Source organism: Lontra canadensis, unplaced genomic scaffold (assembly GCF_010015895.1).
Source record: "Lontra canadensis isolate GAN:19392208 unplaced genomic scaffold, GSC_riverotter_1.0 scaffold18, whole genome shotgun sequence".
Lineage (NCBI taxonomy): Eukaryota > Metazoa > Chordata > Mammalia > Carnivora > Mustelidae > Lontra > Lontra canadensis.
Window position 1 is genome coordinate 11,764,449 of NW_022631012.1, and position 267,474 is coordinate 12,031,922.

General features: G+C 37.6%; 3 protein-coding genes, 1 non-coding gene and 1 pseudogene across 4 annotated transcripts; 4 read left to right on the forward strand and 1 right to left on the reverse strand.

Moving 5' to 3' along the window:
• Positions 1-1,712: 1,712 nt before the first annotated feature.
• On the reverse strand, positions 1,713-216,636 carry BMPR2 (bone morphogenetic protein receptor type 2). The gene is made up of 13 exons (XM_032860059.1): positions 215,895-216,636; positions 106,184-106,354; positions 104,242-104,412; positions 54,300-54,410; positions 53,484-53,575; positions 50,146-50,376; positions 49,314-49,428; positions 44,917-45,077; positions 43,777-43,924; positions 38,251-38,387; positions 14,194-14,366; positions 10,579-11,858; positions 1,713-9,166 (listed from the first exon to the last, which is right to left on the reverse strand). The coding sequence occupies exons 1-13, from the start codon at positions 215,968-215,970 to the stop codon at positions 8,916-8,918; spliced, it is 3,117 nt and encodes a 1,038-aa protein (XP_032715950.1). The 5' UTR covers positions 215,971-216,636; the 3' UTR covers positions 1,713-8,915.
• LOC116869269 lies at positions 95,613-95,731 on the forward strand (annotated as a pseudogene).
• Positions 216,636-217,796, forward strand: LOC116869037 (serine/arginine repetitive matrix protein 3-like). Its single transcript, XM_032859845.1, has 2 exons — positions 216,636-216,771; positions 216,809-217,796. Exon 2 carries the CDS (start codon positions 216,894-216,896, stop codon positions 217,794-217,796), a length of 903 nt encoding a protein of 300 aa, XP_032715736.1. The 5' UTR covers positions 216,636-216,771; positions 216,809-216,893.
• Positions 217,797-218,363: 567 nt separating this feature from the next.
• On the forward strand, positions 218,364-228,216 carry LOC116869038 (putative 60S ribosomal protein L39-like 5). Its single transcript, XM_032859846.1, has 2 exons — positions 218,364-218,445; positions 228,065-228,216. The coding sequence occupies exons 1-2, from the start codon at positions 218,364-218,366 to the stop codon at positions 228,214-228,216; spliced, it is 234 nt and encodes a 77-aa protein (XP_032715737.1).
• Positions 228,217-239,594: 11,378 nt separating this feature from the next.
• On the forward strand, positions 239,595-239,701 carry LOC116869253. Its single transcript, XR_004382997.1, has one exon. It is a non-coding gene; the product is annotated as a U6 spliceosomal RNA (small nuclear RNA).
• Positions 239,702-267,474: the final 27,773 nt, after the last annotated feature.

Consider the following 267,474-nt stretch of genomic DNA (forward strand, 5'->3'; position numbering starts at 1 on the left):
TTGGGCACTTACATGTCATCTTGTTTGGATGTAACTATTTCTTCTTAGGCCTTTTCTCCTCCACAAGGTGGTTTAAGTTCCTGGGGGGCAGGAATAATACCATACTTTTTGGATCTCTCAGTATAGTAATAGTGATTCAATTTCAAAAAAATGAATAATAATACATTATAACAATAAAATGAAAGCTGCCCAAATATATAATTCAATTTGAAAAAGACTAGAAAATAAGGGGAAAATTCATTATTAGAATTAGAAAGATTAATCACTAGCTAAAGTTACATTTGCAGAGGCTGTAAACTAGGAAGATGGATCAGATAGGTATAGGTGTAAATGAAAATAATTTTACTTGTGAGAAGCTCTTATTAAAAGATTCAGTAGGTCATTATATATTTTTCCCAGGCCATCATATTTTCTCTAAGGACATTCAGTTATCATCCTGAATATTACATAGTGGGTCCTGTAGAGAATTGCAACAGTAGTCCATAACATTATATTGTTAAGGTAGGGCATGCAAATCAAAAGGGAAATGGTACCCCAAATCTATTATCCCTAAAATATTAAGTGCCTACAAGAGTAGGCCATGCTTCTCCTAAAACAAATAGTCCCTTGGCATCTACTTAAGGCAGGTCTGACACTTTTTTTTCTTTTGTAAAATTTTTATTATTTTTTTAAAGTAATCTCTACATGGGGCTTAAACTCACCCCAAGACCAAGGGTCACATGCTCTACCAACTGAGCCAGCCAGGCACCCCAGTCTAGCATTCTTTTAAAACATGGCTATCCTGTGAATTTATACAGGATCTTACTCCAGGACGCTTAGCTAATACAGTGAATTCATCTGGAGTCAAAAACAATATGGGGTCCCTGGGTGGCTCAGTCAGTTAAGTGTCTGCATTTGGCTTCGGTCATGATTCCAGGGTCCTGGAATTGAGTCCATCATCGGGCGTCTTGCTCAGCGGTGAACCTGCTTTCTCCCCCCACCTGCTGGTCCCCCTGCTTGTGCTCTTGCTGACAAACAAAATCTTTAAAAATATGTATGATGCCTTCACAAACTCATATTGCATTTTAACTTTTAAATGCAATATTTAGGACTTTTTATTGTAACTTTTAAATGCAAACAACTTTTAAATGCAATATTTAGGACTTAAATGCAATAAAAAGGACTTTTAAAAACATGAAGATCTAACTTAAAAGATTATTTGATGATGTTTAGTACAAACACATCAATGTTAGGCCAGTAGAGACAGTTGTTTTGGTACCTGCTAGCATTTCAGTAACAGCAAATTGCTTCATGTATGTTCCTGGCCATTCTTTTTACTGCTGGGCCATTCTTGCTTTTATTTTTGAATTTTCTTGCCATAACCAGAGATTTAAAACTATTAGTTCAAAGCAAAATGGGAAATACACTGAATCCCATTTTACCAGTTCTGTGGCTTTGGACAAGATATTTAACTTCCCCGAACCAATTTTCTAATTTTTAAAATGGGGACAATGTGTATTTTATTTATTCTACATATGTAGAATTAACTACCACAGTGCCTAGTATACAGAAAGTGTGCAACTATTATTCTAATGTTACTTGATTTTTTAAAACTGTATCATATTGAGTAATGAGTATATTAAAACATTTACTATTCTGGTGCAAAACACCTAAAATATCACACTAACAGTCATAATTTCTGGGGACCTAATAAAATCAAAAGATACAATTACTGTTGTCATTAATATGATCTTTAATAAATGGAATAATGCACCATTTTACAGCAAGCCTTTTTTAAACCTAAAGAACTGTCTTAAAATTTCCTTCTCCAATGTCTCTGTAGCAATACAATCTTTTTATTTAGGTTTATATATATCAAAGCATTTACTTACAATTATTCATAAAAAACTCTTTAGTGGCTTAATGTCAGCTTTCATAGTGGCATCCATAGATAATACAAAAGAAAAGTGATTTGCTTTATTTCATACTCACACTGATCCATCAAACACAACTTACACAGCATAGCAAGGTCTCAGACGGCTTTTACAAAAGCAAAATAACTGAAAGTAATTATTCATAAATTCATATGATATTCTATCTGTAATGTAAGAGCAAAACACACCAACAAAAGATACCCGTTAACAAGAAAGAGGGTTCTGAGGAATTGCCAATATTTTTCAGCCTTTCTTATTCCAGGAAAGCATCCTCAGAAATGAATACTCTGTAGCTTATGTTTCTCCTGTCCATTCAGAAAAAGCACGGCAGCTACACATCTCCATGTTTCAGCTACTACAATACCCTAAGAGTTAGTGTACTTTACAATTATCCACTTATCTTCATTTGAAAAATTATCAACAGAAAATTAAGGATGATTCCAGCTTATACAAACACTTACACAATATAATTTCCATGGAAACATGACGAGGCATACAAAAACTTTAAATAAATAAATGTGACGAGAAAAAGAAAAGCCACAGAAGCCAAGCAATTCAATTTTAACCAGAACCTATCTTTGAATTGCATCTTTTAGTAATTTAGTTTTCTTACTATTAAGCTCCTTTAAAAATATGTTTCCCTATCATACTTAAGAGGATTGGTAATAAGATGGAGAGCCTGAGACAAGAGACTGGTTACAAATAACTTCACTGCTAGGATTTTAAGTATACAGCATATCAATTTGGAGCTTTGATTTGTCTGATTGAAGGAAAAATTCTATTTGGATATAACAAGGTGATAAACAGCTTACCATAGGTTACCTCCTCAAAACCATCCAAACTATTACTAAGGCTATAAACTCATTAATTCACTTTTAGAAGAGTTTTATAATGTTGAATTACCTCAAGAAAATTTTATCTCAGGGGAATAACTTTACTAAGTTCTCCTATTAAAAAACAAAGCAAAATGAAATGATTTGTCCCATCACGTATAACCATTTACCCAAAGAAGAGAAATGGTTTTAAGATGGTGCTTCAACTCTAAGGCCTAAATAGGCTGCAACATGTAGCCAGTTAGTTGAGTCATTTCCCTCTACTCAGTAACTACAGAACTGGGCAGGTTTTTATAATTAATGAAATCTGATGTTATGTCTATGTAAATTAAGTCAAATCATAAGATGAAACATTAAATGAACTGTATGTGCAACAAACACTTTAAATATTCAACTGGACTAATTGCTTGTTTGTTACCAATTAGTTTCTCGTGTGCAAAGGATGAAAAGGGCCCTGAGTTTTTAAGTAATATTATGTCTATAGAATGAGTCTAACACATGAAGATGTTTCTGAAATCTAAAAGTACAAAAAAAAAAAAAGGAAAAAACCTACATGTTGCCTTTTGAAACATTTTTAAAAAGTTGTAATTTTTTAAAAAATTCAATCATAAAATGGATGCCCTAGTGACGTGATTTATTTCTTAAGATTTCTTCTCTTAAACTTTAGAATCTGGGTTACAAATTAAGTTAAAAAAAAAAAGAATATCACTACAATTAATAGTAGCACTATGAACATCACATAATAACAGAATTGGAATTTTCAAAATATGATAGATTTATTTGGGGCATAATTCTAATACACAGCATTAAATCTTCTGAATTACTTACTTTCAAATGTATCAGCCATGAGATAAAATCCTGGATTTTTCTTTATATGCACAAACACTCAACTTTAACCAGCCACTTAAAAGTTAAATGAAAGTTGTTATAGTCCAATCTATGTTGCAAAATAATAAGTATTTCAAAAGTGGTCTGCAAAAATGTCCATAGATAATACCTGATTATTGTAAGGTTTTTGAAAGGTAATCTTGCATTTTGTGTTTAATATTTGATACAAGGAAAAGTGTAAAATGTGGCTCAATTGTAATGCTAAGCTTGCTGCAATATAGGTTAAACATTTTAATGGCAAAATTATATACAATTCTGTATGCATGGCTTTTTAGTTATAACTAATGAGAATATAAAATTATAAAACTCCACAATTTAGTAGGAAGTGTTAGATAATACAAAACTCAAATTAAGTGCTGATTTTCTGACAATCTGATGGTTGGATCCATTGTCAAACAATTCAGATGTTACTACATCTCAAATTCTCAATTCTATCCTACTGAACTATTATTTAAATGGGAGTAATGAATTCAAATATAATGTAAAATATAATTTTAGGTATTCTTAAGTATAAATAATTATTAAAATAGGGCTGAGAAGGAAATGCTAAGGGAACCAAAGCAGTTTTGTCTGAAGAACTGAGACTTAGATGTTAATTGAGAAGCTTGAAGCATAATGAAAAATAACAATACTGGAGAAGATGGCCAACTGTTCTTTTTTTTTCTTTTAACTGCTGGAGGAGACAAATGCACATAAAATGAAACAGGAGGGAAGCAGAATAGACATAAAGAAAACTCTCCTGACACAGAAGATTGCAACTCAGATAAGTAAGGGATATAGTAAGTCAGACACAAACTAAAAGGCAGTTGAAGGAAAGTAATGGGTAGGTGCACCAGAGCACCCTGAGATTTCCTTTCTTCTATACTAGTTTAATCTGAGAAGTTATAGAAAAGCCTTCTTTTGATAATAACATTTGTGAAACTAGCTCAAACAGTGATTTGCCAGATTTACTAAGTCAAGGAGTATATTTAAGAGTGGATCATGCAAGGTAGTTTTGGTTAACATTTGCATAGTTCAGAATCTACAAATTAAAATGCAATTTTATCTGCTGAAGAGTGAACTGACAGCAAAAGGTATATTTAGAAACATCTCAGTCTGAAAAAAACTCCTGGGGTGTGTGTGGGAGTGTTACACAGGTCTAGATAATCAACTGTGTGTACAATTTCTAATAAGTTAGCTTGGAAGATAAAGTAATATATAAAGCAATCTGTGAATAGTTATACAATGACCTGCACATAACTGGTAGTAAGTTCAACATAAATTTATAGAAGGCTGTTCAGGAATACAATGTAATCTCAAGTTCTAGGAGCTAACTGCCTCCAATGAAATATTCATTTCCATAAATATTGAAAAAATAAACAAAAAAATTTATTGAAGTATTCTTCCATTTTAAATGACTTTGAGGATGGAAAGTTCAGCAAATAGCTGTGGCCTACCAGGTATTCTATTTGGCATTAGATGCCAAACTTGAAAATATTTTAAATAAAAACACTTGCCAAATTTTGTGACAATTCCCTCTGAAACACATACTTACTTGAGTGCTCCTACCTTTCTTTAATTATTTTCACATTCAGAACCAATGTACATATTCTGCAATAAGTGGGTACGTGTAAGAAAGCTATTGAAACTGCTTTGTAAAAAAAGATACCTTTGTATCCTTTCTATGTCCTCCTCAATTAGCTCTTTGGATCAGCAAAATCTTCTCTAAGTCATTACAAGCAGAAATTTTCAAGATGGAGTCAAAGGATTGATGAGACTTAAAATCCATGTTAAATTAATTCCTCCAAGTCAAGTATGGAATCAATTTAGGGAAAAATCTTCGTTTTCATAAGCCACCTTCACTTTCCCCTTAAAATTTACTTTACCTTTAGTTCTACAATGCAAAAATATTAGGAGTAAAGAGAAGAGAAATAATTTTAGGATTCATGATGGCAGACGTGGGATTGAATTTCATCTTGAATTAGTAATTATTTCTCAAGCAACAGCCAGCATAGACATGTCCACATGTCTTATGTTCGTCTAACTTTGAAAGTGATTAAGGTATCTGGTTTGGCCTATATACAAGCCACATTTGTGCTGGAGTGTAATGACTGAATTTCTTACAAAATGTCACTATATCACACATCCTGTCACAGAGTGTGTAGGCAGTGTGGTGTGGATGAGAGAGATGTGGAGAGGCAAACCCAAGTTAAAATCTAGCTTTCTCTATTACTAGGATGTGGAACTTGGGCAAATGACTTAGCTTTTCTTTGCTTCAATTTCCTCAATCTGTAAAGTGGAAATATTAACTATGATCTTTAAATAGTTGCTATGAGGATTAAAAGAGTTGTGTATGTATATCCCAGCATTCAGTATATAACAAATCGTCAGTTACTGTTATTCAAATCCTGTGCCCTTTCATAATATTTTACACTGATATTGGTTTCTTTTTCCCCAAATTATGAATTTAAAAAGGAGGAACATTGTTAGGAATTATGATTAAATAATTTTTGTCTAAACCCAATTCAAATCAAGTTCTTTAAATGATCTAGTTCTGACATACAGTTAGGATAGTTCAGGGAATTAATATTAGGATTTGATTACCTATTATGATGCTTTTAAGGTTGTAAAACTAGCAAAGTGAATTTTAATATCTTTTTCATTAAATGGCCTTTATTTAAAGGATCCAAATGCTTTTCTACATGCAAAATATTGTGACAGCAGTTAAATATTCGCTTTAAGAAACATTATTAGATGAATAAAGTTAGCAAATATTTTAAGTAATTTTGCTTCCATGTATATTACAGATTCTAAATTGGTCTGATGTACAATTTTTACTCTTCCTATTTTTTAAGGATCTACTAAAAAAACTAGGGAAAGAAAATTATTTGTTTTAAACATGCTTGCATGAAATGGGAAACTTAAAAGGATCCTTTTATTTTGGTATATTAATTCCTGAAAGCATTTTATTATTAAACATCAAAAAAAAAAAAAAAAGATGCTGGAAAAATTACAACCAAGTAGCCTAAACACAAAGTAATGTAGGATAACTTCGGTCAGGAAACCATCAGTTAGATCTCAAATGGTCATTTATCCTCAATTGGAGAAGGAATGTAATTTACTTTGATTCAAAGATATCCTACACGTGTTTGAAAATAATGAAATGCAGTTTAAAGACATTTAAAGGCAAGAGAACTAAGTGAAAATCTGGTGAGAAAGATATAAATAATTTGTTACATAGATAGGAAAATAATTATGCCAGAAGACTGAAAAATGTTAAGTATCTGAATCAAGAGAAGGTCCAATAAAACACAAAAGGTGGATATCCTGGGCACTAAAAAAATCATCTTAATTCTAAAAATTCAAAACTGTGTTCAGCCATCCATCATCAGCATAAATGTGAAGTATTATAACATCTAACTCATAGGATTATAGGATTATAATAGATGACAAAAAAACAGAAGTAAATTAAAAATATCTTGGACAGCAAATTGGGAAACTTATGTTATCTTTAGCTAAATGATGAAGATAGAGGAATACAAGTGAGAAAACATTGTTCAGGAGATAAAAACCTAAAAGCAAGAATATGGGCATTTGTGTTTTTCTCTTAGCTTTTTCATTTCAGAGAAATCTTAGAACTTAGTTAAATAACATCTATTAAGTACTCTGAGAATCTGGAAAAATTAAGTGAGATCATCACTGTTTGCAAATTGATAGAAAATAATTTGTGCTTATAAAAAAAGTCCCTTATTTGACATAAAGTGCTTTATTTAAAAAAAAACAAAACATGCTGAGGTTGTTGTTTAGAGATAACTATCAGTAAGGAAAGAAGCAAAGGAAGCTTTTAAAAAACAATATGACTTGAAGGATACTTAATATGTTATCACTAAAAGGTATATTCTAATATAATGTAAATAACAAATGCTGCTCATATATCAAAGATCATAGGAAAAGCTGGGAAAAAGACAAATTATGAAAATGGGGTTAGTGAAGAAACAGTTTTGAAAAAAGAGAGGTAAGCCTCAGTCTGCTCAAAAATGATAGGTTTGGCAGCAATCTTTCCTTCCACAGGGATTTGGCATGCCAGATGAATGATTTTTCCACACAGTGTTTTAGGTCATGGGAAGAGGAATCATTTTCAGATAAAGTCACCAGGCATTGCATGGGAAGAGAATAAAAAGTTACTACTGGTTCGAAACTATGAATTACTTTTGAAGTTATTTTAAATAGGAAATGTAATTTTATTTGAGTCAAAGATGGCCTATTCAGAGAATGAAGGCTCTAACACTATATAGTCCTAACCATCTACCTACTTAAAAATTCCTTATAAGTATAGCTCTATAAGTTTTCTGATAAAAATGTGCTTCTTAAATAAATGAATATGGATCATGAACATACATATAAAAATAAAATAAAATGAAGAAAGGCTAATATTTGACTTCGTTTACTTTGTTCTATGCTCTCTTACGAACTTCCAAAAACCAGAACCAAATAGGTTTATTAAAATGCCTGGAAAGAAACATTTAGGACTTGGAAGGTTAAAAGAAATGGCATTTCAAGTTAGGTTTTGGTAGTTCCTTTTTTAGAGCCCTTTGAGACAATGTTTCTGCATTCTCCATAAGGAAAGAGAAAGCAAGAAATCAGGTAGCTGCTCTCTCTTGTGCAAAAATCACTGCCATAGAACTGACCTGCCAAAAGTATGGGGGTTGGGGCAGAAAAATGTATTTACTATGGAAGAATGTGTGCTCTGTTAGGAAGAGAGCTTACAAGAAAGCTTATTTGTGGACTATAGACTATTGCACGTTCAACAAAACACAAGAGAAAAGAATGTCCAACAGATAATATGTTCAGGAACAGTTCATCATATAAACTAGCTTGTGCCCAGAAATAAAACATGGATACCAGACACCACTGCAGTCAAACCTGTCTTAATTTGCTTCTGTTTTAATGACCTTTAGAAACTGGTCCAAACTGATTATCAGCAATACATTGTTTTTGCTTTTTTTCTTAAAAAAATATTTTGAGACCACTTTTGATACACACACATATAATTCTGTGGTCATAACAGACAAATATAACTTTAATGAGACTAAACAAAAGTGCAAAACTTAAAAAAAACAAAATTAAAAAATATGGAAGCATAAGCTAAATTTTTCTGCATAGCTGAAATCTATTTAAAGCAAGTCCTGTTGCAGGGTGGGAGAGGGTACTGACAGGAAGATAAAGCAGTTTTTTTTTTAAATGTCTTCTGCACGTTTAAATGATGCAAAAAATAATTTTACTCCATAGGCTTGAAAATATTTCACAGACAGTTCATTCCTATATCTTTAGAGACCATGGTTGTGGCAGTGCCTCCTTCTGCAAGGTAAACTGCGGTGCTGGATTTGGAATGAACTGCCCTGTCACTGCCATTGTTGTTGACCTCACAGTCCAGTGGTTCAGTGGAGATGACCCACGTGGAGGGGCGCCACCGCTTAAGAGAATAGGGAGTTTTCACACGTTTCTTAATCTTTTCACCAGATCCTGATTTGCCATCTTGTGTTGACTCACCGACTGGAAATAAAAGGACAGGAAAATAAACTATATATAAAGAAACTATTAAATAGTAAGAAATTAGGGTTGTAACTCAAGAACAGATCAAACTAGTATCTGCAGGAGGTATTAATAGACATTACTTGAAATCCATGATGCCAGGCAATTATTTTCTAGGCAAACCTTAACCAACTTATTCTGAGACTCTTTAAGCCCAATCGTTTTCATAACTGGTTGGATTATTCTATTGGGTAAGCAAAAACAGAGGAGAAAATTGGAAGTTTTCAGCTGTATTCTCAAATTCTTTGCTTGTTGGTAGTGTTCCTAACTTGGCAAAACGCATTTAATCATTCTACTTAATGTTCAAAGCAGATCAAGTTTTAAAGGTACATGGCATATAATATTTTCAGAAGAATGATATAAATACTATAGTATTAATTTTCTAGTAATTTCCCCTTCCCACAACTGACAAGACATTTTATTGCTATGGAGCCCTGATATAGGGTGTATCAACTGGTCTATAATACAAGCCACTTAAACAAGGGGATAGATTCTACTGATTTTTTTCTTTTTTTAAGTAAACTCTAGGCTCACATGGAGCTCAAACTCATATGCCAAGGTCAAGTTGCATGCTCCACTGACTGAGCCAGCCAGGTGCCCCTACTGATTAATTTCTGAGAGCCAAATCCCTTTAGGCCATTTTGTAGTCCTTGACAACAACCATAAAACATGAATGCTTTTTTTCATAAAGTGCTATCAGCCTAAAAGAGAAATCACTTGTATAATGTTGTCTATTAAAGATTTTGGTGTGCTGTCTTGTGTTACAATCCCTTTAGAGCTAGAAACCATGTATCGAGTTATCTGTCTAGGGGACCTGTGGCAAGATGCCATAGGCAGGCAGGAGGCTCAACACATAACTCTTGGACAAGATGACACTAAAAAAAAATCCCCCAAAAACCAAGAACTTCAGTTTAAAAAAAAAAAATGATTTTTTCTAATTTTCTCCAGACTTTAAAGATTTAAGGTTAGTCTGATAAAATCTAGATAAAATATAATAGATATTAATATACTCAACAACTGTTTCAAAGTTCTACTGACATCGTTTTACCTGGAGCTTTACAACTCATATTTACTTAGTTTCAACCATCCACAGCAAGTACGTGAACTGCATTATGAACCAGCAGCTATGTACGGCATGTGTTAAAGTTGGTATTAAGTTCTGACTGTGTGACATTGTCTAATTACCAACAACAAAAAATTACTTTTTTTCTTTACAACAGTCTGATTACTTTTGAGTCCAACCAAGTGGCTTACCATGTTTCCAAAAGCGGTAAAATAAGTAATTGCTAGTTGAAAACACAATTTAATTTTATCTACGTAATTAAACGGTCCCAAAAGACAAGCAGGAGAGATTAAATGACCTCTTCACTTACACTGCAAACCGCTGCCATCAAGGACATTTGTGGCTGAAAGATCCAGAGAATTAGGCCTCTGTGCTTTTCTGGGTTTTGATGGTCCAGGATCTGCTACTGTGCTTGGAACACCCTGTGTAGGAACATCTTGCTCTGAACATGGATTACTGTTGTTGTTATTGGAATTAGTTCGGCCACCTTCCAGTGGCCGATCCCTCCTGTCCACGAGACGATCGAGAACACCTTCATCATGGCCAGCCTGTTGCTCTCGTCTCAGTAAAGGTTCATGTTCATCAGGACTGGAATTAATATTCAGTCGGGTATCCTCACTAATGAATTGATTCTGCAGCATTTCTTGGCCCCTGTGTGCCACTGTGTTGGCTGTCTGGCCAGATGGTACTGCCCCATTAACATACTGGGTAGTGGCAGTATGGGAGTTAACAGTGTGGTTTCTACCTGCCACACCATTCAGGGTGACTGTCACCACATGAGGTTCTGCAGCATTGATTGTATTCATCTTGGCAACTCCAGTTTCTACTTGTTTCAAGTTTGATTTGTGCTTGCTGCCAAATTTCAGCCGGGGCTCCTTTGTTGAATTTTTGGTGTTTAAAGGCAAACTAGTAGGTCTCTTAGGAAGGTTTTGTTGCTTGGGCAAAGGATAGATCTGAGCAGGTGGAACATCTGGAATTAAACACGCCTGGCCATTTGCAGCTTGTGTGAAGTCCTGCTGTCCAGTCGCTTCCACTGCAAGTTTTATGAGTGGGTAAAGCAAGCTAGAGCTGGTGCTGCTCAGTGGGTCTGGCCCACTGAACTGTTTAAGAGAATGCTCCATGAGATTCTCATCAGAACTTTCCTTGAGGTTCTTATCAACTTCTTTTGGGTCCAGCTTGTTGGTCTCCAAGTCTTCTTCCGTAAGTTGTAAGCAGACAGGGGTTGGCCCAATGGGCTGTGAAACATTGGTGGCATGCAGATTTGTTTCATCTGAGTATGGCATCTCAGATATAGTGGTCATGCCAGTGCTTGGAGTGAGGCCAGTGGTGTTTGTGGTTGTTGTGTTGGTGGACAGGCTGGTGACGCTTGTTTCAGGGCTGGGGATTCGAGCTTGTGCTTGCTGCCGTTCATAGTTAATTGAATTTCGGTTCTTTTCCCCTATAGTCAAAGGTGTGCTAGACATCGAATGTTCGGAGGAAATATTCTTCACAATGCTGTCAGTATGATGGATAGAGTCTTCAATATATGAGGAAGAAGAATAATCTGGATAAGGGCCAATCTTTGGCACACGCCTATTGTGTGACAGGTTGCTTAAAGACAGAAAAAAAGTGCCACACTGAGAATGTACACTTATGGCAAACTGACCCTCCAAGTTTAATACCTCTGATTTTAAAGGATGAACTGCTTTTTATTTTATTCCTAACCACACTGCATTAGAGGTAATGTAAAAATTCTGATCACACAATTAAGTGTCAATTAATAACTTGCTAAATGCTAGTTTTTTTTTTTCCAAAGATATCATTTATTTATTTGAGAGAGAGAGCACACAAGAGAGAGAGCAAGAGTTGAAGAGAGGGGCAGAGGGAGAGAAAGAAGCAGACTCCCCACTGAGCCCAGAGCCCAGCGGGGCTCAATCCTGGGACCCTGAGATCATGACCTGAGCCAAATGCAGACACTTAACCAAATTAGTCACCCAGGTGCCCCTAAATGCTAGTTTTTTATGAAATAAGACTACTGAAAATCTAGTGGATCTAGATATGATTTTTATGGATGTTCATTATTTTGGTTTATAAGGGTTAATTTAAAAAATCTCCCCTATAGCTTTGTAACATTACCAAATACATCTTTATGAACTGTATACTTGTACAACCAGATATAAAGATTCATGAGAGGAGGAGCCACTATATGTTTCTTTTGTACTCCTACAATCCTAGATACATAGTGGCGACTCAATAAATACTTTACCAATTAAATTACAACAGCCAAATGGTAAAAAGAATATAAGCTTTTAGGTTCTTCCAAAGTGCTTCCATGCTTCCATTAAGAGGAAGTCTAGCAATGGAATGTATCTTTCTGGGGGTAAATTGAGCCATATCAATGAAACTTCTACAGACTAAGAGTATAAGACAGAATGTGACATTCAGATAAAGGAACAATTCAGAACTCCACTCCAGTTATCAAGAGTTCTTCACAATCCTTATCATACCTTGAGAGGGATGGTTCTTAAGCATCACACTAAATATATTTAGGTCATTTAAAATAAAGGCAGGAAAAAAATAAAATAAAGGCAGGGATAGCTTTAACTAATCAATGGGAACAATAATAGATACAAATATTAGGAGAAAAGCAGCAGCTCAAGGAGAATGACAGGAGGGCGAAGAATAAAAAAAGTAGTTGTATAGTGCATGATTTCAGGGAAACTATTTAGAAATGACTGTGGACATGAGAAACAGCATGTTATAACACAGAGCTGAATGACTTAGGGGGTGAAAAATGGTCACTACAAGGGAGGGTCCCATCAAGGATTTCTTACCATTCAGGAAAAGTTTAAAAGTACTTAGAGTTAAAAGTAACTTACTCCTGAGAGAGGTACAAATAACATGCTAGAGCACACAGAAAATACAGAGATCAGGGGAGACAGAAGCAGAAGACTATCCTCAAGTGGCATAAAGTACGAAAATTTGAATTTAGGATTGCTAGTCTTTACCTTCCTTGACTTGCTGAAATATAAGGGATAAGGGTTCACATGCTGAAGCTAATTCAGTCCAAACACAAGCAGTGGAAACCCAATTCTGGGTCTATAGTTCATAACACAAATTGCTCTTAGAAATTAGATAGAAAATAGCAAAAAAATAATTCAATAATCAAGTATGGTTTTATCTCAATTTTCTCTGGTAACTCTTTCCTGGGTGCTTTTCTGAAAAATTTTAACATGTATTAAATAAAATGACAAATTTTGGGGAAAACATTCCCCCAAACATGGAACAAAGAAACATAGGTTACATTATCTGAAAGTTGCAATTTTTTAAAGGGATTTTTTTAAAAGCCCTTTTATTTAGAATGAAAGATCATAATTTAACAAAGAGATGTCTCATAAAGTAACATTCATGATGGGATAGAAAAACCTAATGAATTGCTTCCATGTTAAGTAGTAGTAGGATATTCTATAAACAAAAGAGCATTGGATAGGAAGACTGAAATCTTGGTGTCTAGTGAAACAGTGGTTAAATAGCCAATTTCATAGTTCTAGTCTCCCTAAAAATAAATAAATAAATAAAAAGTAAGAGAAAGAAATAATGGCAACAAATGATAAATGAGACAATATATGCAGAAGTGCTTATAAACTTTTGGAACTATGAAGATGTTTTGCCTTTATAATTTTAGGGAAGTAGGAGCATTAATAAAGACTAACCTCTTTAACTATATCTTGAGATATTAAAAAAATCACAAATTCCAGCTTGCACTTATGCCAAACAAAAATCTCTAGCAAAAAAATGGGCATATTGAAAGAAATGCCACAATGTTAGACTGTATGAATTAATCACTGTCTTTTTAGACTGGTTTAATAGTACTTTTTCCCTAATCTCTGTTTAGTCTCAGTTTTCAATACTGGCTGATGAATGTCAAACCCCTCCAAGGTCTTACCGCTCATTCTGCATAGCAGTAGACATGGGATTGACTGTTGGGCTCACAGATTTGTTTCTTTCCCATATCATCATAAGTTCAGCCATTCGCTCCTCAGCACACTGTGCAGTAAGCCGGGCCTCCGCATCCTGGTCCCAACAGTCTTCGATTGTCTCCTTGAGTGACCTCACTGCCTATAATAAAGTACATGTCAAAAAGTATATCTTTAAAAAAAAAAAAAAACTAAGATTTTTAGTGACATGAGGTAAAAGAAAAATCAATTATCTTTAACCAATATTTTACATAGCTATAATAAAATATTTTAGACTTCAGAGATTTGTAAAGGGTCATTTTTCTCAAAAGATGAGGAACTTAATATAAGCAAACAAGGAAGGTTTAACTTAACTCCTAAAGAATTAGCCATAAATGTGAGCGAATTGTAAAAAGTTACGTGGTTCATCAAGGTCACAGGTTTCTGACATTGTTTGTTCATTGTTATTTCTATCAAAAGCCACTAATTCCACTTAAAAAATGAGTTTTGAGTTTGATGGAATTTTGGCACCAGGCTATCTTCAATCTCTAGGTTAGCTTTTTTACGCCTGGTAAAGAGTACTTCACTCTAACTGTGAAGTTTAAAGACTTGGCATTTTCTTTTTCTTTAAACTAATTTCAGTGATAGTATCAAAAGCAGTCTATTCTGTAGTATTCATCGTTATCAGCAATGAACAAGAGTCTCCCTTTTGGGGAAAGTTGGTTTGAACTTCCTTTTTTAAAAACAGATTTCATAAACTGTCATCCAGAATCCTTTCAGACTTGTTTTTTGGACTTGTGTTTATTAGGCTTCAAAGCTTTTTGCTGCAGATATTCACAGTTCTTGCACTTTTAAAATGCTTTCAAAAAAATTAAGATGAGGGTTGCCAGATCTAAAAAATAATGTAGAATATCACTTAATTTTAATGTTTTAGATAACTGACAAATCATTTTTAGTATGTATTCCACGCAATGCTTAATCTGGGCATTTTATCTTACAAGCCTCTTTTAGGCTAAAATCCTTGTTAGCTTTCTTGGCAATGTTTTTAGTGTTTTCCTAATAATTTGTGTTCTCTAACAAACAAATCTTAACCTGTAAGAAATCTGATGGTGTTTGTTGTGGGCATATGCTAAATGAATATCCACACATGGCCCACCCTTGATACCATCTTTCTTGCTCCCTTAGCTCTTAAGCTGCCTGCCTCAGTGTGGCATTGCTGGTTCCCCAATTCTGACCGCAGCACAAATCCAAAACCTATCTTTTAAGGCTGAAATTTACACTGATTTTTTTAAAAAAAGATTTTATTTATTTGACAGACAGAGATCACAAGTAGGCAGAGAGGCAGGCAGAGCGGGGGTGAAAGAGGGGGGAAGCAGGCTCTTCGCTGGGCAGAGAGCCCGATGTGGGGCTTGATCCCAGGACCCTGGGATCATGAACTGAGCTGAAGGCAGAGGCTTTAACCCACTGAGCCACCCAGGCGCCCCTAACACTGACTTTTAAAAAGATTTATTTATTTATTTGAGGGGGTGAGGGGCAAAGGGAAAGAGAGAGTGTGAAGCAGGCTCCTCACTGAGGGTGGCGCCCACGGTGGCGCTTGATCTCATGACCCTGAGATCATGACCTGAGCCAAAATCAAGAGCTGGATGCTTAACTGACTGTGCCACCCAGGCGCCCCTACACTGAATTTTGAAATCTATTTGAATGTATGTTCCAGGCTCTGACTTTTGAGTAAAAATTAAAATTTAAACAAAAGATATAGATATCAATTAATAATCCTCTCATTAAATAATCATCTACCTATTTCTCAAAATTTGGAAGAACCTGAAGAATAGAGAGTGATCATCTGGAGTTTAAGGAAAACTACTCCCCTGAGGTAGAAGTTTGGTGTTTATGTTAGAAGTACAACTGAATCTGTTATTTATGGTAGTCAGGTTCTACAAAGTTGCAGTAAATGCTGAATTAGTGAACACTGAACCATTTCTCCTAGGGGAAATATAAGGTTAGGTTCCTGTGAGCCTTTGGCCACAACATTTTTGTCAACTGATCAATACATTATCTTGTTTTACTTGTTTTTTTTTGTTTAAAGATACCTTTAAAAATAGGTATTATTAATTTTATTAACTGTGCTCATGACCAACAGCATTCTACATCATCCCCTAACAAAGTAAATCTAGCACAATTTTTCCTTCTTCAAAAGGCATATCAGAGCCTTCCAGTGCTTATGAACACTACTCAGCCCTTTAGCACTATACATGGGAGCTATTTTAAACCAGAAATCACTAACAAAATGCCCCTAAAATGTGAGAAATACACAAAATAGCAAAAAGGACATCTATTTATAGTATAAGATGAAACAAAAAGGCAGAGGACCTGTTGACCTCAGTTGGGAACATGTATATCTGGTAACTTAAGTTTTTCGCTGCTCTGTGTATATCCATGAATGATCATAAAAGCATTCAGAATATTGGCTTTGGGGGCACCTGGGTGGCTCAGTGGGTTAAAGCCTCTGCCTTCGGCTCAGGTCATGGTCTCAGGGTCCTGGGATCGAGCCCCGCATCGGGTTCTCTCTGCTCAGCAGGGAGCCTGCTTCCCCCTCTCTCTCTGCCTGCCTCTCTACTTGTGATCTCTCACTGTCAAATAAATAAATAAAATCTTAAAAAAAAAAAAAAAGAATATTGGCTTGGGATTACAAATCAATTTTAGCAAGCAGTCGAATTCCAAATACGAAATCCATCAACATGAGAAAAAACTATATGTAATGGATTTAAAACTGACTTGGATTTGAAAATAACAGAAGGAGTTCAGATATCAGCAATTTTTTTTTATAAATATACTTCTAAAAATAGTTACACATTTATCTTAGTGGATTTTGATATTGGTTTGATAAAATGAACTGGTCTTTCAATTTTGAAACAATTTCAAAAATTTTTTATAAATATATTTAATGTTCCAATGGCAGCATAATTATAGATGCTATCTAACACTTTTCTTATCTTTCACGGATTTGACATTTTAGAAGATTATAGGCCAATTATTTTTTTTAAAAGGACTCATTTATTATTTGTGGGAGAGAGCAAGAGAATGGGGCTGGGGGAGGGAAGGACAAAGGGAGAAGGAGAGAAAGAGTCTCAAGCAGACTTCTGCTGAGCATGAGTCCCCATGTGGGGGCTCAATCCCACAAACCTGAGATCATGACCCAAGCCGAAATCAACAGTCAGATGTTTAACCAACTGAACCGCCCAAGGGCCCCAGCCAGTTACTTTTTAGAATCTCAATTTAATGATATTTCCTCATGGTTAGATTCACGGTTTGAAACTTTGGCAGAAAAATCACAAAAGAGATGCTGTGTTCTTTTTCTTTTCTTTTCTTTCCTTTCTTTCTCCCTCTCTCTCCTTCCTTCCTTCCTTTCTTCCTTCCGTCCTTCCCTCTTTTTCTTTTCTTTTTTTTTTTTTTAAAGATTTTATTTATTTATTTGAAAGAGAGGCAGTGAGAGAGAACATGAGCGAGGAGAAGGTCAGAGGGAGAAGCAGACTCCCCGTGGAGCTGGGAGCCCGATGCGGGACTCGATCCCGGGACTCCGAGATCATGACCTGAGCTGAAAGCAGTCGTCCAACCAACTGAGCCACCCAGGCGTCCCTTTTTCTTTCTTTTTAAGATTTTATTTATCTACTTGTCAGAGAGAGAAAGAGAGAGCAAAAGCAGGAGGAGCAGCAGGCAGAGGGAGAAGCAGGCTCCCTGCTGAGCAAGGAGCCTGATACAGAACTTGAGCCCAGGACCCTGGGATCATGACCTGAGCCAAATGCAGATGCTTAACAACTGAGCCACCCAGGCGTCCCTACAGATGCTGTGTTCTTCTCATTGCATCTTATCAAGTGGCTCACAATTTTGGATTTGTTTCATTACTAGTGAAGTTAACCTTGATCACATGTCTGAGTTGGTGCCTGCCAGGGTTCTCTACTATAAAGTTTCATTTTTCCCTTTTATACTCAATCAGGTTTGTCTTTTTTTTTAAGACTTTAATCAGTGTTTTTGGGGTGGAGGAAATACTTAAAGTCTCTGTAAATATATTATTCTCTATTCATCTTTTCACCCACTAGTTTTAACATCTTTTGATGCTTCTTCGCTGAATTTCTGTGATGCTTGCTAGCAACAAGACATTTAAAAAATGATAGTAAATGCATAATAGAAATATGGACAAAGGGCACATAAACAAGAAGGGCAAATTCCTGATAAAATATGCAAAGATGTTTAATCTTACTATGTTGAGGCAGTATAGTATAGTAGTTAAGAATATTAGTTCCAGTTTTGTAGCAAGAGTGGCAATTAAGAACCTGGCTTCCAATCTTGGTTCTAGTACTTACTAGCTGCAAATTGAAACAAGATCCATTTCTACCTATCGCATTAAGAAAGATAAAAATATTTTTATAATACAAAGTGTTGGTGATGGGAAAGCAGGCACTTATACTATTGTCAGAAGTGTCTTCAATTTGGAGGGTAATCTATCAATAACAAATTATAAATGTATTTACCCTTTGAGTCAGCAACACTACTTCCAGGAATTTATTCCTCAAACACATTTATATATTTGTAGAAAAATGTGTGTATAAGATGTTCATTGCAGTATCATTTTTAACAGCAAAAGCTACTACCCACATTTCCTCTAATAGGGATCTGGCTAAAAACTTGCAGTGTAATGGATACTATATAGAATGAAAAGAATTAGGAAGATGTATATGTTCCCAGTTGCTAAGTAGAAATTGTAAGGTAAGTGGATGTAGTAACTCCCATCTATATATTAGAAAGGGATATAAAAACATATAGTCATGTAATCCATAGAAATTTCTAAAGCCTACAGAAGGAATGCAACAGTGGTTGTTTCCTTGGAGGGCCTTTTAGATGTCTGGGGACAGCATATTTTTTGAATTGCTAAAAATAATTTTTTATTGTTTGAACTCTGAATTTTAACCACATACATTTAATGAATTTTTTGAATAGGTAATATATGTATGTGTCAATAAATTCAAAAGGTCAGAAAAAGAATACAATCTCCCTTCCATTCTTATTCACCAACCACCCATTTCCCAGTCTATAGGCAACCAATGTTACCAATTTCTTGGGTATTCTTTCACAGAAACTTTATTACTTTTTTATTCAAACACATACCTGTCATATACCACTCACACAGATCTACGCATTCATATTCTTTATTACTAAACATGAAGTGCAACACAATGAAGTGTACACACTGAAATCTTTCTAAAACAAAGATTTAGATGCCTTTCCACACAAAACTGAAAGAGACCCTTTCCTTTCCAAAATAGAGCACCCATTCATCAACTGCCCGGAAGAGCTCAGAAACACCAAAATCCAAGCAGCTAAAAATTGTATATTGGCTGTTTTCTGTATCTGGAGCAAAGAGAGACACTGAATGAAGCTATATTGGTTACTTTTCATTATACAGTTGGAAAATAATTTGTAAAAACACTTTTTCAAAAAGAGACCCCACCTCTACCCACTCTCACCCCTGCCAAAATAAGACATTCACCAAGGCACTGTCCTGGATGATGAATAAAATTTGGTAAACAGAAACTCTACCTCTGAGAAGTTTCTATATTTAAGACAGAATCATTGTTGATGCATAATAATAGTTAACAACTGTTCTTAATATGTACTAGATTGTGTTCTAATTCACTTAATTCTTATTTGAGGTACTATTATCATCCTCACTTTTCATATGCAGGAAAAGAGGCCCAGAGGAGAAATTAGAGCACATAGCTAATAAGTGGCAAAACTAAGATCAAAGCCCAGGCAGCATAGCTCTACAGTTTATACATTATCCTATGATGACTGGCTCTAAACTACGCAGACAGAACACAGCCAGTTCCTAGTGGATAAATGGGTTCTATTACAGAAGTTGTAACTTGATCATTTTTTTGAGAAAAATCTATTATAAGTTCCAAACAAAGTTAAAATAATGGTTACTAAATCATTTATATAAGATTTAGAAGTAAATTAATATGAAATAGGGAAAAGGAAAAATTACAAAAATAGCTGAGACTTTAAAGAGGTTGACTATACATGGAATTCTGAGGGTCCTAAAAATAATGATTTGGTCATAGAATGTTGATCTAGAAATAAAGCAATGATGAATATCCCAGAATAAGCAAAAAAGTAGATAAGAGAAAACTGAGGAAATAAACTGTATAGAAACAGGAAGATTAAGTCACCAATGGGGAGTTAGTTTAAAATCTTTAAACAAATATTAAGAAAGGATTTGACAATTTTGATGAAATGGACAAATTCCTTCAAAGATACAAACTGTCAAAGCTGACTTAAGAAAAAACAGATGATTTGAATAGTTCCTGTATCTATAAATTTATAGTTTAAAACTTTCCCACAAAGAAAAATTCAGGCCCCAGTGGTTTCACTATTGAATTCTACCAAACATTCAAGAAGGAGATAATGCCAATTCTATCCAGAAAATCAAAGAGGGAAGGGTATTTCCCAACTCACTGTATGAGGACATTAGTGAAGATGCCAGAAGAAGGAAACCAGGGGACATGCTCCCACAGAAATACAAAAATCCTGGTAAAAACTGTCGGAATCAACCTTACTGAAGCTCCGGAAGTTACTCAAATGTTTAGAGCAAACAAGTAAAAATGTGAAGACAGAAGTCTGTGTTCCCCATGTAGGAACCTGATTTCCAGAGGGAGGAAAATGATATTGTTCCCAAGGAATTATGTTGTCTGTTCTAACATGTCTGTGAATTCCCTGAAGAACCAAAGAAGGGGGTCTGTCTTTATTCTGCCTAATTCAGAACTTTCTCAGAAAAGAGAAGTAGATATGACTAAGTGGGGAACATTCCTTGAAAACACTGAAAGCCAAATGAACAAGTGTTATTTTGCCTGGGGCAAAATACAAAAATTGAACCACACAAAAGAAAAGCTGGAAGTGAGGGAGGAAAAGCTGGAGTGTGAGACACTTTGGGGGAATGAGGGTTTTGAAAAACTGCATATACTGGGAAACCTAGAAAAGCCAAGCACTCATCCAGGGTGGGATGCATGCTCAGAGAAGACCATAAGTTTTCATAACTGGCTGGTCGTTAGGCTCAGCGCTAGCAGAAAGTGAAGGCTAAAGCAGAACTGTAAAGGGTCTGGATGAATGTTAAAGGAGGGCCCCAACACAAAGCCAAACTTCAAAGGCTTGGGGAGTATTTTAACTTTTTTTCTTTTGATTTCTTTTTGCTCATCAGAATATTCAGAATATCCAGTCTTAAAAAATCACAAAGCTTGCAAAAACCCAAGAATATATGCCCCATTCAATAGGAAAAAAGAAATGAAAGAAACTGTCCCTGAGGAAATTAAGATACTGGAGTTACTACAAAAAGATTTAAATATGCTCAAAAGATGAAGGAAACCATGGACAAAGAATTAAAGGAAGTAGGAAAGCAATTTTTCATCAACTGGAGAATAGCAATAAAGAGATAACAATTTTAAAAAGGAGCCAGAAAGACACTTTGGAGCTTAAAAATAAAAAAACTGAAATGAAAAATTCACTACAGTGATTCAAACAGCAGCTATGAACAGAGAGAAGAATTACTGAACTCGAAGACTGAAAAAATTATGCAGTCTAAGGAACAGAAACAAAAAAACAAACAAACAAAAAATGAAGAAAGATAAACAGAGCCTAAAAGACTTGTGAGGTCATCAATCATACCAAAATATACAGAATGGGAACCCCAGAAGGAGATGAAAGAAAAAGGGGCAGAAAGAATATCTGAAAAAATAATGGTCCAAAACTTTCTAAATTAATAATAGAAACAACACATCCAAGAAACTCAATAAACTCTATGTAGAGTATACTCAAAAGGTTCTATCCTGAGACATACTGTAATCAAACTATAAAAAGCCAAAGATGAAGACTCTTGACAACAGCAAGAGAGATGTAACTTGAAATGTACAAGGGATCCTAAATAAAAGTTAATAACCAATTTCTCATCAGAAACCATAGAAGCCAGAGGCAGGGGCATGATATATTTAAAGTACTGAAAGAAAACAAGTGATAACCAAGAATTCTATTATCAAACAAAATTATCCTTCAATAATGAAGGAGAAATTAAGACATTCTTAAATAAACAACAGCTGAGGGGGATTGTGGCTAGCAGATTTGCCCTATGAGAAATGCCAAAGGAGATCATTCAGGCTCAAGCGAAAGGGCATTAGACAATAACTTGAAGAAATGAAGAACACTGGTCAAAGAAACTATACGTAGGTAAATATAAAAGCCAGTATAGGGTATTTTTGGTTTGTCACCCTTCTTTTTCTCAAATACAATTTAAGAGAAAAATGCATAAATCAATAATTAAAAATCTATATTAATATAGATTCAATATTACTAAGATGTCAATTCTTCTCAAATTGATTTATAGATTTAATTTAATTCTAATAAAAATCCCAACAGGTTCAATGTAGAAATTGAAAAGCTGATTATAAAATTCATTGATTATAAAATGTAAAGAACATAGAACAGCCAAAACACTGTGAAAAGAACAAAGGCGGAGGACTAATGTTACCTGATTTCAAGACACAGTAAAATGCTGATGTATTGGCAATGAGACAGACATATAGGTCAATGAAACAATAAAGAGTCCGGATATAGACCCACATACATACGGACAACGAATTTTTGAAAAAAGACTAAAAAAGCAATTAATTAGGGGCGCCTGGGTGGCTCAGTGGGTTAAAGCCTCTGCCTTTGGCTCAGGGTCATGATCTCAGGGTACTGGGATCGAGCCCCGCATCGGGCTCTCTGCTCAGCAGGAAGCCTGCTTCCTCCTCTCTCTCTGACTACTTGTGATCTCTCTGTCTCTGTCAAATAAATAAATAAAATCTAAAAAAAAAAAAAAAGCAATTAATTAAATGGAGAAAAAGTAGTCTCTAAAAATAAATGGTCGGGAACAATTAGATATCCACATATAGAAAAATGAATATTGATCCATACCTCACACTATGCAAAAAACCCCCAAAATAACATATAACAACCTCAAAATGGGTCATAGACTTATACAATTTCTAGAAGAAAATACAGAAGATAATTTTTGTGACCTTGGGTTACACAAGGATTTCTAAAATATGAAACTAAAAATATATCCATGAAAGAAAAAACTGATAAATTGGGCTTCAGCAAAATTAAAACTATCTGCCCTTATAAATATACTCTTAAGAGAATGACACAAGCCAGTCTGGGAAGAAATTTTTTTTTTTTTTAAAGATTTTATTTATTTATTTGATAGAGAGATCACAAGCAGGCAGAGAGGCAGGCAGAGAGAGAGGAGGAAGCAGGCTCCCTGCTGAGCAGAGAGCCCGATGCGGGGCTCGATCCCAGGACTCCGGGTTCATGACCTGAGCCGAAGGCAGCGGCTTAACCCACTGAGCCACCCAGGCGCCCCGGGAAGAAATATTTTTGAATCATATATCTGATAAGGGATTTGTATTCAGAATATATAAAGAACTTCAAAACTTAACAGTAAGAAAACAATCCATTCAATTTAAAGTAAGCAAAAGACTTGAATAGACGTGTCATCAAAGAAGAAACAAGGATGGCAAATAAGCAAATGAAAAGATGCTAAATATTATTAGTCATCAGGGAAATGTAAATTAAAACCATAATCAGATACTATTGCACACCTATTAGAATATCTAAAATTAAGAAGTATGGTCATACTGAGTGTTGGCAACGATGTAGAGGAACTGAAACTCTCATATACTCCTGGTGGGAATGTAAAATGGTACAGTCACTTTGGAAAAACGTTTGGCACTTTCTCAAAAAGTTACACAGACATGTACTACATGATGTACCCGTTCTACTCTTAGGTATTTACTCAAGAGAATGAAAGCAGATGTCCATACAAAGACTTGCACACAGAAGTTCGTAAGAGCTTTACTTCTGGTATCCAAAAACTGGAAACAATCCAAATATTCATCACCAAGTGAATGGGTAAACCAACTGTAGCATTCAAAAGAATTGTTCCATTCAAAGGAATGCTACTCAGCAATAAAAAGGAATAAACTACTGAAATACATATCAACATGAATGAATCTGAAAATGATTAAACTATGTGGAAGAAGCCAGATAAAAATAGTACATACTGTATGGTTCCATTTATATAAAATTCTAGAAAAGGTATACAAATCATTAGTGACAGAAAGCAAATCAGTAGTTGCCTGGGGATTCATGGAGAAAAGAAAGAGGCAGGAAGAAGCAACTACAAAAGGACAAAAGAGAAATTTAGGGGGTAACTGACATGTTCATAATTATGATTGTAGTGATGGTTTTATGGGTATATACATATGCCAAAACCTAACAAATTATGTATCATTAATATGTGCAGTTTAATCCATATCAAGTATATCTCTTTCAAATGTTAAAATTTTTTGAGGGGAGAAAATAAGATTAAGAAAATTATAAATATTCAGGTAAAATCAGATGAGTGCTTCAACAAGGGACTCTAACTGCATATATACAAATAATGATATCCAACATTTGGGTAAATGAGATAAAGGGGATATCATTCCAAACACTGATGAAGAAAGATAAGCAGGAAAAAAATGGGAAAAAAGACAAGAAATTTAAAAAATCTTTCCTCTGTAATGACAGGAAAATGGAAGTGGGGGCTCATGAATGGGTTATGAAATGAGTTTAGTGGGTTGGGAGCCAACATTTAAAACAAATAACTACACCAGTCTCCCCAAACTGAAATACTCTAGACTAGAATAGCAAATAAGAGAACACAGAGTACACAGTAAGGTTAAGTATTAACCTAAAGACACTATATCATGATGTATACTTGCATTTCCTAGTGTGGGCTGTATGAGAAAAAAAGCATAGAAAATGTTGAATTCTAGACCACAGCAAGTTTGCTGATTTGTCAAGAAGAGAAATATAAAAACTGAAATAAATGTGAAAAGAAGAAGGGATAGCTTCTGGAACATATAGTACATTTTAGAAGACTAGATTTAATGGGGGTGGAGAAAGCAGAGACTAGAGGAGGGAAAAAACAACTGAGAAAGTTTCAAACTTTTTTTTTTTTTAAAGATTTTATTTATCTATTTGACTGAAAGAGATAGAGCTAGAGAGGGAACACAAGCGGGGGGAGTGGGAGAGGGAGAAGCAGATTTCCTGCAGAGCGGGGAGCCTGATGTGGAACTCGATCCCAGGACTCTGGGATCATGACTTGAACTTAAGGCAGACACTTAACGACTGAGCCACCCAGATGCCCCAGTTTCAAACTTTTACATGACAATATATTTAGATAAAACTGTTGAGCAAGAGAGGTTATGCAGAACTAAGACTAAGGATTAAAGATAAACCAGACAAATGATTTCAAGAGGGGAAAGAGAACAAGCCAGTATTCAAGACAGATTAAGAAATGGAAGTTAAGAATTTAGAAAAGGGGGATGCCTGGGTGGCTCAGTTGGCTAAGTGTCTGCCTTCAGCTTAGGTCATGCATGATCCCAGGGTCTTGGGATCCAGAACCATACGGACTCCTTGCTCAGGTGGGAGCTTGCTTCTCCCTCTGCCTGCTGCTCCTGCTGCTTGTGCTCTCTCTCCGACAAATAAATAAATAAAATCTTAAAAAAAAAATTTGGAAAAGAATGAAACATGAAGAATGGTAGCGTAGTTGAACAAATTATACCTTAAAGTTTTAGATGTGAGACAAAAAGCTATTTTAAGATTTATTTATTTGAGAGTAAGAGAAAGGGTGTGGGGGTGTGTGGGCAGATAGACAGGGAGAGAGAAACTCTAAGCAGATTCCATGCTGAGCATGGAGCCCTATGCAGGACTCAATCTCATGACCCTGAGATCTCAACCTGAACTGAAACCAAGAGCTGACACCTAACTGACTGCACCACCCAAGCACCCTGGAAAAAAACCATTTTAAAAATAAAATTCATCTACAATTTTTTGTTATTCCAATTTAAACTGTGTGTACATATATATAATTTTTACAACAGTTCATTTTTACTATAAATTCTGAAAGTACAGAAGGGGAAAAAAGAAAAAGTTATTCATTAATCCAATATTCAGAGATAGCTATGGTTAACATTTTCATGTATTTTCCTCAGACTATTGTCTGTTCTTTCACTTTTATCAGGAGACTATTCTTCTCTGTTTTATTGACTGATCTACGTTTTGAGTCCCTGGCAACTTTTTAAGAAAGATTTTATTTATTTATTGGACACAGAGAGAACACAAGCAGGTGGAATAGCAGAGAGAGGGAGAGGGAGAAACAGGCTCCCACTGAGCAGGAACCCTGATGTGGGTCTCAACCCCAGGACCCTGGGATCAGGATTTGCACCGAAGGCAGCCACTTAACCAACTGAGCCACCCAGGCAGCATCCCTGGCAGTTTTTAAAAACTAGTTTTTTGAGAAATGAAAGAGGGGAAGATGGCGGAGAAGTAGCACACTGAGATGACATCAGGTCACAGGAGTTCAGGCAGATAGTCATCGAACCATTCCCAATACCTACAAACCCAACAGGAGATCAAAGAGAAGAAGAGCAGCAATTCTAGAAACAGAAAATCAACCACTTTCTTTAAAGTAGGAAGTGCAGAGAAGTGAATCCGAAGCGACGGGAAGATAGACCGCAGGGCAAGGGGCTGGCTCCCAGCAACCGGTGGGGCAATGGAGCACAGAATCTGAATTTTTAGAAGTCTGTTCCACTAAGGGACATTGCTCCAGAGGCTAAGCAGGGCTGGAACCTCATGGGGACAGTGTGGTCTCAGGCCCTGCGGAGTCACCGAAGGATTGGGGGTGTCTAAATGTAGCAGAGCTCGCAGGTATCAGAGCAGGGAAGCCAACTACAGAGACAGAGCTGAGGAGTGAGCTCTCAGCTAGGGGTTACCTTAAACTGTGATCCAAGGCACAGTCGGGCCACTGCTCTTTGAGCAGGGACCCCACAAGTGGCTGATCTGGGGAGACTCACCTTCTTTCTCTGGAGGCAGGAATCTGCTGGGTTTGGAGACTCCAAACAGGGCTGTGCGCCAGAGACAGAAATGCTGGGTCACAGGCCGGGTGACACATAGGGTGGCCGGAGACCAGGGAGACGGGAGGGATTGACTGCATTTCTCTGAGAGCGAACTGAGGAGTGGGGCCCCGAGCTCTCGGCTCCTCTGGGCCAGAGACTGGGAGGCCGCCACTTTCATTCCTGTCCTCCAGAGCTCGAGGGAAACTGTTCAGGGAACAAAAGCCCCTGAGAGTGAACCTGAGCAGATAACTTGGCCTGGCCCCTGGCAAGGGCAGTGCAATTCCACCTGGGCAAAGACATTTGAGAATCAAGGCAACAGGCCCCTCCCCTAGAAGATCAGCAAGAAATCCAGCCAAGACCAGGCTCACTGATCAAGGAGAACAGCAGAATTCCAGAGGAGGAGAAAGCAAAGCATGGAATTCATGGCTTTCTTCCCATGATTCTTTAGTCTTGCAAAGTTAATTAAATTTCTTTATTTTTTCTTATTCTAAATTTTTAAAACTTTTCCTCTTTCCTCTTTTAATGTTTTTAACTAATTTATCTTAAAAATACCTTTCTAAAAAAATCTTTTAAAACCTTCATTATTATAGTCATAATTTATCCTCCATTATATCTAACTTTATTTTTTGTATACATATAAGGTTTTTTCGTATAAAAAATTTCAGGATACAATTTCATTCAACAGATCAAAATATACCCTAAATCTAGCACAGGGCTTTGTTCTAGTTTCTAGCCTGAGCAAACTGTCTCCACTTTCTTTTTCTTTCTTTTTCCAACCAACTTATCAATTCCTTTTTTAGATTTTTTTTTAAAATTTCCATCTTTACAGTCATATTTCATCCCTTCATCATGTTTACTCTTATTTTAGTATATGTATGTGTGTGTGTGTGTGTGTGTGTGTGTGTGTGTGTGTATATATATATATATATATATATATGTATAAAAATTTTTCTTTCTTTAAAATTTTGGGAGGTAGTTTCTTTTAAGAGACCAAAATACACCCAAAATCAAGTGGGTGGCTCTGTTCTATTCACCAGTCTAATATATATATAATTTTTAAAATTTCTTTTTACCCCCCTTTCTTCTCCCCCTTATTTGGGGTCTCTTCTGATTTGGTTAGCATACATTTTTCTGCGGTCTTTGCCACCCTTTTAGTATTTTATTCTCTCGTTCATATATTCTTATCTGCATATAATGACAAGATGGAAAAACTCACCACAAAAAAAAGAACAAGAGGCTGTACTGAAGGCTAGGGACCTAATCAATATGGACATTGGTAATATTCAGATCTAGAGTTCAGAAAGACAATTCTCAAGGTGCTAGCTGGGCTCGAAAAAGGTATGGAAGATATTAGAGAAATGCTGTCTGGAGAAATAAAATCCCTTTCTGGAGAAATAAAAGAACTAAAATTTAACCAAGCTGAAATCAAAAAAGCTATTAATGAGATGCAATAAAAAATGGAGGCTCTTACTGCTAGGACAAATGAGGCAGAAGAGAGAATCACTGACAAAGAAGACCAAATGACAGAGAATAAAGAAGCTGAGCAAAAGAGAGACAAACAACTACTGGACCACGAGGGGAGAATTCAAGAGATAAGTGATCCAACAGGTGAGACAATATTACAATAATTGGGATTCCAGAAGAAGAAGAAAGAGAAAGAGGGGCAGAAGGTATATTGGAGTGAATTATAGTGAAGAATTTCCCTAATATGGCAAAGGGAACAAGCATCAAAAACCAGGAGGCACAGAGAATCCCCCTCAATATCAATAAAAACAGGTCCACACACCGTCACTTAATAGTAAAACTTAAAGTCTTAGTAACAAAGAGAAAATCCTGAGAGCAGCTCGGGGCAACAAGTTGGTAACATACAATGGTAAAAATATTAAATTGGCAGCAGACTTATCCACAGAGACCTGGCAGGCCCGAAAGAGCTGGCATGATATATTCAAAGCATTAAGTGAGAAACACATGCAGCCAAGAATACTATATCCAGCTATGCTATCATTGAAAATAGAAGAAGAGAAAAAGATTCCAGAACAAACAAAAACGAAAAGAATTTGTAAACACCAAACCAGCCCTATAGGAAATATTGAAAGGGGTCCTCTAAGCAAAGAGAGAGCCTAAAAATAGTAGACAAGAAAGGAACAGAGATAATATACAGTAACAGTCACCTTACAGGCAATACAGTGACACTAAATTCATATCTTTCAATAGTTACCCTGAAAGTAAATGGGCTAAATGCCCCAACCAAAAGACAAAGGGTATCAGAATGGATAAAAAAACAAAACAAAACAAAACAAAAAACCATCGATATGCTGTCTACAAGAAACTCATCTTAGACCCGAAGACACCTCCAGATTTCAAGTGAGCGGGTGGAAAACAACTTACCATGCTAATGGACATCAAAAGAAAGCTAGGGTGGTAATCCTTAAATCATATCAACTAGATTTTAAGTGAAAGACTATAATAAGAGATGAGGAAGGATACTGTATCATACTCAAAGGGTCTGTCCAACAAGAAGATCTAACAATTTTAAATATCTATGCCCCTAACATGGGAGCAGCCAACTATATAAACTAATTAATAACAAAATCAAAGAAACACATTGACAATAATACAATAATAGTAGGGACCTTTAACACCCCCCTCACTGATATGGACAGATCATCCAAGCAAAAGATCAACAAGGAAATAAAGGCCTTAAATGACACACTGGACCAGAAGGACAGCACAGATATATACAGAACATTCTACCCCAAAGCAACAGAATACACATTCTTCTCTAGTGCACATGGAACATTCTCCAAAACAGATCACATTCTGGGTCACAAATCAGGTCTCAACCGGTACCAAAAGATGGGGATCATTCCCTGCATATTTTCAGACCACAATGCTCTGAAGCTAGAACTCAATCACAAGAGGAAAGTTGGAAAGAACTCAAACACATGGAGGCTAAAGAGCATCCTACTAAAGAATGAATGGGTCAACCAGGAAATTAAAGAAAATTTTTAAAAATTCATGGTAACAAATGAATATGAAAACACAACTATTCAAAATCTGTGGGACACAGCAAAGGTGGTCCTGAGAGGAAAGTATATAGCCATACAAGCCCATCTCAAGAAAGAAGAAAGGTCTCAAGTACACAACCTAACCCTACACCTAAAGGAGCTGGAGAGAGAACAGCAAAAAAAGCCTAAACCCAGCAGGAGAAGAGAAATAATAAAGAGCAGAGCAGAAATCAATGAAATAGAAACCAAACAAACAAACAAACAAACCAGTAAAATCAATGAAACTAGGAGCTGGTTCTTTGAAAGAATTAATAAGATTGATAAACCCTTGGCCAAACTTAACAAAAAGGAAAGAGAAAGGACCCAAATAAATAAAATCGTGAATGAAAGAGGAGAGATTACAACCAAAACCAAAGAAATACAAACAATTATAAGAACATATTATGAGCAACTATATGCCAGCAAATTTGACAATCTGGAAGAAATGGGTGCACTCCTAGACAGGTATAAACCATCAGAACCGAACCAGGAAAACAGAAAACCTGAACAGACCCATAAACAGTAAGGAGACTGAAGCAGTCATCAAAAATCTCCCAACAAGAGACCAGGGCCAGACGGCTTCCCAGGGGAATTCTATCAAACACTTAAAGAAGAATTAAAACCTATTCTCCTGAAACTGTTACAGAAAATAGAAATGGAAGGAAAACTTCCAAACTCATTTTATGAGGCCAGCATTACTTTCATCCCAAAACGAGACAAAGACCCCATCAAAAAAGAGAATTACAGACCAATATCCTTGATGAACACAGATGCAAAAATTCTCACCAAGATACTAGCCAATAGGATCTAACAGTACATTAAAAGGATTATTCACCATGACCAAGTAGGATTTATTCCAGTGCTGCAAGGTTGGTTCAACATCTGCAAATCAATCCATATGATACAATACATTAATAAAAGAAAGAACAAGAACCATATGATATTCTCAATAGTTGCTGAAAAAGCATCTGACAAAGTACAGCATCTTTTTTTTTTTAATATAGTTTATTTATTTGACAGAGATGCACCAAGAGAGGGAACACAAGCGGAGGGAGTGGGAGAGGGAGAAGCAGGCCTCCCTTTGAGGAGGAAGCCCATTGTGGGGCTTGATGTGGGGCTCGATCCCAGAACCCTGGGATCATGACCTGAGCCAAAGGCAGTTGCTTAACAACTGAGCTACCCAGGGGCCCCTAGCATCCTTTCTTGATCAAAACTCTTCAAAGTGTAGGGATAGAGGGTACATACCTCAATATCCTCAAAGCCATCTATGAAAAACCCAAAGTGAGTATCATTCTCAATGGAGAAAAACTGAGAGCTTTTCCACTAAGGTCAGGAACACGGCAGGGATGTCCGTTATCACCACCGTTATTCAACACAGTACTAGAAGTTCTAGCCTCAGCAATCAAACAACAAAAAGAAATTAAAGGCATTCAAATCGGCAAAGAAGAAGTCAAACTATCACTCTTTGCAGATGATATGATACTTTATGTGGAAAACCCAAGACTCCACTCCAAATCTGCTAGAACTTGTACAGGAATTCAATAAAGTATCAGGATATAAAATCAATGCACAGAAATCAGTTGCATTTCTACACACCAACAACAAGACAGAAGAAAGAGAAATTAAGGAGTTGATCCCATTTATAATTGCATCCAAAACCATAAGATACCTAGGAATAAACCTAACCAAAGAGGTAAAGAATCTATACTTATAAAACTATAAAGTACTCATGAAAGAAATTGAGGAAGACACAAAGAAATTGAAAAACATTCCATACTCATGGATTGGAAGAACAAATATTGTGAAAATGTCTATGCTACCTAAAGCAATCTACACATTTAGTGCAATTCCTATCAAAATACCATCCATCTTTTTTCAAAGAAATGGAACAAATAATCCTAAAATTTATATGGAACCAGAAAAGACCTCAAAAGGAGGGAGGAATGTTGAAAAAGAAAACCAAATCCGGTGGCATCACAATTCCAGACTTCAAGCTCTACTACAAAGCTGTCATCATCAAGACAGTATAGTACTGGCACAAAAACAGACACATAGATCAATGGAACAGAATAGAGAGCCCAGAAATAGACCCTCAACTCTATGGTCAACTAATCTTTGACAAAGCAGAAAAGAATGTCCAATGGAAAAAAGACAGTCTCTCTTCAACAAATGGTGTTGAGAAAATTGGACAGCCACATGCAGAAAAATGAAATTGGACCATTTCCTTACACCACACACAAAAACAGACTCCAAATAGATGAAAGACCTTAATTAAGAAAAGAATCCAGGGACGCCTGGGTGGCTCAGTTGGTTAAGCAGCTGCCTTCGGCTCAGGTCATGATCCCAGCGTCCTGGGATCGAGTCCCACATCGGCCTCCTTGCTCATCAGGGAGCCTGCTTCTCCCTCTGCCTCTGCCTGCCATTCTGTCTGCCTGTGCTCGCTCTCTCTCCCTCTCTCTCTCTCTGACAAATAAATAAATAAAATCTTTAAAAAAGCAAAAAAAAAAAAAAAAAAAAAGAAAAGAATCCATGTAAATCCTTGAGGAGAACACAGGCAGCAACCTCTTTGACTTTAGCCATGTCAACTTCTTTCTAGAAACATTGCCAAACACAAGGGAAGCAAGGGCAAAAATGAACTATTGGGACTTCATCAAGATCAAAAGCTTTTGCACAGCAAAGGAAACAGTTAACAAAACCAAAAGACAACTGACAGAATGGGAGAAGATATTCGCAAACAACATATAAGATAAAGAGCTAGTATCCAAAATCTATAAAGAACTTTTCAAACTCAACACCCAAAGAACAAATAATCCAATCAAGAAATGGGCAGAGGACATGAACAGATATTTCTGCAAAGAAGACACCCAGATGGCCAACAGACACATGAAAAAGTGCTCCACATCACTCGGCATCAGGGAAATACAAATCAAAACCACAGTGAGACACCACCTCACACCAGTCAGAATGGCTAAAATTAACAAGTCGGGAAACAACAGATGCTGGTGAGGATGCAGAGAAAGGGGAACCCTCCTACACTGTTGGTGGGAATGCAAGCTGCTGCAACCACTCTGGAAAAGAGCATGGAGGTTCCTCAAAAAGTTGAAAATAGAGCTACCCTGACCCAGCAATCACACTACTGGGTATTTACCCTAAAGATACAAATGTAGTGATCCAAAGGGGCATGTACACCGGAATGTTTATAGCAGAAATCTCCACAATAGCCAGACTGTGGAAAGAACCTAGATGTCCATCAACAGATGAATGGATAACGAAGATGTGGTATATATGTATATAATAGAAAACTATGCAGCCATCAAAAGAAATGACATCTTGCCATTTGCAACAACATGCATGGAACTAGAGGGTATTACGCTGAGCAAAATAATCCAATCAGAGAAAGACAATTATCATATGATCTCTCTGATATGAGGAATTTGAGAGGCAAAGTGGGGCACTTGGGGGGTAGGGAAGGAAAAAAATGAAACAAGATGGGATCGGGAGGGAGACAAACCATAAGAGACTGTTAATCTCAGAAAACAAACTGACAGTTGCCGGGGAGAGGTGGGTATGGAGAGAGTGATTGGGTTATGGACATTGGGGAGGGTATGTGCTATGATGTGTGCTGTGAAGTGTGTAAGCCTGATGATTCAGAGACTTGTACCCCTGAAGCAAATAAATACATTATATGTTAATAAAAAAAATTGTTTTAAAGTAGTTTTTTGTTCTTTGTTTTTTAAGAGTTTTATTTATTTATATGACAGAAAGAGCGAGAGAGCACAAGCAGGGGAACAGTAGAGAGAGAAGGAGAAGCAGGCTCCCCACTGAGTAGGGACCCAAATGCGGGGCTTGATCCAGGATCCTGGGACCATGACCCGAGCCAAAGGCAGATGCCTAACCATCTGAGCTACCCAGGCACCCCTAAAAACTAGTTTTTAGACTCATTCATATTTGGAAGATTTTTGAGTTTTGTTACTATAATTTTTTTTAATTTCAATGCGATTATGAAGCAAAAATGTTTTCTTTTTTTTTAAGATTTTATTTATTTATTTGACAGAGAGATCACAAGTAGTCAGAGAGGCAGGCAGAGAGAGAGAGGGGAGGAAGAAAAATGTTTTCTTTTAGACACAGGTGTATTTCCATCTTTTTCTACACTATGCATTTAAAATGTACCTCTCTAGTGCTGGATTGCTTTTCGGAGAAGCAGTTGGGTTTTTTTTAAGGATTTTATTTATTTATTTGACAAAGCGAGAAAGACCACAAGTAGGTCACAGAGAGAATGGGAGAAGCAGGCTCCCCGCCGAGCAGAGAGCCCAATGTGGGGCTCGATCCCAGGACCCTGAGATCATGACCCGAGCTGAAGTTAGAGGCTTAACCCTCTGAGCCACCCAGGTGCCCCCAGAGAGGCAGTTCAATTAACTGCAGCATGTTAGATTTAAGTGGATTCACTGGAAGTAAACCAAGTATCACTTTATCCCCCACTTAACAACCTACTCTAAATTGGAAGCAAAAAGTTTGCAGGTAAATATGCATATGATGGCCATCATGTAATGGTAGGGCTGCCAAGAGATTTTCAAAATAATGAGTCAGATTTCTCTGGTGAAATAAAACAACTGAAGGAAGAAAATTATTTTACTAGATAAAATTTTATGAAGAGATTTTTCTTTGAGGTATTCTCTGTGAGGTTAGCATATCTAATGAATTCTGGTGCAGGATTCAGCCTTTCACCTTCAATCCCAGTTCCCATACTACAGACTGCAGTTTAGAGGCAATCTTGGGCATACGTTTTTGGCAATAAGTCTTCAGTTGCCTTGAAGAAGATTTCAATCTCTCATTTGAAGCAGAAGCCTTCACTGACCAATGGACAAGATGACAAAGATGACCAATGGAGGAAAATATTCAGTCTAAATCTGAACGTAAACACACAAATTTTCTGTAGCCTCTCTCTGACATGCCACCACCCCATATAAGAAAGGATCAAGAATGAAAGTATTCTAATCCTATGCAGACAGTGAATATACACAACAAAGTGATTTAAACTGTTGAGTGGAATTTTTTTCATTTTTGTTCTTCATAATCAAGAAAATTATTTGTATAAAGTATAAAAAATTCTGATTTACACCTTTAGAAATAATTGATAATAATAATTCCTATCACATTCTTAAAACAGTGACAGATTGCTATGGAAGAAGCAAACATTAAGAATTTCTAGAAATGATATATATGACTGTCAAAAGTTAGGATTTTAATGAACAAATAAATAATAGAGTGGTAAAGGTGAGAAATGAATGAGTGATTTGAATGTTAAAGCAGAGTAAGTCTTGAACAATGTACATACAACACAAAAAACGGAAAATACAAGAAAAAAAATTGATACCTGGAATGTCAGGTGGCCCAATATTTGTCTATGGGAATTTCAGAAGAAAGAAATGGAAGAGAAGAAATAATTTTGTAAATAATAAAGAAAAATTCCTCTGAACTGAAGAAATCTCTGAGTTTTCAAACTGAAATCCCATCTAGTGCAAAACAAAATGTGTGAAAAGATCCACGCCTCCATATATCCAGGTAAACTGTGATAATTAAAAAAAAAAAAAAAGGCTTAAAAGCTCATAAAGACAAGAAAACAAGGGGTAAACAAAAAGACAAAAAGTAATGGAATGAGCCTGGTTGCCTCTGGAATTCTTAACATGTCTGAATGCTTGAGGACAGTCGAATAGTGATTTCAAAGGAACCACTATGAGGAAAATGTGATTTTGATCTTGAAACCATTACTTGGCCAAATTATTACTCAAATGTGAGGGCAAAATATAAACATTTTTGAAGGTTCAATGATTCATAATCTCATGCACATACTAACAGACATCACTTAAAGAGGAACTTCATCAAAGAATGATTTACAAGAAAAAGAATGAGATTTTCAAAGAACGTTGCTTCTTAATAGAATCTATAAAGAAAGAAAGAACAAAGTGACAAAAAAATCAGAGACTCCAGTGGATAGTGACTTCTGAAACATTTTCCTCAAGCAGCAGAGGTTTACAGTAACTAACAGGATTTTCACTTCCTTCTCTATGAGTCCAAGTACAATACTATATTATGCAATGGATGTTTACACAATCATAATTCTACGATTTCTGATGTTTTTATTTTAAATTTTAGATCTATTTGTGGAAAAACATAAATTATGTAATAATAGCTCAAATATTACAAACCTAGGAGAGAGTAAATGAGAGATAATAAGAAATAACGATATAGTGTTTACAGTTATAACAGTAACCTCCAGGAGAAAAAAATAGGAACAAAAACCAAAACCTCACAACACTGTTAATAGGAGTTTCTTTTAAAGACTGGTGGTAGGGTTCTGTAGCTTTTTCCTTTTCCTTTTTTAAGCCCTTCCACTTAATTTGATTTGATTTACCATGTATAGGCATACCTTCATAATTTTTTAAAAATCTCTTTTTAAAAAGTTTATTTATTTATTTGACACAGAGAGAGAGATCACAAGTAGGCAGAGAGGCAGAGAGAGAGAGAGGGGGAAGCAGGTTCCCTGCTGAGCAGACAGCCCGAAGTGGAGCTCAATCCCAGGACCCCTGAGATCATGACCTGAGCTGAAGGCAGAGACTTAACCCACTGAGCCACCCACGTGCCCCATAACTTCATGATTCTTTAAAAAATGTTTAAAATAAGAAATACAGGGTATTCCATCAATGAGGGATAATTCAGTAATTATGACATAACATATAATGGAATACTGACCAAATGGGGAAAGAGATACATCTATAGATACTGACATGAGAAACTGCCCATGAGTAAAAAAATAAGCTGCAGAAATGATAGTGGATAATGAAATGATGCTATTTATGTTAAAAAACTATATAATAGAAAGAGAAAGAGGGTGTGTGTGTGTGTATGTGTGCATATAAATATTTGTAAGATGTTTACGGTGCTGTAGCAACAATTTACCAAAATGATGGGAGCTTTTGAAGATATTTTAGTGTTTTGGACTGAATTTGTTTTTTTAAAGATTTTATTTTTTTAAGATTTTATTTATTTACCTGACAGAGAGAGAGCACAAGTAGGCAGAGCAGCAAGCAGAGGGAGATAGAGAAGCTTTCTCAGCAGGGAGCCCAATGCAGTTCTCGATCCCAGAACCCTGGGCTCACAACCAAAGCCAAAGGCAGACAATTAATTGACTGAGTCACCCAGGTATCCCTAAAGATTTTATTTTTAAGAAAGCTCTATACAGGGGTGCCTGGGTGGCTCAGTGGGTTGGGCCGCTGCCTTCGGCTCAGGTCATGATCTCAGGGTCCTGGGATTGAGTCCAGCATCGGGCTCTCTGCTCAGCGGGGAGCCTGCTTCTCTCTCTCTCTCTGCCTGCCTCTCTGTCTACTTGTGATCTCTCTCTGTCAAATAAATAAATAAAATCTTAAAAAAAAAAAAAAAAAGAAAGCTCTATACAAAGTGATACAAAGTGCGAGGCTTGAACTTACAATCCCAAGATCAAGAGTTGCGTGATCCACCAAAGCCAGCCAGGTGCCCTAGACTGCGTTTTTAGTAAGTAGAATTTACAAGCACACTTTGGTTTCTTTTTGAGGTAGTTTAAATTTCTATTAGTCATTGCATATACACATCTGCACTAATTACCATTTTTGGTACCACTCTCAAGAGAATAAGATGGAATTTCAATAATGTTTATAATATTAACATGTTAATTATTCCAACTGTTACTCAATCTGGCAACCTTCAGACGCAAGTTAGTCTCACTCGTGTTTTATATTTGGAAATGACTGAAACTGAACCAAAAAAGAGGACTTTTTTATATTGAAAAATTTGAAAATGTGTAACATCATATAAGTCAAGTTAAGTTGGATTTCTGGCATTAGACAGCTCTAAAAACTATTAACAGTCTATTTTTACTTCAAACAACATTAAAACATTCAGTCATAAATCTTCTTTTTAAAAATTTAGTTTTTCTTACCAGGCTATTTTCTTTCCAAGCTTCTGGGAACTTGGGTCTCTGTTTTTCCCTAGATACCAGAACCTGCATATCTTCAAAAGTGGGATGGTTTCCAACTTCTGTCTGAAAAGCCATCTGGTATTCTGGTACAGATTCACCTGTGTATTTTTTTAAAAAGAAGGTTAGAGTAAAATTTCCAACTATGTTAAAATGATGGCATAACAGCAGAATTTCTGATACCAAGTAAGCAGAGAAATTATGTCATAATTTTTTTTTTTTAACCTTTTAGGGCATATTTGGAAATCCAAAAGAGATCCTGTTGTGGGTTTAATACATTATTAATAAATGCTTTACTTAGAATAGTATTTGATAAGTTAAATGTCTGTTGATAAATCAAGTGGTAGTTTCAACAGTGGACATAGCTCTTTTTAAATGGTTTCTAGTATTACTAAATTGGGGGTTATTATATATATAAGTTGTACTTAATACTTGAAAATGCTGAATTCTTATCCCATATAAGGATCAAGGGTGGTGAATATAGGAAAAAGTCCAAGATCTAGTACAACACATGTCTGTACAACCAAATATAAGCATATAGGATGTATAGTCATCCTGTCTTAATATGTCACCAGCTCTATTTATAGTCCAGCCAGATTGTATCAAATGTCACAAAATTTTTTATGATAATGGCAATAGAAAAATCAATATATTGATATTTTTTAAAAATCCTCTTAAGAAACAGTATCTAGATCAAGGATTTTAAAGTATCATTAACTATTCTACCACTGTTTAATAACCCTACTTATCACCAAATAAGCACAATTAGTTGCTTGTGATGAAAAGCTCATGATTTTTACAAAATGTTATTAAATTAAACTTAATAAACATATTGAGCATACAGAAGATCTCTGGGACCAACAGTCAGAAAACCAATGGTCTAGTCAAAATCTTGACAAACAACACAGGAGAGAGATTCTTCCTGTCTCCTGGCACCAGTCCCACCCCATTAAAATGACAAGATAAATTAGAAGGAAGAACACCAGAATGTAGGATAAGGCACTTAAACTCTAATCCTGGCTTCATCTTTCTCCAGAAAAAGTCATTTATTTTATTTACTTATTTTGAGAGACAGACAGACTGACAGACAATCAAGCGAGCTCCACACTCAGTGTGGAGCCCAACACGGGGCTTGATCTCATAACCCTGAGATCATGACCTGAGCCAAAATCAAGAGTCAGATGCTTAACTGACTAAGCCACTGAGAAGACCCTGGAAAAGTCATTTATTCTGTTTTAATTTTCCTGTCAGCAAAATGGCAATGGCTGTCTTCCTTATCTCACTCACATGGAGATAATATAAAAGTTATAATGACCCAGATAGAAAGGACTTTATAAACATGTTTTTAATTTTTGTTTCAATTTGGATATTCAAAACAACATGTAAACAATTGCCCTCCTCCAATATTAAGAAAGATTATATTACAAAGGTTAATTCTATAATTTGTGCAGTACAACCCCCAAATTTTGGAATATTATACTATCTATACAAGTGATATTTTCACATACTCTAAACATTTAAGGAGATACTTACTGCCATCAATATTGAACTTGAAAGACAAAACTGAAAGATTCAATCCTGCTAGTGTATCACTTTCATTCATGAAACCTCATTTGATAAAACCTCAACCCACAGTATCTGTGAACGCTAAGATATTTACTAGTATATCTTATCTGTCTCTCTGAGACATAAGCACAATACACATAGATATCTTCTAAGTACTATTGCTTATTTTTTTCCAAATGCTGGTTCAGAATAATTAAAAATACACAATTTTACTTATTTGTTTTAATCAGGTCTAAAATAAAATTAGAAAACCTGCTAAAAAAAACTGATGAACAATCTTAATTTGTAAATGAAGTGACATTAAGAACTGTCAATTTTCTAATAAATTTTCATGGCTCTAAATCTAATTGTTTAATAGATACTTATTTAGAGCTAACTTAGTATTAGACACTAGAGATACAAAGAAATGAATGTCAGTGACATCATCATCATCATGAATTCTATTAGACTTATTGGATTTCCTTAAAACTTTATAATCAGTAGATTGCTCAAGGGAAGTTTTATAATCACATTTTCTTTCAAACTGTCCAAAACAGATCAAATGTCTAAGAATATCAGATACTATTCTTCTCACCTCATTTGCTATTTATTAACTATGTCTCTAAGCATTAGGAACTTTCTAGTTCCCTTCTTAAATTATGCTTGTTCTCCTTTTTCTTTTTTTTTTCTCTTGCTTTCCTATTTTCTTTCTTCCTTCCATATTTCTCCTTTTTATAAATATTGCAGTATTTCACTCCTTTTTTGTAATACAGACACCTAATTCCTTTATTTTGCAAATATTTTACAGAGAGTCAGTCTACGTAACATAATGTTTACATTTAATAATATAGCATGTACTGCATTTGGAGGTATACCATAAAAGTATGAAAAAATGTTTTCCAAGAATTGTATCATTATAACATGTTATTCTATGCTGATTAGTATGTTTTGGGGATCCTTTTTATTCAACTCCCTCCCATTTCATTGTTAAAATTTTTAAGAGTACCCTAAATCTTCTTCCTGTGCTGTCTTAATACTTTTCCTTCCCATACTCTGTAACATTTCTGTCTTCTCTATTCCACAGAATCTCCTCTAAGAATACTAATGACATCCTCCGATTCAAATTCAAAGATCATTCCTCAGTTCTATTTCCTTTTGACTTCATATTACATCTACTGCTATCAGTATGGGTTCTTAACATTTTCTAACATTAACTTCCAAGATACTATTTGTTAGTTTTCTCACTATTTTTCTGACCAATGGTCTTTTTTTTTTTTTTTAAGATTTTATTTATTTATTTGACAGAGAGAGATCACAAGTAGGCAGAGAGGCAGGCAGAGAGAGGAAGAAGCAGGCTCCCCACTGAGCAGAGAGCCCAATGTGGGGCTCGATCCCAGGACCCTGCGACCATGACCTGAGCCGAAGGCAGCGGCTTAACCCGCTGAGCCACCCAGGCGCCCCCTGACCAATGGTCTTCTTAACTAAGCTACTAGTATAGGGAGGTCCCCCAATATGCAGTCTTCATTGCTCAATTTTTTTGCGTTCTTAATTTGTTCTCTTAGGAAAGAGCATTCACTCATAACTTCCCATTTACCATCTGTATATAGATAATTTCCAAAACACTTTAAATTCTCTCAAATCCTCCTAATTTTAAAAAATTCTTTAAAATTTTTTTCTTCAGTTGTCCCATCAATACTCCATCCAAAAGTCTCCATAACTAACTCACCTTTCCAATGTAAACCAATATTTTTCCCTAAGTTCCTGGCTGCCACCCTATTTCTTTGATCTCTGAGTATTTCCCAATTCCTTAGATTTTCTTCTAATAGCTAAGCAGAATGACAGATTTCTCCTCTACATTTTCTTACACGTGACTTTTCTTGTCAATTTCCATATCCAAGATTATAGGATCTCTTATAGCAACTCTTGTTTTTTTTCCTTTATTTTTATTATCATATTTACCATTTTAACAATTTTTAAGCATATAGTTAGTCCCCTGGCAATAAGTACATTAATAATGTTGTGCAACCATCGCTACTACCCATCTCTAGAATGTTTTCCATCTTCCCAAACAGAAACTATGTATCCATTAAACAGTAACACCTTATTTCTTTTCCCTGTTTTTAACTATTGTTTTTTTAGTAATCTCCACCCCCAAAATGGGACTCAAACTCTTGGCTGCAACCCAGAGATCAAGAGTCACATGCTCTATTGATTGAGTCAGTCAGGCGCCTGTCTTTTCCCTTTTTAAAATGCCTTTTATTCTTTCTATTTCAATTCATCCTACATGTTACTAAAATAATCTGCAAATAAGATTGAATTGCCTTTCCCTTTCCTTTTTTCTTCTTTTTTAAAGATTTATTTAAGAGAGAGAGAGAGTGTGAGCATGGGAGAGAGGCAGAGAACCTTCAAATATACTCCATGCTGAGCATGGAGCCCCATGTGGGGCTCAATCTCAGGACTCTGAGATCACGACCTGAGACAAAACTAAGAATTGGATGCTTAACCAACTGTGCCACCAAGGCACTCTGCCTTTCCCTTTTCAAACACTTGATACTGCTCTTTATTATTTATCAGGCCAAAAGCAATAGTTATTCTCTGACTGCAGTAGTTGTCCAAAAACTGTTGTTGATGGCAATATACTAATGCTGGTATAAGAATCATTTTAGACAGACATGCTTCTAAAAAACAAAATATTCTGGATTAGGAGGTATTAAAAAAAAATCTGTGGCCAAATTCCAATAATAGAAATAAAAAGTTTCAAAAGTTCCAATAATATGTGTGATACTACTGCAGTTTTGCTATGTCCAGAAAAATACTTCAATTGAGTACTCCGTATTTCCAATTAAAGAGGGACAAATGCTTCTAAATAATAACTGATGGACCTGTAGTCAATCTAAATAATTATTAACTTATTTTATTTTTAGAATTATAAACTATTAAATGCTTAAAGGTTTTAAAGCCAAAAAATTCAACCCTACCACTAATCCTTGTTTTTATTCAATAGTTCCATTTCATAATTTGTCTAATGCTGATTCAATTGACTGTTTTCCTTTTCCTGTGCTTTTAATGGTGTTATTCCTATAAGATAGAAGCTATATATATCAAATCATTTTGTATATCATCTAGAAGAATGCAATGCATATATTGATAGTTAAAGTTTTTATAGGACAATAAGGACAGTAATATAATTCTAACAAAAAGATAAAAACTATAAAATCATTTGGCTAATTCAAATAAGCCTCAAATAAGCATTCATATTATATGAGTGTTCTTTCATTAAAAGAAAGGAAGGAAAGCACAAAGTCAAGAATGGAGAATGAAGGGGCGCCTGGATGGCTCAGTGGGTTAAGCCTCTGCCTTTGGCTCAGGTAGTCTCAGGGTCCTGGAATCAAGCCCCAGGACCGGGTACCGCATTGGGCTCTCTGCTCAACAGGGAGCCTACCTCCACCACCCCCCTCTGCCTACTTGTGATCTCTGTCAAATAAATAAAATCTTAACAACAACAACAACAAAAGAATGGAGAATGAAAAAATAAAAAAATAAAGGAAAAAGAAAGAAAAAAGTGTTTCAATGGTTAATTCATTGTTTCTAATTTTTTACTTGGGTCAATTGAGGAAACATTCAAAGTGTAGCTTATCAAATGCTCAGAGGGTGGATAAGGACAACCATGACTGTTAAAGCAATCAGAGACCAAACTAAACACAGATAAGCTATTATGAGCAATTAATTAAACTGCACTCAGATGCAAAACTTGAAGTCCTTTTAAATTTTTTTCCTGATTGACATCCTTCTGCTAATGATGTTTCTGAACACTAGATGGCAATGAACTAAAGGTTTAAATGAAAGTAAAAGCAAAAATGTTGACTTATTTAATATAGGTAGAAAAAGAAGATATAACTGCTTCACTTTAAAACATGTATCAATTTTTGATAGCAATTCTCCTACCTGGGAAAAGGTCTGTACATCTCATAAATATCTCCCAATAAATGAGTCCAAGTGCATACATGTCTACTTGTTTCAAAGCTGATTCACAGTCCCTCAGATTCACAGCTCCTTCTAGGACTTCTGGTGCCATATATCTGATTGTGCCAACCTGTTAAATTACAGTGATATTTTTCAGGACAGAATGTAGCATATTCTGAAAGCCATACATTAGATCAGAAGTTGTACATAAATTTCATGTCAATGATATGTTATTTGACCCTAAACATGTCACTGAAACCTTCTATACCAAATTTTTTACCTATAAAATGCCCTTCTTGAATAATTAAACTATGGGAAATCCATCCTACTTAATACTATTCATCAATCAAGAAGAATGCACTACACCATCCTATGTATGTCAATGCAGAAACATTTCTAAGACATAATGAGAAAACTATACAATAACATGTACCATTTAACATTTAAAAAAATTTTTTTTAAATGTTAAAGATTTTATTATTTAAGGAGAGAGCACAAAAACAGGGGGAGGGGTAGAGGGAGAGGAAGAGAGAGAATTTTAAGCAGACTCCATGCTGACAACAGAGCCCGAGGCAGGGATCAATCTCACCATCTAAAGATCATGACCTGAGCTGAAATCAAGAGTCAGACCTTCAACCAACTGAGCTACTGAGGCACCCCTAAAAATTGTTTTAAGTTAAAAAAAATCTATATCTATATATTTATTTATACATAAATATATAATATATATATTCACACACACACACACACACACACACACACACACACACATAGACATATGTATGTGAATGCAGAGAAAAAGGTTAGGAAGGATGTGTTCCACATTTTAATAGTGATTATCAGAAGATGACTGTCCTATCTCAAACTGACAATGTTACTCTTCCTTCAAAAGTCAGTTCCTAAACACTTCCTCCGAATACTTGTCAAACATGAGTTGGAATGGCAGTGATTTCCATAAATAACTGATAAACTTCATATAATGTCTTTTATATTTTTTAATTTTGTAATTCTTAACATGCTGAATTGGTAGCATGTAAGGGTAACTGTCCTGTCTTGATTTTTTTAATGCCATTCATTATGTTCCCAAGGTATGTCAGAGTTATACCTTTTGTATACACTCACCTCACTTATGGCTGCATTATCTTCTTCCCCTGGGCGTACCAGTCTATTTCCAGTCAGCCTCATGGATAATCCAAAGTCACTAATAACACAGGTTCCATCGTTTTTCACCAGGACATTTCTGCTGTTTAAATCTCGATGGGAAATTGCAGGTTTATAATGATCTGTTTAGATAATTTCAAGTATTTATTAATACTTAAATAGCACTCTTGGACATAAAGTAAGCATGAATATAATAGGGACTACATAAATATAGACGATTGTATTATTTTTCTGAACATTAATATTCTAATAACAAAAAAGGAAACAAGAAAGCAAAGTTTCAACTCATAATCATTACTATTTTCACTATATTTTGCAACATAAACTACTGTTGCATGTATAATTAATTAAGCTTTAAATATTTAGCTGCAAGCTAATAGCCAACATGCTATTGCTTCTTATTTTAACACACACTTGGTTTTTTCCCCCTCATTTCTAGGGTAGTAAAAGGAGCCAACAGAGAAAGAAATATTTAGTATAAAAATTTTTTAAAGTCAGCTTGTCTAAAATAAGTATCAGTGAAAAACTGAGATGGCTCCAAAATTTGTAAACGTATGTTGTACTATTCTCCTATGGCTTAACAGATCAAACCTGTGATGGAACATCCCAGTTCTGTCCTCAGGTTTAGCCCTGTCTCTAAGCCCACCTCAGTTCTTCAAATCAAACTAGGAATAGTTTTCCAATGGACCTGGAGAATGAGGAGAGGAGCTGCTATCTCTCAGCAAGATGTGAAAACCTATTTTCTTATTTTACAGAGAAGCAAAGCACTATTATATTCATTCTATTATCACTAGACCATACGCTCCATGAAGGCAAAAACAGAATATGTTTTACCTAAATTTAAAAGAGTTGGCACACATGTATCTAACCTAAGGCACCTCATGAAAAGCATAATGTATTTTTCCCTCTCTATAAGGAAACCTTATATAAATATTATTCAGCAAAACTATAGTTCTTGAATTGAAAAAAAATCCTATACCACAATTTCTTAAACTTAAAATAACTCTCTAGGTATAAAAAGAAACAAAGAATCAGAACAAAGTCAATGATAAGTTTACTGAGTATTTATATTTAGGTACAAATAGGCTCAGCATTTAGTCATTACTCTCATTAATGAAAACCAGACTGCAATTTCACCAGCAGTGAAACTAAAAAGAGGATAATGATTCCTTTGATATACATTTAAAAAAAGAGCACACAGCACAACTGGAGGAAAAAATAGTAGTTACCATGGATCTAAAAAAATGGTAGTTATCATTGATCTTTCCTGCTCATTTTCCCCCCTTTCAGTTCATGGTCCAGCTTTCTAAAGTTTGTACTAACATGATTCGCTCAACCCCTAGAAGAGTTGCATTTCTTATTCTGCATAAAACCATAATACTAGTATATATGGTATAATCTCGAGGTGATATTTATATATGAAATTAATAGAGATATAAAAATGTTTCTATATTTGGAAAATATTTGTATATTAACCCCAAATCAATACTTAAACTAAAAGATCTCATACTTAGGGAAACCAGGCAAATAATGGGGAGAATGGGCAATGAACAAATCAGTGAGACAGCCAGAGAGGAAAACAGGATAGTACTTTCTTCTATGTAATGAGAAAAAAAAAAGAAAAAAAAGAAATGGAGAAGGGGAACAAAAGAGGTAAGAGAGAGAGAAGAAAAGGAAGAGAGGAAACAAGATTAGGATTTATCACCAATTCAAGAGGTAGAACTATAGACTGCCCTTTGAGAGATTTTCCCCTTAAAGTTCTCCTCGGTATACCTTTTAATTGTTTTTCTTTGGGGTAGGAGATGGAGAGAAAGGAGCAAAATATACAGTGATTTTGCCCTGGGCAGCAGCACTGTGATAGGCAAATATCTCAAAGAAAAGCAGGACATATTATTTCAATTGTGTTAAAAAATAAAACCTGAATAAAAAAGTCTCTCTGTGAATATTTATACACACACACACACACACACACACACACACACAGGACCTGGAAGGATGTACTAGTTAATAGTAATTTTCTGTTTATATTTGAGTGATCTATGAGCTATATGGTCTTTGTTAGATTTTTCTGGGGAGAATACGGTAACAAGTTTCATAGACATTCTAAAGAAAAAATTCATAAGAAAGACAATCACAAATAAATAAACAGGTTCAACTCCTCCTTATTTGTTCTGAAGCAAAAAACAGCTGAATAAATAATAATAGTATTATTCCTTACTATAAAATTTTTATGCTAAATAGCAAAGTTACATCTGAAGATACTGGGAAAAACAGCATTCTCTGAAAAAAAGAATGAAATAACACTTTAAATGTTTTGAAATATTATAGCATATTTCCAATATTTTAAAAATCAGGGTTGCCTGGGTGCCTTAGTCATTAAGTGTCTGCCTTCAGCTTGGATCATGAACCCGGGGTCCTGGGATTGAGCCCCCCATCGGGCTCCCTGCTCAGCAGGAAGTCTGCTTTCCCTGTCCCACTCCCCCTGCTCACATTCTTGCTCTCTCCATCTCTGTCAAATAAATAAAATCATGAAAAAAAAATCAAATAGGTACTAACATTTTTTGCAATAGCATATATTTTATATATATACACACACACACACACACACACACACACACACACAAACATACACACACGCACACAGTTAAAAAAAGAGGTTAACTAGTTTAAAAGATAATATTAGGTAATATTTGAGAGCAACATCTACATTAAATAAAACTCTTATTTGATGACAATCATTCTTTTCAGCCAATGTTTGACTTGAAACCTTGCTGAATCATGCAAGTCTTAAAAAGGAGGATTAGTGTGGTATTTTAAATTCTGTGCTAAGCCAGCTCTTTAAATGAATTACAATAATATTTAAGAGTAAGGAAACATAGTCCAAATGGTTAATGTGCTAAAGCACTAGAATAAGTGCATCAAATTGCTGACATAGGCAATAACATTGGTCAATTCTGTATTCAGGAAAAGCAAGATGTCAGGATAAATGAAGTGATAAATTATTCAGGAGAAATTATTTATATATGAAGCAGCAGCTAGAAAAGATGATCCATGCTATTACAGAATAGAACAAAGATCTAAGAAATTGATACATTAACTCTCTTATCTACAGAGGTCAGAGAAACTGGAAAAGCAATATTCTGGGCTAGAGTATGACAAGAAAATCCCTTAAGGGATGAAAGCTTGAGAAAGCACAAAGATTTAGTTTTGAAGCAAGCTTATGATGGGAGGTGTATTTTGAAACAAAGTATGAAAGTAAATGAATTAAAGAGATACTTTGAATAAGGAGCAAAAATGCACACAGGTGCTAAAGAAAACTGTAGTTATGGCAAAGAATACAACCACACAGTTAGGAAATCCCCACCATGCATTTTCTTCTTTCTACTCGGTAACAGAATCCTATATTATTTGAGATACCAACACACTCAGCTTAAAAACAACAACAATAACAATAACAATAACAACTGTATGTTCAGCATCTCTTGAAGATAAATGCAGTAGTTAAGTGTGAATTAAGTTCTGGAAAATAAAACATAAGTATAAGAGTAGGACTTTTGGAGGCAGAAGGGTATAATTCCTTCTACCTTCCCTTTCTTTCTCCTACTAATTAGCGGATATATAGCATGAAGGACAATGAGGTGACCTTGGAAACGTTAGCCATATATAAAGAATGATGGAAGAGATAATAATAAGGCTCCAATAATACTATGGTGCTGCCAAGCCAATCTTAGACCACCTCTCTCTAAATTCTTACATGGGAAAAAAAATTTTCATTCTTATTAAAGCCTGTTATTTTCCCCCCTGACAGATTTGACCAAACCTAATTCTAGCTAAGAGAAACACTGAATTATAAAAAGATACAGATAGGTTTTATATTCAAGACTAATCAACCACAGAATAAAGTCCATATGATGTTAAAAGTAAAGAATTGGCAATGCACTGTATTTCATTTAAATAAGCAAATAAATGCAAGGAAATGTAGTATAGCCTAGCTAAGAGGTTTTTAAGCTAAGAGGTTTTTAACCTAAGTGCATGATGATTTTAAAGGGTCTGTGAACCATTAGAATCAAAAGAGCATTCTTAAAAGTATACTATGCATGTATCTTTTCTAAGAAGGTGATCAGAGCTTTAATAAAAATCTCAATAAGATCCATGACCTCTCTAGAGTCTTTAAGTTCTTTTTCTTATTCTTATTACATTTCAAATCCATTTCATCATTCCAGATCTTTCAAACAGCTGTTTAATGATAAATCTGCTATTAAATAAAATATATTCTTAGTTTGAAGATATGAGTAAAATTTCCCTTTGTGAATTTTGACCCTATATGGGTGTCATTTGTCTTCTATTCATTGTCTTACCTCCTCGTGGCAATTCTGTATGAAGATAAGCCAGTCCCCTAGTCACAGAATGAGCCAGACGGCAAGAGCTGACCCAATCACTTGTATGGAGACTCAAATACTTGCATAGAGATCCCTATATAAAAGAAAAAAAAAAACAACACATACAAAAAAATTGGAATTAATTTACCTGTACAGGACAAGATAAATTAGCAACAGCCTTATAAAGTTTTTAAGTAGGTTAGGATTCCATGAAGACCTCATGAACTATGACATTTCAATATCTCAAAAGAGACATTTCTGTGAGTAGAGAGGGGAGGAGAGAATGAAAGGATAATTTAAACATTGTTAATTTTTATTTCTCCAATATTAAAAAGTATAAAAGATTATTTCACATTAAATGCTCCTTTACCAAACTAAGGTAGAAAAAAGTTTTTTAGACTCTTTCTTCATAATGTATCTCTTACCAGTACAAATACAAATTATATTCTTTTGTTTTACAAGTATAAAACAGAAAGCTTTCACAAATATATATGTGTCAGTGTTACTCAAGGTGCTCTTCTACAAACTATTTATAACCAGACAGGGATAAGGAGCTTGTACCAGAATGAATGTCAATCAAAACACTGTTTCCTACATCAAGAAAGTCTTGCTGAGAGGGAGAAAGAGACAGAGACATGAATTAAACAGTTAACCAGTGACTTAATTGATTCACATTCTGATGTGAGATCCTTATCTCACTGCAGACCATTAATAACCAGTTGCAAACCACCAGTGCTTTACAGAACAGTAGTCCTGAAAATTTGATTGACAGCTAATATAAATGTCACTTTAATTTTTATAAAGAACTTACATTGGGATAATACTCCATCACAAGCAAATACTCCATGCGTCCATCTGCAGTAACTCTCTCATCTCCAACTATAAAGCGAGCAATGTTGTCATGTTCCATCAAAGGCACTCTGTAAATGTTCTTCTCATTGATAAAATTCTGACGGTTTGCGAAGGAAAACACTTTTACAGCAACTGGACGCTCATCTAAAGAACCTTTATAAACTGCTCCATATCGACCCCGGCCAATCAGCTATAAATTTGTTTTAAAGAAAGCAAGATATTAATTCATATCACAACTGAAAAATCAAATTTTCTAGAAAAGTATAAATCTAAATTTATTTTAAAATTGCTTATAGTTTAAATTACTTCAATGTCAAGAAACTAATAAACTCCATATCTCATATGGCTCAGGAAGGTCCTACCACACCCAGCCCTCCCACAGATAACAACTATGAACTCCGAACAAAATTTCATTTTAATTTTTTTTTAAAGATTTTACTTATTTATTTGACAGACAGAGATCACAAGTAGGCAGAGAAGCAGGCAGAGAGAGAGGAGGAAGCAGGCTCCCCGCTGAGCAGAGAGCCCGATGCGGGGCTCGGCTCGATCCCAGGACCCTGGGATCATGACCTGGGCCGAAAGCAGAGGCTTTAACCCACTGAGCCACCCAGGCACCCCCAATTTTTTTTTAATTAATTTATTTATTAGAGAGAAAGAGAGAGAGAGAATGGGAGCACGAGGGGCAGAGGGAATGGGACCCGCAGACTTCATGCTAAGCAGGGAGCCCAACATGGGGCTCAACCTCAGGACCCCAGGATCATGACCTGAGCAAAAGGCAGACACTTAACCCACTGAGCCACCCAGGAGCCCCTAAACAAAATTTTAAAAAGAAATCTGAAAGTGCTAGAGAACGAACATAAAGGAAGTAGATTCTGGGAGTCAACACTTAGAAAGGAATGCCTAGAGTGAACTACCCATTTTATTTTTTTAAGATATTTTTTATTTATTTCACAGAGAGAAAGGTCACAAGTAGTCAGAGAGGCAGGCAGAGAGAGAGGAGGAAGCAGGCTCCCTGCTGAGAGGAGAGCCTAATGCAGGGCTCGATCCCAGAACCCTGGGATCATGATCTGAGCTGAAGGCAGAGGCTTTAACCCACTGAGCCACCCCGGTGCCCCTGAACTACCCATTTTTGTAAGCTTTTAGTCTGAGAGCAGGCTGAAAGAACACTCTGCAGGAGACCTAGAACTGTAATAGAAAATCCATAATCATTCTGGCCCTAGGAACCAGAGGACAGAATTAAACGCAAGCACAGATTCTGGAAAGTGAAGGTAGAATCCCACAAAAGAGAGTGAAAGAGGGGGAAACCCAGCGAATACACAAGACCAATTTCAGCTAAAGATAAAATAATTGTGCTGAGATTTTGAGCTTTTGCCTAAGAGATGAGTTTGCAGCATATCCAACCAAGTTAAATGCCTATTAAAACAAACAATGGAAACATACACACTTTAGAAAAACCTAACAGGGGGCACCTGAGGGGCTCAGTTGGTTAAGTGTCTGCTTTCAGCTCAGGTCATGATCCCAGGGTACTGAGATTGAGCCCCATGTCAGGTTTGCTCCTCAGCAGGGAAGTCTGCTTCTCTCCCTGTTCATGCTCTCCCTCTCACTCATTCTCTCTCTCTCTCTCTTTTTAAGATTTTATTTATTTATTAGAGAGACGAAGAGAGAACATAAGTAGGCAGAGCAGCAGGGAGAGGGAGAAGCAGGCTCTCTGCTGAGCAGGGACCCGGATGCAGAGCTCAATCCCAGGACCCTGGGATCATGACTTGCACCAAAGGCAGCCACTTAACCAACTGAGCCATCCAGGTGCCCCCCCTCCCACTTTCAAATAAATAAATAAAATCTTAAAGAAAGAAAGAAAGAAAAGCCTAACAGAACATAGGGTATCCACAATATAACACTCTTAATACCCAGGACAAATAAAAAAAATAGAATCAGCAAAATGCAACCCATGTGCATCTTCATTTTTGGCTTCTGGATATTTCTTTCACTTTACTGAAACAGGTTAAGAATTTACTATCATTTATTTAAGGATTTTCATTATATTTCATTCACTATTTCTAGGTTAAAATTATAACAGACAGATAAAATGCCCTTTAGAAACACTGTATCAATATATAGTTAAATCAGCAATGTTTGGGAGTGTTTTACTCAGCCCAAGATAATATTCTATGGTTTTAATTAGTTTTTATTTTTCAATTTAATAAATTAGACATCTTATTATACGTTTAAAAGTTACATTTAATTCCTTTGTGAATTGGCACTTCATGTTTTTTGTCCATTTTTTATGGATTGTTTCTACTATTGATTTATACCAGCTCTTGAACAACTCTTTTTCATGTGCTGAAATGCTTTTTTGGAATCTTTTAACTTTGTGTATTGTACTTTTCTCCTAAACAGAAGTTTCCTAAAATGTTTTATATAATCAAATCTATCATATATATTATTTAATAGTCTCTAGTTTGGGGATCATAGTTTACTTATTCTAGTAATGATCATAAAAATATTCATCATGGTAAGACTTTAACATAGGTTCTGAGATACTACGAAACGAAAATTAAATCCAACATAATACATAACAGTTGTATGTACCTATAAAAATACATAATATATGCAAAGACAAGGAATATTCATTAGGCATATATTATGGATTGCTTGAAAGCATATTCTTTTCAGAACCTCCTCTCTTTATGCCCATATCAATGCAGTCTATACTCAAAGATCATCTCCTTCCTAAATATACTGTCTCCTTTCTAAATATACTCTCTTTACCAACTCCCTTTCCATATTTTTATCTTCTCTCTATAACATTTACTACTACTACTAGAAATAATATACATTTATTTGTTTAACCTGTTCGTAGACTCTTTTCCCACTAGAATATAAACCACAAGGGAAGCCTGGGTGGCTCAGTCAGTTAAGCGGCCGGCTGACTCTTGATTTCTGCTCAGGTCATAATCTCAGGGTCCTGGGATGGAGCGCCATGGTGCATAGGGCTCTGAGCTCAGCAGGAGTCTTCTAGAGATTCTATCTCTCCTCTCCCTCTGCACCCCCCCACCGGCTCTCTTTCTCAAATAAATAAAACTTAAAAAAGAGAAAAAAGAATATAAGCCTCAAGGAGACTATCTGTACTGTTCACCTATATCCTCAGTGCTTAGAATAGGCCTTGGCACTAAGCTGATAGTTAATAAATGTTAGTGGAATAAATGGATGAATGATGTAGTGAGTGAATAAAGTTACTGTCTCAGATGTACTATGACAGCAGAAAGAACAGACCATAATATCTAAGAACAATCTTACCTCCAACAGTTTCAGATTATCTAGGTCAAGAGAGGGTTCTGATGCTGCTGCCTCCATCATGTTCATACTGTGAAGACCTTGTTTACGGTCTCCTATTAGAGTGGGAAAAAGAAGTTACCAAGATATGGTTCCCTTAAAATGAAGATCTTTATTATACTTTTTTATTATATTTAGTTAAAAAGAAGAGCTACAAAAGGGAAGGCAGCAAGATTTATGCCCAATGTCACCAAGAGTAAAACTATTTACTAAACTAAGAGTCCATCTATAAAAGAAGAATGATCAATAATAATATTAAAGCTGAATTTTGGGAGATAATTCCAACAACAGACCTTGTTTAAAATATTGCAGAAACATTCAAGGTTTTATTACAGTTATTCAAATGAATGAATGGGTACTGATTTCCTAAAAAGCTCATCAAACCTAAAGTTCAGTAGAACTGACTGGACAGTTGATGATACTGAAGAATTATTTATTTATTTATTTAGATGTGAAAATGGTATTGTGGTTAGTCCTTATATTTCAGAGATAATACTAAAAAGTTTTTTTACAGATAAATGATATATGTGATTTACTTCAAAATAACCCACTACCACATAAGGATGTGGTAAGCAGGGCTATGGATGATATATAGATGTGATAATCATTGAAGCTGGGTGAGAGGTATTTTGGATATTTTTGAAACTTTTCACAAAAACCAGGAAAAATGTTTGCTAAGAGATAAGGATGAGAGCAAAGAGATTTTTAAAAAGGGGAAAACTGATTCCGATTAAATGGTGTATTTAATAAAACAATAGGAAAAAAGGTAATATTTTTTACCTGTCAGCATCCTGTATCCGAAGCATAAGGCAACTATCAAAACAGCTAATACAGAGACTGATGCCAAAGCAATGATTATTGTCTCATCTCGGTTAAATGAATGAGGTGGACCTAAAATAAGACAAATTTAAAAACACAGTCATCTTTTTTCAGTAGTTTGTTAAATACTGACAGAAAGGCTGTGTCAATATATAGTCAAATCAATGTTTTTGCATCAAAGGAAATTAAAGAAAAATTAATAATAAATCTGTGATAATTGCAAATTATATATTTTTAACCACACAAAGGATCTTACATAGATTTACAACACTGAAACACCTGTTGGTTGTGCTTCTTATTTGAATATCTATTATATCATGGAACAGCACAGGCAGAATAATAGAATATTTAAGAGAACAGTCTTTGGAATCATATTTGGTTTTAAATCTTGATTCAACACCACTCTCTCAGTGGCATTTAGCAAGTTATTTGGCTTTTCTTTAGTACTTACTGGATTTTAATAGACTTCAACATAATGATAATTGTACCTACTTCCAACATACAAAATAAGTTATAGGAAGAAAGCTACATATAAAAACTCATTTTACCATGAGATATCAAGTCACACACACTAGGGTGGCTACAATTTAAAAAAATTATAATTTGAATTATCATTAAATGCAGTAGAAAACATTTTGGAAGTTCTTCAAAAAGTTAAACGTAGAATTACCATAATACCTAGCAATTCCACTCCTAGGCATACCCCAAAGAATTGAAAACAAGTATTCAAACAAACACTTCTACAGGAATTTTCATGGTACCACTAATTATAATAACCCGAAGTGGAAACAACATGAATGTCATAAACTGATGAATGAATAAACAAAATGTACTATGGACTGAACTGTGATCCCTTAAAATTCATATGTTGAAGCATTAACCCACAAGGTGATGATTTTTGGAGATGGGTCCCTTGGGATGAGGTTTAGATAAGGCCAGGAGGGTGGGGACTTCATGACAGGATTAGTGGCCTTATAGGAAGAGCTATCAGAGGGCTTGCTTTCTCTCTGTCTCTACCATGTGAGGAAATAGTGAGAAAGCAGCCATCTGCACACCAGGAAGAGAGTTCTCAATACAACCTAACCATGGTAGCACCCTAATCTTGGACTTCTAGCCTCTAGGATTGTGAGGAAATAGATTTCTGTTGTTTAAGCCACACAGTCAATTCTATTTTGTTGTGGCTGTGAAGGGTAGCAGAATACAGTACCCCCAAAATAAGCCTCTTTGGCATGACTAGCTTGAGCTGGGTATTTTTAAGAAACACCAAAGAAACTCTGAAAAATAAGAAGTTGCCCTTTTGTAAGAGACATTTACATTTATAAGGAAAATCTCCATTTGTAAGGTATCTCCCTCTCTGTCCTAAGAGGAGGAAAATGACTAAAACTCTAGCAACCTTCATCAATAGAGAAGACATGGACTTAAATGTGCACAGCAAACATATACTCATTTACTGTGCTTTTCCTAGTAACCTACCATAACTGGTCTTACCTTAACCTCCTCTCCACCCCCCTTCCTTGGCTTAACTAGAGATAGTATTTGGGGTGGCGACTTGGGCCATTTTAGGGAATTACTCAGTTTTCCTGGGTATGTCCCATGTATGCAGGAAGTGTATATGTTATTAAACCTGTTTTTCCCCTGTTACACTGTCTTTTCATTATGGTGGTATAGGGGACATGACACCCTCAAGCGAAGAACCTAGAAGGGTAGAAGAAAAATTAGTTTTCTTCCCCTATGGCTGCTGGGGCTGACTGATACAGTGCAGTGTATTTGTTACAACTGATGAACCACTATTGATATACTAACGAAAGTCCATAGTTTATATTAGCTTTCACTCCTCGTGCTGTATAGGTCTAAGGGTTTTAACAGATGCATAATGCCATGTATTGACCAATACAGTATCATACAGAGTAGTTCTGCTAACCTAAAGTGTCCTGTGCTCCACTTATTCATTCCTCAACTCCACCTCCCACTGGACTCTGGCAACCGATTTTTTGTTGTTGTTGTTCCAAAGTCTGTATTCTTTTTTATTTTTTATAAACATATATTTTTATCCCCAGGGGTACAGGTCTGTGAATCGCCAGGTTTACACACTTCACAGCACTCCCCATAGCACATACCCTCCCCAATGTCCATAACCCCACCCCCCTCTCCCAACCCCCCTCCCCCATCAACCCTCAGTTTGTTTTGTGAGATTAAGAGTCACTTATGGTTTGTCTCCCTCCCAATCCCATCTTGTTTCATTTACTCTTCTCCTACCCCCTTAACCCCCCATGTGGCAACCGATATTTTTACTGTGTCTATAGTTTTGCCTTTTCCAGAATGTCATATAGTTGAAATAATACATTATGTAGCTTTTTCAGACTACCTTCTTTCACTCAACAATATGCATATAAATTTCCCCCATGTCTTTTCGTGGCTGAATATCACTGCTTTTTATCAGCTAATGATATCCCATGGCATGGATGTACCAGCATTTATCCACTCACCTACTGAAAGACACCTTGGTTTCTTCCAATTTTGGCAGCTATGAAGTTGCTATAAACATTCGTATACAGATTTTTGTGTCAACATAAGTTTTATAGGGTAAAGTAATACATCATATGTTAAAATGTGAAAAAAGTTACTTCCAATTTTGTTTAGGGTGTAAAAAGATGCAAACAAATTTTATTTCCACCCTAATAATAAGCCAAGACACCTAACAAGACACCTAATAAACCTACAAAATCATAGCTTTTTCTTTAAAGTTCATTAAGAGCTAAGGACACAAGGAAGCCAATGTATTAAGATGCTAGTATGTGACAACCCCTTTCTAAGACAGAAGAGACCTAAAACTGCTTTTATCCTTGGTAATGCAGTTAGTGGAAGAGGACACCACCCACAGATGTGGGTAGAAAGAAACAGCTAAACATTTAACATTCTTAAGGCATAAGAGTACTGGATAGCAGAATACCTAGGGACTGAGAACACAGAGCTTGCAGATACCTACTAACTCTTTTCTATAGGCCTCTACCAAGTAGTCACAAGTCGAAAACTGAAAGAACCCCATTATGTGTAGGTACAAAAGGCCTGCTAAAGCCTGAGAATAGGTCAAGAGAGCTAAAGTAAACCTTGTGGGCATGCAGGCTTTCACTGATTACAACAGTGTCCACCTGTGGCTGGGTAAGGGCTATTAAAGTTGAGAGAGCTCTTTCCTGAAGTGCCGGAGTATAGGACTTACCAAAGAGTGAAGGCAAAGGAGAACTAAGAGAAATCCTATTAAGCACTGATATCAAATCCTACTGAGGTGAAGGTTCCTCCTGCCCTCAGAGCATTTGAAACCTATAATGACATGAATCAAACTGAGGCAACAACAAAGCCCAGATAAAGCTCAGCTAACAGAGTTCATTTAGCCCTTCATTATAGTAGCTTGACAAAACAGGGTGTATCCTTTTCTCAACATAAGTAATATTTATTTTACACTCTATTCTTCTTTTATCTGCAATGTTCATTATTCAACCAAAAGTCAAAAGATGTGAGTGAAGAAGCAAGAAAATATGCTTCAATGTCAAAAAAGGAAGTCATCAACAGAAACAACCACTGATGATGAAAGTATCAGAGACTTAAAAAAAACTCTGAAAAGTGTGTTAAAAATACAGTGGAGGGGTGCTTGGGTGGCTCACTCAATTAAGCATCTACCTTTGGCTCAGGTCACAATCTCAGGGTCCTGGGATCAAGCCCCACATTACCAGGGTCCCTTCTTAGCGGGTACTCTGTTTCATCCTCTCCCTCTGTTCCTCCCCCAGCTCACGTGCTCTCTCTCTAATAAACAAAAATCTTAAAAAAAAAAAAATAGTAGTGGAAAAAGTGGACACATGAATGAACAGATGGAAAATGTCAGATGAGATAGAGAAATTAGAAAAAAGCCAAATGGAATTGTTAGAAATTAAATGTATGGTAATGGACCTAAAGAATTCTTGTGATGTGATTATCAGCAGAAAAGATACCACTGACAAAAGAATCAACAAATTCGAATACACATCAACAGATTATCCAAATTATATCACAAAGAGAAAAGAGAGAGGAAAAAATAGAGAATCCAGTATCTACAAGGCAATATCAAATGGCCTAACATACATTAATTAGAAACACAGTAGGAGAGGCAGGAAATAGTATAGAAGAAACACTCAAAGAGATAATGCACAAGATGTTTTCGAAACTGATGAAAGACAACCAACCATAGATTTAAGATCAGTGAACCTCAAGCAGGGAAAATTGCAAAGAAAATCTTACTGATGTACATCCTAGTCAAAGTGTTTAAAATCAACGATAAAGTATTTTTCCAATCTACAGATAATACTTTAAACAAGATTGGAATTACTATATCCAACTTCGTCGTCTGGTTCTTTTCAATTAACACTGTCCTATATCATTAAGAATTCTTTAAGACCCCAATTTGTTGTTGATAATTCATTGCCTTTAAAAATAAGCTTGTGAACATCTGTCTGTTCACTGAGTAGGGCATATCTGTTTATTAAATTTTTGACTGCTTATCAATTACTAGAAAGTTGTGTTAAAATCTATTATAATTAAGACTTTCTTTTTTTAGTTGTATACATTTTTGGCTCATATATTTCAAAGCTATATTGCTAGCTGTATACAAATTTTAAATTGTCCTATCTTCCTGTTAAATGAATATCTGTCATTAAAATGTGACCCTCCTTGTCTCTGGTAATGTTTTTCTTAAAGTCCATTTGATCTGATACTAATATAGCTAATATTTTTTCCATCAACTTATTGTTTACCTTTCTGTATCCTTATGTTTTAGATGTATCTCTTATAACTAAATAGTATTAGGATTATTAGTCTTTTTAAAATATTTTGTTGACATATAATTCATATAACATACAATTCATTAATTTAAAGTGTATAATTCAGGACACCTGGGTGGCTCAGTTGGGCAAGCGTGTAACTCAGTTTTGGCTCAGGTCGCGATCTCAAGCCCCATGTCAGGCTCTGTGCTGGGTGTGGAGCCTGCTTAAGATTCTCTTGATTCTCCCACCCTCTCTACCCCTACTTCCCCCTGTCCAAAAAAAGAAATAAATAATAAATAAAAATTTAAAGTATTTAATCAATGGTTTTTGAAATATTACATTACTGATTTTTAAAAATTGTGAGGAATATATGACATAAAATTTACCTTTTTAACCACTCCATAATTGTACAGAAGAGTGGCATCAATAACATTCACAACACTGTGCCATCATTATCACTACCTGTTTTCAAAATATTTTTATCACTCCAATGAGAACTCGGTAACTATTAAAAAATAACTCCCTATTCTCCCCTTCTTCCAGCCCCCGGATCTCAAATCTATTTTCTGTCTCTATGAATTTGCCTACTCTTAATATATCATATCAGTGGAATCATGTAATATTTGTTCTTTTGTGGCTAGTTTATTTCCTTTAGCATATTTTCAAGATTCAGCCATGTTGTGACATATAGCCTATCTTTTCACTTTCTTGATATGTGTTTTAAGGCACAAAACTTTTAATTTTGATGATATCCAAATTGTCCATTTTTTCTTTTGTCACTTGAATTTTGGTGTTATATATAAGAATTCACTGCTAAATCCAAGGTTATTAAGATATACCCCATGTTTTTTTCTAAAAGTTCTATGTTTCTAGCTTTTTATAGTTAGGTTACCAATCCATTTTGAGTTAATTTTTGCATATGGTGTGTATCTTCATGTTTTAAAATCAATCCAATTATCTTTGTCTTTTAACTGGAGTGCTTAATCCATTTACATTTAAGATAATTAGTGACATCTTTGTGTTTATTTCTATGATCTTATTTTAGACAATTTGCTCTTGCCCATCTGTTTCCTGGGCAGCAGAAAGACACTGGAATATTTTTCCAACCCTCCCAATTATTTGGTAGTGATGGATTATATTTTTAATTCCCTTTTTTAAACCCCATGAAAAATTATTATGAGCAAAAGTCTTGGCAAAGAGAACTTTCATATACTTTTGCTTGTAGTCCAAATTGGCACAACTTTTTTGGAAACAGTTCAACTTTACTTACTAGAGCTGAAGATACATATACACAATGACTAAGCAATTCTACTCCTAGTTATATACTTTGGAAAATTTCATGTGAACTAAGACATATGTTCAAGAATGTTCATAACTGATTTATTCACAGTATACAAAAATTAGAAACAACCCAAATATTTATCAGCAAGAGAATGGGAAAGTAAGTTGTGGTATAGCCACACAATAGAATACTACATAGCAACGGAAGTGACTTGCATTCATTATATTTTTAAAAAGAAAACAAACAAACAAACAAAAATTTCCAGAAGAATTATAGCTTTACTCAATAGCACAAATTTTAAAACACCATATTGTGTAAAGGGTCAAGACACCAGAGAAGACGTTATGATTTAACTGATATAAAGTTCAAAAAATGGAACTATTAAACTACATTAAACTTGGGCATATATTAGAAAATAGAGAAGCTATAAAGAAAAGTGAGGAAATGATTATCACTAAGAGTCAGAGTAATAGCTATCTTTATGAAGGAAATAGGAGTTGTGATTAAGAAGAGATACAACACAGGGGTCAACACAGGGATGTTCTCTTTCTTGACATGGGTTTAATGATATTTTATGTTAAACTATGTTTTATATATGTTTTACCATAAAATACTTATGCACAGAAAAAGACCAAAAGGAAATGCACTAAAATGTTAAAGATTTTGAGCAATTTTTCTAAATGTATTTTCTACAATTAATATGCACTATTTTTATTCTAGGCAGAAAAAAAACAACAACTATCATTTTTTAAAAAGATTTTATTTAATTATTTGAGAGAAACAGAGAGCACAAGCAGGATTGGGGCAGGGATGAGGGAGCAGAAGGACAAGCAGACTCCTCGCTGAGCAGGGAGCCCAATATGTGGGTAAGTTCCAGGACCCTGAGTATCATGACCTGAGCCGAAGTCTGACTCTTAAATGACTGAGCCACCCAGGCATCACAACAACCATCATTTTAGTTTATTTATTTATTTTTTAAAAGATTTTATTTATTTATTTGACAGGCAGAGATCACAGAAAAGCAGACAGAGAGAGAGGAGGAAGCAGGCTCTGCTGAGCAGAGAAGCTGATGCGGGGCTCGATGCCAGGACCCTGGGATCATGACCTGAGCTAAAGGCAGAGGCTTTAACCCACTGAGCCACCCAGGTGCCCCAACAACAACCATCATTTTAAAAGAGCTTACCTCTTGCTCTCTAGGGGCTCACAGTGTAGGACCAGTTTCTAGGTATGAGTTGTCCTTTTTATTAGTGGGATACAAAATGTTCCTGCTTTGTTACCACTGAAGAATTATCTAAATCACTATGTTGAACACCTGAAACTCACGTAATATTGTGTGTGAATGATACTCAAAAAAAAAAAAAAAAAAAAAAAAAGAACTATCCTCCAACACATACTTTTGGTGTCCCAGCTCCCCTTAAAGTCTGAGTTTAGAAATTCTAGTATCTGATAACCTAAGATATACTAAAGAAACAAAAATCCTCCTTAAACTCTATGCCAAACAAACTGCAGAATAAAATGATAGTTTTCAACTTACTTTCCCTTGTCTACAAAATACAAACATGCCACAGGCATCTTATCAACTTCAGAGCAATTTCATATTGTCATCTTTGAACTGTACTTCATATTAAATGGCCAGAAGGTTTACCCAAAAGATAAGCTATTATTCAGCTTGTTCCTTATTCCAAAATATTAAAAGATAAGATTATTAAAACAGGCACATAGTAAATCAAATGCACAGGGCTATCTAAATCCTGAGGTATCATCAACATAGGATAATCAAATGATTTCTCCAGAAAGAACTACAGAAGTAAATAAAGAGAAGGAGACAAAACCACTTAAAAAATGCTCTTAAGCACTTAAACAGTTTTGTATAATTGTGGGCTGTTGAAAAATCATAGATCAGCTTGATATGAAACCAAAAGGTCTGGGATATTGTTTATTAGCAGCTTGGGGCTTATCATGAAGCCACCAAGAATACTGCAAACAACAGATTCCAAAAGGAATAAATGCTTTTGTAAATCGAGAACTGTTTCTCATGTGTATGCCTATTCAGATAGTACCTTGTTCAGCATTATCTAAGTCAATGGCTTTGTAAATGACATCTCCAGATTACAAAACAGTAACTGACATCCAACACACACAATTTTCCCTCCTGCAAAAGATTCATATTTTATTCAGTAGAATTAATGAGCATAGGACTATCTTTAAAATAAATAATGGGATCAAATTCTTTATGGATAGCACCCATAAAAAAACAGGGTCCAGCAATCTAAACAAAAAAGCTATTTTATTCTATAATGGAATTCAATATATTTTGTTGTTATTATATGCTCTTCTACTACTAAAAGGAAACTTTAAATCACTAAAAAGATGAGAAAAGCTATGCCCAGTCTTAAAAAGGATAGTTGAACCATAAAAAAAAAGTTGGAGATGGTGTGATTTAAATATGCTTCATAAGAACACACATAGAAGGCCTCCCAGGGGAATTCTAGCAAACATTTTAAAGAAGAGTTAATACCTATTCTTCTCAAATTGTTCCAAAAAATAGAAGTGGTAGGAAAACTTCCAAACTCACTCTTTCAGGCCAGCATTACATGTTTCCAAAACCAGAAAGAGACTACACTAAAAAGAGAATTACAGGGCAATATCCCTGATCAACGTAGATGCAAAAATTCTCAACAAAATACTAGGAAATCAAATTCAAAAGTACATTAAAAGAATCATGCGCCAGGATCAACTGAGATTTATTCCTAGGCTACAAGGGTGGTTCAATATTTGCAAATCAATCAATGTGATATACCACATTAAAAGAAAAGGTAAGAACCATACGACCCTCTCACAACAGATGCAGTAAAGCATCTGACAAAGGACAGCATCCATTCTTTCTTTTTTTTTTTTAGATTTATTTATTTATTTGAGAGAGAGAAAGAGAGAGCAGGGGGAGGGGCAGAGGAAGATGGAGAGAAGCAGACTCCACGCTGAGCATGGAACCCTACACAGGGCTGGATCCCAGGACCCTGAGATCTGAAATCATGAGTAGGCTGTTTATCTGACTGAGCTACCCAGGGGCCCCCAGCAAGCGGTACCTGGCTGGCTCGGTCGGTTAAGCATTCTACTCTTGATTTTGGCTCAGATCATGATCTCCAGGTCATGGGATTGAGCCTTGTATGGTGTGGGAGTCTGCTTGAGATTCTCTCCTTCCCCCTACCCATACCCCTGCTTGCACTCTCTCTCTCTCTAAAATAAATAAATCTTAAAAACAAAAACAAGAAAGTAGGAATAGAGGGAACATATCTCAACATCAGAAAGGCCATATATGAAAGACCCAAAGACCCACAGTTAATATAATCTTCAATGGGGAAAACTGAGAGCTTTTCCTCTAGGGTTGGTTCGGAACAAGACTGGGATGTCCACTCTCACCATTGTTATTTAACACAGTACTAGAAGTCCTAGCCTCAGCAATCAGACAACAAAAAGAAATACAAGGCATCCAAACTGGCAAGCAATAAGTCAAACTTTCACTATTTGCAGACAACATGATACTCTGTAGAAAACCCGAAAGACTCCACCAAAAAATTGCTCGACCTGATACACGAATCAGCACAAACCATGAATGATACACGAAGATGCAGGACACAAAATTAATGTATGGAAATCTGTGGCATTTCTATACACCAATAATGAAGCAATAGAAAGAGAAATCAAGGAATCAACTCCATTTATAATTACACCCAAGACTGTAAGATACCTATGAATAAACCTACCAAATAGGTAAAAGACTTGTACTCTGAAAACTACAGAACGCTTATGAAAGAAATTGAAGATGACACAAAGTCAGGGCACCTCGGTGGCTCATCGGTTTAAGTGTCTGCCTTCAGCTCAGGTCATGATCCCAGAGTCCTGGGATCAAGTTCCAAATTGGGCTCCCTCCTTAGCGGGGATTCTGCCTGTCTCTCTCCCTCCCCACTGCTCATGGTTTCTCTCTCTCACACACATATGTAAATAAAATCTTTTAAAAAAAAAAGAAAGAGGAAAAAAAATGAAGATGACACAAAGAAATGGAAAAACATCCTAAGCTCATGGATTGGAAGAATAAATACTGTTAAAATGCCTATACTACTCAAAGCAATCTACACATTTAATGCAATCGCTATCAAAATACGACCAGCATTTTCAATAGAGCTAGAACAAACAATCTCAAAATTTTACAGAATCACAAAAGACCCTGAATAGCCAAAGCAATCTTGAAAAAGAAAAGCAAAGCTAGAGACATCACAATTCTGGACTTCAAGTTATACTACAAAGCTGTAGTGATCAAGATATATGGTACTGGCACAAAAACAAACACACAGATCAATGGGACAGAATAGAAAACCCAGAAATAGAACCACAATTATATAGTCAACTAATCTTTGACAAAGTAGGAAAGAATATCCAATGGAAAAAAGACCATCTCTTTAATAAATGGTGTTGGGAAAACTGGACAGCCATATGCAAAAGAATGAAACTGGACCACTATCTTATACCATACACAAAAATAAATTCAAAATGGATGGAAGACCTATATGTGAGAGAGGAAACCATCAAAATCCTAGAGGAAAACACAGGCAGCAATCTCTCTGATATCAGCCAGAGCAACATATTACTAGACAGGTCTGAGGCAAGGGAAGCAAAAGCAAAAATGAACTAATGGGACTTCATCAAGATAACTACACAGCAAAGGAAACAATCAACAAAACTAAAGAGCAACCTTTGGAATGGGAAAAGATATGTGCAAATGATACAGCTGATAAAGAGTCAATATCCATAAGAATGTAAGTGCTGGTTTTATTTGGAATTAAAGGTAAGATAGCCTTGAATGATCTCTTCTCCTGTGCATGTCATATACAGATAATCCATGAGAAAAACTACTGGAACAGAAATGTGAGGTACTACATTCTACATTTTGCCTAACTGAAGACATCCTTAAGTAGGGAACTAGAGGAGAGTCAAATATGGATTACCAAAACCAATGGTGAGGAGCTGGAACTAAAAAGCTTTGAATAATCTTTAAAAGGGAACATAGAAAAAGAGTCTCTGACTTCCACCTGACTCAACTGTTCAGCTGTGGAGGAAGAAACGTATACCAGGAAAATCTCTTTGATTTGCAGATGCAACAGCTGGACTGACCTCTGAAATATGTGGATTAAATAATGCCCTAATCAATTCATGTACATATAGAGGTTGTTTAACAAATGTAGTTTTCTTCCTAATGAATACTTTTTTTTCCTACTGAACATTTTAGATATATATAAACAACATACTCAAAACTAAGCTCATTATCTTCACCCATCCTCCCAAAGGGACGATTTCCCTCGACTATTAGCATCACTGAAAAATTATTAGTAAAGAAGCAAAATTGCTGGAAAAGAGGCCAGTGACTACCTGCAATTAAATATTTTTTTTTAAGACTTTATTTATTTATTTGACAGACAGAGATCACAAGTAGGCAGAGAAGCGAGGCAGAAGCAGGCTCCCTGCTGAGCAGAGAGCCCGAGGCGGGGCTCGATCCCAGGACCCTGGGATCATGACCTGAGCTGAAAGCTGAGGCTTTAACCCACTGAGCCACCCAGGCACCCCAATTAAATATGTTTTTAAACTTGTAATATTTTGTATAAAATGCTCTGAAAAATACACATTTTCCTGCCTTCTTAAAGTAGATATATTAAACCAAATTTCTTTTTGCATGACTAGGTATAATTTTGAGTATCAATTAGCCTATAGTGACAACTCTTAGAATCTATTAGGGACTCTCAGACCATTGAGTTTTTCTAAAATTTGCATCTTATTTCCAATATTTCCATCTTATCCTCTGCCTGATCTTTTTGATGTTGTTATGTACTTGATCTACTATTTTTTTATAACCTCGACTAACTTGTTACAAAAGAATATAAGAAAACAGGGGCGCCTGGGTGGCTCAGTGGGTTAAGCCGCTGCCTTCGGCTCGGGTCATGATCTCAGGGTCCTGGGATCGAGCCCTGCGTCGGGCTCTCTGCTCAGCGGGGAGCCTGCTTCCTCCTCTCTCTCTGCCTGCCTCTCTGCCTGCTTTGTGATCTCTCTCTGTCAAAAAAAAAAAAAAAAATCTTTAAAAAAAAAAGAATATAAGAAAACAGACTAAAAAGTCTAAGATTTTTCTTAAAAATTATACTAGTTTTAATACAAAAATTCTGTAGCATCTATCTGGGCTGCTTATAGTGAAGAATCTTACTTCATTGTTATAGCCTTGGTACCGTAATAGTCCATGAAATCAGATGTTATTAGAATTCCAATGAAATTCTGATTCCCAGTCTTCCTTTCCAACATTTGGTGTGGGAAACTGCAAAGGATGTCAAAACAGATCTGCACTTCCAGAGCAGAGTTACTGACTGGTGCTTTGCAGTAGGCAATCAAGGCCTGTTCTGTTATCATTTTTTTGAAGACACCAACCTGTGTGCTATTCATACCAAAGTGTAACAATTATGCCAAAGTGGTATGCCACAGGTATGGAGAATGTGCAAGCCTGGGTGGCTCAGTCAGTTAAGCAGCTGCCTTCAGCTCAGGTCATGATCCCAGGGTCCTGGGATGAAGCCCCACATCGGGCCCTCTGCTCAGTGGAGAGCCTGCTTCTCCTTCTCCCTCTGTCTGCTGCTCTGCCTACTTGTGCTCTGTCAAATAAATAAATAAAATCTTTAAAAAAAAAAAAAAGAATCTACTATGAGAGGAAACATTTCATCTTCAAAAACAACAACAAAAATCCACTTTTTTTTCCTTCCTTCCTGTCATTTGTAGTTCTAATATTAGACATCTTTCCACAAAGGGTCAAAAGATACCAACACAAGTACATAATTGAGAGTAGAAAAATAGGGAACAAAAACCAGGTACTGTAGTTTTTCCATTTTTATTTATATGTGAATTTTTAATATAAGTGAGGGGACAGAAAGCATTAACACAAGTCAAACAGTTTCACTAAGCAAGTTTCAGCAGTTTAACTTTATAACAGTTATAAATAAACCTGCAAATGTTTCTGGATGGTGCCAGCATTTGGATTTTTAAAGAACAAGTAAATTTCTTATTGGCAAGAACTAAGTGGTGTTTGTAGCATTTTTATCATACAGTAGAGTCCATCCATTCACTATACTTTTCTGAGTTGTACTCCATGCAAGTACATGTTTTTAATGTTGCTTTCCTGTAAGTTTGTTATTAAAATAAATTAAACTAGTTTTTGAAAAGTGGTTATACTAGGTGACTTTTAAGGTCTTTCTAATTCCAAAATTCTGTATGAGGCTTCTAAAGTTTTTTTTTTTTTTTTGTATTCTCTTTGCTCTTAATCTTAAATTTACCACAAAAAAAATTAACATCACTTTTACATAAAAATATTAATTAACCCCAAATCTGAGACAGAAATTATTAATTTATATAACAATGATGATGACAAACGTGTTAAAACAGATTTTTAAAACATGTTAAAAACCACATTAATGGTTAAATATTTCAAGTAAAAAGCTTCTCAGGATATGTTATACGGTCTAAAACTATGAGATCCCTGGAAAACTGCCAGGAAAAATATTTTAATATGTGTACTCACATATGTGTGCAATAAAAGAGGCCTTTGACCATAAAACTCCTTTTGTTTTTTGTTTCTTTATAAAATATTTTTCTTTTAAACATATATGCTACATATACAGTATATGCCATACCTGAAATTGTCTTGTTCCCCTAGCTCTAATAAATTAAACCCTTGTCTTCCTCCTTATTAGCTTTTTCAATTAAATACTCAGCCAAATGTAAACACAGCTATGTATGTCTGTGTGCAGTGACTGGGTTTATGCAAGCAAGTGCTTCCTGAATGCAGAACAGACAGGGAACCACTGTCTGCTTCATTGGAGCCTGGGATGTTTCTGTTTACAAATCCTGGAGCCAGGCAGGGGCCACTACTGGAGGCGTGCTGTCTGCTTCCTTGCTACACTCAGCCTTTGTCTGGGTCTGTGTCAAAGAAAGAATAACATTGTTGCATGTGCAGCAGCAGCAAAGGAAATCTTAAATATAACACACTGGTGGTTTGTTGGCTCCTTAATCTTTTACAACTGTGTGTGGAAAGGCAAATTAGGGATTAGGTTTAAAAACATTTTTTTAAGCAATGTACTTATTCATAAAAGCAGAGAAAAACTTTTAAAATCAAAACAATTGATGTGATCAGAGTTAAATGAATTCCTTAGCAAAACAATTCAGATTCCTAAGTATCTTTTCTGTAGAGATGATATACTGTGCAGATCAATGTTTAAAACAAATATTTTTACAAAGAATAAACAATGTTGATTTAAATAATATGTTTGGAATGATAACTATATAGTAATCATAATCAGATTAATGTTTATGTTTAAGGTCTAAAAAGCAAATGGAGAGGAGGCAGATTTCTTGTTTTTTTCCAAGTTGGTATGTGATACTGAATATTTAGGACTACTTTAAATTTAACTTGCCACATTAATTACTGTGAATAGACCTTGCTTGTAAGAAACACAATAAATAACAACAATAAATAAAACAGTTCATGCTCTACTGAGTCCAGGCATTTTATGACAGAATTATAAAAGCAACAGTGGAAAACTAAGGAAAAGAAGAGAAAGAGAAACAATCTGAGTTAAACCAAAAAAAGATTGGAGGAGGGAGGACTGACAAGAAAACACAGGAAAGACATTCAATGTTTACCCTTCTGAGCTTTTAGCTTTGTATTTATAATTTCTTTAAAAGAGCTGTTCTATGATTAGAAAGGACTGAATTTTAGCATTTTATTTCCTTCATTAAAGAATGAATTAAAACTAACAAAATTAATTATATTTCATTGGAGTAAAGTCATTAAATAAAGTCATTAAAACAGGATTTAAGTAAATACATATAGAATTTTTAGTAAATACAAGAAAACGGAAGATAAAGATTAATCTCTAGACCATGCTACAATAAAAAAAAAAAAAGTATCAGAGTACAAAGAATATACCATTAAGTATTTTTGATATAATTCTGCCAGGCCTAATTGCCTATATTCTATTGAGATTTTATTTTTTACCTTTATACATAGATATGATAAAACATAAAGGTTGTTACTCTGCAATAGTTTTGGAAAATAATCATTGAATACTTCTCAGAAAGCAACGAACTAAATTAACACAAAAAAACCTGAAATCTAACTATGAAATATTCGTTATTTAAAATAAAATTAAATAAAACAAAAATTAAAATCTCACAATACAGGGATGCCTGTGTGGTTCAATCAGTTAAAATCCCACAATACAAAATCAAACCGAAGAGGTGAATCACTCAGAGATCCCCAGTCAATTTTCCTGTCTATAAATGATACTTTTAAATCCAGAATTCATACTAGAGACAATTGTTCTCAGAAAGTGACCATGAAATAATGTGAGTATAAAAGTGGAATTTATATCTTCCAGTCATTTGCTTATTACTAGAAAATAAAATATGAGTTGTGTTGTACAGACAACTCCCCCCATTTAATATTCTTTTCATTATGATAGTAATGTCCTCAATCTTATAAGGAAAGCAAGATAGATATGTAGAGAGAATTAGCTTTTTTCTATTAATTTTCTATTTTCTTGTTTTTCCAACAGTTGTTTTCCAATCTTTTAAACTATTTTTTTAATAAAACAAATCCCATATGCACAAGTGTTTATAATACAAATGTACAGTTCAGTGAATTATTATGAAGTAAACACTTATGTAGCTACACCAAGAAATAGAATACTCAGGATCCTAAAAATCACCTACGTGACCCTTTTGGTCTTAACAGCCTTTCTCCTCCCCAGCAATAGGCACTATGCTGACTACTGAGTAATAATTTCCTTGCCCTACTTAATAGTATTATATTCTCTGTTTGCTTAGGTTTGGGGTTTTTTAATGCCTATTTCTGAATTTATATAAATGGAATTTTTGTGCCTTGCTTCTTGTTTTCAATAATATGTTTTGAAGATTTAACCATGCTGTTGGGATGCACATGAAATTAATTCAGGGTTGCTTTTCTACATAACAAATGCAGTTATTTTTCCTTGCAATGAGTCTGGGAGTTATAATAATTAAAAGATCAATATAGGTAATCCCTACTAAACTCAGAGAAATACTCCACAAATGTAAACATTTGGTTTTTCAGTTATACTTAGTATTTTTAAAGTACCCAATTTTGTTGGCAAGAGAAAAATATTAAATGAAGTTGACAAATGAAAAGTTGCATATCCTCTTGCTGTTTCCAATGTTTTGGCAGCAGAGGCAACAGCTAGCAGCCAAGAAGGCCAGACTTAATAAAAGATGCACTAGGGTAGGAACAGAGCAGAAAGAAAAGCTTTGAGATTGAGAGATAGGGTAGAGGAAAATATGCCTTACTGGACAAGGCTTTATGAAATTAGCACTGTTCAAAAGACCATTCTTTTTTTTTTTTTTAAAGATTTTATTTATTTATTTGAGAGAGAGACAGTGAGAGAGAGCATGAGCAAGGAGAAGGTCAGAGAGAGAAGCAGACTCCCTGCAGAGCCGGGAGCCCGATGCGGGACTCGATCCCGGGACTCCAGGATCATGACCTGAGCCGAAGGCAGTCGTCCAACCAACTGAGCCACCCAGGCGTCCCCAAAAGACCATTCTTAATACATATCTAAAAACAACAAAATCCTTAATTCATCCTTTCCATTGTGCTCAGATTTCCCTTATCCCCTACCCTCAAAGCATTTACAGACTCTTATCTGACAATCCTTTAAAAGGGAACTCTTAACATGCACATCTAGTCTTCCATGAAAGGACACTAAAAGGAATAGGGTCTCCATCAGACCATTATGGATATTCTCACCCAAACTGTCCCTAAATATTTGTTCAGTTCCTACTAAACCCCACTCTTTAGACAGTGAGAATAAGGAGGTAAATTGACAGAGTACCCAGGGCACTGGTAAGGCCAAGGGGAGTAATTCTTGCCAGTACTCTGTCTTTGTCCTACACCGGCACTTCTTTTTTCCAATCCTTTTTTTACCTTTTCTTTCTCTTTCATGTTCCTTTCTTTGTCCCTTTACATATTCCTGTCTGCAAACCTGTCTTAAAGGCACCCACAGGTCCTGCTTAGTAGCACTGGTGACATTCTAGACAATGCAGGAAGTTCTATTTTTAGTCCAATTCTATCATGCTTTTCAAACAAAAACCTTTAAAAACTGACAAACAAAAAAGCCTTAGTGGGGGGCGCCTGGGTGGCTCAGTGGGTTAAAGCCTCTGCCTTCGGCTCAGGTCATGATCCCAGGGTCCTGGGATCGAGCCCCGCGTTGGGCTCTCTGCTCGGCAGGGAGCCTGCTTTGCTTCGTCTCTCTCTGCCTGCCTCTCTGCCTACTTGTAACCTCTGTCTGTCAAATAAATAAATAAAATCTTAAAAAAAAAATAAAAAAGCCTTAGCGATCTTATGATCTCTATGTGATAATGGTGAGATAAAAGCAATTTAAGTTTTTAAAAGATCTCTTCGTATTATATCAAATTGCAAAACAAACCACCGTAAGCTTTTTAAATTGATGACTGTTCAGTAGCTCCAATTCTTTTACATATCCAACACTACAAAAGTTATCAACTAAAAACACTAACCTGACAATGAAGAAAAAGTATTGATCCTTATAACTGACAGGCTATATTACACAACTAAATAACTAAACATTTGTATTAAAAGTTAGCAGAGTGAGAAATGATTTTGTTTTCTACCATTTGTGGTAATTTTGGATATTCATTCTAATACACAACTATTTTTATTTTAAAAGAAGTGAGCATTTTTTAATTTTTTTTCAGGGTAAAATGAGCATTTTTAAACATACAAAACAGAACTGATACAAAATATGTAGACGTTAAAATAAATCTGCCTTTAAAATTTTGAGAGTAATTCTTTTTTAGTTGTGTTTGTATACCTTGTGATCAAATAATCCACTATGAGTAGAACTCTTTCTGAGTAGATGCTACTTCTTGATTCTGAGTCCCAGACAGAGAAGACCTGGACTGACCCTGCAGCCTGTAATAGAGTCCAGCCTATATCAGGCAAACTCAGGCTGATCTACATACCTATGATCATGAAAAAAAATGCTTACTGTTAAAGCCACTGAGCTTAAAGGTGGCTTATTGATGAAATATTATTGGTAATAGCTGACAAATAAGAGTATACCTACTAGTGGCCATGTAACATCTTCCAGAGATGTGTGCAAACATATACAAATTTCAGTCTAAAATTAGACATTTAGGAATGCTGTAGGATAAATTTTTTTTCTAGTTCTGCCCATGTTGTCCTTACAACTACAGACATATTAACATTCAAACAAGAGACTATAAGTAATGCCTATAGTGGCACTATTAGCTATAGAATGAATTTTTAACATTAGAAAAATTAAATATATTTATTTAAAACATAGCACTTCAGTTGTTTTGTGGGGTAAGATATGTAATACTCCCCCAAAATCAACATTTTATTTACCTTTTGTAAGCCTCAATTATACAGGATGAAAAGAGTTCTGGAGATTGGTTGCATAACAATATGAATATATTTAACATTACTGAACTGTACACTTAAAAATGGTTAAGAAGATCAATTTTATGTTATGTATATTTTACCACAACTTTAAGAAAGCAGTTTAAGAGAATGGTTCTGATCTTTTAAGAAGATGACTTTTTATTTTTAAAATATCAAAAATATATATATATCATAAAGAGCAGAACTTAGTAACACAATTTTCAGTATTCATAAAATGCTTTATAGATACTGTTAACACTTATTTCAGTGTATTTTAGTCTACATAAAGAAAACAAAAACATCAATTTCCTTTTCCTTTACTTCAAAACACCGATCTCTTGTCAACAGCTTTGGCAGCTGGAAATACATGACTTGCTCAGTGGTTGTGGCACTGAGATGAATTTAATTAATTTTTTTAGAAGGGAAAAGTGATTTTTACTAAACAAAATACACTCTGGTAGACAAAATCTTTCAAGGCATGGAATGGAAGGACTTAAGACACATACAGAAAAGAAGCCCTTAGTAGTAAAATAACTGCAAACAACTGTTTCAAAGATATGTATAAAGTTTCTACTAAAAAAAAAGTCTGTCAAAGCCTCTTTAAAATCTCATATAAAAATGAGTAGGGAGGGGCGCCTGGGTGGCTCAGTGGGTTAAAGCCTCTGCCTTCAGCTCAGGTCATGATCCCAGAGTCCTGGGATCAAGCCCCACATGGGGCTCTCTGCTCAGCAGGGAGCCTGTTTCCTCCTCTCTCTCTCTGCCTGCCTCCCTTCCTACTTGTGGTCTCTGTCAAATAAATAAAAAAAAATGAGTAGGGAAAATTCTATTTCATGATAGCTAAAAAGCCATAGGCAGAAAAAATACTCCATAAACTCTGAAATAAATAGAAAGGCTGAAGTCTGAATTAACCATCAGACTTTTAACCTCTGTGCCAACAGTAATAGAAAGCAAAATTAAAGTATGACATTTCTTCTCTTCATTTTGAAATACTTCAAAATAAGTCAACATGAGTTTCTCATCTTAACATATAACCACTCAAATGTGCTTTTTCTTAAGACAAAACCAATAGGTCTTGTTGGGGAAGCCACTTTCACCAAGCCTAGGCTAGCTATGTCAGCCTTCTTATCAATCAATCAATCAATCAATCAAACAATCAATTCATTAATTACTTTAACAAACTATCAAACATCTTGGAAATACAGAGGAATAAGCAGAAAATATAGGAATATAATGTAACAGTCTGAGGACTTGTGGATGTACTAGGATTGAAAGGTAAATTAATTGGCAAGAATATGAGAAAATTTAAATAGTTTTAAAAACTAGTTGACTTTGTACTACTTAGTAAATGACTGAGAGAATAAATGGAAAGTGAAGTTGACAGTCAAAAAAGTTCCAATGATACACATATTAAGGCGACTGCATTCCTGAAAAGCCACTTCTCCTTACTACTTTAATAAATGGCACAGTAGACTTGAGGATATAAATGAAATTGGGAGTAAAACTAAAAAGGTGGCAAAGAATATCTGGAAAATACTTCTCTCCTCTTTCTTTTGCCTCCACTTCTTACAATCACACATTAATTAATTCCAAAGCCCCTAGTTTTCTCCTCCTACGAACACTCCCCATTACTGATCAAATTTGCAAAGACACAAACCATTGAACAAAAATAGAAAAAAAAAAAAAGGAAACTTAGCTTGTGCTCTTATGCTCCACTTTGAAATTTGAGAAAATGCTGGGTATCAGGTAATAAACAAAGATGGTCAAAGATCATAAAAGTTTAAAGAAAACGGGATCACACTTTTCTTTCAAGAACAAGAAGCTGTCTTTCAAACTCTTAGCAGCTTTACTATGTACAACTGAATCTTTCTAATATGAATGCCACTCTCTGGTATAGAACAATACTTACCCTGAAAGTTAAGTCTTGATCTGGTCTGCATTTGCGCTATTTCTGAAGATTAAATATATTTTATTTTTTAAGTTCTTTAACATTGACATGCATTTCTCAAGCACAGAACGCCTCCTTCATACTCCCAGGCCCTATCAATCCACACTCTGCCATACACATCCACTCATATATATACAATAAGTACACTTTGTACTTTCTTCTGTATTCTTTCAGAATTTCTTCATGTATGTAGAAGCAAATTTGAATATATGGTATATCCACTCTTCCCCCAACCCTGACAGTTTGCAATCCTTAATAATATATGGTGGAGATCTTTCTATAAATTAGTCCAGAGAAAGCTTTTAACTCTTTTGTTAAAGCTTCAAACTCTTCCATTATACTGCTGTACCAAAATTTTTTAACCTGTCCTCTATCAGTTCACATTTAGACTTCTACTATCTTGCTATAACAAACAATGCTACAGTGAATGCCTTTGTTTATATTCAGTTAAAAAATATATGTATACATCTGTAGGATAAATTCTCAGAAATGAACTACTGGGTTTGGAATTTAGATATCCTAACTCCTAAGGAGTATAATGTTAAAAAAAGAAAATTAAGAATGCAACAGATTTCCAATATCCTCTGGATGCAAACCGTGGGTTTTTCATTCTGTTAAATGGATTTACGGGACACCTGGGTGGCTCCCTTGGTTAAGCAGCTACCTTCGGCTCAGGTCATGATCCCAGGGTCCTGAGACTGAGTCCCACATCCAGCTCCTTGCTCAGCCGGGAACCTGCTTTTCTCTTTGCCTCTGCCTGCTTGTGCTCTCTCTCTCTCTCTGACAAATAAATAAATAAAATATTTTAAAAAAAATGGATTGGGGGGGGCGCCTGGTGGCACAGTTGGTTAAGTCTCTGCCTTTGGCTCAGGTCATGATCTCGGTGTCCTGGGATAGAGCCCTGCATCAGGCTCTCTGCTCAGCAGGGAGCCTGCTTCCTCCCCACCTCCCCCGCCTGTCTCTCTGCGTACTTGTGATCTCTGTCAAAGAAACAAATAAAATCTTTTAAAAAAATGGATTTAGGAACAGAAAGTATAATATGGAGTTCAATACTTTAAAACGGTTTGTTACTTACAAAACATAAATGAACAAGAACAATCACAAGTACATTATCAACCAAAGGCCTGGAGATCTCTGTGATTATCTGTAATATCTGTTCCACCCAGTCTGTAATCATACAGACTGTAATTCTATGAAATTACCAAATAAATTTAACACCCTGCAAACCACATCCTTACCATGCACTATGTCTTAGCTAATTGTTTATTTATTACCATGGCATGATTTTCTTTAATGCATAATCATTTCCTAAAAATCATTTTAGAATACAATTATTTGAATGTCCTGGGTGCTTAGATTTTCAAATAAATACTTGTACAGGTGAGTTAACTCAGGATATGATATATGATATGGTATGCCATGAAGAACAGTCTAAAAGTTGACTTATTGCCTCGAAGAAGTTACATAAACCAAAGCTCTTGAGAAATGTTGCTAAAAGATTTTGAAGCTGCCAAGAATTTTCTGAAGATCTCTAGCATCTGGCCCTAGGAATAGATGCCCATTCTGAAACACAGGCATAGGGGTGAGCAACTGAAGAGGTGGGAAAAAGGGAAAGGAAAAAGGGAAGTCTGTGACAATATCCTGAGGATGGATGTCTGTATAAGTGCTTAATCAATACAGTCCTGGGACTAGAGGCACTAAAATACGCCTGAACGAAGGCACTAGGGAGCAGGTGGCAAAGAAAGATCAGGGAACCGAAGGGCAGTGGCACAGCTGGACTGTGACTGCTTCTTCAGAAACATGTATTGAGAGAGAGACAAAAGATTCTGCCAGAGTAGAAACACCTCCTACCTTTCATTTCTTTCCCTGGTCTACTCACTGCGCCTCTCTGTGAACCTCATTCTCCCAGGAAGTTACACTGTGTAGCTAAGAAGAAATGTGATATATATTGTGATATATACTGTGATATTATAATAATGTAATAATAATAAAAATGTGGCAGATAGATAAGACTGCCCCCTTAACATTCATTTTACCTTCATTCTAGTGTGCCTTCCTGAAATGCAGAGGCTAGAAAGTGAAAAGTCTATATTTCCTACACTCTTCTACAGCTACAATTTCAGATTTAACGTAGCTTCAGTCAACTGAATGCACTTACAAAAGATCTGGAAGTGAAAATGGACCTGTTCTTTTCTTTTTTTTTAAAAAGATTTTATTTATTTATTTGACAGACAGAAATCACAAGTAGGCAGAGAGGCAGGCAGAGAGAGAGGAGGAAGCAGGCTCCCCGCCGAGCAGAGAGCCCGATGTGGGGCTCAATCCCAGAACCCTGGGATCATGACCTGAGCAGAAGGCAGAGGCTTTAACCCACTGAGACACCCAAGTGTCCCGGACCTGTTCTTCTGTTTCTAAAAGCAAACATGGCTGGTAGAAACAATTTTTCTGTGGTTATGTATCAGTTTCCTATGGCTGCTGTAACAAATTTAGCACAACCTTGGAGACTTAAAATGATAAAATTTATTCTCTTATGGTTCTGGAAGCCAGAAGTTTGAAATCCGTTTCACTGGGCTGAATGATGTCAGCAGGGTTGCACTCCTTCAGAGGTTCTACCCTCTTCCAGCTTCTGGTGGCTGCTGATACTTCTTATATTGTGGTTGTACCACTCCAATTACTGCTGCCATAGTCACACTGTCTTCTTCTATTCTCTGTGTCAAATTCCCCTCTGCCTCTCTAAGGGCACATGATGACATTTAGGGACCACCCAGATAACCCAGGATAATCTCCCCATCATAAGATCCTTAATTTAATCAAACACATCAGCAAAGATCTTTTTGCCAAATGAGGTTTACGAGTTCCATGGATGAGGATCTGCTATCTTTGGGGAACCATATTTCAGTCTACCATATGTTGTATCAGTAGAGACATATGTCTAGTCACCCAATTCATGGGAATAAAAGTGCATGAAGTATTCTGCTGGTGCAAGGTATGGTCAGTGTTATAATATTCTGGAGATAGCAGCAATAGTGGTTTCCAGAATGTGATGGCTTCAGGATAATGAAAATGGCAATACGATTCCAGAGAATCATACCACTACGCTTTCTGAGAAGAGATACTGACTCCCTTAGTCTGATTCTGTGGTATGGTTCTGAAAGCTCAAGCTATATTCTGCTTCTTTAGCCTATTGGTCCTCAGAGATTGTACAAGCCTTACTAACATTTTTTTTTTAAGCTTTTATTTGTTTATTTGAGAGAGAGATAATGAAAGAGAGAGACAGCATGAGAGGGGGAATGTCAGAGGGAGAAGCAGGCTCCCTGCTCAGCAGGGAGCCTGATGTGGGACATGATCCCAGGACTCCAGGATCATGACCTGAGCCAAAGGCAGTCGCTCAAACAACTGAGCCACCCAGGCGCCCCTTACCAACATTTCTGTAAAAACATATAAACTATCTAGGTTGTATTCTTTTCCAGGAAATTGAATCTTGACCAATACAGAAAAGGAAGTATAATTTGATGAGCGTTAAATCCAGGACAGTAAACTCTTCAGAAATAGGAAACTTGACTTTATAGCAATGTATGGCCTTTGTACGGAGTTATGATAGAGGGGGTGCCTCAGAGATCATTCTTTACATTTACCTTATATTTCATTTATTTTTGAACTGTAACTCAAGTTTCATGGGAGCCTAATCATTATTCATCATTGATAGAAAAATTAACTATTGACTATCACAGGCAAATTATTATGTTCAAAGTTTTGTTGGCATTTAACCTTGAAGTATGAACCTGATGCTGTATAGAATTTTCAGTTTTCAGTCTATATATTCATTAAAAGCTCCTGACCCAGGGTATTCTACAACTGTAAGTTCTTAGATGACTATTATTAAATATTGTATGTTATTTTCAATGTTGGGGAAAAAAACTCTTGAAAATCATGTTTATGCTTAATAAGACTTTATAGGCTTACATATGTCAGGACCACTTTGAGTGAAATTTTACTTACAGTACATAATTATAAATAGTTTGATCTCATGCTGCTTAAAATCTCGAATTAGGTACATTTCTCATTAGTAAAATTGGGGAAATCAATTATAATAAGTGATTTGTATACATGCTTTTTCAAAATATAAAAAAACATGGCAGTCCATAATAACATTTTTAAAAGTTCTTGATTCTAAGTAGAATAGACCATATAATTAATTCCCAAAATGATTAGAAAATGAAATAAGATGGAAAATGTGGGCTTTCCATGTATGTTTTTTTATTTGTTATTTCAAAATAATCCAGATATTTCAGAACTCATATTGGGAAATAACCAGATAATTTCAAAAAGAGACACAAATTCTGGGTCTACCTGTTTTCTACTATTTGTGTGTGACATTAAGCTTTCTTTTAGAATGGAGAATTAAGGGAATATTTGTACTATATTGATATATATTTATAATTATTTGTGTATATTTACATTATACACATTTACATAATTTTTTTATTTTTAAAGATTTTATTTATTCATTTGACAGACAGAGATCACAAGCGGGCAGAGAGGCAGGCAGAGAGGGAGGAAGGGACCCTGAGATCATGACTTGAGCCGAAGGCAGAGGCTTTAACCCACTGAGCTACCCAGGCGCCCCCATTTACATATTTTTAAGAGATTTTTTATTTATTCATTTGAGAGAAAGAAAGTGCATGAGTGAGAGCACAAGCAGGAGGGTCAGAGAAAGAAGGAGAAGTAGACTTCCCTCTGAGCAGGGTGTTCAACCTGGGGCTCGATCCCAGGACCCAGGGATAACGACCTGAGCCAAAGGCAGACTCTTAACCTACTGAGCCACCCAGACACCCCTTCATTTATGTATTTATATTGTATATATGTACTATAATATCCTTTCTTTCTCAAGACATATGCTCTTCCTTCTACTGGGAGAGGCCTTTTAAAATATATAAGGGCCATTTTTAAAGACTGCCACAATGACTAAGATGTGAGGACTGCTGGCATTTAGTAAGTCTTAACTAGGGATTTAAAAATCCTTCAAGATTTCGAACAGTCTTCCACAACTAGGGTATTACCCAAATGCCAAATGGCAGTTCTACTAAAAATATTCTTGCCCATGCCCTCAATCCAGGCACTAAAGCCCTTACATAGAAAAAGAAATCTGGGAGAAGACGGTAATATTACAGAACTTCTCATTAATACAGGGCACTTTTCACTTCTGGTGCCTTAAAAACCTCTTAAGGAATTTGGGTCCATCTTTAGAAGAGAAATAACTTACACCTTGAGTAGAAACAATAAATATTTTTGGAGTAGGACCATAGCACTCCAAGTCCAAATCTGTAAATAAAGGAGGCTTGGAGCTTCCTAAAGTTTTAGAGGGAGTTTAGCTTTTAGCAATAGCCAGATACATAAAAAGATAAGAAAAACATACAACACATGTTGTAACATGCCCCCCAAAATATCATTTAAGTTATTCAAAATGTGCTGTTTTATTGAACTTTTTAAAATGGCCATCTTTAACACACAGGGAAATGTGTTCACATTTTAAAAATATAGCAGTCACCATGTGATGAAAAAAAAAACCTAAAAAAAAAAAACCAACAACAAAACAACCCACCCCACCAAGAACCCAATTTGTTTTAAAGTCAAGCTCTATTAAGAAATGTCTTCTAGGGGCACCTGGGTGGCTCAGAGGGTTAAGCCTCTGCCTTCAGCTCAGGTCATGGTCTCAGGGTCCTGGGATCAAGCCCCACATTGGGCTCTCTGCTTGGAAGGGAGCCTATTTCCCCTTCTCTCTCTGCCTTCCTCTTTGCCTACTTGTGACCTCTTTTTCTGTGTCAAATAAATAAGTAAAATCGTTAAAAAAAAAGTCTTCTAATTAAAAAAATATATATTATCAGAGCTCCTACTTGCTATGTGGGATGCTGTCCAATTTGTGTATCACTTAATAAAGTGAATTAGATCTTTAAACTTACTTGGTTGAATTTTTTTTTTTTTTTTTACCAGATCTTACCCATCGTGGTCTTCCTCCCAAAAGGCAGTAACTTCGTCCAATCATGAGAAAAACATCAGACAAACCCAGGTGAGAGAGATCCTACAAAAGAGCTGACCAATTTTCCTGAAAACTGTTAAGGTCACCACAACAAGAGGTCGAGAACACAGATGTGGCCAAGAGAACCAGCCTCAGAGATGCCAACAATGACCATACCCTGGTGTAGGCAGCACACTCTAAGATGAAAGGAATCTGGGTCCCAGAATAAATTAGTGGACAGAGCTACTTCCTCATCCTGGACATACTCCTTACTGGACTGTTAAGTGAGAGAGAAATACATTTTTTGTTAAGTCACTGTCAAAAAAAGAAGGAAGGAAGGAAAGAAGGGAATGTCTTCTGTGGCTTTTCATTTCAGTGTGTTATCTGCAACTAGAGTATTTTTAGAATATAATGAAATTTAATATTTTATTCAACCAGCTATACCTTCCTATTTCCCCTTCAAACAAGACATAATCAGGGAATTAGAAAATGTATTTGAAGGTATTTAATCCCCCTTGCACCTAAGGAATTAATTGTTTAAACGAATATATCAAACAACTAACTAAAATACAAAAAGCATGCCTGGGATTTTAAATAATGGGTGCTTATATTTCTTAATAAACAAAGGAAACTTATTCGTTTTCTTTATTATGTGCATTTCTAAGCTCTTCTACAACAAAACAATGTCTTTAAAAAATGTCTTAACATATAGTAGGAGAGGATTAATGTTTACTAACTTGAACTGAATAACATTTATTGAGTGTAAGTATATAAACTACCCAATACTGATAGAAAAAAACATAAACATACAAAGAACAAAGTTTTCTTGAGGTGAGATCCTCCTAAACAGGATGGTCCTAAACCCAAGGATTGATGTCCTTATAAGATAAAGGCAGAGGGAAATTTGAGACAGAGGTGAAGGCAATAGGAGGACAGAGGCAAAGAGCAGAATATGCAACTATAAGCCAGGGACTACCCAATCATTGGCAGCTACCAGAAGCTAGGAGAGAAGAATAGTACAGATTCTTCCTTATGGCTTACAGAAGGAACCTACTCCACCAACACCTTGGCTTCAAACTTCCATCCAGGATTGTGTGAGAATAAATTTCCTTTGTTTTAAGCTACCTGGTTTGTGGTAATTTGTTACAGCAGCTCTAGGAAACTAATAGTCTTTCACAGAATATTCCCAAAGAAAAAAGTTTCAGAAGAAAACCAGTTATACTTAGGTTGGAGCTGTATAATTAAAAAACATGGAGGTATTTCATTCCACGAATGCAAAGATGGTTCAAGATCCACATGTCATCAATGTGATACACATTAACAAAATGAAGTTTAGAAAAAAATCATTTGATCTTCTCAATAGGTACAGAAAAAGCAGTTGACAAGATTCAACATCCATTTATGATAAAAGCTCTCAACAAAGTGGAGATAGAGGGAATGTATCTCAACAAAATAAAGGTCATATGTGATGAGCATATAGCTAACATCATATCCAGTGGTGAAAAGCTGAAAACTTTTCCTCTAATATCAGAAAGAAGACAAAGATGCCTGCTCTTGCTACTTTTATTCAATATCATACTGGAAGTCCTAGACAGGGCAATTAGGCAAGAAAAAGAAAGGCATCCAAATGGAAAGGAAGAAATAAAACTGTCTCTATTTGCAGAAAGCATATTAAATATAGAAGACCCTAAAAACTCCATTAAAAAACTATAGAAGAAAAGAATTCAGGTAAATCAATATACAAAGTGTTTCAGTTTGGCAAGATGAAAAGAGTTCTGGAATTTGGTTGTGCAAAATATGAATTTACTTCATACTACTGAATTGTACAGTTAAAAATGGTTAAGATGATAAATTTTATGTTTATGTGTATTTTATTGAACTAAACATTTTAAAAACTTGTATCTTCTAAATGGTAATATACACAATGTGTAGCTATTTTAGCAAGAGACAAGCTACAATAAAGATAAGTAATTAGGATAAATTTGGGCGCCTGGGTGGCTCAGTGGGTTAAAGCCTCTGCCTTCGGCTCAGGTCATGATCCCAGGATCCTGGGATCAAGCCCTGCATCGGGCTCTCTGCTGAGCAGAGAGCCTGCTTCCCTTCCTCTCTCTGCCTGCCTCTCTGCCTAATTGTGATCTCTGTCAAATAAATAAATAAAATCTTTTAAAAAATAATAATAATTAGGATAAATTTATCAAAAGAAGCATATATTTGTACACTATAACTATAAAACATTGTTGAAATAAATTAAAGAAGGCCTAAATAATAGGGACACCATCTCATGTTCATAGATTAGAAAACTTAACATTGTTAAGATGGTAATATTCCCCAAACTGGTCTACAGATTCACTGCAGTGCCTACCAAAATCCCAGCTGCCATTTTTGCAGATACGGACAACATTGCTGGTGAGAATGTAAGGTGGTTCAGCCGCTTTGGGAGGTTCATCAAGAGTTAAACACGGAGTTACCTAAGAGGCAACTCTTCCACTACTAGGTATATGCCCAAGAGAACTGAAAACATATGTCCCCACAAAAACGTATACATCACTATTCATAGCATTATTTATAATAGCCAACACTGGAAAAAACCAACCGTCCATCAACTAATGAATGAATAAACAAAAACTGGTAAAGCCATATAATAATATTATTTACCCATAAAAAGAAATGAGTTACTGATACATGCTACAACACAAATGAACCTTGAAAATATGATGCTAAGTGAAAACAGTCAGACATAAAAGACCACATATTCTATAATCCCATTTATGTAAATGTCCAAAATAGGCAAATCCATATAAACAGTAAGTACATTAGGGGCTGCCAAAGCCTGGGGCGGGGAGTGGAGCGTAATGGAGATTGCTAATTACTTGAGGGTTTTTCTTTTCGGATAATAAAAACGCTCTCTAGTTAAATAGTAGTGATGGTTGCACAATACTGTTAATACACCAAAAAAATGGAATTTTACACATATATAGATATTAAAATGGTGAACATTATAATATGTGAACTCTAAGTCAATAAAGCTGTTTTTTTCTTCCTTAAAGGTCACAAAGAACAAGCTTAAGAGTACCATTCTGGCAAATTCAAGATTATTTCAGCATTAAAATAAAAATCCACAAGTCCATGGGGCACCTGGGTGGCTAAGTTGGTTAAGCATCCAACTCTTGATTTCAGCTCAGGGCTGTGGGATCGACATCAGATTCTGTGCTCAGGAGGGAGTCTGCTTGAGATTCTCTCCCTCTCCTTCTCCCTTACATGTGCTCTCTCCCTCCTCCTTCTAAAATAAATAAATCTTTATTTTAAAAATCCACAAATCCATAGTAATACTCTTTCTCTTTTCTTCTTCTTCTTTTTAAAGATTTTATTTATTTATTTGTGAGAGAGAGAAAGAGAGAGAGAGAACACAGCAGGAGGAGCAGCAGAGGGAGAGGGAGAAGCAGGCTCTCCACTGAGAAAGGAGCCCAATGCAGGACTTGATCCCAGGACCCTGGGATCATGACCTCAGTCTAAGGCAGAAGCTTAACTGACTGAGCCCCCCAGGTGTCCCTCTTTTTCTTTTTTCTTCTTTTTTTTTTTTTAAACATAAGAATGCCAGCTATTAGAGTAAAATGACAGAACTAGAAAATCATCATTTTGAACCTGTAATATAATAGGTTTGGGAAAGGATAATGCATGCTGAAGCCATTAAGTAAAAAGGTGATTTAATAGCAAAATTATTTGTCAGGTGCCAAAATATCTACCCACCGATGACTTACTAAATGCAAAGAGGAAAATGTACCTTTCTTTTCTTTTTTTCCCCCAATATTTTATTTATTTATTTGACAGAGAAAGATCACAAGCAGGCAAAGCAGGCAGAGAGAGCGGGGAAACAGGCTCCCTGCTGAGCAGAGAACCCTATGCGGGGCCTGATCCCAGGACCCTGAGATCATGACCTGAGGTGAAGGCAGAGGCTTTAGCCCACTGAGCCACCCAGGCACCACAAAAATGTACCTTTTCAACAAAGTGTTGTCATCTGAACTGATACTGTGACTCGATATGATACAATACGAAGTTTGCAATATCATCCATGAGGTATTCTTGCTAATAATTTAACCCAAATGAAATCAACCTTCTAGACTTAATGTCCAAGTTAGAAATTTCAAGGAATTAAAAATACAATAAAATAATTGGACAAATCCAGAATATAGGGACAACTGGCTTGGAATCTCTAGAAGTCAATTTCATGGATAATTTAAAAAGGTAGGGGAGGGAGAGACTATATTAGATTAATAGAAATTAAACAGACAAAACAGTCAAATGCAATGTATCAACCGTGACTGAATTCTGTTTGGGAAAAAAGTCTTAAGAGTTATTATGGGAAAGGCTAAGCTCAGACTAGATGCTGGCTTATGTTATGAATTATTATTAACTTTCTTGGGTTTGAGATGGGCATTTGTCTTACATTTCTAAGAGATGCATGTGATACTTGTAGCTTACTTTCAAATGGTTCAACAATAGCAACAACAACAAAAACAGGTATGTATCCATCCAGCCATCCATCCATCCAGAAAGGAGGAGGTAATGGAGAATGCAAAACTGAAAAAATGTTAATAATTATTGAATCTATGTGGAAATATAGGAGATCAATTCTAATTGACTAAGATTTTTTACTTTATATACAGAAATTTTCATATTAAAGAGCAGGAATTTTTTTTTTAGATTTTATTTATTTATTTGACAGAGACCACAAGTAGGCAGAGCAGCAGGCAGAGAGAGAAAGGGAAGCAGGCTCCCCGTTGAGCAGAGAGCCCTATGCGGGGCTCAATCCCAGGACCCTGGGATCATGACCTGAGCCAAAGGCAGAGGCTTTAACCCACTGAGCCACCCAGGCGCCCCTAAGCAGTAATTTTTTTAAAAAGGAATTGTGATCACTACTGTCAAAAACTTAGAAGTAAAAAGAGAGTAATAATTGAAAATTGAGGGGAAAGAATAAAAGCTGCCAAAAGGCAAAATGCAGTGCTACGTTTTACTGGATGCTCCCTCTCAAATATTGTATTCAGAGGTTTTAATATGTAACTATAAATATTTAACTATGTATGTATTCTCTACTGGTACATAACAAAGTACCCTAAAACTTATTGACTTAATACAGATTTATTATCTCAGTTTCTGTGTGTCTCAGGATCGGGGCCCTGCTTAACTGTGTGCTCTGCTTCAGGATTTTTCACAAGGCTGCAGTCAAGGTTTAGGTCAATGCCAAAGTTATTTCAACTTTTAAGTGGGGAAGCATCTGAGCTCACCCTTTGACTGTTAGTAGGACTCATTTCTCTACAGGTTGCTGGACTGTGGGCTTTAGTTCCCTTCTGGCTGTTGACAGAAAGCAGACCTCAGTTCCTTGACAAGCAGCCCTCTTCATGAGAACAAGCACATAAGAAGAGCCATAGAGGGTATACCAGTAAGACGTAAGTTAGTCTTTTAAAACCTAATTATAAAAGTGATATTCTATCACATTCACCATATTCTTTTTGTTAGAGTCTTGACTACATTCAGGGAGACAGAATTATACAGAAGTGGGAATACCAGGAGGCAGGGATCACTGGGAGGCATGTCCAATGCTGCCTACCACAATATAGGGTATCGTTCACTTTTTTTTTTTTTTTTAAGATTTTATTTATTTGACAGACAGAGTTCAAAGGTAGGCAGAGAGGCAAGCAGAGAGAGAGGAGGAAGCAGGCTCCCTGCTGAGCAGAGAGCCCAATGCAGGGCTTGCTCCCAGGACCCTGAGATCATGACCTGAGCCAAAGGCAGAGGCTTTAACCCACTGAGCCACCCAGGCGCCCCTATTGTTCACTTTTTGAAAGTTTGAATTACGTCACTTTGTTTTTATGAAAGACATTAGTACCTATTTTACTAGCCAAATTAAATCTGAAAAGGATTTTTGTTTTGTAAAAAATGGCAAAAAGTGAAAATAGCATTCAGCATTTTCCATTACAGAGATAACACACAACCTGAGCAGTGACAGTGGCACCACCAAAAGTTCCTTCCCCAGGAAATACTCAGCACCTCAACATCAAACTACCTAGCTGTGACTTTGTTTGTGAGCATCTGTTCTTTATCTTGATTTATTCTGTGCATCTATTAGCAAGATGTGTCCTGAGATACTAAAAAAAACTTAAGAGATGTTACTTTTTGGGTCTCAGAGTGCTCAAAATTTTTTCCATATAAATTAATGGTTCTTTGCTTTACACCATTTCAGATTACAAAAGTTTCATAGGAATGCTCTACTTTCAGAAAGTGTGAAAACCTGTATATACATTTGAATCTCATTATCTACAGTAGTTAATGTTATGCAAAGTCATTGTAAACACTGAATTATCAAATACTGAACTAATGCTCCTATGGGAAATATAAGGTTAGGTTCCTGTCATCCTCTAGGTCAAACCATATTCACCAATCTCATTAATATATAACCTTCTCTTATATGTTTCTGTTTAAAGATGTTTTATTTAATATACTGTATATTGCTGATTCATTAACATTGAACTCACAGCTGATGGCACTATAACTTTCGTGCCTGAAAGAAGCTTATCTAACACATGTATTTTCTCTGTAATTCATATCATAGCCTTCTTGTGCTTAGAAACACTCGAAAGCACTTCCGCCCTATACTTGGAGGCCATTTTAGACTGAAAAATCACCAACAAAAGTGCAAAAAATATGTGGCATTAAATAGGCTGAAACGGACACTTGTTTACAGTATGGATGTTAAAGCAACAAGGTAAGAACATGTTCATGATCAACCTTAGCTGGGAACAGGCATGTCAGGCAACTCAAATTTTTTGTAACATGTGCATGTCTTTGAATGACCAAGAAAGACTCTGAGTACTGACTTTGGAGTTACAAATAATTTTTTAGCAAGTAAGAGAAGTCACAAACATGGAATCCAGGAATAATGAAGATTGACTATATTTTTATTCATTGCTAAAAACTTTAAAAAATATACACTTGGGAAAAATAAAGCAGAATAATTCACTGTTTCATAAATAACTTCTTATAGCTTTTTTTTTAAAGTGAGGGATGAGGTTAACAAAAGATGCAGAAAATATTATCTTTGTTCTATTTCTCAACTGGAAAGACACAGGAACTTGAATATACATTATGAGAAACCCATAACAATCCTTTCTTCAAATAAGAAAAGACTTAGATTATAGGCTCTCATATAGTAAATAAAAATGAACAGAAAAATGTCCTTAATGGTAAAAAGAAAATCAAATGAGGAATGATGTTTGTAACACTTGGTTTTTAAAAAGACCTAAGGACAGTTTTCTCCTAATCATAACTACTATCTATTAAATGTTTAGTATATGCTAGGCACTCTACATGCACTATCTTGTTTAATCTATACAACAATCATATAAAATAAGTAGTATTACTTTGTACATGAAGTACTTAATATATAAAGAAGCTAAGTAACCTGCTCAAGAATATGTTTACTAAGTAGAACAGGAAGATTTTTAACCCATGCTCTAATACTGAGGGCCAAACGCTCTTTTTTGTTTTTAAAGATTTATCTGTTCATTTATTTGAGAGAGAGAGAGAAAGAGAAAACAAATGGGAGGGCAGAGGGAGATGCAGACTCCCTGCTGAGCAGGAAGCCCAACTCAGAGCTCCATCCCAGAACCCTGGAATCAGGACGTGAGCCAAAGGCAGACACCCAATGACAGAGCCACCCAGGTGTCCCAGGAGAGCCAAAGCTCTTAATCTTTATGCTATAGACCTCCCAAAGAATCAAGTGAATATTTTTTTAAACATTATACTTTCCTCCCTTAGATGATACTTTTTTTAGAGGATGATTAGGCTAATTTCATATTATAGCTAGAATATAATGTACTTTTTTAAAAGAAACAATTTGAAAAGAGTTTATAACAGTACTTAAGTTGTTAGTGCATTTCCAACCAAAATTGTATCTCTTCAATTACTATTAAAAATTTTTATCAAAAAGACAAGAAATAACAAGTATTGGCGAGGATGTGGAAAATGGGAACCCTTGTGCACTGCTGGTAGAAATGTAAACTGGTATAGGCAACTATGGAAAAGAGTATGGAGGTTCCTCAAAAAATTAAAAATAGAACTACTATATGATCAAGCAACTCAACTTTGGATATTTATCTAAAGAAAACAAAACACTAATTAAACAAAATATATGCATCCCAATGTTCACTGCAGCATTATTTACAATAGTGAGGATCTGGAAACACCTAAGGGTCCATCAATGGATGTGTGTGTGTGTGTGTGTGTGTGTGTGTGTGTGTGAATATTATTCAGCCATAAAAAAGGGATGCAATCTTGCCATTTATCACAATATGGATGGACCCAAAGGCATTATGCTAAGTGAAATAAGTCAAACAGAGAGAGACAAGTACTATATAATTTCATTTACATGTGGAATGTGAAACATAACAACAACAAAAAACCCCAAGCTCATAGATACAGAGAATAGATTACTGCTAGTCAGAGGAAAGGGGTGGGTCAAAGGGATGAAGTGGGTCAAAATGTACGAACTTCCAGTTATAAAATAAACAAGTCATGGGGATAAAATGTACAGCATAGTGACTATAGTTAACAATACTATACTGAATATTTGAAATTTTTGAGAGTAAAGCTTCAAGTTCTTACTACAAGAACAAAAAATTTTGTGATTATGCATAATGACAGATTTTAACTAGACTGACTGTGGCGATCACTTTGCAATACAAACAAAAAACAACTCATATTGAACACCTGAAAGCAATATAATGTTACATGTCAATTATATCCCAATTAAAAAAAACAAACATGATGTTATAAAGACAGCTGCTATTCAAATCATGGCTAGTTTCATCTTGGTTTTGAATGTCCTTTTTTATCTGTGACTCTACTTTTTTATAAGATTTTATTTATTTATTTGAGAGAGAGAGAGGAGGAGCAGGGGGGAAGAGCAAAGGGAGAGGAAGACACAGACTCCCAACCAAGCAGGGAGCCCAACTTTGGGCTTGATCCTAGGACCCTGAGATCATGACCTGAGCCAAAGGCAAACATTCAACCAAATGAGCCACCCAGGTGCCCCAGTAACTCTACTTTTTATGGTAATCTGGCATATAAAACCACTAAATATATATTAGATAGATAATCACTATTTCTATATGAACATATGCAGAAAATTCTCAGTAATCAGAGATACTACAGGAAATGAGAAATAGCTAAGACAGGTACAAAGGAATACACATGGAACTGGACATAAAGATAAGAAAAATTATAGATGTTAAAGACATGAAAATTATTTCTTGCTTCTACATCCAAATATTGTCTACTATTTTAAAAGACATTTATTTTTAAAAACCAGTCAATTCCACCATAAACGCTTGGGTCTTATATTTTATAGACCAAAAGCTTCCACTGACTTTGTCAGTAAAACCAGGTTAGTAAACAGATTTTACTTTGTTCATCAGGACCAACAAGTAATACAAATATTAAAAATACAAACATGAAGAAGGATTACTTTTTTTTGAGAGAATAGGGACAAAATATGTAGGTACAGATTGGGATTGATATTCAATAGGGCAGAGGTAGCAAAATTTTAGAACGAAAACTGTTTGACTAACACTACATAATGTGTGCAAATGAAATCTTGTTACTATTGCATTAAAGACTATTTTCTAAAGGATACATAACTTTACTTCTCTTGCAACACCCCTCTCTACTAATATTTATTTTTAAAGATTTTATTTATTTATTTGACAGACAGAGATCACAAGTAGCCAGAGAGGCAGGCAGAGAGGGGGGGGAAGCAGGACCCTGAGGGGCTTGATCCCAGGACCCTGAGATCATGACCTCAGCCGAAGGCAGAGGCTTAACCCACTGAGCCACCCAGGCACCCCTAATATTTTTAATATGGGTAAAAAAGAACAACATACTTTGTCTCTTGCTAAAATGCTCCATCAAGTACTAAGCAAAAACTTCTGGCCACCCATATTTCCCTTTTTGTATCTATTCAATCACTTTAATGCTGTCATAGAAGCAGTAAAAACTGAAAAACCATCATAAATTCACAACAGCTGAAAACTTATCTGTGGCCCTAAGCCATATGTCAGTTTCTTTGAATGTAGGCTTTCTTTTCTATTTTCTAGCTTAGTGTGAGATAAAGACATTTGCTGCCAGACACTGAAGTTAGAATTTCTAATCTTAATAGCGCAGCATAAATTAGAATGTGATTTCTTTTTTTTTAAGAATATGATTTCTTAAACTTAGCTTTATTCAATCTTTCTCAACAATCTGATCCAACAATCAACTTAATGAGTGATGTAAATTAAAGAAAATAAAAGCATTCTACATTTTTATACTGATTTTCACCCAAGAACCTCCAACACCAAATACAATGACTTAGGTCTATTTAATTTTTTAGAAAATGACAAATTTTTGTCTGCCTTTCTACTGTCTTAATTACTTTGTTTACTTTATTGTTAGGGAGGTTAATTATGCTAATTCTAGAAATCTTAACAAGAAACTGTTTAAAGTAAACCTTGCACTTTGGGGAGGGTATATGCTATGGTAAGTGCTGTGAAGTGTGTAAACCTGACAATTCACACACCTGTACCCCTGGGCCTAATAATACATTATATGTAAATAAAAAATTTAAAAAATTAAAAAATAAAAATGAGATATGACTTTTATAGAATAAAACATATAGATCTAAACAAAATAAATCTTGCAATAATTATACACTTCTTTCAAACTGGGAATTTGCAAACACATAAGCATGATTTAAGGGTATAAGAAAGTAAAATATTACAAATATAAATTGATTTACTTAAAGACTGATTTACTTTTTAAACAGAATGGGTACTGCAAAGTCTCTTATGGTTTGAAGAGACTCAGAATAATATAGCTCACTTTCCTAAAGTGTTAGACTTCTGGTTTTAGGTGGTAGATAGACCTGTGTTAGTGTGTTAGTTTTCTTTCTTTTGTCTAGCTACAAAAGAAGAAAACCTCAACTTGGCGACAGTGAATCTCTATTATCTCTATTTGCTATTCTCTTAACACAGAGAAAGTAAGCTTTAAATTTCAGACAATTTAGCAGGCAACAATATCTAGTTAGCTAATACATATATGGTTTAGTTTTCATTTTATTTATTTTTAAATAAATAATTTTTAATGTTAGCTCTACTTATGACATTGACTTTCCATTTACAGTAGTGATGGAAAGTTTCCCTTTAAAGTACATATAATTTTAATGAGATAATTTGAAGAAAAATATTAGGTAATAAAGCAATATGTCATGTGAATATAGAAAACATTTTAAGATACTCAGTGGTACACAGATATGGTTAAAGAATTATGAGGAGTTCTTAAATTTTAGGAAATGTGATCAAGTATTTTCAAAATAATCTTTTCTCTCCTTCCAAATGAATAAATTAACATATATAAACTGGCCCCCTGTTGGGAGTATAAGAGTAATGATTAATAACAACTGATTATAGAGAGTAATGGTTAAAACCAATAAAAAGCAATAATTAATAACATACTCTGGAGCCAAAACACCTAAGTTTGAATCTTGGCTCTACCACTTACTAGCTGTGTGACTTGCTAAATTATGTATCTGTGCCTCGGTGTTCTCAATGTAAAATAAATATAACAGTAATCATTTCATATGTTTCTGTAAGGATTAACTGTAAAAGTTGAATACATAGCCAGCATTTAGAACAATGTCTGACACATAGTGAATATTGAAAAATATTTAGTTTTGATTTCACTATACATTAAATGCCCAAATTCCCTTTATATTTTTATTGTAAGGAGACTGCTTAATCTAGTAAATCTATAATCCTGATAAAGTGAATTAAAATTTCATTACTACATTTACTCCACCCAGAATAACATTCTCTAAGAATCTTATATTTACTGTAAGTATTTTATGAGGCAAAACTCATTAAATATCTAATGGGTGCCTGAGTGGCTCAGTGAGTTAAAGCCTCTACCTTCGGGTCAGGTCATGATCCCAGGGTCCTGGGATCAAGCCCCACATCAGGCTCTCTGGCTCGGCAGGGAGCCTGCCTCTCCCTCTCTCTCTCTGCCTTCCTCTCTGCCTACATGTGGTCTCTGTCAAACAGATAAATAAATAAATAAATCTTTAAAAAAAAAACACTAGTATGTGAAGGGAAACAGAACTAAGAACACCATATGTTGATGGGGAAAGAAAGGACAGTGCCTATAAAAGTTAATTTATCATACTGGGTACAACAGAGGAAGGGTTTCCTAAGAAAAAAATAAAGGGACTCAGAAAATAAGGTATCAAGGGAAGAAAAGTACCCAATCTTCCTTAATTCCTAAATGTGTCTAGAGCCAGTTCTGACTATAAGTACTGAACAGGTACATTACCACTGGCTTATATTTTTTAAGGTTCCCGTATAATGAAGTAGTCAAATATGGAAACTACTCCCTGAAAAAAGAAAAAAAAACCCCTGAAAAATAGACTCACAACTACAGGAAAAAGTCTAATAATTCAGGCACAAAGATCTAGAATATAAGTTATCAACCACATACCCAAAATCTTATCTGTAGCCAATTTTTTTTTCTTGGGGAATTATCTCATAATGAGTATCTGGCTGAACACATGCTCTGGGCCTTTGATGGCAACCTCAGACATGAACCTCAGATCACGGGTTACAGCAAAATAATTGACAAGCATTTTCTAAATATCAGAAGTTCTTTTTCCTTTCCCTTTTTAAAAAAATGGTAATAATCCTTCCTAATGGAGGAGCACAGCATTTAAAGTTTACCTCCAATGCTGGGATTGGAGAAAAGGTTTTTTGTTTTTGTTTTTCTGAGGACAAACAGCTGGGGCCTCACTGACTAGAAACATTGGACATCTACAGTCCAAACAGAACTTTAATTTTTAGGGTTTAATAATGCTCACATACTTTTTTCTAAATCAATAAGAAACTGCTGATATATATTTTAAAACAGACATTTCATTTATGTTTCAACAAAAGCATCAGTGGACTTCTCATTCTGAATTTTTTTAGCAAAACAGCCAGAAGTTTGCACAGATTTCATTAATTTGTGCCATATCTCATTGCCTCCAAAACACTATGTAAGGCAGTTTTATAAGACTAAGCAAAATCTGTAGTCTGCAAAAAAAATTTAAGAACTAAAGGTAAATGGAATAACCTTTCTTCACTCCCCTAACTCCATATCAAGGTAATTTTTAAATGATTATAATATAAGACTCTGTGGATCAAAAAAACTACAGATACTCACTTATGGTCATGGATTGGTTATATTTTCCCTGGCAACTCCTTTCACATTATTCTTAAAGATCCACTGCTATCATATGCTTTAGTTTCTATCACTAACTACCTCATATAGTATTCAGCTTCAACGGAGGTTGATTAAAAACAAACAAACAAGCTTTTTCTGAGGAAAGAGACCTATTTTTGCTATTCTCAGTCCTCCATATATTTCTTCATTGCCCGTGGTCTAACTCTACTCAATGTATGAGGTATAGTGGTAGGAAGGCAGGTAAAAGTGGTTCTGGTATCGTGTAACTGCACAATTCATGAGAACGATATAATTCCAGTAACAGCAATGAATAGTTTGATGTCAGGAAGTAAACTGTTCAGCTGAAAACAATCAAGAGAGAAATGAATAGGCTAAAGAGAACATTAAGTACCTTCTGCTGTTTCCCTAGAACATAACCTTTAAAAAAGCCGTAATCTACTTGTGCATCATTTTCTTTACCAGTATTAAAATATGCTACAATTGTACTTTTTGAGTAAGGGTCTCTGAAAATGAGATCACGTAACAGTATCTACCTAGGGAAAATTTTCTAAATTCCTGCATTATTTTAAAAATTAAGATTTGCAAGGCATCTACATGGCTCAGTCGTTAAGTCTCTGCTTTCGGCTCAGGTCATGATCCCAGGGCCCTGGGATCAAGCCCCACATCGGGCTCCCTGCTCAGCAGGAAACCTGCTTCTCCCTCTCCCACTCCCCTTATGTTCCCTCTCTCGCTGTGTCTGTCAAATAAATAAAACCTTTAAAAAAAATTAAAATTAGGGGTGCCTGCATGGCTCAGTGGATTGAGCCTCTGCCTTCGGCTCAGGTCATGGTCTCAGGGTCCTGGAATTGAGCCCCACATCGGGCTCTCTGCTCAGCAGAGAGCCTGCTTCCCCCTCTCTGTCTGCCTGCCTCTCTGCCTACTTGTGATCTCTCTCTCTCTGTCAAATAAATAAATAAAATCTTTAAAAAATTATAATTAAAATTTGAGGCTTCTTTCTTAGGAATGAAAAGGAGAATGGGAACAATTACACCTTTTTTACTTTACCATAATGAATTTAAAATAAGGGAGTTAATAATTGTTCTACTTTTGTCTGTACCTGTTATCCCATAAACTATTTGTCCTTTTAAATTGAATGTAACAACCAGTTTTCAATAAATACCTGTCCATTAGTGAGTGAATCCAATGATTTCAACTTTTGCCAGATTATAAATGACAATAAATCTACTCCCTTCAAGCATCTGAAAATATGTCAGAGTTTATACATTAGCATATATCCTTTTATTAAATTATTCATTCAACATTTATTGCACTCCCACCATTATATACCTGACACTGTACTAGTCACTGCGGAGACAAAGGAGCATTAAGAAGTTCCTATCTCCAAAGACTTTAGAATCTTGTAGAAGAGTGTTATATGAAAGGAGAGGTTAGCTCTACCCTTGACAAGGATGTAAAAGGCCCTTAGGCTTGACAATACACATATGGTTAAGGCACTGCCACCTACTTCAGGTATCTATCATATTTATGATTTCACTCGTATGTGGAAAATAAAAAAACAAAACAATTGAATAAACAAAAGAATCAGACCTATAAATAGAACGAACTGATGGTTGCCAGAGGAAAGGGAGTAAGGAGATGGGCCAAAATGAGTTAAGGAGAATGTTAGATACAGTTTTCCAGTTATGTAATGGTTAAGTCATGGGAATAAAAGGTACAGCATAGGGAATATAGTCAATGATATTGCTGTATGGTGACAGATGGTAGCTACACTTGTGAACACAGCATAATATAAAGAAATAACTGAATCACTGTATTGTGCACCTAAAACATAACACTGTGTGTCAACTATACTTCAATAAAATTTTTTCTGAAGAATCTAGTAGGGGCACCTGGGTGGCTCAGTTGGTTAACTGTCTCTCTTCAGCTCAGGTGATGATCCCAGGGTCCTGGGATGGAGCCTCACATCAGGCTTCCCATTCAGCAGGAAGTCTATTTATCCCTCTGTCCCTCCCACTCTCATGCTTTCTCACAGGCTCTCTACCAAATAAATGAAAAATAAAATCTAAAAAAAAAAAAAAAAAAAAAAAAAAAGATCTAGTAGAAGAAGAGCCAAACACAATTACAAAATATGTGGAAATTTAGGCATGATGCCTGCAACTTATTTGCAAAAGGTTCAGAAAAAAAATAGTGATCGGCATATGTATATATATGGAGGAGAATAATAAACATAGCAAAATGTTAATAACTGGTGAATCTGTGGATAAAAGGTATATGGAAGTTTTTGTAAGTTTGAAATAATTTTTTTGTTGTTGTGGGCCCAAAATATTAACACCTGACATTGATTGTCAATACAATAATAGGTTAAAAGTTTAAAAAAAGAGAAGCTGCAAGCTAAATGTGCTAGAGAAAGACAACCACTTCAACGACCAATCTGAGTTAGCATACTTACTCATTAGGACAAATGGGTTTGTTTTTTATTAAGCTACTCAAATGTTATGGACACATCTTCAAAGAGTTTATAGATGTGACAGCACTTTGAAATTATAAAACATTATGCAAATGCAAAGCTTTAACAGTCATTACAAAAACATCATGAGAAGTTTGGAGATACTGTTTCAGTGAACACTGTTCTAAAAAGATTGAGTAATGAACATTTTATTTTTGACACCTTGATTAATGTATAATTTAGCACTATAAATGAGCATTGAACTTTTAATGAAAGATATTAACGGTCTTTCCTTAGGAAGAACCAAGGTTCAAAGATTTTTTTTTAAATGTTACAAATACATATTAAATTACTATTTAAAATGTAGCTCCTGTCATCCCTATGGTATCAAGACAAACTAACAAGGGATGAAATGATGTGATTTCAGACTATTCTAAATCATTCTTCTCAAAGCTAATTAACTTCATTATTGAAAAAGAATATTACAGATAGGCAATGAACACAGGAAACTCAAAACAGAGAGAAAAAAAACACATGAACCTCACTAATAAAAATAATCCAAGGGGCGGCCCGGGTGGCTCAGTTAAGCATCCAACTCTTATTTTTGGCTCAGGTCATGATCTCAAGCCCTGCATTGTGCTCTGTGCTGAGAATGGAGCCTACTTAAGATTCTCAAGTCTCTTCCTCTGCCCACTCACCTCATGTTCTCTCTCTCTTGCTCAAAAAAATCCCCCCAAAACAAAACCCAATCCTAATCATATTTCAAAATGATCTCAGCAAAGTTTTATTTTAATAATACTAGTGCTGTGGTGCCTGTGTGGCTAAGTTGGTTAAGTGTTTGTCTTCAGCTCAGGTCATGATCCCAGGGTCCTGGGATTGAGCCCCACAATGGGCTCCCTGCTCCGAGGGGAGCCTGCTTCCTCCCTGCCTGCTACTCCACCTACTTGTGCTTGCTCTCTCCTTCTCTCTGTGTGTCAAATAAATAAATAAAACCTTCAAAAAAAAATAAGAATACTAGTGCTGATAAAGACATGATGGAACATGCACTCTAGTACATCACTAATGGGAGAATGTGAACTGTTTCCACCAACAGAAAAGCAATTTCACAATATATGAGGAATTTTAATATTGTTACTACTGGATATAGAAATAACAATTCTGGCAATTATAATTTAATATAATTGATATATGTACAAAGATGTCCACTGGCATAAAATACTAGAAACAGCCTAAATGTCCAAAACAAGGGAATGGATAAGAAAATTATTAATGAAATATAACCATTAAAACTGATGACTATGGGGGCGCCTGGGTGGCTCAGTGGGTTAAGCCGCTGCCTTCGGCTCAGGTCATGATCTCAGGTCATGATCTCAGGGTCCTGGGATCGAGTCCCGCATCGGGTTCTCTGCTCAGCAGGGAGCCTGCTTCCCTCTCTCTCTCTCTGCCTCTGTCTACTTGTGATCTCTGTCTGTCAAATAAATAAATAAAAAATCTTTAAAAAAAAACTGATGACTATGAAACATATACAATAAACTGGAAAATACTTAATCTACTCAACAACAAAGCAGGATCTAAAATGCATTCCCCCTCCCATCCTTTTTTTAAAAAGTAAACTCTTCCCCTAATGTGGGGATCTAACTCAGGACCTGAAAGTTCAAGAGTCACACGCCAAGTGAGCCAGCCACGTGATCCCTGAAATACATTTTTATCACTAATACAAACATACAAAAATTAAAGAGAGAAGACTAGGAAAAAATATCCAAAATATTAATAATGATTATATTTGGATATAGAACTTATTAAAGATTATTTCTCTTCTTTCCACTTATCTCATTTTTCTACTTTTCAAATTTAATAAGCAGGTATTCCCTTAATATTTTCTCATATACATTATACACAAATATATCCTCAGGTTAAAGATTCAAATAATGCAACAATATAAGAATAATATGTAACCTTCTTCTTCAACAGTCAACACACACTATCCTACTTCTCCATAACTTAAAACTGTGCACCGTATTTCTAGCAAATTTTAAACATATATAAATGTTTTTGACAAATATGTATGTTAAATATTCAATAAGTGGTATTTTTATAATGGAAAATTTTAAAGGAGAGAAAAATCACTATCACCAGACTTTCTATTGATGTATATACCAAGAACAAAAAGTTCTGCTTCTTAATTATATATATATATATACTTTTAAAAGATTTTATTTATTTTAGAGAGAGAGAAAGAGAGCAAGAGCAGGGGAGGGGCAGAGGGAGAGGGAAAGTTCTTGAGCAGACTCCACACTAAGCACAGAACCTGACATGGGGCTCTGTGTTATGACCCCAAAATCATGACCTATGCCGAAATCAAGAGTCAGATGCTTCTCAGTGTTCACAGTCTCTCATAGTTTGTCTCCCCCTCTGATTTCCCCCAAACTCACTTCTCCTCTCCTTCTCCCAATGTCCTCCGTGTTATTCCTTAGAGGGGAGGGGGGGTGGGGGATTGGGTGAGCCTGGTGGTGGGTATTAAGGAGGGCACGAATTGCATGGAGCACTGGGTGTGGTGCATAAAAAATGAATCTTGGAATACTGAAAAAAAATTTCAAAATTTAAGTTAAAAAATTAAAATAAAAAATCAGGAAGTGTGAAAAAAGAGACGCTTAACCAACTGAGACACCCAGGCGTCTTAATATTTTAATCAATTTCTTTAAACTTCAACACTTTAAAAACTATTTTTATTTTGATCAAGCACCTATCATTTATAGACTAAATGTCTGACATTCAATACGACTATTTTTCTTAAGGTTAATGCAAAAATCAATATTCATCTTGTTTGCTAACTTCAAATTCACTTACTTTGTTTAGAACAAAAGAAGCAATTGAGCCAATGCTCCCATATTACAGCACTTCACTTAAAAAACACGTTCCCTTTTTATTGGGCTAACATAAATGATTCCTAGTTGGCAATACTTCAGCTTTTGGTTCAAAAGATTATAGTAAAAGGCAAAAGATTTATGCGATCTGATATAGGAACATCGCCAAAAGGCAAGGGAAGCAAGGGCAAAAATGAACTACTGGGATTTCACCAAGATCAAAAGCTTTTGCACAGCAAAGGGAACAGTTAACAAAACCAAAAGACAACTGACAGAGTGGGAGAAGATATTTGCAAACGACATATCAGATAAAGGGCTAGTGTCCAAAATCTATAAAGAACTTAGCAAACTCAACACCCAAAGAACAAATAATCCAATCAAGAAATGGGCAGAAGACATGAACAGACATTTCTGCAAAGAAGACATCCAGATGGCCAACAGACACATGAAAGAGTGCTCCACATCACTCGGCATCAGGGAAATACAAATCAAAACCACAATGAATTATCACCTTACACCAGTCAGAATGGCTAAAATTAACAAGTCAGGAAATGACAGATGCTGGTGAGGATGCGGAGAAAGGGGAACCCTCCTACACTGTTGGTGGGAATGCAAGCTGGTGCAACCACTCTGGAAAACAGCATGGAGGTTCCTCAAAAAGTTGAAAATAGAACTACCCTATGACCCAGCAATTGCACTACTGGGTATTTACCCTAAAGATACAAACAATAGTGATCCGAAGGCGCATGTGCACCCGAATGTTTATAGCAGCAATGTCTACAATAGCCAAACTATGGAAAGAACCTAGATGTCCATCAACAGATGAATGGATAAAGAAGATGTGGTATATATATACAATGGAATACTATGCGGCCATCAAAAGAAATGAAATCTTGCCATTTGCGACGATGTGGATGGAACTAGAGGGTATCATGCTTAGTGAAATAAGTCAATCGGAGAAAGACAACTATCATATGATTTCCCTGATATGAGGAAGTGGAGATGCAACGTGGGGGGTTAGGGGGGTAGGAGAAGAATAAATAAAACAAGATGGGATCGGGAGGGAGACAAACCATAAGTGACTCTTAATCTCACAAAACAAATTGAGGGTTGCTGGGGGGAGGGGGGAGAGAGAGGGGGGTGGGGTTATGGACATTGGGGAGGGTATGTGCTATGGTGAGTGCTGTGAAGTGTGTAAACCTGGCGAGTCACAGACCTGGGGATAAAAATACATTATATGTTTATAAAAAAATAAAAAATAAAAAAATAAAGATAAAAAAAAAAGATTATAGTAGACCAAAATCTCAGTAACATTCTGAAATGTAGCTATAAAAATATTGAGGAGAACTTATGCACAAATTCACTTCTCTTTCATCTAGCTAGATGTACAAGTGAAAATTAGAAATCTTATTTTGTTTGTTTGCTTCTTTGTGGAAAATAAATGTAGCCAATTCAGGATAAAAGCTAATGGTCTTGAGCAGATATGAAAACACATCCTACTACTTTCAGTTTAGTGGTTCAACAAATCAAAGGAAATAATCCCAAACTGAAGATCTCAGAGTATAGACTAATAAAAGCTCTTGACAGAGAATTCTTGAAATGTGCTATATTCCAAAAAGATAAATTTTTAAATTTTTATTTGGAAATAATTTAAAACTTTCAGAATAGTTCTAAGAATGAGAAGAGTACAAAGAATAACCATACATCTTTACCCAATTTCACTTATTGTTACCATTTTACCCCATTTGCTTGCTTTATCATTTTTTTTTTTTTTAAGATTTTGTTTGAGGGAGCGAGAGAGCACAAGCAGGGGAAGGGAGAAGGAGAAGCAGACTCCCCCATCTGATCAGGGAGCCTGACATGGGGCTCAGTCTCAGGACCCTGCGATCATGACCCAAGCTGAAGGCAGACTCTTAACCAACTGAGATACCCTGGCGCCCCCCATTCTTTTCTCTTTCTGTGCACACCACACACGCAAATACTTTTTTTGAACCATCTCAGGGAAGTCAATACACACACACACACAAACACACACACACACACATTATTGTCCCTTATTTCTAAACATTTCTTGGGATATTTCCCAAGAATATGGATATTCTCTTATATAACCGTAATACTGTTACCAGCTTCAGTGTATTTAATATTGAAATAATTCCTTAATCATCTCTTTTGCCAATTGGTCTAACAATGTCCTTTATCATATTTTTCACATCCAGCATAGGAGAGCTAGGCATGGCTTAGTTGTAAAGTCTCTTTAGCCTCCTTTTTATCTAGATCTTTCCCACAGTCTCTTTGCTTTATAGGACATTGGCACTCCTAGTAACAGAGCACTCCTAGTTCCTGGTTTGTGTGATGTTCCCTCATGATTAGGTTCTGGTTATGCATTCTTGGATGAGATACAGTACTCCATTAGTGATACTGTGTCCTTCTCAGGGTATCATGGATATCCATCTTGCCCTTCATTAATGATGCTGATTTTAATTACCTGATCAAGGTGTTACCCAATATCCTCAACTTATGATTACTAATATTTCCCTTGCAATATGTGGGAGACACTTTAAAATAATGCAAATATTCTAGGGTGCCTGAGTGGCTCAGTCATTAAGCGTCTGCCTTCGGCTCAGGGCATGATCCCAGGGTCCTGGGATCTAGCCCCGCATCCAGCTCCCTGCAGGAGAAGCCTGCTTCTCCCTCTCTCACTCCCCCTGTTTGTGTTCCCTTTCTCTCGCTGTATCTCTGTCAAATAAATAAATAAAATCTTTAAAAAAATGCAAATAAATTGGCTCCATATTCAAAATGCCCTTAGATTTAGGATGTTTTGGTTATTCCTGCCTGATCCAATCCTTACCATGATGGCTACAGAAGGATAATTTTCCAACTCCACTCCCCTAAACTTACCAGCAGGCACCTGGCATTCTACTATAAGCAAGTACTCTCTCTTCTTCTGTCTCTGCTATCAGCATTGACTCATGAATTCATTTTCCCTCCAATGGTTTACAATTTGTTACTGTACTTCTTTAGCACTCAAATTGTCCCAAATTTAGACAGTAGGAATTTCTTCAAGCTGGATCCTATTACCTTGTGACAAGTCTCCCCTGCATTTGGGGGCACTTCTTTTCCTTACTTTCTAGTGTTATAGGATACTTCTGGCTTATCTTGCACCTATTCTGCTCTAGTCTGAGAATAAGTCATTTTTCCAAGGAGCCCAACTTCTTTTTGCTGGGGAGTGGTATTAGAATCTAAATCTGAGTATTACATTTGTTTACTGCTACTGGGGTGGTATTTATGGCTTCTTATCCTTTTCAACAAATAGAGCTAAGAAATGATAATATATAGGGATGTGTGTGTACACTATACACATAAATACAAATATATACACAAATATATACACATGCATACACATATATACATGGCCACATATCCATGCATGTAACACATACATACGTATATTTTTAAAATCATAAATCCATTCTCATACCTTGAATTATAATCTATCCATACAGTATTCTATCGTATTCCTCCATCTATAATTGTATGTGCCTATTTCCTCAGTAAGAGCACTGGCTCCCAAAAGCATCAACACCATTTACTTATTTCTTAATCTTATTATACGTCTACAATTGTTTCACAATTGCTTTGTCCAGGCTACTAGAAAACAAACCTAAAAGAGTTCAGTATTTGTTTGCAATTCTCCTCCCATCTCTTACATCCCATATTGACCGAAGTAGTATAAATAGTAAAACACTGTGTTTGTAAAATCCTTACATTAGTTCTCTCATTCCTTTATACTTTCCACTCCTTTCTCTCCATCCCTTGTAAGTAACCAACTTAGTTATCTTCTGGTTTATCCTTTGTTTCTTTTTGTAAAGATAAGTTTTCTGTCTTACACAAGAGACAGCACAGTATATATATGCTTTTTATTCTCCTAACATTATCTCCAGAAATCACTCCATATAAATTCATAGAGATATTACTTATTTTTTGTTATAGATGTACAGTTAGTACTCCATTATATGTATATATCATAGTATATTTTAACTAATCTATTCCTGAACATTTAAGAGTTCCCAGTGTTTTACAGTTATAAATAATACTGCAATGAATAACTCTATGTGTGAGGGTTTTTCTTTTTTTTTTAGTATGTGAGGGTTTTTTTTTTTAATAGTTTCTTCCTTTATTTATTTAAGAGAGAGTGAGCAGGTGAAGGGGCAATGGGGAGGGAGAGAGAGAATCTCAAGCAGACTCCACACTGAGTGTGGAGCCTGATGCAGGACTTGATCTCATGACCAGAGACAAAATCAAGTTGACCACTTAATCAACTGAGCCACCCAGGTGCCTCCGTAAGTATATTTTTTTAAGTAAGCTCTATGTCCAACATGTTGTTTGAACTCATGACCCTGTGATCAAGAGTTGCATGCTCTATCAACTATGAACCAGCCAGGCACCCACACGTGTATGTATATTTGTACTGTTGGAAGTATAGCTTCACAGAGGCTGGAAAGTACCATATCTCAATTCAAACTTATTTGGTACTCTTGTGATACCCTGGAAATCCTGGTGCACCTCTTTTGGATTTCAGGTGTTAACTCGATGTGGTCTCATAATGTTTGAACTCTCTCTTTCCCTCTGCCAAACCTGATGTTTTTATATTTTTTTAAAAATTTTGCGGATCTTTGGAGAAAAGAATTAACAACAAGGAAAGTAAATTACTTAAACTACTTACTGAGTGGTGTTGTGTCTGGAGGTGGAAAATTCTCAGTGAAGTTGACATTACACAAATCTGTGCTACAGCAGCAGAAACGGTATGTACCATTTTGAATTGAGGGAGGGGTAGTAGTTACTACGCATTCTTCATAGTGACACTCCTGGGGATCTCCAATGTGAGACCAACAACCTACAAATTGATATTAATGCAAACAAGTTAGGGTTAATACAATAAATAAAGTTAAAAGGAAAACAACAAAGAAATAATTGCAATCAATGTGACACAGTAAGTACATAATACATATGAGTTATAAACCACTCCTACAAATGAATGGGAAATACACATTTAAAAAAATTTTTTTAAAGATTTTATTTATTTGACACAGAGAGAGAGATCACGAGTAGGCAGAGAGGCAGGCAGAGAGAGGGGGAAGCAGGCTCCCTTCTGAGCAGAGAGCCCGACGCGGGGCTCGATCCCACGCATGATCCCTGAGATCATGACCCGAGCTGAAGGCAGAGACTTAACCCATTGAGCCACCCATGCACCCCTACATTTTTTAAATAGCAGCAACAGCAACAAAAAAAATGGCGGAGTTTTAACAAGCACTTCATGGGGAGAAAAGCCACCAGTAAATGTTTAACCTCATCATTAATCTAAGAATTATTATTAAAGCAACAGTAAGATTTCATTTTTGTTTATATCTATTAAACTGTTCTAAGTTTAAAAAAATAATATATTGGGACGCCTGGGTGGCTCAGTGGGTTAAGCCTCTGCCTTCGGCTCAGGTCATGGTCTCAGGGTCCTGGGATCGGGTCCCGCATCAGGCTCTCTGCTCAGCGGGGAGCCTGCTTCTCCCCCCCGCCACCCCATCTACTTGTGATCTCTCTCTCTCTGTGTCTAATAACTAAATAAAATCTTAAAAAAAATATATATACATATATATATATATTGTCATAACAAGATTTCAGTAATACTCCCATATATTGTTGGGAAAATGTAAATGTATATAGCATTTATAGAAAGCCACATGGCAATTTTCATAAAGAGCCTTTAAAATATTTATGCTTTATTATCTAATAATACTACCTTCTGCAATCTATTCCAGGGAAATAATCCAGATACAATGCAAGATTTAAGTTCAAAGATGTCCACTGAAGCATTATGTATCACAGTAAAACCAGAACACAATACACTGGCCAACGACAGAGTAATGTGTGAGTAAACTGCATATAAACAATACGTGCATACAATGAAATATTGTACAGAGCTTTCAAAGTATATTTAAAGACATAGGAAAATGTTCATAATATAATTTAAGATAAGAAATATTGGGTATGAAATTGTTTATACATACAGTATCATCCTAATTTTGAAAAATAAGGCCACATACATATAAACATAGAGGTCCATAAAAAATACACTTGCAGGGAATGAACTAATATGTAAAATAATTTGTAAGAGTATGGAATTGTAGGGACACCTGGGGGGCTCAGTCGTTAAGCATCAGCCTTCAGCTCAGGTCATGATCTCAGGGTCCTGGGATCGAGCCCCACATCAGGCTCCCTGCTCAGTAGGAAGCCTGCTGCTCCCTCTCCCATCCCCCCCTGCTTGTGTTCCCTCTCTTGCTGTCTCTCTGTGTCAAATAAATAAGTAAAATCTTAAAAAAAAAATGTATGGAACTGTAGACATTTATTTTTCTCATAGTTCTCTGTATTTTCCAAACTTTGTAGAATGAAGATATATTAACACTGTAATAAGAAAAATGTTATTAAAATAAGCTAAAAACCTATTACTCTCTACAAATTTGGGGCTAATGGGTGAATATATACATGGATATGTATTTTGAAACTTACTGTTTTCCTGGAAAAGGTTTAATCTACTTCCGGGTCCTTTTTAGATAAAAGATACCTTCAATTTTATGAAACACAAAGTTATTTCAGGTAAGAAAAGTGTTACTTGCCTTGTTTTACGAGATTTATGTCCCCTTTTGATTTCTCCCAAAGGCCATAGCAAGTGCTACCTTTTGAGCATAATATTGTTCCATTTTCATGAGAGATTCGACTCTCGCCTATCCCAAGGTCTTGTTGATATGGATCTTTAAATGCGCATAGACGTTCTTGGTTCTGAGAAGCTAAAATAAATAAAAGAATGACAAATTTAATTTCATGAAAACCCTGGTAACACATTATTATACAAAATCTTAGTCTTTTTGAAAGGGACTATAAATTTCCCTACTAAGTCCTTAACAAGACCTAAATACATTTGTAATTTATATTTATTCAATAATTCCTTTCTGTTCATTAATTTGTCACCTCCAAATAAGAAGCTTGAAAACTGATTTCCCAAAAGCAATCCTTTCTTACACAAATTATTCTCACTACTCTCCCATTAAATAATTTAGGTATCTGAATAAAGAACCATCATTTTCAAAGTCCATGCTTTAAATTATCAAAACTTCAAAACAAACAAATTAACAAACCTAGAGGTTTGAATAATTTTGGGAAATTCTGCAGTATTCGCTTTTACAATACTTTACAGTCAGTTATAGAAAGCTAAACATACATCATTGGGCATGGTAAACTACGGATGAGGAGAATCACTACCAGTGGGTACCTAATTTCTTTTTGGGCAGATGGAAATGTTCTAAAATTAGACTGTGGTAATGGCAGCACACCTCTGTAAATTTATTTAAAAAAAAAAAATCAGTCACCTAAAATGAGTGAATTTCATGGTATATAAAATATACCTTAGTAAATTTGTTTTTAAAACTAAGAATATTCGTTGGCAAAAAAAATGACTTTGTTATTAAAAATATCAATATAAAAGCCAGAAACAGAAATGCTCAATCACACGTTATGCTGAAGGGACAACACAATGTACTTTCAATTCTAGTTAATCTTTTTCCATACACATAATCTGATTTGGCTAATTTCAATAGAATATTTGCCACATAATTTATCAGCTTACAAATATTTATTAACATTGCTGAGAAAAACAAAGAAGTAAAAGGTTATCAAAAGCTACAACTGATCCTTATTTGGTTTCTTAAAGTTGACTTTACTAAGGTTTGACTAACCAGAGTAACAGTCTAATACATATATATATGGCCTCTTGGGCTTTTGATTTATTTATTAATTTTGGGTGTATATCCTTCTAGTATGGCTTAATTCACTAACACCTTAGCGCTGGAGATGACCTATGAAAATAATGTTTCTGAACCTATAGAACTAAGGACCAAACTCTGGGGAAGAAATGAAAGAGCCAAGAACTATATACCTAAGTCCATTTAGACACAGTGACCTGCCATATTTATTACAAGAGAAAGCACCTTCAAAGTATTGGCCTAGGCAAATAGGGTATTCATAATTACGTAATATAGAGTTCTACCCTTCAAGCATCTTATATCGTCCATTTGGAGACAGACAGCTATTACTGAATTCAGTACTCAAAGAGAGTAATTACTAAAATATAAATGTAACTTGATTTCCACATTTAAAACCACTTCAGGGTGCCTGGGTGGCTCAGTTGGTTAAGAAACCGACTTGTGCTTTCAAGGCTCAGGTCATGGTCTCAGGGTGGTGGGATGGAGCTCCTAGGTGTGAAACCTGCTTGAGATTCTGTCTCTCCCTCTCTCTTTACCCCTCCCTCTACCTCTAAAAAGAACATGGAAGAACAATCTAATAGAAAATTGGGCAAATACAAATAGGCAAATTATGGGTGATAAGGGAATTAACACTCCAAAAGATATTCAAGTTCTAATAATAAAGAAGTACACATTAAAACAAAAGGGCGCCTGGGTGACCCAGTCAGTTAAGCATCTGACTCCGAGTTCTGAGCTCAAGCCCTGTATGGGGCTCAGCACTGAGTGAAGATTCTGCTTAAAATTCTCTCTCTCTTCCTCTCCTTCTGCCCCTCCCCTACATGTGCAGGGAGAGAGGGCACCCACGCATGTTCTCTCTCTTCCTAAAATAAATAAGTCTTTAAAAAGAAAAGAAAAAAAAAAACCACTTCAGGAAGTCTTATATAAGATAATACTAATAACAACTAAATAGCCAAAAAAATACACTATAGCCTATTTATAAATACTAATTCTAGAACATCGGCCTAGTTTTGATTCAACTATATTTCTGCAACATGTAGCCACATATTCAAATTCATTTAATGATAAATTTAATTATATTTACTAGATCATTTTACACATTTAATACCAGTATTTCCTCAGATTATCCTAATTTGCAAACTTTACCAAGTGATTATAAAGATTAAAATCAAATATATTTCTACATACAAAGCAGACACAACATAAGGATTCATACTTAAATGATTCAAACTACAAACAAAAACTCTGTAATAGAGATATAAAAAAGCATATCTATAAGGCATAATTTTTTTCCTGTCCCACCCTATTTTCTTAAATTTTTTATTATTTTTTTAGTCATCTCTACATCCAGCATGGGGCTCAAACTCACAAACCCAAGATCAAAAGTCACATATTCTTCCAACTGAGTCAGCCAGGCACCCCAACCTTTTTTTGACTCGGGTTAAGTGCTCCTTACCTTCAATACCACATATTAAAGTTACACAATCCACTCGATTTCCATTTTTGTCTTGTTAGAAAGGTCAGAATTTATGAACTCAGTAACTCTAGTTTTCCATAACCAAGATATCCTATTTTCCCCCTCCACACCTATTATCTATTTTTACTAGAACTTTGTGTTAAATATTGAGTTAATGAATACAGATTTAACTGTACCTGAAAGTAAAGAAATCATAAATAAAACTGCTTTATTTACTTTAAATATATAAAAAAAGGTGTGCTTCTGTGAAGAAAAAGATGTTAGAACAAAATTTTTTGCTCTTCTTAGATATCCTATTTTATAATTGAAACGTAGCTAACGGCCTGAACATGTGTAAAATTTTTAGTGCCATTATTTTTTTTTAAGATTTTATTTATTTATTTGACAGACAGAGATCACAATTAGGCAGAGAGGCAGAGAGAAAGGAAGGGAAGCAGGCTCTGGCAGAGAGCCTGATGTGGGGCTTGATCCCAGGACCCTGGGATCATGACCTGAGCCAAAGGCAGAGAGAGGCTTTAACCCACTGAGCCACCCAGGTGCCCCTTTTAGTGCCATTATTAAATAATTTGATGACTGAAACCTAAAGTTCTCCTTATAGAAAAAGACAAAAAACAAACAAATCCAACCTCCCCTAGGTATCCCTCTTCATACCCCACCCCTACTAACTTAGCTGAAATGAATGTCAAAACAATAAAGGTACAAATTAGAGGGAAATGAATCATATCTTTAATACCCCCTGAGTTTTCACTAAATAATTTTTTTCTTAAAATAACATCAGCCTGGGGTGCCTGGGTGGCTCAGTGGGTTGAGCCTCTGCCTTTGGCTCAGGTCACTATCTCAGGGTCCTGGGACTGAGCCCCGCATTGGGCTCTCTGCTCAGTGGGGAGTCTGCCTCCCCCACTCCCTCTCTGCCTGCCTCTCTGCCTACTTGTGATCTCTGTCTTTCAAATAAATAAATAAAATCTTTAAAAAAAAATAACATCAGCCTACTTTTTAGGAATTATTTCGTGACAGTGGCATTAGTATAGACCAATTATAATTTGCTATTTTAACAGTAACTCTTTCAAATTATGATTCAGGAAATTTTTATGCAATATAAAGGTATACTAGCAAGAATTATAACTAAACAGCCCTTGTCAAAACAAAGAAAAATTTTATAAAACAGTATTTGCAGCTTTTAAAATGCTATTTGTTGAAACTGAGGGTTGCTGGAGGAATGGGTAACTGTGATTGACACGAAGGAGGACACATGATATAATGAGCACTGGGTATTATATAAAACTGATGAATCACTGAGCTCTACCTCTGAAACTAATAATACATTATATGTTCATTAATTGAATTTAAATTAAATAAGTAAATAAAATTAAAAGAATATATAAATAAATATCTTTTTAAAAATGCTATTTGTTGGGGCGCCTGGGTGGCTGAGTCGTTAAGTGTCTGCCTTCGGCTCAGGTCATGATCTCATTGCCCTGGGATCAAGCCCCAGGGAGCCTGCTTCTCCCTCTTCAGCTCCCATCCTGCTTACGTTCTCTCTCTTGCTATCTCTCTCTGTCATAAATAAATAAAATCTTAAAAAAAAAAAAAAAAAGCTATTTGTTGAGGGATGCCTGGGTGGCTCAGTTAGCTAACCATCTGCCTTCGGCTCGGGTCATGATCCCGGGGACCTGGGATAGAGTCCCACATAGGGCTCCTTGATCTGCAGAGAGCTTGCTTCTTCTCCCTCTGCTTCCCGCTCCCACTGCTTATGCTCTTTCTCTCTCTCTGACAAATAAATAAATAAAATCTTTTTTTTTTTAAATGCTATTTGTTGAGATCAGTATCAGCAGTATCTGTGTATAAAGCTAGGAATTCTTCATAAATAATGTAGGAAAAATAGGGATGAAGCAAAGACTATGATTAAGAAATAGTATAACCTAGCATTATACTGTCACAGATCATGTACATCGACCTGATCATTTACATAGATATTCTAAATTGGTCAACAGCTAGACAAATTTTGATCAAAGTATGGTGATTATGGTTAACGTCTTTTAAGGGATGTTCTTAACCAGGTACAGCAGTAATTAGACATGGGTCTTTAAAAAAATTGTTCTCCTTGGCGCGCCTGGGTGGCTCAGTTATTAAGCTTCCAACTCCTGATTTTGGCTCAGGTCATCATCTCAGGGTCATGAGATAAAGCTGTGAGAAAGGCTCCTCACTCAGCAGAGTCTTCTTCTCTCCCTCTGCCCCACCCCTGCCTCCCCTACCACTCATTCCCTCTCTCTCAAATAAATAAATAAAATATCTTTTAAAATTGTTCTCCTCATTTTAAACAGGTGATATTTGCTTATAATAAGCACTAAAACAATTCTAATTTAATGTAACCACATTAAACTAGAAATTGTCTCATCCAAACTGCTGAGAGAGAGGTATCATCATAAAAAGACAGAACTGATTATGCTTAAAATCTGTTAGGTCCCTAATGTTCTAGAATTAAATCCAAACTCTTCAGTTAGTTTGTAAGATCCTCACAATCAAGAACCAACAAAACTGGATGATCATTTCTGTGGGCATGAGGAACTTTTTTTTCATGGGCCCCTCCCTCCATTAAAAAAAAAAAAAATTTAAGAGGCACCTGGGTGGCTGAGTCCGCCAAACATCTGCCTTCATCTCAGATTATGGTCCTGAGACTGAGCTCCACATCAGGCTCCCTGTGCAACAGGGAGCCTGCTTCTCCCTCTCCTCCCCGCTTGTGCTCTATCTCTGTCTCTCTCTCAAATAAATAAAATCTTTAATAATAATATTTAAAATTATGTTTTGTAACTGCATTGGTATAAAGAAAATATATTAAAATTAGACATTAAAATATTTTCTTCAATCTAAAAGTTCATTTTTACCTTCTGATTTTAAAAGAAATTATCAATGGCCTCCAGAAATACAGGGCCCTATGCCCTGCCCTATGCCTCCTGTGCCTCATAAGTAAGCAAGCCCTGGGACCCATCTACTTCTTGCCATTGACTGATCCCACTCCTCCATTCTCAGTTCCCACTAACATAGGAAGACCTTTAGTGGCCTTTATACACATGTTCCCAATATCCAGAATGTCACTTTTTCTTGCTCCAAAGCTCTTTACTCTTAATTACTTTAGGATTATATTTTATCTGTTTACATGCGTATCTCCACACCAAGCTGGAGGTGAACTTCTTTTGTTCCTAGAGCAAGATCAGGTTTATTTAACTCATTTTGTATGGCACAAATCCCCAACAGTATTAAGGACAGACACTTTTCATATCTACTCAATATCATATTCCCATTCAAAGGGTACAAAATCTAGGCAATAATCATCTAGTCTTTCTACCACTCGACAATAAATGAAGCTATAAAAATAGTATGAGTGTAAAAACAATATTACATTATATTCTCCCTCATACACATCCAAATTACTGAGAATAAAGTCACCATTTTCTGTTTACATATGCTTCCTGGATCAGTATTTTCTAATCCTATGCAGCATTTAATTTCCAGAAACAGATACAGTATGTCTGGAATACTAAGCTCTCTTGAATTTCCCGCTCCATGATGCAACACTACCAAGAAAGTAGGGTGTAAAGGTATGGCATAGTTTTATCATGTCTGCAGCAGTTAACTATCATTATAGATACAAATCAGCAACATCATTATACTTCTTTATTTTTACAAGGGGAAGAGAGAAAGGAAAAAAACAAACTACTCTGAAAATATTAACTATTTGCCCTATTCTCTTTTTACCAAATACTCCTATATTATTTGAATTTTCATGAAAAATATCCATGTTTTACTTAAACATTTCAAAAACAAGAGTATTTGTAGTTGAATCAAATATTTTTGAGTGAAAAATTTTTATTTTTAAATAATTAGAGACTTATAGGTAGTTGGAAAGAAATGCAGAATGAAGTCTAATGCCTCTCTCCTCAGTGCAAACATTCCGCACAAACACTATACAATACCAAAGTCAAGAAATTGACATTAGGACAATTTGTACAGCTTTTTCAGATTTCACCAGTTTTACATGCAGTACTGTGTGTATGCACTGCAAATCTATGCAATTCTGTTACATTTTATCAAAATCAAAATACACAGGTTGCCTGGGTGGCTCAAACAGTTAGGCATCTGCCTTTAGCTCAGGCCATGGTCTCAGGGTCCTGGGAGAGAGCCCCACATTGGGCTCCCGGCTCAGCAGGGAATCTGCTTCTCCCTCTCCCTCTGCCTGCCACTCCCCCTGCTTGTGCTCTCTGTTAAATAAATAAATAAAATCTTTAAAAAAAAATCAAGGGACACCTGGATGGCTCAGTCAATTAAGCATCTGCCTTTGTTCAGGTCATGATCCCAGGGTCCTGGGATCGAGTTCCACATCAGGATCCCCACTCAGCGGAGAGCCTGCTTTTCCCTTCCCTTCTGCCTGGTCCTCCCTTTGCTTAGGCTCTCTCTCTCTTTGACAAATGAATAAATAAAATCTTTAAAAATAATAGTAATAAAATAAATCAAAATCAAGATACTCAACTGTACTATCACAAGACTCCCTCATGTTAATGATTTATAATCACCATCTGTTTGTCTCCATTCCTAAAATATAGCAACCACTAATCTGTTCTCCAGTTTGATAATTATGCTATTTCTCAACTGTTATATAAATAGAATCCTGCAATGCACATCCTTTTGAGATTGGCTTTTTTCACTGAGCAAATTTTCCTTGAGGTTCATCCCAGTTGTTGCATATATCAATAGTTTATTACTTTTTAGAAAGTAGTATTCCACAGTATGGATGGACTAGAGTCTAACTTTACACCTTTAAAAAGGTCATCTGGGTAGTTTCTAGGCCTTGGCTATCAGAAATAAAACTGCTATGCACATCTGTGTACATGTTCAATTTTAAAAGGAATCTTGTTTATTTAAAGTAAAACAAGAATAATATTCTAGAAAGATAAAGTATGGGGTCTACAAAAAGGAACTTGACATTAAGACTATGTGCTCTACCAACAGAATACAATATGACCCATCAATACATATGACCCATACATATGACCAAACATTTGTTCATTAAAAGCTTTAAAAGCATTCAAATTTCCTAACCTCCTCTGACCAGTACTTCAAGAGTACTAGCAAAAACTGACTTGTACTACAAAATCTTAGTTTAAAGAGTCATTTAAGCAGTATTCCTTACGTAAAAACAAAGTAAAATGTGACAAAATAAATACCAGCTAATTATGGCATTAAATATCTGAAATGAGAGACTCCAGTTATGGGGTGTTTTTGTTGTTGTTTAAACAAAGACTAGTCCTTTGTAATAAGGTCAAACAGGCAAAGCAGGCCCTCTCCCTGGACACCCAGGGCCCTTTAATGTGCAAAACTCTGCTGGCCAGCTTTTCTTAGAAGCATGCCAAGGACAAGATTGATCCACCAATCTTTATATCTATTTCCTTTCCACTACATAAAAATAAAAAGGCATTTTACAAATAGGTTTTCACATGAAAAATGTGAATTTCACATTAAAATATGCAAATTAAAACCATAATAAAACAGTACTACACATCTATTACAATGACCAAAAGTTCAAAATAAAACAAAATAATAAACCCTTGACAATACTAAGTATTGCCAAGGACACTGTCACAGGAGGGAATACAACTCTGATGAAAATGCAAAATGGTATAGCCACTGTGGAAAACAGTTTGATAGTTTCTTGTAAGTCTGTTTAACATTTAACTATGTAATCCCACTCCTAGGTACTGACCTATATGTAATAAAAACTATGTTCACACAAAAACTTTTATCTAAATGCTTAGAGTGACTTTATTTGTAGTCACCCAAACTATTTTTAACCCAAACGTCCCTCAACTGAAGAATGGATAAATAAAGACATGGAAAGACTCTGGAGGAGACCAGAAAGTGAAAGAATCCAGTCTGAAAAAGCTATACATTGCATGATCCCAAATATATGACATTCTGGAAAAAGCAAAACTATGGAGATAATAAAAAGATCAGTGGCTGCCTGGAGCTGGGGGAAGGGAGAGGTGACCACGCAAAGCAGAGAATTTTTAGGGCAATACAACTCTTCTGTATGATACTATAATGGTGGATAATGTCATTATATATTTGTCCATAGAATGTACGATACCAAGAATGAACCTATGAGTAAACTGTGGACTCTAAGTGATGATGATGGGTATTTGTAGGTTCATCAGTTCTATCAATGCATCACAGAGGTGCAGGATATCGATAGTAGGGCAGCTCTGCCTGGGTAGAGATGGGGATATATGGGAACTCTCTGTATTTCTAAGTCATTTTCCTTTGTACCTAAGACAGCTCTCAAAATCTAATTAATTTTTAAAGGGCGACTTTTGAGAAATGCAATGCTTTATCTCAAAAAGAAATTTCTGATGAAGAAAATTTAGGAACAAAGTAACTTGATATGGGTAATTTTCAAGGATGTGAGAGGAGGGTGAGGATTCTTGTGACCAGCAACATAAGGATGTGAGAGGATGGTGACATTATGCAGTATGAAATCATTCATATAAAGTAAAATAACTCAAAATAATAATGTAGGTTGTTTATGGATGCATATAATATGCACTAAAATGTAGGTATAATTTTTAAAAAAAGATTTATACAAACTTCAGGAGAGTGATCAATTGTGGTAAGGAGGAAAGGAAATATAATTAAGGAGTGGAGTTTTAACTAACCTAATGCATACACACATACATTTTTTAAAGTAAATCAAATGCAACTATGACAAAATGTACTACCTGCTAAATCTTGGTCTTCAATATTTGTCTGTGTTTGAAATATTTCACAATAAAAATTTTTTTAAAAGATTTTACTTATTTACTTGAGAGAGAGAAGACAGAGAGAGATAGAGAGCTGCAGGTGGGGAGCAGAGGGAGAGGGAGAAGCAGGCTCCATGCCAAGTGCAGAGTCTGATGTGGGGCTCACAACCCTGAGATCATGACCTGAACTGAAATCAAGAGTTGGATGCTCAACCGACTAAGATACCCAGGCGCCCCCACAATAAAAATTTTAAAATGTTGGGCTTTTTTGGCAATAACACCCTAAATATTCTAGACCTGAATCATAGAAATAGAGCACTAAAAAGAAGTTTAGTTTTAATAATTTCATCTCTTCATTTTATGTATGAAATATTTAAGTTAAAACAATGCATAGGGGCACCTGGGTTGCTCAGTCATCTAAGCATCTGCATTCCACTCAGGTCACACATGATCCTGTGATCCTGGGATCCAGCACCATGTCAGGCTCCCTGCTCGGCAGAGAGTCTGCTTCTCCCTCTGCCCCTCCCGCTGCTCATGCTCACTCATGCTCCCTGTCTTTCTCAAACAAACAAACAAACAAACAAACCTTAAAGAGGGGGGGCATCCCAATACATAAAAATGGAATCCTTTCAAGGAGCTTTGAACATAGAATTGCTAAGACTGAAAAATCCCAAGTCCTATCTATAGCCTTTGAGGAAAAAATGTATAGGGCAATGTATTCCAGGTGGTCAAAGCTGGTTCTATATCTGAAAATCAATTAATGTAATCTATCACACATCAAGGTTAAAAAGAAAAGTCACATGATTAAATCAATAGCTGCAGAAAAAGCACGTGAAAAAATCCAATACCTATTTATGATGAAAACTCTCAGCAAACTAGGAATAGAGGGAAAGGTCGTCAACTTAATTTTGTTAGTGGAGGCGGCACAGCTGGGGAATGGGCTATATGAGAACACTCTCTGTACTTTCCACTCGATTTTGCAGTGAACCTAAAACTACTCTTCTAAATAAAGTCTCTCTCTTTTTTAAAGATTTTATTTATTTATTTGACAGAGAGAGAGATCACAAGTAGGCAGAGAGGCAGACAGAGAGAGAGAGGGAGAAGCAGGCTCCCCTCTGAGCAGAGAGACTGATGTGGGGCTCGACCCCAGGACCCTGGGACCTCGACCTGAGTTGAAGGCAGAGGCTTTAACCCACTGAGCCACCCAGGTGCCCCTAAAGTCTCTTTAAAAAAATATATGGGGGTGATGAAGAGGCATGATAAAAAAAAAAAAAAACTAGGTTAAAGATGGGAATTACTGAAATAATTTGCATTATTAAAAAGATTTAGACAGCTACCCTTTGTATTTTGATTGGTACACACTGAGCGACATCCTGAGTACAAATCAATAGATGAAAAGCAGTTCCTAATTTAGACAGGACCACTTGTCCAAAAGGGTCAACTGAAAATGTGTGGAAGTGATACAGACATACCTTGCTTCATTGAGCTTCCCAGATACTGAGTTTTTGACAAATTGAAGGTTTGTGGTATCAAACTTGCATCAAGCAAGTTTATCAGCACCATTTTTCCAATAGCATTTGTTCACTTTATGTCTGTGTATCACATTTTGATAATCCTCACAATATTTCAAACTTTTTTATTATTATTATGGTCATTATGGCGAACTTTGAATAGTGATCTTTGCTTTTACTATTGTAATTGCTTTGGGTTGCCACAAACTACAACTATGTAAGACAGCGAACTTAATTGACAAATGTTGTGTGTGTCCTGATAGCTCCAGTGACCAGCAGTTCCCTATTTCTCTGCCCTTTCCTTGGGCCTCCCTATTCTCTGTGACACAATACTGAAATTAGGCCAGTTAATAACCCTAAAATGGCCTCTATGTGATCAAGTGAAGAGTCACAAATCTCCCACTTTCAATCAAAAGCTAGAAATATTTAAGCTTAGTGAGGAAGGTGTGCCCAAGAGGCTAGATAGGCTAAAACCTAGGCCACTTATGTCAATTAGCCAAGTTGTGAATGCAAAGGAAAATTTCATAAAGGGAATTAAAAGTGCTACTCCAGTGAATACATGAATGATAAGAAAACCAAACACCCTTATTGCTGATATAGAGAAAGTTTTAGTGGTCTGGATAGAAGATCAAACCATACAACGTTCCCTTAAGTCAAAGCCTAATGCAGAACAAGGACCTAACTCTCTCCAATTCAATGAAGGCTGAGAGAGGTGAGGACACTGTAGAAGAAAAGCTGGAAACTAGCAGAGGTTGATTCATGAGGTTTAAGTAAAGAAGCCATCTCTGTAACATAAAAGTGCAAGACGAAGCAAGTACTGATGGAGAAGCTGCATCAAGTTATCCAGAAGAACTAGCCAAAATAATTAATGAAAGTGGTTATAGTAAACAACAGATTTTCAACATAGACAACACAGTCTTATACAGAAAAATGATGCCATCTAGGACCTTCATAGCTAGAGAGAAGTTAATGCCTAGCCTCAAAGTTTCAAAGCACAGGCTGACTCTCTTGTTGGGAGTTAATGCAACTGGTAATCAAGGTGAAGTCAATGCTCATTGACCAATCAAAAAATCCTACGGCCCCTAAGAATTACGCTAAACCTACTTCTGCTTGTACTCTATAAAAGGAACAACTAATCTGGATGATGGCACATCTGTTCACAATATGGTTTACTGAATATTTTAAGCCCACTGTTGAGAGATACTGCTCAGAAAAAAAAATTCCATGCTCATTGACAATACACCTGGTGACCCAAGACTTCTGGTGGAGATGAACAAAGAGATTAATGCTGCTTTCATGGCTATGAACACATAATCCATTCTGTAGCCCATAAATGCAAGAGTCATTTTGACTTTCAAGTCTTATTATTTAAGAAATACATTTTCTATGGCTGTGCCTGTCATAAACAGTGATCTCTCTGATGGATTTGGACAAAGTAAATTGAAAATCTTCTGGGAAGGATTCACATTTGAGATGCCATTAAGAACATTCATAATTCACGGGAAGAGGTCAAAATATTGAAATGAACAAGAGTTTGGAACATTCCAACTCTCATGGACAACTTTGAGTAGTTCAAGACCTCAGTGGAAGAAGTAACTGCAAATGTGGTGAAAATCTAAGAGAACTAGAATTAGAAGTAGAGTCTGAAGATGTGACTAAACTGCTATAATCACATGACAAAACTTACACAGATGAGGAATTGCTTTTTACAGATGAGCAAAGAAAGTGGTTTCTTAAGACAGATCTGCTCCTGATGAAGACACTGTGAAGATTATTGAAATGACAACAAAAGATTTAGAATATTACATAAACTTAGCTGATAAGGAGTGGCAGGGTTTGAGAGGATTGATCACATTTTTGAAAGAATTCTACTGTGGATTAAAATGCTATCAAACAGCATCATGTGCTACAGAGAAATTATCCCTGAAAGGAAGTTAACTGATGAGGTCAACTTCATTGTTGTCTTATTTTAAGAAATTTCCAGTCATCCAACCTTCAGCAACCACCACCCTGATCAGTCAGCAGACATCAACACCAAGGCAAGACCCTCCATCAGCAAAAAGATGATTCATCAAAAGCTCAGAGGAGGATCAGTATATTTTAGCAATAAAATATATTTAAATTATGGTATGAACATTATTTTTTAGATGTAATGCTATTGTACATATAATAGACTATAATATCGCATAAACAAAACTTTTATATGCACTGGAAAATCAAGAAATTCATTTGACTCACTTTATTGTGACGTTCACTTTATTGCTGTGGTCTGGAACCCACCACAATATTTCCAATGTAGGCCTGTATTTTGTTTGTTTGTTTTGGTTTGGTTGTCACAATGACTGAGGGGTCTTTGTTATGCTTTAAGTCCAATGGCCAGTGGAACTAAATGTTCTGCATTATGCAAAATAGCTTTCCTGGGAAAAGAACCATCCTCTCCAAAATGCTACCTCACCCACCATAGTAGGGAGGTACTAAGGAAATTTATTATATGATTCCTGACCCTTAAGGAGATAGGAAAAAAAATAATATATAAATAATTAATTCAAATTATATGAATATGTTTGTCAAATAACTAAGAGAATGTAAAAATATGTGATTTTTAATTTTCTTTACCATTTAGGTAATAAACAGAATCAAGTCAATTCTTACTCTGTCAAATGAACTGCTGCTTCTAGTTTAAAACTCATGTTTTGAAATCTTGCCATTTGCAACAACGTGGATGGAACTAGAGAGTATTATGCTATGTGAAATAAGCCAATCAGAGAAAGACAATTATCATATGATCTCCCTGATATGAGGAATTAGAGAGGCAGGGCAGGGGGCTGAGGAGGGTAGGGAGGGAAAAAAATAAAACAAGATGGGACCAGGGAAGGAGACAAACCATAAGAGACTCTTAGTCTCAGGAAACAAACTGAGGATTGCTGGGGGTTGGGGGAGGGGAGGGATAGGGTGGCTGGGTTATGGACATTGGGGAAGGTATGTGCTATGGTGAGTGCTGTGAGTTGCATAAGACTGATGATTCACAGACCTGTACCCCTGAAGCAAATAATACATTATATGTTAATTTTTAAAAATATGCTAAAAAAAACCCAACTCATGTTTCCTTGCTTCTCCTTTATCCTGGAATCTTCATTTTTGTGTCAAAACTGTTAGCATAGCTCATAATGAGCATCAGAAGCAAAGCTTGATTTTAGTTCCTTTTCACCAACCAGGGAATGGTGGAATAATACAAATGTTTATAGATTTAATTTTCTTTTTTCTTTTTAATCCCAACAATTTATTAGCAGGTATCTAAGTACTGTTCTCTCCCTCTCTCTCTCTCTTTTTTTTTTTTTAAGATTTTATTTATTTATTTCACAGAGAGAGATCACAAGTAGGCAGAGAGGCAGGCAGAGAGAGAGAGAGAGGGAAGCAGGCTCCCTGCTGAGCAGAGAGCCTGATGCGGGACCCGATCCCAGGACCCTGAGATCATGACCTGAGCCGAAGGCAGCGGCTTAACCCACTGAGCCACCCAGGCACCCATTCTCTCTCTCTTTTTTTAAAGATTTTATTTATTTATTTGCCAGACAGAGAAATCACAAATAGGCAGAGAGGCAGGCAGAGAGGGGGAAGCAGGCTTCCTGTTGAGCAGAGAGCCCCATGCGGGGCTGGATCCCAGGACCCTGAGATCATGACCTAAGCCCAAGGCAGAGGCTTGACCTCGTTCTCTTTTTACTATATATTTGACACTCAGTGAATCCTTTCAATGTGAAGAGTTTGGTCTTCTTTCAGAATACGAAAACAATACTTATGCTTTGATAACTGTTTTCATTCCTTTGTCTTATCTGTTTCAGAAATGACAGTAATATTATGAACCCACAATCTCCAAAATCAGTATATTCTATTTCATTGTTTTTGAATTTCCTCTACTTCTGTGAGAGCTACTGAAGTTGTTCTTCCAGGACTCTTATTCAGTTTTACAGTATGTACCATGTCTGTTTCTTTATTTTCTTTAATACTAATTTTATTTTTCCTTTTGATTTTTTTTTCCTTTTAATACAAAAATTTCCAAACCACCAAAAAGTACACCATTATCCATAGTACACATCATCCAGATCTAACAAATAATATTTTGGGTTTAAATAGCTCTGAATATATTCTAAATGTTATGTTCACACCCAGAAATTTATCTAGACCCTTTCCCTGATCCAGTTTCTTAAAAAGTATAACCACACTCATGAAATCTGTGTTTAACCTTTACATCTACTGTTTTATATTTTTACTACATATATACCCATAAATAGTACTTGGCATTGTTTGAAGGTACTTTCATGAATATTAAATATTTTATTTTTAAGTAATCCCTACACCCAACATGGGGCTCGAACTTATAACTCTGAGATCAAGAGTCACATACTATACCAACTGAGCCAGCCAGGTGCCCCTCGAGGGTGTTTTAAAAATCTCTATGAGGAGGGGTACCTGGCTGGCTCAGTGGGTTAAGCCTCTGCTTTTGGCTCAGGTCATGATCTCAGGGTCCTGGAATCGAGTCCCGCATCGGGCTCTCTGCTCAGCACAGAGCCTACTTCTCTCTCTCTGCCTGCCTCTCTGCCTACTTGTGATCTCTCTGTCAAATAAACAAATAAAATCTTTAAAAAAAAAAATCTCTATGAGGAGGTACCTCGGTGGCTCAGTCAGTTGAGTGTGAGGCTCTTGATTTCAGCTTAGGTCATGATCTCCAGGTAGTGATACTGAGCCCCAGGAAGGTTCTCTATACCCAGAGCAGACACTGTTTTTCCCTCTTCTCCCCACTGCCCTTCCCCCTGCTCCTTGTGTGTGTGCCTGTCCGCATGTGCGTGGGTGTGCTCTCTCTTAAATTAACTTGTTAATTAATTAAAATCTTTAAAACCTGCACGAAATTAGGGCACCTAGCTGGCTCAGTCAGTACAGCATATGACTCCTGATCTTGGGGTCATGAGTTTGAGGCCCACACTGGGGGCAGAGTTTACTTAAAAAAAACAAAAAACAAAAAACCTACATAAAATGTAGTATATAGAACTCTGAAACTTTTTTTTTTAAGATTTTATTTATTTATTTGACAGAGAGAGAGAGATCACAAGTGGTCAGAGAAGTGGGCAGTGGGGTAGGGGGAGCAGGCTCCCCACAGAGCAGAGAGTCTGATGCGGGGCTCGATCCCAGGACCCTGAGATCATGACCCAAGCTGAAGGCAGAGGCCCAAACACTGAGCCACCCAGGTACCCTGAAACTTTTTTTTTAATTTAAACATTATTGCTTATGAGATTCATCAAAATTTACTGAATTTTTAATTATATCTGTCAAGATGTAAGTACAAGGATGTTCTTCCTCCTTGTTTAAGAGTACTCTTGGGGCCCTGGCTGGCTCAGTCAGTAGAGCGTTTATGTGATTCTTGATCTCAGGGTTGTAAATTCAAGCCCCACTTTGGGCATGGGGCTGAATGAAAGAAAGAAAGAAAAGAAAAAAAGAGAGAGAAAGAAAGAGAGAAAGAGAGAAAGAGAGAAAGAGAGAAAGAAAGAAAGAAAGAAAGAAAGAAAAGAGAGAGAAAGAAAAAAGAAAAAGAGAAAGAAGAGAGAGAAAGAGGAAAGAAGAAAGAAAGAAAAAGGAAGCAAGAAAGAAAGAAAGGAAGGAAGGAGAGAAGGAACGAAGGAAGAAATGGGAAAGTACTCTTATGGTTAACTTTTTCTTAATAGCATGGGTATTCTAATGCCAAACAATTTAAATACTATGGCATTTTTTGTTTAACTTCATATAATTCTCAAATGCAGAATCAATCCCCAAGAATTATAAATATTATTCTATTTCTCATGATAAGTACTTTCCATATTTTTATTTAACAGAATTGAGTAAAATTCTATTGAATAAATCATGTTTGCCAAATAACTAGAAGTGGTTTGAGTGTGAATATTCTGGATGAGAATAGCCAGGTGGAAGCTGACAAAAAGTTTGATAAGCAGTTATCCAAAAAACTAGACCTTCACAAAGAAAAGGAAGAGAATTCACTTAAAGGGAAATATTTAAAGCAAGAATTCTAGCAGAGACAGTATGAAAATAACCTTATCTTTGGCAACAGGACATCTTACTTTCTCACTCCAACATTTTGAGAACAGCCTACACTTTTTCCATCTTCAAGATATATAGCACAGAAGTTAGGCCAATTAATGTAAAACTCCAGAAATTGTACACAATTATAGAAAACAGCTTTTTCAAACTAACTCTACAAAAGCTTTTTAGAACTTAGTGATAATCAATTTATACACTGGAAAGATTTGGCAGACATGAAAATTGTAGTTATAAATAACAGTTTACTTATAGGCAGATACATACTGAAGAACAAAATAAATAAGAAAATTGGTTTAAAGAATGTAAAAAAATACACATGTCAAATAAAAGGCAACTAAAATAAAGAGAAATGTGAAGATGAAAGAAATGATTACGTCTTGGCTGGCATCTACTTTGAATATCTGTTAAACTCAAAGATATAGAAGGACTAAAAAGGAGAGTCTGAAACAATAGGGCAGAGCCAAATTCTAACAGGAGGCATTGACAAAGAAAGCAAGGAAATGAAGCACTCAAATTTTTTAAAAATCAGTTTACCTAAAGATACAAATGTACTGATCCAAAGGAGCACACGTACCCCAATGTTTATGCAGCAATGTCCACAATAGCCAAACTATGGAAAGAGCCTAGATGTCCATCAAAGGATGGATAAAGAAGATGTGGTGTATATATACACAATGGATTATGCAGCCATCAAAAAATGAAATCTTGCCATTTACAATGACGTGGATGGAACTAAAGGGTATTATGCTAAGTGAAACAAGTCAATCAGAGTAAGACAATTATCATATGATCTCATTGATATGAGGAATTTGAGAACTAAGACAGAGGATCATAGGGGAAGGGAGGGAAAAATGAAACAAGACAAAACCAGAAAGGGAGACAAACCATAAGAGACTCTTAATCTCAGGAAACAAACAGGGTTGCTGGACAGGAAAGGGGTGGGAAGAATGGGGTGGCTGTGTGATGGACAATGGGGAGGATGTGTGCTATGGTGAGTGCTGTGAATTGTGTAAGGCTGATGAATCACAGACCTGTACCCCTGAAACAAAAAATACATTATATGTTAATAGAATTAAAAAATTTTTATTTAGAATTAAATTAAATACTAAATTAAATTAAATTAGATATTAAATTAAATATTAGAATAAAAAATTTATAAAATTTTAGGTTGTTTCCATTAAAAAAAATCAGTTTTATAGATATGTTAAATGAATGTTTTCCACAAGAAAGTATCGTTATACAGAACTGGCCATATGTTATCATGCCATTTAAACTGAAGATGTCCAATCATTTACTTAAAAAAACGGAACTTTATAACCTGTGGGGTTTTTTTTTGTTTTTTGTTTGTTTGTTTGTTTTTTCATTTTAAGTAGACTCTATAACCAACATGGGGCTTGAACTCACAACCCTGAGATTAAGAGTTGCATGCTTGGGCACCTGGGTGCCAGTTAAGCATCTGCCTTCAGCTCTCTCGCTCTCAAATAAATAAATAAAACATTAAAAAAAAAAAAAAAAAAAAAGAGCTGCATGCTCTACTGACTGAGCCAGCCCGAAACCCATTTGTAACCTATGTTTTTTGTTGTTGTTGTCATTCTTTGAGTAGAAGTATCTCATTCTATTGTTTGATACTGGTTTGGGAAATGAAAGTTTGAGGAAAATTACCATGTTTCCAAAGATCTCAATGGCTTATCTGTAGTAATCAAAAGAAGAATAAAGGAAAAAGAAACCATGGGGCACCTGGGTGGTTTAGTCAGTTAAATGCCTGACTCTTGGTTTCAGCTCAGGTCATGATCTCATGGATCCTAAGAGTCAGGCTCCCTGCTGAGCAGGGAGCCTGCTTGAGATTCTTTCCCTCTGCCCCTTCCCCCACTTGGATACGTGGGCACGTGCACACTCTCTCTTTCAAATAAAGAAATCTTTAAAAAAAAAAAAATGAAACCATAGCTTTCTAAAAATAAATTGATGTATTTTATTATTTTTCTTTCCTCTTTTATTCCAAAAAAATTACTGATACATATTCCTGAAGAAATCACCAGAAACATATGATTGTCATAAGAAACTGTTAACTCATACCCATGTAAATGAGTTATATTAATATATATTCCTATAATAGAGCCAACATCAAGATCTATTACATGGGACTTTATTATAAAATTTTATTATTTGATAGCTTATAAATGGCTAATTTTTCAAATATTCTCTGCTATTCTAAAATCAGATCTCCACTTATGAAAAATCTTGAAATAGATGTCTCAGATAATACTTATAGGGAGCATACATTAATAAATAATAACTGACTCAGTGACCAATACATATACAGACTATGCTAGACGCTGTATGAGATAGTAAAGTATTTATAAGACAATTATCATTGGCTCAAAGTTTGTTCAATGAATAATTAGAGAGCACCTTCACAGTTACAAAAATTGTGTCAGATACTGGGAATGTAGCAAGAAACAAAAAAACCTGCATTGTCTGAAGCAATAAATAACTGAACTAGATATGACCACCACAATATACAAAACCCAAAACATACACAAGGCTATTGTTCTAGCTCAAAATCTTACAACATGAAGTTTCATCTCATTCATTATTTTGAGGCACCTGGCTGGCTGGGTTGGAAGAGCATGCGACTCTTGATCTCGGGGTCATGAGCTCAAGCCCCATGTTGGGTGTATAATTATTTAAATAAATGAATAAATACTTTAAAAAGGTCATTCATTATTTTGGATCAGGTGCTAAAAATACTAGTGTAGACACATAGACAATAAATCCATCTTGAAAACAGGGGCAATTTGAAGGACAGCGATATAGGGTTACTAGAAAGGTATATACCCCTCTAAAATTAACAAATTGGTATGTAGCACATTAAAAAAAAATAAAGACAAAAAGGAAGGAAGAAAGGGAAGGGAGGAGGAAAGGAAGAATGCCAACCAACTCATACATTTATTGTTATTGGAAAGAAGAGTTCATACTACTCTGCACCTTCTAGGAGATAGCCATCTCCAAACCCAGGTTCACCATGGCTTGCAGAGATGTAGGAAAGAGCTTTGAAAAGTGCTCTACATATAGAAACAATCTTTCTGATCAGATCTGAAACAATTAGCATTTAAAGTAAAAATTATACAAAAGAACACACTGTGATAATAACACAGCAAGCAGTAGGCTTTCAAAACAAAACCAAAAACTTTAAAATGAAACTAATCATTGCACCCAAACAAAAAACTCTACTTTCTAAGAGTTCATTATATAGGTGTTCACTGAGAAGAGCAGACTCCAAGTTAGAAGCAATCAGAGCTTTGTCTCTTAACCCAAAATAGTACTAACATCTTTCTTATGATCCATAATGATCTTGAAAGCCCTAAAGACACTCTCTATGCAGTATAATTTTCTGCAAAGACAGAAATACTCTATAATCTGTACTGCCCAATAAAATTGTCACTAGCTACATATGGCTATTAAGCACTTGAAATATGGCTAATGCAACTAGGAATTGAAGTTTTTTACTGTTTAACTTCAATCACTTTTTTTCAAAGATTTTTATTCATTTATTTATCTGAGAGAGAGCATGCGCACAAGGGGAGGAACAGAGAGAGGGGGGACAAGCAGATTCTGCACTGAGCACAGAGCCTGACAAGGGGCTCGATCTCACCACCCTGAGATCAGGACCTGAGCCAAAATCAAGAGTTGGATGCTTAACCAACTGGGCCACCAAGGTACCCCATTAACTTCAATTAATTTAAATACAAATTTAAACAGAGACTGCTATGAACTTATTCCTCTTCAAAATTCAGTATGATGGGGGCGCCTGGGTGGCTCAGTGGGTTAAAGCCTCTGCCTTCGGCTAGGGTCATGATCCCAGGGTCCTGGGATTGAACCCCGCGTCGGGCTCTCTGCTCAGCCGGGAGCCTGCTTCCCTTCCTCTCTCTCTGTCTGCCTCTCTGTCTACTTGTGATCTCGGTCTATCATATAAATAAATAAATAAAATTTAAAAAAAAATTCAGTATGATGGTGTTCAGAGACCAAGCCTTCGGGAGGTAATCAGGTTTAGTTGAAACCATGAGGGTAAGACTTTCATGACGGGATTAGTGCCCTTAGAAGAAGAAAAATCAGACAGCTTGCTTCCTGTCTCTCCCCCATCCCTCTCCACCATGTGAGAACACAGCTGGAAGATAGGCATCTGCAAAGCAGGAAGAGAAAATTTAACTGGGAAATGAATGAGCCAGCACCTTGAACTTGAACTTCCCAGCCTCCAGAACTGTGAGAAATAAATTCCTGTTGTTTAAGCCATTCAATCTAGGGTATTTTGTTATGACAAGCTAATATAGCTTAGTGCCTATATTAGATAGTACATATTAGATAGTGCAGCTCTAGTGGTTTATATAAACATATCAGGCACTACATTTAAACAAAAATAGCTTGAGATTATACTCTTTTTGCTTTTATTCTTTAAAGTACAACTGTAAACTGTTACAACAATCTTGCTCCTCCAAAAAGATATCATTTTCCTAGCCTCAGAGAAAGTACTATAAAAGAGTTCTTAGTATCTTAACATCTTACTAGGTTAGAAAAGGTCATCAGACTGTAACCAAGCATTATATATCAGGTCTCTTGCAAAATTTATTTCCTGCAAATAGCCTTTTCTTAGATAAATGGAAGTTTAAAACAGTATTCCACTAGTATCTTGGTATTTACATTTTACTTTATCAGAAATAAATAAGAAAATAAAATGAGGAGTGGTTTCAGTTTTATTCCAATGTTCTGCTCATCTTCCTGATAGCATTCTTTACCAAAACTTAGAAGAATTAACAGCATCCCTTACTAAAGCTTATGATTAAAAGTAATCAATAGAATTAAAGCGGAAAGGTAGAATTTTTGGAAATGAAGAGACTATAAAGTACTTACTCAAAAAAGCTGACCACAGTATAAATTGAGCTGAGATCTATAACTGAACCATGTTACTTCTTTGTTTGATTTTCATTTCCAGAGTGCTTAAGATGGTATATAAGCGCCTGCATGATCTGGCAACTGCAAATCCCTCTACCTTCATCCCAACAGAAGCCAGAGAGTACCATCTTTCTCACCTGAGAGTCTTTGTGAATTGTTTTCCCTCTACCTAGAATGCATCATTTACTTAACTCCCACTCATCTTAACTTTTTTTCTTCAAAGAATCTTTCCCTAATCACCCCAGACCAGTGATGGGGGAACCCATATTATATGCTCTATAGCATTCCATTCTTCACAAAATCTCTACACTAACTATTGTAATATGCCTGGCTTAATTCACCAAATTGTAAACTCTGTGGTGGCAGGATCTGAATTCTTGTACACTACTGTGTCTTTAGCACATGGCATTATGCCCAGCATTCAATATATGTTTACTGAATAAGTAAATAATTGATGTGTTTCCTTCCCCTATTTTTTGCCAAGGACAAGAAGTATTACTAGAATTATTTTTTCAAGTGAACAAAAGGTAGGGCATACCAGCAAAATAAAAATGTAGGTCCATGCAAAAACAAGTACAATAGTAGCGTTATAATAGCCCCCAAAATGGAAGCAATCCAAATCCAAAAATTAGTGAATGAAACAACAAAATGTAATATATCCACATAATGCTGCTAAGCAGTAAAAGGAATAAACTATTGACACATGGAACAATAGGGATGAATTTCAATATCATTGTGAAAATGGTATCACTGTGAAAAACACTATACATGAGATCATAGAATTTCATTAATATGAAAATCCCATTTATATGAAATCCTAGAAAATACAGAGTTATCTAAAGCAGATCAGTGACTGCCTCATGCTAGTGGCAGAGGGGAAAAACAGACTACAGAAGGGCACGCAGAATCTTTGAGAGATGATGAAATGTTCTGTGTTGATTGTGGTGGGGTGGGTTCATGACTATATACATTACAAAAATTCATCGGATTGTACAGTTTAAACATAAACATTGTATATACTTCAACTAAGTCCATTTTTTTAAAAAGCAGAAACACAGTATAAAGCTCAACAGGAATGAGAAACTTTTTGCATGTTGTGAACAACTGATATATAAAGATGTTTTATTAAGTCAAATCTATAATCCTTTTAAAAGCAGGTCCTATGGATGAATTTAAGTTTTCTCTTCAGTTTTGTTGGCAGGATTTTTTAAGACTTTCACTGTCCATTTGAAAAGTTAAAATTTCCCACTTTTCTGAAAGCCTGCTTCTCCAATGAATAAATTTTTTAACGTTCTCATGTACTAAGACTTCTTAAAGAATAACTTCAGTCTATGTGCTTCTAAATTGTGGTACCCATCTTGAATGGCTCATTTGGCAAAAGTAAGTTCACAAGTCAATGAGTAAGCAGTTGCTCATAAAACATCACTGAAAAATGTACATAAAAAAAAAACTTTCACTGTCCATCTAAACAATCCAAGAGTCACATAACACCCATTTTTCAGTAGCTGTGACATTATTTATCTGTACTGGAGAAGTCTAAATGCCTTATCTTTACCCTAGAACAGAGTTCAGGGACTAATTCTGGGTATGTTTGTGTGTTTGGCTTCTGTTTATCTAAGTGTCAAAATGAACTATCTAAAATAAACAACAAGAACCTTGCAGTAACAGAGGCAAATAAGAGAATAGCTGAAGCAACAATATCCTTTTCCTAGAACACAAATTTCTCAGGACAAACACAATTAGGATGTCAGAGTATCACTATAATTCTATTAAGAAATAAACAAGGGAAAGAGTGTCTTAACCTAACAGAAATGTCCCTATAAAATCTGGTATAAACTTAAATTTATAAAATTGGATTATAATAAATCAAGTATAATAAATAAGTCCCTTATAGGGGTGCCTGGGTGGGTCAGTGGGTTAAAGTCTCTGCCTTCGGCTCAGGTCATGGTCTCAGGGTCCTGGGATCGAGCCCCACATTGGGCTCTCTGCTCATCAGAGAACCTGCCTCCTCCTCTCTCTCTGCCTGCCTCTCTGCCTACTTGTAATCTCTATCAAATAAATAAATAAAATCTTTAAAAAAAATAAGTCCCTTATTCTAACACTTTTAAAAATTAAATAATTACACCTTAAATCATGTATTTCTGTATCCGGATTACAACAGATTAAACTATCATTCTGCTGAACGTTCCCATAATGTCCAAGAGAGAGCAGAGTGGGAAGAAGATTACAATCTCCATAAGGTGCACCTTTAAGATGGGTTCAGTGATTCACTGACAGGACTCATAGGACTCCTACTCACAAGTCTAATTTGTTACAGCAAAATAGTACAAACCAAAATCAACAAAGGAGAAAGCCACAGGCGAGGTGAGATTTGAAGAAAACCAGGTACAAGCTTCCAAGAGTCTCTTCCCCATGGAGTCATACATGAGGCACTTAATTCCTCCAGCAGTGAAATATGACAAATATGTGAAATGTTATTGAACTAAGGAAGCTTATTAGAGATTCAGTGCCCAAAGTTTTTATTGGGGAGCTTGTCATGTAGGCACCCTCTACCTAGCACAAACTGATCAGAACATAAACCAAGGGCGCCTGGGTGGCTCAGTGGGTTAAAGCCTCTGCCTTCGGCTCAGGTCATGATCCCAGGGTCCTAGGATCGAGCCCCGCATCGGGCTCTCTGCTCAGCGGGGGGCCTGCTTCCCCCCTCTCTCTCTGCCTGTCTCTCTGCCTACTTGTAATCTCTGTCAAATAAATAAATAAAATCTTAAAAAAAAAAAAAGAACATAAACCAAAATGCCAGACTCCCAGAAGAAAAGGAGATGCTCAATACAAACCATATTATCTGTATAAACAGTTTAGGTATAATAAATCAATCTTATCAGTTATGAAAGGGTAGGAACATTCCCAAAATCTAATTTCTCATATGCCAGCCAAGCACCAACTTATAAGCAGACCCTTCTAAAGAAAGCAAGACTACTATGTTAACGCCTTTTCTGCATAGATGCCTAAAGAGAAAGGCAATCAAAAGCTGATTAAGGGGCACCTGGGTGCCAGTCTATTGAATGTCCAACTCTTAATTTTAGCTCAGGTCAAGATTTAAGAGTCATGAGCCCCACATGGGGCTCTGCACTCACCGGGGACTCTTCTTGAGATTCTCTCTCCCTCTCCCTCTGCCCCACCTGTTCCCTCTAAAATAAATAATCCTTTTTTTTAAAAAGGTTAACTAGGCTCTACAGGAGGCAGGGACCCCCTTCTTTGTTGCAGCTCTGCCACCTTAGAATCCAGAAGTGCTATGGGACCCAGCAGCATCATAAGACCAACGGACTCCTCCTTCCAGAGCAGCTGAAATGGTTTCTGCCTCATATGTAAATGTGTCAAGGGAACGGAGTCACAAACAACCCACTAATATTACTGAGTGTTGTGGCCACTGGCATTTTGAAATAAGATCAGGTTGATAGAAAAAAAAAATTTTTTTTAAAGGTTAACTAAAAGGTTAACAAATAGGGGTGCCTGAGTGGCTCAGTTGGTTAAATATCTGCCTTCAGGTCTTGATCTCAAGGTCCTGGAATCAAACCTCATGTCAAGCTCCCTGATCAGCGGGGAGTTTACTTCTCCCTCCCCTCAGCTCATGCATTTGCTCCCTTGCTCTCTCTCTCTCTCTCCCTTTCAAATAAATAAATAAATAAAATATTTTAAGAAAAAAACAAAAAATAATCACAGATACATTCACCAACTCAGAGTTGACAAAATCTGTTAGGTAATCCAAGCACACTCAAACAGCAATGAGATACATTGTTCTCCCCTAATTCATAGCAACACTAAGTCATAAAAAAGCCAGATAAGCCAGGCCCAAACCTCCAAGAGGTTTATATATCCAGGGGCCTATGAAACACTCATGCAATGATTCAAATGATTCAGTCAAATACTTATTAAGTACCTGTTCTATGCCAGGCATTATTCTAAATCTGGAAATATGAGAATAAAACACAGTGTACATACAGAACGTAATAGTGCCCCTACCCTCAAGGTCCTTATATTGTAGTGATAAAAATAAACAAGTCATAAAACTGTAAACAAATACATTAAGAGTTTCATAAAAACACTTTGGATGACAGTTTTTCTTCCCATGCTGCAATCAATGGTCACTCTAGCTATTCTGACAGAGTAAATTTTAGAATATCCTAAAAATATTCTTTATCCACATAATTTGCCACAGCTTTCCTGGAGAACAACTTGGTGTTTTACATAAAAATTTTTTTAAGATTTTAAGTAATCTTCACACCCAATGTGGGGCTGGAATTTGCAACCCCAAGATAAAGAGTCACATGCTTCACAGACTGAGCCAGCCAGACACCCCATTCATAAAAATTTTTAATGTAGATGCCCTTAGGCCCCCAAATTCTCTTTCAAGCTATTATACTAAAGAAATAAAGAACAGATATGTAAATATATATGTATACTTACAGGAACATCATTTAAAATAGTAAAAATTGGAAATAATCAATTCTCTCTGATAAATATTCAGGCTATCAAAACCAGAGTATATCCAAAATAAAATACTATGCAGTCATAGGAAGTTGTTTGGATTTGGTTTGTTGACATAGGGAAAAAATAACTACAAAATATTTTTAAATGGAAAACACCATGTTAAACACTGGCACAACATAATTTCTTTTTTGTTCATTAATGTACAAGAGAGAGAAAGTGTGTGTGTGTGTGTGTGTGTGTGTGTGTGTAAAAGGACTAGAAGCATATATTCCAAAATGTGGTGAGATTAGGAATTGGTATTATTAGAACACTATTATATACAACTAAAATGACATCAAAACTGAAGGTCTAATAGGCCCATCACTATGGTATACAGATAGACAATTAACTAGTAAAAACAGAAGCAAATGTAAAATTCTAGAAATTAAAAGTTGTTGCACATATTTAATTACATAGAATTCTCAGTAGTATATTAATTTTTTTTTAAGATTTATTTATTTGGGGGATGCCTGGGTGGCTCAGTCGGTTGGGCATCTGCCTTTGGCTCAGGTCGTGATCCCAGGATCCTGGGATAGAGTTCCTCATCAGGCTCCTTGCTCAGTGGGGAGCCTGCTTCTCCCTCTCCCTCTGCCTGCCATTTCCTCTGCTTGTGCTCTTTCTCTTGACCAATAAATAAATAAAATCTTAAAAGAAAAAAAATGTTTATTTATTTGAGAGAGATGGCAGAGTGAGAGAGAGCACAAGAGGTGGAGAGGGGCAGAGGGAGAAGCAGGATCCCGGCAGAGCAGGGAGCACAATGTGGGGCTCAATTCCAGGATCCTGGGATCATGACCTCTGCTGAAGGCAGAGAGTTAACCAACTGAGCAACCAGGCACCCATTATACTAATCCTCAAGTTTTAAGGGGCTTATATAAGATTATATATATATATATCTTGAAGGATATCTATAATAAAAGGATGAGGGGTGGCACCCAGGGGGCTCAGTTAGTTAAGCATGAGACTTGTGATTTTGGCTCAGGTCATAATCTCACGGGTCCCAGGATTTGGCCCTAAGTTGGACTCCATGGTTAGCACGGATTCTGTTAGGATTCTCTGCCTCTAGCTCCACCCCTCCTCCCACTCACATGCATATGCATGTGCTCTCTAAAATGAATGAATGAATGAATGAATCTTTAAAAAACAAACAACAAAATAAAGTAAAACAGGACTGAGGGGCACTGCTTCACTCGAAAAAGCATGTAACTCCTGATCTCAGGGTTGTGAGTTTGAGCTCCATGTTGAGCTTATGGGGCTCTTTGGGATTACGAAAAATAAATAAATAAATAAAAACTTTAAAAAATAAACAAGTAAAAATAAAAGGAGTGAGGCACTATCCTGAAGTATATATTGATGGAATGTAGCAAAGATGTCACATGTTTACTATTCTTTGCACAAAAGTCTAATTCATTAATAAAGTTATTTCGTTCAGTTTTTTAGAGATTAAGAAGCTTAAGATATACTTCTAAATGAAGAGTTAATTCTATAGGTAAAAAAGGGTGAATAAGGGGACCTGGGTGGCTCAGTTGGTTGGGCAACTGCCTTCAGCTCAGGTCATGATCCTGGAAGCCCTGGGATCGAGTCCTGCATAGAGTCCACAGGGAGTCTGCTTCTCCCTCTGACCTTCCTCCCTCTCATGCTCTCTCTCACTCTCTCTTTCAAGAGAGTGTTTTGTTTTGTTTTTTAAAGGTGAACAAAAGAGTGGACTGTTTGATCCAAAGTTGATCACATCTCTACGGCTCTAAAACAAACTCTGGCAACCTCCACAAAAATATTTCTACCCAAAAAAGTTCTACATACAGAACACACTTACTAATCTTTAAAAAAACATGATATAATATATGTGTGTGTGCACACACATATAAACAAACCAAAAAAGCAACCCAGGCAAACATGTGAAGCAATCAGAACTCTCAAACATTGCTACTGAAAATGCTAAACAGTACAGACACTTTGGAAAAGTTGGGCAGTTTCTTATAAAAGTAAACATATACTTATGCTACTTAGCAATTTCCCTTCTAAGTACTCCATGAAATGAAAACATATGTTCTCACAAAGACTAGTACACAAGATATTCATTCATAACAGTATTATTCACAACAGCCTAAAGAATACTACTCAGCAATAGAAAGGAATGAATTCCAGATACATGTAACAACACTGGTGAATCTAAAAATCATATCCTAATGAAATAAGTCAGACATAAAAGAATACACATTATATAACTCCATGTATTAAAATACAAAATACACATACACATACACAATTACAAAAATGCCTAATTTACCACGAAACTTAAAGTCATTAATTTTTAAATTACTATTATTATTTTTTTTAATTTGAGAGTAAGAGAGAGAAGGCAAGGGAAAGAGGGAGAGGGAGAGAGAATCTCAAGCAGGCTCCACACCCAGTACAGAGCCAGACAAGGGGCTCGATCTCACCACCCTAATATCATGACCTAAACCGAAATCAAGAGTCAAACGTTTAACTGCTGAACCACCCAGCTGACTCTATATTTTTTTTATTTTTTATTTTTTTAAAGATTTTTATGTATTTATTTGACAGAGAGGGAACACAAGCAGGGGGAGTGGGAGAGGGGGAGCAGGCTTCCCACTGAGCAGGGAGCCTGATATGGGGCTTGATCTCAGGACCCGGAGATCATGACCCGAGCTGAAGGTAGATACTTAATGACTGAGCCACTCAGGTGCCTATTTTTTGTTTTCAAAGATGAAAAGGCATAAGACATACTTCTAAATGAACACTTAGTCCTATATTAATTTATTACACTAATTAATAATCAATTTTACATATAAAATACTAAAGACAAAATTATAGAGACTGAAAATTACAGAGACAGACACTGATGGTAGTCTGGAGCAAGGGGTGAAAGCAGAAAGCAAGGGTAAACAGGCAAGAGGAAAAATTCTAAGGATGAAAATTCATTCTTAATGATTGTGGTGGTGGTTACACAACCATACTAATTTGCCAAAACTTAACAAGTTGAAGGGTACCTGGGTAGCTCAGTTGGTTAAGCGTCTGCCTTTGGCTCAGGTCATGATCCTGGGGTCCTGGGATTTAACCTCCCATGAGAATCCCTGCTCAGCAGAAAGTCTGCTTCTGCGTCTCCCTCTGCCCCTTCCCCTTCCTCTCTTGCTCATGCTTGCTCTCTCTCTTTCTCTTTAATAAAATCTTAAAAAAAAAAAAAATTAACAAGCTGAATACTTAAAAGGGCGAGTGCTATTTTATATAAATTAAACTTCAACAATCCTGCCAGAAAAAACAAAAACAAAACACTAAGCTGACAACCCAGCCAGAACCTACTATCCACTATCCACCAAAACAAACTAAAAACACCTCCAAAGTCCTAGGTAAAATATATGTACTATTCAGTCAAATGTCATTATAATAATAGATACATACGCACGGGCAGACAAGTGTATGTATCTGCTCCCAAATATCTAAGATTATAAATTCTTAAAAGAAAGTGCTAGGCTTTCACTTTACCCAGCTGTTCATTCTTATGTAAATCATACCAAACTACTTATTTATATATACAACTGTGTCTTTTATAATATAATTGATTCCAGAAAGAATAGAGCAAATTAAATTGAGTGGGGAGAACTTACTAGTTCAGTAAAACATGGTGCATTGGAGAAAGTGCTGACCTGGGAATCAAAAGATCATGTCTTTCTAAGGATATAATGGAAGACAGAAATACTGTTTTATTAAAAAGCAAAAGGCCCAACTTTTATATTATTAATCTATCAAGATCTTCTCTTAGGGGATGCCAGGATGGCTCAGTCGTTGAGCGTCTGCCTTCACTTGGGTCGTGGTCCTGGGGTCCTGGGATCCAGCCCACATCGGGCTCCCTGCTCAAGCAGGAAGCCTGCTTCTCCCTCTCCCACTCCCCCAGTTGTGTTTCCTCTCTCGCTATGTATCTCTTTCTTTCAAATAAATAAATAAATAAAATCTTCTATTAAAAAAAAACTTCTCTTAGTTTATTTTCACATCACACTAAATAAAGGACTCTTTCTTTTCAGAGATTCAGAAAGTGTTCACATCTATATTTTTTTATTTGATTAGTTCTTCCCTTTTTTTTTGTAAGACTATTTGTTTTTCAGAGCAGTTTTAGGCTAACAGCAAAATTCAAAAGGTACAGGTATTTCCTGTATACATCAGCCCTCACACACGCATAGCCATTATGTGTGTGTGATACTTTCAGTATCCCCTAGTGGAGAGGTGCATTTGTGCATTTGTTTATCTAGAGCACAAGTGGGGATGAGGGACAGAGGAAGAGAGAAAATCTTAAGTAGGCTCCATGTCCAGAGTGGAGCCCAACACAGGGCTCGATCTCACAACCCTGAGGTCATGACCGGAGCTGAAATCAAAAGTCGGATGCTTAACTGACTGAGCCACCTATTTGTTACAAATGATGAAAATTCACTGACATTTCATAGTCACCCAAAGCCTACAGTTCATTCTTGGTCTTGTACATTCTATGGATTTCGTGAGATATATAATGAAATATCTCTATCATTTCAATATCATATAGAATATTTTCACTACCCTAAAATGTTGACTTCTATTTTACTCTATTTTCTCATTGCCTGTTTTTTTAAATTATTTTTTACTGTATCACTATGATCTATCTGTCACTAATTAGTATGGTATGAAATGAGACTATAAGTTAACTTTTACCCAAAAGCAAACTAATCTTTCCATCCCTACACATTAAATAAACCCACGTTTACCACTTAAAAAAACAAAAACAAAAAACAAGCAAACCTCTCCCCTCCCAAAAAAAACCCCACCATAAGTCTCTCTCTTTTTTTAAAGTTTTTATTTAAATTCATTAGTTAACACAACAGTGTAATATTAATTTCTGGTGTACAATATAGTGATAAAACACTTCCACACAGCACTCAGTGCTCATCACAAGTGCATTCCTTAATTCTCATCACCTATTTAAACCATCCTGCCACCCACCTCCCCTCTGTGTTTTGGTCTTATTTCTGTCACCAAGCAGATTACAAGGTTACTTGAAACGAATTACACAATTTTTCCAGGTTTCAATCTAGAAATCAAAAAAATATGTTGAATTTTCTGTAAGGTCCTGTCTAACTCAACATCTTGGGTTACATAATTCTAAAAATTTCTTTAAAAGCGTATGTACCCAAAATACTTTATTTCAAAATTAATCATTCAAGAAAATAAAATAAAAGAGGGCACCTGGGTAATTCAGTTGGTTAAGCAACTGCCTTCGGTTCAGGTCATGTGGATCGAGTCCCACATTGGGATTCCCTGGTCAGTGCAGAGTCCGCTTCTCCCTCTGACCTCTCCCCTCTCATGCACTCTCTCAAATAAATAAATAAAATCTTAAACAAAAAAAAAAAAAAGGAAAGAAAAAGAAAACAAAAAAAACTCTATTCTATGAATGTAAGTTTAAACTCTATGAGGAAAAACTCCCTTGGGAATTATTTAGCAAGATTTTAAAGCAATAACTCAGTTTTCCTACTTGTAAGATTAAAATTTTGTAAAATTTTGCTGAGCAAAGTTAAACATTCCTGTGAATGACAAAAACAGCAAAATCTAGACTGACAAAAAAGGATATGATTGTATTTCTTTCAGTGAAGTCCTCAACCAGGGACAATTTTACCCCCCAGAGGACATTTGGCATTGTTTGGAGACAATTTTACTTGTCACAACTGCAGGTAGTTGTGACACTGGCATCTGTGAATAGAGACCAGGAACGCTGCTAACAATTTTACAATGCACATACGCTTCCCCCATGCACACACACATACAGAATTATCCAGCACAGGTGTCAACAGTGCCAAAGTAGAAAAACCCTGCTCTAAGAATATTATAATGCCATTTTTTCTTCTCAGTGGGCAGAGATGTACCAATAGAAATATCCTGTTTAGAAATCTAAGTAAATAAAAAGGCATATTCTTTCTTTCTTTTGTTTTCTTTTTTAAAGATCTCATTTATTTGACACAGAGCACAGGCGGAGGAATGGCTTGCATGGGAAAAGGGAAAAGCAGGCTCCCCGATGAACAAGGAGCCCGATGCGGGGCTCCATCCTAGGACCCTGAGATCATGACCTGAACTGAAGGCAGCTGCTTAAACAACTGAGCCATCCAGGCGTCCCGGCATGTTCTTTCTTGTACCAGTCCTGAAAGACTTTTCTATGTGATATGTCCAGGAAATTACAATAGCACCCACCAAGATTGCTATAAGCAATAAAAATGTTGACAAGGATGTAGAGAAATTGGAACCCTCCTATATTGCTGGGGGGAATATACAATAGTACAACTACTTTAAGGAACAGTCTGGCAGATCCTCAAAAGCTTAAACATAGGACTACTACATGACCCAATTACTACTCTTCTAGGTATGTACCCAAGAGAACTGAGAACATATATCCACATAATAACTGTACACTAATGTTCATAGCAGGATTAGTCATAAGAGAAAAAAAGAACTTGGAAATCACTCAAATTTTCATTGACTAATGAATCCATTAATAAAATGTGATATGGCCATACAATTAATTTTTGAATTTAAAAAAAAAGTACTCATATGGAATCTCAAAAGGCCCTGAAGAACCAAAACAATCCAGAGAAAGAAGAACAAAGCTGAAAGCCTCAAACCTCCTGATCACAAAACGCTACAAAGCTACAGGGGCGCCTAGGTGGCTCAGTCAAGTAAGCATCTGACTCTTGATTTCGGCTCAGGTCATGATCTCAGGTCACTGAGGTTGAGCCCTATGTTAGGCTCCATGCGAAGCATGGAGCTTGCTTAAGATACTCTCTCTTGGGGTGCCTGGGTGGTTCAGTCGGTTAAGCCTTTGGCTCAGGTCATGATCTCCAGGTCCTAGGATGGAGCCCTGTGTCGCCCTCCCTACTCAGCAGGGAGTCTGCTTCTCCCTCTCCCTCTGTCCCTCTTGTGTTCTCTCTCACTCTTTCTCTCTTTATAATAAATACAAAATAAATTTTTTAATTAAAAAAAATTGTCTCCAATAAATGGTGGTAAGAAAACCAGATACCCTTGGGCGCCTGGGTGGCTCAGTGGATTAAGCCTCTGCCTTTGGCTCAGGTCATGATCTCAGGATCCTGGGATGGAGTCCCACATCGGGCTCTCTGCTTGGCAGGAAGCCTGCTTCCTCCCCTCTCTCTCTGCCTGCCTCTCTGCCTACTTGTGATCTCTCTCTGTCAAATAAATACATAAAATCTTTAAAAAAAAAAAAAAGAAAAAGAAAAAGAAAACCAGATACCCAAACGCATAGAAAAAAGTTGTACACTTCCTTACCTTACACCATATATTAAAAACAACTCAAAATGAAGAAAAGACCTAAATGTAAGTCCTGAAACTATAAAGACCCTAGGATCAAACACAGGTGGAAAACTTCATGAAATTTGATTTATCAATGATTTCATGGGTAGGATACAAAACGAACAGGAAACAAAAGCAGATACAGATAAATGGAGCTATGTCAAACTTCAAAACTTCTACCTAGCGAAAGAAACTATCAAGAGTAAAAAGGCGGGGTGCCTGGGTGGCTCAATGGGTTAAAGCCTCTGCTTTCAGCTCGGGTCATGGTCCCGGGGTCCTGGGATCGAGCCCCGAATCGGGCTCTCTGCTCAGCAGGGAACCTGCTTCCTCCTCTCTCTGCCTGTCTCTCTGCCTACTTGTGATCTCTGTCTGTCAAATAAATAAATAAATCTTTAAAAAAAGAAAAAAAGTAAAATGGCAACCTAGGGAATGGGAGAAAATACCTGCAACTCATGTATCTGATAAGTGATTGATATCCATAATATGTAAAGAACTCCTACAACACAAGTGCAGACACACAAAGCCCCTCCTACCCCCCAAAAAACCACAACCAATTTAAAAATGGGAAATGGATTAGAATAGACATTCCTCAAAAAAAGATATATGGATGGCCAATAAGCACTTGAAAAGATGCTCAACATCAATAATCATGAGGAAAATGCAAATCAAAACCAGAAGATATGACATCATATCCATTACAATGGACACTATAAAAAAAGAAGAAGAAGAAAGAAACTAACAAGTGTTACTAAGGATTTGGAAAAACTGGAACTCTTGGGCCTGTTACTGGAAATGTAAAATGGAACAAATGTTATGAAAAATAATATGGAGGTTCCTGAAAAAATTTAAAATTGAACTACTATATGATCCACCAATCTCACTTCTGAATATACATCCAAAGGAACTGAAAATAAAATCTCAAAGAGATATTTGCACAGCTATTTTATTAGCTAAGACTACTGTAACAAAATACTACAAACTGACTTAAACAAGAGAAACTTTGGGGTGCCTGGGTGGTTCAGTTGGTTGGCCATCTGACTTTTGGTTTCGACTCAGGTCATGATGCTGGGATCCAGCCCCATGTCAAGCCCCGTGTCCAGCTGCACACTTAATGGGGATTGAGGATTCTTTCTCTCCCTCTCCCTCTGCCCTCACCTCGCTCGACTTCTCTTCCTCTCTAAAATAAATAAATTTTTTTTTAATCCTTAAACAATAGAAACTTTTTTCTCACAGTTCTGGATTCTGTAAGTCTAAACCCAAGGTGCCAGCCAATCCAGTTCTCCAGTGAGAACTCTTTTCCTGGCTTGAAACAGCCATCTTCTCATCACATCCACACAAAACAGAGAAAGAGAGAAAGAGACAGAGTGCAAACTAGTGTGCTCTGGTATCTCTTCCTCTTCTTATAAGGACACCAACATACTGGATTAGAGCCCCACCCTAATCGTTATCACCTCCTTACCCATCCTATTTCAAATATAGTCTTTTGGAACATAGGGCTTCAACATATGAATTTGGGGGGAACACAATTCAGTTCATAGCACCTATATTCACTGTAGCTTTTCATAGTTGCCAAGAGGTAGAAGCAACCTAAGTGTTCATCAGTACATGAACAGATAAAGAAAATGTGGTATATGGTATATACATATAATGAAATATTATTTAGCCTTTAAAAAAGAAGGAAATACTGTCATATACTATAACATGGATGAGTCTTGAAGGCATTATGTTAAGAGAAATAAAGCAGTCACAAAAAGACTATTAAGGTGGGACTCTAATGCAAGAGATTGACTTCCTTATTGCAAGTATACAACAGATCTCCAGACCCTCCTAGCCTTCATGACTGAAACTCTAAACCCAGAAACTCTGGACCCCTCCACTTAGCCCCTGACAATCACCACTCCACTAACATGAGGTATCTAAAGCAGTCAAATTGATACAAAAGGAGAGTAGAAAGGTGGCTGTATAATAATTTGCATCTGCTTGCACACTTGCAAAGTGATGGCAGGGTCAATTTTATGTTTTGTATTTTTGCAGAAGGGAGGAAGGAAGGGAGGGAGGGAGGGACAGAGGAAGAGAGGGAGAGAGGGAGGGAAAGGGAAAGAAAGAAAGAGGGGCACCTAAATGGCTCAGTCAGTTAAGTGCCTGCCTTCAGCTCAGGTCATGATTCCCAGGGTACTGGGATCGAGCCCTGCATCAGACTTCTTGCTCAGTGGGGAGCCTGTTTATCCCTCTCCCTGTCTGCTCCTACCCCTGCTTGTGTGCTCGCTCTCTCTTTGTCAAATGGATAAATAAAATCTTTAAAAAGAGAGAGAGAGAGAAAGAAAGAAAGGAGGAAGAGGGGAGGGAAGAAAGGAGGAAGAGGGAGGGAGGGAAGGAGGGAGGAAAAGGAAGGAAGGAAGGAAGAAAGGAATGAAGGAAGGAGCTCCCAATATATGCCATAACATGGCCAAACTATTATAGCTAATAAATGAGTTCAGCAAGATTGAAGAATACAAGATCAATAGACAAAATCAATTATATTTGTATATACTAGCAACGAACAATCCAAAAGTGCAATTAAGAAAAAATTCCAGGGGCGCCTCAGTAGCTCATATGGTTGAGCATCAACTCTTGGTTTTGGCTCAAGTCATGATCACATGGGTTGTGGAACCAAGCCCTGTGTCAGATTCCACACTCAGGAGGGTGTCTGCTTCAAAATCCTCCCCCTCTGTCCCCCCACTATGCTTTCTCTGAAATAAATCTTTTTTAAAAATTCCATTTATGGAGTGCCTGGTTGGCTCAGTGGGTTAAAGCCTCTGCCTTCAGCTCAGGTCATGATCCCAGGGTCCTGGGATCGAGCCCCGCATAGGGCTCTCTGCTTAGTGGGGAGCCTGCTTCCCCTTCCCTCTCTGCCTACTTGCGATCTCTGTCTGTCGAATAAATAAATAAATAATTAAAAAAAATAAAAATTCCGTTTATAATAGCATAAAAAGATTAAAATTATTAGGAATAAATATAACCAAAAAAATGCATGATTTATACACTAAAAACTACAATATATCATTGAAAGACACTGAAGAAGAACTAAATAGAAAGCTATCCTGGGACAACCTGGGTGGGTCAATCGGTAAAGTGTCCAGCTCTTGATCTTGGGATCATAAGATCAAGCCATGCATCAGGCTCTGTGCTCAGCGTGGAGTCTGTTTGGGATTCTCTCTCCCCCTCTCTCTCTGCCCTTCTCCACTGAGCTTGCACGTGCATGTACTCTCTCTCACACAAATAAATAAATCTTTTTTAAAAAAAGAAACAAAGATATTCCAAGTTCATGGTTTGGAAGGCTTAATATTGTTGAAACGGCAACCCTCCCCAAATTGATGTACATGTTCAATGCAATCCTTATCAAACACCAGCTACCTTTTCTGAAGAACTGACAAGCTGCTTCTGAAATACATAATGAAATTAAAAGAACTCAGAATAGGCGAAACAATCCTGAAAAAGAAGAATGAAGTAGGAGAACTTGAATTTCCTAATTGCAAAGTTTATTACGAAGCAAAAGTAATCAAGACAGTGTGGTAGTGACATAAAGACAGACATATATATCAATGAAACAGAATTCAGAGTTCAGAAATAAACCTTCATATGAATGATTAAATGATTTTTGACCAGAGTATCAAAAACTCAACAGAGAACACACAGTCAGCCTCTCCAATAATGGGTGACTTAGATATCCATGCAACTGGACATCTACATTGAAAAAAAATAAAGTTGGGGGACGCCTGGGTGGCTCAGTTGGTTAAGCCACTGCCTTCAGCTCAGGTCATGATCCCAGGGTCCTGGGATCGAGTCCCACATCGGGCTCCTCAGTGGGGAGCCTGCTTCTCTCTCTGCCTCTGCCTGCTTGTGCACTCTCTCTGACAAATAAATAAATAAATAAAATATTAAAAATAATAATAATAAAGTTGGATCCCCCACCTCCTACCATATACAAAAATTTACTCAAAATGGATCATGGATTTTAAGGCACCTGGGTGGTTCAGTTGGTTAAGCATCTGAATCTTCATTTGGGCTCAGGTCATGATTTCAGGGCTGTGAGGTTGAGCCCCACATCAAGCTCCATTCTGGGTGTAGAGCCTGTTTAAAATTTTCTCTCTCTGTCCCTCCCTCCTCCCTTAAAAAAAAAAAAAAAAGATCATACACTTTAAATGTATGAACTTAAGCTATAAAATTCTCAGAAAAAGAAAAACATAAACAAACATCTTTGTGACCTTGAATGAGATGAAAGTTTCTTAACTATAACACCAAAAATTACAATTAAAACAAAACAGGAAAAAACAGGTCATTTTGACTTTAATAAAATTAAAAACTTTTATACTTCAAAGTACACCACCCAGGGAAGGAAAAATAAGATAAAAACAGAGAGGGAGGCAAACCATAAGAGACTCTTACCTATAAGGAACAAACTGAGAGTTGCTGGAGGTGATGTGGGTGAGGGGATGGGCTAAATGGGTGATGGGCAGGGCGCCTGGGTGGCTCAGTGGGTTAAAGCCTCTACCTTCGGCTCAGGTCATGAAAATGATGAATCACTAAATGCTATCCCTGAAACTATTACTACACTATATGTTAACTAACTTGAATTTAAATAAAATTTTAAAGAAAAAAAATAAATTTAAGTAAGTTTTAAAAAAACAAAAAACAAAGTACACCATTCAGAAAGTGAAGACAATTCAAGAATAAGGGGGAAAAAATTACAAATTATATGTCTTATGAAGGACTAGTATCCAGAATATAAAAAGACCTCTTACAACTCAACCAATATGACCCAGCAATTCTACTCTCAGGTATATAACCAAAAGATATAAAAACATATATTCACACAAAAACCTGTACCTGAATAGCCATGACCACATTATTCATAATAGTCAAAAAGTATAAGTGACCTAAGTATCCATCAATTGATGAATGGATAAATAAAATATGGTATATCCATAAGAGCAAGTTAGGCAATAAAAACAAATGAATCATTGATACTTCCTACAACATGGATAAACCTCGAACACACTATGCTAACTGAAAGAAGCCAGACAAAAAAGGTCACACACACTATGATTTCATTTATATGAAATGTCGAGAATGGGCAAATTCTTAAAGATAGTAAGTAAATTAGTAGTTGCCAGGGGCTGGAAGAAGGAATGAATAAAGAATTCCTGCTAATGGGTATAGGGCTTCTTCTGGAGGTCATAAAAACACTCTAAAATTGACCATGGTGACAGTTGAAGAATGCTAAAATGCTAAAAACCACTGAATTCTCCAGTTTAAGTTGGTGAATTATATGAAATGTAAATTATTTCTTATAATACTGTTAGAGTAAATATTACATGTGAATATTATACTTTTATTAAGCAATATATAATATCTTAAAATTTATTTGCAACAACTGGAAATAGACAAGGAAAAGATATAAAAAATCATTTGAAATTCCTGAAAGTGGTAAATTTAAAGGACTTTGAGAGAAGCCCAAAAAGAGATTTTAATTTACTACAAAGAAGAATTTTCCATTTGGATGACATGGGAAAGTATGGAAATAAAAAAAGCAAGCTCTGATGCACAATTCCCACTGCAAAACAAAATATTTTGCAAAGATTTAGTAAAGAATTATATAGTCCTGTATCTTGCAAAACTGCCAAGTCTGAAAAAGCCAATTCAGGTTGAGGTTATTTTCAGTACAGCTGGAGAAACTTTGGGAGGGAGTGGATTATTGCGGGGGGAGTGAAGAGAGGTGAGACAAATCTTTTATTGTTGCTTGGCCAGAGCCTAGTTTTCTTAAACTCTAATTCATGCTTAAGGTACAAAAAGTTTTGTTTCACATTTTTCCTTGCTGTTTTCCCCCACACTGAACTTAGAAAAACTGCAAACACAGAAAGCTATAAAAAGCAAAACACACCCACAGATCAAGGCTGTACAAAAAGAATACATCATTTTCTAGGAATAGGACCATAAAAAGTTAGAAATATGAAATATTACTTGGAAAGAACCACGGAAGTCAAATTTCCATTAAAAAGCAGTAATTCATCCTATATGTAATACCTCTGATAGATGATCTATTTATATATTTTTAGGAGCTTACTACAGTTGACCCTTGAACAAGATGGGGGTTAGTTAAGGGTGCAGTCAAAATTCCACATACAATTTTTGACTCCCGTAAAACCTAAGCAGTAGCCTCCTGTTGACCAGATGCCTTACCAATAACATAAATAGTTGATTAACACAGATTTTGTATGTTATATGTATATTGTATTCTTATAATAAAGTAAGCCAGACAAAAGAAAATGTTATTAAGGAAATCATAATAAAGAAAAAGTACACACTGTGTTTATCCCCCCAAAAAAATCCACACGTAAGAGGACCCACATAGTTCAAAACTGTATTTATATATATGTGTATACATATAAAATACACATATATATATGTACACAGAAAACATGGATATAAAAATGTGTATATATGTGTACATATATACACATACGCACAAAACATGGAGATATATATACGTATATATAAGGGTATTATATACGTATGTATATACAAATAAGGGTATTATATATATGTATATATAAGGGTATTACATATATAATTATATATTATTATATATAATATTATATAAGGGTATTATATAAGGGTAAACTGTAATTCAAAAGATAGGTCATGCACTCTTGCAAATCACAAGGTCAAGAAGCAAATGAGATCTCTTTATCAAACTAAAATAGTTTTTTCATGAAAATGACCAATTTATTATCACTATTCCAGTGATGTGCCATTATACAGTTAAACAACTTAAGAAATTCTTTTCTGAGTTATTATCTGGTACACACATACTTACACGTATATGTGAAACAAAAATTTCATGATACAATTCCTTTTCTTACTATGTGCTATTTTTTTTTAATGCTAGTCACAGCCCACAGATCAACTCAGAAGCTCAGAAGACAAAACTCTCCTGAACCACAATGAAGTACAGCTTAGTTTAAATTATCTTTTTGAATAAAAACACAGTAAACATGGATTCTTATTGCTCCCAATCCACTGGCTAGATTAACTGCAACTGATTTTACACTTCCCCTCTTTTGCCAAGAGGCTTTATTTTTTATCAAATTAAGGTTAACTCCCATCCCTGTGTTCATTTTTATATTAAAGAACTTGTTGGGGCAGGTGAGGGTACGGAGGGTGATTCTGTTTCCTACACACATATAGTACTGGCACCTATGCCTATACACAGAGGATAAATGGGTGGATATTTATTTCCTAGAATTGGTACTTCATTCAATTAATTTGTATATATCTGCTGTCTATGATCATTGTTATAAACTGTGTTACCACTTCTGACAATGTTCCTGAGAAAAATACAATCAGTTACCAGAATGGGAAATACAAGTTCACTTGTAAATAATTTCCCTTAAGTTATACTTTCTCCATACTTGCAACTTGTTATCTCTGTCACTATATTATTTTTCTTCAGAAAATAACAAATTTAAGCCTTTGCTAAAAATTCAATACTTTATCCTCACCAGAAAAAAAAAATTAATTAACTGAAAATCCCAAGTCATTAATTTAGCCTGGGCCCCAGCACAGAAACTCTTAGGATCTAGGCCACGGTTCCCATCAGGAGAATGTTACCCAAAAGAGCATCGTTGCTCTTCCTTCCAAGAGTTGTTTACTCTCCTGTTCTACCACAATCACTATGATTAAATACCTCTAATGAACTGAGCTTTAGTCTTAATCTCTGTTTCAGGGGTTCTAAATCTAAAGGCTTTGAAATTTAATACAGGTGAATATGTGCATTTTTTAATGGGAAATGCTAAAAAATTTAGTCTTAAAGGAGTTTATCTGGAGGCTTGGAAGACATTGCAAACAAAGAAATCTGTTGAGTATCTTTTAATCATCTAGCAAAGCTGTCTGCTACCCAGCAACTATATACTTTCTTCAAAGAAAAAAAAAACAAAAACAAAAACAAAACTATGGCTTCTATGGCTTTAATCCAGTTAAAACCACTGCAACTTCCCCAAAGAACATTAATGAAGTAGAGCATATATTATCAACAAATTCCACTATGAAACAAAGAAAAAAGTATCAGGCTACAGAGAGTTAATCTAAAATACAAAAATATTATTCATGATCCAGACCCCTAGCAGATGTACCAGCTGATAGGAGATATGACCTACAGGAGATACCAGCTGATAGGAGATATGACTTACAGGGCCACAGTAATTGAAAAGGCCAGTCTCTCCTTGTCATGAAATCAGATGAATCCAGAAACATCACTCGATTTCAGTTAAGACCTTCAGACAAATTTGTTCAGAAGACTAGATTTTTTCAAAACCACGATGAGATACCACTTCACACCAGCCAGAATGGCTAAAATTAACAAGTCAGGAAACTGCAGATGTTGGCAACGATGTGGAGAAAAGGGAACCCTCATACACTGTTAGTGGGAATGCAAGCTGGAGCGGCCAGTCTGGAAAACAGCATGGAGGTTCCTCAAAAAGTTGAAAATAGGCTACCCTATGACCCAGCAACTGCATTACTGGGTATCTACCCCAAAGATACAAATGTAGTGATCCAAAGGGGCACCTGCACCCCAATGTTTATAGCAGCAAAGTCCACAATAGCCAAACTATAGAGAGAACCCAGATGTCCCTCAACAAATGAAGATGATGTGATACATACACACACACACACAATGGAATATTATTACACAGCCATCAAAAAAAAAAAGAAAGAAATCTTGTCATTTGCAATGATGTGGAACTAGAGGGTATTATGCTAAGCAAAATAAGTCAATCAGAGAAAGACAATTATTATACGATTTCAATGATATGTGGAATTTAAGAAACAAAACAGAGGATCATGGGGGAAGAGAGGAAAAAATGAAACAAGATTAAATCAGAGAGAGACAAACCAGGAGAGACTCTCAATCATAGGAAATAAACTGAGGGTTGCTAGGGGGTAGGGGGTGGAAGGATGGGATAACTGGGTGATGGACACTGAGGAAGGCATATGATGTAAAGAGCACTGGGTATTATATAATACTGATGAATCACAGACCTGTACCTCTGAAACCAAAAATACATTACATATTTATTAACTGAATTAAAATTTTTTAAAAGACTCGATTTTTTAATAATTCAGTTACCTTCAATCCTACTGAATCTCTTCATCATCATTAAAGCTAAGGAGACAATGGCTGTATTTAGTTTCCTAGGACTAGCATAACAAACTACCACAAACTGAGTGCCTTAAAACAATGAAAATGTATTGCTTCACAGTTCTGGAGGCCAGAAGTCCAGAATCAAGGTGTTGGCAGAGCTATGCTCCCTCTGAAATGTGTAGAAGGGAGTCCTGCCTTGGCTCTTCTTACTTCTAGCTAACAATCTTTGAGTGTTTCTTGGCTTGCAGATGGAATCACTCCAATCTCTGAATCCATCAACACACCAGCACATTCCCCCTATGTGTCTGTCTTTATCTCATATAAGGACACTAGTCATATTGGATTAGGACCACCCTAATTCAGTATGACCTCATCTTACCTTGACTACATCAGCAAAGGCCCTGTTTCTAAAAAAAGTCAAATTCACAGGCACTGAGGGTTAGAACTTCAACATATCCTTTTGGGGGACATAATTCAACCCACAACAATAACTATTTATCTAAAATGGTCATCCATGGGGTGCCTGGGTGGCTCAGTTGGTTAAGCATCTACCTTCGGCTCAGATCATAATCCCAGAGTGCTGGGATCGAGACCCGCATCAGGTTCCCTGCTCTTTCTCCCTCTGCCCCTCTCTACTGCTCATGCTCCCTCTCAAATAAATAAATAAAATCTTTAAAATGGTCATTCATAAGTTTACTTTTATACGTAGCAAGTTTATATGCCCATTTTCCTACCAGGATTACCACATAAGACTGTACAGTTCTGTATGCATTGATCAATATCCCTAATCCTAATGTATCAATGCCCTTTGTAAGACAGTAATCAGAATGAAAAAGATTGCCCTATTTCCTAAGAAGTTACTGAAGTAATGAATATTTTAAGAGTTACTAATGTATTTCTAAGTGGAAGTTTATCTATACATCCTTAATGTAAACCAACTGTACTCCAACAAAAACTTTTTTTAAAAGATATTATTTATTTGAGAGAGAGTATTCATGCAGCATGAGGGTTGGGGTGGGTGAGTGGGCAGAGGGGGAGGTAGGACAAGCAAACTCTGCACAAGGCTCAATCTCAGGACCATGAGATCATGACCTGAGCCAAAACCAAGAGTCCCATGCTTAACCATCTAAGCCACCCAAAACAAAACTTCTTAAAAGGGACTTTCTAATCCAATTCAGTGGACTTTTTTTTAGTCCTAAATTCCATTACTCACCCTTAAGACATTTGGCTTTAATAACCATACTTCTCTCTTTGCTTTTTAACCTTGATTTTTAATTGTGATTTTCTTACTCTCTCTGGCCAGTTCTTAGTCTATTTTGTAAGCCCCTTGATCTCTATGGACTTCCTAATTATTGGTAACCTCCAGGGATCTATTCTGAACTGTTTTCTATTCACTGTACACTCCATCCTGTGAATAACTCATTAGCTTCAAATATCAGCTGTTTACTAATGACATAGAAATCTCAAAATGAAACGTTTTTCTTGAGCTCCCAATTAGTATATCAAATAACCTTCCAGAGATTTTAACTTGGTAATTCATAACCACCTCACATTCAGAACTTCCCAAAATCAATTAGTCATTTCCCCTCTTTCTATTTCCTAATCTGTTTCTCCTCTTGTATACAAAGAGTAAGGAAGGTTGTAAGGAACGGAGAAGTAAGATGGTAACTAAGAGGCAGTAAGTGTGAAGGCTACCAGTGACTCAAAACATTCTGTTATCTTCCCCATGAAGCTCACATCTTCTTGAAATTATCACTCAATCCAGAGATATTCATGTCACCTACTCTTTATGACTTTACTTCCATTAGGAACCACCTTCACATCTAATTGCCAAACCCAAAGAAAAATTACACTGTTACTATCCCTAAGGAGCCTGGTAAAGGTGAAGTTTAGACACAGATCTTGTTTGCCCCTAATCTGGCAAATGACACTCTTGAACATCCTAGACAGTCGTTTGCTATCTTACCAGATGGCAGACAGCTTTATAATTTTAGCTTTCAGTGGACTATGGAATGGGATCAGGTCAAACTTAAAAGTGGCAACATATAATGAACAGTTAAGAATCACTTTTTCATTTTAGTTTAAGAAAAACGTGCCTTCCACTACATTTGGCATGTATTTAATTAAGGTGAAAACTTGCAAAGGCCAACACCATATGATAAGATTAAATATTTTAAGATTAGAATCTGAGAAAGAACAGATGTACACATCTGTTGCACATTAGACAACATCTAATCAAGGATCACTTTAGATTTAAAATTAGAAAATCATAAAGAGTGAACACATATTATAATTACAGAAAGAATGAAAGAGGCCATGACTTATACTCAATTCATTATTATTTATGCTAATTACTGTTTTCCAATCTCAGCACTACTGGCATTTGGGGCCAGATAATTGTGCTGTCCTGTGCATCGTAGGATGTTCAAGTAAATCCTAGTCACATCCCCTAGTTGTTAACAACCAAAAATGTCTCCAAACATTGCCAAATGTCCTGGGCAAAAAGAAAATCACTCCTATTAAGTACCATTAGCTAACAGAATGAAACATGATGATACAGACTAATCTCAAAAAACTGATAAAAAATAATTCATTACCTGATGTTAGATATTACTTTTATACTTATATGTGATCTGAAAATTAAAAGTATTTTAAATTATAAAATGACAACAAATCCTGAAAGAATCCTAAAGGAATCCTTAAGACACCATCTCTTCCTGAAAGGAAGGGGAAGGAAACTAAGATTTATGGACTTAAAATCTATATTATATTACATCATGCCAGTTATTTTATATAATTATCTTTAAAGATAAAAACCCTGTAATTACAAATATATATAAGACTTACATATGAACAGCATACATAAGAAAAAATATGTAAGAAACTGATAATAATGCTTGCCTTGAAATATGAAGACAAAGAATATGAGACCTGCAGTAGACAAAAAGTCACAATTAATAGGCCAGAAACTCTGCTTAGGCATCTATCTGACTTAAATAACACATCAATAATCTCATTCTATAATGCAATTACCTTAACTCATTTAACCACTCTTAAAAATCCATATATTCAAGTCCGAGAAATACAAAAATAGGAAACAGTCCCTACTCTCAAGAAATGTATAATCTGGGGCATCTGACTGGCTCAGCTGATACAATATATGACTCTTGATCTCAGGATTGTGAGTTAAAACCCCACACTGGGTATGGAGCCTAATTTAGAAAAAGAAATGTATAATCTAATGGCAAAGACAATCATATAAACAGTGAATCATAAGAAGAATTTAACAATTCTTTCAACAAATACTGAATACTGCTATGGACTAAAGTATATCTCCCCAAATTCACTATATCCCCCAAAATTAAAATATAACCTCCAATGTGATTGCATTTGGAGATAATGGCTTTTAAGGAGGTAAGTTAAATGAAGTAGTAGAAAAAGAATAATAAAAGACATCATAGGGTCCTAATCCAATAGCATTGGTGGCCTTATAAGAGAAAGAGAGATTTCTCTCTCCAGATGCACATACCAAGAAAAACCCACGGGGACACACAGTATGAAGGTGGCTGTCTGCAAATCAAGAATGAGAGCCCTTACCAGAACCTAACCATCCTAGGATATTGTCTTGGACTTCTATTCTTCAGAACTAAGAAAATAAATTTCTGTTATTTAAACCACCAGGTCTATGGTACTTTGTTATGGTATCCCATGCAGATTAATATAAATACCTACTAAGCCAAACACTGTATTAGGGACTAGAATTAAAGAGATACTCATCCTAAATTCCAGATGAAAATTCTACCCATGGGGCACCTGGCTAGCTCAGTCGGTAGAGCATGTGACCCTTAAGCTTGGGGTCATGAGTTTGAGGCCCATGTTGAGGGTAGAGTTTACCTGCCACTCCCACCAAAAAAACAGAGAAAAGAAAACTCTACCCTCAAGATCCCTTGTTTAAATAGGTGACAAAAACATCACACAATGTGGTAAATGCTCTACTAGAAGCAAAATAAAAGGACTTAGATAAGCTTAACACTGCTTCATTCCTCTAGAGAATGTCAAGGAATTATTTTTAAATGTCCACATCACAGAAATGCAGCTTGAGCTGAACTGTGGTACAAAAGTAAGAATTTACAGGGCAGGCCAGGAGAGAAGGAAATTCCAAGCAAGGGGAAAATTCCAAAAGCAAAAAGCTTAGAGAGAACATGTTAAGTTCCAGTAAGCATAAACAGTTCTGTGTTGCTGGAATGCAGAGTGGGAAAGGGAAAGTAGTAGGAAATGATGTTGAAAATGTAAGCAGGAACCAGATGATGGATGTGCTATGATAAGGAGTCTGAACTTCATTTTGTGAGCCACAGGGGAACCACTGAAGAATTTTAAGCAGGAGAATAAAACGAAGATTTGTATTTTAGAAAAGTACTCTGGCAGAGTATGAAAAAGAGATTGGGGGAGGAAGAGAAGAGAGGCATTGTACCAGTTAGAAAGCTAATGCAATAAACCAGAGAGAAAAATTATAAAGGCAGGAACAGAGAAAAATAAGGAGAAGGGAACAGATTAGAGAAATATTTGTGGGCCAAATGGAACTAGCACAGACCTTGAAGTCACACAAAAAAAATTAACATTTAACCTTGTACAAGTTACTTAGCCTCTCTGAACTTTAGTTCCCTCACCTAGATAATGGGAACAAGAAAAATCACTCAAGGCTTATTGTAAGAGTTAAGAAAATAATTTCTGTAGCTACATATGCTATAGTTGTTTCTAGATAATGTTAATTTCCTTAGAAATAAGAGGATTACCTCAGTGTCTAGTTGGATGCTCTGGTGGAAATAGGCATGAAAGTTAAAAGAATAATCAAGAACCAAAGCTCACTGTATTTGTGGCCTAGGCAACAGAGTGAATATTAGTGTCAGTAACTCAGCCAGAAAAATAAAAAAAGAAACATTTTGGAATAAAAGTGTCAGGACAGAAGCAAATAAGATGCCACAGGCACACGCAAAAACTTCTAGATGGAGGATTTATGATGTACCCAAAAAGGCCAAGTAAGATATTGACAGGTACAAAGGCATTCAAGAACTATATGAACAGAACCACAGGCATAGGAACTATGAATCATTAAGTTCTGATGAACTACAGAGAATGAATGTGTATATGTGTGTGCGCGTTAGAGAAGGAGTAACAGGAAAAGGTAAGGTTAATAGAGTAGAATGTTATACTGTGTCCTATAAACTATATTTTGTTCTGTAGATAGGAGGCTGCTATAGTTCTTGAAGCATGTAAAAAACAACACTGCAATAGCACCTAGGGAAGATTAGATTGTTCAAAATATGGAAGAACTGTAGTATGAATAGATAGGAGGTGGGCGACACAATAAAAGGTGTTTCTCATAATAATGCAATGGAGGCATAACAAAATTCTTATTTACAGGGATGCCTGAGTGGCTCAGTTGGTTAGGTTAAGCGTCTGCCTTCAGCTTAGGCCATGATCTCAGGTTCCCGGGATGGAGGCTAGCATCCAACTCCCTGCTCAGCTGGGAGTCTGCTTCTCCCTCTGTCCCTCTCCCTAGCTTATGCTTTCTCTCTCTCTTTCTCAAATAAATTAATAAAATCTTTAAAAATAATGTATTTTTTAAAAAGAGAATGGAAATAAAGATGCAAGTGAAGTGAAGAAATCAAACTACCTCAGAGAAATAATAATATAGGAATGAAAAAGTTTTAAGGCTCAGAGGACAATGAAATATTGTTATAGGCCTCATTATTTTTAGCTAGGAACTTTATTTTGGCCTGCAAAAGTATTGTATGGTCACCATAAAAATTCTATTGCAGAAATAATAAAATCCAATTAATTACCAAATACAATAAATTTCACCTCCAAAATACCTCTAGACTTCATCTACAAAACAGGTTTTAATCTCTATCCAGTGCACCAATCCTAGTTCTGGTTGTCATCATCTCTTGCCTAAACAACATTGATAACCTTCTGGATTCTCTATATCCTCTCATAATCCAATCTGTATGCAATAACCAGAATTTTATTTTTTTTAAGTAATACACATATATAATAATTTAAGGTACACAAGGATATATACTTAAACTCCCCCAAAGCCATTTACTTCTTCCCTGTTATCAGTAAAAATACACTAGATTATGTGCAGTAATAATCCCAAAATCTCAGTCGCTTTAAACAACAAAAGTTGAAAAAACAACAACGACAAAAAAGGTTTATTTCTTATCTTGCTCCATGTCCTACAGGTCAGCAGGCAAGATCTGCTCATCCTGATAACTGAGAACCTAAGTGATGTGTTAATTCTAGTGACAGCATTTAATTGCTAATGTCAGACCCTCCAGAATTTTTTTATTCCTCTTTCTGGCATTTCCTTGATTAACAGATGTATCTGTTCAGATGTTTATTAACCATGCAGGTTGCCTATTTTGTGAACGGCCTATTCAAATCCTTTCTCACTTTTCCTTTAACTTGTTAGTTTAACGGTGTTTTTCATATTTTAGGTAATAATCCTTAATTGATTATATATGTTACAAATATCTTTCTCAATCTGTAGCTCCATTTTTCCCTCTGTAGTATCTCCTGTTGCACAGAATTTTAAACTTTAATAAAATTAAATTAACCTTTATTCTTTGATTTTTTTTGGTAACTTTTAAAAGAAATCCTTTCCTAAACCAAGGTTATAAATTTGTATTTTAAGTTTTTCTTTTTTTGTTTTCAAGATTTTATTTATTTATTTGACAGAGATCACAAGAAGGCAGAGAGTCGGGGGGGGGGGGGCAGCAGGGGGGGGGGGCAGGCTCCCTGCTGAGCAGAGGAGAGGGCTTAATCCCAGGACCCTGAGATCATGACCTGAGCAGAAGGCAGATGCTTAATCCACTGAGCCACCCAGGTGCCCCTTTAAGTTTTTCACACACAGATTTTTTTACCCACATAGAAGTATAGGTGTCTTTCTTTCTTTTTCTTTTCTTTTTTTTTTTTTTTTAAAGATTTTATTTAACACAGAGAGATCACAAGTAGACAGAGAGGCAGGCAGAGAGAGAGGGAAGCAGGCTCCCTGCTGAGCAGAGAGCCCGATGCGGGACTCGATCCCAGGACCCTGAGATCATGACCTGAGCTGAAGGCAGCGGCTTAACCCACTGAGCCACCCAGGCGCCCATCTTTCTTTCTTTCTTAACTTCTGGCTCATTTCCAATGAGCTTCCTCAGTATTAGATTTTTTTCATTATGTTTTGAAATTTAAGTTTGCAGGCTCAGAGTTTTTGTTTGTTCTCTCCCCCAATTCCCTAATCACCACCTCCTCTCCAGCACAATGTCAGGTGTTTGTTTCCCTTAGTACAGAACTAGCTCCTATAATGGCATTTTGCAACTTCAACCCTGCAAAAATTTGGGGGATATTGCAGATCCTGTCACAAATCCAGTGACCCTGGTTAAGCTCCTGGTCATAAGGATTAGTGTCTTCATTTTCATATTCCTTAGGTCCACAATTTATGAAACAAATCCTAGGGCCAAGAAGCAAGAAGCTGGGTTGGGTTTTTTTGTGTGGGGGGAGTTGGGGTTTTTGTGGGGAGGTGTTTGTTTTTATTTCCTTTTAAGAAGAAACAAAACCTGGCTTTAAGCTGGAACGCTGGTTCTGATCTTATCACATGGTCATTTTTGTACCCCGTTAACCTTACAAGAACCTATTTTGTGCTCATCGTTGCCAACTTCTGTCCCTATGATTTGGTTATGCACAACACTTTGCATTTCTATTTCAAGAAGATGTTAAGCTTGTTTTTCAGCTTAGGTACATTATCTTTTAATATTACATCTGTTAATGCTGATTTTGGAATAGAGGTCACATATGAAAGCATAAAGTTAGGAACACTTTTATTAACAGTCCCTAAGTCATCATCTCCTCCTCATATCTCTGTTGCTACTTTCTTGCTAATATCTAGCTCCTTATCTTTATGATTATAATAATTTTATTAACAATTGTTTGAAAAAGGGGGGGGGCACCTGGGTGGCTGAGTCAGTTAAGTCTGACTTGCTCAGCTCAGGTCTTGATCTCAGAGGCATGAGTTCAAGCCCTGCACTGGGCTCCACACTGGGCATGGAGCCTACTTTTAAAATAGTAATTAATTAATTAATTAAAAATAAAGAGAGACAGGGGAACCTGACCGACTCAGTTGGTAGAGCGTGGGACTCTTGATCTCAGGGTCATGAGTTTGAGCCCCACACTGGGTGGAAAGATTATCAAAAAATAAACCTTAAAAAAAAAGAAACACACACACACACAAATATATCCCAGGCCCAAAATGGAATCACCTGTGCCAAGCCCCACATCACCAACTCAAGACCTACTATATAACCTAAGTGCAGTTTCAACTTCTGCCACAAACCAGTAAATCTGGAATTTCCTGATCAGCACTAATGAGGTAATCTGCCTGATAGACTTCTTCTGTCCCTCAAACATGAGGTAATCTGCTCTTTGTCTCTGCCCCCTTATACCTATTGAAGTCTCCCATTTTGTTCAGTTCTTCATAGCTCCTTTCTATTAGCTAGATGGATGCTCCTGATTAATAAATCACTGAATGAAGCCAATCAGATCTTCAAATTCATTGAGATGAATTTTGTTTTTTAACACAATATACAAACTTCACTGAGGATGAGATACTGGAAATGGCAACCTGAAGAACTCTGTAATGAGTACTTCAAATTAGCCACAGAATAAGATAAATAGCAGCTGTGATTTGTAAGTTTCTTTTGAAATTATTTTCTGCATTTTGAAGTGAGCTTAAGAAAAATATTTAATGAACTTTAAAACGACAGTACAGGGGCGCCTGGGTGGCTCAGTGGGTTAAAGCCTCTGCCTTCGGCTCAGGTCATGATCCCAGGGTCCTGGGATCGAGCCCCGCATAGGGCTCTCTGTTCAGCGGGGAGCCTGCTTCTCCTCTCTGTCTCTCTCTGCCTACTTGTGATGTCTATCTGTCAAATAAATAATTTTTAAAAACTTTAAAGAAAAACAAAAAATAAAATGACAGTATATGTTATTTAGTGTACACTCACCTTCAAATTCTTGTGTTCTTCTCATTGACCAACTCCATATGCAAAAAGAAAAAAAAAATTGTTTGCCCCCTCTCCTGCTTTCCTAACATCTATGAATCTTAGTGGAACTATTTTTGGGGGGTCAGTTATCTATGGCTAAACTCTGATGCTACTTAACTATGTCCAAGTTCCTAAAATTCCTCTCCTCTAAGCACTTCTCCATCCTAAACCACGAAAAACTTGTTTAAAAACATATTAAATAGAACAACCTGGCTACCAAATACTACAGAAAATGGTAGAAGTATTAGTTACACAGACTTAAGATTCTAGGAGGGGAACTTTCAGTGATAGGTAATTGTAGGTCTGCAAATACATCATTGCCTGGTTTTAAAAGAAAAATGCAACTTTTCTTTTTTTTTAAATGAAGCGTGGTAATTCTTTTTTCTCCTAAACTGGACCTCTATATAAAACAGGATTACTAGGCATTGTTTTAAAACTCTTCAACCTTCTACAGATGTTTTCATACTCCAGGCAGGAAGTGTAAGGTAACAAATGCATATTCAGGAGTGCCAGCAGGTTTCATCCACTGACTTAATCCACTTCATCCACTGACTTAATTGGAAGCAATATTTGGAAGGAGTCTGGATGTGTAAGGCAAAGCAACAAAATTCACTAAGCTTCTGTGTATAAATTAATTTCATTAATTGTGCTATCCTATTTAGTAAAAATATTCCCTTCAAACTTAATTTTGTAATTGCCCAATATTTCTTTGGATATATGTATTTTTTTTTTAAGATTTTATTTTTAAGTAATCTCTACCCCCAATCTGGGGCTCAAATTCACAACCAAAGATCGAGTCACATGCTCTACCAACTGAGCCAGTCAGGTGCCCCTGTACCTTTATTTTGTAAATGAAGTTTTTTCTAATTTCTCATCATGCTGTTTGGGGGGAAAAAAAAGTAACGAAAGGCTTGAGAATCAACAGGATACTGTTTTCTTCTAGAGACATTAGACACTAAGCATAGGAAACTAAAACTGTGCTATTTCACATTTTCCACTTAAGACTGTAATTAAACATAAATCCAAAAAGAATCAACAAAACTATCTACAGAAAGTTATCCTAAATCAATCACCATAGAAGTTTTTTTTAATTGTTAAAAAGTACATAATGTTGAATTTAAAAACGAAAGCAATTTAATTTTCAAATAGATATGAGGGGGAAACTTACTTTCCTTGCAATCTAAGTGCATGACACAATATATGTACATGTACTTTTATATTTCCTAGGCAAAGCAGATAGTATAATCTAAAAAGAGTACAGGCTTTGGAGTTGGACTTTGAATTCTGGTAATTATATTGGACAAATCACTCACTTAATTTTGTCTACCTTCCTTTTCCTTATCTATAAGGGTATGGATGTTTTTGTAGGATTAGATAAGAGAGGGATACATAAAACATATATATAATTAACATACAACATTAATATTAATTACATGTTTAATATATAATATGTAAATAGGTATCATATACACTTGATTTTTTCCAGTTGGTTCTTGTATGTTCTATAAAGTCATTGCAAACAATGAATTAGCCAATAGTGAACATCTAGGAGAAAGTTAAGTTCCTATATTCTCTGGTCATCTTTTCATCAACCAATCAAACGTTTAAAGCATTGCTTTAAAAACTCTTCAGCCTTCTACAGATGTTTTCATACTCATCAACCAATCAATACATAACACTGTTTTATATATTTCCCCATTTAAAGACACCTTATTTCATATATATTTTTGACTCATTAACATTGAACTCAGAGTCAACAGCTTTATAACTCATGCATGTATGAAGCTTATTTAACATAGGTATTTTCTCCATAAGGAGAAAAGCCTTCTTGCATTTAGAAACACCAAACAACAGAGGCCCCTTGGAGGCTCAGTCAGTTAAGCATCTGCCTTTGGCTGGGTTCAAGATCCCAGGGTCCTAGGATAGAGCCCCGCATCAGGCTCCCTCCTTGGCAGGAAGCCTGCTTCTCTCCCTCTGCCTGCCACTTCCTCTGCTTGTGTGCATGCGTGGGCGCTTGCTCTCTCTGTCAAATAAATAAATAAAATCGTTGAAAGAAAGGAAAGGGGAAGGGGAGGGGAGGGGAGGGGAAGGGAGGAGAGGAATGAAAGGAAACACCAAACAACAGTTCCCTGCTACATTTGTGGGCCACTGTAAACAGTGAAATCACCAAAAAAGCACAAAAAGAAAGATGTGTAACTAAACAGACCATGAAAAGGACACTTCTTCATAAAAGAGAACTGAAAGAAGAAGGCAGAATATCACCTTGGTCAAACTCAACTGGGAACATGGATATCAAATGACACAAATTCTTCACAGCTCTGCATAAGTCCACAACAAAGACCACAAAAGTGCCATGAGTATTAATTTTGGGGTTACAAACAAATTTTAATGAGTTGCTGAATTTGCAAATATGAATCCATGGGAATAATGATGATCAATTGTGTGTGTGTACATATACACACATATGCAAACACAGCATATAGTATACATGCAAAAAAAATTTTCCTCTTCCTACTTCAATTACATACCTTCAGAACTACCAAATAAATAATTTTTTAAGACAATGGACCCACCATAAGTATAAATAGGAAAATAAGTCTGCACTTTTTTTAGTAGTGTGGTTAATGATTATATAAACTCTAGTTTTCCTTCAAGATTTATCATCACCTGATTATAAAATTCACAAAACAATTCTTGCCTGTATTTTTACTGAGAATTATAGGTACCAAATATAAGTTGTATCTTAAAAGTCTAACAACTTATAAGTGATGTAGATTGGGCTACTATTCCCACCAGAGGAAAAATACTGATATAATACTCTAGCAAATGAGAAAATACATGTGAGAACATTCAGAACATTATAAAATACTATTAAATTCAAAGTGATAATCTTTGATCTTGGCAAAGTTCTCCAAAATACAATATATATTTTCTTTATATGACTTCAAATAAAATAGTAAAAACTCAAGACTCATTCTGGGCTAAAGGGAAGAAAACTCATTCCATTCGGCACAAAGCCGTAGGACAACAGCACTGTTACAAATCAGCCATTTCAAAATGAGGTTAGTAGGTAATGGGGGGAGACTGAAATATGCTGTAGCCCATTTCCACAGACACTTAAATAACCTTCTAACAAACAGAATATGTTGGCCCACTACAGAGAATATTCAGAAACTATCATTTGCATACCTAGGCAAGCTCCAACAAAATTCAACTCTTTAAAGCTGGAGCCAAAGGTATTAGAAAGAAAGGTGCCAACGGAGGGCAATTTTAGTACATATAATACTAAATTAGTAATACATACATTATGGAATAATAGCTGTACTCTAATGACCTACCTTTGGACTCATATTCCAAGGTGAAGAGTAGTTCTAAGTTACCACAGAAAGGATCCAAACAAATGGGCCTTGTTTCTCCCAATTTATTATTACCTCTAACTCATATCCTTTTGTTTTACCACATTTTTCCATGACTCTCCACTCTTCAACAAATCTAGTATAAAAATGCTTAAGCTTATCTACTTCTCTGGGTCTTCATTTCCCTATGAAGGCTCTTGTGTCATGTAAAACTTATATTAAATAAATTTGTATGCTTTTCTCTTATTAATCTATCTTTTGTCAGAGAGCCCCAGAGAAGAATCTAGAAGGGTAGAAAGAAAAGTTTGCTCTTTGTGATGATCTGAACCTCAATCTAAGATTTCAAGTGGAAATAAAAATAAACCTATGTAAAAAAAAATAAACCAGAAAATGAAAAAAACAGAGAATTCAGTATTTATAATGATTCCTGCACCAAATAGCTTTAGAAACTATTATATCGATAACATTTGGGACACCAAGATTTATGAGACTTAGCACTAAAAAGGAATCTTTTAAAATCTTAACTATACTGGGAAGCATACTCCCTTCTATGCAAAGATACCATATCAAAGTACATTTTTAGGAAGGTTTTTTTTTTTTGGCCATCCTAAAATGACACAGAGACTGCACAAAAAACACCTGTGAGTTCAAGTACCAGGGAAACTATGTAAAAAGTATAACATGTTCACTAAGGTAAAGTTTTACTACATCTAATGTCCTGATTTAATTGTTTATGTTTTCAGACTAAACTTGAGGGCTGAAAAAGGATTTGAGGATTCACGTTGAACCATGTTTATTTAGGCTCAAAAGTCAAAACTTTCATTTCAAAATTTCTTTCTTTCTTTTTTTTTTTTTTTAAGATTTTACTTATTCATTTGACACAGGAGAGAGATCACAAGTAGGCAGAGCAGCAGGCAGAGACAGAGGGGGGAAGCAGGCGCCCCGCTGAGCAGAGAGCCTGAGATCATGACCTGAGCTGAAGGCAGAGGAATAACCCACTGAGCCACTCAGGTGCCCCTCATTTCAAAAATTTCTGACACAGACAACTCCCTAGAAATTTCTTGACTAGCTTTTATTATTTTTAGAGAATATAGAAATGTATATTCAGCTTCTCTAAGCTGACCCTTTCCATATTGATCAACACAGCCCACAGGTCCCTACAGCTTGCTCTCTGTTCTCCCTATCCTATATTAACCCCCCCCAAAAAAAAACTTTTACAGTTTAACTGACTCTTCATCTTATCATCCAGTAATCTCTACAAATTAAAGACTCTCACTTTTCCCCCACAACCTGAAACCATTCTACCTATACAGATCCTAGTCACTAATCTCTTTCATGTATGGTATTCAAACAGACTTTTTCCTTTTCAACCATTTGTTTTCCTGCTCAAACATGGTGCCCCTTCTCTCTGAGTTAAAAATATCCTTGGATCCACAATGATTTTGGACAGAGGGTTTTGTTTTAGTTTTCGACTCAAATGTAAAGACTCAATCCAAAACTGGAATTGTCTTTTTTAAAAAAGATTTTATTTTTAAGTAATCTCTACACCCAATGTGGGGCTCAAACCCACAACCCCAAGATCAAGAGCTCCACAGACTGACCCAGCCAGACACCCTTGGAATTATCTTTCTTATGTCTAAGGTTTCTCTCAGGTCAAGGTGTTCCTTGTTTTTTATTTTTTTGTTTGCCTGTTTAAGATTTTAAGTAATCTCTATACCCAACATGGGGCTTGAAACTACAACTCTGAGGTCAAGAGTCATATGTTCTACCATCCCAGACAGCCAAGCACTGGGCCCAGGAGTTCCTTGCTTTAGATTCAAACATTTGAATTCCTATTTCTTTCTTTTTTATTTTTTTAAGATTTTATTTATTTATTTATTTGAGAAAGACAGAAAGACAGTGAGAGCGAGCATGGGGGAAGGGGCAAAGGGAGAAGGAGAAGCAGATTCCCTGCTGAGCAGCAAGCCCAACACATGGCTCCATTCCAAGAACCTGAGATTATGACCTCAGCCAAAGGCAAACAACTAACCAACTGAGCCACCACGCACCCCTAATTCCTAATTCTTATGGTACAAAAAATTTTAAGATAATGATTACATGGACAAATAGGGAAAGGAAAGGATACCTTTCATAACAATTTTAAAGTAAAATTTGTCAAGGATGAATGAATCTGGCTAAAGAATTAACTGAAAGTTAGTCTTAAGTTTTGGTGACTTCATCATTTTATTACCTCAAAAACTCCTTTTACCAGCTTAAATATTTTTAGAATTATAAGGGACACACACCTGTCATTTCAACATTTTATTGAAAATATTTTAAGCCTGCAGAAAATATGCCCAAACAATAAACTTTTTGTATAACCTTAACCCACTTTCCCCTAATATTAACATCTTACACAACCAGAGTACAATTATGGAAACCAGAAAATTAGCACTGATACAATACAACTAACTAATCTACAGACCTTATTCAAATTTTATTCATTTTCCCACCAATGTCCTTTTCTGATCCAGGATTCTATCCAAATCCAGTTTCCTTAGTCTCCTCCAATAGATGATTTTTTTCCATGACTTTGAGACTTCTTTAAAGAAATAATAAGTTATTTTATAAAGTGTTCCTCAATTTGGGTTTGTCACTGTTTTCTCATGATTAAATTGAGATTAAGCTTTTCTGGCAAGAATACCACAGAGGTGATGCTATGTCCTTCTCAGTATATCTTATCAGAAAGCATATGAGATGTTAATGTGTCTGTGAGGGTGGTGTCTTCAGGTTTCTCCACTGTAATTATGGTTTCTCTTTGTAATTAAAAATTATCTTGTGGGGAAGATACTTTGAGACTATACAAATATCCTGTTTCTCACCATACTCTCACCCACTAATTTTAACATCCAATGATTGGTTCTTACCTGCAACAAGAACCTGCCTGATACTTGCCTAGTGATGGTTTTTTATTTCCTCACTCATTAACTGGAATTCTACTGTAAAAATGTTGCTGTGAAACAATCCACTCTAAAATACAATTTATTGGGGCACCTGGGTGGCTCAGTGGGTTAAGCCTCTGCCTTCAGCTCAGGTCATAATCCCAGGGTCCTGGGATCGAGCCCCGCATCGGGATCTCTGCTCCACAGGGAGCCTGCCTCCACCTCTCTCTCTGCCTGCCTCTCTGCCTGTGATCGCTGTCTGTCAAATAAATAAATAAATAAATCTTTTTAAAAAATAAAATAAAATACAATTTATTAACTGAAAAAGTAAATTTTCTTTTTAAAGATTTTATTTATTTTTTTGACAGAGAGACATCACAAGTAGGCAGAGAGGCAGGCAGAGAGAGCGAGGGGGGAAGCAGGCTCCCTGCCGAGCAGAGAGCCCTATGCAGGGCTCTATCCCAGGACCCTGAGATCATGACCCGAGCCAAAGGCAGAGGCCTCAACCCACTGAGCCACCCAAGCACCCCTGAAAAAGTAAATTTAAAAAGGTGTCCCTTTTCCCTTGTTTACGTTCGTATGGACTCAAAGACATTTATTTTATTCTTTGGATTCTAATCCAATACTATTATTATTTATTTTGTCCCAGCTCTGGACAGTAGAAATGGCTTCAAGCAGGCTATACCTTTCCCAACATATCCATCATCATTTTCTGAGCACCTCCTGGTACCATTAAATGTTTCAAGTTCCTCTTGATTTCCCTGCTCCAGTCCTGGAATCAATCATTTCAGAGTTCCATTTATTGAAGAGTGTTATTTAGAAACCAAGATCGGGGCAACAGATTGTTACTATAGCATCATTACTTCCAGGACCTCTCCATGGAGAGTTAAGAGCCTAGTTGTCATTACCCACAATGTTTTTACTTATTTGTTCAATACAAGTATATATTTAAAGTAGAATTGCTAAGAAAAATTCAGAAATACTAACTCATGCCTCTATTACAGTACAATATTGTGTATAATATTTTGTCTTTTATGGTTTTTCAGAGTTTAGACTCTGAAATTCTTTTCCTCTTCACCCCTTCAGTATATTATTCATTTATAATACAATTAGGTTCATTTGTTATTATATACCTAATTGAGTTCTTTCCACATTCTATTTGATCTTAATGATTTATTTATTTTTGGAATCACAAACCTGTTTTAATGAACATTTAAGAAGAGTACTTTATTTAGTTTCTTTGACAAATGAATGGGATTGGGAACAAAAGTCATTATCTCTTTGACAAAGAAACATTCACAATGTTCCATATTAAGGAATCCATTCAAGACATTCCAGACACATCCAGACATAGGACACTCCACCCCAGTAAACTAAAATGAAAAAGTAATACAGAGTAGATAAAGAGACAGGTAAAAAGGAAAAACAAAAACAAAAACAAAAACTTATACAACCATTGTTTGATGCTTTACCCTGTGTTTCTAAGATAGTTCAAGTGGAATGTGAAATAAAAATATGGGTTGACTTCCTGTTTCCGTGTAGGTCCTACGCCCTATTTCCTGCTGCTTTCAAATCTCAAAGAGAAGACTGATTACAGTGACTGAAAAATCTTTACTATAATTAATACTAATGCTTAAAAGAATCTAAATTTATATGTATTTTAAAAACACTTGTTGGAAGCATCCTCTGTGCTGGGCATAGTGCTAAGTGCTTTACATACATTAATCTCTAAATGACAGCTTTGAGGAAGACCCATTAACTGCTATGGTTCTCATTCATTTGTTTCCTCCCTAGATTTTATATACTATTGTGCCAGTACAATCAACAACTGATGATAATGAAAACCTTACAGCAAAAACTTACCAAGACCAATTTTTTTGTAAGAAGTAATTTAAACAACTGGTGCATATGGGTGGATATTTGATAGAGCTAAGTAGCAACCATAGATACATGGTTTCTATAAGGAAACGAGCATATTAAATTATTCTGCCACGTAAAAGTGCAAAGTTTTTAGGGGCACCTGGGTGGCTCAGTCAGCTAAGCACCTGACTCTTGGTTTTGGCTCAGGTCACCATCTCAGGGTTGTGAGGTAGAGCATGTGTGGGGCTCCACACTTAGCACAGAGTCTGCTTGGGATTCTTTCCTCCTCCCTCTCTTCCCCATGTTCCTCCCCCCTGCTCACTTTCACGCTCTCTCTCAAATAAATAAAATCTTAAAAAAAAAAAAAAAAAGGCAGTTTTTGTGTGCATACAAGCAGGAGGAGGCGGAGGGGCAGAGGGAGTAGCAGACTCCTCACTGAGTGGGGAGCCAGACACTGGATCCCAGGACACTGGATTATAACCTGAGCTGAAGACAGATGCTTAATCAAACAAGCCATCCAAGTGCCCCCAAACTGCAAAGTTTTTAAAAAGCACTTCACAAATTATATAAGATAATCCATAAACTTCTGAACATCAAGTCCAAGCCATTTTATCTGCGCATTTAACTCATCATCCCATATGTGATTATATTCAAGAGTTGTACATTATTTTTATACAATAAGTAGATTTAATTTTTCTTAATCAACCTTCTATGTTTTCTTTATTAAATTCCAAGTTAAAAGAACCTCTTTTAAAAAACAAAACAAAACACTATGGGCACCTGGCCAGCTCAGTCAGTAGAACATACAACTGGATCTTGGGATCATGAGTTCAAGCCCCACACTGGGCATAAAGTCTACTTAAAAAAAAAAAAAAAAAAAAAAAAAAAGGCACTAATTACACAACTCCAGGGCATAATATTTATGCAGAATACAGTATGCATACATTATTAAGGAGAAGTACCTGAACTAGATCCACCAATATTTATAACAACCAACAAGATGCCCCAAATGGACAGAACAAATATAAGCATGGAGAATGATGCCTGAACAGACTGCTCAGGTATACTAACCCAGAACTCAGCCACTACTAATATTGATTACAGCATCACCATAGTTTCAAGTTTATTAGACTATCTTTGCCATCTCTACCAGGGCACAATAGTGATAGGGTGATACATGTAAATTAACCACCACAACTTCTCACATGTGCCTAACTCCAAGGTGGAATGACACCACAACCCAAAAAGTTTGCCAATCTCTGGCACAAAGGTTTATTTATTCATTGATGCTCAACTTCGTATGGTTTCCCCTTAAAACCAGGGTCCAACCATAACAGATTATTTAGGTGTACCGAGAAAGCAATTTTGATTTGCTAAAAGTATTCCACACTCAGGAAACGACGTTCATGTCCCAGAAAACAGAACAGTTAGACACCTGTTCTGGCCTGGTTCTTAAATTCGTATTAAATAACTTAATTCTATACAAATGGCTAATAGCATATAATAAATTTCCTTAACTCATTGGTCACAACCTGAGAACCTTCCGACATGATCTACAAGAGGACTAGCAAGAATTCTGTGAAAAATAATAGTCTCTTCCCCAGCCACAGAATACAAAGAAAATTATGTTAATTCTCATCTGGGGAAGGGGGTGCTTATTGCCCCAAGAGGTCACAACTTACTTGGAACCCAGAAGGCAGTATGAAACATGAACAAGCAAAAAACCCTATCATATCCTTTCTTACTTCTACTACTTGCTCATCTTAGACAACCACTTATACTGAATTTGACGACACAGAAGGAAAGGTAAAGAAAGGGAAACCCATAATGCCTTTTCCTCTCAGTCCTTCCTTATTCCTTAATAAGCCAAAGGCAGAACGTTGGAAGAATATGCATGTATTAAAAAGAAAAATAAAAACAGCTGAGTTAGCTTTATACAGTGCTTCTACTGTTCTAAAACAAACTACACATACAGAGCTACAAAATATTACTGTGTAATTTCAGTATTTGCACAAATGAGTTAATATTCTTATATTTATATTTAATTTTATTTTTAAAAGTTTTTATTTATTTAAGTAATCTCTACACACAAAATAGGGCTCAAACCCACAATCCCAAGATAAAGAGTTACACGCTCTTCGGACTGAGCCAGCCAGGCACCTCTATGTTTGCATCTTAGATGGGCATTGTGCAATATAAAAATGAATGGTAAAAGTCAAACCAACTTAAAATTTAAATTTTAAATTACTCTTTAATTAGAATGATATTAAATGATAAATAAAAATACCTTATGACAAGTAAAAAAAAAGACTGCCAAAGAAAGGGAAAAGCTGTATATTTTAGCATCTTTTATTTTCTTTTGGCGCAAAAAGGTGGTTTTATCAAAGCATGGGGACTGGACCTGTGGATAGAAGAGTTGCCTATATTTTAGTATCTTTAACATCACTTTTTTCCTGCTTTTTGAACAAAAAGGCCCACACTGTCATTATGCCCTAGGTCCCACAATTATGTAGTACCCTGCCAGCACTCAACCTTTCCATGTCTGGACTTTTAATGAATGAATAAAACATGACAGCAGAGGAAATGACAGAACAGCTAAAGAGCACTAACTATTGTATCTGGTTTTCTCTTCAGGTTTCAGGACAACAAAACCTCATTAGTGTCCAATTTATGGCATAATAAGAAAAATCTGGGAACCAATGCTTTAAATGGAATTCAGTTAAGTATCCAGACATAGTCTGACATGATAAAAGATAGGCAGGGAAAGCGACAGCTTTTGACACAATTCGAATCATAATAGTCTTTTTCTATTTAATTAGTACTATTTTATAATAAAAATTTTGACCAAAAGTCAAGTTCTATGAAATATATTTCCATAAGCAGTTCTATGAAATACATGCCTTAGCCATGTAAAAACAAAAACATTAAAGCATATCAGTTCAATTCCCAAGCTAAAATACTACCCAAATAATTTATCAAGTCAAATAGGTGTCAGTATCTTTAACAGCTAGAAAGGGTCTTCAAATTCAACTACTTATTTTATTTTATTTTCCAGAGAGTGAAGTTTATTCCCAACAAAGTTCCCCTCGCCCATCACAAGCTTGGGACAGGGACAGACTACCTAGGGTGAAGATGGGGGGCCTCTGAAAAGGAGAAGGTTCCTGGAGTCAACTACTTATTTTAAAAGAATAAAACTGAGATCTAAAAAAGTTACATGAGGGGCACCTGGGTGGCTCAGTGGGTTAAGCCTCTGCCTTCAGCTCAGGTCATGATCTCAGGGTCCTGGGATCAAGCCCTGTTTGGGCTCTCTGCTCAGCAGGGAGCCTGCTTCCCTCTCTCTCTGCCTGCCTCTCTGCCTACTTGTGATCCCTCACTCTCTGTCACATAATTAAATCTTGAAAAAAATAAAATAAGTTACATGACTTACCAAGCTCACACAGTAGGAATGCAAATCCAGATCTTTTGGCTCTAACATCCTTACTTGCTCAATACATCACAGTGAATTAATCGAAAACAGTTTACAGATTTGTTAAACCAAATTAAATTCTACTTTGGATCTTTCCTAAGCAAAATGTTCTGAATTTTATGACATTGAAAAAGTATCAAGGAAATACAGTATAAGATATCATATGAAAACTAGCCCAGGCCAACGTTCGAAAGGTAAGGTGAAAACTACAACCCAGGCCAGAAGATCTGCAATAGTTTGCTAAGAATGCTGAAACAAAAGTCCCACAAATTGGGTGGCTTAAGCAACAGAAACTTATTGTCTCTCAGTTCTGGAGGCTAAAAATCTGAGATCAAGGTGTCAGCAGGGTTGGTTCCTTCTAAACACTATGAAGGGGAATATTTGTTCCATGTCTCTCTTCGTGTGATTTCCTGGCAATCTTTAGCATTCCATGGTTTACAGACTGCTACTGTCATCTTCACATGGTGCTCTCCTTGTGCGTAAGTCTGTGTTCAAAATTCCCCTTTTTATAAGGACACCAGGCCTGTTGGAATAGGGGCTCACCTTACGCTACCGTGATTTCATCTTACTAATTATACTTCCACAGACCTATTCCCAAATAAGGCAATTACATTCAGAGGTAAAGGGGTCAGGACTTCAACATATAAATATGTGGGTGAGCCCCAAATAGGGCTCCCTGCTCAGCGGGGAGTCTGCTTCTTCCCTGCCCCTCCCCATGCTTGTGCGCGCTCTCCCTCTCTCTCTCTAATAAATAAATAAAATCTTTCTTTTTTTCAAGACTTTTTTATTTACTTGACAGACAGACACGGCGAGAGAGGGAACACAAGCAGGAGGAGCAGGAGAGGGAGAAGCAGGCTTCCCGCCCAGCAGGGAACCAGTGCGGGGCTCAACCCCAGGACCCCAGAATCATGACCTGAGCCGAAGGCGGACGTTTAACTGACTGAGCCACCCAGGTGCCCCACAGGTCTCCCATCATTCTTAACTGATAAGATCATTACTCTCAAGGAGACTGGATCCCAGTTCTCATCATTCATCCATCTACATTACACCTGGTTACACATCAGGCTCTTCTGCAAAACTGTGAACCTCCTGAGAACAAAGGCAGTTCTGTTCATTTCCATAACCAAGGACTTTACTTTTTTTTTTTTATAATTTTATTTTTTATAAACATATATATATATATATGTGTGTGTGTGTTTTTTCCCCCAGGGGTACAGGTCTGTGAATCTCCACATTTACAAACTTCACAGCACTCACCATAGCACATACCCTACCCAATGTCTATAACCCCCCCTCTCCCAACCCCCCTCTGCCCAGCAACCCTCAGTTTGTTTTTGTGAGATTAAGAGTCACTTATGGTTTGTCTCCCTCCCAATCCCAACTTGTTTCATTTACTCTTCTCCATAACCAAGGACTTTATCCATGCAACTTGGCAAGCTATAAAAAAATATAACTCCCCCCCCGTCTTGGCATAAAATTTAAAATATTATGAATTTTTAAGAGTTTTCAAACATCTAGGAGCTGTTTTATCTTAAACTGGGTATGCCAAAAGAGACAGAAACAAACCAAGACTAAGTAAAATAACTCTCCTGAGCCATTCAATCTAATCATGTCAAATTATAACCACATGGCCACTAAAACAATCCATAACTATTCAAAGTTCTTTTTGAGCACAATTTTACATTAAAGCAGCCCAAAACCTTTAATAAGACAATCCCCTTTATCTAACCTCAGCACAAAAAGCTTTAGTTTGGCTCTCAAACTTTTGTGTCTCAGAACCTCTTTGAGTACCCCTAAAGAATTACTATATTATGGGTCATACCTCTATCAATATTAAAACATTTGCAATTTAATTCATTACTTTTAATATTTAAAATATTTATATTTATTTTATGAAAAATAACTCCATTTCCAAAATTTTAAAAAATTTATTGAAAAGACTGGCACTTTTTTTCATTCTGAAAACCTTGAATATTTGCCTTAACAGAAGACAACTAGATTCTCATACCTGTTTCTGCATTCAGTATGTTGTGATATGTTATTTTTGTTGAATGGAAGAAAATTCAGCTTCACAGAGATACGCAGTTGGAAAAGGGAGGAGTATTTTAATAGCTTTTCAGAGAACTATGGATACTCTCTATTTTTTATTTATTTATTTTTTTTAGTAATCTCTATACCCAAGGTGGGGACTGATTATACCACACTCCTTTGAGCCAGCCAGGTGCCTCTGGATACTGTCTTTGGATACTACACCAAAATCCAACAAGTAATAATTTCTTAAGAATTACAAAGTGGAATCAAAAACATATTGATGCTTAAAATCCATTGATCTAGCTTGCCCTTTAAAACGATCTTTTACTTATGCAGAATTTTATAACAATACACATTGTCTTCTTGGAAAATACTGATTCACTGACTTATGTAGCTCTTTCAAAGGTTGACACATGTCATTATACATTACCCCAAAAAAAAAAAAAATCACGTTGGTTAATAACACCACTGGTCTCATTAGAGAAGTCTTTAAATCAACCTCCTAAAAAGGAATAGAAGTTTTCCAAAATTCTGTTTTTCACTTTAAAAGCTCAAATTTTATTACTAGCAATAAGTTCTATCAGCTGATTTTCTTGAAATGACAAGATTCACTCATTTTCAAGAAAATGTCTGCCAAAATCTCAATAACCATAGTTTACGTGTCAGTTGTTCTTTAAAATTAAAATGGTGCTCCACGAAAAGGCAGATCGTTCTGCTATCAATTCAACTACACAAGTACTTTTGCGAAAGACAATCATCAGTAGAAATACCTGTACTTCTCATTTTGTCACATAAAATATTTAAAAAGACAATTACTCAAAAGATTAGTGTTACTAAAATTGATAACTTTTACTACTTCAGCTAAGGAGAGTCTTAAATGAAACTGCCTTTTTTAAGATTTTATTTATTTATTTGACAGACAGAGATCACAAGTAGGCAGAGAGGCAGGCAGAGAGAGAGAGGAGGAAGCAGGCTCCCTGCTGAGCAGAGAGCCCGATGCGAGGCTCAATCCCAGGACCCTGGGATCAAGTCCCACATCTGGCTCCTTGCTCAGCGGGGAGCCTGCTTCTCCCTCTGCCTCTGCCTGCGCTTGCTCTCTCTCTCTGACAAATAAATAAATAAAATCTTTGAAAAAAAAGAGATTTAATTTATTTATTGGACAGAAAATGCATGCATGCATGAGCAGGAGAAGGGACAGGAGGAGAGGGAGAGAAGCAGACCCCCAGCTGAGCAAGGAGCCTGACTCAGGACTCAATCTCAGAACCCTGAGATCATGACCTCAGCTGAAATCAAGAGTCCAATACTGAGCCGCCCAGACACCCTGAAACTTTTTAAAGCAAGCTCTTAGTGAAGATCAAAATGAAAACTAGTACAGTTCAGTGCCACCACCTTGACTTGTGCTAAGAGCTAGCAGTTTTACGCACTACTGCTTTTGCACCATTAGTGCAAGTATCAACTCAGTGAGAAATGCAAAAAACATCTTAGAACTATTATGAAAATATGTTTGACTTCACAATCCACTGATAGGGTCAGAGGGACTCCCCAAGTGTTCAAAAACCACATTTTGAGAGCCACCAAATTGATGTGTAAATCAGTACTGGGGTGCCTGAGTGGCTCAGTTGGTTAAGCAGCTGCCTTTGGCTCGGGTCATGATCCTGGGGTCAGGATGGAGTCCCATATTGGGCGGCTTCCTGATTAGCCTTCTCCCTCTGCCCCTCCCCCCTTTCACTTTCTCTCTCTCTCACTCTCTCAAATAAATAAAATCTTAAAAAAATAAATAAATCAGTATTAAATACAAATTCTACTTCAATGAAATCTTTCTCTTGTTCAAGTGCTCATCTACATACTTTCTCTTTTTTTTCTGGTCCACTGAATAAACATTAGTGGAACAAATGTATTATATATATGAAAACACCAGATAGAATGCTCTCTTTTTTGCAATGTCTACTTTAAATTATTCATATCTACTTTTAAAGATGTTAAAAATCAGAAAGTTCAAGTGTTTTCTAACATAGCATTTAAGTGAAATAGTCTTACATGCACAAATATTTTTTGAAGAAAATTAAAATTCTTGATCCTTTGAACTCTGAAAAGGAATGCATTTCTCTAGTTTACGACTATATCACCAATATCTGGTGTTCATTAATTATTCATCTGTTAAATAAATAATGATCATCTCTACTGGACAGTCACTTATAAATCCATATATCTGGTGAAAGACAAAATTTCATCTCTGAAGTGATTTTTAAATAAGTCATTTTATTAGGTTTTAAACTATTTCTAATCACAATAATTTTAAGACTTATAAAACTGGCATAATAAAATTCAAGTACTATAGAAATGTAAAAAATATAAAGTTAAGGCCCTTAATATCTCACTCTTAAGCAAGTGTACATCCACATATATAGAGAGTAAATGAAATGAACAACAGGATCCAAACTCTTTTTAGGGGCACCTGGCTGGCCACTCAGCTACTCAGTTGGCGAAGCAGGTGACTCTCGACCTTAGGGTTGTGCATTCAAGCCCCACATTCAGTAGAGATTACTTAAAAATAAAATCTTAAAAAAAAAAAAAATTACTGGGATGCCTGTGTGACTCAGTTGGTTAAGTGTCTGCCTTCAGCTCAGGTCATGATCCCAGGAATCCTGGGACTGAGTCCCGCATCAGGCTGCCGGCTCAGTGGGGAGTCTGCTTCTCCCACTTCTCCCTCTGCCCTTTCCCCTGTCATGCACACTCGCTCTCTCTCTTAAAATAATAAAATCTTTAAAAAAAACAATTACTCTTTAGAAACAAAACTATAGGGACGCCTGGGTGGCTCAGTCAGTTAAAAGTCTGCTTTAGGGGCTCCTGGGTGACTCAGTGCGGAAAGCGTCTGCCTTCAGCTCAGGTCACGATCCCAGCATCCTAGGAGAGAGCCTGCATCAGGATCCCTGCTCAGGAGGGAGTCTGCTTCTCCCTCCCCCTGTTCTTGTGCTCTTGCTTGCACTCTCTCCCTCTCAAAAATAAGAATAAAAATAAAATATAAAATTTAAATAATTTAAAGTTAAATTTTAAATAATTTAAATAAAAAATAAAATCTTAAAAAAGTAAAAAGAAAAAAGAAAGAGAAAAGAAAAGAAAAAGAAAAAGAGAAAGTCTGCTTTTGGCTCAGGTCATGATCTCAGGGTCCTGGAATCAAGTCCTGCATTGGGTTCCATGCTCAACGGGGAGCCTGCTGCTCCCCCTGCTTGTGCTCTTTTCTCTGTCAAATAAATTAATAAAATCGTAAATAAATAAATAAAAATTAAAACAAAACTATAAAATCTAAAGAATCAAGGGGCTGCTGAGTGGTCAGTCAGTTAAGTGTGTCTGATGTTGGCTCAGGTCATGACCTTGGGGTACTGGGATCAAGCCTCATGACAGACTCTGCACTCAGTGGGGAGTCCACTTCTCCCACTCCCTCTGCCTCTAACCCCACTCATTCTTCTTCTAGTAAATAAATAAAATCTTTTTTAAAATAAATAAAATCTAAAGAATCTGAACAAATAAGATAATAGTTATAATTTTGCTTTCTTAAAATGAGTTGAACATTAACTTCATGGAGGTGTCATTCTAATGACATTTCTAATGTAAATTTTCAAAAATAAGTATTGCTGTGGCACTTGGGTGGCTCAGTTGGTTAAGTGTCTGCCTTTGGTTCAGGTCATGATCTCAGGGTCCTGGGATCAAACCCAGCATCAAGCTCCCAGCTCAGCGGGGAGTCTGCTTCTCCTTCTTCCTCTCCCCCTGGATTGTGTTCTCTCTCTTGCTCACTTGCTCTCTCTCTCAAATAAATAAATAAAATCTTAAAAAAAAAAAAAAGTACTACTTTGTTCAAAACTAAACAAGAAAAAATTCAAGTCTTGCTTTCAATATTGCTTCTGATTAACTAAAAAAATGGAAGGGCCAATACTAGGAATGCTACTATACAAAAAGGTTTAGAAGGCTTTAAGGCAAATTCATTCCAAAAGTCTGCTAAACCCTTCTTACACAATAAATACATAAATTACTATGTAAAAAAAGTCTATCTATTCCACCTCCCACTCCGACCTTACTCCTTTTCCTGAACCTCTTGGGTCTCAGAAAAGGCTGGGGTCTTGACCAACTGAATGTCTGGCTATGATCCAACATTAACTTAATGAAGTCCTGGCAACTTTTAGGCATTACAGCTTCCCCTAAAAGACAGGAACCACAAGCAAAATTGTGCTAACAATAGAGTTCTTTATAAAAGCATTCTTGAATCCTTTTTGCTGCATGTTCATTTTAAGCAACCATTGTGATTTCCAACATTTTACTAGATCATAATTACAGAACCACCCTAAAAGGAAAATGCAGATAGTCTTGAAATCACTCAGGAACAAAAACTAAATTATATTTCTGTGTAAAGAAGTTGAACTAATTAACATGTTGAGACTCCATGGTTGCTACTACATCCTTTCATCTGGCACTTCAAGTTTTTATACACTATACGTGTTAAAGATTAACGTTCTGGCTCATCTTTTTGCTTTAAAAATAACACTCTAAAAATAGTACCCATTTATATCAACTTAAAATATTACATAATGAAGATTTATCATTTGAGTCATACCAAAGAAAACATTATGTGTATATATATAATATATATTAAGGATTAGCAACTTATATGGAAATGAAGCCATTTTAGTTGGCATGCAAAACTTGAAGTAAATGTGGCCTTACTAAAAGATTGCTCCAAAATCCATTAACAAAACAAAATAACTGTTATCTATTCTCATTTCAGAATACTTTTTCCCTGGAATGCTTCAGCAAAGTTCTTAATACACTGTAACTGCTTGTATCAGCTACCAGAAAAATTCACACCCACTGTGGTAAAAAATAATAAAATAAAAATAAATAAATAAATAAATAAACCACCCACTACTGATAAAAATAAAACTTTGACTTTTAGAACCATGTTCCTTTCAGGTATTGCCACCACATGTCATCTAAATTTATGATTACATAAAGGGTGACATGAAATGTAAGGTACTGTTGGCAATCATCACCAGTTCCCCCTCACTCACTACTGCTGAGTTGGGTTCCAAGCAAACAAAAGACATTTGTATACTCAGTAGGCTGAGTGACATCTAAGTGAAAGAAAGCTGCCAACCTTTGCCAGGCTTAGATAATAAGAATGTTATTAATATCCATTTCATTGTATACTCTTATGCACAATCTGCATTTTTTTGGTTATATACATGTATTATTTTAAACAAGCTGTATTTTTTTAGATTACTAGTTTAAAATGATTTTATCTAAATAAAGTATAATTTATGAGTTCAAAATTCAGTATTAGAACTAGATCATAAAAGTAAAATTGAAATTTTAACCCATTTACATGAATAAAAGAACACAAAAAACTAATCAAAAGTACATTCCACCCGATGTGTATGTCAACTATACTTAGTAATAAATAAATAATGTGAGGTAACAAAAAGTTTTCTCAATAAGTAGCTAAAGTAAAAATTAAGAGACTCTAATGATAAAGTTAAATATCCTTTTTTGTATAAAAATCTTAAAACTAAGCACTACTTAGCTAACTTATCTTGTAATCTGAGGCTAAGTATCATTTTTTATGAAAATCACCATGTAGGAATAAAAACAAATTTAAAAATTCTCATTAGATACAGTATAATCATTATGTTCATTAAACATGTAAAGACAGAAGGTAGGAGAGAGAGGCAAGATGACGGAGGAGTAGTGGACTGAAATGACATCAGGTCGCAGTTCAGCTAGATAGTTATCAAACCATTCCGAACACTTAAAAACTCAACAGGAGAACGAAGAGAAGAAGAGCAGCAATTCTAGGAACAGAAAATCGACCACTTTCTAAAAGGTAGGACGTGCAAGAAGTGAATCTGAAATGACAGGAAGATAGACTACAGGGGGAAGAACCAGCTCCCGGCAAGCAGTGGCGCAGCAGACACAAAATCTGAACTTTTAGAAGTCTGCTCCACTGAGGGACATCGCTCCAGAGGCTAAGCGGGGATGGAGCCCTCCCTGGGACAGTGTGGTCTCTGCCCCGCAGAGTCACTGAAAGATCAGGGGTGTCTGAGTGTGGCAGAGCTCCCAGGTGTCGGAGCGGGGAAGCCGACTACAGAGACAGAGCCGAGAAGTGAGCTCTCACATCAGGGTTACCTTAAACCGTGATCTGCAGCACAGGCGGGCCACTGCTCTTTGAGCAGGGACACCACAACTGGCAGATCCAGGGAGCCTCACCTTCCTCCTCTGGAGGCAGAAATCTGCTGGGTTTAGAGACTCCAAACTGGGCTGTGCGCCAAAGACAACTGCTGGGTCACAGGCCAGGTGAGCACAGAGGGTGGCCGGAGACCAGGGAGACGGGAAAGATTGACTGCTTTTCTCTGAGGGTGCACTGTTGGAGTGGGGCCCCAAGCTCTCGGCTCCTCTGGGCCAGTGACTGGGAGGCCACCATTTTCATTCCCGTCCTCCAGAGCTCTAGGGAACAAAAACTCCCCAGAACGAACTCAAGCAGATTTCTTAGCCTGGCCCCTGGCAAGGGTGGTGCAATTCCACCTTGGGCAAAGACATTTGAGAATCTTTACATCAGGCCCCTCCCCCAGAAGATCAGCAAGAACATCCAGCCAAGACCAAGCTCATCAATCAAAGAGGAACTCCAGAGATAGGGGAAAGCAATGCATCGAATTCATTGCTTTCTCCTCATGATCCTTTAGTCTTCCAAAGTTAAATTAAATTTTTTTAATTTTATTTTTTTTCTTATCCTAATTTTTTTAACGTTTCCTCTTTCCTCTTTTAACATTTTTTAACTAGTTTATCTTAACAATACCTTTCTAAAGAGAAAAAAACTTTTAAACCTTCATTATTATAGTCATAGTTTATCCTTCATTGTATTTAACCTTATTTTCTGTATACATATAAGGACTTTTTTTTTCCCTAAAATATTTTGGGATAAAATTTCTTCCAACAGATCAAAGTATACCCTAAATCTAGCACAGGGCTTTGTTCTAGTCTCCAGCCTGAGCAGTCTCTCCCCGCTGCCACCTTTTTTTATTCTTTCTTTTTCCAACCAACTTATATTATCAATTTGCTTTTTAGAATTTGTTTTAAATATTCATCTTTATAGTCATATTCCATTCCTTCATTGTGTTTACCCTTATTTTTGTATATAATGTTTTTCTTTTTTTTAAATTTTGGGAGGCAGTTTGTTTCTTCTAAGAGACCAAAATACACCCAAAATCAGATGGGCAGCTCTGTTCTATTCACCAGTCTAATATATACATATATTTATTTTCTTAAATTTCTTTTTACCCTCTTTCTTCTCCCCCCGGTGAGGGGCTCTTCTGATTTGGTTAGCATACATTTTTCTGGGGTCTTTGCCACCCTTTTAGTATTTTATTCTCTCATTCATATATACTTATTTGGATAAAAATGAAAAGGCAGAAAACCTTACCACAAAGAAAAGAACAAGAGCAGTACCAATGGCTAAGGACCTAATAATATATTGGCAATATGTCAGATCTAGAGTTCAAAATGACGACTCCCAAGGTGCTACCTGGACTCAAAAAAGGCATGGAGGATATTAGAGAAACCTGTCTGGAGAAATAAAAGCCCTTTCTGGAGAAACAGAAGAACTAAAATCTAACCAAACCTGAAATCAAAAAAGGACTTAATGAGGAGCAATCAAGAACGGAGGCTCTTACTGCTAGGATAAATGAGGCAGAAGAGATAATTAGTGATACAGAAGACCAAATGATAAGGAATAAACAACTACTGGACCATGAGGGGAGAATTCGAGAGATAAGTGATACCATAAGATGAAACAATATTAGAATATTTGGGATTCCAGAAGAAGAAGAAAGAGAGAAAGGGGCAGAAGATATATTGGAGCATATTATAATAGAGAATTTCCATAATATGACAAAGAGAACAAGCATCAAAATCCAGGAGGCACAGAGAACCCTCCTCAAAATCAATAAAAATAGGTCCACACCCCATCATCTAATAGTAAAACTTACTAGTCTTAGTGAGAAAGAGAAAATCCTGAAAGCAGCTTGGGACAAGAAGTCTGTAACATAAAATGGTAGAACTATTAGATTGGCAGCAGACTTACCCAAAGAGACCCAGCAAGCCTGAAAGAACTGGCATGATACATTCAGAGGACTAAACGAGAAATATATGTAGCCAAGAGTACTATATCCAGCTGGGCTATCACCGAACATAGAAGGAGAGATAAAAAGATTCCAGGACAAACAAAAATTAAAAGAATTTGTAAATGCCAAACCAACCCTACAGGAAATATTGAAAGGGGTCCTCTAAGCAAAGAGAGAGACTAAAAGTAGGAGATCAGAAAGGAACAGAAACAAAATACAGTAACAGTCACCTTACAGGCAATATAATGGCATGAAATTCATATCTTTCAATAGTTACCATGAATGTAAATGGGCTAAATGCCCCATTCAAAAGACACAGGGTATCAGAATGGATAAGAAAACAAAACCCATCAATATACTGTCTGCAAGAAACTCATTTTAGACCCAAAGACACCTCCAGATTTAAAGTGAGGAGGTGGAAAACAATTTACCACGCTAATGGACATCAAAAGAAAGCTAGGGTGGCAATCCTTATATCAGATAAATTAGATTTTAAATAAGACTATAATAAGAGATGAGGAAGGACACTATATCATACTCAAAGGCTCTGTCCAACAAGAAGATCTAACAATTTTAAATATCTATGCCCCTAACATGGGAGCAGCCAACTATATAAACTAATTAATAACAAAATCGAAGAAACACAATGACAATAATACAGTAATAGTAGGAGACGTTAAACCCCCCTTACTGAAATGGACAGATCATCTAAGCAAAAGATCAACAAGAAAATAAGGGCTTTAAATGACACATTGGACCAGATGGACATCACAGATATATTCAAAACATTTCATCCCAAAGCAACAGAATACACATTATTCTCTAGTGCCCATGGAATGTTCTCCAGAACAGATCACACCCTGGGTCATAAATCAGGTCTCAACAGGTACTAAAAGACTAGGATAATTCCCTGCATATTTTCAGACCACAATGCTTTGAAACTAGAACTCCATCACAAGAGCAAAGTTGGAAAGAACCCAAATACATGGAGGCTAAAGAGCACCCTTCTAAAGAATGAATGGGTCAACCAGGAAATTAAAGAAAATTTTTAAAAATTCATGGTAACAAATGAATATGAAAACACAACTGTTCAAAATCTGTGGGACACAGCAAAGGTGGTCCAGAGAGGAAAGTATATAGCCATACAAGCCCTTCTCAAGAAAGAAGAAAGGTCTCAAGTACACAACCTAACCCTACACCTAAAGGAGCTGGAGAAAGAACAGCAAAGAAAGCCTAAACCCAGCAGGAGAAGAGAAATAATAAAGAGCAGAGCAGAAATCAATGAAATAGAAACCAAAAAAAACAGTAGAACAAATCAATGAAACTAGGAGCTAGTTCTCTGAAAGAATTAATAAGATTGATAAGCCCCTGGCCAAACTTAACAAAAAGAAAAGAGAAAGGACCCAAATAAATAAAATCATGAATGAAAGAGGAGAGATTACAACCAACACCAAAGAAATACAAACAATTATAAGAACATATTATGAGCAACTATATGCCAGCAAATTTGACAATCTGGAAGAAATGGGTGCACTCCTAGACAGGTATAAACCATCAAAACCGAACCAGGAAAACAGAAAACCTGAACAGACCATAAACAGTAAGGATACTGAAGCAGTCATCAAAAATCTCCCAACAAACAAGAGACCAGGGCCAGACAGCTTCCCAGGGGAATTCTACCAAACATTTAAAGAACAAATAATTCCTATTCTCCTAAAACTGTTCCAGAAAATAGAAATGGAAGGAAAACTGCCAAACTCTTTTAGGAGGCCAGCATTATCTTGATCCTAAAACCAGACAAAGACCCCATCAAAAAGGAGAATTACAAACCAATATCCTTGATGAACACAGATGCAAAAATTCTCACCAAAATACTAGCCAATAGAATCCAACAGTACATTAAAAGGATTATTCACCACGACCAAGCGGGATTTATTCCAGGGCTTCAAGGTTGGTTAAACATCCGCAAATCAATCCATGTGATACAACACATTAATAAAAGAAAGAACAAGAACCATATGATACTCTCAATAGATGCTGAAAACCCATCTGACAAAGTACAGTATCCTTTCTTGATCAAAACTCTTCAAAGTGCAGGGATAGAGGGTACATACCTAATATCATCAAAGCCATCTATGAAAAACCCATAGCGAATATAATCCTCAATGGGGAAGAACTGAGAGCTTTTCCCCTAAGGTCAGGAACACGGCAGGGATGTCCGTTATCATCACTGCTTTTCAACATAGTACTAGAAGTCCTAGCCTCAGCAATCAGACAACAAAAAGAAATTAAAGGCATCTGAATCGGCAAAGAAGTCAAACTCTCATTCTTTGCAGATGATATGATACTTTATGTTGAAAACCCAAAAGACTCCATTCCAAAACTCCTAGAACTCACTCAAGAACTCAGTAAAGTGTCAGGATATAAAAATCAATGCACAGAAATCAGTTGCATTTCTATACAGCAACAGCAAGACAAAAGAAAGAGAAATTAAAGAGTTGTTCCTATTTACAGTTGCACCCAATACAGTAAGATACCTAGGAATAAACCTAACCAAAGAGGCAAAGAATCTGTACTCAGAAAACTATAAAGTACTCATGAAAGAAATTGAGGAAGACACAAAGAAATGGAAAAATGTTCCATGCTCAGATTGGAAGAACAAATATTGTGAAAATGTCTACGCTACCTAAAGCAATCTACATATTTAATGCAATCCCTATCAAAATACCATCCACTTTTTTTAAAGAAATGGAACAAATAATCCTAAAATTTATATGGAACCAGAAAAGACCCCGAATAGACAGAGGAATGTTGAAAAAGAAAGCCAAAGTTGGTGGCATCAAAATTCCAGATTTCAGGCTCTATTACAAAGCCATCATCATCAAGAGAGTATGGTACTGGCACAAAAAAAGACACATAAATCAACAGAACAGAATAGAGAGCCCAGAAAAAGACCCTCAACTCTATGGTCAACTAATCTTCAACAAAGCAGGTAGGAATGTCCAATGGAAAAAAGTCTCTTCAACAAATGGTGTTGGGAAAATTGGACAGTCACATGCAGAAAAATATAACCGGGCTATTTCCTTACACCACACATAAAAATAGATTCAAAAGGGATGAAAGACCTCAATGTGAGATAGGAATCCATCAAAATTCTTGAGGCAGCAACCTCTTCAACCTCAGCCACAGCAACTTCTTCCTAGAAACATCACCAAAAGCAAGGGAAGCAAGGGGAAAAATGAACTCTTTGGACTTAAGATAAAAACCTTCTGCACAGCAAAGGAAACCATAAATAAAACCAAAAGATAACTGAGAGAATGGGAGAAGATATCTGTAAATGACGTTCCAGATAAAGGGCTAGAATCCAAAATCTATAAAGAACTTATCAAACTCAGTACCCAAAGAACAAATAATCCTATCAACAAATGGAGAGAAGACATGAACAGACATTTCTGCAAAGAAGACATCCAAATGGTCAACATACCCATGAAAAAGTGCTCAACATCACTCACCATCAGGGAAATACAAATCAAAACCACAATGAGATACCACCTCACACCAGTCAGAATGGCTAAAATTAACAACTCAGGAAATGACAGATGTTGGAGAGGATGCGGAGAAAGGGGAACCCTCCCACACTGCTGGTGGAAAAACAAGCTGGTGCAGCCACTCTGGAAAACAGCATGGAGGTTCCTCAAAAAGTTGAAAATAGAGCTACCCTACGACCCAGCAATTAAACTACTGGTATTTATCCTAATGATACAAATGTAGTGTCCAAAGGAGCATGTGCACCTGAATGTTTATAGCAGCAAGGTCCACAATAGCCAAACTACGGAAAGAATCAAACTGTCCATCAACAGACGAATGGATAAAGAAGATGTGGTATATATATATATATATATATATATACACATACATACATACACAACGGAATACTCTGCAGCCATCAAAAGAAATGAAATCTTGCCGTTTGCAATGACGTGGATGGAACTAGACAGTATTATGCTGAGCGAAATAATTCAATCAGAGAGAGACAATTATCATATGATCTCTCTGATATGAGGAATTTTAGAGGCAGGGTGGGGGGTTGTGGGGGGTAGGTAGGGAAAAAATGAAACAAGATGGGATCAGGAGGGAGACAAACCAGAAGAGACTTTTTTTTTTAAGATTTTATTTATTTGAGAGAGAGAGAGGGATCACAAGTAGGCAGAGAGGCAGGCAGAGGGGTAGGGGGAAGAAGGCCCCTGCTGAGCAGAGAGCCCAATGTGGGGCTCGATCCCAGGACCCTGTGATCATGACCTTAGCCACCCAGGTGCCCCGAGACTCTTAATTTCAGGAAACAAACTGAGGGTTGCTGGGGGGTAGTGGGGAGGGATAGGGTGGCTGGGTTACCTTTTTGTTTAGAATTTGCAAAGAGCATACATCTTGTACTGGACTCTGCAGATCTCCCTATATAGGTACCGAGCATACAGTAAGAGCATGGTATATGATAGGTCTTCAAACTTTAGGTCAGGTCAAAAGTCAAACTAACCAAATTGTCTGGAAGAATCTCACCATTAGCAGTTACTGAATCAAATGACAAATATTTAAAGTCATCAGGCCAAAAGTTCCTAAATGGAGCGTCTATAAACTCCTGAAGAAAGATAAAAACTACTACTTTTCTGGTAGTAGTAGTGTGTGTGATAGTGTGGAGGGTAGATGGGAAACTAAGAACTCTGTTTTATATATTATTTTCAAGGTCAAAATTTTGAACACCTTTAAAGGGAAGAAAATTCTGGAGTGCCTGGGTGGCTCAGTTGGTTGGACATCCAACTCTTGATTTTAGCTCAGCTCATGATCTGAGAGTTGTAAGATGCAGTCCACACTGGGTTCCGTGCTCAGCAAGGAGTCTGCTTGAGATTCTCTTTCTCCCTCTCTCCATGACTCCCCTTGCTCATGCACTCTATTAATTAACTAATTAATTAATTAATCTATCTTTCAAAAATAATTATAAAAAAAGGAAGAAAATTCTGACATGCTACAACATGGATGAACCCCGAGCACATTATACTAAATGAAAAAAGTAAGGCACAAAAAGACCAGTACTACTTAATTCCACTTAAATGAGGTATTTGTTTAATGGGTATAGAGCGCAGTTTCAATTGGCTTCAGTTTTACACAGTGAAGTTAAGGAGTTTATTATGCATTCTTTGATAAAAGGGAGCATAAACTAATTGTTATTTTTCTTTCTATTTATATGTTATACCCAGAACAACTACCTCCTACACAAGATTCACTTTGCAACAAATAAGAAAATAATACTTGAACTAAAATACTTTTTAAGTTTCAGACTCCCTACAATGGAAATAAATGAATTTGATACACAAATTATCTTGATATTCCAAAGACACTCAAGAAACTCCCAAATTTTAGGGGCGCCTGGGTGGCTCAGTGGGTTAAGCCTCTGCCTTCAGCTCAGGTCATGATCTCAGGGTCCTAGGATCAAGCCCCGCATCAGGCTCTCTGCTCAGCGGGGAGCCTGCTTCCCCCTCTCTCTCAGCCTGCCTCTCTGCCTACTTGTGATCTCTCTTTCTCTATCAAATAAATAAATAAAATCTCTTAAAAAAAAAAAAAAAGAAACTCCCAAATTTTAGTATTTTTGAATTACAACTATGAGATTTTCTTTCAATATAAACATTTCCTCACAATATTTAATATCAACAAATTCTAAAATAAGAAGTGTATCAAATCTAATAATGATTTTTAATATCTGTTATTATGGAGGCCAATAATTATGACAAAAATCCCTAAATATGAGCTTTACTACTTACTCAAGAGCTAAAATATTCTGTATTAACAAAAAAATGTAAAAATTTTATGAGCTGAAATAAATGTTTTATTCAATTATTCCACTTTTTCTGTGATTAGCAATATCACTATTGACATTCAAAGATACTGTGGAAAAACCTAGGCATTCTAAACTACCCATTCTTTTTTAACCAAGGGACAACCAGGAAACTCTATCAACAGAAAAACATTAGGAGAAAAAATGACGTAAATTAAGTATTTCCTACAAATCATCCTCAGCAATTTTTAAATGATAAAATTTTTAACTATATGATTCTATAAATGCACAGAAGTCACTTTAGAAAAAACATCTTTAAGTATTTCTTATAAATCCTCATTTAAGCAATTTTAATATCTGAAAATGAAACACAATCTTTATTCTATCTTCTTAAAAACAACTAAAAAAGAGGGGCACCTGGGTGGCTCAGGGGGTTAAGCCTCTGCCTTCGGCTAGGGTCATGATCTCAGGGTCCTGGGATCAAGCCCCACGTCGGGCTCTCTGCTCAGCAGGGAGCCTGCTTCTCTCTCTCTCTCTCTCTCTCTCTGCCTGCCTGTCTGCCTGCTTGTGATCTCTGTCAAATAAATAAATAAAATCTTTAAAAACAACCAAAAAAGAAACTTAATGGGGCACGTGGCCGGCTCAGTCAATAGAACTCTTATTTTAGGGTTGTGAGTTCAAGTCCATGTTGTATGTAGAGCTTATCTTTAAAAAATTAATTAATTAAGAGGTACCTGGGTGGCTTAGTCAGTTGGGCATCTGACTCTTGGTTTTGGCTTGGGTTGTGATCTCAGGGTTGTGAGATCAAGACCTATGGCAGGCTCCAAGTTCAGCAAGGAGTTGCTAAAATTTCTCATGTCTCCCTATACCCTTCTCCCCACTCACTCTCATGAATGTTACCTCTCTTTCTGGAATAAATAACTCTTTATTCCAAGCTTTTTATTTTTTTTATTTAAAAAATTTTTTTAAATAAAACTAAATTAAAACCACTATAATCCAATACTGAATCTCATTTATGAAGCAAATTTTTCATAAAAAATTTAATTACATCCTTCCATGAAAATTACAGTAGAGATGGGTTTCACGGAGTAATTTCATATAGTTTATGAATGCTACATTCTTGGCAGTTTGGATACTATCTTTTCATTTTTAAATTGTCCTGGGTATCAGAAATGTATTTTAAAAGATTCTTTATATGACCTTGCTATTCTCTAGAGAACAGACTCAACTTATTTATTTTCTATTCTTCAAAGGTATCTTACAAGAAAGAGAATATTATTATTGGCAGGTCTTGAGCATAAGACAGTACTACTGAGCCATCAAAGCCAAGTATTAGTTCCTCTCAACTTAGACTCCTAGACCCTTTAAAAGAGCATACAAAGAAGAAAAGTTACATACTGTCAATGAGAGGGTGAGCTCAGAAACCAGACTACCTGAATTCAAACCCTAGCATTATCACTAGCTAAATTACCATGGAGAGTTACCTAATTTTTCTAAGGCTGGGGTTTCTTAAATAAGATTCTGTACTTCATAGAGATTGAAAAGATTTTTTATAAATAACAAAATTGGGGGCACCTGGGTGGCTCAGTGGGTTAAAACCTCTGCCTTCGGCTCAGGCCATGATCTCAGGGTCCTGGGATGGAGCCCCACATCCGGCTCTCTGCTCAGCAGGGAGCCTGCTTCTTCCTCTCCCTCTGCTTGCCTCTCTGCCTACTTGTGATCTGTCTGTCAAATAAATAAATAAAATCTTTAAAAATAAATAAATAAATAAATAACAAAATTGGGGCACCCCTGAGGTGGTGCAATCAGTTAAGCATCTGATTCTTGGTTTCCACTCAGGTCATGATCTCAGGGTCATGGGATCCAGCCCTGCATAGGGCTCCAAGCTCAGCAAGGAGTCTGCTAAAGTTTCTCTCTCCCTCTCTCCCTCTCCCTCTGCCTCTTCCCCTCCCTGCATGCTTTCTCTCTCTAGAATAAATACATGAATCTTTAAAAAAATAATAACAAAACTGTTACAATATCTCATATGTATTAAATACTCAAAAAAATGACAGCTAATATGTTATTTTTCATATCTAATATGTAACACTAACTTATAATGTATATATAGAAAAAGAGCTTTTTCCCTTTGGACAGGTTAATTTTAATTAAAATAACTAGAAAAGCCTAAAAAAGAAAAGGAGAAAGTGAGAATCAAATCAATGGCATGGCTCAATATTTCAAACTTCTTACACTAATTCAGCTAAGGAGGTATAAAGTTGGTTATTAAATTTAAAATCTACATCTAATCTTGAAAACTGAAAAAAAAAAAAAAGAAATAAAAAAAATAAGATCTACATCTATTACAAAGAAACTTGAAATTCAAACATATGTATGTTTATTTTAAACATGAGGGGCACCTGGGTGGCTCAATGGGTTAATAAGCCTCTGCCTTCGGCTCAGGTCATGATCTCAAGAGTCCTGGAATCGGGCCCCACATTGGGCTCTCTGCTCAGCAGGGAGCCTGCTTCCCCCTCTCTCTCTGCCTGCCTGCTTGTGATCTCTCTCTCTCTGTGAAATAAATAAATAAAAGCTTTAAAAGAAAAAAAGATATATTCACCAAAAATCTTCTTTTAAATTTAAGTATTTAAGTGATGGTTATTTTCTTTCATATTATTCTGGTAACAATAAATTTAAAATATAAAGACTGACCTTGATAAAGATTTTCTTTATATCATTTTAACTGTCTTCCATGTTAGTTATAAATATTATATACCAAGGTTATGTGTAAGAATATATGTTTGTGGAGGATTAAAATTAAATGCATCTTTCAATATAAATACTATTATTGTAACACAAATGGGTTCAAAAAGAAACTTTCAAATGAGACTGGACAAAGGCTATTAAATTTTATAACTTCTAGAAATGCTGTCTTAATAAAATTATAGGAGTTAACTGCAAAGGGTTAAGAAATCTAACCGTGAAAATAACCATAAAATAAGGAGCAACACAGTCAATATGTGTATGTGTCTGGTGTTTGTCTGTTTCATTTCCTTACTTCTATGTTTTTAAGGATGGGAAGACCTGGTTATGATTCTGTTGGCAAGATAACAGGGGGAAGGGAATAGAAAGATACACTGATTCAAGGTGACCAAAAGAAGAATAAACAATTGAAAAGAATATATACCACAGTGAAAATGTCTATGAAAAAAATGGGTTTGATGCACCAATTACTCTTCAAACCCTTCATGCATATTATGCAGATATCTTGATCTGATACAAGTATAGTAATAATTCAACATCTCTGGCTGATAGTGAAAAATAGTAATTTATAGGAAATCTTCTCAACTTGACAAGCAATTTCAGTCCTTTATAAAATACTCGAAGCTTTTTACACTGTGAGAATTGAGAAATCACTGAAGGTAGAGACAGGCTGTGCTGGTCATCAGCATCACCTCATGAGAGTCCCTACTTTTAAAAAAATCACAGGTGTCTTCCAGGGCCTATAAACTGTCACCTCGGAGCGCCTGGGTGGTTCAGTGGGTTAAGCCTCTGCCTTCGGCTCAGGTCATGACCTCGGGATTCTGGGATGGAGCTCAGCAGCTCTCTGCTCAGCAGGGAGCCTGCTTCCCCCTCTCTCTCTGCCTGCCTCTCTGCCTACTTGTGATCTATCTCTGTCAAATTAATAAATAAAATCTTAAAAAAGAAAAAAATGACTTTTCTTTAAAAAAAATAAACAAAAAATAAACTGTTGCCTCACATAGCTGTTTACAGCTGGGGAAACAGTCCGGTACCAGTTACTCTGTCAAAACTTTAAGAAAGTTTTACTCTATGGGTTTCAAAAAATAATAAAATATTTCAAGCTTTTGATAACTTACTATAAACCAACTTTCATATAAAATATACCAAATATGGGGGCACCTGGCTGGCTCAACAGGTAGAGCACGTGCCTCTTAATCTCAGGGTTGTTCAAGCCCTCTGTGAGGTGTATCAATTGCTTAAACAAATAAACTTTAAAAATATATATAAGCCAAATATTTATATATAATGAGAACTATCAGTAACACTCTATGTTTTTTTGAGAATACTTCAATGAACCCTGCTTGACTGAAATCCAAAGGTTGTTTGAGTGAGCACTATAGGTATGGAGTGAGTTAATTGAGTGACATAACCATGATAAGATATAATTTTAAGACTGGAAATAATTATTGCACCTTAGAATCTTAGGTCTTTTTAAAACAGAATTAAGAAAAAGTCATCTGACTTAAGTAAAAAAATTTTAACAGAAAATATAAGCTAATTCACTGGCAAAAACCGATCAATTTTACACCTGATGAAAATGTGAAAACGCCACCATTGTTAAAGTAACAAATGCCTACTTGTGTCTTCTTACTCTTACTCCTTCATTTGCCTCTAAAGTCTCCTCCCAAACATGGATCTCTAGGAATGTTGAACGTATGAGAAATTTAAGAAATGGGCTTTTTCCCCTCTATCCACTCGGTTTTGGTATTACCTACTAACCTTCATGTTTTGCTTCATACCTTCAAAGCTGATTTTGCCCATTTAGTTTCCATTTGGTAAAACTTCTGCACAATTGGAATTTATGTCCCTCATTCCCAAGAAGAAGGCTAAGTAATATCTTCAACCTTAAATAGGCACAGTAATAACCACAGTCATTGCAGAACTAAGAGAAAAATAAAGGAAGAGAAGTTACAAGGAAAAACAAAGTTGGATAGCTAGTCAAAATTACCCCAAGGAGCGTGATTCCATCGTTTAAGTAACCAACTTTTGATTTCAGCTCAGGTCATGATGTCAGGGTCCTGGGATCAAGCCCTGTGTCAGGCTCTTCACTCGGTGGAGACTCTGTTTGAGGATTTCTCTCCCCTTCCCTTAGGCCCTTCCCTTCTCCCTCCCAGTGCGTGTGTGCATGTTACCCTCTCGTTCTCACTCTAAAATAAATAAATGAATAAATCTTCTTTAAAAATATTATCCTAAAATTAAGGAGAAGAGGTAAGTGCTTTTCCCTATTAAGACAAATTTATAGAGCACCTGGCTGGCTCAGATAGAAGAACATGTGACTTTTGATCTCAGGATCATGAATTTGAGCACCATGTTCAGAGTACAGAGTACAAAAAAAAAAAAAAAAGAATTAATTTTCCACCTATATACAATATTAAGTTACGGTATAAGTCAAGATAGTGACACAAAAAAAGGTGCAATAGGGTTCCTAAAGTTAATGTATAGGGTGCTGGATATACGTACATTATTACACTGTGAAAATTCCTCTGTGAAAACTTCTCTGTGAAAAATCATCATGTTATGTATTTAGGGTTTATACAATTAACCATAAACCTTAAAAAGTCAAATATGGATAGAATTTGGTGCTTTAAAGTTAATCTCCAATTTCTTTGGACTTAATTGTCCTCTTTATGAGTCTATAACATTTAATATGTAAAATAACTCTTGTTTTTCTCAAAATTAAAGTCCTGAGAAATGAATAATGATGCTGTTCCCCCCAAAAGTACTAGTTTATAAATACTTCCCTTACTTCAAGATAATTTGTTTAAAGATTTTATTTTTAAGTAATATCTACACCCAACATGGAGCCTGAACCACAATCTTGAGATCAAGAGTCACATGCTCTACTGACTAAGCCAGCTAGGCACCCCAATTCAAGATAATTTTTTAAAAGATAAGAAAACTTCCCAAGGAGAAAACAATTAAGAAATTTAACATATTGGGAAATTGCAGAGTAGAAAAGCTTCTTCTCAGAGACTAAAAAGAAAAACTGATGGAAAAACCTTTCTCTAAATGTATACTCTCTATATATGTGCTAGTTTTTAAATTTTAAATAATAGAAGAAAACAGAGCCATTAATACTACATAGCTTCCAGGGGCGTCTGGGTGGCTCAGTGGGTTAAGCCTCTGCCTTTGGCCCAGGTCATGATCTCAGGGTCCTGGGATCAAGCCCTGCATCAGGCTCTCTGCTCAGCGGGAAGCCTGCTTCTCTCTCTCTGCCAGCCTTCCTGTCTACTTGTGATCTCTGTCTGTCAAATAAATAAATAAAAATCTTTAAAAAAAAATACTACATAGCTTTGAATATTTAAGTATCTACAGATTAAAATAGTAAACTGTGGGGCACCTAAGTGGCTCAGTCAGTTAAATGTCTGCCTTTGACTCAAGTAATGAACTTGGAGCCTGGGATCAAGCCCTGCATCAGTCTCCCTGCTCAGCAGGGAGTCTGCTTCTCCATCTCCCTCTGTCTCTGCTCCTGCTCTCTCTCTCTTTCATGCATGCTCTCTCTCTCAAATAAATAAAATCTTGGAGCACCTGGGTGGCTCAGATGGTTGAGCATCTGCCTTCAACTCTGGTCATGATCTCCAGGTCCTGGGATCAAGCCCCATGTTGGGCTCCCAGCTGAGCAGGGAGTCTGCTTCTCCCTCTGCCTCTCCCCTGCTTGTGCTCTGTCTCTCTCTCTCTTAAATGAATAAATAAAATCTTTAAAAATAAATAAATAAAATATTTTTTAAAAATAATAAAGTAGGGGCGCCTGGGTGGCTCAGTGGGTTAAGCCGCTGCCTTCAGCTCAGGTCATGATCTCAGGGTCCTGGGATCGAGTCCCGCATCGGGCTCTCTGCTCAGCAGGGAGCCTGCTTCCCTCTCTCTCTCTCTCTCTCTGCCTGCCTCTCCATCTACTTGTGATCTCTCTCTGTCAAACAAATAAATAAAATCTTTAAAAAAAAATAATAAAAATAAAATAAAGTATTTTTTAAAACAAATGATATTTCACCTACTCATGGACATAAAATCTTTACTTCATTTAAATTCTACCCTAATTCTAACCCCAATTATTCCATTCCCTTATGGAGCTATCACTTTATTATAAGACATCTTCACTGGTGGGGCGCTGGAGTGGCTCAGTCAGTTAAGCATCTGCCTTCCGCTCGGGTCATGATCCCAGGGTTCTGGAATCAAGTTCCGCATTGGGCTCCCTGCTCAGTAGGGAGTCTGCTTCTCCCTCTCCCTCTGCCCCTCTCTCCCAACTGTGCTTGCTATCTATCTCAAATAAATAAATAAAATCTTAAAAAAAAAAAAAAAGATACCTTCATGGTGAAACTGTTATTGCTCATAATTGGAAGTCTAATTAATTCCATAATTCCAGGTCTAATTAGAAGATTGGGGGAGGGGGACACCAGCTTACTAAATCAGTAGAGCACACACTCTTAATCTTAGGGTCATAAATTCAAGAACCACATTGGGTGCAGAGCTTACATTAAAAAGGCTGCAGTCATGCCAACTTTATTCTAAATCACCACATTAAGTGTAGAGCTTACATTAGAGACTACAGTGATACCAACTTTATTCTGAAGCCCAAGTACGAAAACTAGCAGCCTCCAATATTATTCGAAAATAACTAAGGATGAGAAAAAGTTGAACAGGCAAAAAACTACTGGGGATAAATAAAGGAGGTATTCTCTGTGATATGGAGGGAAAAGAGGACTATCAACAAAAAACAACAAAAATCTCAAAGTGATACACTGAACATTGCTTACATGGGAAAAAAGATCACCTGTACTTTAAATAAGAATACAAATGAGACGTGACCCAAGTCTTCAAGCATTGCAATAATAAGCCCTTTAAGAACAGGACAAACAGGAAAGTCCTCACCTACAAAGGACCATATGAGTAGGAATTATCCTTGTAGTCTGCATTCTCTGTATCATAAAAGGAATCCAAGGGGATGGACTCTATCCTTATTCTTTGAATTAATACTTGAGGTAAAATACTTTCCATGTTTACATTCTTAGAATAAATTTAAAAGTACAGATAACACTAACACATATTTGTAGGGTACTTACTGAAAACTTTATATAATGTAGATCTCTAAAATGAACATTTGAGGGAAACAGTTTTTAAAACTACCTGAACTATACATTCTATATCCAAGAAATAATCCTTGATATTTAAAAAAACAATATATTATACAAGCAGTTCTGTAATGATAAAACCGTGTTACTTGACAATACCAGAGGGCAAAATCCAACCTGCCACCACCCTTGTCCTTCTTGACTACAATTGCCTAACCAATTTCCTGTTTCCCCTATAGCTCCTCTCTTATCCTTTTCTATCTATAACTGAAATTGATCTTTGAAAAATGAAAATTAGATCATGAAATTACCCTGCTTGCCATCAAAAGAAATAAAATCTTGCCATTTGCGACAATGTGGATGGAACTAGGGGGTATTATGCTTAGCAAAATAAATCAACTGGAGAAAGACAACTATCATATGATCTCCTTGATATGAGGAAGTGGAGATGCAACGTGGGGGGCGTGGGGGGTAGGAAAAGAATAAATGAAACAAGATGGGATCGGGAGGGAGACAAACCGTAAGAGACTCTTAATCTCACAAAAAACTGAGGGTTGCGGGGGTGGGGGGTGGCAGATAGGGAGAAGGTGGTGGGGTTATGGACACTGGGGAGGGTATGTGCTATGGTGAGTGCTATGAAGTGTGTAAACCCGGCGATTCACAGACCTGTACCCCTGGGGCTAATAATACATTATATGTTAATAAAAAATTTTTTAAAAATATTAAAAAAAAAAAGAAATTACCTTCTTAAAATCTTTCAATAGCATTTCCCAGTATCTCAGAATAAAATTCAAACTCTTCATCTTTATACCGTGGCCTTAAAGGCCTCACATAATTTGGTTTCTGTCCACCTATCTAAACTTTAGTCATGCATCTCTCTCCCTAGCTCACTACATTTCAGCCACACCAGTCTCCTTTCTAATCTTAGAAAATACCAATCTCTTTCCCACCTCCCAGCCTTTGTACTTTCTGTTTGACTACCTGGAATGCTCTTCCTGCAATTATTCACCTATCATACTCATTTTAATTCTTCAAGCATCACTTTGTAAGGAAGCCCTCACTGATCCCTTAATTGAAATGGCCCTCCCAATTTACCCTCTAATATAGCCCTGTGGCATAGATCATAATTTCTAATTATCTTGTGCAAATATTTATGTATTTACTACTTATTTATTATCTGTCTTCTCAACAAGTAGGTAAGTGCCATCTGAGACAGTGATCCAAACACCTTGTTCACAGCTATAAGGCATTATGACATTCTTTTGGGGTGCCTGGGTGGCTCAGTCGTCAAGCGTCTACCTTCGGCTCAGGTCAGGATCCCAGGGTTCTGGGCTCAAGCCCTGCATCAGGATCTCCACTCAGCAGGAAGCCTGCTTCCTCTCCCATTCCTCCTGCTTGTTTCCCTCTCTTACTCTCTCTCTCTCTGTTAAAAAATAAATAAAATCCTATAAAAAAAAAAGACACTATGACATTCTTTTAACCTAATCTTCATAAATACAACATGTAAAAGCTAGATTACAGAATGTAAGTCTTCCAACTATTGTGCTCAATATTTCATATTAAACTGTTCAAATACTAGAGGACATAGAAAAGAATATTTTAAAAATCAGCAGGTGAGGGACGCCTGGGTGGCTCAGTTGGTTAAGCAGCTGCCTTCGGCTCAGGTCATGATCCCAGCGTCCTGGGATTGAGTCCCACATCGGGCTCCTTGCTTGGCGGGGAGCCTGCTTCTCCCTCTGCCTCTGCCTGCCATTCTGTCTGCCTGTGCTCGCTCTCTCTCCCTTTCTCTCTGACAAATAAATAAATAAAATCTTAAAAAAAAAAAAAATCAGCAGGTGAGTGTTTTATCTTAATTCACTTCATGGGTGTTACAAATTTGCCTTCTTGTCCTTAAACCTATAATGTCTTCACACTTACTTCAATTACTTCCCTATAGAAAAGCACTAGAATGAGTTGTTTCCCTGGGATGGCTAAATGGACTCCTTGTCTCCTTCATTAATCGTACATGGCAACATTAGGTGCATTACAGCATATAATTTGCTTCACATACAGCCCTTTTTTTAATACCCATTTTTTGTATGTAATTAGAAAAGAATGAGAAATTTCCCCAAAAACATTGCAAAAGAAAAATCTCTAAGCATGACAATATGGGGCACCTGGGTGGCTCAGTTGGTTAAGTGACTGCCTTCGGCTCACGTCATGATCCCAGGGTCCTGGGATCAGGCTCCCTACTCAGCGAGGAGCCTGCTTCTCCCTCTCCCTCTGCCTGCCGCTCTACTGGTGCTCTCTCTCTGTCAAATAAATTAAATCTTTAAAAAAAAAAAAAAAAGATGACAATATGAAAAGGCATTTTCAATTTAAATTATCTTTCCTTGGAGCGCCTGGGTGGCTCAGCGGGTTAAGCCTCTGCCTTCGGATCAGGTCATGATCTCAGGGTCCTGGGATCGAGCCCCACATAGGGCTCTCTGCTCAGCAGGGAGCCTGTTTCCCATCTCTCTCTGCCTGCTTCTCTACCTGCTTATGATCTCTCTCTCTCTGTCAAATAAATAAAGTCTTTAAAAAATAAATAAATAAATAAATAAATAAATTATCTTTACTTTTCTCCATAGAAATGTAGTCATAGGGGTGTCTGGGTGGCTCAGGTGGTTAAGCATCTGTCTTTGGCTCGGGTCATGATCCCAGGGTCCTGAGATCAAGCCCCCCATTGGGCTCCCTGCTAAGCGGAGAGCCTGGTTCTCCCTCTGCCCCTCACCCCATTTGTGCTGTCTCTGAAATAAATAAAATCTTAAAAAAAAAAAAAAAAGAAATGTAGTCATAAAACACTGAAAGCAAAGACTCATTTTCTCTTATTATTGCAATGTGTTTAAATGAGATTATAGATTTTAAAAATCCTTAAACATGGGACTAAAAATCCTGAAACATGGTGTTCTTTTAGGGGATAAGTTACTTAGTGACCTTGCTCCCAGCCTTAGTATACTAGATATAAGATAACCTTAAAAAGTTTCTTGCTAAGAAAACTATAAGCACTCACATCAAGGAAATGTATTGTTGTGACATCTGAAAAACCCTCAAAATTCAAGCAGACAGTATCTATGATGAACCACTTAATGTATGTATTACCTAATAATTAAAATAGGGTTTCTTTTTCTGCATCTCTTTTTGACATCCCCTGCTTGCTTTTATTACTTGCTTTTTAGTTACAGTGTTTCCTCTTATCTGATTTAATTCTGTAGTCAAATCAAATAGATGTGTCTAGATAGTCCCAAAACTCCCAACTGTCAAGAATAAATGTTGTGGGATAAATGTAGCTGTAAATGCAACCCTAAATAGTATCAGTGAGCTCTTACATGCATATCTCTATTCTGGACTGCTACTTTATCGGGGCCTCCTAGTCAATTATACTCCCCTCACAACTCTTTCCCCATCAAGGATGATACCATGAGCCAGATCTCTCAAGTCTTCAGAGCTGAGTACAGCAGCTGAACCAACCTTAAATAAAGCCCGATAAATACACACCAAATAGCTTCAGCCTTCATCACCACCCAGCTCAACCAGGAACTCAGTGGATGACTGTCAATCAGATCTAAAACTCAATGGCCATAGGAATGACAAAGGATTATTCAGGCTGCTGAATTTTCGCCTCCTCTTTTTTTATACAATCTAGGCCTCTAGATTGACTAGGCCTCTCAGGCCTCTCAGCCTCTGTCCCCGCTGCGTAGGGTTGGCTCACACCTGTATTTACCACACATTGGTCACTATGCCTTGGTCACCTGGCTGCTCTTCTAGGGAACAGTCCATAATTAGAACAATTCCCTTAGCCCAACCCCAGGAATTGTGAACTCTATTACACTCCTGTCTAGTCACAATGATTTATCCACTGGCCAGATTTTTAGCATCTTTTTAAAAATCACTGCCTAGGGACAGCTAGGTGGCTCAGTCGGTTAAGTGGCTACCTTCGGCTCAGGATCCTGAGATCGAGTCCCACATCAGGCTCCTTGCTTGGCAGGGAGCCTGCTTCTCCCTCTGTCTGCCTCTCCCACTGCTTGTGCATGTGCTCGCTCGCTCTCTGACAAACAAATAAAAATCTTAAAAAAAAAAAAAAAATCACTGCCTGTATGCATTCTGTGTATGTTATTTCAAAGTAAGGCTTTTTAACCCAGTCAGCAGTTGAGCATATACCATGGTGTGCTCCTGTTATTCTCAGTAGCATCTAATACGGGTCTCTGTATTTAATTATTACTTTACTAATGTAACATATTTTTTGGACAATCTTTTATACAACAGGTACCTTTAAATAATAATTCATTAGCTGCAGAAATTCTCTGCTTCTCCAACACAATTCTCAAGATAATTTCTGAGGCCACACTCAGTTGAATCTCACAGGAATCTCTCTCCAAACACCTTAACTAGATGCACCTTTCAAACAACATATTTTCTAATTAGTGACCTAAATAAAATGGGCTCAAAAGATTTCAAGAATCAGCTCACCTAAACAACAGTATGATAAGTGCAACCCACGGTAATTTTAGTACTCCTAACGTATTAACCTACCGCTGATATTATCATTTATTGATTATTCAGAGTTCTCTTTTCAAATATAATTCTTTGCTTTCAGTAATAGCTCCCAAACTTTACAATATCAAAGCTACTGTTTAAAAACTGAATTCACGGGGTGCCTGGGTGGCTTAGTGGGTTAAAGCCTCTGCCTTCAGCTCGAGTCATGATCCCAGAGTCCCGGGATCGAGCCCCGCATCGGGCTCTTTGCTCGGCGGGGAGCCCGTCTCCCCCTCTCTCTCTGCCTGCCTCTCTGCCTACTTGTGATCTCTTTCAAATAAATCAATAAAGTCTTTTTTTAAATTAATAAATAAATAATAAAAAAATAGAAATAAAAAATAAAAACTGAATTCACAAACCCTACAGGAGATTACACAATCAAAGAATGATATGCTTCTTTGCAGCCCACACCAGTACAAAGATCAAAGAAAGGCAAAGGTAACAAAGCCAGACCAAGCTGAGACAGTTTGCATGGAGAATGAGAAATAGTAGAAGAGGAAATAAAATAAATTTTTACTTAAGTAAAAGTAAGCTTTTACTCCCTCCTCCCTGAGACATCCCCAATTCTGCTCCTTTACCTTTTGCTACCACTATTCTTTCCTACCTCTGTACACACCCTGTGAAATATGACCACTATAATGGACAACTAGGATGACAAAAGCATTCCAGACAATGCTATGTATTTCCATAAACCAACTGCAGAGAATAGGTGTTTTGTTTTGTTTTTTAAGATTTCATTTATTTATTTGTCCGAGAGAGGGAGCACAAACAGGGGAGGAGGAGCAGCAAACAGAGGCAAAGAGAGAAGCAGGCCTCCGGCTGAGCAAGGAGCCCAACGTGGGACTTAATCCCAGGAGCCTGGGACCATGACCTGAACGGAAGGCAGACACTCAACCGACTGAGCAACCCAGGTGTCCCATGCAGAGAATAGGTTCTAACTCAAAGCTGTTCTACATACATTAAATGAATCTACATGCTGAAGCATTTTAAGCCATTCATATTAGTCATCTATCTATTTGATACTCTAATTTTTATAAGCTAGAAAACCAAACAACCAAGACTCTTAGAAATTTTTAAATTAAAATAATAGGTAAGGCTCTGAGAGCTTAAAAAATGTCTGGGTTCCCATGCTCAGGCATTTTAAGCAATTGATATTAATCATCTATTTACCATGACAAGCAAAAAATCTATTTAGCAGAAGTATATTGTATGTATTTCAAATTAACTGTCCCAAATGATGCTTTTCAGTGAAATTCAGAGATTAAAAGACAATTTGGTCATTAAAAGATAATTCAGTGAGGGGTGCCTGGGTGGCTCAGTCAGCTAAGCATCCAACTCTTAGTTTCAGTTCAGGTGATGATCCCAAGGGTGGTGAGATCAAGCCCCATGTGTGGCTCCACACTCAGCACGGAGTCTGTTTGAAGATTCTCTCCCTCTGCCCCTCCCCCCACTCACACGCACACATGCATAGGCAGGCTCTCTCTCAGTCCCTAAAATAAATAAATAGATCTTTTTTAAAAAGTTTATTTATTTATTTGACAGAGAGACAGTAAGAAAGAGAACACAAGCAGGGGGGGAGTGGGAGAGGGAGAAGCAGGCTTCCTGCTGAGCAGGGAGCCCAATGTGGGGCTTGAACCCAGAGCCCTGGGATCATGACCTGAGCCAAAGGCAGAAGATTAACAACTGAGCCACTCAGGCACCCCTAAATAGATCTCTTAAAAAAAGACAATTCAGTGAATTCAGATGGAATTCAGTGATTAAAAGACAATTTGGCTATATACTAAGTAATGGAGCACAACCATTAAGAGCATAGGCTGTCTATGTCTACATTCCAGCTCTATTAGCTATGCTACCTTAAGCAAGTTTCTTAATTTCTCTGGGTCTAAAAGTCCTCATCTGTAAATGAAGACTATAACAATATCTACCTCATACCATTCTTATGAGTTAATATATATATAACACCAAGCATAGTTCCAGGTGGACGAAATTAGCTAAACACAGGGGGGAAAAAAAAACCCTAAAGACCTACCTACTAGAAGAATTTTTGTTAATTGTGAATATGGTAAAAGCTTTCCTAAGATAACACAAAATCCAGATGTTATACAGGAAAAAAGAAACAATTCTAGTAATATAAAATCATATATATAAATAACATCTTCAAATACATAAGAAAAACAAACCATTAAAAAATTAATCTGAGGGGCGCCTGGGTGGCTCAGTGGGTTAAAGCCTCTGCCTTCGGCTCAGGTCATGATCCCAGGGTCCTGGGATCGAGCCCCACATTGGGCTCTCTGCTCAGCAGGCAGCCTGCTTCCCCCTCTCTCTGTCTCTGCCTGCCTCTCTGCCTACTTGTGATATCTGTCTGTCAAATACATAAATAAAATCTTAAAAAAAAAAAAAGGAAAATTTTGGAGGCACCTGGCTGGGTGGACTGGTAGAGCATTACGGTTCAAGACCCATGCTGGGTGCAGAGGTTACTTAAAGATAAAATCTTAAAAAAAGAAAATATCTTTTAAAAAAAGGAAGAAAGAAAATGAAAATTCTGATATAGTAGTGGTGGAAATGGAAAGTGGTACAATCTTTTGGGGAGGAAATTTAGAAGTTCATACCAAAATTTTTAATGTGCAAACTTTGACCAAATGATCTTGCTTCTAGAACTATCCTACATGATTAATAACAAAAATTTGTACATGACATATATGATTCTATTAAAAAAACAAACTCTAATTACACAGGTGCTTATTTATAGTGCATACAAAAAAGTATGAAATATTATCAACCAAACTATTAACACCTGTTGTATCCAGGGAACAGAATTAGAGAGAAAGTAAAGACAGAATGGATTTTTAAATTTTCTCTACTTCATTATCATATAAAATCATTTTTACAATGACCTGCTATTACAACTTCGGGATTCTAAAAAACAGAAAGTGGGGCACCAGGGTGGCTCAGTGGGTTAAGCCTCTGCTTTCGGCTCAGGTCATGGTCTCAGAGTCCTGGGATCAAGTCCTGCATCCAGCTCTCTGCTCAGTGGGGAGACTGCTTCCCCCTCCCTCTCTGCCTGCCTCTCTGCCTACCTGTGATCTCTGTCTGTCAAATAAATATATAAAATCTTTAAAAATTAAATAAATAAATAACAGAAAGACTTTTAAAAGAAATAAGGTCAAAATCTGAAAACCAAAACACATCTAAAATATAAAGCAAAGCCAAAAAAAGTTTATCTTATTATTTCCCACAGTCATCATCAGTCTTGTTCCCCAAATTCCTTTTCTAGATACTTAGAAAAATCACAGTTTCTAGACGTTAGGAGAGACTAAAGAGTGGGTTTTAAATGGAGGTGATGTGACAAAGTATGTAACTGCCATGAAAGATCTTTTTATACTTTATTTTACCTTTATTTCAACTTTCAAGATGGTGGCAATCCATTAACCCAGATTCCTGAACAATGAGAATACCCCTGCAAGTCTTCAATGGACATACAGTATGAGCAAGAAATAACCCCTGCAGTTTTAGAATAACCTAGCCTACCTATCCAAGAGATAGGCTTCCAAAAACCATGCCTCAACACACTAGTTCTTAACTGCAAGTAACTAGAATTTAATCTATTTTCAGATAACGAATTTAACCTATTTTCATTAATCTATATCATTAATATAAAACCTTTTAGCTGCTTAGTGTACAAATTTGAGTTTAATATAAATCTAAGACTACTGTTTTGCTCTCGGCAGAGGGACTTAGCAGCAAGGATCAGTAAAACTGAATTTCTCATAAACCTAAGAAAATGGACAAAACAATGATTCCTACAGAAGAGCTGGATAACAGTTGGTGCTAAAAGCTAAACAAAATTTTTAGATTAACATTCTTAATAGCATTCATCAAGCTAACACATGGTTTAGCCAAAAGAAAAATAAATATCCCAGAAAAGTTCTCTCTCACATAAAAAAACTTGTTTCAATAAGTAACATGAATAATGTTCATCTCATTATCATTTGACTGTTTTTAATCTTGCCTTTCATGTCACCACAATATGGCCCTTTGAGTTGTAACTAAATTCAAAGGTTACTCTTCACACTAGACTGGCCCTTAGGGATTCTAATCACTAACAACAGATGTAAACCTTAAAAACTTATCCTCAACTAAATATGTCATCATCATTCTTGATCTAACTGGTGCTCCTTTCCAAAACTGAAGCTTTGAATCTTTAATGAAAATGTTTATTATCTGGGCACCCGGGTGGCTCAGTCAGTGAAGCGGCTGCCTTCAGCTCAGGTCATGATCCCAGGGTCCTGGGATCGAGCCCCCGAATTGGGCTCCTTGCTCAGCAGGGAGCCTGGTTCTCCCTCTCCCTCTGCCTGACACTCCCCCTGCTTGCGCTTTCTCTCTCTCGGTCAAATAAAAAAAAAAAAAATCTTTATTATCCACCAATATTTGAATGTTACACACAAAACCAAAACCTGTTGTCATTTACTGCAAAATGAGACCACAACCAAGACACAGTTCAGTCTAGAAACTTACTCCTAAATGATTAAAATGCCAATAACTTTTTCAGATGCCTAAAATATTATTCCAAGTATTTTACACCTTCAGGCTATCACTGTATATATTACATGAATCCTCTGGAGTTATAGAGACCTGAGCCTGAATCCCAGTCTCCTACTTACTCAGTTTACTAATCTGTAAAATAAGGAAAAATAATAATACTGAGTCATTTGTTTAAAGGATAATGAGATCATAAAGTAAGTAGTAAGGCACTTAGTAGATATGTTAGAGGCTCAAGAAATGTTCATTTGTCTCTTCTTTTATTTCTCTAATATATATATATCTACTCACTATATATAGCCACTGTCAAATTATACAGAATAAAGTATCTCAAATCTAACCTCTTATAAAACATTTGATTTCTAAACATTTACTTCTGTGTAAAGTTAAAAGCACAATAAAGTTGAGCAAGACAGATGAGCAGATGCAGTCATAAGTAGAGATCAGATTATATAGGATATTTCAAATGATTGTGACTTTTATTCTAAATGATATGCAAAGGCTTTGGAAAGTTTTAAGCAGAGAAATGTCATAATATGACTTAGGCTCAAAAAGGTGGCCCTGGATACTATACTGAAAAGTGACTATAGTAAAAGTGACCATGTTAGAGAAAAGAGAGGCTACTGAAAAATTACAAGCAAGAAAAGACTGTGACTTTTAAATTAACGTGGTACCCACAGAGGTGGTAAGAAGTTGTCAAACTCTAGATATATTTTGAAGGTAGGGCCAATAGTTTTTGCTATCAGAGTGGATGTGAGAATGAAAAAAGAGAAGGACAAGGATATCTTCAATTTTTGACCTGAACAACTTGAATGACAGACATTTGCTGAGTTGGGAAAGACTATGGGAGGAAAAGGCCTACAAAAGCAGCTCAGGGACACATTAACTGTGAGATAACTATCAAACATCTTTTTTTTTTTTTTTTAAAGATTTTATTTACTTATTTGACAGAGAGATCACAAGCAGGCAGAGAGGCAGGCAGAGAGTGAGGAGGAAGCAGGCTCCCCGCTGAGCAGAGAGCCCGATGCGGGGCTCGATCCCAGGACTCCGAGATCACGACCCGAGCCGAAGGCAGTGGCTTAACCCACTGAGCCACCCAGGCGCCCCTAACTATCAAACATCTTAAGTGGAGATGCTGAATACACCGTTGGCTACCTGCAACAGGATTTCAAGAAAAGACGTTTGGGGTGGAAATAAATTTGAAACTTGTTAACCTCTATATGCTACTTTTTTAAAGCCATAAAAATGGATGAGATCACCAAAGGAGTGGGTGTATACACAGAAAAGCAAAGGTCCAAGGACTGATCAATAGAACCTAACTGGAAATTCAGAAATAAGTCTATATATCTGTGGCCAACTGATTTTTTTTTTTTTAAAGAGTGGCACTTCCATTCAATGAGTAAAGAATAATCTCCTCAACAAATGGTACTGGCACAAGTGGATTTCCACATGCGAAAGAATGAAGTTGGATCTCTATCTCACACCATATATAAAAATTAACTCAAAATGGATCAATGACGGGTGTGCCTGGGTGGCTCAGTTGGTTAAGCGTCTGCCTTGGGCTCAGGTCATGATCCCAGAGTCCAGGGATCAAGTCCCACATCCGGCTTCATGCTCAGTGGGGAGTCTGCTTCTCACTCTCCCTCTGCTTCTCTCCCCACCCCACTCATGCTCTCTCTCTCTACTAAATAAATAAAATCTTTAAAAAAAATTAATCAATGACATAAGAGCTAAAACTATGAAGCTCTTAGAAGAAAAATAGGAGTAAATCTTCATAGCCTTGGATTTGGCAATGGATTCTTAGATATGACACTAAGAGCATGTACAACAAAAACAACAACAAAATAAATGGGACTTCATCAAAATTTAAAACTATTGTACATCAAAGAACATTATGAAGACAGTTAAGAGGGTGCCTGGGTGGCTCAGTGGGTTAAAGCCTCTGCCTTCGGCTCAGGTCATGATCCCAGGGTCCTGGGATGGAGCCCCACATTGGCCTCTCTGCTCAGCAGGGAGCCTGCTTCCTCCCCTCTCTCTCTCTGCCTGCCTCTCTGCCTACTTGTGATCTGTCAAATAAATAAATAAAATCTTTAAAAAAAAAAAAAAGTTAAGAAAAGAAAAAAGAAAGGAACCTAGAGAATAGGAGAAAACAATGGTGCCCTAACAATACAACAGGGACTGGGTGTCTTTTAAACAATAAACATTTATTTCTTACTGCTCTGGAGTCCGGGAAGTCTAAATTCATGGTGCCAGCAGATTCCGTAACTGGTGAGAACCCATTTCCTAGATGGCCATCTTTTCGTTGTACTCTCACAAAGTGGTAAGAGGAAGGGATTTCTCTGGGGTGTCTTTCATAAGAGTACTAATCCCATTAATGAGAGCTTCACTTTCATTACCTAATCAACTCCCAAAGGCCTCACTTTCTAATACCATCACCTTGGAGATTATGATTTCAACATGAAATTTGAGGGGACCCAAACATTCAGTCCATAACATTTGGAAATCATTTGATAGAGAGTTAATATTTATAATATATAAAGAACTCCTATTATCCAACAACAAAAAGACAAACAACCCAATTAAAAAATAGACAACTGTTGTTTAAGGGTACAAACTTGCAACCACTGTATTATAAATTTCAAAGTTGCTAAGAGACTAGATCTTAATTGTTCCCACCACACAAACAATAATGATAATTACATGATGTAACAGAGGTGTTAGCTAACACTATGGGGGTAATCATATTGCAATATAGAAATGTATCAATTCAGTATGCTGTATACCTTAAACTTATACAGTGTTACATATCAACTATATCTCTATAAAAGTAAATTCAAAAACGACTGGGCCTCCCAGGCGCCCCAAAATTAAAACAATTTCTTACACCATTCACAAAAATAAACTCCAAATGGATTAAAGTCATAAATGTGAGACCTGAAACCATAAAAACTCTTAAAGAGAACACAGGAGTAACTTCTCTGACATCATTCATAGAACCATTTTTCTAGATACGTCTCCTGAGGCAAGGAAAACAAAAGCAAAAATAAACTACTGGGACTTCAACAAAATAAAAAGTTTCTGAACAGCAAAGGAAACAACAAAACTAAAAGCCTATTGAATGGGAGAAGATATTTACAAATGATATACCCAATAAAAGGTTAGTATCCAAAATATATGAGAGCTTATACAGGGACACCTAGATGGCTCTTTCAAATAAAATAAAATCTTTTTTTTAAAAAAAGGAAGAACTTATACAACTCAACACCAAAAAACTCCAAATAATCCAACTAAAAATGGGCAGAAGACATTAACATTCTCCAAAGAAGACATACAGATGACCAACAGACACATGAAAAGATGCTCAATATCACTCATCATCAGGAAAATGCAAATTAAACCACAATAAGATACCAACACACACCTGTCAGAATGGCTAAAATCAAAAACACAAGAAACCAGAGTTGCCAAGGATATGGAGAAAAAGGAACCCTCTTGCGCTACTGGCGGGAATGCAAACTTGTACAGGCAGTGTGGAAAAACAGTATGGAGGTTCCTCAAAAAATTAAAAACAGGGGCACCTGGGATGCCTGGGTGGCTCAGTCCATTAAGCAGCTGCTTTCAGCTCAGGTCAAGATTCCAGGGTCCTGGGATAGAGTCCTGCATCAGGCTCCTTGCTCAGCGGGGAACCTGCTTCTCCCTCTGCCTCTGCCTGCCACTCTGCCTGCTTATGCTCTCTCTATGACAAATAAATAAATATTTTTAAAAAATAGGGGCGCCTGGGTGGCACAGTTGGTTGACCCTCAGACTCTTGGTTTAGGCTCAGGTTGTGATCTTAAGATCATAAAATGGAGCCCCACATTGGGCTCCCCACTCACTCAGTGCAGAGTCTGCTAAAGTTTCTCTCCCTTTTCTTCTGCTCCCCCTGACCCCCAATCCCATCCCACCACACACTTCCTCAGGCATGTGCCTTCTCTCTAAAATAAATAAATAAATATTTTTAAGAAATTAAAAATGGGATTACCATATGATCTAGTAATCCCACTACCAGATATTTACCCAAAGAATACAAACACCCTAATTCAAAAAAATATACATACCCTTATGTTTATTACAGCATTATTTACAACAGTGAAGATATGGACACAGCCCAAATGTCCATCCATAGATGAATGGCTATAAAAGATGTGGTATGTAGATGTGTGTTTGTGTGAGTGTGTGTGTCTGTGTGTCTATGAATGAAATTTTTCCATCTGTAAGTCAGAGAAAGACAATACCATAGATTTCACTCATATGTGGAATTTAAGAAACAAAACAAACAAAAAAAGAAAAATAAGAAAGAAGAGATAAACCAAAAAACAGACTCTTAACTACAAAGAATAAACAAATGATTATCGGGGGGGGGGGGAGATGGGTGAAATAGGTGAAGGAGATTAATAGTACACTTATCTTGATGAGCACCGAGTAATATATAGAATAATATATAGAACTGTCAAGTCACTATACCGTATATACCTGAAACTAGCATAATACTGTATTATATTAACATACTAGAATTAAAATAAGTTCAATTAAAAGACAAGATTGTAGGGCGCCTGGGTGGCTCAGTGGGTTAAAGCCTCTGCCTTCAGCTCAGGTCATGATCCCAGGGTCCTGTGATGGAGCCCCGCATCGGGCTCTCTGCTCGGCGGGGAGCCTGCTTCCCTTCCTCTCTCTCTCTCTGCCTGCCTCTCTGCCTACTTGTGATCTCTGTCAAATAAATAAATAAAATCTTAAAAAAAAAAAAAAAAAAGACAAGATTGTCTTTTGTCTTAACTAAAAACTATTTAAAGTCTACTCAAGGTCCTTTCCAACTCTAAAATTCTAGGATTCCAACTATTTTATAAGCACACTTTCTATTTAGTTATAGATTATTTTTATATTTTCATTACAGAATATCCATACAGTGCCTTTCTCTAGAACACTTTTGTCATCCTAACTCAACATAATCAACACACAAAATGTATTTGCAAAAAATTAAATTACATTTCTTTCAAAGTAGTGCTTTAACCATTTCAGAATGCCCCACAGTTTTCCCTAAACTAAGCTAAATTCAAAGTGCTACATATATACTCAGTAATAACCAAATATATTATTCAAAGTGTTATACACTTACTAGTAACTAAGAATACACTGGCTTTTCTCATACCATAAGCAAAAGTGCTAGAAATGCTATAAGTATCATATAGGCCAACCGCTTCACTTTATAATGAGGATATTGGAACAAAATGAAGTGATATTCCCAAAGTAAACAGCTGATGGTACCACTAGGAAGGAACTCAAATCTTTCTAGCTTCACCTGTTTGAGTTAGAAATCATCAATCATTTCCAGACTAATTAAAATTTGGGAGAGGAGTAACAATACAAGGAAATCAACAAGGAAGAGGAGTAAAAATCTAAGGGAGATTTTTAAAATAGAAGAAAATAGAACATTTATGGAGAAGTGAGGATGGAGAAGATGTATAACCAGAGAAATGCAATGACACTAAAGTCAGACAGGAAGAGTTTCAAGGAAAGTGTGACCAAAATTCTCAAATTAAGTAGAAAAGTCAAAAAGAACAAGACTGAAAAATCACTGGAGGGGCGACTGGGTGACTCATTCAGTTTAGTGTCTGCCTTTGGCTCAGGTTGTGATCTCAGGGTCCTGGAATGGAGCTCCGTGTTGGGCCCTGTCCAGCGGGAAGTCTGCTTCTCCTTCTCCCTCTGCTCCTCCCCTCTGTTCATGCTGTCTCTCTCTCTCTCTCTCTCAAATAAATAATTTTTTTTTAAGTCACTGGACAAAACAATTAGGAAGTCACTAATGATCTAATATACATCATGAGACAAGTAAGGAGTGAGGATACAGAAGTCCAGAAGTGTTCTCTGCTCTTTCAAAAAAAGCTGGCAGGAAGACAGAAATAAAAGGAGGGTGGAGATCTGCTAGAAGACACATAGGAACAAAGTCTCTTTTCCTGTGTTGCAGAATACCTTCACGAATTTCTAATCCTAAGAAACAGGCAGAAAAGAAATAATACAATGCTAATAAAACTTGCAAAATACCTACCCTTCCTTCAAAGAGCATGAACTCTAACTCCCTCTCAGAAAGTAATATAGGCTATGGCATGAGATGTTTGGGGGAGAAGAGGTGCCCCTTGTTTTTCATTGTATCCACAAACATTTTAAAAAGAACCTCTCACAAAGGAAACACTAATAAATATTTTTGGGCATTTTAGTTCACCTTCCATATATCATCTATCCTATTAATGCCCCCTACCCTGTCGCAGCTCCCACGAGTGCATACTGGAAAAGAAACTGGGTCTGGGCCCACGCTTACCATATAAAGTGCAATTAACAGTAAGAAATAAATATCGTGTCCTAACAGTTCTGATAAAGCGATGTATTCTAAAATGTTCATGTCAGGGGCACCTGGCTGGCTCAGTCGGTAGAGCATATGACTCTCCAGGTGGTATAGAGAATACTTGAAATGGGTGAAGAGAGTACTTAAAAATATAATCTTTAAAAAAAAATTTTTTTAAAGATTTTATTTATTTATTTGATAGAGAGACACAGTGAGAGAAGGAACACAAGTGGGGGAGTGGGAGAGAAGCACGCTTCCCACTGAGCAGGGAGGCTGATATGGGGCTCGATCTCAGAACCCTGGGATCACGACCTAAGCCAAAAGGTAGATGCTTAATGACTGAGCCAGCCAGGCGTCCCTAAAAAATTCTTTTAAATAAAAAAATGTTCATGTCATTTACCCACAGGCTTATTTCTAACCTTATTTCACACAGACTATACATAAACTATATATGTATTCTTGTAATCTAGCAGTCTTAGTTGTCATACCCTCTCACAGATTAAAAATTGTTTAAAAAAACAAAAACCAAATCAAGTCTATTGCATCCAAGATTCTACTAAAGTCATCTTCAGGGGTGCCTGGATGGCTCAGTCATTGGGCATTTGCCTTCAGCTCAGCTCATGGTCCTGGGTTCCTGGGATCAAGTCCCGCATGGGGCTCCCTGCTCAGCAGGGGTCCTGTTTCTCTCCCTCCTATTCCCCCTGCTTGCGTTCCCCCTCTCAGCGTTCCCCCTCTCACCGTTCCCGTCAAATGAATAGATAGAATCTTTCCAAAAAAATAAAAATAAAGTCATCTTCATTGCTTCTAAAAATGATTCAAAGACTAGACGATTTAACTAAAAGGAGGAGATAGTTTGGTAATATGGGAGTCTCTTCCACATGTGTTTAAGTACTATGCAAGATAGCCAAAATTCACGATTTCGTATTTAATTTTTTTTTAGCAGATATCAATCAAATCAGAATATAATTCTCCTTTGGCAGATAGAAATCTAATATATGCAATTTATCCACCTGGAATGGTCCATGGGATATTAATTTGTAACTAAAACCAAATCAATGTTACCTAGTCTAATTTAGTTTAGCACTATTTCTTTTATAAATATTTCATCAAAAATTCTCAGGACGCCTAGGTGGCTCAGTCAGTTAAGCATCTGCCTTCGGCTCAGGTCATGATCCCAGAGTCCTGGGATAGATCCCCACATCAGGCTCCCTGCTCAGCAGGGAGTCTGCTTGAGATTCTATCCCTCTCCCTCTGCCCCATCCCTGCTCAAGCACATGCTGTCTCTAAGATAAAGAAAAATAAATCTTAAAATAAAATGTAAATTCCCAAACTCACTGTCCAGATACTCAGATTAAGTAGGTAGTTCCCAAGAATCTTCGTTTCAGACATAATCTAGTCCAATCCCATAATACTATAACTGAGAAAACTATGTTGAGTCATCTGTTTCAGAGAGTTCAGGTCTCATTAATTCAAGACAGGAGTCTCCTTACTACACCATTTAAACCACTTTATAGTTGAAGGAATGGGAACAAAGAATAGATTACTAATAGATCATTTGGGTAAGTAAGCAATCTTAGAATAATTCCTGGCTACAATTCCTTTCTATTATTCATTAATTTAGTATTTCTTAATCATCTTCTATCTGCATGCAATATGATAGATTACAAAACAGTTTAAGTTATGAACTCTGGGGCACCTGGGTGACTCAGTCAATTAAGCATCTGCCTTTGACTCAGGTCATGATCCCGGGGTCCTGGGATCAAGTCCAGCAGCTGGGCTCCCTGCCCAGCGGGGAGTCTGCTTCTCCCTCGGCACCTCCCCCTGCTTGTGTTCTCTTGAGCACATGCTCTCTCTCATGAATAAATAAAATCTTAAAAAAAAAAAAATAAACTCTGTCTTCAAGAAACAATTATCAGTTAGGAGGACAAAGCAAATACACATAACTGATATTCAAAAGCAAGGCAATAAGTGCCAAAATAGTTGGTATGGCCATTTATAAAATTAACTAATTTACACTGACTTCATCCTGTATCTTTTATGGTTAGAATTTTATGGTTAGAATTTACCCATCAGGGGTTGCCTGAGTGGCTCAGTGGGTTAAAGGCTCTGCCTTCAGCTCAGGTCATGATCCCAGAGTCTTGGGATGGAGCCCCACATCGGTCTCTCTGCTCAGCAGGGAACCTGCTTCCCTTTCTCTCTCTCTGCCTGCCTGCCTCTCTGCCTGCTTGTAATCTCTGTCAAATAAATAAATAAAATCTTAAAAAAAAAAAAAAGAGTTTGGCCCTGTTCAAATGGTAAGAGAAACTCCTCATCAGGATCATCTTCCTGATCATATGTGGTAGACTGAAGATCCCAATTCTTCATTTCCCAGCAACAGGATCACATGTCCATACGTTACCATGGCCTCATTACAGCCAGAATGTACTTCACTACTTGTTGCCTTTGGTCTTGGTAAAATGGGATGTCAGAGGAACAAGAATCTGAAAATGCCTGGTAGGATTGAGCTTGTCTCCTGGTACTTCTGCCATTGCTATAAGACAAGCTTCCCCCAGAGAGGTGTTACCCGTCCCTCCAGCTTGGGCCCAAGAATGAGACAAATGAAGCAGAATAAACACTTCTTGTTGTATGTCACTATGATTTTGTGGTTACCAGCTATTATGCAGCAAAAGTTGACTGAATCACAATATTTTAAAAATCCAAACAATTAAGACTGACTATATAAATCAGGGTCCTCAAACTTGCCTAAGGGAGAATCTTTCAGGATCTCGCTGGGACCTATATATTTTTTTTTTTTAAACTTAAAACACTATAGGTCCCAGTGAGATCCTTTCAGTACATCTAGATTATAGTGACGGAGATATGAATTTTATCAAAAACCACAGGTGATGGGGCACCTGGGTGGTACAGTCTATTGAGTGTCTGACTCCTGGTTTGGGCTCAGGCTGTGATCACATGGTCATGAGATCCAGCCCTGCATCTGGCTCTGCATTCAGCACAAAGTCTGTTTAAGACTCCTCTCCCCCGGGGTGCCTGGGTGGCTCAGTGGGTTAAAGCCTCTCCTTCTGGCTCAGGTCATGATCCCAGGGTCCTGGGATAGAGCCCCACATCAGGCTCTCTGCTCAGCAGGGAGTCTGCTTCCCCCTCTCTCTCTCTGCCTGCCTCTCTGCCTACTTGTGATCTCCGTCTGTCAAATAAATAAATGATATATTAAAAAAAAAAAAAAGACTCCTCTCCCTCTCCGCCTGTTCCCCCTGCTCATGCTCTCTCTCAAATAAATAAAATCTTTTTTAAAAGGTGGGGGGGGGGTCATCATGAGGGTGGAGGAGGTGGCTCAGTCAATTAAGCATCTGCCTTTGCCTTAGGTCATGATCCCAGGCTCCTGGGATGGAGCCCTCCATCGGACTCCCCCTGCTTGTGCGTGCATTCTCTCTCTCTCTCTTGCTCTCGCTCCCTGTTAAAAAAATAAATAAAAATCTTGGGGGGAAAAAAAAACACAAGTGGCCCTGTTGCAGTGCCCACATATTAAGAAATACAAAAATAAAGATTACTAATTTCCAGTTCCCTAACAATATTTATTGACTTCAGTGCTTAAGAACCCTAACTAAATAGATGAATATTCTTTTAGACAATGTGTATATTCCTAAAGAGATGTAAAACTGAAATCTAACCAAGGGAGGCACACAGGCTGGCTCAGTCAGTAGAGCATGCAACTCCTGACCTCCAGGTTGTGAGTTCAAGCCCGAGAATTTACTTTAAAAAAGAAGAAGAAGAAAGAAATCAAGTGAATTATTTCAAATTCAGGAAGATTCAACTGACAATGATGTCAGTCCAGCCATTAGACATATCCAAGCCAGCCATGGAGATGAAGAATTATGATGTGATGCAGAATCCTGAGTTCCTTCAGATGTTCCGGAGAACCTTCCAGGAGTGAATCCCAAGAAAAAGGCCATTTGAAATGTCATGGGCTCCCTGGCCTCCCGGGCAACCCAAGGATGGCAAGAAGGACAAGAATGAGGAGGACAAGAAGACTGGAGGAAAGGGGAGCTGAGCCTGCTCAAGGGCCTGCACAGAGTAGGGTGGGTTATAGGGTTACATATGTTATCTGTAGCCATTACAACCTAAATAAAGAGGGACAACTTTTTTTCCAAAAAAGAAATTTTAACAGAAACTGATTCTATAGTAAATATTGCATTGTATTATATCCTTTTATTAAAATTAAGAATTCATTTATAAACCAAATAAGCACATATTTTTCTATAAATTCTAATTTTTTGCATATAAAATAGTCTTAGAATTAAGGAATCCAAGAACCAGATACAGTTAAGCGGGAAAGAGGGATTCAAATGAAATAAAGGATTTATCCGTGCCCCCAAAGAGGGATGTGATATCAGCCAGTCTTCCTATATTTTTTTTCCTATCAGCAACACTATTTGCACCTGTCTGGTTACATCACTACATCTATGTATCCCAAGTCCACACAGGCTCTCTCTAGTCACCTTGCGCCTAACAAAACTGTACTAGCCGCTGCAGTATCAGGAAAAGTGTAACACATTTAGAACCATGACATCTGCATAACCAGTGCTGAATGACAATCCTGTCAAGCATCCCTACTTCTTTTCAGAGGCTAATCTAGTGAAGGCACTACTCTATCTTATGTTCCCAATTAGAGTAAGCTGTTGTTATCATTAATGTGTTAGGTAAGGGTACAGGCTATAATCCTGGCTCCAGAATTTACTCTGTGGTGAGTTATTTAAATTCTCTGTACTTCACTTGTCCTCTCTGTAAAAGGAACATAATTAGACCTGGAGTGTAGAACTGTCATGAGGATCAAATGAGAAAATACATGTAAAGCTATTAGAATAGTTGCTTCTCCCTCTCTGCTCAGTGAGGAGCCGCTCCCCCTGCTTGTGCATGCATTCTCTCTTTCACTCTTGCTCTCGCTCTCTGTTAAATAAATAAATAAAAATAAACACTAGCTATTACTATTACTGTTATTACTGTGAAATCCAGCTTCACAAGTTTTGGCATCCAGTACTATGTAATACTAGAGGGAAAAAAAAAAACAAAAACCAATACCACTTTAAGTAGTGATTCTTTCAATCCCTCCATTTCAAGGAACATTATTCTATTTTATTTACCAAATACAAATTAAATGTATTTTTAAATCACTGTTCTTTCCCTTACTGTTATCAGTTTTGATCACAAAATGATAAGCCTGTAACTATAAACGAGAATCTACATTCTAAAAAGGTTAAGAATAACAAAGAACATGCAAAGTCTATGTTCTGAGATTTCTGATCACAGAATGACTGCTTAAACCTAAAGCCTTTTACTCTCTTCATATTTTACAGGAATCACAAGACTTACAGCTAGGGAATTTCAATAGCTAACACAAAATAAAGAAACCTAGAAAAAAATTGTTCATTTTTATCCCAAAAGGAATTGTGATGTTTAAGACTATTAAAATGTCAGTTTCAAAATACATTTCAATTCAGAAGTTCGAATTTTTTAATATAACGACATAAATTTATCATAAACATAATAGACAACCAATATCAAAGGCACTAACGGAAACTTTAAATTTTCTTTCAGAATTTTCCCAATGCACACTTTTAAAATGGAAATAAGCAAGCAACCTGTGTCCAGCAGAGCAATGAGAAATTTATTGAATGTGAAAAATACACACTTGTAAAAATTTAAAAGCTGTTATATGGTCCCTTATTCATCTCTAAATGCATAATCAATGGCCATCCTACACCAAACTTAAGAATTATATGTACAGTTCATTCCAAAAATTTCTAAAAGCATTATCACCAAAAGACTGCTTGAAAACTAACTGTAAACAGAAATGAGGCTTTCTCTGAGGTATCTGGGAACTAAAAGAAAATATCCTAAGGAAAGGATGACTACCATTTCCCTTTAAGCATAGTAAAATGTCAAAGAACTTTCAGGACTCAAATATGCTAGACGTCTGATGTGAGGTCAAAGTTGTCCCAATGACAAGAAAGCCAACAGATACCAGATGACTAAAATATGAAGTTATCGAAAATACTTTTAAGCCCAGTAGTAATCCCAAAAGCATATAAAATACGCGTGTATTTACGTTAAAAAGATGGAAATAAAATTACCAAAATGCTTTGGAACAAAATAAGAATAACGAAAATAATTAACAGTATTATACAATGTAGTAAGAATGTCAAAGCTCTGGCTTCCTCGACATTCATCCAATTCATTCGGTAGCATTTCGGAATAATGAAAGTAACATGGATTCCCAAAGAATGATCTAAATCTAAAAATAAGGCGAAAGTGTATGTTCTATAGTTGATGTTCTTTTAACTGTAAGCCAAATCCGCTTCTTTATGTTAAAAAAAAAATCTACAGCTCTGTTTCCAAAGATCTCATAATAGACACTGTTCATTGGCGATTAAAATATTATTTTTAATCCTTGCATTACCTCACAGCTAAAAATGTCAAGATACCACACCCAATATGTCTTTCCCCCCACCCGTGGGGGATGGGGAGGGGGCTACGGGAGCAGGGATTCGAAACTACACAAAAACAGGCAGGGTTATTTCCCTAGAAGGAACGGGAAGGGCGCGCAGGTACCGGACGCGGCTCCCTCCACAGCGATCGCAGGCCTCGGCCTCTGCGGGCTCCCTCGCCCGCCACCCGCAGGGAAAGCGGCCCGACGCGCCGCGCGGGGCTACTCACCGGCCGCAGTGCTGACCAGCAGGACCGTCCACAGGAGCGAAGGTGCCCCCCGGGGCCGCTGCAGCGAAGAAGTCATCCCTGGGCCAGCCGAGTAGCAGGAGGGCAGAGAAAAAAAGAAAAAAAAAAATATATATATATATATGGAAAGTAAACACGGGCGGAGAGGTACGGCCGGGAGGCTGGTCCTCGCTCGCGTCTGACTCGTCCGGCCCGTAGGTATTACAACGCAGTCTGAAAGGACAAATGGCAGATGAGAGGACCCAGCCGCAGAGCTTTCATTCCGCGGCAGAAATTCCCTTCATTTCTCTCCCTCGCGGCTGAGGAGGTTCATTCGCCGAGGACCGGGTGCCGCGGCCACCCAAACTGAAGGCATGTCCGTGTGGAGAAGCAGAGAGACGGGAAGAAAGCCCCGCAGTTATTTCCCTCGTAGTTTCACGATGTCGAAAAAATATCCAGGTCTGCGAGAAAACATAGCCGGGGTGCAGGGGGGTGGCAGGCGGGGGCTTCGACGGCGGGACTGAGGATCAGACCAAGTTCCCGACTGCCGCGAAGGGCGAAGCCGGGCGGGCGGCGGCGGCGCCCGGCGGCACGAGTCGCATCGCCCGTGGCTCCGGGAGGGCAGGATTCCTTCTTAAGTTTCGCTTCGGTGCTTCCTTCACTCGGATTGCGAGAACAACAAACCCCGTTCCTCGACTGGATCGAAAAAGGTGCCTGCCTCCATGGACAAACCCACGCCGCCTTCGAGCCTTCGCCCAACAATCCTGCGAGGCTCTGCCAGGGCCCGGCCGGTGCGCTGAGGGGCGGTAGGAAGCGGGGGAGGGGAAGGGTCAGCAGGCAGGGCCCCGAGCTCCCCGAGACGGCGGGCGGAGGGGAGGTGCGGGGAGCTGCCCTTTCCAGCCCTCCCGGATTCGCTCCTCTCTCTTTCTCTCTTTTTTATTGCGGCCTCTCGATCTTGCCTGAGGTAAATTCCACGAAGAAAAGCCTCGTCTTCTCCCGTCAATGGCTCCTGTGAGCGAATCACAACCCCCGCCCCGAGGAAGCCGCTGCCGCCGCCGCCGCCGCCTCGTTCTCCCGCAGCTCAGGGCTCCGGGCGGAGCTCGGGCGTCGCGGGCCGAGGGCGGGGGGCGGCGGGAGGGCGGAGGTAGGTGGCTGGCTGAGGAGGGGGGTGGGCGACGAGGCGGCGAGACACCCCGCACCCCTCCGGGAAGCACTTCCAGTGGCTCCGAGCAGACCAGACACAAAGGGGGGAGTCGCCGCAGCTGCCAGTCTGCGGCGCTCCCGGTCACCGGAGTCGCCCCGCCTCCGCCGCCGCCTCCGCCTCCTCCTCAGTCTCCGGCTCTTCCCGGCCCTGTCTGTCTCGGGCCTGTGGTGCAGCGCGGGCGGCGGCGGCGGCCGCAGTGGCGGCGGCGCGAGGAAGCCCGCACTGCGCCTGCGCGCTCGCGGCCCCGCCCGGCCCCGCCCCTCGCTCCCGGGCTCTCCGAGATTAACTCCGCGGCCCGCGCGTGGCGTGTCTCTCCCCGCTGCCGAGGGCAGGGTGGGGCCGGCAACCCGCAGCGGGCGGCAATGGCCTTTCTCCCTCACACGCACAAACCTTCCATACGTGCGCGCTCGGGATCTGTGTGTGTGTGTTTGAGAGAGAGCGGCCACATCTTTTGTCCAGCCTTGGCAAACTGCTCTGAGCCGTGGTTTAACCCCGGACCGAGGTGTCGCGGTCTCCTCCGGGATTCCTGGAGTGAAGCCTTGAGAGGCGGAACTGCCGTCGTCGTTTCTTGGGGCCGGAGCCTGCCTCTCCATATCCCAAAGAATCCAGAAGAACCCTCCTTTCCCAGAACCGTAGACCTCGGCCTCCTCGGGCTCCCCTCGCTGACTCAAACAAAGCCGGACTTGGAGAGAGCACCCTAAATTGATATTTTTGCTTTTATCGGTGTGCGGCTTCTCTCCAGTGCCCACCACCGCATCCCTTCTTAGCTGACACAAATATTGGCCATTTGAAAGGGTGCGAAGTCAGAAAGCAAACTCTCTTTTTTTAATTCTATACAATGTATCTGCGTCTCTGTCTCTGCCGCGCGGTTCCCACTTAGAGGTGGGCCTTTATTCACAAAGGCTGTGGGCCTTAGGGGCTTTTTAGGACCTGTGAAAGGAAAATTGCGGTGAGGAGTTGCTGCCCCAGAGTCAAGAATGAGTTCGCGCCCAAGGAAATGAAGAGGTCCTGTTGGTACCGAAGCTTCCTGGAAAGAATCTGTGTCGTCGGTTTTTTGAATTGCAAAAACCCAAGCGACCAGGATAGGAGAAGGAATTCTCCCCCTCCCCGCCTCCGCCCTGGAGCCTTTGCACACCTCCTGCGGGATCATGTCGACTTGGGTGGGATTTTGCTGGGGAGAAAAGGAAGAAAGCAACGTGCATGATGCCATGATCGGAAGTCTGTGTTTAATTCTGAGCTGCCAGGTGGAAATTTTGCGTGGGAGGTCGATGTTAGAGGTGAAGTCTAGCCTTCCTTCTAATAAGAAGGGTTATTCTGAAGGCTGGTTTGACTGGTCTTTTCATTGTGGAGGTCAGTTCCAAAGACACATTCATAGATACACTCCTGAGGTCATACTCTTTATTTGCGTGTTCAAGTCCCCTTTTATCTCTTTATCTGAACTTGAGGTAAATAAACCTCCACGTTCCTTAAACTAGTTGCTGTTATCATACTAAATATGTAGTATAATTATGGGTTTTAATAATACCAACCCACGATTCTCAGACTCTTTTTGGTGGAAATATTTTTATACCGTTTACCCCTCCGGCAGAAAGAAATATTTCTGTATAGTAAAATCCCTGAAAAAGAAAAAATTAGAAGGAGCTTTGATTCATTACCTTTACTACTATATTTTTGCCATTTGACTTTCAAGAAATAAGATCTAGCGCTCAGAGAAATGGGATTTTGGTAAGTTAGAGGTGCAGAAAGTTTGTTAATTAGTAGGATACTGTTCTTTCTCAAATTGAGATTATTCTATTTTTATTTACATAAAAATTGTCCTAAGATACATTAAGTACCCTTATACATATTACAAATGTATGGTAAAACATATAAAAAAGAAGAAAGGATCCTAGGAAATTCATATGAAAAAAAATATATACCACTGACTTGGTAGGAATAATTCATAGACAACTAGATAGGCAGCCCTCTTCCCTTTTCTGTCGTTCTTTGTAGCATCTCAGTTGGGACATAGCTATTCACTCACTATGAGAAAGACCATCAGGGAAGAACTAGAACTGGGCCATCAGTATGTCCACAAAGACCAAACAGACAATACAAGTCAAGCTCAAGTGAAAACAAAGGATTGGCAGGGCAGGCAAGGTCTGGTATCTACACCAGTCAGGATAGGCTAGATTGTAACAAACATCTCAGCATCTTATAGCCACAAAAGTTTCATTTCTCACATTACATGTTTGATGCAAGTCATCAGGAAGCCTGTTACAAGTAAGATTCTTCGGGAAACAGGAGGTTATTGAGTAGTACTCTCAAGAACAACCTCTGGAGACTGAGGGTCAAAAAAAAAAAAAAAATCACTGGAAAGGGAGAACTTGAACTACAGTGCAGTTGCAACTGAGGCTTCAGCCAGTTCTGCAGGGAATCTGGAACTGGAATGACCCTTCAGCATTGTCCTAAATTGGAACAGAAGGCCTGATCGTTATACCTTCCCACCAACATGTCATTGGATATGGGCTGCACCCAGGGAAGGGAGGTGACCCTTGGATGAGAGGACTCTCTTTTCTTTTCTTTTTTTTTAAGATTTTATGTATTTAACAGAGAGAGAGAGAGAGAGAGATCACAAGTAGGCGGCAGGAGGGGCGGGGAGGAGCAGGCTCCCCGCTGAGCAGAGAGCAGAATGCGGGGCTGGATTCCAGGACTCTTGAGACCATGACCCAGATGAAGGCAGAGGCCTAACCCACTGAGCCACCCAGGCTCCCCAAGAGGACTCTCTTTAGCCAAGATCAACCCTCAGAGAGGAACCCAGCTGAAAGCTGTTCGCCACCAGCATTTCCAATAGTTGGGAGAAGTTATGCTGTAGTCCTAAAGGGTGGGTCTGGGGAGCTCAGCACAATATCCACTACATGGATTCTGCTCATTTTAGTCACTGAGGTCACCAGACTACTGGAGGCTTCACTGAGATACATGCTTTCAAGACTGCTACAGTTAGGGGAGCACCTGGCTGGCTCAGTCAGTAGAACATGTGACTTGATCTTGGGGTCTTGCATTCAAGCCCCATGTTAGGTATAGAGCCTCCTTAAAAAAAAAAAAAAAAAAGAAGAAGAGAGAGCTATAGTAAGGATCATAAAATTTAATTGCTAATACTGCAGTGTTTTTGCTCTAACCATTAAAATGCTTCCACTCAGAAGCAATACACCTTACTTCCAATCACATTTTATTGGCCAAAGAAGTCACATGACCAAACCTAACTCCCAGAGAAAAAGGAAATGTAATATTATACCACGTTACTAGAAGAACTGATAACAACCTTAATACTACCATCGTGTGCAAGGAGGAAATAATCACCAGTACTCTAATCACCAAAAGCCCAAGTAGGATAGGACGGTCTTCTAACATAAGGGGAAAACTCTGGCATAAGAAATTAAGAAATGAAAGGAGCAACACAGAAATCCAAGGGGACCAACAGTGTCTATAAAACTGTTGGATCTTCACTCTGTATTAAGGCCCCTCATTGATTATAGCTTTCCTCTGAGGTAGAAGACTTATAAAAGGAAAGCCCTGGTTTTAGTGAGGGTCTAAAGAAACTCAGAGGATATGCATTGGAATAAGGACCTAGGCAGAATCCTTGTTATATGAATAAGGATAAACAGGAGTTACCCAAGCTCAGAGATACCGAACACTTCTAAGAATAAATTTTTATCATTACAAAGGGATAATGTCAAAGAAAAGTATAAGAAAAACTCTTAGCTCTAGAAGAAAAATAATACAGATGCCCAGAAGTTAGCGCCGGGACACAGTACAGGGTCAAAATAATGAAAGGCAACTTGAGGCTGCTTAGAAACTTCAGGACTTAATCTTTAGGGCTAAACTGAGAAATGGGACATGGCGTAGTCTCCTTTTGGAAGATTAAGGTATAGTTGTGGGGAGAGGGGAAAACCCAATTGTGGAGTACAAGGAAAATGAGATTGGAGATTGACACCCCCCTCCACCTCCAATAACCTCTGGACCTAAAAGCAACTTTAAATTTCTCTCTTTCTAAAATAAGCAAAGCATGGGGCGCCTGAGTGGCTAGGTGGGTTAAGCCGCTGCCTTCGGCTCGGGTCGTGATCTCAGGATCCTGGGATCGAGTCCCACATTGGGCTCTCTGCTCGGCAGGGAGCCTGCTTCTCTCTCTCTCTCTCTCTCTCTCTCTCTCTGCCTGCCTCTCCATCTGTGATCTCTCTCTGTCAAATAAATAAAATCTTTAAAAAAAAATAAAATAAAATAAGCAAAGCTTAGGGGTGCCTGAGTGGCACAGTCAGTTGGGCATTCCCCTCAGGTCATGATCCCAGGGTCGTGAGATCCAGCTCCCAGTTGGGCTCTGTGCTCAGCGCAGATTCTGCTTGGGATTCTCTCTTCCTCTGCACCTTGGCCCCTTAAAATAAATATATAAATCTTTAAAAAAGGAAAAAAAATATATTAAGAAAAGCTTAAAAATAATAAGAAAAAAGCCTTGTATTTGGAACTTAGATCTATTGTCTCATTTCTTTCCTTCTCCTTTTGTCTAACTTTTGAAATTTTAGTTAGCCCAGCATCTGGGGTCAACCTTCCCTTCCATTTAGAACTAAATAAAATCATCTGAGCTTCCCATCCTGAGTGACTAACGGCAAGAGAACCCAGCTTCTCCCAGGCATTGAAAGATCCCAGTGGAAGACATATTTTCCACAAGTTTACCTGATTTGCTCTGGACTTCTCTACCGATACCTTGTAAGAGATTTTCCTTGCTGATGCCAGACACTGAACTCCGCTTTCCTCCAAACAATAGGATAGTTTATTTATTCTCCAAGCTATACCAAAATATGGCAAAAATTTTTATAAGGCTTAGCCTTTGGAAGAAGCAGAAGGAGGAGGAAAAAGATAGCTGACACTTGAACAATGCAGGAGTTAGGGGCACCAACCTCCATGCAATTGAAAATTCACATATAACTTTCTTTTTTTTTTTTTTATATAACTTTTGACTCCCCCAAAACTTAATTACTGATAGCCTACGGTTTGACTAGAAGCCTTATCGATACCATAAACAGACAATTAACACATATTTTGTATGATATATGTATTATATACTTATTCTCACAGTAAAATAAGCTAGAGGAAAGAAAATGTTATTAAGATAATCACAAGGGGTGCCTAGTCGGTTGGGCGTCTGTCTTCACCATGGGTCTTGATCCCAGGGTCTTGGGATGGAGTCCCAGATCAGGCTCCCTGCTCAGGAAAATCACAAGGAAGATGGGGTGCCTGGCTCCTCAGCTGGTAGAGCCTATAATTGTAGATCTCTAGATCATGAGCCGAAGCCCCACATTGGGAATAGAGCTTACTTAACAAAGAAAAACAAAGGAACAAACATACAAACAAAAACTAGGTGTGCTTGGCTGGCTCAGTCAGCAGAGCATATATGACTCTTAAACTCTGGGTTGTGAGTTCAAGCCCTACATTGATTATAGAGATCACTTAAAAAATAAAATCTTTAAAAATATTGATAAAGTAAAATAAGATCATTAAAAAAATTAGGGGCACCTGGGTGGCTCAGTCGGTGAAGCATCTGCCTTCATCTCAGGCCATGATCCCAGGGTTCTGAGATCAAGCCCTACATTGAGCTCCCTGCATAGTGGGGAGTCTGCATCTCACTCTTCTTCTCCCTCTGCACCTCTTTCCCTGCTTGTGTTCTCTCGCTCTGTCTCAAATAAATAAAATAAAATCTTTTAAAAATAATAATAAAAGAAAAAAGAAAAAGAAAATCATAAGGAATAGAAAAAAATTTAGAGTACTATACTGTAGTCATAAAAATGTGTGTGTAAGTGGATTCACATAGTTCAAACCCATATCGTTCAAGGGCCAACTGTATAATCTAGTAAAGGAAATCTTAAAGCAAGAATATCAGATATGACTGCTCCCAGAAATCTTTGAACCACATATATACCTATTCGATAGATTCCCTGCCCCCTGCCCAACTCAGAAAGTCGTATTCCTTACATTATGGTTACTAGCCGTGTTCCTAGAATCCAGTCCTCTCCTCTCCTCCCGTCCAGCTGAAATTCATCCATTCACCCATTCATCTTTCTTTTTCACTCATATAACCAACAAGTGTGTATTAAACTATGTGCCAGTCACTATTCTAGGTATAATGATACAGCAAGGAACAAGGGAGCCAAGTTCCTTCCTCTCATCCCCTCATAGTATTTACCTCTATTCATCTTCTATTGCTGTTTAACAAATTACCAAAACTTAGCAGCTCAAAACCGTCCATATTTATTATCTCACAGTTTCCATACATCAGAAGCCCAGGCACTAGTTAGCAGGGTGCTCTGCTCAGGTTCTCACAAGGTTGCAGCCAAGGTGTCATCCAGGTGGGGCTCTCATCTAAAGGGCTGACTGAGGAAGAACCTCCTGGTAAGCTCATTCAGGTGCCAGGAGCTGTTCTCAGCTCCTAGAGTTCCTTGCTATGCGGTCCTCTCCATAGGTGAATTCTCACAACCCAGTATCTTCGTTAGTCAAAGGCAACAGAGAGAGTCTCTCTTAACTCCAGTATGTTAAAACAAAATCTTACATAATCTAGGAGTGGTATCCCATCACCTTTTCCATATTTAGTTAGTTAGGAGCAAGTCACAGTTTCGACCCACACTCAGGAAGGGATTTTACAAGGGTATAGGTGATTGGGGATCCTCTAGGGGAATCACCACATTACCTTTTAGAAAGGAGAGACAGTATGAGGGGGACAGCTGTTCTACCTTAAAAGGACTTACCAGGTAAGTTTTGTTGGGAGAGCTACCTCTTGACCCCTGAGATATCACTTGATCTCTGCTAGGCAAAGATCTGGTAGAAGAGTCTTTTGAGGGGTGCCTGGGTGGCTCAGTGGGTTAAGCCTCTGCCTTTAGCTCAGGTCATGATCTCAAGGTCCTGGGATGGAGCCCCAAATACGCTCTTCTCAGCGGGGAGCCTGCTTCCCCTCTCTCTCTGCCTGCCTCTCTGCCTTGTGATCTCTCATTGTCAAATAAATAAATAAAATATTAAAAAAAAAAAAGAAGAAGAAGAAGAAGAGTCTCTGGCTTAGGAAACAAGCAAAGGCCTTGAGCTGGTTAGAACAATCTTGGTATATTTGAGGAATAAAAGGAAGGCCAGTTTTCACACCTGAAACTAATGTAACATTATGTATCAACTATATCTAGATTAAAAAAACAACTTAAAAATATTTCTTTCTGATTGAAATAAGAGGGGGGAAAAAAGAAAGAAAAAAGAAGAAGGTCAGTTTATTGGGGCATGGGAGATAAAGTTAGAGAGGTAGGCAAGTGCTACGTCATACAAGGCTAGTAGGTAAAAATAAGGGTGTGGATCATTTGCCTATTTGCTCTCAGTTCATTACCTTCCGCTTTCTTCTTTGTTCAGGGACTGACTTCTACAAACTTAATTTCCAAGACTCTCTTGTCCACTGGCTTCCAGTTAGCTTCAGCCTATGGGAGGTACAAGGTTAAAAATCCTTAGAATGACACAAGGCTCCTTCATTCCTTCTTCTGTTTAGCAAATAATTATTTTCTATGGTGATCCAGGCTCTATACTAGGCTACTGTGGATACAATAAGCAAAACAGTCAGTCTCTGCTCTTGCAAAGCTCTGTGATACCAGAGAGCTTACACTTCCTCAAATACACATGCCTTTGTGCTTGATGTTTTATTTGCCAAGAATGCACTTTCCCCTTCTGTCTCCTTAATTTTTGTTCACAACACCCAGCTCAAACAGTAATACCTCTAGGAAGATGCCCCTGATCCCACAGCCAAACAGAATTAATTATCCCCTTTCTGCAATACCTTTTTTTTTTTTTTAGTAAGCTCTAGGCCCAACATGGGGCTTGAACTCACAAACCTGGAGATCAAGAGTCCCCAGCTCTACGGACTGAGCCAGCCAGGTACCCCTTCTTAGCATTACTTCTATACCTTTTGTAAGCTTCTAATAATGTGCTTGTCAGGTTGCATTTTCATTACTTACTTTTGTTTTCTCTCTTTTGCTCTTGTTTTTGTTTTAATTTGTTTAAAATAATTAAATTAAATTATTTTAATTTAATAGATTAAAAAGAGGGATGATCTCTTATTTATCACTCTATTTCCAGCAATAAACACAGTAACTAGCATATAACAGGGCCTTAATAAAGACTGCTGAAACGAACTAAATTGGAATTGTTTGGCACTGCCCTTATGACAGGGTAAATAGGGATGGTGCTGAGATCTTGGAATTCCTAGAATCTATAAATCTTCCATTTGCCCTAGGAATAAGGTAGTTAGGATAACAATTGATCTTCATGAACACAGTCATTTTGCCTCTGGCTATATAATTTAAGGATACTTTCATGTTTCATTTTACAATAAAATAGACTTTTTCAAGTTAGGATCACTATTTATTAAGTTGTGTTATTACACACACAGTATTAATTCTTCAGACCCAAGTTTAAGAAAGCAAGAAGTGATAGGACAAACATTCACTAACTTAGATAAAGTCAAGGGAAAGGGCCCCTAAGTCAATGAGTCAATGAGGTTTGACTCATGGGATATATAAATATTTTATTTAAAGAAACCAGTGTGTCAAAGTAGTAATGAATTAAATTTAATAGTGAGTCTTTTTTTAAAAAGATTTTATTTATTTGTCAGAGAAAGAGAGAGACTGAGAGAGAGAGAGAGAGCACGATCAGGGCTAGTGCCAGGCAAAGGGAGAAGGCGGCTCCCCGCTGAGCAAGGAGCCCAGAACCCTGGGATTATGACCTGAGCAGAAGTCAGACACTCAACTGACTGAGTCACCCAGGCATAATAATGAGTCTTCAAAAGAGGATGAAATAGTGGCCCACTTAAAGAAAAATACTGGGTGCTTGCGTGGCTCAGTCAATCAAGTGTCCAACTCTTGATTTCAGCTCAGGTCATGATTTCAGGGTTGTGAGATCTAGCCTGGTGTCAGGCTCCATGCCCAGCATGGAGTCTGTTTAAGATTCTCTCTCTCCCTCTCCCTCTGCCTTTCCTCCCCTCTCTAAAAAAAATTTCAAAAATTAAAAAAATAAAAGAAAAATATTTCCTGGAATCTTATTCATGCTTTTTAGTTGACTTGCTAAGGAAGTTTTTTTTCAGAGATAAATTCAGGTCAGCCCCAGAAATTTGTTCATATTTTGAGTGAGTACATTTACACTTCTATAAATTTGTATTTTACAGGATTAGAATCGGAAGTCATATTTATTTATAGTGTACATGATTATAATCTGAAAATAACTGGCTTTAAGATTTATGCTTTGTGGGCACCCAGGTGGCTCAGTTGGTTAAGCACCCCGCTCTTCATTTTAGCTCAGGTTGTGATCTTGAGGTCATGGGATCAAGCTCCAAGCTGGGCTCTGCATTCAGCAAGGAGTCTTCTGAGAGTATCTCCCTCTGCCCCTTCCTCTGCCTGCACCCACGCGTGCTCTCACTCTCTCTCTTCCTCTCTCCCTCTCTATAAAATAAATCAATTTTTAAAATCTTTAAAAAAAGGTTGATGCTTTCATAGGATAAATTCACTCAAATTCTGCACAAATATTGCTCTAAGAATATCAATAAAATTCTGGGACTGTATCCTAATAAAGTATTAAGAAAGGCAGACAGAGGGCTGCTTGGGTAGCTCAGTCAGTTGAGCATCAGACCCTTGATTTTGCTTTAGGTCATGATAGGACTGTGAGATCAAGCCCCATGTTCCCTCCCCCGCTTCAGCCACCCCCTCCCCTTCTCTCTTAAATAAATAAATAAATAAATAAATAAATAAATAAATCTTTTAAAAAAAAAAAAAGGGCAGACAAGGGGCACCTGGCTAGCTCGCTCATTCAGTAGAGCACATGACTCTTGCTCTCGGGATTTTGAGTTCAAGCCCCACATTGGGTATAGAGACTACTTAAATAAAAACTTTTTAAAAATAAAATAAAATCTTTAAAAAATTTTTAAACTATAGAAGCTACAGGATAGCTACTGAGCATAAATAAACTCTTATATTAAGCTACAGAAGTTACAGGATAGTTATTAGGCATAATCTAACTTATATAGAGTAATATAATATGTGTTACCTTCAACAGATACCTAAACAACAGACAACATCAGTGTAAGACTGTTATGATGTCAGAGAATTTTTACAAAACCAGGACATGATTCACAAATGAGAATTATGAAGGAAAATAGCTAAGTACTTTTTTAAATTTTTTTTTAAGATTTCATTTATTTATTTGACAGAGAGAGATCACAAGTAGGCAGAGAGGCAGGCAGAGAGAGATGGAGAAGCAGGCTCCAGCTGAGCAGAGACCCCGATGCAGGGCTCGATCCCAGAACCCCTGAGATCATGACCCAAGCTAAAGGCAGACGTTCAACCAACTGAGCCACCCAGACACCCCTAAATATTTTTTTTAAAGATTTTATTTATTTATTTGACAGACAGAGATCACAAGTAGATGGAGAGGCAGGCAGAGAGAGAGAGAGAGGGAAGCAGGCTCCCTGCTGAGCAGAGAGCCCGATGCGGGACTCGATTCCAGGACCCTGAGATCATGACCTGAGCCGAAGGCAGAGGCTTAACCCACTGAGCCACCCAGGCGCCCCTAAATATTTTTTTAATTACAGAAACAAACCAAACTACTGGACATACCATAAATAATACAAAGATTCAAGGGGATCAACATAAGGGTCTGGAGTACTTGACCTGAGTCATGGGTACCAAAGGTACACAGACACAAAGGAAATTACAAAGACTAGCCATCGGAAGAAAATTATCTTTTTAAACTTTTATTTATTTAAGTAATCTCCATACCCAACATTGGGCTCAAACTCATGGCCCCAAGATCAAGATTCGCATGCTTCTCTTACTGAGCCAGTCAGACACCCCTGGAAGAAAATTATTTGAGCCCTCTCCTTTTCTCCAGCACTACGGTGGGTGTGGTTGACTGGTCCTTACCTTATCTTCTCACAAGACTTTGAAGATCAAGCAATTCCTGGCCAAGAAACAAAAGCAGAATCATCCCATTCCCCAGTGGATTCAGATGATAACTGGTAATAAAATCAGATACAACTCTAAGAGGACGCATTGGAGAAAAACTAAGCTGGGTTTATAAGGAATTGCATTAAGTTGGCTCACACACTTATGTTGCATGAAGGTCTCTTGCTTGTAACATATCACTCTGCAATCACTACTTCCTGAATAATGGGCACATTTGATTGGGAAAATGATTCTTCTCTCTTACTATGCTTCTGCACTAATAGGTTGGCACATTAATAAATATGAGAACTTCTGTTTGGAAAAAAAAAGAAATTATTGAAACTACAGTGGTTAAAAGAATAAAGTGGGTTATGGAAGAATTTGAGTAGTTCTACATTTTTAAGATTTGGTTAATTCTATATAGTAAGAGAACCATCAAGTTATCCAGTCATTGGATCAATTCAAGGAATACTTTTTCTTTTAAAACCCATGCAGAATGGCAATATTCGACATCTACAGAGTATCTTTTCATGTCAGTAAATCAGATAAATTGTTAAAGGAAACAATTAGAAGTAGTGTTCCTAAAGCTTTGTTCTGTTTTGTTTTTTTCAATAAGTAATCTCTACACCCAACATGGGACTCAAACTCAGAACCTCAAGATCAAGTCGCATGCTCTACAGACTGAGCCACCAGGCACCCCTAACATTTTTTGGGTTTAGATCCGCTATTGGTTCTACTACGATGGTTCCGGACTTCGACAGATCATTTCATTTCTCTAGGCCTCAGTTCCTCATCTGTAAGATAAGTTTAGACTAGTTATCCCTGTTTCTTTCCAGCTTTAAAACCCTATTATTTATTTGTATCACAAATTTCCTATTTTAGGATAATTACATTTAATGACAGGTTTCATTTCTATCCTAAAGGACACAGCTGAAAAAAACTATTTAAGAAAAAGCCTTTCTACAGCATATTATTTTATATTAGTGGAAATGTAGTGATTCTTTGTTTAAACTTACTCATGAAATAGGTGAACCTATTTGTATAATTTTGAGTCCTGAATTGTATAGTTTTATAGGAAAAAAAAGTCACTTTTTTTACATTTTTCTTCCCTTTTGTTTCATTTTTCTTCTTAATGTATGTGATTCCCACTGTTCACAACCAGAATATAGAAGCAAGTGATTTTTCCAGTTACATGCTAATATGTGATCAAAGTATATAATTCAACCTTTGTAATCTCCAGAGAGGTCTGAGTCACCCTTTTTTTTTTTTTTAAGATTTTATTTGTTGATTCGACAGAGAGATCACAAGTAGGCAGAGAGGTAGGCAGAGAGAGAGAGATAGAGGGAAGCAGGCTCCCTGCTGAGCAGAGAGCCCGATGCGAGGCTCGATCCCAGGACCCTGGGATCATGACCTGAGCCGAAGGCAGAGGCTTAACCCACTGAGCCACCCAGGCGCCCCCTGAATCACCCTTCACAACTTATTGAGAAATACAATGACTTACGAAAGTTACGAATCAATCAACAACCATTTATTAAATACTTTTTTGGATGTATAATATTGTATAAATGTCATATCAGTATTAACTTTTTTTAGAAGATTTTTTTAAAATTTAATTTTATTTTTTTTAATTTATTTGACAGAGAGCACTAGTAGGCAGAGAGGCAGGCAGAGAGACAGAGAGAGGGGGAAGAAGGCTACCTGCCGAAGCAGAAAGCCTGGGATCACGACCTGAGCCGAAGGCAGCAGATTAACCCACTGAGCCACCCAGGCACCCTAGAAGATGTTTTTAAAATGAGAGAGCAGGTACATGCAAGACCGGGGAGGGAGAGGGACAAGCAGACTCTGCTGAGCATAGAGTTCCAGGAGGGACTTGATTTCTCCACCCAAGACATGACCTGAGCTGAAATCAAGAGGCTGAAGCTTAGCTGACTGAGCCACCCAGATACCCCTCAGTATTAATTTCTAAAAGCTCTCTATTTCAGTATGATGAACATAACATAGTTATCCAATGTTGCCAAAGACATGAGAAAAGCACAAGTTAGGGGGGCCTGGGTGGCTCAGTCAGTTGAGCATCTGACCCTTGGTTTCTGCTCAAGCCATGATCTCAGGGTGGTGAGATTGGGCTCTGTGCTCCACACAGAGTCTGCTTAAGTTTCCCTCTCCCTCTGCCCTTCCCTACTATGTGCTTGAGTGTGAGCTCCCTCCCTCTCTCTCTCCCAAATAAATAAATAAATAAAATCTTTTTTTTTTTTTTAAGTGAAAGTTACTTTTTAAAAAGTCAAAGTTTGGGGCGCCTGGGTGGCTCAGTGGGTTAAAGCCTCTGCCTTCGGCTCAGGTCATGATCCCAGGGTCCTGGGATCGAGCCCCGCATCGGGCTCTCTGCTCAGCAGGGAGCCTGCTTCCTCCTCTCTCTCTGTCTGCCTCTCTGCCTGCTGTGATCTCTCTCTGTCAAAGAAATAAATAAAATCTTTTAAAAAAAATAAAAATAAAAAGCCAAAGTTACTTTTAACTTTGGGGCACCTTAAGTGTCTGCCTTCTGTCAGGTCATAATCCCAGGGTCCTGGAATCAAGCCGCTTATGGGGCTCCCTGCTCAGCAAGGAGCTTGGTTCACCCTCTCCCTCTGCCTGCTGCTCCCCCTAATGTGCACTCTCTCTCTATATCAAATAAATAAATAAAATCTTTTAAAAAAGAAAAAAGGCACAAGTTATTTCTCTCTAATTATTTCAGGTACAATTATTTTTTAAGATTTTATTTATTTAGGAACGCCTGGGTGGCTCAGTCCGTTAAGCGTCTGCCTTCAGCTCAGATCATGATTCCAGAGTCCTGGGATTGAGTCCCACATCAGGGTCCTTGCTTGGCAGGGAGCCTGCTTCTCCCTCTGCCTGCTGCTCCCCTGCTTGTGCTCTCTCTCTCTCTCTCTCTCTCTCTGACAAATAAATAAATAAAATCTTTTTTTTAAGTAAATACACATAAATATTGGCAACTCTTTTTTTTTTAATATTTTATTTATTTATTTGACAGAGATAGATCACAAGTAGGCAGAGAGGCAGGCAGAGAGAGAGAGGGAGAAGCAGGCTCCCCACTGAGCAGAGAGCCCGATGCGGGGCTCAATCCCAGGACCCTGAGATCATGACCCGAGCCGAAGGCAGAGGCTCAACCCTCTGAGCCACTCAGGTGCCCTAAATATTGGCAACTCTTAAAAAAAGATTTTATTTATTTGAAAGAGAGAGAGTGAGGGAGAGCACAGCAGGGGGAAGGGGAGTGGGAAGTGGAGAGAAGGAGAAGCAGGTTCCCCACTGAGCAGGGAGCCTAACCCTTGACTCTCAGAACTTGATCCCAGGACCTGGGGATCATGACCTCAGTTGAAGGCAGACACTTAACCAACTGAGCCACCTAGTTGCCCCTACAATTATTACATTTTTTAAAGATTTTATTATCTGAGAGAACTTGCACATGCAGGAGGAAGGGCAGAGTGGGAGGGAGAGGGAGAGGGAATCTGAGCATGGAACCCCATGTGGGGCTCAATCCTACGACCAAGAAATCACAAACTGAGCTGAAACGAAGAGGCAGCTGCCCAACCGATTGAGCCACCCAGGTGCCCCTATTTAATGTACAATTATTTAATGTGTTAAAATCTTTTTTATTTTTAAGTAAACTCTAGGGGATGCCTAGGTGGCTCAGTTGGTTAAGTGTCTGCCTTTGGCTCAGGTCATGATCCTAGGGTCTGGGGATCGAGCCCCACACTGGGCTCCTTGCTTGTCAGGGAGCCTGCTTCTCCCACTGCCTGCTGTTCCCCCTGCTTGTTCTCTCTCTCTCTCTCTCAGACAAATAAATAGAAAAAAATCTTTAAAAAAAAAAAAAAAGTAAACTCTATGCCCAATGTGGGGCTTAAACTCATGACCCAGAGATCAAGATTTGCAATTTCTACCAACTGAGCCAACCAGGTGCCCCGTAATGTGTGAAAATTTTATTTCTCCAGAAAGATTTATAATATTAGGAAATAGTGACTATATCATATGCTGCTACCTACTCAGAAAATGTTCAATTGTCACTGAAGTGAAAAGCCAGCCAGTTGAGGACACAAAACAAGGAAAAAAACCTGATCCTGCATAGGCTTATCTGAATCTTGAGGATAAGAAAACAATTATAATAGAGTGTATTTCTTTTACTGTGCACTCTACGAATGTTTGATACTTTTTCAATACTTTTTCTGGTTATTAAACATATCCACATATCTCACTTAGATGGCAAGGCTGTTGCATAAGCATTTGAAATGTACTGAAGTTAGAAAACAAGGCTGTCTTATGACCTTGCATTTTTGTTTTTCTGGCTTTTGATAAATATTTATCTGGCCTTTCATAATGACCTCCAAATAATGGCACTGGACTATCTGCTTGTAGAAATTACACAAAGAATTTCAAGAGCAGCTGAAGCTACTGTAATATGCATCCTCACAGCCTTCCCCCATCTAAGATAAATCCTTACTCATCCTTTTTAGAGGACCCTGGGACACAGAAGTATTCACATCAAAACTTACTTTTTCTTTCTTTCTTTTTTTTTTTAAGATTTTATTTATTTATTTGACAGACAGAGATCACAAGTAGGCAAAGAGGCAGGCAGAGAGAGAGAGGAAGGGAAGCAGCCTCCCCCTGAGCAGAGAGCCCGATGCGGGGCTTGATCCCAGGACCCTGAGACCATGACCTGAGACCATGACCTGAGCCGAAGGCAGAGGCTTAACCCACTGAGCCACCCAGGTGTCCCTTACTTTTTCTTTCTTAATCTAGACTCTTCCCTATTTAAACTGATTAGATATTTAAACCTAAAATGTGATGTTTTTATTTTCCAAACACAAAACTAATCATGCATTAAACTTTGAACCTCTTTCATTCAAATGTATTCCTTTTCCCTTCAAGTAAAAGACTGATTTCAAAGCCTCTTTTGTGTGAGGAAATCAAATCATGCAACAAATTTTGGATAAAATCTTTTCTAAACGTTTGAAAAGCAAGATGACCACCCACTCTATTTTACGGAGAGAAATCCAAGTTTCAGTTACAAAAAAAAAAGGGTGATGTTGGGCTGCTCATCTCAGGCATGTCTCTATCTCATCCAGCATGAGGCCAGTACAGTATCTCTGGCATCTTTAATATACTTTTGCTTCAGAACCATCATTTTTTTAAAAGATTTTATTTATTTATTTGATAGAGATCACAAGTAGGCAGAGAGGCAGGCAGAGAGAGAGGGGAGGAAGCAGTCTCCCCACTGAGCAGAGAGCCCAATGTGGGGCTGGATCCCAGGACCCTGAGATCATGACCTGAGCCAAAGGCAGAGGCTTTAACCCACTGAGCCACCCAGGCACCCCCTTCAGAACCATCATTGCCCACTCCTGGCTAACTCATTACTCTTGGGGAAGATTGTTTTCCATTACATAGTTCTTATACTAATGAATTTTCTCAGTGTCTATCTGCTACTATCCAGAAGTTGGTTATATGCTTTTACTCTTCTTAAAGCACAGAATAAAAAAGTGAAGCTATCAGACTTGTAGGGTTTTTTTTTTCTCTTTCAACTATTACAGAATAATCTTTCCATATTTCCAAAAATAAGCCTTCAGGAAAATGTGCCGAACACAAACTATTACTAGAATGGTTTCACAGCTAAGAATTACTCATACGCCTTCTCTTTGCCAAGTTTTTATGCAGAACATCTGTAAGAAATATTTGCCATTGTCTCGCCTTCCTACATTTCCCTGTAAGGATTGTTTTACCTTGACCACAAAGCTTTAGTGATAGAAAATGGGGAAACAGAGGACAGGTAGGGTGATTAGGCCAAGTAATAATTTTCTAGTTAGAAGTTTCATGACAGGGATACCTGGTTGGCTCAGTCGGTGGAGCATGTGATTCTTGACCTCAGAGTTGTAAATTCGAGCCTCACTTCAGATGTAGAGATTACTTAAAAACAAAACCCAATGGGGCACCTGGGTGGCTCAGTGGGTTAAGCCACTGCCTTCGGCTCAGGTCATGATCTCAGGGTCCTGGGATCGAGCCCCGCATCGGGCTCCTTGCTCGGTGGGGAGCCTGCTTCTCTCTCTGCCTCTGCCTGCCCCTCTGCCTGCTTGTGCTCTCTCTCTCTCTCTCTCTCTGTCAAATAAATAAATAAATAAAATCTTAAAAAAAAAACCAAAAAACAAAAATACATAAATAAATAAAATCTTAAACAAGAAAGTTTCATGACCAACGTCACATTTCTAGTTGTCCATTGTCTCACCTATTTCAGTATCATTAAGGACAATCCTATAATATGACACCTAATTTCTTAGCTTTATGAACAAGGTCTTCAAAATCTTTCCAACTTTATCTCTCTTTTCTACCCCCTGGAGTCTGGACACATTTAGACCTCTTACAGTTCACTGACCTACCACGCCTTTTCCCAAATTTACCTCCTTTCTAATTAAAAAGAAAAGGGAGGAGGGGCCCTGTCATTTTCTACAGAGTATTCCCTCCACCTCCAGTGTCTTTCCTTGCCCCTGCTCCAGGCATCTTCTGGTCTATTTTTTTTTTTTTTTCAAAATCCAACATAATTGCAGGGTTAAGCATTCTCCAATTCCCAGATCATCATTACCTGCCTTGTTTTTTGAGTTCCCAAAAAGCTTTGTTCACACTCTGGAGTGGCATAAATTTCCTTTTCTATTTTTTGTAAAGATTTTATTTATTTATTTGACAGACAGAGATCACAAGTAGGCAGAGAGGCAGGCAGAGAGAGAAGGGGAGGCAGGCTCCCCGCCAAGCAGAGAGCCTGATGCGGGGCTCGATCCCAGGACCCTGAGATCATGACCCGAGCCAAAGGCAGAGGCCTAACCCACTGAGCCACCCAGGCGCCCCTCCTTTTCTATTTTTATTGTTTCTGATTTTGATTTGGGAGGGGAGGGGAGTCTGGGTGATTTTTAATTTTATTTTCTTCTTTATAGTTTTTGATACACTTTGAATTCCTACAATGTATTATTTTTTAAATTAGAAAAAATGTATTTCAAATAGCAGTTCTAGACAAAGAAAATTAAAACAAAAAACAAAATACAAGTAGTCTTTGGTGTCTAGATATTATACTCAAGGTAAGGAAATGCAAAAAAAAATTAAGCAAATTCTCTGAACATTATCAAAAAACGAATTACAGATGACACTTTATAATCAGCACTATGCCCTAATATTTATTAAAAATCTTCTAGATATGTTAATATTCTATGTAATACTCTGGTTTATTACTGGTTAGACTTGTGACTATCTTTTTATTTTTAATTTTTATTTACTTATTAAGTTTTTATGTATTTTTTAAAGATTTTATTAAAATTTAAAAAAAAATTTTTAAAAAGATTTTATTTATTTATTTGACAGAGATCACAAGTAGGCAGAGAGGCAGGCAGAGAGAGAAGAAGGGAAGCAGGCTCCCTGCTGAGCAGAGAGCTCGACTTGGGGCTCGATCCCTGGGATCATCACCTGAGCCAAAGGCAGAGGCTTAACCCACTGAACTACCCAGGCGCCCCTATTTATGTATTCTACTGAGTGGGTTCCATGTCCAATGTGAAGCCCAATGCAGGCTTGAACTCACAACCCTGAGATCAAGACCTGAGCTGAAATCAAGATTAGATGCTTAACCAACTGAGCCACCCAGGCACCCCTATCTTTTTTATTTTTATTTTTTTCTATTTTTTTGTATTATATCATCTATGTAAGTCTCCTCAAGCCCTTCATGGAATAGAAAGAGAAATGGTTAAATAAACTATTCGGGCACTAGAATTTTAATTGTCCCTGGCAGGATCCACCAGATTCACATATTTAGCTGGAATGGGAGTGCTGTCTTCAAGCAAAGGATCATGAAGATAGCAAAACAACTTACCAAGTGGCTAAAACGTATAGTATAGAAAAGCTCCTGTATGCAGTCAACACAAGTATGCCTGTCTATAACAAACCATAGAAGAAATGCAGAAGATTCTGTATGTATTTTCACCTCCTGTTCATTATAGAACTGGTGGAAATCTTTAGCTGCAGATGGCTAAATTGTGTTTTCTGTTTTGATTTATCTTCTCGTGTAGTCCAATGCTGATTTTCTTTTATGTGTTTTATATGTTTTATCTGTCCTTGAACTGTGCAGATCTGGCTGAAATGCAAGGTGGCTTTTGATATCGATGCCTTTATTATTATTTGCAAAAGCAGTGATATTTTCTAAACCTGTAATTTCTGAATGCTAGCTTCGAATAGAGAATTTATCAATTGTATTACTGACGAGGCTTGGCCAGAGCTCTGCCCTGCAAATTTTCTGCAAGAAAACTTGTCTCCATTATATTTCATCTGCAGTATTAGTTAGAACCTTCTTGTCCATATCCCTGAAAGGTTTTTTCTGTTAAGCCAATTTTATCTCCCATTGTGAGGTCTACAATAGCATTTACACCATTGTATTGCAAATTATCTCTTTAGGAAGACAAGAGATTATGAATTACTTAAGGCCTGGGACTTTACACTCAGGATTTAGCATAAATCTGATACATATTAAGTCCTCAAAAAATACAGAACTTACTTGAATAAATAGGTGAATGGAAATAAGACATACTTTTTAAGTAGCAGAGAAAACAGCAGGAAATTTTCAGAGGAATTTAAGATATTAAATGAATTTCCTAAACTAAAAGTGAAAATCCAACTTAAGAATGGGCAAAGGCAGGGCACCTGGGTGGCTCAGTGGGTTAAAGCCTCTGCCTTCGGCTCAGGTCATGATCCCAGAGTCCTGGAATGGAGTCCCTCCATCGGGTTCTCTGCTCCGCGGGGAGCCTGCTTCCTCTTTTCTCTCTCTCTGACTGCCTCTCTGCCTACTTGTGATCTTTGTCTGTCAAATAAATAAATAAAATCTTAAAAAAAAAAAAAAGAATGGGCAAAGGCTCTAAATAGACATTTCTCCAAAGAAGATATGCAAATGACCAATAAAAATATGAAATGATGTTTGATTTCTTTAGCCATTAGGGAAATACAAATCAAAATCATTCACTAAGTTGGCTAAGATAAAAAAGATATATAAAAGTATCGAAAGGGAGGGCGCCTGGTTGGCTCAGTGGTTGGGCATCTGCCTCTGGCTCAGGTCATGATCCTGGGGTCCTGGGATTGGGGCCCCCCAAGCCAGCTGGCTCCCTGCACTCTCCCTCTCCCTCTGCCCCTGTCCCTACTTGCGTTCTCTCAGTCTCTCTCTGTGTCAAATAAATATTTTTAAAAATTAAAATTAAAAGAAAAAAGCATCAGAAGGATGTGGGAAATCAGAACCGTGAGATATTGCTGATAAGAATGTGAAATGGTAGTTACTTTGGAAAATAGTTTGACAGTTCTTCAAAAGTTAAGCATTGATTTACCATATGACCCAGTAATTCCAATCCTAGGTATATACCCAAGAGAAATGAAAAAAGATCTACACAAATATTCATAGCAGCATTGTTCATTATAATCATAAAGAGGAAATAAACTCAAAACCCCATTAACTGATAAATGAGTAAATAAATGTGGTATATCCATGCATAAAAAATCATCCATAAAACCACCCATAAAAATTAATGGAGTAGTGATACATGCTACAACACGGATGAACCTTGAAATCCATACATTGAGTGAAAGAAGCCAGTCACAGAAGACCACATATGGTATGATTCCGTTTATGTGAAATGTCCAGAATTAGGCAAATCTAGAGACAGAAAGTAGATTAGTGGTTGCAGGGGTGCAGGGTGGGGAAGGGCGGGGTTAGGTAGAGGAAGCAAGGAGTTGGGAATAAATCCAGAGTGACAAGTACTGGCTAAGGTGTTTCCTGCTGGGGTGATGAAAACATGCCAATATTGATCATGGTGATGCTTGCACAACTCTATGAGTACACTAAAAGCTACTGAGTTGTCCACTTTGAATGGATGAATTATACTGCAAATTATATCTCCATAAAGCTTTTTTTAAAAAGGAACTGAAAGGCATTTTGCCGGTAACAATTACATTGCTAATCTTCAAACTTTCAGTCCTTTTGCAGATACTTTTTAAAAATGTTATTTATTTACTTATTTTAAAGATTTTATTTATTTGAGAGAGTTAGAGCACAAGCAGCGGAAGCGGCAGGCAGAGGGAGAATCAGGCTCCGCACTGAGCAAGGTGCCCAGTGCGGACTCCATCCCAGGACCCTGAGATCATGACCTGAGCAGACTGAGCCAGCCAGGCGTCCCTGCAGGATACCTTTTAAGAACAAAACTATATACAAGAAATGTAGCTGATTCTTAAAGGAAAGATCTCTTAGTTCTTATACTAACCCTAGGAGGAGGACAAATCAATGTGATGAAATTTGGATCATTTCCTTCTCATGGGCCTTGACCTAATATTATCAGTGTATGTATAATTAATGTGGTTTGTTGAAAACAATGCTTGAAATCTTAAGCTGTTTCAAGATATAGAAAGGGGGAAGAAAGAAAAAAAAACAACCCTGAACCTATAAACTTTAGGCCTTAAAGTAAATATTAGAATTTGCTAGCTTTGCTTAGGTTAACAGTGGCCTTACCATTCCCTTCAAAACTCTTGCATAAGCAAGTAGTGTATCAAGCAAGAGACAGAGGGGTGATAAGAGAAGAATTTCTTAAAAGAACAGTGTACCTGCACCCTGCTGAGATAGCATCTATCTGGTCACAGGTTTGTTTTAGTTTTTTTAAAAACAACGGACAGCCAGTAACACCATCTATCATTCAGTCTCATGCAACAGTGACCGCAACCAAGATGATGGAACCGATAACCAATGGTACAAGTCCATTACTGTACCAAGCCTGGTCTCCGCGTCACCGAGGACTTCAGGACAAGGGCTAGAGAAAGAAAAATTAATGAGGTCAGAATGGAAAACAAATGACAAGAGAACAGTGAGTGAAGTCACCAGCTCACTAGGATATACTTAGAAAATCAGCTGAAGTCTGCAAGCATTTTTGCAAATAACATTACAGCAAGAATAGGAAGGTGTTTGGCTTCTAGAACAGTTGCAGGAGGTTGGATTTATATGACTTGTTTTAACAATCAGTAAAGTGACATTTACTTAACTTTTACACCTTACAAATACTTTCATATCTATTTTTGGCATTTGAGCCTCCCTCCCGTGAGGTGGCTAGAGCAGTTAATACTTGTCACCTCATTACCATCGTAAGAAACAACCTATATTGAATTCTTGCACAGGTAAAAAGGGATGTTTTGACCCTACTTCTTTAATTCAATGAATACTTTGGGTCACAGGGAAAAATCAACTTTCACGGAATATAAGAGCTAGAAAGAAAGCTCACCATAGCAGTCGTTAAAAATGGACAGAATTTGACTAGGATATAAACCTGATGGCTGAAATGAATCTCACTGTAAAATGTATGTGGAAAAAGTTGAGCTTGCACATAATTGTTTCAGTAGAAGAAAAATGAGGATAGAAAAAAATTGGACGTAGTTTTCACTGTCACTGCATAAAAATTTGATCAAGAATTAAATAGATTAGTGCTCACTTTGGCAGCACACATACTAAAATTGGAACAATACAGAGAAAATTAGCATGGGCTCTGCACAAGGATGACACACAGATTCTTGGAGCATTCCATATTTTTTTTAACTCTAGGAAACAAACTTAGGGTTGCCGGAGGGGAGGTGGCTGGGGGGCTGGGGTAACTGGGTGACGGGCATTAAGGAGGGCTCTTGATGGAATGAACGCTGGGTGTTATACGCAACCGATGAATCACTAAACTCTGCCTCTGAAACTACTAATATACTATAAGTTAATTAATTGATTTTAAATTTAAAAAAGAAGAAAAGAATTTAAGAGATTATAACTGCTGTCTAAATGGGTATCTTCATAAATAGAGCTCAAAATGGCAGCATAAAATCATGCACCTGATTCAAGTGGGGGAATAAAAAACAAAAAGGAGAACATGGCAAGATCAAATTGGCTTTTTTTTTTTCAAATTGGTTTTATTGACTTGATTTTTTTTTAAAGATTTTATTTATTTGACAGAAAGAGAGAGACCACAAGTAGGCAGAGAGGCAGGCAGAGAGAGAGAGGGGAGGAAGAAGGCTCCCCACAGAGCAGAGAGCCCGATGCAGGGCTCGATCCCAGGACCCTGGGTTCATGACCCGAGCTGAAGGCAGAGGCTTTAACCCACTGAGCCACCCAGGTGCCCCTATTGACTTGATTTTTAAAATCCTGCCTGCCTTCTTATCTTATTTCACATGACTTGGGTAAGTCTCACCATCAGGCTCTCTCTTCATCTGTGAAATGAGAAGTGTGATGTTGTGGATTAAATGAGATACCATGAATAAAGCAGTTAGTATAGTAGTGGCACAAGTGAAGTGTATTTTAACTCTGCCTTTTCTAAGAATTTATTGTATCCCCTCAGAATGCCCGACCAGGATCTTTAAAAGCAGGTCTCCTTCATGAACAGGTATTTCTACAAAGAAGACATCCAGATGGCCAACAGACACATGAAAAACTGCTCCACATCACTCGGCATCAGGGAAATACAAATCAAAACCATAATGAGATACCACCTCACACCAGTCAGAATGGCTAACATTAACAAGTCAGGAAACAACAGGTGTTGGCGAGGATTCGGAGAAAGGGGAAAACTTCCTACACTGTTGGTGGGAATGCAAGCTAACGCAGTTACTCTGGAAAACAGCATGGAGATTCCTCAAAAAGTTGAAAATAGAGCTACCCTACAACCCAGCAATCGCACTACTGGGTATTTACCCTAAAGATACAAATGTAGTGATCCGAAGGGGCACGTGCACCCCAATGTTTATAGCAGCAATGTCCACGATAGCCAAACTATGGAAAGAGCCTAGGTGTTCATCAGCAGATGAACGGACAAAGAAGATGTGGTATATATATACAATGAATATTATGCAGTCATCAAAAATATGAAATCTTGCCTTTTGCTACGAAGTGGATGGAACTAGAGGGTATTATGCTGAGCGAAATAAGTCAATTGTCAATCAGAGAAAAATATCATCTCATATCTTTCTCTGATTGATATGATCGTATCTCATATGGTCTCACTGATATGTGGGATTTGAGAAACAAGACAGAGGATCTTGAGGGAAGAGAGGAAAAAATGAAACGGGACAAAACCAGAGCGGAGGGCAAACCATAAGAGATTGTTAATCTCAGGAAACAAACTGAAGTTTGCTGGAGTGGAAGGGGGTAGAAGGGAGGGGTGGCTGCGTGATGGACACTGGTGACGGTATGTGCTATGGAGAGTGCTCTGAACTGTGTAAGTGACCTGTACCCCTGAAACAAATAGTACATTCTATGTTAATAAAAAAAAAACTTTTTTAAAGTAGGTCCTAGTCACTAAACCACATTACTTTGTTTGTAAGTACATTTTCTTATAACTGACAAAATACCCAAAGCAGATCTCTGATGGAACTACAACAGAGCTTACCTCTGTCTATATATTTTAAAATAAAAATTTTAATTTAGAAAATATTGTTCCAATCATCTATTGGGGTATAGAGTAAATTTAAAATGCTCCAAGGGTGCCTGGATGACTCAGTCAGTTAAGCATCTTTCTTTTATTTTAAAGATTTTATTTATTTGTTTGACACAGAAAGCAAGAGGGAGAGATGGAGAGCAAGCACAAGGAGATGATTCGGGGCTTGATCCTAGGACCCTGGAATCATGACCTGACCTGAAGGCAGCCACTTAACTGACTAAGCCACCCAGGTGCCCCAAGCATCTGACACTTTTTTTTTTTTTTTAAGATTTTATTTATTTGTCAGAGAGATAGAGTACAGGCAGGCAGAGTGGCAGGTAGAGACAGAGGGAGAAGCAGGCTCCCTGCAGAGCAAGGAGCCCGATGTGGGACTCGATCCCAGGACCCTGAGATCACGACCGAGCTGAAGGCAGCCGCTTAACCAACTGAGGCACCCAGGCATCCCCTCAAGCATCTGACTCTTAATCTCAGCTCAGGTTTTGATCTCGGGGTCTTGAGTTTAAGCCTCAAGTTGACCCCATGCTGCCTGTGGAGAATACTTTAAAAAGTTTTTAAAAGCTTTTTAGCCTTTTAGAAAGTATATTATATTTATTAGATTATTTAGAAATAATTTTTTCTAATCATTTATTTAGAAATTATATTTATTTAGATTTTTTAGAAATTTACTTATTTTTTAATTTAGATTATTTAGAAAGTGTAAAAATAAAAATACCTATGTTTCTATTTCTAACAAAAAGTTTGATGCATAAATACCTATTTAGTTTGACAATCCACCCCAAAATTAGTTTAATCTCTTCTCAAGAAAGAAAACTTGGCCAATTAGGTAATGGTATTTCTGGTTTCACTAATAATATGAGGTATAGAATAATGGGAAATCATTCAGCCTATCAGTTTTATCATATGGAAAACAGACATCATAATACACCCCCCACTTCAGAACTGTGAGAACTAATTAATATCTTTAAACTGCTTTGAAATTCCCTTATAAAAAACAACTAATCTGATCTTTATCTAGAGAGAAGAGTAAGGCATGTATGGGAAGACACTATTCACATAGAAGCTAAAATTGGCTCTTGCTTGTGTAACTTGAATTTCTACTTCACAAGTATGTAATTTAACAGAGAGAATGCTGTCATACATTCTTTTAAGTTTATTTATTTTTAAATAATCTCTACACCCAATGTGGGACTCAAACTTGTGACCCTACATCAAGAGTGACATGTTCTCACAAATGAACCAGCCAGGCACCCCATCATACAATTTTTTAAAAATACATGTTTCTGGGGTGCCTGGGTGGCTCAGTGTGTTAAAGCCTCTGCCTTCAGCTCAGGTCATGATCCCAGGGTCCTGGGGTCAAGCCCCGCATCGGGCTCTCTGCTAGCGGGGAGCCTGCTTCCCCCCAACCTCTGCCTGCCTCTCTGCCTACTTGTGATCTCTCTCTCTGTGTCAAATAAATAAAATAAAAAATAAATAAAATAAAATATATGTTTTAAAAGCATTTAATACTTGTTCACCTTTTTCATTATTTCATTCTTTGCATAGCGGCGATGTGATACCAACCACAATACACAAAGTACTCAGTTCAGTATTCAAATTCAGTATTCATACATAGCACATGGAACTCTTCTGTGTGCTTATCCTATCATTTTTGAAAATCTTCCCCTGCTTTTTCTGTAACCAAAATTATACAATTGTTAATTTTTTAAAGATTTTACTTATTTGTCAGAGAGAGAGGGAGAGCACAAGCAGGGGAACAGCTGTGGCAGAAGGAGAAGCAGACTTCCTGCTGAGCATGGAGCCCGATGTGCGCGCGTGTGCGCGCACGCTCTCTCCCTCTCTCTCTCTCTCACAAATTCTCTCTTTCAAAAAAAGAAAAAAAAAGGAGTGAGTGTCTCCTTAGCAACTGTGCCCTAGGCCTAGGCCCTGCCTCTAGTCCCAGTCCCTCCTGTAACCTGCTGTTTATTTTTCCCAATTAATTTATATTCCTATATAGAAATATCTTTCAGTGGCTGCAAAATCTCCATTAATGAACAGATCATAACTTATTTGCCCAAGCACCCTTTGAAGAACATTAATTTCTAATTTTCCAGTGAGCATCCTTGTTATATAAATCTGTGCCTACTTGTGTGGGAATTTCTATGCTAAATTTCTTTTTTTTTTTTTTTTTTAAGATTTTTATTTATTTGACGGAGAGAGAGATCACAAGTAGGCAGAGCAGCAGGCAGAGGGAGAGGGGGGAAGCAGGCACCTTGCTGAGCCCCACTCAGGGCTCGATCCCAGGGCCCTGAGATCATGACCTGAGCTAAAGGCAGAGGCTTTAACCCACTGAGCCACCCAGGTGCCCTGAACCATTGTCTTTCAATTAAATATCCTAGAATTGTTTACAAATTCACATAATTTTAGAAGTTTCTCTACTGTATGTAAAATTATAAGTACAGCTCACCCATAAACAACATGGGGATTAGGAGCGCCAACCCTGCACAGTCAAAAAATCCGCACGTAACTTCGACTCCCCAAAAACTTTACTAATAGCCTGCTGTTGGCCAGAAGCCTTACTGATAACACAGTCGACTAATACGTATTTGCATGTTATATGTATTGCATACTGTATTTTTACAATAAACTAAGCTAGAGAAAAGAAAACGAGTCCCACGTCGGGCTTCCTGCTCAGCAGGGAGTCTGCTTCTCCCACTGACATCTCTCTTCTCATTCTCTCCCTCTCAAATAAATGACTAGAATCTTAAAAAAAAAAATCATAAGGAAGAGAAAATACATTTATAGTACTGAACTGTATTGAAAAAAAAAAAAGTCCATGTACAAGGGCACCTGCAGGGACACCTGGGGGGCTTAGTTGGTTAAATGTCTTACATTACACTCCTGGGATGGAGTCCTGCATTGGGGTCCCTGCTAAGCAGGGAGTCTGCTTCTCCCTCTTCCTCTGTCCTTCCCCTCTACTTGTGCTCTGTCTCTCTTTCTCACTCTGCTCTCTCTCTCAAATAAATAAATAAAGTCTTTAAATCAAAAACAGAAACAAAAAAAAAAACAAGGGCACCTGCACAGTTCAAACCTGTGTTATTCAGTGATCAATCGTGTACTGTTATCTCACCTACGTTCAGTGTAATTTTAATACACTGAAAATAAAGACTGAATGGAACACACCAAAAAATATTAGCAGTAGTTACCTTGAGGTAGTAGTTTCATTGGTTATTTTAAATTTTCTTCTTTAAATTTTCTACTTTCCAAATTTTCTAGATCTTAGTTTTATAATCTTTATAAAATCTTAGTTTTATAATAAAAATTTAACATATTTTCAAGTATAGAAAAAGGAAATCTGACAAAAATTGAGATATTTTATTAAAAATTCCACCTCAAAGAAAATGAATCAAATACTACCACACTTCTCTTTAACACCAACTAGTAGAAGACGTGAAAAAATAACCACCAGAATCTGAGGGAAAATGATTGTGATCCCAGAATTCCACACCCAGCTCGGCTGTTTTTCATACATAATACAACAGAAGGTATTCTCATGTATTCTTCATTCTTTCAAGAACCTGCTAAATAGGGGTGCCTGGGTGGCTCAGTGGGTTAAAGCCTCTGCCTTCCGCTCAGGTCATGATCTCAGGGTCCTGGGATCAAGCCCCACATCTGGCTCTCTGCTCGGCAGGGAGCCTGCTTCCCCCTCTCTCTCTGCCTGCCTTTCTGCCAACTTGTGATCTCTGTCTGTCAAATAAATAAATAAAATCTTAAAAAAAAGAACCCCTTATATATACTGTGTGTGTATGTTTTGTAAAATGTTATTACTCAGAGAAATACCCTAGCTGACCTCCAAATGATTTAACTTAGAAAAAGCTATGATAAAATAAAAGGAAGTAAACAATGATCAAATAATACAGTCATATATGTGGAATTTAAGAAACCAAACAGAAGAACATAGGGGAAGAGGGAGAAAAGAGACCGGGAGAGAGAGAGAAGGGGAAACAAACCATAAAAGACTCTCAGCTTTATCTCAAACTGAGGGTTGATGGAGGGAGGAAGGAGGGGGTGGGCTACATGGGTGATAGGTATTAAGGAGGCTACTTGTGAGGTGTGAGTGATGAATCACTATATTCTACACTGAAAACCAATTTTACCATATATGTTAACTAATTAGAATTTGAATTAAAAATTGAAATAAAAAATAATACAGAGTTAAACCCCAATGAATTAAAATTAAAAAAAAAAAAATTCAAGGGACACCTGGGTGGCTCAGTTGGTTGACCATCTGACTCTTGACTTCAGCTCTGGTGGTTTTGATCTCAGGGTGGGGAGTATAAGACCTGTACTGGGCTCCATGCTGGGTGTAGAGCCTACTTAAAAAAAAAAATTTTTTTTCAACTAAATTTTCTCACCTATTTATTCAAAAGTTTCTTGAGAAAAAGAAACCAGGACTCTGCTCCCTGTCAGGCATTTTTAATCAAGGTTCTCTCTTGGCACATAACACCTACTTACTTGAGAAATTTTCATCACCAAGCAGAGGTGGGAAGAAGTCAGCCCTGGGGTGTTTGGGCTGCACACTATAGCGTGATCAACTGACTTCAGTGACTCAAGCCAAGTAATAAACAAAGAGTGAGCCTGAATGTCTGTGCAGGACCCAACTTGATGGGGAATCAAGGGAATTCAAAAACAATCATCCAACATTACATGGTATGGGCCTTTGTTTTTCAGAAGACTGTAATTCTTCACAGTGTTTGCCTTGAGCTTGCTGTTATTGGATATATCCTTTCCTGTGGATTCTTTCGAAAGTCTCTCATCATGTCACCCTGAGGGTCATATTTGTTCCAGAAGTGCAATGAAAAGCGTGCTAGACTGAGTTGAGATGCCTGGATTTTAGTCCAGCTCTGCTAGTGAGGAAAGTGATCCTTCAGCTTGCAATCAAAACACCCTCTGAGCCTTAGTATCCTTAATCCTCGCTACTTCAATCAGAGTTAAATAAATTAATGGAGGCAAAAATGCTCTGAACATTCTAAGATGCTATATAAAGGTAAAACAGGATTGTTATTGTTTTCCTTTGAAATCACCATGATTAAATCAGTCTTGATTGCTCAGTGCCCTTTATTTGCCCTCAAGATCAGTATCAGTGTCAGTTCTACTTTATCACATATTGAAAACATCTCAGAGTCTACGGCCGTACCACCCTGAACGCGCCCGATCTCGTCTGAAAACGTATCAGACATTTTCTGAGCTTTAAGCCAGAGCTTCCCTAAGAAGAGTTATCTTAAGCACTTCCACTTCTAACCTTTCTTCCCATTTTTCCAGGAACCAGAATTCTTATGCTACCCTGGAACTTCCAATCAATTGGTAAAATATGTCAATAGACTAACTTATATTAAGGTGATAGTATTGGGGCACCTGGGTAGCTCAATCGGTCGGGCAGCCGCCTTTGGATTTCAGCTCAGGTCATGATCCCAGCATCCTGGGATAGAGCACCGTGTCAGCCTCCACTCTCAGCGGGCAGTCTGCTTGGAGACTCTCTCCCTCCCCCTCAGACCCTTCCCCCCCCACTGCCTGCGCACACTCTAAAATAAATAAATAAACCTTTTAAAAAATGTTAGCATTATCCCTGTGTTATCCATAGCGGTGTATATCTATTTCAAAAGAAGTATCTTATAATTAGAGTGCATGCTATTCTCTCCACCTAGAAAAACCTTTGTGTTTACCAGGTAAAATTCTGTTTGCCCTTCACATTCCAGTTATCCTGCAACTTTCCTAGTGAAACCTTTCTAAATTTTCCCAAGAGTTGCCGCTCCCTCCTGTGAATCCCATCACCCTTTGCACATACCTCTGTTATGCTTGTTCTTTTAAGGGTTGGCACTTGTGTTATGATGGGAACATTTCTATATGACACAGACGCACCAGTGCTCCTGGAGGTGAACAGAGTAGAGGTGTTAGCCGGGAAGCCTCTGAGGGGTCGGCAGAGTGTGACACAAGGAAAGGAGCTTGTAGTAAAGTTTAGTGCAGAGGTGTGAGCCAGGTGAAAGAGATAATTTTACTGTTTGATTTTCTTTCAAAGATTATTTGAGAGAGACTGTGCACGTGTAGGAGCAGAGGGAAGGGGTAGAGGGAGAAGCAGACTCTCTTCTCCAGATACCCTACAAAAGGGGTTTCTGGGTCGCTCAGTTGTTGGGTGTCTGCCTTCAGCTCGGGTCATGATCCCAGGGTCCTGGGATCCAGCCCCACGCCGGGCTCCCTGCTCAGCAGGAAGCTTGCTTCTCCTCTCCCACTCCCCCTGCTTGTGTTCCCTCTTTCGATGTCTCTCTCTTTCAAATACATAAATAAAATCTTAAAAAAAAAAAAAAAGGATATCTGGTGCTCCTCAAATTACATTGCTAAGGACAGTTCCTATATAATGACACTCCTGTTTGATATCCTCTGGGTCCTCTACGGGGAAAAATAGGATATTCAAGATCAAAAGCTTTAGATAAATATTTAAACATCTCTCTCTTTTACATGCCTTGCTTTGTGTAGTTAGTGTGAGAATCACATGAAATAGAACCAAAGAATATTAAAGCTGTCAGTACCTTAGACACCAGCTAGTCCAAACCCACATTTTACAGATAACGAAACTGAGACCCAGAGAACTTAGGACATGTTGAAAACTAAAGGACATGGAGGTGGCTGAAGGGGTCTAGAACACAGACTTGGCAGTGTGGCACTTTCACCCTCTAGACTTCATTGTCTCATTCATATGCAAAGTACTTAAAAAATATATATAGCCTCTTGGGGCACCTGAGCAGTCTGTTAAACGTTTGATGCTTAATCTCAGCTCAGGTCTTTTTTTTCTTTTTTTAAAAGATTTATTTATTTATTTATTTGACAGAGACACAGCGAGAGAGGGGGAGAGGGAGAGGAAGAAGCAAGCTTCTGGCTGAGCAGGGAGCCCCATGCAGGGCTGGATCCCAGGACCCTGGGATCATGACCTGAGCCGAAGGCAGCTGCTTACGACTGAGCCACCCAGGCGCCCTCAGCTCAGGTCTTGATCTGAGTTCTGAGTTCTAGCCCCAAGTTGGGCTCCATGCTGGGTGTGGAGCCTACTTAAAAAAATCTGTATCTATGTATCTACCTCAGGGTCATGAGATCAAGCCCCACGTCTGGCTCTGTACTCAGTGCAGAACCTCCTTGAGATTCTCTCCCCCCCTCTCTGCCCCTTCCCCCTTTTTGGTCCCCCCACCCTGCTCATACCCATGCTCTTTCTCTCTCCATAAAAGATGTTAATTAAGCAATTAATTTAAAAATCTTTTAAAACAGATTTTATTTATTTTATATTGATTTTATACTTACATATATTTATTTTACATTTTAGAGAGAGAGAGTGAGTGGGGGCAGGGAGCAGCGAAAAAGGGAGAGGAAGAGGAAAAGAACCTCAAGTAGACTCCTGATCCCAATATGGGGCTCGATCCCATGACATAGGGATCAGGACCTGAACCCAAACTAAGAGTCATTTGCCTAACTGACTGAGACACCCAGGTACCCCACTAGTATAAATTTTTTTAAAGTAAAATAAACAAATCAAAGTAGTTAAATCATGACTTATTATAATACTAACACAATCAGATTAGGAACACATTAACTTTTAAAATGAAATATCTTCTAGACTCACTGGGAGACTGCCAAAACCGTGTATGTCATGTTAAGAATAAAGTGCCTCAGGGAATGCCTGGGGGCTCAGTCATTGAAGCCTCTGCCTTCCAATCAGGTCATGATCCCGGGGTCCTGGGATCGAGTCCTGCTTCGGGCTCCCTGCTTAGCAGCAAGCCTCTTTCTCCCTCTGCCTGCTGCTCCCTGTACTTGTGCTTGCTCTCTGATAAATAAATAAAAATAAAAGAAGTAAATAAAGCACCTCAGAATATAAATGATCAGTTTTAATTTGTAGGTTTTAAAAATTTTATAAGGACTGGAACATGTCTGTGGGACAAGAAGACCAACCTGAAAGAATGTCAGATAACCAAAACTGGAACAATTTGGGTAACAAAATTAATTGTTTGTTTATAACTCAAAGTAAAAATTAGTATATGAGTCCATTTAGATATAAACAAACAGACAAACAAACTAATGAATAAATAAGAAACAAATTCTCCTGGCAAAAGAATTCCATTTAATGTTAAGTAAATGCTCCCTCTTTCAGGAGGTAAGCCTGATCTCTCCTCTTCTCCCTATCCCAATCCTCCTCCACCTGTTTTTTTGTTTTGTTTTGGTTTGGTTTGGGTTTTTTAGGGGGTTTGGGGGGGTTGGTGGGGGGAGGTTGGGCTCTACCCCCAAAGTGGGGCTCAGACTCCAATCTGGACATGAAGATTTGCATGGTCCAGCAACTAAGCCAGCCAGGCGTCCCTTCCACCTTTTTAAGAATAGGTTAGACTTACTGACTTGCTTCAAAAGAACAGATTACAAAAAGGGTGAAATAGTAACTTTACAGTGGAGAAACTGGCAAAATCTGCCTTAAGCAGGTGATGAAACTTGGCTTCACTGGTGATGCCATGTAGTGTCTCCCATCTCTGATACTATGAGCCGGGCATTTCAGGTTTGAGGTGTTCTTTCCCCAAACCCTTTACTCCAATCTAATTGTGAAAAGAGTATCAGACCATCCTGATCTGAGGAACAGTCTACAAAATACTCCTCAAAACTCAAGTCATCAAAACCAAAGGACAGGCACCCGGCTGGCTTAGTCAGCAGAGGATGCGATTCCTGATCTCCAGGTCAGGAGTTTGAGCCCCACGTTGGGCATAGAACTTACTTTTTTTTTTTAAGATTTTATTTATTTATCTGACAGAGAGAGAGATCACAAGTAAGCAGAGAGGCAGGCAGAGAGAAAGAGAGGGGAGAGCAAGTGCCCCCATAGAGCTTAATTTTAAAAAAAATTGGGGGCATCTGGGTGGCTCAGTGGGTTAAAGCCTCTGCCTTTGGCTCAGGTCATGATCCCAGGGTGCTGGGATCGAGCCCCGCCTTGGGCTCTCTGCTCAGCGGGGAGCCTGCATCCCTTCCTCTCTCTCTGCCTGCCTCTTTGCCTATCTGTGATCTCTGTCTGTCAAATGGATAAATAAAATATTTTTTAAAAAAAGATGTTAACAGGAAACTGGATGAAGGGTGTATTGGCACTCCATACTATCTCTGCAACTTTTCCATAAACCTAAACTTATTCCAAAGTTAAAACTTTTATTTAAAAAATTCTTAAAGGGGTGCCTGGGTGGCTCAGTGGGTTAAGCCTCCACATTCAGCTCAGGGCATGATCCCAGGGTCCTGGGATCGAGCCCCGCATCGGGCTCTGTTCAGCAGGGACACTGCTTTCCCTCTCCCACTCCCCATTTTTGCTCACTCTCTCTGTCAAATAAATGAATAAAACCTTTAAAAATATTTTTAAAAAACATAAACATAAAATAAATAAAATAAAAAGTTCTTACAGAAAACAGGAGAAAGGGTAATTCTTGGCGGGAGGCATGGGCTGTAAAATACACTTTTAAATAAGTTATTTCCCTTATTCGCTTTCACAAGTTATTTCCATTATTCGCATTGAATGTGGCCGTCCCAAGAGACAGAGACCATGAGGGTGAGGTGAGGTGCCCTTCATTTTACTGACTGTGTTTTAGGGCAGAAAGTATTAGCATTTTGTCTAGGAACACCAGGCTCAGCATTGACAAGGAAATTTTTAGAATGTTCACATAAGCAACAGAAGGACCTGCCTGTCCTTGCCTGAGGCTTTATTCATCTGTCCCTGTTTTCTGGGAGAAGCTGTGGCTTTGACATCTAAAGGAACATTTTCCCACTGATTTTTCATGCTAGCCTGGGACCTCTGAGAGCCAGGGAGGTGAGCCCTCCAGCAAGCTCTGAATTTGGGGAGGGCCCGCGGGGGAGTGATTAGACAGAGCTTTCCGCATTTGCCCATCCTGTCCTCCGCTCGGCAGCACAAGCACAAAGATAAAAACCTTCCATTAATACCAAACCAATGGAAGTCAAAGAGATTTCTTGAGTACAGTTAGGTCATAACCACAGTTTCTTTTTGTTTCTTTGTTTCTTTCTTAAAAACATGTTTATGAATCAAAGTCAGGATTTCGGCTCCCTTGGGCCACTTTCCAGCTTCTATACCCTAGGAGAGCAGCAAAGATTCAAATGCAATTTTAAAGGTTCCCAAGGATGAGTAGAAGCAAATGCCTTACTTAACCCCTGACAGTTCCTTTTCCAGCTTCCAAGGAAGGGAAAGCAATGGGGACACAGTAGAAACTGTCTGTTCCTCCGGTCCAACATCGCTGTTCTGTACTTCATAGACACCCACTTTCCTCACTCATCGTTCACCAAGTGGCCCCCAACGCACTGAGGGATTCACGTTTATACCCGGACCTCATCATCAACACCATTTCACTTCCTTCACTAATGTGCTCTCTGGCAACGATCTCCTTCCTCATTTGTTAATGTGTTCACTCAAAAGCTATTTATTGAGCACATCCTTTTTTCCTGAATCAGGTGCAGGAGGTGGGGTGATGTTCAAGACAAACCAGATCCTGCCCTCAGGGGATTTACCGTCTACTGGAGACGGAACGCAGATCCTGACGGTCCGGGGGAGATGCGTGAGAGAAATGTTAGAAAGGTGGTTGGGCAAGGCTGAGATCAAAGAACAGAAGGAAAGGAGATGGGGCCAGAGAGATACTCAGGGTACGCCTCTCAGGGACCATGGAGGTCCTAATGAGTCTTCATTTCTGTGTCATGGGAAGTCATTAGAGAGTTAGTTACAAGCAGGAAATTAACAAGATCCGCTCACTTTTCTTGCAAGGCGGTAGCTGTTCCTGTTACCCTTTACACACATTCACCACAAAAAATTGTTTATCTTTTACCCTAATTCATTTTCTCTCCCATCTTGTAAAACCTCTTCTATCTTGCAAAATAAAAATATCAACAACTAAAGAATCATTGAACATTATATCAAAAGACAAACAACAACAACAAAAAAAACCAAAAACAAAAACAAAAAAATAATAAACCCAACCAAAGCCCCTCCCTAGACTCCATTTCCCCTTCCAACTGCTGACCTCACTCTTCTCTGGCAGTTTCTCCATGTCCTTTCCTCCAGGCTACCTTCCCTCTGCCTACTTGGCTCACCTTTCCCTTGGCTAACACCTGTTTCTTCAAGTCTCAGCTTAAAAGTTCCTTCCTCAAGGAAATGTTCCTGAACCTCTGAGTTGGAAAATCTCTTGGCTTGTGTTTTCCTAGAGTACTGTACTGTCCCATTACATCATTCCTCACACCTTATTGTCTATATTCTCCTCATGCTCCATGAATACACTGTTTTTCTTTTTTTTAGATTGAAATTTTTTTTATTGATTTATTTTTTAGTAGGCTGTATGCCCAACATGGGGCTTGAATTCACAACCCCGACATCAAGAATTGCATGCTTGGGGCGCCTGCGTGGCTCAGTCAGTTAAAGCGTCTGCCTTCGCCTCAGGTCATGATCCCAGGGTCTTGGGATCGAGCCCCGAGTTGGGCTCTTTGCCCAACAGGGAGCCTGCTTCTCCCTCTCCCTCTGCCTGCCACTTTCCCCCACCAGTGTGCTCTCTCTCTCTATCTCTCTGTGTAAATAAATAAATACAATCTTTAAAAAAAAAAAAAAAAAAAAGAATCACATGCTCTACCAGTCGAGCCAGCCAGGCGCCCAGAGACTGTTTTTCTAGTTCGCTGCTATCTCCCCAGCATCTGACACGGAGCCTGAAGCTAAGCCCGTACCCAAGAAATAATCGCTAAATGGACATACATCTGATCTTCAGGCATTTGGTAGCTTGCAAGGGCAATATATGGTTGAGGTGACGAGTGTTACTTGGAATCCTGAAGGTTTCAGTTGACTCCGCATATGGATTATTCAATTAGGAGACGAACAGCAGGTAAAGAAGCCGCCCCAACAGCAATGGACACAGAAGAGCAGCCGACTGGCTGGCTTCGGGCCGCCTTCTCCGGGGTAGCTGACTCCCCACCCGGAGTCTCTTCAACAGTCTACACGGGCCCATTCCAGTGCGGGGGCCTTTGTCTGGTTCAGGCCTTCATTCCCCTGCAGAAGTTTTGGGGTCACAGTTGGGCCTGAATTTTATTCTCTCTGGAGTGGGGGTTTATGCCCAGGCCGCAGGGGTTCATCCTCCTGAGAAACCTCCTCTTCTCTCTGACCCTCGTCCTCACCGTGGAGGCAATGGCCAAATGCCCTAAAAGTTAGGACTCTGAAGTCACTTAGCCTGGGTCCCATCTCAGCCCTTATGCTTTCTAGCTATTGTGGCCTCAGACCAATTACCTAACTTAGCATCTAAGCCTCCCTCTCCTCTTCTGATACACACGCCTCACTCAGAGTGCTGGGGTAGGAGTCAGAGAGATCAGGAAAACCAAGCTCTCAACACAGTGCCTGGCCCACAGCGAGCGCTCGGTGAACGTTCCCTGTTATTAGTACAGCAGAGTGTGAGAGCAGACCTGTTATCTGGGGACACTTCCTCTCTCCAGAGAGCCTCAGACCCTAAGGAGAAGGCACCAGTGTTAATGGAGATTAATTACCCACTTCCGAATAGTCCTTAGATTCTAAATTACAAGGTACACTCAACATCAGACACTTCCACCTCCACAACCAGCTCACTTTAAAGATCTTATTTGTGGGGCGCCTGGGAGGCTCAGTGGGTTAAGCCTCTGCCTTCAGCTCAGGTCATGGTCTCGGGGTCCTGGGATCGAGCCCCGCATCGGGCTCTCTGCTCAGTGGGGATCCTGCTTTCCCCACCCTCTCTCTCTGCCTGCCTACTTGTGATCTCTCTCTCTGTGTCAAATAAATAAAAATCTTTGGAGGAAAAAAAAAAGATTTTACTTGTAAGTAATCTGTCCACTCTATGTGGGGCTTGAACTACCAACCTCAAGGTCAAGAGTAGCACACTTTACCATCTGACCCAGCCAGGTGCCCCCATGGCTAATTCATTTTAGAGCTGGGCTCCAAAGGTACCTTCTGGCTCTGGAATTCAACTTTCAGGTACAGAAGCATGACTTCATAGGGACCAAGGATGGCTTTGCGGGAGCAGCTTTTTTTGGTTTCCCTGACAATGCTAACTTTCAGATGTCCAGCGGGTAGCAAAATATTAGCTGGCAGTGACACTGACCACTCTACACGGGGGAGCGTGATTTTTAGTTATGCAGATGTAAAGACTCTCTTTTGTTCTTATGGGAGGAGCAGGGGGCGCCGGAGGGAGAGAGTGGAAGAGAAGGAAGTGGGGGGAGGGGCGGAGGGAGAGAGAAACTCCCAAGCAGGCTCCATACGTAGCATAGAGCCCGAGGTAGATCTTGATCTCATGACCCTGAGATCTGGACCCAAGCCGAAATCAAGAGTCAGATGCCGGGGTGCCTGGGTGGCTCAGTGGGTTGGTTAAGGCCTCTGCCTTTGGCTCAGGTCATGATCCCAGGGTCCTAGGATCGAGCCCCACATCGGGCTCTCTGCTTGGCAGGGAGCCTGCTTCCCTCTCTCTCTCTGCCTGTCTTTCTGCCTACTTGTGATCTGTCTGTCAAATAAATAAATAAAATCTTTAAAAAAAAGAGTCAGATGCCCAACTGACTGAGCCACCCAGGCACCCCAAGACTCTTTTCTGAAATAAACATGTTTTATATTTGCTTAAGAATAAAAAAAAAAAAAAGTCAGATTTATGTTTTAGAAAGAATGGGTCAGAGTGTAACTAATCTGACTTCTGGAAGAGAAGAGCTAACCAGGGAGTTAATGACCCATGGGCTGGTGGGGAGGGAAAACCAGGGCCAGGAATGCCAGGGTTTTGAAAAGACAGTAGGTATCAGTAAAGCAGGTTTAGAGGAGATAAAGAAACACTTTTGGCATACAGTGAATTTGAATCACCCATGAGACATCCAAATGACACAACTGAATATATAAAACTTATAAATAGGGATGGTCATAGAAAAAATTCTGGGAGGACACACACCAAATTGTTAACAGTTACCCTCTCTGAGTGACAGGATTATGGGTGATTTGAGTTCTTTAGTATGTAATTTTTTAAAAAGATGTGTCTATTCATTTATTTATGTATTTATTACATAATCCCTACCCCCAACGTGGGGCTTGAACTTGCAACCCAAGATCAAGAATCACATGCTGCAGGGCACCTGGGTGGTTCAGTCAGTTAAGCAGTTCAGGTCACCATCTCATGGTTGTGAGATCAAGGCCCACATGGGGCTCTGTGCTCAGCAGAGTATCCCGGAGATTCTCTCCTTTTTCCCTCCTCCTGTGCCCTCCCCTGCTCGCTCAGGCACTCGGTCTCTCTCGCACATAAATAAATAAATGAAATCTTAAAAAAAAAAAAAAAAAAAAAAGAATGGCACGCTCCATCAACTGAATCAACCAGATGATTTAGCATATGATTTTTTTTTTCTGTGATGACGCATGTATTATTTTTGTATAAAAGGAGACATGGGGGGGCACCTGGTTACAGTCAGAAGAGCATGCAACTCTGGATATCTGGGTCAAGAGTTTGAGCCCCACGTCCGAGGTAGAGTTTATTTTTTAAAAACAGGGAGCCACAGTGGGTTAAAGCCTCTGCCTTCGGCTTGGATCATGATCCCAGGGTCCTGGGATCGAGTCCTGCATCGGGCTCTCTGCTCGGTGGGGAGCCTGCTTCCCTTCCTCTCTCTCTCTCTGCCTGCCTCTCTGCCTACTTGTAGATCTCTGTCTGTCAAATAAATAAATAAATAAAATCTTTAAAACAAACAAACAAACAAACAAACAGGGAGCCATAGGAGATGATCTTGAGGCCCCCCTGTGTTATTCAAGGCACCTATCCTAAATGGCTTGCTCTCCCTACTTCCCACTTCGTTTCTTGTCTAGTCAAGATTTCTCTGGATTCTGGCCTCAGGCCTTTTTCGCCCACATAGGGATTCTCTTAGCCTTCAGACCAGACTCCCTGCAGTCTCCTTGGCCTTGCCACTTGTTTCTCTCTTCTAGCACAGTTTGGGCTTTCCCTCTAGCCATGGTGCTGCTGGACACGCTGATCAACAGAGAAGCGTGGATACACAGCCAGGTGCTCTCCCCAGGGATGTATTATTTCAGTTTGTGGAATTTTGTAGGACTTTGAGAACTCGGAGAGAAAAATCGCGAATATAAACTAAAGAATTGGCACAATATGACAGACTTATGAGGTAGATGAAAAGACAAGGCTTATATAAGATTGAATTGTTGATTAGGGCACCTGGGTGGCTCAGTGGTTTAAGCGCCTGCCTCCTGATTTCAGCTCAGGTCATGATCTCGGGGTCGTGAGATCGAGCCCTGTGTCAGACTCTGCACTGGGTGTGGAGCCTCCTTAAGATTCTCTCTCTCCCTTTCCCTCTGCCCTCCTCTCTAAAAACCTAAATTTAAAAAAGATTGAATTGTTGATTACTTCCTGAAAGGCCCTCACAATGAGCTAGATAAACTATTCTGTATCTTCACTGAGAGAAGACCAAAAGAAAATGGACTGAAGTTGCAAAAAGAGGCTTCTGGTCAGATGAGTGACTTTTTGTTGTGGCAACCTTTCCATAAACAAAACAAAACCCCAGAAGGCACGAACTTCCAGGTATAAAACAATTAAGTCAAAGAGATGTAACTTAAGGAGTAGTCAGTAATATTGGAATAACTTTGTGTGGGGACAGATGGTAACAAGACTTACTGTAGTGATCATTTCATAATGTATATAAATGTCAGATCACTGTTTTACACCTGGAACAAGGGGTGCCTGGGTGGCTCAGTGGATTAAAGCCTCTACTTTTGGCTCAGGTCATGATCCCAGGGTCCTGAGATCGAGCCCTACATCAGGCTCTCTGCTCAGCAGGGAGCCTGCTCCCCCCCCCAACCCCGCCTGCCTCTCTGCCTGCTTGTGATCTCTCTCTCTCTGTGAAATAAATTTTAAAAATCTTAAAACAAAAACACCACACCTGGAACAAATATGTCAACTCTACTTCAATGCAAAAAAAAAAAAAAAAAAAAAAAAGCTTTCAAAAGGCCCCAAAACAAAATAAAATAAAACAAATCCCCCAAACCTGAGCACCTCATATATAAACCAGGAAAAAGGGGAATGGCTCCAGTAATGAAAGCCCGAACAGGGACTGCCTAGTGCTACCAGCACTTTCTGCCCTCAGAGGACTTGCCAAAGCAGTCTGAAAAGCAGTGGTTTAGATCAAGGGTCAATAAACTATAGTCAGCTGCTTGTTTTCCTACAGGCCATGAGCTAAAAATGTTTGTTTGTGGTTGTTTTTTTTTTTTTTTTTTTTTTGTAAATGGCTGGGGGACAAAGGAATTATTTTATGTGACGTGAAAATTAAATGCAATTCACAGTTCAGTGTCCACAATTTTTTTTTAATTGTAGTTGACTCACAATGTTACATTAGTTTCAAGTAAGTAAGCGTCTGTAAGGTTAGTGGGAACTCGGGCTTGTTTGCTCCGGTGTTGTCTGTGGCTACTTTGTACCACATGGCAGACAGAGTAAAGTCATTGCAAATAGAAGGCATATGGTCTGCGAAGTCTAAAATATGCACTGGTCCTTTTCAGGAAAAGTTTGCCAGACTCTGTAGATCAAAGACAATGTTTCGTGATACTGGCTTTAACACTCTTGTGATGAATGGAATCTTGGGATTTCTCCTTGTAAGGCGTTATGCTCGGCTAGGCTGTGGTTGGAAAGAGGTCCTGTCTGCTTCGAGGAGAAATGACTGGTCTCAGTCTCCCAAGATCCCTGAAAGTCTCTCCCTTCTAGTCCTGGGAGACTGTGGTTTTACCCTTGGGTTCCAGCCAGTCGCCTTCAGATGGCTAAAGGGAAAGTAGGCAATTACCTGGCATTACACCAAAATATCCGCCCCCTTTCCCTGCCCGCCACCCGGCCCCGCCAAGTTTGGAGCCTGAAATTCCTGGCAGTTAAAAAAAGGATTTCCTTCAGAAGAACACAATTGCCGTAATGCTCTGGCGAGCGAGTCCCTCCATTTCACAGGCTGGGAAAACATTTGTGATTTGGGAAGAATTGTTCAGAGAGGGAGGAAGGCTCCACGGAAGACTGTGAGAGAAAAGCCCGTATGGAACAAGTAGAAAATGAAGCGCAAAATCTTAATATCTATTTACGCTCTTCTAAGTTATTATAGATCACGTAAGATAAAATCAGATCATTTGCATTAATTTATATTTACAACTCTTTGATCCTCAGACTAGCATTTCACAAACATGTTTCTCAAGTATGTTAAACAGGTAGAAGATGGAGTTATGATTCTGTCCCCTTAATTCTTCTGTGATTCTAGTTCTACAAAATGGGGATGAGACCTTCAAAATCTGCAAAATCATGGACTGATTTCTCAGCCTGAAGTATAAAGACTAGTAATTGGGGCTTAAGTAAGGGCAAGTGTGGGGAAATGATTAATCTCAAATAATTTGTTCATTTATACTTCCCACTTCCCATTTTACTCTTTACTGGAAAAGGCTTGGTGATTACACTGGTGAAACCACAAAACTAATCAAAAAAATACCCCCTTATGATCTCTATAGAGAAACCAAACCAATAAACAAAAAAACAAACAGTCAATCTCATAGCTTTAGACAAAACATACATCATGATAGCTTTTGACTATAGGCTCATTTATTTTCATTTAAAAAAACTTTTTAAAGTTTTTTTTTGTTTGTTTGTTTATTTTTTAGTGATTTCCACACTCAACGTCAGGCTTGAACTCATGACCTGGAGATCAAGAGTTGCATACTCTGTGGACTGAGCCAGCCAGGTGTCCCTATTTTACATTTTTTTTAAGGTTTTATTTATTCATTTGTCAGAGAGAGAGAGATGACAAGCAGGGGGAGAGGGAGGGGGAGAAGCAGGCTCCCCCGCTGAGCAGGGAACCCGATACTGTGCTTGATCCCAGGACCGTGGGTTCACGACCTGAGCTGAAGGCAGACGCTTAACTGACTGAGTCACCCGGGTGTCCCTACAAGGAATTTTTGTATAGATTATCTGAACTTCCAAGAGGCCTGTAAGATAAAGAGTTATTATTTCCATTCTATGGATGAAGAAACAGAGGCTCAGAGAGGACACAGGTTGATTTGCCCAAGGACACGTACTAGTAAGTGGGGAAACCGGCTCATAACAGCAAGGACACTTCTCACAGTGCTTTTTGGCTCACGCAGCACTTTCACGTGTGTCATTTTCTCTGCCCACTAGTGCAAGGATCGTCCCATTCTGACCGTCGGCTTGCGGCCGCTCCATCACGCCCAGCTGGTTATTAGCATGTTGCTGGCCCAGCAGATTACAGGTTATAAATAGATGCATTTGTTGTCTGACCATTTCTCTTCCTGGAGTCAGTCACTTCCATCTACCTCTGCTAGAAACCAAGGCCGTCTCTGCTTCTCAGCTCAGGTAAGGAAAGCGGCTGGAAGCGCCAAGACGTCGCCTGGAGGCTTCCCTACACTTGCACAGCACAGCGCCGCTCTCTCACTCACAGCCCGAGAGGTGTTGGGAAGGGGTCTGGGGGGGGGATATGGAGGACGGGGGGCGCGGCTGTGCTTACAACTCTGTAACCTGCCAGGAGTAGGTCTCTGTTGCTGTGATTTCTGTTTTCTACTTTCTTCGGTGGGTAGCATCTCCGGGCTAGCAGGGGGAGGGAGAGGGATTTCTCTTCCATAGACTCAAATTCCACTTTGCAGCTTTTGCCTTCATCATCTCATTTTCTCTAAGATTATCTATTTATTTGAGAGAGAGAGAGAGCACAAGCAGGGGGAACAGCAGGCAGAGAGAGAAACAGGCTCCCCGCTGAACAAGAAGCCTGATGTGGGGCTCAATCCCAGGACCCCGGGATCATGACCCAAGCTTAAGGCAGACGCTTAACTGACTGAGCCATCCAGGTGCCCCCATTTCTTGTTTTCTCTCTGTATATGTTGCTCCCCTGTGTTCCCCATTTCTCAAGCAAGAAAGGACTTACAAGGTTAGGAGAGTACGGCCTTCCTCAGGAGGTTCTAAGGTTTGCGGTTCCCTTTGTGCCCTCTGGGGGCAGCCGCAGCTACATCCTCTCTGCTCCCTTGGGCGAGTTCTGGCTATTTAACAAGCACCTGGCCCATAAAGGGCGTCTCCAAATGCATGTTGACCAAGAATGCTGTAAAGATTGAACTTCGAAGTTTTTGGAGATAAAGACCATAGTATTAGGGGTGCCTGGGTGGCTCAGTGGGTTAAAGCCTCTGCCTTTGGCTCAGGTCATGATCCCAGAGTCCTGGGATCAAGCCCTGTATTGGGCTCCCTGCTGCCTGCCTCCCCCCCTTTCTTGCCTGCCTCTGCCTACTTGTGATTTCTGTCAAATAAATAAATAAAATCTTTTTTAAAAAAACATAGAATTAAAGCAAAATAAATAGCATGTTATTGCTTTTAAAGAATACGACTTTTAATTATGATCACTTTCAAGCATACAGGAAAAAAAAGAGAAAATAATGATGGACATCTATATACCCACCAGATATTATTTCAAAAAGACTGGTGTTAACTTCGAGCTATTAAGAAAGTGTTCCAACATAGAGTGGCTTGCACTTTTCAGAAGCATTTGAGAGGCGCTCCTAATGACTAGAGTGACATTGACTAAGTTCCTTAAGCTCTCTGTGCCTCCGTTTCCTCACGTATAAAGTGGGCATGATTATAGTATTTATTAGAAAGGTTGCTAGATGGGAAGTCAAGAGCACCTGGCACAATGTAAGTGCTCAATAAACGTTAATTATCAGGGCACCTGGGTGGCTCAGTTGGTTGAGCCTCTGACTCATGGTTTTGGCTCAGATTGTGATCTCGAGGTCGGGTACCAAGCTGTGAGACAGGCTCTGCACTCAGTGTGGAGCCTCCTTGTCCCTCTCCCTGTGCTCCTGCCCCGCCCCCACCCTGCGTGTGCTCACACTCTCTCTCTAGAATAAATAAAATCATTAAATGTTAATCATTTTCGGCTCACTACTTTGTACTTTCTAACAAATGATAAAAGACCATAATTAAGAGCCACAGAAGCAGTGCAGGGCTGTGCACGGTTGTACGGGCTGTTCTTTGCATAAACCTAGGGGGAGGGTGGACAGTCATCTTCTTGTCACTGGATTATGGTTAGGACAATTTTCTGGCACCTAGAGGTGTAGTGTGTTGAAGACAAGGTTAATTTTTTATCCACACAAATTCCCACTTCGGGTTAATTGCAAAAGGCTGGGTGGGAGAGTTTAATCCTTGAATGGGATTTCAGTTATGTAGTGATAAGTTGGAGTCCTTTTGTACATCTTGACTGCACAATTTTAAGAGGTAGAAAAGGAAAATGATCCAGTTTAAAATCACTTAATTCAAGTTAATATTTTTAAAAAGTTAATTCTGTAAAAGTTTTGCTAAAAAGTAAAGGGTTGGGATGAGTGACCAGCTCAGTCAGTTAAGCATCTGCCTTTGGCTCAGGTCATGATCCCAGAGTTCTGGGATCGAGTCCAGCATCTCAGGCTCCTTGCTCAGTGGGGAGCCTGGTTCTCCCTCTGCCTGCCTCTCTCTCTGACAAATAAATAAATAAAATCTTTAAAAAGGGAGGGGGTGGTTAAGAGCAGATGCTAATAAAGACAATTATGAGACAGTTCCTGAAAAGGAAACTTTCTCTTAACACTATTGGTTGGAGTACAAATTACTGCAATATTTTGAAAGCCAACTGGCACTATTTCTTTCTAAAAATCGTATCTGTTTTATTTTTCAGACCGCGAAAGCAAGCAAAAGCAGGGGGAGTGGGAAACAGAGGGAGAGGGGGAAGTGGACTTCCTTCTGGGCAAGGAGCCCAGTGTGGGACTTGATGCCAGGGTCCTAGGATTGTGACCCAAGCTAAAGGCAGGCCCTCAACCGACTGAGCCACCAGGCACCTCTGTTTTATTTTAAGTAGGTTCCACACCCAACATGGGACTTAAAATCATGACCCTGAGATCAAGAGTCCCATGCTCTACTCACCGAGGCGGCTAGCCCCACAAACTGGTGTTATTTTACACTTGTATCCCTTTGATACAGTAATTCTACATCTAGAAATGTATCCTAAGGAAACACAAGTATATAAAGACAAACATATAAGGCATTCATTACAGTTTTGTAATAAAATGGCAACAAAAACCAATGTAAGAAAAAACAAAATTTGAAAGTCCCCCAAAGAAAAATACTAAATAGTAGACCCTTGGACATGATAAAATGATGCTAGTATAAAAATGACACAAAATCAGTTTTCATGTGATTTGCACATTCTTTAAGATTAGAGTCAACCAGGGGCACCTGGGTGGCTCAGTGGGTTAAAGCCTCTGCCTTCGGCTCAGGTCGTGATCCCAGGATCCTGGGATCGAGCCCCACATTGGGCTCTCTGCTCAGCGGGGAGCCTGCTTCCTCCTCTCTCTCTGCCTGCCTCTCTGCCTACTTGTGATCTCTGTCTGTTAAATAAATAAATAAAATCTTTAAAAAAAAAAATTAGAGTCAACCAATTCAGACTGAGAAATTCTCAGCCACTTACACATCTGGGGCTAGGCACGCTTTTGTGTACTTTCTTCTCTGTGTGTGCTGCCTTAAATCTGGGGTTTTATTCTCACAAACTTAGTAAAACAATGACTAAGTTTTTTCACTGTTCTATTAGATGTGTACAGAACACCTGCAGAATCAGCAATTCCATTCCTTCAAAAGCAAACTCTTGGGACAGGAAACAAGGCTGATAATGGTACTTCTCGTACCTATCCAAAGTTTGCCCCATTTATGTGGGAAAAGCACTGCACACGTCAAGCGCCCAGCCTGTGTCTCCTCAAAATTACCTAGTGAAACAGCACAGCCGCTGGCCGGCAGTGGTACTGCAGGGATGCTGACTTAATATTAAGAGGCAAAGGCCTGACGTCTTGGGCATCAAAGAAGGTACTAGTTTGCAAGGTAAAAGAATCCTCCTAGTACAGTGGTAAAGGTGTAAGCATCATCAGCTTGTCAAAATTGTCAAAGTGCATATTCTTGAGGCCTATATCCTTGATCTGCCAAAACAGAAATGTACGTTTTATTTTTATTTATTTATTTATTTTTTAAGATTTCATTTGTGAGGGGCACCTGGGTGGCTCAGTGGGTTAAAGCCTCTGCTCAGGTCATGATCCCAGGGTCCCAGGCTCGAGCCCCGCATCGGGCTCTCTGCTCAGCAGGGAGCCTGCTTTCCCCTCTCTCTCTGCGTGCCTCTCTGCCTACTTGTAATCTCTGTCTGTGAAATAAATAAGTAAAATCTTAAAAAAAAAAAAGAAAGAAAGAAAGAAAAGATTTCATTTGTGAGAGAGAGAGAGAGAGAGAGAAAGAGCACAAGCAGCGGGAGCGGCAGGCCGAGGGAGAAGCAGGCTCCCTCCTGAGTAAGGAGCTCAATGTGGAACTCAATCCCAGGACCCCTGAGCCCAAAGCAGATGCCTAATCAACTGAGCCACCAAGGGATCCCAGAAATGTGGCTTTAAAAAAAATTTATCCAGATGTCTGAGGTTCCCACAGATTTGAGAACCATTTCTCTAATTACTTCCAATTTCTCCTTAAAACCCAGTACAACTGTAAAATACTCCAGAAGAATTACCATTTGACATTTGCTGTAAGAAGTGATTTTAAAGATTTAATTTGAGAGAGAGAGAGAGAGCGCGCACAGGAGAGTGAGTTGGGGGAGTGGCAGAAGGGGGAGGATCTCAGGCCTACGCCCTTATGAACATGGAGCCCCACCAGGGGAGTGAGCCTTGGTCTCAGGACCCTGCGATCACCACCGACCTTGAGATCACATCTGCAGTGGAAACCCAAAGTTGGACACTTAACCAACTGAGCCACCTAGGCGCCCCAACACCTTTTTGTTTCAAACCATTTCTGGGGAGCGCCTGGGTGGCTCAGTTGGTTGTCGCTGCCTTTGGCTCAGGTCATGATCCCAGAGTCCTGGGATCAAGTCCCGAATCAGGCTCCTTGCTCTGCAGGAAACTTGCTTCTCTCTCCGCCTCTGACACTCTGCTTGCTTGTGCTTGCTCTCTCTCTCTGACAAATAAATCTTTAAAAAAAAAAATTTCTGGGGCACGTGGGTGACTCACAGGTTAAGTGTTTTTGACTCTTGATTTTGGCTCGGGTGATCTCGGGATTGTGGAATAGAGCCCTGTGTTAGGCTCCAGGCTCGGTGGGGAGTCTTCTTCCTCCTCCCCCTCTCTCTGTCCCTCCCTCAGATTGTGCACTCTTAAATAAATAAATACAAATAACATTGTTAACTGGAATTAAAATAAGAACTAAAAAAAATAAGAATTAAAAAACAAAAAAAGCTCACGACGAGAAAAACAAACTCAGAAGTGGCATTCTTAGTTTTTATTTTAAGTAAACTCTACACCCAGCATGGGGCTCAAACTCACAACCTCAGTATCAAGAGTCACAGAGCTCTAATGTCTGAGCCAGCCAGGTGCCCCGGTGCTCTTAATTCTATTTTCTTCTGAAAGTAACACAAAAATCTAGTTAATTCGTCCACAGGTCATTCACTCTTCACTACACAAAGATTAAGGCCCTTACAGGTGAGAACACACAGGAAGGTCTACAATTTGGGGAATGGAGATATTCAAGACATACAGAAGGAAATGAATGGTTTTTAAGACCCCTTTAAGCATTCTCTCACTTTATTCTCAGAGCAAGTTTAAGTAATCTGCCCGAGTACTTTACCATATACCCTAAGTGTGACCTCCACCAAGAAGCACCTAAGAGCTTCCTAAAAATGAACTCATGGGCTCCGTCCCAGATCTACCGGACTCATCTGCAGTTTATCAGGATCCCCAGGTGATTCTCATACATGTTAAAGGTTTTAATTACTTGGCCCTAATGCCCATTATTCTAAGTGGTACAGCTGGGATAGAGGATGGGCCTGAAACAAGTTGTAAAGGATGCTCTGGGAGGTGCCTGGGTGGCTGTGGGTTGACTCTTGGGTTTCAGCTCAGGTCATCACCTCACGGTCCTGGGGCCAGGCTCCGCCAACAGGGAATCTGCTTCAGGATTCGCTCGCCCTGCCCTGCACACCCTCTAAAATACATTTTAAAATCTTTAAAAAAAAGAAAAAAAAAGATGGCCTTGGAGAAGCAGCAAAGCATTGAAGAGGACTCTTCAGAGAACTGCAGAAAAGTGATCTGAGCTTCGAGTTCTGGAGAGTACAGCTCCTCCAAGGCCGTGCATGGTAAGCACACTGAGGACACAAAATAGTAGATACAGAAATATAGGTTATTCTTTTTACTTCTCTATGAACTGATTTTTTTAAAAAGATTTTATTTATTTGACAGAGATCACAAGTAGGCAGAGAGGCAGACAGAGAGGGGGAAGCAGGCTCCCTGCTGAGCAGAGAGCCCATGTAGGGCTCAATCCCAGGACTCTGATTTGGTGACCCAAGCTGAAGGCAGAGGCTTTAACCCACTGAGCCACCCAGGCACCCCTGTGAACTGTTTAAAGTAGGCCTGATGCCCCAGTTTGGAGCCCAACACAGGGCTTGAACTCAAGACCCGATCAAGCCCCATAGAGGGCTTGACCCAGGACACGGAGCTCACCACCTGAGCTGAAGCCACCGTCCCATGCTTAACTGAGCCACCCAGGTGCCCTGATACAGTAGTTCAAACCAAAAAATTTAAATTTACACTTTTAAAGAGATGTGGAATACAGTGGAGAATCATTGCTTTTTCATTTTTTGAGAATCAGCAAGCTTTTTATTTTTTCAAGTAATCTCTACACCCAGTGTGGGGCTTGACTTCACAACCTGAGTCCCACGCTCTACCAACTGTCAGCCAGCACCCAGATAATCTGTAGGTCTGAAGTATTTTGTATGGCCCACTCACAGAAATAGTTTGCTCATCAAAATTAAGTCATATAATGGTGAGTGCTGTGAAGTGTGTAAACCTGGAGATTCACAGACCTGTACCCCTGGGGGGAAAAATATATATATGTTTATAAAAAATAAAATTAAAAAAAATAAAAATTAAAAAAAAAATTAAGTCATATAAAACCCACCTGCACTTCCCATTGCAGACTAAGATCCTAAGGCTCCATTTTAGAACAAAGAGCCAGAACCTACCTTCTGGTTAGTGTTTTGAACAGTTAAGAGTTTAGCAGTTAGAACTGATGGCTTAGGGAGGTGTGGGGGGATGCGGTAACTGGGCGATGGACATTAAGGATGGGCATGTGAAGTAATCAACCGGGTACTGTATGTAACTGATGAATTCTATCTCTGAAACTAGTAATATAGTATATGTTAATTAAATTGATAGCTCTGTGATTAACTAGATTTTTTTCCCAGGCCTGTATGAGACCATTTAAAGTGATTAGAAGTTTATTAATTAGCATTCTCAAAGTCTATCCTGTTTCAGATAGAAAACTTTTACAGCCCTTGGCAGGTCTATGGACAACTCTCATCAAAAGCTGTTAAAAATCTGTTATGTCAAAAAAATAATAATAAAAATAATTTAAAAAAAAAAGTAACTAAAAATCTGTTACATCCCAAGTCAAGAGGTACTAATGATAGTAACATTCTTCTGGGAGCAAAATAACCAGTTTTATTTTGTAATTCTGTCTAGGGATAGTTACATGTACTTCCTGTAGCACTTACTTCAAATATCTAAATTTGAAGTGTACTTACACCTCTGAAAATTTTTATCTTTTTTTTGCCCCCTACAAACCACTGTTAGATGGAGAGGTAACGTTGACCTCGTCTCTAATCTATAAGTGAGGAACTGAAGTTAAGAGGGTCTGTGGACTTGCCAAAAGTTACATGAAAAGCAGAGGGAACTCAAAGCTATAATCATTTTATTAAAGACTTTATTTATTCATTTGAGCGAGCGAGCGAGCAAGCGAGCACACGGTGGGGAGCGAGCATGCACAGTGGAGAGGGAG

Excerpts from the sequence above, each read along its gene's own strand:
- LOC116869038 (XM_032859846.1), top strand. The coding sequence starts at position 218,364 with ATGTTAGAGGTGAAGTCTAGCCTTCCTTCTAATAAGAAGGGTTATTCT. Across the intron at positions 218,446-228,064 it reads CTGGTCTTTTCATTGTGGAG|CTTCTCACAAGACTTTGAAG; the intron begins GTCAGTTCCAAA and ends TCCTTACCTTAT.
- LOC116869037 (XM_032859845.1), top strand. The coding sequence starts at position 216,894 with ATGGCTCCTGTGAGCGAATCACAACCCCCGCCCCGAGGAAGCCGCTGC.
- BMPR2 (XM_032860059.1), bottom strand. The coding sequence starts at position 215,970 with ATGACTTCTTCGCTGCAGCGGCCCCGGGGGGCACCTTCGCTCCTGTGG. Across the intron at positions 49,429-50,145 it reads TGATGGAGTATTATCCCAAT|GGATCTCTATGCAAGTATTT; the intron begins GTAAGTTCTTTA and ends TCTTTTATATAG. Across the intron at positions 43,925-44,916 it reads ATAATGCAGCCATAAGTGAG|GTTGGCACAATCAGATATAT; the intron begins GTGAGTGTATAC and ends GTAATTTAACAG.